The sequence below is a fragment of the Bombyx mandarina genome, chromosome A1 (assembly GCF_030267445.1).
Source record: "Bombyx mandarina strain Sakado chromosome A1, ASM3026744v2".
Taxonomy (NCBI): Eukaryota; Metazoa; Arthropoda; class Insecta; order Lepidoptera; family Bombycidae; genus Bombyx; species Bombyx mandarina.
The window spans coordinates 5996196-6224018 of NC_143234.1; the positions used below are offsets into that span (position 1 = coordinate 5996196).

Here is a 227823-nt window from a genome sequence, read left to right on the forward strand (position 1 = left end):
ACTGATTGTTCTATTTTAAATAGGTACTCATTTACGCAACCTCGGTACAAAATAATGCGACAATTAAGATAGAAGCCGTCTCAATAGAACTAGTTTTCTTTAGCGTGAAGAATGTTATTAAGTGGTTAAGTAGAAAAAACAAAAATATCTCTATCCAGCGTCGGTGGGACGTGATAATTAGTAGATACGTTCGGTCTTAGCGTCGCGCGGGTAAACACGTTTTTTCTAATGCTGAAGTAAAATTGTGTGATGCTTTTATTTGCTCTGGTGTCGGCTTACAATTGATGTGTTCAGATTAAAGGGCTTGCAATGATAGTAGGTGACGCTTTGTTTTCATTGTTGATTGTGAAAGCAGTCCAATTTTTGTGCCGTGATTAGTGTAGTTTGAGGAACCAGTATCTTTCTAATCGCCACGGCAGTGTTCCTGACAAATTTGAAACGATTTCTTCATTCTTGCCGCTACGATTGCCAAATATACATGCTATTATTATATAACAACGTATTCTAGTAGAATTAAAAAAAAAAACTTTTGTTTGTATGAAACATCAACAAATGTACGAACATAATTTGTTTTCAATGTGATACTTGAATCGAAACAATTAGACAGGTAAGTACCGTATTATTTTGCGATAATTATAAGTTAAAACATAACATAATTAATAATATCGAGGGGTATTTGGTTTAAGCGACATTTTTGCAACATTACAGGAGCGCCATTTAAAGTTTATCCGTCATAACAAAAATCTTCTTCAGCTATTACCAGTAACTATAGATAAACAAAATTATGAAGTTAGAAAAAATCTCACAGTGAAAATTTCGCACTAGACGAACTATTTTGCATCGAGGCTCGTAGAATGGGGTAAACTTAGTTGAAGTTATTATAATTTATGTATAGAAGTTATTAGGTATAATATAATTAAAACCAACCATGCTGCTACCAAATAAAACAGACCTTTAATTACAAAAATCAATGTCGCTTATATGTATGTTGTTATATGTATGTTGCTCGATATTACGTTTAATATCAGTACATACTATTAAGTGTATAAATATATGGTATGGTGGTTTTTGACGGGAACGCAAGGAGTGAAGTTGTGTGATTTGTTTTATTTTGTCTATTTAGTGTTTCTTCAGGTTTGAATGTGTAATAACGGTGGTTTATTAACTGTTTAATATCTGTGAAAGTGCATAAATGTGGAAAAATGAAACAAAGTGCTGGACGTAGCTTCTCGGGATCGTCCAAAAAGTCCACTGAAAAAATCTCAGTACCTAAATGACCATCATTTTACTGAGTTTATATTTCATTTCATTTCATCTCATCTCATTTCATTTAATTTCATCCCAGTTGATTAACGTCTCAAATTAATCATCTTAATTTCATTTCACTCCATATTATCATTTTTCATAAAATTAAGAATATAAATTAGAATAAGATATGACTTAAAGGTCTTAGTTGCCAGGTCATAAAATCCGTCCGTGATAAAATCTCTTAAAAAAATGTTAAACGTAAAGTGACATATTAACACGTTGACTGCCGTGTAGGTCCGGTGGTAGATTCTGCGAAGCACGGCTCTTGCTAGGGTTCGTGTTAGCAACGTCATCAGGTTTCAGCCCCGTTAGCTCACCTACTAGTTAAGGCGACGCGGCGACGCTGATATAGCCTCTCAAGGCTATCAGCTTAGGTAGGAAAAAAATATTTAGATCACCACTTCACCAGTGCCCTTCGTGGCACACTGAAGTAACAATGTTGATTTCTGTTACTAAGCGCCTGGATTGCCTAATTTTTCTTTTGTTTTTAATGTATGTTTTAGTCTTTTAGGTCCCTTATAAACAGATTTAATGTCAGTATCTTCGGTTTCGACTTTCCCAAAGTCTAGTAGATATTCTTTTATTTTTATTTTTTATTGCCCTATTAGGCAGACGAGCATACGGTGAGTGGTTACCGTCACCCATGGACTTCAGTAATGCCAGGGGTAGAGCTAAGCCGCTGCCCACCTTTAAGTACTCTCCACAAGCCTCATTTGAAGAAGGATACGTCATAGTGTTCGGGAAACACCGTGGAGGGGAGCTCATTCCAAAGCCGGATGGTACGTGGTAAAAAAGATCTCTGGGAACGCACTGTGGATGAACGCAGTGGCTACGGGTAGTATGGATGAACTCTTTCGTTACAAGAATCGACATAATTAATTCAGTGAGCTACGTAGGGCACCGGTGACCTACACGGCAGTTAAATCGTATGTCACTAATGTCGAATATTGACGAAATCATTCGTGAAAATTCTACGTTCTTTTTATAAAAATAATCCATTTAGAACGGAATAAAAAAAAATTGCACATGCCAAGATGCAGTTTTGTCTCTTTTTAAATTATAATTTAAATGTCAGAGTCAAAGCCAAAGCGCTCCCTGCATTGAATACCTTTCATGAAAGTAATATAAAACAATGCAGAGCGCGTCCGGTCTAGCTTCGTAGTAGTCCGTAATAGTCTGTAGCTTAAAACTATGTAGTTATAAGTACTATTGACAATAAAGTTTTCTATAGTGTAATAGTTTATGCATTTCTTTCTACTGGGCGAATTTTATTGCTCGGTAGAGCGATGGTCCAGATGCAGTTGTTGGGAGCTTGTTTAGGCTCATGTTTATCTGGAAAATGTTGAATCAAAATATCCACATTTCTTACTTTGTCTACACGGCTTTTTTTCTCTACAGTAACGTAGCGACCACTCTGTTTAATCTCTAATTTTTATTTTAAAATGGACCTTTTCAAAAAAAAAAAATATCATTACAGCGCCATCTGTTAGTCACTTTTAGAACTAACATTTTCAGCGTTGATTTAACAAAGATGTCGCTAAGATAGCATCGTAAGTTGAAAGATAAAGATTTCTATGATTACAATCTTTAACTTAAGCGATTCAATTCGATTTTACAAATGAAAAAATTATATCTTATAGCCTTAACGGAAAGTAATCGTAGGAAACTATTTGTGAATTTACTTGTATTTCACATAGATTCTGTTGAATATCATTTTTCTTTACATAACCTTAGGTACCTATTTACACATAAGTATTGCAATGTCAGATTTCCATGTTTTCAACGTTACATAGTGTAATTGATGCTCACTAATAATAATTATGTTATATAAATTATGGTTTCTTAAATCAAGCATTTGATTTTGCAATTATTCTGAAAACTGATGGTAGGACCTCTTGTGAGTCCGCGCGGGTAGGTACCACCACCCTGCCTATTTCTGCCGTGAAGCAGCAATGCGCTTCGGTTTGAAGGGTAGGGCAGCCGTTGTAACTATACTTGAGACCTTAGAACTTATATCTCAAGGTGGGTGGCGCATTTACGTTGTAGATGTCTATGGGCTCCAGTAACCACTTAACACCAGGTGGGCTGTGAGCTCGTCCACCCATCTAAGCAATAAAAAAAAAAACGAAAATTATTTCAGTTTGATGAGATGAATCCAGTAACATAATATGAGCCCGCCCGGCTTTGCACCACCATCCTACATATTTCTAATGCAAAGCATTCGGGCTTGAAGAGTGGGATAACTGTTACACAACACAAATTGAAACTAGAACCTCATAACTCATGGTGGATTTTTAGCGGGCGATATTGTTTTATCGATGGACTCCAGTGACCACTCAAGAGCTGCTGAGCGATGTTGGAACTTTTGCCTACGTTTGCCGCTAGGGGCGCTATTCCAACTACATACTTTTAGTTAACTTTTACGCTATCGAGAACGTTAACAAGCTCGCACTGAGCACACAGGTTGCTAACCCATATGTCTTATAAAAAAAAGATTAAGCCTTTAGTCTTTTCAATAACAGTATATAAAATTGCTTTGAAACCAAATAATAAGTAATAACACTATCGATTCATCTGAAGCCACGACACTGCCAATAGTCTCGCACTTGGCGCGACCAATACCCGATAACGACCATAAAACGAAATTGAGACAGCTATATACACCGGTAACGAGTTAAAAAGGGTCGGACGATATAAAGTCATAAATATCGCACAGCTGGATTCTCAAACGAATCTTTTTTCTCCAAAAAACGAAGTTCTTACAGCGTTTACGAGTCAAGAGACAGTCGAGCGCACAAGTGATTTGAAAACAGTATTCTAAACAAATACGTATTACATTATTCGCCCATATTATCAATATTAGAGCCATATTTTGTTCAGACTGGGCTTAAAAATAATAATCTCATCAAAGATAATGCTCACATACAGCTACATCAACTGGAGGATAGGCATTTCGAAATTTCTGAATTTAGAAAAGTTAATTTCAATTTATTTTGTTAATTTAAAAACATCGCAAATTTAGAAGAGATTTGCAATTATTCTGCATTCACCATTTTCTCTGAAGAGTGGAGAAATGACCAAGTATTTATGTAAGCTTCAAAATAAATAGCTTATTTGTTTGGACTTAATCGAATTAAACTGCACACAATACGCTTCTGCAAAACATTAAAATATTCAAGATCAAGGTTTGTTAATTTTATAGCGTAGGCGGTTGAACTTGCTCATGAGCGACTTGATGTTAAGTGCACACCGAAATCAATAGACATCACGGAATGAATGCCTCTATCCAACCGGCTAGCCTAACCCTTCAAAACAGACAACATTACTTCGCGGCAGAAATAGACTGAATTATACCAACTATGCGGACTCGTGATACTCTCCGCGAGACTCTACCATCAGTTAAGCATATCACATTCAGAAAAGCGCTTGCAAACAGGGTGTATCTCAATCAGTCCAAACTACAAAGCCAGATTATGTAGTTGATCATAACGAACATCATAACTATACAGAATCACCATTGAAAGTGAAACATATAGAACTATTTTATTGTTATCATCGTAAAATGGGACCGCGGTCCGCACCCGCAGTTCCTTGGACTAACAACATTTAGGATTGGCTTCCGATTCTTATTTAAAGACTTTTAACAGCTAAAATATTTATAATACCTACTGCAATTGTACCATTTAGCCCACAGACACAGCTCACTGAGTTTCTGGTCAGATTTCTCGAATTTGACGGTAGTTTCAGAAAAGCACTGCTCTTACTAGAGTCAGTTTTGCCAAACTCTTTCAGGCTGAGCCCTGTAAACTCGCCCACTAGTCAAGCTAAAGCCGTAATATCTCCTCGAGGTAGATAGACAAAAAAGTACTACGAAAACCATAAATGTCTATCGTATAATAATTTAATTAATTTAATTAATAATTTGTCTTCTTGGAAAGAAGCATTGCTTGCCGAAGTTGTATAAAATCCCAGGTCTGACCTCGAAATTTATTACTAAATATTTTGATGCCTCGATCGGCAAATTAATATTGTTTTCTGTTAATATTAAGGTACGCACTCTCCGTGATAAGTCTAACGGGTTTTGCGACTAAATTCACACACATTATAACCGCTCTAACTGGGTTGCCAGTCGCAACCGCCATTCGAGCAACTGAGGACAGGACGAGATGGAAACAGCTCACGAGACAAGCAACGGACAAGTTTCAGTGACACGACCTTCAGCAATGAAGAAAGCGACGAAGAAAAATAATACGGCGAAGCGATCAACGTAATTCTGTTCGTTTAATTTTCATTTTGGCAAACAATTCTGAACACGACAGCGTGTTTACATCGTGAATTGCTTTTTTTCTCGGAACGAATAGTTTGTTTCGTAATATTGTCAGCGATGTGTTTGAAACTAACTGATTTATTGAGTCATTACGTACCTATTATTAGGTAATATGTAATTCTTTCGTTTTTTTAGACTACATAATATATTCTTGTGGTATATTTAGTTGCAATTCTATGCTTTAACGTTACTGTTATAGAATTGAAATGTAAGTTTATAATGGATGGAACAATAGATTAACACTAAATAAAGCCTCTGCTTTCTTAAATTTCATATTAAAACTTAAATTATTTTCGTGTCGCCTGTACACGTAGGGCACACCGATAAATCCAAATAGTCTTTATTGGAAACCCAACAGAGGCATCCGACACCGTCCCTGTATGAATATAATATATTTTATTAATTATGATCATGGATGTAACATCACTGGAAGAAATTTATTATTGTTAATTATATTGCGTGTGTGGTGAACGGTCCTGTAGCACAGCCGGCGTCAAGAAGTCTCTGGAGTCCATAGACATCATAACGCGAATGCATAAACGTTCTTGTTTCACGTCGAAGCAAAGCAACGGATTGGCATTTAGATTAGAAAAGTGACAAGCCCTTCTTAAAATAAAAAAAGCCCACGCGAAACTACACTGACACTCTTCCTTGATCACAATTGCGACGCGGCGTGTAACAGTTAGTATAATAAAAATGAGACAACCTCATCATCTGAGTGACATTCTTTGCGATCTCTATGAAGATCCTATAGTACCAGGCGGGCTGTGAAGCCGGTAAACCCATGAAGCGGTATAAGCCTCGAAATCCAAATATATTTTGTTTAAATTCATTGTCATTCACTTCCAAGTTGTGACCCACGTAAAAGCTTTAATATTAAAATCGCGCCAGTAACTTTGAAAATATTTTTTTTAAAGTTTTATTTTTCCTACCTATGCTGATAGCCTTGAGAGGCTATATCAGCTTCTCCTTGACGTGTAGGTAAGCTCACGGGCTCAAACCGGGTGTGTTGCTAATACTGTCCCTAGCAAGAGCAGTGCTTCGCAGAATCTACCACCAGATCAGAAACGTGACCCACTGAGAAGATCCGGCGAGAAACTCAGCGGGATGTGTCCATGGGTTAATTCACTCGTCGAGCCCTTCGTCGTAAGCGACGGATTCGACGAGGACGGAGACCGGGAAAATCATTAGGCGCCTTTGTAATCATTGGGTGTCATCATATAAACGAACCCCGAACCGCGGATGTAGACTAACTGTGTTTATTAATCCGAAATGATCGCAACAGAGCTCTAATAACATAAATTATCTGAATTCGTATGAACTAAAGGTCATTCGATACCTAAATCCCAATCTACCAAAGGCAACAATTGAAGACATGAGTGGATTTTTTTTTTTTTTTTTTTATTTTTTATTGCTTAGCTGTGTGGACGAGCTCACAGCCCACCCGATGCTAAGTGGTTACTGGAGCCCATAGACATCTACAACGTAAATACGCCACACACCTTGAGATATAGTTCTAAGGTCTCAGTATAGTCACAACGGCTGCCCCACCCTTCAAACCGAAACGCATTACTGCTTCACGGCAGAAATAGGCGGGGCGGTGGTACCTACCCGTGCGGACTCACAAGAGGTCCTACCACCAGTAATTACGCAAATTATAATTTTGCGGGTTTCATTTTTATTACACGATGTTATTCCTTCACCGTGGAAGTCAATCGTGAACATTTGTTGAGTACGTATTTCATTAGAAAAATTGGTACCCTCCTGCGGGATTCGAACACCGGTGCATCGCTTCAACACGAATGCACCGGACGTCTTATCCGTTAGGCCACGACGACCACAAAAGGAATGGATGAAGGGGATATGATACAATTTGTTAATTTTGAGAAAACGGATAACAAACTTTTCTTACTTGTAATTTTTCTTCGTACATAACTCCTTCATCACATGCAATTTCTAAAAATAGCCCTTAAACCCGGATATTTAAGGTCTAATATGGTTTAAAGGCACATAACAGCTTCGTTCAATGTAAAAACTCAAAAATTTTAAAAATGGTACTTAACTCCTTCAGCCACTCGTGTCTTCAATTCAAAGTTATGATTTTTCTTCAAACTCTATCTCAGTCTCCCTGTGTGTTCGGTCTAACGTAAGTCAACCATAAGTAAACGGTGATTGGCCTATACGAATTATAATTAATCCAATTGAAATCGTATTGTTTCTTAAAAAACGATTCGGTTGCTTTTATTTATGAAAAACAGTGGTACATGTCATCTTCTCTTACCGATGCTCAGCACACTCCACCAATTTCATTCGCTTCATTCACAATAATCATAGGATTACGGTATTTTAGGTTTTTGTGGGTAGTTCACATAATTAAAACGAATTTTTCGGTTTAATCTCGCGCTTTTTATTGTATTTCGTATTTTGGTATCTACGACGCCAAGAATAATTTAAGGTTTTTGTGATCAGGGACCACTAAGGTGTTATTCGTCGACATTTGTATACTGTCGTAACTACCGTCTGTTTTTCTAAAAACAAATTCATTTTACAAAGAACGAACTTGGGCTTTCATCTTCACCATAAGAGCTTTCCAGGTGTTAAATAAGCGCCGACTTCATTAGAGAAGATGGACGTATAAATGCCTATAGTAGAATTATTTTGTCCGTGCAGTTTGGGTCATAAAAAATCGGAGCGGTGAAGCGAGCAGTATTTCGATCTCTCTTCCACTCACGAGCCTTATGGACGGACATAGTGATGCGCATTATTGTTGTCGATAAGCGTTATCGGTAGTGTATTTAATTTTGTTATTTTTTGGGTTAGTGATAAAAATGAAAGAAAAAATCAGTAATGGAACACTTACGCCACATATCGTCGCAGCAAGTTAACGAGAATGGCAGAAATTAACACTTTGTAACTTTTCAGTACAAAATAATTCTACTATAGTCAAAAACCGTAAAATATTCGTAAGATAGGAAATAATATAATGGCAGTAAAAAGGCGGGATTGAAACGCGAACGTAATTTTTTAATTTAAAGATGCTATCATTCCATAGAGAGTAGATGAGGACTGCCAGCCTGACTTGGAGCGATTTTAACGAGTAAACGCAAGACAGGGTGAAGTGGAGACAACTTGTGAGGACCGTATCTATGTACTACTAATACTACTACTATCATCACATTGATATTCATCTTAAGATCGTTTTGATATTGTTAATGACAAGTATGAGTAAAATCTGTCCCCTCCGGGGTCACCTAAGGATGACGACAAGTCTGTCAAGAGTGAAACGAATTGGAACAATGACAAGTAATAGATATTAAAATATATTATTTTAGTAATTAACGCATTACACATTCCTTCTCCTTATCCCTGGTGATTTTTTTGTTTAATTATTATCAAATCTATTAATTTCCCCGTTGGTCAAATACATATTTGAAATACTTACAACGTTTATGGTTGAAATCGTAAAATGACATTATTTACATCAAATATAAATTAGAGATTGTTTTGACTATTTTTTTTATTATCCTATCGTTCCAAATAGTAATAAATGACATACAATTTCAGTAGGTATCTCCGTATTGGCTGTGTGTTACGCTGTGTTTTGTGAGCTCCGGAAACCTATTTACTTGGTTTGAGGCACAGCTGCATTCTACTATTTAAAAAAAAACCTTACTCAACGTTAGTCCCAATATCTATTAAACGTCCATGCTATTTTATTAATTACATCTTGTTCTTCATCGATTACTCATAGCATTATCGGGTTTAAGACGTTATTTGTCATTCCCTTTCGGGTTTATATGTTTGTTTTTAATAGTTTCGGATATTTTGTTAAGTGTATAGTGGTAGTAGCTGAATGTATACATATACGACATGATCCATCATCGCTTTAAAGACGATTTTAATGCTTAATGTATGCTTTGGAAGTAATCTATTCAACAAGAGTTCATAGCGAATGCTTCAAGTTGATTTAATGCTTATGTCTTATGTGACAGTGAGATGTCTTAGAGTATCAGCAATTACTATATAGACGGTGATCTCATATATGTATTCAGAGCTAAATTGTGCAGTTTTCCATAAATATGGGTTAAGAGTGGTTTTAATTGTGCCTCATACAGAATCTACTTGAATTTTTGGAACGAAGTTCCTTATCGCGCGTTGTGAAAGGGGGCTAGACGGAAAAAATTCTTACGAAAAGTTGTCACGACACTTTTTAGATCCGTCATTCTGACCAATCAACGTGTAGGCGCTTATCGCGTGACATTGCTCGTATCCGATTGGTCCGCGTAATGAGTACAGTTTCTCGAGATAGCGTTTCAACAATAGTAATTTAGTTCATAGTATTGTTTTTTTCTTCTTCATAGTGCCGTAATTTATTATTATAACTTAAAAAAAAAATTACAATTCCTTCACTAATTAATCGAAAGGAACTTCGTTCCATCCGGGTGTCCCTTGACACCTCTGAAGTTTTTTTTGATTGGTAAAACCTTACCAATACGAATCTTCAGATTACACGAACTAAGACTCAGAATATTGTTTTTTTTTTATCACCCTTGTAGGCAGACACGAGAATACAGCCCACCTGATGGTTACCGTCGCCCATGGACTTCAGCAATGCCAGGGCTTCAGCAGAGCCAAGCCGCTGCCTACCGAAGCTACTGTTGTTAGTAACCGGCGACTTGGTTATGGTATTGTCAATTTCTAACCCACTGAGGTTTCTAACTAAATTTTCTCAGTGGGTTGCGATTCCGATACGATGGTAGATTCAGCGAAGCACTGGCTGGGGAAGATGTTAGTCAACTCTTTCAGGCTGAGCCCCTTGAGATCGTCCACCAGTTAAGGTGATGATAGAACAGCTCCTCATAGCTACGTAGTATATACGTAGATAAAAATTCATGCGTTACTGGTGGTAGAACCTCTTGTGAGTCCGCACGGGTGGGTACCACCGCCCCGCCTATTTCTGCCGTGAAGCAGTAATGCGTTTCGGTTTGAAGGGCGGGGCAGCCGTTGTAACTATACTTGAGACCTTAGATCTTATATCTCAAAGTGGGTGGAGCATTTACGTTGTAGATGTCTATGGGCTCCTAACCACTTAACACCAGGTGGGCTGTAACCCCGTCCACCCATCTAGGCAATAAAAAAAATGCCCGTGATATATCTTTCTTGTCAAGTGTTTCAAAGCGGGCTTGATTAAATTAGCCAATAAATAAAGTTAATTGTGGGGAGAAAACTAAAGCAAACTTCAATTATATTAACACGTATAACTCAAATAATAACGCTAGTAGATGCATTCATAAAACCAAATTTTTAAATAACATAAAGTTAATTGACGAGGAAACTCTCCCAAACAACGATCTTCTCACCGAAACCTGTTCGGGTGAATAAGCGATCATTTTATAACGAAAAACCAACAAAAAAAAACAGTTTTGATAAGAGTTAAGTGTCACAGGATAGACCGCTGGAATTTATGTTAATCGAGACAAAAAAAAAACATTTAAAGTACTCATTTTGAACCTTTTTTTTGTTGTTGTTCAATGCTCAAAGCGAGTTAAGCTCGATTCGGTGTTTGAAGAACTTGTACCAAGAACGCCCTATCGGTTTTTTTATGTACATATAAATAATACTATTTTCTTCTGTTTTGCGAGTCGTAGATATGATGAATACTACTACGACTAGGGGTGGATTACGGGATAGGAAAAGCAACACATTTGAGATCTGGGTACAATTTTAGTATCTCGACCGCGGCTGTTGGGAATGCTGACGCATTGATACGTCTTTTACTAACACAAGGGGCACGAGCAGCATGCCCAGGCGACACGGCACTGCAATACGAGGCTCATGCCTTATACGAAGTTTCCGTATATAGTTCTTTGCCTCGACTACTGGTTTTTTACTGGTGGTAGGACCTCTTGTGCGTCCGCACGGGCAGGTACCACCACCCTGCCTATTTCTGCCGTGAAGCAGTAATGCGTTTCGGTTTGAAGGGTGGGGCAGCCGTTATAAATATGATTGAACACGGGTGCTACTTGGCTTAGAAACATCGTTTCGCATTGTAGACTGACAAGCATACGGCCCACCTGATTTTGAGTGGTCGCCCATGGACGATAACATTTCCAAAGACACAGCCAAGCTATTTATTGCCTACCGATCAATTGTTGTTATAATATTATCGCCTATAACGAATAATTTCTTCTCTTGTTCGTTCATTCATCACAATACTATTATAATACGCTAGCGGCCCGCTCCGGCTTCGGTCGGGTCTTGAACAAAAATTTAAACGATATTTGACGTTGTTTTATTTTTTAAAATAAAAGAACACTTATTGCGGCATAACTATAATAGTTAAAAATATGCATGCTGTCGCGACACTTTTTATAAATAATAATGTGTTCTATAAAGTCGTAGTACATTATTTTATTCTATCATCAATCGTTTTCGCAGGGCACGCGATGTAAAGAATATTTTAGGTAATTTTTTACACCGTGGGTTACATTATTGGAATTTTAGTAAGGAGCCCCAATTTTTTTCAAATATGATTATAGCATATGTCACTAGGGAATAGTGAAGCTTCCAAACAGTGAAAGAATTTTTCAAATCGGTCCAGTAGTTTCGGAGCCTATTCAATACAAACAAACAAACAAATCTTTCCTCTTTATAATATTTGTATAAAGTATAGATATTAATATAGGTACATTAAGTTAACATTACCTAATCTTAGAAATGATTCAGTAAACAATTGCAATTTATTCATCGGAAAGCTTGCAGTTTTGCACCTGTGTTTTTGCTGACCCGCGTCAAGAACGTATCTCGGAATACTGAGATCCGTGTGAAATGAAATACGATGATTATTGCATTTTAAAGCTAGTTAACATTGGTACATTGATTACTTGGAAATAAAGGTTGCAAATAGATCATTCTCGGAGCTGAAACAGCGTCAAGGTAACTGGAGAATAATATCAAATAGCTATTATATATGTACATGCATGTTATTCTGGTAACTTTTATGTTATACTAAAACGATTATAATGCATAAAAATAAATTAAGCATGAATTCATTAAAATGGCTTGTAATGAATAAAATAAAAAATACGGTAAATGAGGCTTACATTTAATTTTTATTGTGTATAATGCATTATGGTTTCTATATCTTTCGTTTTTTTTCCTAACTATGCTGATAGCCTTGAAAGGCTATATCAGCTTCTCCTTGACATGTAGGTGAGCTCACGGTGCTCAAACCGGGTGTGTTGCTACCACTGGTCCTAGCAAGAGCAGTGCTTCGCAGTCTCGATATCGAAACGAACGATATCGATCGACAAGGAGTCTCGTATGATGAGCATGAGTCTGTCTGGCACTCTCATGTTATACATTTGTAAATCAAATCGTTATGCCAGACTTTGTCGAACGCCTTTGCGATATCGAAGAAGAGGGCTCCGGTCGGGATTGGTTTCCGCCTATTTACCTCTATTAAGATATGCTCCGTAAGGCGGTGCACTTGTTGTATGCACGAGTGCTTGGCGTGGAACCCAAACTGCTCGTCTGTTAATATTTTCTTTTCGGTAATGAAGTTCCAGAGGCGTTTCCGAAGGAGTCGTTCGTATATTTTGACTATCGCTGGGAAAAGACTAATCGGACGGGAACAAGCGGTTTCATTTTTCGGTTTGCCCGGCTTATGTATACCGATAACGTCCGCTTCTTTCCATACCGCGGGAAAGATACAGTTCGTCATAGCGGCATTCAAAATGGTAGCTAACATTGCTGTTAGTTGGACTGGTAAAATTTTAAGTGCGCGATTGTGGATTTTTTTTTTTTTTTTTTTTTTTATTGCGTAGATGGGTGGACGAGCTCACAGCCCACCTGATGTTAAGTGGTTACTGGAGCCCATAGACATCTACAACGTAGACGCGCCACCCACCTTGAGATACAAGTTCTAAAATCTCAGTATAGTTACAACGGCTACCCCACCCTTCAAACCGAAACGCATTACTGCTTCACGGCAGAAATAAGCAGGGCGGTGGTACCTATCCGCGCGGACTCACAAGAGGTCCTACCACCAGTAATTACGCAAATTATAATTTTGCGGGTTTTGATTTTTATTACACGATGTTATTCCTTCACCGTGGAAGTCAATCGTGAACATTTGTTGAGTACATATTTCATTAGAAAAATTGGTACCCGCCTGCGGGATTCGAACACCGGTGCATCGCTTCAACACGAATGCACCGGACGTCTTATCCTTTAGGCCACGACGACTTCGAATGCCGTCGGAGCCGGGTGCCTTCCTAGGTTGAAGGTTGTGGATCGCTTTCTCGACTTCGTTTGTGGTAATGGGAGGTAACGCGTCCGAGGACAGCAGGAAAGCTCTGCGCTCGACCTCCCTGTCGACTAATATTCATTACACGGGTAAGGGAATCAAACTACTTTCTACTACTTCCTCGTCTTCCACTGTATCCTCCTCTTGATCTCGAACTGGTTTCTTGTCTCCGTATTTCCTCAGTGTGCTATGCTTGTTTTCTCTGCTCAGTGTATAAAAATTTAACCGGCAAGAAAATAATGATTGTGTGAAATACAAAGTATTGATGAACAGGTGTATTATCTTTTATATTTCAATATATGGAATTTTAGGTTTAATACCGTAGTAGTAGGTCAAATACAAGAAGACTTTTCTAAAAACCTTAGACACACTCAGATCAAACCATATTAGAGATAGAGTGCAACCATCCGTTGAACTTCTAAGAGACAGGAAATGACGCGGAAATTTAAATTAACATTCCAAGAATTAGCCACTGAATAAGTTAAAATTACCAAAATAAACATCGCAGCTGTATTTTTATCATAAATTCGAATACCGAAGAAAAAGCCACTAAAGTATATTTATATACGAAAATCATACTTCGTATACAGGCGGGATTTAAGAGCTCATGACAAACCAATAATCAAGCACAATTTATCATTGGAATCGCAAAAAAACTTACAATAATCATGCACATAAATCGGACTTGAGGTCAGAATTTTCACGGTTCGGTTCGAAAAGGTGACTAAAGTTGACTCATATTGTTGTTTCATTATAAATTCACGAAATGTCTTAATTAAATGATCGAAACCGGCGTAATAATTCAGAAAAAACACACAGCATCCTACTCCGGTTCTGTCCGTCTCTTTCCAACCAAAGCTATCGTATTCTCCATCTCGTTCTAGCCCAGACGGGCTTGTGAATTGTTCTTTTTACAAAGCGTACGTTGTTAAATGGCTTATGTGTATTCATATGTAAGAACTGTACCTTCACCGGCAGATATAAAGTCGAATTTGGGCTGGGCGAATGTAGTTATTACATCTGTGATCTTGTAACGATGATCAAGTTATCTCGCTCGAGCAAAACAAAATACAGCACAAGTCCTTTGAGCTTTCAAGTATGGTTGCCCCAAAGAGGATGCTTTTTATGGTTAGATACATTTTGATTGGTATTTTCTTATTTTTTTGCAGGTCGCGTGCAATAAAAACACTTTCACGGATTAATATTGCATATTATAAAATCCGACATTTTGTATCGTTTACAGTTTTAGGTTTTTTTTTTTGTTTTGATCAAGATTCATTGTTTTAACTGGTACCGTAGACTGAAGAAGTAAATTTAGTAAATTACTAGTCTAGTAAATTTAGTGGTGGGTGCTCCTTCGAGGATTGAGAATTATCAAAGCAAGGAGGAGTAGGTTCCATCGAGGTCAATTTTAAACTTTCATTCGAAGAATTATATAGCAGCAAAAGGAAAGTATTGTGGCGATATAGGTAATATATAAAAAATATTTTTGTGTATTTCCGCTGCGAAACTGTCATATGTTCCGGTTTGTAGGGACAGAAGTTATAGGCTGTTGAGACCTCATCTATGCCTCAACTATATCTTTTGGAACAACTAGTATTGCGGTTTTTTGTGATTTGTACCCTGGTTTAAGGGGCAGTGTTTTGAGGAGTTGTGCGAGATATTAAATAATGTTGGGGGTAACCATCATATAGCTCCTGATATTGGATAGATGCCTCAATCTCACTTATGACATTTTAAAGATAAGTTTGCATATAATATATACAAGTTCCATCATCGTGGTATGTGAGTAATGTAGATCTTCACGACGACTTAAATTTAGTAACGACACGTAAGAATCTAAAGGTAGCGTCAGAACGCTACTTCGACAAAGCAGCGTGATACAAAAAACCTCTTATCGTGGCCGCCGCTAATTACTTATCCAACCGCGACGGGACAACGCAAAGCCGCCGTCGCCCGAAACAGCTCTTGTCGGATCCCCCAGATTCACTCTGGGTGCTTTTAAATCTCTCAAGTACCGGTCACCGTCCTCGTCGGAGTCGACGAGAACGACGAGCGAACTAACACATAGACACAGCCCACTGAGTTTCTCGCCGGATCTTCTCAGTGGGTTGCGATTTCGATCCGGTGGTAGATTCTGCGAAGCGCTGCTCTTGCTAGAGCTAGTGTTAGAAAATTCTAGGTTGAGCCCGTGAGCTCACTTACCCGTCCGGGAGTAACTGGAATAACCTCTTGGGCTACCAGCGAATCCTCCTCCTCGCGTCGTTTTCCTCATTACTGAGGGTCGTGACTCCCCCGCTGCATCAGTTCCTCCCGTACGATTTCCCTCCATCTGCTGCGATCCTTAGCTTCATGAACCAGCGAATAGGTAGGGAAAAATTCAGTTCCGAGCAAGATTCGGACCGGCCGTCTACCGAGCAATTTTTCTCGCTGTATGGAAGATCTCTAGGTTGTTAAACCTCCCAAAGATAATGCCGATGACAATTACGACACTTATTTGTAATCGTCCGAGGTTAATTCCATGTTAAAGTCACTTTTCAGTGCAAGTACAGTATTCATATGTCAATACGAAGCTGACAGCGACAGCTCACGTCATTGTTCGTTGCAAGCCACACAATTGGGTTTGGTTCCAACATATTTGTTTCGAGGTACTTGGCAAATTTTTCATGAGCCCTTAATCCCATCAATGCCGTACTGCGTAAGGCTCTTCTTATGATGAATGTTCTTACTAATACATGATTCATGCAGAGCCCGCAAGAACCAATTTCACGCATTCTATCATGTATGTTCTTTTGTAGATAGTAAGTGGAGGTTTACGTTATCGACGTCTGTTTTAGTTTTAGGGAGTTCGAAGGATTCGAACGCGAAGAAAATTAAATTTGGAACTCGAAATCAAGTTCTTAAAAATTTTTTTTTTTTTTTCTGGATAATACCTACTTAGATCGATGTATAATGAAAAATAAAAGTTTTTTTTTATACAGACGTGGTTTCGTATTTTTCGGATACTTTCGGATTTGATGATTTTTGAAAACTACCTTCCGACCAATTTTAATATGAAGGAAACAATAGAAAATCACGAGAATGATTTGGAAAATATAGCTCTTTTACTTTTGACTGCTAGTTTTAACACGTTAACTTACTTAACATACATGAACACAAGGTTTTATTTAGGACGAATCCCGATCGGAACTCCAATTTTAAAGTACATATTTATGGGATACCTAATTCGTTTATAATGTAATCAAACGTGATATTACTGTCAGTGGTTTATGATCCCAAGAACTGTGGAGTATTCAAAACGTTGGTAACAATAAACTGATAATAACAACGCTAGATTAAACAATTAAAAGTGTTGTTAACTTTTTTTATTTTTTTTTTAGGTGGGTGGACAATCTCACAGCCCGCCTGGTGTTAAGTGGTTACTGGAGCCCATAGACATCTACAACGTAAATGCGCCACCCACCTTGAAATATAAGTTCTAAGGTCTCAGTATAGTTACAACGGCTGCTCCACTCTTCAAACCGAAACGCATTACTGCTTCACGGCAGAAATAAGCAGGGCGGTGGTACCTACCCGCGCGGACTCACAAGAGGACCTGCCACCAGTAACTACGCAAATTATAATTTCCCGGGTTTAATTTTTTTATTACACGATGTTATTCCTTCACCATGGAAGTCATCGTGAACAATTGTTGAGTACGTATTTCATTAGAAAAATTGGTACCCGCCTGAGATTCGAACACCGGGCATCGCTCAACACGAATGCACCGGACGTCTTATCCGTTAGGCCACGACGACTTCATGTACTCGTATTTATTAGCATCGAATCGAAATTGTAATCTCAGCAACAACTCTCGATGAATTTCCTGTCTCAAAAACACGATAGAAAAAAAAAGAGCTCGCTGAAACTACATTTTTCTCGTAATGCAAAGATTTTTTCCCACGGTCGCTTATTTCGTTCAATCCGAACGGAATATTAAAATCTGTTTGAACAAACGAGAAGCAGTTCAGGTTCTGTGCTTTTAAAGCGTGGTCTACACTGCACTCTAACATAAACTGCGTTTACACTAACGCAAGTGTAGACAACACAAGTGCCCTATATAAAAATACGGCTATTCTAAAATCTTAACTCTGCTTTAGACGCACCTATATATTGCAAAGATCGGGAAAATATCTCGTACTACCGTCAGAAATCGACTGCCGTTTGAACGCGCTGATTAAGGCCGGTCGTTTTTTCGATTATCCCAATCTCACGAGCCTCTCGGAGTAGAGACTGCAAATACCTTGAATCAATTTTTTCGTTTTGCTGGATCTCATTCGACTCTCAGATAGCGACTACCGTAGGACAGACGCAATTGAAATTGGTTGCCGGTGAATAATGCTCGATATATCGTAGATTGAGTTCCGCGCCAATGAGATTAATCAGGTTAAGGCTGCAATGGAGAGTCCTCTGTAGAGAAGAGAGGATTGGTGCAAGAAGAGATGATTGGCGCTGGTTCCTAAAGCTTGTCGCTAAAAACATTACGGCTACAACCACTCTGCCAAGACTGTAGCGACGAAAAAGACTTCGGAATGGACCACCAGGATGCTTCCTGACTGCTACGACATGTGCTTCTGTTGTTCTGAAATAATTCTTAGCGTAAGTCACGGGTCGGCAAACTTATTAGCCAAAGAGCCAAATATGCAAATTAAAACGATTTAAAAAAATTGAAAGCTAAATCTGTTTGTAAATGCAGTAAACATTTATTATTGCAAATCATAAATAAATGCTATATTGTATACTGCTTCGATTAATATATATAATAATCGTCATCAGTCAGGGGTGCTGATCGTATGACCGTACATACTATTAACCGGCTTTTTTATATTTGTGCCAGAGCCAAACTCAAGAGTTCAAAGAGCGGCTCTCCAGTCCCGAAGCCGCACTTTGCCGACCTCTGGCCTAAGTCTTCGGTTCAGATCTGTCTCTCGCAATGCTGGTATCAACGGACGTCCATGATCATGTTCGTCTTAAAGTCAATAAAAGCGATTTACCAAACGCGCCCTTGTTCATGGGGTCTCTAAAATTCTGTAGAGTCTTTCGTCCGTTTTCCCGGAATACAAGTAAGTGTATTGCTTGAGACGTCACCGCTCCTCATCCCAGTTTAAATATTAACACGGCAGTCAACGCAAGTAAATATTCAGTGATGAGTATTTACCGACCACTTCACGTTTAGATAATTATTTAGTCCGTATATATTTTTTACATCTTTTATTGTTAACGAACGTATCGGTGATAATATATTTTTGGTTGGTTTAAATGAGTAGTAGCGGAAGATTAATTAGCCTGCAGTAAGTTAATAAGGTTCCTACCAAAATACCTACACAAAAGCGCGATTTAACTTATGGTTTTCATTTCTCTTCATTACTGTTCGGACATATTACATTATTGTTTGCACTGGATTTCATTTAATACTTAATACTAAAGATGGAACACACAAAAGGTATTTTAAGTATTAGAAGAATTTAGTTGAGAGGAAGAAAATCCGATATAAATCAGGTGCGGTCGAATTAATCACTAAATTCTCTGAAGGATTGTTTGTCACCGCACCACCACATACTACGACGAGATTCTGGATTTATTTTATCCTAATTTGCAAAATCCACTTATGTTGTAAAATCTATTTTAATTTTGTTTAAAAGTTTTTATTATTATTGTCTACCTAATATTGTTCTTCTGTTTGTCTGTATGAAAGTCTGATAGAAGGAATGTATGGTAGGAAGCGGCTTGGCTCTGCCCCTGACATTGCTGACGTCCATGAGCGACGGTAACCACTTACCATCAGGTGGGCCGTAGGCTCGTATGCACACAAAGGTAATAAAAAAAATAAAAAAGTCAATGTGACGCTTAACGAACCTTCTAATAATAAATTAAATAAGGCTTGTAGACAAATTTCATTTTCACGCTATTCATTCACAGGTTCCTTTTCTTCACCACGATTTTTACATTTCAGGAGTTCCCGATACCCCGGAGTACTTGCAATGACTCGTCGACTCGCCCTAACAACGTAAACCCACAGTATTGAGAGTTTTTTCTGAACACTATTCGAGTTCCAGTGGTAACACCAAAAAAACTGACTAGAAAGAAGGTAGGCAGCTTTTCTGCGCCCAACATCCTATGCCAGTCTTTACTCTTCAGTCTATCCGTGATCGTGGCGCTTGCAACACGTCGATTTTGATTTATGAGGAACTCGTGAAATTTGAAAAACGGGGTGAGAGCCCATCTGCGTTATGTAGTTGTGAAAATTTAAAACAATCCTTAATAGTACATAGTTCAATACACCCAAAGATTTCCCATGTATACCTAATCCTTAAAATAATATGAGGTATGATAATTAAACCACAATTTGTAAATTAATTTTGCGAGTAACATGTCAACTTAGGCAAGACACCAAATTCTAAGGCAAATCTTTAATATACCTAGACGGATGGCGAGGTTTTAAATTTGAGTTACAGTAATTTTTGTTATTCATTAGATTCTAATTGAAGACGTCGTGGCCTCAAGAATAAGACGTTTGGTGCATTCGTATCTTGCGACTGTGCCGGTGTTCAAATCCTGTTGGCAGATACCAATTCTTCTAATGAAATACGTACTAACAAATGTTCACGACTGATTTCCACGGTGAAGAAATAAAATCGTGTAATAAAAACCAAACCCGCAAAATTATAATTTAGGTAATTACTGGTGGTAGGGCGTTTTGTGAGTCCGCTCGGGTAGGTACCACCACTCTGCCTATTTCTGCCGTGAAGCAGTAATGTGTTTCGGTTTGAAGGGTGGGACAGCTGTTGTACTGTTAAAACTAATAATACCTTAGAACTCTTGCCTTAGGTATGCGGCATTTATGTTGTCTATGCGCTCCGGTAACCACTTAACACCAGGTGGGCCGTGAGCTCGTCCACTCATCTTAGCAATAAAAAAAAATGTTGCAGTCAGTTTGGCTAATACAGTTATTATTAATAAAACCCGATTAGTGTTCACAATATATGCAACACTAATCAATGTAATAAATACGGTCGGAACAATCAATTTACGTAGATCTTATGTTTGAGAAATTCGGTATTAGGCTTTAAACTTTAAAGTGATCTTCAAATTAGATTTCGATAAAAACTTCCTGTGCGGTAAATAGCAAAGTTACATAAATGTATCTATTTAATACTACAAAACTCGATACTTTGTAGATTTTATTAACACATGGAATAAATTGAAAACTATTAAAAATTCAAAAAATTCAAAGGTTTGAATAATTTTTTTCAATACGTTCTTTTTTTTTCTTAAATTGATTATATCCAACTTAATATTAATTGTATTAAAAGATTCTTATTGACCAAATTAATTTTCTAGATTACCCAGATTAAGCATTATTATTGCCTTGAATCAACTAACACCTGCAATTAGTGTCAGACCTCCCACTCACTGAGTTATTTTAAGCGTCCACTAGACTCGATAAAAAACTTTTATCGACCATGCAAATTCATGAATTATCTTTGTTTATGTTAGTGCATCATTCAGCATAGCGCTGAGGAAATGCGATTAAGACATTATCTGGTTAGCACTATCCCCGCCAGAGAGAGACAACGAAAAAATTCGTTTCCATGTTATTTGTATTGAAATAACTCTCAGTGCGAGCGGGACGTAATTATTGAAATGTCACGTTCGACGCGTGTATAATGAGAAAACGGCTGTCTCTTTCGCTCCTGACGTTTTACAAACGTTTATTGTCATGTTACTGTCTCGTTTCGACGGGCGAGATTGAGATGGAATCGCCGTCCGTGTCCTCCCGCAGACCCGCTGGCCGGCCGCTATTACTATTCTATGTCGGCTCGGGCCGCGTCGATAGTGGACGTGTTTGTATTTTAATTGATTTGAAATCGTTATTATTTCTTAAATAAAAAAAACAAACTTTTTGAAACCACGCGAACGGTTATTGACGTGGGTGTAAAGTGACTATTTATTTATTTATCCCGCTGTGACAAATAGTTTTATTTTTGGTTTTATAAATTGACAAGTGAGCATGTGTTATGTGCGGTATTTATTATTATGCGAATGGATTGCTTTGCCGGCGATATAGTTTGACACGAGATGACCCGACTAATGAAGATATTTTTCTGTAAGTCATCTGAATTCACTTAATCGAATTTATTCTTAGTAAAAGTTTAAAATAATTCACGGCTCGACAAAAACGATTTTATGAATTACCTGTTTTTCGTTTTTAGTTTTTAAATGTAACGCTGAAAATGCATTGAAAATATTTTTAAAAGTGACAAGTGAAGTTAAAAGTTCTGAACATGTGGCTCGAGTATTTTGTACCTGCTACGATTTTGGTCGAAAAGGGATTGACTTTTTGTGTGTTCAAAAACAAAGGAGAGACCAGGACGACGGGGAGCCCATGTTGCAGTTCAGTCACGTTTTTCGTTATTCCCGGGATTGACCGGAGTTTTTACATTTTATATGTCACTTCTGAACAGAGAGGATTACTTATTTAACATTTCTTAAATTCAACACGTATTAGTTTTGATTCTCTGAAGCGGGACGGATGTAAGCTGAATAATGGAAGATATTATTTTGATTTATCGTTATAAGAGACGTTTTATGATTATCTTTTTTGTCGAAATAAACGAATGTGAATATTTTAATACACTACGCTTACATTACCTATTCTATAAACTTGGCTGCATATAAAGACGCAAATAAATTACATCATAGTTTCTCGTTAATTGTTAAAAAAGAAAAAGCAAAAGAATTTGTTAGATCTTATCTCTAAAACCGAAACGCCAAATGCTAGTTACGTCAGATATATTATGAGATAATTTAATTTTGACCGTGAACAAAACCTGATATTATATCATTTTAATAAATATATTAATGAGATGCAGGAAATCAAATCGATAGTACAATTTTACAATTAATACAAAATCGTTACCATTTCAGCCTGTATTTTCTCGATATAGTTTGTCAAACGTAGCTTGATACGCAAGAAAGTTGGGAAAGTGACATTAGTAAGGTTGGATTCTGGTCGATCAAAAAATCCATTATCGAACGACGATGAATGTTTTTTTAAATAGATCGCATTCAATTTGACAAACTAAATAATAAAAATCTGCCTAACTTCAATCATTAACTTTTAATTCTCTGAAACAGACCAATTTTTGATTTTTGGTCCCCGCTTATTATTTGACTGGTAAATCATGTATTATGTGAAGTTAAAGCCATTGTCCACCTTAAGGGATGAGATCGGGGTCGCAATTACAATCAAATACCTACTGATGATTCTAATCTTTAGAGTTTAAGCGAATCGTCCTAACACTTTCGTAATTAATTGGTGGCAGATAGGACTTTGTACTATCAATAAGCGCCGGGCTTAATATAAAAAATAAACACACATGTGACATTGTGATATTAATTATAAATGGCGGAAATATTACAAAGGCGCCATTTGAAGGCAGCCGCTTGGCTGTGCCCCTGGTATTGCATCAGAAACCTTAGTCCATGAGAGACATTGATCATACACCATCAGACATCGTATATAATTGATAAATTATAATCAGAAAATGAAATGACTTTCTTTAAATAACAATTTTACATGTCGTTCTTCAAACGAGGCTTGCGGAGAGTACTTAAAGGTAGGCAGCAACTTGGCTCTGCCCCTGGCATTGCTGTCATCTATTATCTAGTGATGGTAACTATCAGATGGGCCATATGCTCGTCTACCTACAAAGGCCATAAAAAAAATAAGATTTTAAAATACCTTAGGGTTACCGCTTAGCTTTGCTTCCGACATTATTTATGTTCACTGGCTATGTCCACTGGTCACCGTCCTCGTCGAACCTATTGCTTACGACGAAGGGCTCAACGAGTGAATTAACCCATATACACAGCCCACTGAGTTTCTCGCCAGATCTTCTCAGTTGGTCGCGTTTCTGATCCGGTGTTAGATTCTGCGAAGCACTGCTCTTGCTAGGGCCATTGTTAGCAATACACCCGGTTTGAGCCCCGTGAGCTCACCTACACGTCAAGGAGAAGCTGATATAGCCTCTTAAGGCTATCAGCATAGGTAGGAAAACTAAGGCTATGTCCACAAGTCAGTAGTAGTGGTAGGTGAATTATGAGTTTGTACGCAGAGGCACGTATTCACCATCATCCTTCGTATTTCTTTTTATTTATTTATTGCTTAGATGGGTGGACGAGCTCACAGCCCACCTGGTGTCAAATGGTTACTGAAGCCCATAGACATCTACAACGTAAATGCGCCACCCACCTTGAGATAAGTTCTAAGGTCTCAGTATAGTTACAACGGCTGCCCCACCTTTCAAACCGAAACGCATTACTGCTTCACGGCTGAAATAGGCAGGGTGGTGGTACCTACCCGCGCGGACTCACAAGAGGTCCTACCACCAGTACAAAGCAGTCATATGTTTCGGGGTAAATGATTATCCATCTGTTAGTATTAAAAAGAAATTCCGTATCCTAACGCGGGCGGCGTTATTCGCGATGGCCGGGGACCCTAGTAACAACTTACCGTGAAGTGGAATATGAAAGCCGTATTATCACGAGACGTCTCCTTTTCGAGTTCTCTTTTTTTCTGGACCGGGCCGAACCTTCTACGAGGTTCCCGCGCCTTAAGGAAGACGCTTGACCCCGCGTAGTCGGTTTTTTTAATTGTCAAATTAGTCGGAGTGAGAAAAACATTGCTAAAATAATTTTCCAAAGCCATATATATTAATTTTATCGTATCAAAAATTACTAGTCGACTTCCTTAGTTTTAGAATTACCGTTCACATTTTTTACTTGCTTCTGGTACCTATAGGATACTCGTTTTGAGGCTATCATTAGTGAATATACAGCTAATCTAAGAACGTACGATTCGCTTCGTATTGTTTTATTTTAACTCAAAAATGGCTTAGACATCATTGCAATTCCCGCCATGCACTTTTAAAATGTCAAAGTCAAACGTCAAATTTAAAAATAGAATAAACGATAAATTAAAAATCAAAGAATTCATAGATTCACGAATCGTCCCGAACTTGCACGAGTTTACCCGAAAGCTACATGTTGACCCGATCGTTTCGATCACGAACGCTTTAAGATAAAGCAATGATTTGTTTCCATCGCACACAGAGAAATTATTCTGAGATGTTATTTATTGAATTGCAAGTTATAATTAAATGTTATTGAATTGATATATTGACTATTTTTATTTTCGTTGTCGCCCGAGGACGTTTCTAGAGATTCTGAACGATGAAACACGTCAAGTTTTGAATTTATGAATCTTTATTTATGTTGTTCGAAATACCTACATCGATACTGGTACTCTTTTACTTTCTAATTAAAAAAAAAATGGGTTTAGTAAATGAATTGTTTCGAAATACAATGAAAACGGGCAAGAGGCTTCTCTAAGTAGTATGAATCTGAAGAAATTATTCGAGATGATCCACTCATCTCCTTTTTATCATCGCACCTCCCGCCATCGGAGCAGAGTTCATCCATATTATCTGGAACCGCTGCATTCATCGACAGTGCGTTTCCAAAGATCTTTTTTGCTACGTACTATCCGGCTTTGGAATTAACTCCCTTCCATGGTGTTATCCGAGCACTATGACATGTCCTTCTTCAAACGAGGCTTGCGGAGAGTACTTAATGGTAGGCAGTGGCTTGGCTCTGCCCCTGGCATTGGTGACGTCCATGAGCGACGGTGACCGCTTGCCATCAGGTGGGCCGTATGCGCTCGTCTGCCTGCAAACCCAATAAATAAATAAATGCGAGTGCGAAGTCCGATCTGCTGAAAATAATGATACTGTATTCTTTTATTTTGAAAACTACTGCGCATTACTTGTATCATTTAGGTAGTTCGTTTAGCGCTGGCAAATCCAGTTTATTTCTTCAAATCTTCAACGAGAAACCATTTCAGAACCCAGTTCATCTTTTTCCTTTAATTCGGTCACTAGTTTAAATGACTGACTTATTGAAATTCTATTTCAGAATCCAGTTCCTTTTTTTCCTTTAATTCGTTCACTAGTTAATTTTAAATGACTGACTTATTATATCCTAATCATAATATCAATCGTATGGTAAAGTTTTTTATTTACTTCTTTTTTTTCAGTTTCCGATGTGCAATAAACTGTGTACACTTCTCTAAAATTAGAAGCGGCTCGTATCCAGTCAGACATCCACTATATGTCATCTCCCAACACACAAAGTGGCAACGACGATACAGTAAAAAAGAGCAAATAACTCATTAATTTTAATCGAAATTTTAATTTTACGAAAGCACTACGCTGAAACACAAACCGATTGTACAATTACCGAAAACATATCCCTAATAAATGTAATAACGATTTTGATGTTTCTTAACATATAAAATACTCGAATGTCCGCCTCTATCACAGTTACAAGTCTATTTATGTGTACAGCCGATATAAGGGGTGGCCAGGTTCAAAAGTAATTTATTATTTTAGTGATTCTGTTCTGTCTGTAAGTTGAAAATTAATTGTTTTTGCCTAACTACATATTTCATAAATTTTCTCTTATTTTCAAAAGTAATCGTCGCCGTGCTTGTTCTCAAGTAATTTGTTCCAATTTATATCACACGCATCATGATAAAAGAAATTGGATGTACATACTATCATGCTGCAACTAAATTTGTACTAATCCATAAAGTAACGTAGTTAGTATCCAAATTTGTCCAACTTATTCCTACATTTCATTTCACGGATATATACAACTTTACTTATAATTTTATTGTATGTGATTAATTAATATTGTTGCTTCCAACTGCATGAATCTTAATTACAGACTTACGTATGTATATAAAAAAATAAGAATAACTCTTAAGACAATGAAAATGTACATGAATAAATGAGTCCTCGGCCGACCTTGTATTAAGTGGCTTCCGGAGCTTTTTTTTATTGTCCTTGTTGGTAGACTAGCATACGGACTACCTGATGGTGAGTGGTTATCATCGCTCATGGACGTCAGCAATGCCAGGAGCACAGTCAAGCCGCTTCTTACCGTTCCAAGTCTCTGTCATAGACAATATAACGGAAACGCTGCTGCGAAACTATTTGAAATTAATAAATGTATTGTATAGTAAATTCCGCCCTTCAAATCAGAACATATGACTGCTTCTGGGTGGTAACAGTCAAGATAGCGGTACCTACCAATGCGGGCTTGCAAACCTTACCACCCTAAATCCCTTACAGGCCTGTGAAGATAAAACTGCGGGAAGACAACACAAGCCAGCCACTATGTAGACTATGACACGACTATATGTCACAAAATTTAGCAAAGTAATATAACCTACAGTAATTCGCAATGCTCTAAATAGGCTACAACAAACCCATTCAGATTTATTTCCTCATTATCATGGCAACACCATTCACGGGCACCGGTCATCGACTTTTGATCTCTCCATCGATCTCCAATAGAGTTGATTAAGCAATTATCAAAACTATACGTTTCCTACACACCGTGCCGCCCCGTCGTTTTAGAGATCCTTGATAGAAAACAACGAAGAATAAAACTAGCCTAAGGCTATATTCACTTGTAACAGTCGTTTCGTTTAATTCTTTACATCATTGTTCAGATTTCGATTGGAAGGGCTTTATGTGCAATATTAGTTTCGTGATTGTGTTGTACTATCATTATATAATTATATATATTTCTATAGCAGTGGGATCATGTCTCTACCTACAAGATGTAAAAAAGTTATCGAACAAAATGGTACCTACGTACTTTAGTTAAATGTAAATAAATTATATTAAAAAGTGGTAGGACCTCTTGTGAGTCCGTACGGGTAGGTACCACCGCCCCGCCTATTTCTGCCGTGAAGCAGTAATGCGTTTCGGTTTGAAGGGTGGGGCAGCCGTTGTAACTTACTTGAGACCTTAGAAGTTATATCTCAAGGTGCGTGGCGCATTTACGCTGTAGATGTCTATGGGCTCCAGTAACCACTTAACACCAGGTGGGCTGTGAGATCGTCCACACATCTAAGCAATAAAAAAAAAAAGTTGTGAATTTTCTTAAAAAATGCGAAGAAACTTTTTCCCCAACCTTATACGAGTATATGAAGGTTCTGGAGAGATAAATGGGAAAAAAAACTATATGACTACTTGCAATAAAGCAGTAGTTGACACTCTGACAAAAAAATGTAAACCAACATGACAGAAGATAGTTTATTATTTTTATTGTCAGAGATTTTTTTTTACAAATAAATGTCTTGTGCCAAGAACGAGAGTTAAATAGGATATTTTTTTTCAATTAAAGAAAATTTCGAAACAAGAACAATAGAGAGGTCATTGGTCATTTTACAATCTCATAATTATAAATGTAACCTGCAGACTACAGAACCCAATATGTTTTAGGGCGCTCAATCAATTTTTTTTCTCTCGAATATTTTGTTCCCGTTGAAACTATGTTCTATAGGTGGTTATTTTTTTCGTGATTTATTATTGTGTATATTATTATGATTATAGGCTTGTTCCGAATTCGTAGTGTCCAAATGAGATATACTTACGTTGTTTTCACGATAAGTGTTACTTCAACAATAATTGCTTACGGTCAAGTTTTTTGGATTTCGATTTTGTAACTGCAAAGCTTATACGTCACAGTGGCAACAGTCTTCTGAGTCGTCATATCGAGCAAGATCGAGGGACTCCTGATTAATAGCCTTTGCAGCAGACACTTGAAGGAAAAAACTTGTAATGGATAGTCTGATACTTATTTGTTAGGTTTTTAAGTTACTAACATAGATTATAAATGATTCTTACTAACAAAATGTTATGGTTTTTTTTATAACTGAAATAAAGTATTAATAATAATACTACTCATAAATAACTAGCATATAATTTATATAAAGCGAATTACTCATCACGAGATTTTTAAACTATCGAAGTGTTTTAATTTGGTGTAGGTGACGTTCTTAGGTAACGGACTGATTTTACGTAAACCTTATTCAAAATAGATTATTTGTTTACCATCTCGTTTATAAAAGCAATGCATACCCACAGCAAACCTGCCTATTTCTGCCGTGAATCAGTAATGCGTTTCGATTTGAAGGGTAGGGCAGCCGTTGTAACTATACTTGAGACCTTAGAACTTATTAATAAGAAGAACATAATACTGTATTGTATTGTGCATAAAAATATTAATTAATTACGGTCGAAATCGTAATGGTCTAAAGTGTACTACCTACTCGTAGTATCTAGCGATGCGACTGTGTCTATGTGCAAAACCCGCAGCCAAGTACCAATTTTTCGTTCCAATAAAATACGGAGTTAACTTCATAGACAAGAATTAAATAACATAGTCTAATAAACCAAACCCACGAAAAAACTAGCGTATTTACAATACAATGAGACATACACGTAGTTGCAATATTAATATTAATTACCATGGGCTCGCATTTATTTATTGCTTAGATGGGCCTGCGAGCTTACGGCCCGACTGGTGTTATGTGGTTACCGGAGCCCATAGATATTAAAAACGTAAAGGCTGTCTGTAATTTATTTTATTTATTTTTATTTTATTCTTTCTATTATTCTTTATTTTATATCTTTTTCTCCACCTTATCCCGCTAGGTGGGGTCGGCACAGCTAATTTTTCTCTTCCATTCTCTTCTATCAGCCGTCATCTCAACACTCGCCTACTATGTAAGTATAATCTACATAAAAATAAAAAAAAACTTAAATTATAATTATTTAACTCTATTCTACTTTATCATCTAACTTATCTAAAGTTATCGTCTAAATATTCTGACATACTATAGTAAGCCTTATCTAATAAAAATACTTGCAATTTTTGCTTCAAATCTTGTAAATCTACTGTCTTCAAAATTTTTATAGGTAGTTTATTAAATATTCTTGTTGACATACTAAAAAAAACTCTTGTCATAAGTTCTATGAGGTAGCGAAGAAATCTTGACTTTGAGATATGGGTACTAGGCGAGGTTTTTACAGAAAAACGGCTGATCCGCCCTTCAAATCGAAACGCATTACTGCTTCACGGCAGGAATAGGCCGGGTAATACGTACCCATGTGGGCTCAGAAGACGCCCTACCATCAGTATAGAGCACCTGGACTAGGCCATTAACAACGACAATAATTTAATCTAATCTAAAATGCATAGAGTTTTAATATCTCAGATTAACATAACTAATGAACGTTTGTGTTAATCAATGATTAGTGTAATATCTGTTAAAATAAACCAAGCACTACGGTAAGTAGTTATCGACGTTCATGAAAACTAGGAATTTCAGGAACGCAATCAGGCCGTTAGCTGTCTACTGATGTTTCTGAAAGTATCAGCCAAAACTATGATTGGGAGTATGTTTGATATTCGAAAATCTTCCTATATCTAACCATGACGGCCGTCTGGTGTAGTGGTAAGTGACATGGTCACTACACAAGGGGGTCGCGGGTTCGAATCCCGCCAAGGGAAGATATTTGTATGATAAATATAAATGTCTTTTCCAGGGTTATGGATGTATATTAAATATATGTATGTGTATAATAAAAATCTTACATTTATTTCCGTTATCTGGTACCTGTAACACAAGTTCTTTACGAACTTATCACGGGACGAGTTAACGTGGCGTGATTGTTAGTAAATATTTATTTATACTTTATTTATATAAATGATTGTTATACTAATATTATGAACATAAATACCAACTCAATTAATTAAAAAAAAAACATTAAAACTCAACCTTCGAGCCACAAATACGTGATATCCTGACTCTATCATAATAGCGTTACGAATTCCAAAAAGGCGTATGTTAATGGGTCCGTTCGGCGCAGAAGTCGTTTCGTTATTAAGTACCCCAGGACCGGTCGCGGGTCACCCGAGGTCAGGAGCATGATGAAGACATTGGGAACGAATGAACCTTGCGTTCGAGCTCTTTAGAAATATATTCACTGGTTCTCTGATCATGATTGGGTTAATATTGGCCGAATTTTTTTGTTACATTTTTTCTATAGTGTAACTTAGGACGAATTCTACTTTAAGACTTAATTGATGTTATATGAGACCACAGACATCACCACATGTAAAAGGCTGATCTCTAATTGCACAACTACGACAGTTGTCCCACACATAAAGTCAGAACGCCGCAAAAATGGACAAATGATCATCATGGTAGCCATTCATGCGGGCTTCAAACACCCAACTGGTTCTTAAGATAGGAATTATTAAGGCTTAAAGTACACTACGCCAAGCTTGTACAAGACAATACTTACGCAGAAAAATATTAGACTTCTCCTAAAATCTAAATATATTTCTGAATGTTGTGATTTACGTTATTGGATATTTCATAAGTCATTATTTTGTATTCGTCTCTCATTTCAGTATTTGGGGGAGCTAATATTTATTTTGTAATTTCGATTTTTGGCTTTATAACTAATCCGATTTTTATCAGTTGTTTTAAACGTCAGATCGTCACCCCACTATCACCTTAAACGGCTCCAAGGTGTTTAGTAAGACCGCACGAAGGATACTAACTACCCTCCTCTCAAGTTTTACTTCGAAGCAGTCATTTGTGCTCTTTTGTGCTTAGACATCTATTAACTATGAAAATCGGCCTGTCCGTGAGTGAGCTCATCCAATCATCAAGCAATAAAAAAAATCATTTTTTCCGAATTAACACCCTATGGCTTGTAACTGATTTCGGTCACTGCACTAGAAACTACAATAAGAAAAGTAACGGATCTTTTCGTTCATTTCATTGGGTTCTGTTTGTTGAGGTATTTGATTAGCGAGATAGCCAAGTTTATTAATTTGTTCTGCCGTATAAAAGCCAACTAATTAACAATGTCTTTGAATACGCGCGCACGCACACACTCACGCATTAGTAACTGTTTTGATAAACTATTACAAAGTTAGCTTCTTCAAAACGAACGAATAACGTGGTATTAATTTCTCAAGTGAAAACTTCTCGGACGTCATCGGTATTCGTAATACAATGAAACGAAAAAGCGACACTAGAAAGAGACCAACATATGTTTATAGGATTTCGCCTGAACTAAGAGTTATTTTCATTAAAACTCATTTTACTATCGAAATCAACCCTTCACGTCACATTTACCGTTCAAAAGTGTATTGTGTAATCTAATTTCTCTTGTATTTTGGTTTATCAATCACTATACGGAAGGCGAGCGAATGTGATCGGATTGAAAAAAAATATCTTCGACAAAGCTAGACAACATGATAACCCTCTTACCGTAGCCGCCGTAAGCTACACCCCCGATCCAGATATTGGGGCAACAACCAGCCGCTGTTGTCCTAGACAGGTCCTTTCGAAACCTCACGATGTACTCTCGTGCTTCTTAAACACGGGCCAACGTTATTGTCGAGTTTCTCAATCGGTGATAGATTCTACGAAGCACTAGTGATTGTTAGGGCAGAACTTAGAACTCTTTCAGGCCGAGCCCCGTGAACTCGCCCAGCATTTAAGGTCAAGCCAGAATAGCCTTACGACGCTATTAGCACATACGCAAAAAAAGTATGTAACGCTAAACCATAAAGTTTATTTCAAGTTGACATAAATAATATATTTTTAAATTTTAATTATTTATTTGTTATTAGAGCAAATAGACCATCTTTCTTATTGTAAATAAACGCCACTTCAAAGTTAAATCGTTCGTTCGATTGGAACGAATTCTTTCAGCGGTCGAACGATAGATGCTTTGAATAATATTAGTGTTCGCCCCTTTAATGGAAATTCGACCATAATCACTGATACCAAAAGATTTAGATTCCTTCATGTACATATGTACGTTGTCTCTTTTGTTTTGTTATTAAATATACTTTTTTTTTATTGCTTAGATCGGTGGACGAGCTCACAGCCCACCTGGTGTTAAGTGGTTACTGGAGCCCATAGACATCTACAACGTAAATGCCACCACCCACCTTGAGATAAGGTCCTACCACCTTTTACTGGTGGTAGGACCTCTTGTGAGTCCGCACGGGTAAGTACCACCACCCCGCCTATTTCTGCCGTGAAGCATTAATGCGTTTCGGTTTGAAGGATGGGGCAGCCGTTGTGACTATTCTGAGTGAGACCATAGAACTTATATCTCAAGGTGTGTGGCGCATTTACGTTGTAGATGTCTATTGGCTCCAGTAACCACTTAACATCAGGTGGGCTGTGAGCTCGTCCACACACATAAGCAATAAAAAAAAAAGAGTTTTAAGGTCTCAGTATAGTTAAAGTTCAGTTTCTCGGTGAAATTAGGAAGAAACGATTCCCAGTTATTTTTATTGATGACCAATTAATATTTTCGAATAGAAATATAAATAATGGAAATTTATTAACGAACAGAGGACAATAATATACTCAATTTTAAATCATCTAGAGATTAGCGTGTACAAATGCTCAGACAAATTCTAAGTCAAAAAGTTTACCGCTTTTTTTTTTAAGTGATTTTATGACCTGGTAACTAAGACCTTTAAGTCATGTCTTATTTTAATTTATATTCTTATTTTTATGAAAAATGATAATATGGAGTGAAATGAAATGATTAATTTGAGACGTTAATCAACTGGGATGAAATTAAATGAAATGAGATGATATGGAATGAAATATAATTTTAGTAAAGTGGTGGTCATTTACTAAGATTTTTTCAGTGGACATTTTGCAGGATCCCGAGAAGTTGCGTCCAGCGGCTTTTTTTCATTTTACCACATTTGTGCACTTTCACAGATATTAAACAGTTAATAAACCACCTTATTACACATTTAAACCTGAAGAAACACTAAATAGACAAAATAAAACAAATCACACAACTTCACTCCTCGCGTTCCCGCCAAAAAGTCAGTTTACCGGTTTGATTATATACACGTATAGATTATACCATAGATATAGATTACAGAGAATGCACCAGAAACCGTGACACGACCAGAAAATACAACCACAAAATATTTGTACAGTCAGCGTCGTAATAAACACACAGAAGCGAGTCGAATCGTAGCCTCAACTAAATAAATTTCCAAACGGGGCGAACAAAAAAAAAAAACAAAAAACTGTCGAAAGAGTCATCTCTCGGGTAGAACTAATTGGTGTTCGTTGGTTTATGCTTTAAAAAAAGATATTTGTTATACTGGCAACACTATTTTGATGGTCGCTCGGACGTGAGGTTCGATCGGGCAAAAAAACCGAGCGTGATCGTAATTTCGTTGCGTTACTGGTGTTGATGGTTCAAGAGAAAGGTTTGAATGTTGCCAAGAAAAAACATCGTTGCTAGTTTTGATGAGGTAATAGCTTCGCTGTTAACGAAAAACTAGTCCGTAGACATCGGGTACTGTGGGTTTTTATATAAATATATGAAGATAGACATTATTTGGGATCACCGCGTTGAAACAGCACCGAAATATAGGGAGCTTATGAAATGTAAAAATTGTGGTAAGATGACGTTAAATCATGACGTGTGGCAAAGTAAAGGATCTTCGAATATGAATAGGACTAAAACAAATACGCATTCAAATCTCGATAGATCATCAAATATTTAATAGACTGGATGAATCTGATGAAACGGCACGTGGACAGTATTGAGCTATCAAACATTATACAGAATCAATTACAGTGTCGTGTAAGATAACTTCGATACGCCATCGAACACGTCGGTTTTAGTCAAACACCTGTATACCCGCCTACCTACCCTCTTATAAATATGTAACCCCCTATTGTCCTCACAAAGGGAATCTATTCGAAGACTTGCTAACAAGGGTTTCGGGTAAAAAAACGCTCAAGAGTTCCGAATGCAGAGCTGCGTCGAACAATAGCTTTGAGAAACGGTCAGGTAGAATAAATTTCTATTGTTGGCTACCATTAGGCCGTAATGCTCGGTGGTATTTCGACGTAATAAAATATCGTGAACGATCTATTTTTTTCCCGGAACTCTTCAGTCTGTATGTAATGCCCTTGATAAAGTGACGTGTAAAATTTACATTAAATTTACAAAGGGAAATCTGTGCGTTTTTAACAAATGCACGATTTTTGGGGCGGTTTCATTAAAAGCCAATCAAGGGTTGGAAGGTTGTTTGGTTTAAGCTACATTTCCATCGATATGTGGTATTATATCGATGTACATTTCGCTTAATACGCGTCATTTATCTTTGTGATTAAAAATGCGTTTTATTTGATTTCAGCATCAACAATTCGATGATTTTAATTGAACTTAAATTCAGTTTACACCATTCAAATTATGATATATTTTTCAAATTTTAAGCTTTAAATGGCTCTTCTGTAACATTGCAAAAACGTCGCTTAGAACCAACCAACCGTTGAAATATTGCTTTAAATAAGACTATTTTCTAAACGTTATCCATTCAAAATTCTTGTTAAGAACGTTATCTATTCAAAAATCACCAACTTATGTTGAGCCGTTAGAATTAATGACATTGCTTTCGCTGATATCCCAAACACCGATCGTTGCTTCGAAACCTTTCTACCTGACTTGACGTGTCTATTTAGACATCAAAATACACTTTTTTGTAGTCGATCTGTGAAACTTGTTTCGCCTAACACAAAACAATCTATTGTTGAACGATTTTAATGAGTCTCTCTGTGTATTTAAACGGTTTCGTTCTTCGAAATTGCCTCAGTTTGCGCCTCATTCTGCGATTTTTTGGGTAGCTCAGCCCTTAAGCGACACCTTTTATGCTCCGATTGCGTTAAAATTTACGATTTTCTCGCGAAACGTGACGCACACAATGTCAATGATACACTTTTAGTTGGGTAAATAATGTATTTTATTTCGTGTTTAGCGAATCGATGCTAGTTTATAGTAATGGAGGTGTTTAAGGACTTTTTTGTGAGCCAATTTAAAGGTTTCATGGCATGTGATCAATACGTGGCCCGTTCACTGAAAATTTCTGTGTACTTGTAGTTAAACATGCTAAAATAAATTCCGTAGAAATGTTAATTGGGTAATTTTTGAGCTGCACTTGTGGTAGGCCTTATGCGTTGTTAATATTGACATACCTAAACATTGGTAGCCTAAGTGACTATTCCAACTACGCCCAGTTTGGTGGGTGAGGCAATTGGGCTCAGACTGGGAGGATTTACTAACTCTAGCCCTGACAACAGCAGAATCTACCATAGGATCGAAACCGCAGACTGGAGTGGTAACTTAATCAAATTTGCTTTAAAAAATAATAATCCAAACTGTCATTTCCATATACATAATTCATATCACCCAAATAATGAACTCTTATTACGATAACGACAATTCATCCTTCTTAATTTACATTACCAAATATTTGTATAGGATTTAAATTTTTTATCTCGAAATTTCATGAACCGGAAATCGTAAGGCTGATATTAAACAATCAAGTCGTATGTGCTTATGATATTATCTTATCGTGGCCAGACGGACAAGCAGGATGCAATGGCTCCCATTGCAACTGACAGTCGGATCCCCAGGCAAACACTGACTGTGATTGCTTAAGTACCATATTATCTGATGCTGTAATAGATTAATTGAATAGTTTTGCTACAACATTGTGAATAGCATTAATTGGAAAGTATAACGTCTGATTATTTCATGTGACTCTTAATGCACCCGCGGTGACATTTTCTATTAGTCGAACTTCTGAGGAAGGAGTGTCAAACTCCAAAACGGTATTTCAAATTTGATTCGAGTCCTGTTTAAAACTATTGGTTTATTAATTTATAGAAAAATGCCTGGATTGTTGATGATATGTTTTGAATTGCGCTAATGCTACTTCTGAGATATTTGATTTTGTATCTGAATGTCTGTGTAATGTTCTTTACTCCATTGGAACCATAAGGTCGTATCTACTTTAAATACGGATCCGTGTTTGATTTTGTGTTATTGTTGGAGTTTTCATCCCCATTATTATTTTTAAGGAAAATACCTTAATGAAAAATTTCACTTAAAAATATTCGAGTAGATATTTAGCCATTAGGACAAATTCAAATTTTGGCTATAATTTCGAAGTATTGATTGATATAATATACTTACATAGAACTTCGCTGAGAATTTAAAAATAACATTATTATTTATTGTCATTATTACTGGGGAGTCCAACACTCATATAAATATTAGCCTATCCATTAAGTACATGTATTTTCTACATGGATACCAAGTTTCATGTCAATCGGATGCATGGTTCAGTAGTTATAACGGAACATCCGTAAAAATCACTGTAGATTTATATATTAGTATAGATTCATCAGTCGATACATATTATGTATGTGTATACCTAAATACACTGCGATATACATATACGTATGTGTATACTCCCGGTGCATCTTGTTAAATAAACCGACAACTCTGGCGTACTCCGAAGTACTCCAACCAAACACATTAGACGTGTACACGGTGATAATGACAGTTTGCGTCGGCAGTTAGCGAAGCAGTGCGAGCTACTGGCGCGCTACCGCTACCTGGGCTTCTAAATACTGTATCGGAAATGGCCAGATAAAAAAATTAAAAAAATTTATGTTATCTGTGTTCAAATTTCAAATAGATTAGAAAGCCTTTTATTTCCTACTAAATATTTTAACATTTGTGAGAAAGTGATCACCTAACAAATTTAATACACTTTGGTAGTTATCCTCGTCTTTGCATTTTTTTCTTTTCTATTTGCAATTCTCTTACTATTTTAACACAGTACATATAATGTTTTTTTTTATTTCTAAGCAATATCTGTAGAAACCCCATATTGCGGATGCCCAGCTGTCTCTGTTCTGTGTAATCTTTTTCCTCTTTAGACCTGCTTTCCTTCTAATCTCATCTTCCCAACGAGTCAATGGTCTACCTCTGTTCCTTTTATCTAGCGGGCCTTTCCAAATTATCCAACCAAATGTTAAAATTTAGAATTGTATCGTATTTCGAAAATTTGTCATTGCTTCATTTTTAAGCGAGACTTGTGGTAATTATGTTTAAATGAAAACTTATTTAAAAATTGAATTTTTCACAATCTTAAATTATGTGTAAGTACACAATTGCTATGTATGATAAATTTACTAACACCAATATATTTTCACTTGTGTTCACGAATCGTCAAAATCAAAGAATAAACAAAGTCATTGCTGACTGACGTCCATGAACAACGGTTACCACGCACCATCAAGTGGGACGGACGCTCGTTTGCCTACAATAACAACAAAAATATCGTAACAAAAAAATAATCTTTCACTGCTTAATATTGCGTTATTATTTTCAATCGTTCGTGACTGCGAAAACTGTGAATTATTGACGCCAGAAATAATAAATACGATTAAATCGTCAACGGGGTCGTAATTAATAGCGTAATATTATTTTATTAAAAAGTATATGTAAAACCTATTTTATATTATTAATCCATTTCTGCTGCACGCGAGAACAAGACTAAAGATAACAATCTATATACATACATCCCGAGCGCTATGACATGTCCTTCTTCAAACGAGGCTTGTGGAGAGTATTAAGCGTTAGGCAGCGGCTTGGCTCTGCCCCTGGCATTGCTGAAGTCCATGGGCGACGGTAACCACTCACCATCAGGTGGGCCGTATGCTCGTCTGCCTACAAGGGCCATAAAAAAAAAAAATACATACATACATTATTGTAAAGTATCAATAAAATATATAAAGTATCATACGTAACATATTGTAAAGTAAATTAAATTTAAACAGGCAAACTTAACCAGAAAGGTATAATTTGAAAAAAATTCAAATTCCTCATTCGAAATATCTTTGCATCTTTCATTCACTTCCTCATACGAAGACATCACAAACGCATTACTACAATACACAATAAGTTATCCACCGAGCTAATAACTACATAATTTCTATAAACCAGTTCGAATTGGAATGTGCGTGGGCGATTCCCGGACTGGACAATGTTTCGGACACCGGGCCTATTGTACCGTAATAATATGGAAATTGATTTAATTCTCACTTGTGTCACTTGAGCGAGAACGTCTGGTAAGTACTGAGGATTTAATTTAAAAAAAGTTAAAATTTAAAATTTTCATATTATGTTACTAAAATTATTGTAAGTTATAAGTTTTCACTTTTATCTACAGTTCCTATTAATGCCAATTTCTTTTTTTTTAATTAGTTCTAGGTTCCGTCGCTATGACTAACAACAAGATTCATTGACTGAATAAGAATTCTGGAGAACAAGCGAAATCCGACCATCGATACTTCGAAACGTTCTCATTAAGCCCGGTAAACTTTTACGATTTAATATAAAGGTCATAAATACGGGTCGCTAATTAATGTTTTTATAAAGGTCATAAATACGAGTCGCCAATTAATGCTTGGCCCGGAGCCCGGCTTCGTAACAAGTGATGCCCCATTGCGCTCAGACAAGTCATAACACGATTAAAGTTAATAATATACAGACCGATTTCTACTAAAGAACAGACAGTAATCTGATTAATTCAAAAGTGCAATTTCTTAAATAAATTAAACTATAAAAATAACAATTATTTTTAAATCAAATTTGAAATTTTCCATTCCGATATCAAATATAGAGACGTAAATTAAAAAAATAGATGTGTGGTGTCGCGTGGGACACCGGATAGGAACGAAGTTCCTTATTATAAAAATATTAATTTTAAGTTCTATTCGAGGTATAAAGAAAACAATTATTCGGGTATACATTTTTTATTATGATTTTTTTATTGATAACAATAAAAAAAACTACTTTACAAACTTATCAACTGTATTTTATTAACAATGATTTATAAAAAATATATAATAATAACATACCAAGAAACAGCTATTTATATGAATAATAATAATAACCGCCATCACGTAGACTATACATAAATAATAAAAATCTTACGTTACGGACGTTTATTCCCGGTTAGGGTAGCCCTCCGCATCGTCCCATAAGGAACTTCGTTCCAAAAAGGAGTTAAACAAAGTTTTGAGTATCGACAAATGAAACTGAGGGGAGTGCTCTGAGGAGTTGTTCGAGATGATACCGGCATCTCGTTTTTACCATCGCACCGCCCGCCACCGGAGTAGAGTTCATCCATACTACCTGGAGCCACTGCGGTCATCCACAGTGCGTTTCCAGAGGTCTTTTTTGCCACGTACCATCCGGCTATGGAATGAGCTCCCCTCCACGGTGTTTCCCGAGCGCTATGACATGTCCTTCTTCAAACGAGGCTTGTGGAGAGTATTAAGCGATAGGCAGCGGCTTGGCTCTGCCCCTGGCATTGCTGAAGTCCATGGGCGACGGTAACCACTCACCATCAGGTGGGCCGTATGCTCGTCTGCTAAAAGGGCAATAAAAAAAAAACTTAAATACCCCAAAGCGTATTGATCTGAAAATTCAATAAATATGTAACGAATCCTGTCAAACCAATATTTGCGTACCGAAACATATTTAAACCCAAACACAATTATGCGCGATTCGAACTGAATACGAAAACTTCAAAACACAATATTTGCGCATACGTATTGGAAATACGTAGATCAAACATATTTAATACCGGAATTTGAACAAGTGGCGGTCGAAAGGCAACTATTGTGCGTATCACAAATGAACTAAAATACAAATAATACAACAAAAGTGAGGATTTGTGAAAATTATACACATTCTTTTCGAATACAGAGACACTTGACAGTTGTCAAATGCCATATTGTGCGTGTGTTTTTTTTATAAAATCCCTTTGCTTTCTTTTCCTGCTCAACATATTGTTCGTTCTTTTGTGTTTTCAAAATTATTACTTCAGTTTTATTTAAATTTCGATTTTTTTACATACAGCCACAAAATTTAGATAAATATTAAAATGTGCTACCAATGATTAGTTTATAATAATAATTTTTTTTAGACTAAGGAATGTAGGCAAAGGGATGCTATTTTTTACTAAGAGGCAAAACGAGTCTGCTCTAAGGCTTTGTCATCTAAACTGCTTCCTACAAGTCCGGCTTCACTGGTAAACTTTTATTGTCATAGAAAGTAATCCCTACTAAGAGTTTACTTATAATAACATGTAATAGAGCTGCAGTACTCCGAACACGAGTTAATTCCTTCCATTAATTCCAAGTTTGATGGAAAGACCATTTGAAATGCGTGGTGTTTTAAACGCCACGGCCTCGAAAAAGGACTATTTGGCTACCATAGACAGAGATAGCAGTAAGGCATGTTCATAAATACCACGACGTTAAATTGCGAAACGAGATCCTAGTGTAAATGTATTGGAAAACGATAGCATAGATGATACATATAAATTAGCTATAGATAAGCGACTTAAGCATTTAACAAAAATGTTTACGGGCGTCGGCCAGTAGATGGCTTCGCTTCGATTAGTTTTTTATTGCTACTGTAGATGGCAGTAACATATTAAGCTATATTTTATTTTTAATGAAGGATTTTGTAAATTTTCAGAAACCACACATTGATAAAATTCAATCAATCTGTCACTCGTGTAACAAATAAAGACTTGTATGATTTATTATTTTTTTATTTTCTGTGTTTAGTTATACCATAATTAGATGCTTTAACTTTAACAACATATATGTTTAGGGGCAGCCGCTACAAGATGTCGCTAGTTTCCATACAGAAAAAAGAATTGTCTTAAAGTATCGCTATTTCAGGGCCCTGAACGATAGTTCTATGGCGCTTTCATGGCTACGCTTATATGTAGTTTTTATTGTCATTACGAACGCTTCCAGTAATATTATGCTAGCCATGTAAGACAATGTGGTGCAATACGATAATGTTGTCAAAAAGGTTATCGACTGTAGGAGCTCCAATCTGTCCCCAATATCACTTGGTTATTAATTTCGTGGCGATATATACCTAAACGCAATTTATTAATACAGCAAAATTAAACCACAATTATTCGAGATCGAAATTAACTTATTGTTAAGATCTTATTGATTCGATAATTTCATTATTTTACGTCGGTGGCAGTTCGATTTACATAATATACCACATCTAATAACATAGTTTGGCAATCATTGGAACGTCCAGCCCTCTGTTTGTTTTCTATTTTAAAAAAATACGATTTATATAGATCAATCGTGGTCTGACTTCACTGAATGTTGTATTTAAATTATTTTTTGAGTATCTTGACGCAAAAAAAAGCTACGCCACATTTTATTTTAGTGATACCTATATAATTTATAATATATGCATTGTATTAGACAAGACCATAACTTATCTCTGCGTTCGAAGCTTAAAAAAAAACTTGACATCTGTAATAGATCTAAGTATGTGAGAACATAATGTCAGATTTACTGGAAGGGATGAAATAGCAAGCACCAATATAGATTTTTAAGAGATGCCAACCGGACGATATTATGACGAGGGCCAAAATAGATCTTTAAAATCGACACAATCAATTAAATAATCGATAGTAAATTTCTGTATGGGAACTAATAGACATATATACGAGTAAGTAGATAATAAAGACCCAGCCAAAGAACAAAATAACAAGTTCGTCACACAACTGCTTGCCCGATATGGGAATCGACCCACGACCCTCACTCAGCCCAGCAGTCAGGATCGCTATACAACCACAGAGTCAGCCAAGTGTACATTTCCTAAGATCGTTTATAAACATGTAAACGTACAAACTTATTAGACTACCTGACCATCTTCCTCCACAGAAATAGAATTATCCAATACGCTTAAACCTTAGGCACACCTACACTTCAATTAGTACAGAACCACGAACGAAAAGCAAAGCCTTTTCAACTTACTCCCAATGATATTACGATCGAAATTTAAACTAAGCACGACTGTAGACTCTTCACGGAAGATGTTCCGGATTTACTGAGTTATCTTATGGGTCGTAAGGTGTACTTTCGTTTGCACCAGTCGTAGTTTGCTCAAAACTTCATGTAGCAACACTAAAACAGTTTCTTAGAAGAACCTTTAAGTACATTCAATATTTACGGAGCGAGATCGCGGGGTGTACAGTAGCTTATTGATATTTCGGATACTTGGTTACCGCAAACATTGATTTCGACCAGTTCCAACAGTAAATAGACGAGGTATTTTTTTTTAGTAGTACCCAGCAAATCGGGCGAGGAACGTATACTTAAATTAAGTGAGAAATTTGTCCGAAATCTAAACTGCAAACAGCACTTTTGCTGGTGGTTGTATATGCACGTTTAGATGCCATTTACGTAGTGAAGCAGTCTTGGGTTCGAAGAGGCGAGAGAATACCTTCAGACTCAGCACTCTGAGTTTCTCGCCGAATCTTCTCAGTGGGTCGCGTTTCCGATCCGGTGGTAGATTCTGCGAAGCTAGGGTTTGTGCTAGCAACGTCGTCAGGTATGAGCCCCGTGAGCTCACCTACTAGTTAAGGTTACGCTGAAATAGCTTCTCAAGGCACTCAGCTTAGGTAGGAAAAAAAAGCGAGAGAAGAAAACTTTGCTCTTTATGTCTTAAAATGACTGGCAGAACTCGTGTTGTATGTATGAGTTAAGATCAACGCAAACAGAGCGACAAATGAAGCTGTTAGAATTGAATTCATGATGCGAAATATTGTCCATGAGTACAGGTAACAGGGAGGTAATACTTTACATGGTAGAAATTTAAATATTGCAAGCCAAATAAAAAAATCCTGCTCTGACATTTTAGATACGTGTTACCCAACACGTTTTAAAAGTACGAATTCGTTCTTGGTTAGAGCATGTGTTACCGATCTCGTTGAATACAACGAAGAGTTTGACGTGCAACCTAACCTATAGACATAACCGACGGAGTTTTTGGCCAGATCTTAGTAGGTCTGCCAACTGCCAACTACCAAACCGGGTGTAGTTGTAATATCCCTTTAGGCTACCAACGATTAAGTAGGAAAAAAAATAGCCCAAGAAGAAACGTTTACCACGAAAGATCTTCCAGAAACTGAGAACCGAACGCCAACAAAATAATTAAGGTCTTATCACACGGTTTACACAATTCACCACGGTTAGTGTTATAAAAAAATAGAACGTTCAAAACGTTACATGAACTGCTCACTGTGTAAACTTATCATCACATTTTTATCACGACTGCACCTATACAAATAAAGAGCGAGCTTCCATATTAATGCAAACATTGGCTTTGGTTCTTGACTTTTTTGTTCTTGAAACGCTCGGATGATATACTTATGAAATATTTGGGTCTGTAAAGCGTCTTGCGTCTAACGTTGCGACGTGTGCAAGTCGTGTATTTATTTATAAACCTGAAACATTCGAAATGTTACACATATTTAGCATGAATTTTTTTATTGAGTTTCGTTATTATCAAAAACTGAAGCGCGCTTTGAATAGAAATGTCAATGGGGTAATATTAAAACTTGAATACAGCAAAATTCATCAAAAGATTAGCGAGTGTTTTTGTCTATAATTATTTTTTTCTAGCCATTGACCCTGTGATTCTAATTATGTATAACGTATTTTTAAAATTGCACGTCATTTAGTAGTATATTCGAACGGCTTAAGAAAAATACAGACAAACAAACAAAGTAATCTGTGATTCAAAGTCGAAAATAATCGGACTTTTCCTATTTTCCGAAATCAACTTTTATTAAAGAAGTCACTAAACATTTTACAGTCTAATAACATTGTTTAGGGTTTATATTTAAAGTATAAATTTAGTGACACGTATCCGGGAAATGGTCTTAAAAGTGCAATGAAAATAATATGATCAGTAATTAAATAAGCGATGATGTTGAATAAGTCGAGGATGCGTCTGTCGTTATATAGCTTGCTCCAGAAATGCTTCGTCTACTCTTGCACTTTGGCGTAGGGTTGACACACTGAACTTTTAAAAATTTAATATTTTTTAACTTTTCAGTATATCAGTCCATGGGTGACTGTAATCACTTATCATCATGTGGACCGTATACTCATGTGCCTACAAGGGCAATTAAAAAAAAATCAGAGATAACTAGACGTGCGGCATGGTTTCACTCTTCTCACATTTGTTTTTAATTACAAAATAAGAATGAAATTCGGTGCGTTATCCTAAAAAGTTGCTTGTGTCATTCTGCTGTGTGGACATGTAGAATCTCGACCAACCAGAACACTTGTGACTGTGTGTAACGGAGTCTTTGAACGTAATTTTCATCGACAACGATTCAACAATTTTATAATGTCACACTATTATCCAGATCAGTATCAACACGATAACAAAAATTTGCAATAAATTTTTAATTCGATTAACTTTAATTTTTAAACTACATTTATTGCATACTAGCTGACCCGGCAGACTTCGTAGTGCTTCAATCGATAAAACAAACAAAAGGAATACGTCCGACTGGGGACACATCAAAGGAAAAACAAAATTGTTATTTTTATTTCATTCCGAGCAATTTCATATTTATTTTCACCTTTTAAACCTTCTCTGAACTTCCACAAATAATGTAAGACCAAAATTAACCAAATCGGTCCAGCCGTTCTTGAGTTTTAGCAAGACTAACGAACAGCAATTCATTTGTATATATATTGCATATTTATTTCAAAACAAAACAAGAGAGTAAATGTAATTACTAAACCATACAAAAAAAAATTGGAACGAAAGATCGTTTATTTATTGAAAGTGTCAGCCCTGGAATTGGTGTGCATGTAAATATTGACGCTTTCTGTAAGCTCCAGCGACGCGCGGCGAGCGCTCGACGTTAAATATTGACTGTTTGCCGTTCACCGTCAACCTAATAATGCACTTGTATTATAATTTTTACGAGATTTCTGTAAACTTCACCGTTGCGACATATATCCGTATTGTGTTTATCATTTAAGGTTTTTTATACTACATAGTATGTACTACTAGATGACTACAGATTGACTGGGTGATGCAGCTATTTTTCCTACCTATGCTGATAGTCCTGAGAGGCTATTTCAGCTTCTTCTTGACGTGTGAGTGAGCTCACGGGGCTTTTTTTATTGCTGAAATGGGTGGACGAGCTCACAGCCCACCTGGTGTTAAGTGGTTACTGGAGCCCATAGACATCTACAACGTAAATGCGCCACCCACCTTGAGATCTAAGGTCTCAAGGTATAGTGACAACGGCTTCCCCACCCTTCAAACCGAAACGCATTACTGCATTACTCAAACCGGAGTGTTGCTAACACTGGCCTTAGCAAGAGCAGTGCTTCGTAGAATCTACCACCGGATCGGAAACGCGACCCACTGGGAAGATCCGGCGAGAAACTCAGTGGGCTGGGATTTAATGGTGCAGTAGTTAGCGGCCCTGACTATTCAGCCGAGGGTCGTGGGTTCGATTCTCACATCGTGCAACTTTGTGTGATTAATAGGTTTGTTTGCACTTTGGGTGTTTATTGTCTATTTATGTGTATACTTTATAACATATATAAGTATGTTTATCAGTCTCTGGTACCTATAACACAGGGAATCCTAAATTGGGATGGCCGGGGATTTGTTCCCCGTTAATAAAATCTTCTACATAAAATTTAATGTCTTCCTTGAATAATTAAAGCATCGTAACACAATTATTGTCGTACGGAAATCAGTGATGTAAATCGTTCTGTTTATCTTTTTGCTTGCAATAGTTGATTCAGAAACCTACCATAGTTATTAATATTGCCAAAAAATAATACTTAAGCAATTTCTGACTTTCAAATACAGTACAATTTCCGTGGTCATTAATTACTGTCTGTCTGTCTGTTTCAAAACTGCTAAACGTAATTTTGTATGTTTTACAAAATATTTACATAAACCAGTGTTTGAATCGTAAAAATAAGCACGTAAATAAATACTATGAATTGAATTTGGACTGTAAACTCACATCTATTAGTTGTGAAGTCTATGGGCTCTGGTAATCACTGATTACTGTTACCATGCGCTCACGATAAACAAATAACGCTCACAAAATCGACTGTAAGGTGACAGCTATCACTGGTGGTTGGACCTCTTGGGAGTCCGCACGGGTAGGTACCACCACCCTGCCTATTTCCGCCGTGAAGCAGTAATGCGTTTCGGTTCGAAGGGTGGGGTAGCCGTTGTAACTATACTGAGATCTTAGAACTTATATCTCGAGGTGGGCGGCGCATTTACGTTGTAGATGTCTATGGGCTCCAGTAACCACTTAACACCAGGTGGGCTGTGAGCTCGTCCATCCATCTAAGCAATAAAAAAAAAGCTCTCGAATCGTAAAGGTTAATAAATCATTATTTTAAATTAAACGAAAAACAATAGTAATTTCATCATCATCATTAACCTGTACTTTCCTTTGCTGGATGTAGGCCACTCTCATAGTCCGCCGCAATGAACGATCCTCCGTCTTCCACCTCCAGTATTTTCCTGCATATCGTCGCATATCATCGGTCCACCGGGCAGAAAGACGCTCAACGCTGCGCTTACCGGTACGTGGTCTCCAATCCAGCATGCTTAGCGCGAGTTTTTTAACGTTCTCGATAGCGTAAAAGTTAGGCCAATTTTGTATGCAGTTGGAACAGCGTCCCTAGAGGCAAACGTAGGCAAACAATCCAATTCCATATGAGCTAACTTTTACGCTATCGTGAACGTTAAAAAACTCGCACTAAGCATACAGAACGCGTCTGCGCCATCGGTAATTGGTTCTGCGACACGTATGATTGCCAGTTCAGCTTGTTAATCTTTAGTAATTTACCAAACCTAAATCTTCGTATACATATTCTGCTTGACTCATCATATAAACCGCTCCGGTCACAAACTTGAAATTTGGCAATTGATGCCTTTTATGTTGTAAACATCCGCCAAAGAAAGAAGGGTTAGGACCAAGAGGTTAAAATAAATGGTGGACACTTGAAGGTAATTCTTCATCTATACTATAATCTATATCTATCTATACTAATATTATAAAGAGGAAAGATTTGTTTGTTTGTTTGTTTCGAATAGGCTCCGAAACTACTGGACCGATTTGAAAAATTCTTTTTCCATTAGAAGCCGACATTGTCCCTGATGAACATAGGCTACTTTTTAAAAAAAAAAATTATTTTATTTTTTTGGTTTCATGTGTGTTTTAATGTTTCCGAAGCGAAGCGAGGGCGGGTCGCTAGTAATAATATTATAAAGAGGAAAGATTTGTTTATTTGTTTGTTTCGAATAGGCTCCGAAACTACTGGACCGATTTGAAAAATTCTTTTTCCATTAGAAGCCGACATTGTCCCTGATGAACATAGGCTACTTTTAAAAAAAAAAAATTATTTTATTTTTTTGGTTTCATGTGTGTTTTAATGTTTCCGAAGCGAAGCGAGGGCGGGTCGCTAGTAATAATATTATAAAGAGGAAAGATTTGTTTGTTTGTTTGTTTCGAATAGGCTCCGAAACTACTGGACCGATTTGAAAAATTCTTTTTCCATTAGAAGCCGACATTGTCCCTGATGAACATAGGCTACTTTTTTTAATTTTTTTTTTTTTTTGGTTTCATGTGTGTTTTAATGTTTCCGAAGCGAAGCGAGGGCGGGTCGCTAGTCTTTGTTATAAAATACCAACAAGAAACTTTATATGTTTGCTTCTGGTTAGAAATAAATTTAGAAATTTAACGGCGTATTTCAAAAGCTTTAATTGATTGCTTGTCGAAACTTTATATGGGAAGTTGGTCACTGTTGAACATTCTTTGGATCTTCGTTTGATTTTCAGAATTCTCGTACACCTAATGTTCAAACATGTTCCAGTAAAGGATGTATACCATTTTTTTTATTGATAAATATGTCACTATTTTCATACCTATTACGAAAGGTCAATCTATATATATAAAAATGAATTGCTGTTCGTTAGTCTCTCTAAAACTCGAGAACGGCTGGGCCGATTTGGCTAATTTTGGTCTTGAATTATTTGTGGAAGTCCAGAGAAGGTTTAAAAGGTAGATAAATATGAAAATGCTCGGAATTTAATAAAAATAACAATTTTGTTTTTCCTTTGATGTGTACCCGTCGGACGGATTCCTTTTGTTTGTTTTAAGGTTATTTTATACAAAATCTTAGGTCTTTTATTTATCGATTGAGGCACTACGAAGTCTGCCTGGTCAGCTAGTAAAAAATAATAATTAAACGAACAATAATGCATGAGCTTTAATAACCAACACAACACGAGATTATTTATAATTGAAAATTAACGATGATTATAACTACTTAAAATTATGAAATGCTCAATAAAATTTAATATGTCGATAACATATATATAAATAGTGAAATACGCGCGGTGGTTGCTTGTATCTGTCGTGCGGAGGGCGATAAAGTCGCCCCATGACACCGGCTTTATCGAGACATCGAATCGATATAGCTGTGTTATCGATTTATCGATATCGATAAAATTGATTGCTGTTTATTACCCTATTTGGTATTTTGCGATCAATTTTGGTGAATTGCATATAATTCGATAGATATCTATGCGTTGTATGTTAACGTGATTTGTAGTTGTAATTAAAATATAAAGTAATACAAATGGTACTTCAGTTTGCTCGAGTAAATAATGATCCATGAATACATTGTTTAAAAGCATTTGATACAACAAAACCAAAATCAATAACAAACAGCAATGAAAGCAGTATCTCGACTATAAAACAAAAGGGCAGCGCGTAAAGGAATAGTGCCGGACACGAATTATCGATAATCCTACGCTTTCTTCAATAATGGCCGGGGCGGAGAACGCGCCATACAAAATGAGAACCAAGAAAACCAGGTATATTGTTATTACAAAGCGACGGATACGTGTAATGAACGCACGCACGATTGGTGTGCGCAAATTGTTAGGTGAGCGTCGGTAAACTTAAAATGAGACGTAAGTGGACTTGAGAAGTGGAAGTCGACTCCTTGTATTGATTGAAATGATGTCTACGCCTACACGCATATAAGAGTCGCATCGAACCGATATCTGCCTCTTTTTTTTTTGGGTGGGTAGTTATAAAAAGATTTTATGAGATAATTAAATGTAGTTTATAATAAATGTTTTTTTCGAAAAAAATGTTCTTTGCCAAAGAAATTAGTGAGTGTGGTAAGATGGATGAATGAATTCACGCTTCTGAAGTGAAGTGGTGACCAGAATTCGCGGACCGTTCAAACGGGAACGCATGACTATTTCGCTAGAGGAATAGACAGGGTGGTGGTAACTTCTCGTGCGAAATTACAATATAACCTACCATAACTATGTTTCAAAATTAGCCAATTTTTTTTACTTCACTTTTCATTGATTTCTCTAAATGTACTTACAGAATGAAACTAAACAGTAACTTCGCCGTGGAAATTGAAATCACACACAAAACGTCGCACCGTTTTATTTCGAACGAATCATAACGATAGCGACGTGTAGCTCTCCAACGTATATAATTTAGTAAGGATTGAGTTATTAGTAGTGCGTCCCGAGATATGGGCACAAACGAGTACATGTTTAATGTTTTCGGTTTTTTCGACGTCTTAATGTTCTTTTGATATGGTGTGTCAACCAAGACTTCGACATGGCAGGTGATCTGACGCGATAACGTCGTGCCTATATACGCTCTCGAGTTGTTGCTATCAATCATGTTTGACTTGATAATCTAAAACTTCCCCCTCCCCTATGTTGCTGGTGGGGCATGTTAATAGGCTGCTTGTGTTAGTCGGGAACTAATCGTGCGTTACAAAGGTCAGAGTAATTTTAGTAGGGGATTGCATTGACGTCTATTAAAATATAGTAAGATTGTAAAGTGATCTACGTGTCTATGCTAATAAGGTATATTTCGTTTGAAACACGCTTTTATTAGCTTAATTTTCACCAATTTCAAATTCTCATTAATTTGAGATGTTGCAAGTGAATCAAAGATAGATATGACAATACAATAATTACTCGATCGATACCGAGACGAGAATTTTTAAAATCATATTTTAGTCTATTTATTTGTAAATTGAGTCATTGTTCGGTAAGGCGATGAAATTCCAACCACTTTACCCGGTGTTTTGGTTTATAATTTTTATGGTAAGCTACGCAATGCTACCCATATCGATATGCGTGTCTCTCCCAGTGAAAGTTTAAGAATGAAATCATGTCACACGCGTACCCGTTGGATATTGGAGGCAGCGATCATCGTAAACTCTGTAGCCTACGACAATGTCCTTAATTAAACGTCGTATCAGAATTTTACCCTTACGAATCGCCTTATTTACGTCTCCGTAGCTTTAGACCGGATCCGTAGGTGTAACATCGTCGCTTTCTTACGACTCTTTTGAATTGATTAAGGCGTTTTTTTTTTATCTCGCATTGTAGGGTAATCACTGCATGTCTTTATCGCGGCTAATGATCTCGGATTAACATGTACCGGGACGGTGTGATGACGAGTTCAAAATTTAAATTGTCTTCCCGAGTACATCGTCGATTACACGCTCGGAAACGGCTCCATTTAAAATGGTTTTTATGAATTACGTGCGTGGAGAAATTGTTCATCAAATGTTTCAACAAATCTTTTGTAAAGGCTTACGGAGGTCGAATTAGTTTCATAAAAACACAAAAGCGGTTTCAATGTTTACCCTAAATTCGTGTGATAAGTTGTACTACCAGATTATGTTTCAGATTTTTTCGTCAATTTAATTGTAATAAGTTTATCAAAGTTTCAGATCATTAAGACGGATCAAGACCCTGTGAATAGAGATCTCCTATGAGAGTCATGCGTTATTAAAAAATGTTTTCGTATAAAATACGCAGCGTCATCATCTGTTTGTTATTCAATACGAAATCAAAAAAAAAGCGTCCGTACTAATAACCGAGTGAGTTGCTATTCGTTCATTGGAAATTAATTAATTAATATTTTCATTTATACGTCTATATATAGTTAGGTACTTCGATTATTATATCATTAAAATTCCGGAGTGAGATCTCACTCGGACCACGGCGGCAGATCTATTTAAAAACTTAAATTCTGACAACGGTTAACTTCGTTCCGAAAAGAAATAAAAGGATATTTTTGAACATTTGAATTCGAAAGCGGGACCGCGAAACGAGTCCTAACGAACTTTAAATTTTTTTTTAATCCCTTTTCTCCACGCTGGCAAGACAGCATGTCGGCGCACGAGAGTCGCTTCGGGCGTTTTCGGTGTAATTTTTTTTTTCTCGTAAGACTTGCCTTCGTCGAGTCTTGTTCTTGCGGGTAATGGCTTCATTATACCACACTCCAGGTCTTGGAAAGTCCTCGCAAAAACCGGCCACGCTCACAGATAACGAACAGACTTAGTTTTGAAAAGAAAAAAGAAGTTAACTTAATTTTGAGACTAACAAATTCTTAATTCAATTTTCCTAACTTAATGAATTTTCTGTAAGTGGTGATAAGGCATTAGTAGATATAAGCGAAGCGATACTGTCTTCCCCCTTATTCATGTTTCAAGGTGAGCGCGTTTATAAGCTCCAGTGACATATTACTAGATGAGCTGTGAGCTAGTTTAGCGTAATAAAAATTAAAGCTTCAGTTTTCATTCTTATTCGTTTTATTACTTCGTCCAATAACCTTTCCCTTAAATACACGATACACTTATAATTAGGCTCACAATATGAGCAATCGGAGAATTGTCATCGCTATAATTGAGTGCCACTTTATCATCACGGAGGTCCTCAATCAGGGTATGTAATGACAGGGTCTCCCGCCAGTTACTTTACCTCCGAGTCTGAAGCTTGATTCGTTTTATTTTTCGCCTTATAATTAAGTGTGCAGTTTCGAGCGCTCTCAAGTATTTCTCGGAATCAATAATTCGTACTTACGTTAACACTCAGATCTTTATGCTGGCAAAGATGGTTGTGTGTGAGCAAAAAAAAATCGAATTTTGAATTTTATGACTAAACTTAATCCCGTTCACGTTCACAACGAGATGTCGACTTCAGATTAAATAATAACAAACAACCCTCGACGTTTTATACTTGCCGAACAAAAACAACATTAATCTGTGCACAGCACGGTGTTTATCTCTATTCAGCCATTGAAAAGGTGCAATAAATATAGTGAACACACGTCGGGCAATTGAAACGCATACTACTTAATAATCGCTGGCGTGCAAGTACGCGGTTCGCACACGACTCTCGCTCCGTGTGGCCGGCGCTCGCGAGTCGAGACTCGATTTTATCGATACCGCGTGAACATCACTTCCCCATCACTATTTTATTGACAGCCGCGTTATGGGATGTGGCTTTAGAAACCGAATAGGATGATTGGGCGGGTTTGTTAATCTTTTTGTGTGTAATTATCGCTATTATACTACGGTCTTGTTGGATCAAACGAACAAATAGTATTAATTGCGGAATATCCAATTTTTAGTTGTTAACTATTTTGCTATTTTTCATCACTTTCTCTTTCAAATTACAGACGTGAGTCCAAACAAAATGAAAACACTCGAAAAAATTAAAATATGTTAACATAACTATGCGATTTATTTTGTTAAATGAAAATGAGTTAATGATTTCAAAAATCGATCAGACTGGAGAAATAGCTGCATAAGACTGAAATTCTACTCAAGAAAATTAAATTACGAACGTCAAAGAATTTCAAATTCAGAAAGGTTGAGTCGAGTGAAACGGCCAGTGTTCTAATCGTTTCGATCATCAGTCACGTGTGGTCGACTGAAATCGATTGTATCGATACCGTGCGAAAACACGGTGTGACAACGCCACGGCCGGTTTGTTCGCGCCGTGTTGTACGTACATTTAATTTAATGTCCATACGTGGTCGGATCATGTGATAAGTGCGATCAGATGGATTCATGTTCGAGGGTTCCGTATTAGCATAATAGAAAAAAAATATCGATTTAATTTTAAATATTTTAATGGTAACACTAATCGATTATGTGTGACCTTATTTTATGTGTAAATTAAGACGACATTGGACTCCAGTATCAATGTCATTATCCACTGCGGAGAGGACAGGAAAGAATGGAGGAACATAGTCCGAATAAAAGTCACGACCCTCAGCACTGAGCAACACGATCCGAGGTGGAGGATGTGACCTCAGCCTCTTTAGGTATTGCCACTATCTTATTTTATCACACGCATTTTATTTTAACACGGATCTCTCTTCTTAATTCTCCAAATTTCTTCAACCTATTTGTATCTAATTAATGAATATGAATTAACAAGATCAAATCGTATAAAACAACTTATTGCTGCAGAACAATGATGTCCTAAATAAACTAATTATTATCTCGTTGAAAACCATTCTAATATAGATTCCGCATTCGCTTTGATAGGTCCAACCCTAAAACATATGTATATTTGTTGACAGTACTAATAAAACGCGGATTGATTTATAGATTTTATTTTCTATTTCCCGGTAGTTGTCCATAACTGTTAGGAAGGCGGCTACGTGCGAATGTGTCTATTGAAATACGTCCACTGAATAAAATGTTCGTAGAGTGATTTATTGATGTTTGACCTTAAAAATTTGATGATCTTTAATTCGTTGCGTTTACGTACTAGTGTGAATACTATGAAAGTAGATAGTAGGTCAGGATGGAGCGTACTAAAGAGACTTGGATGAACTGTGTAAAAGTGTATATGCGAGAGAAGGGTGTGAGGGAAGAGATGCGTATGATTGGCTTGGGGATAAGGGGGATAAGGGCAAGAAAAAGAAGACTATTGGGACTAGCAATTGTTTATGAATACGTGAAAAAAAAAACACGTTTGGCACTCGGGGACAGCCGCGGTAAAGTTATTGCATAGCAAGTTTTATCAACTTATGCAATTATAATTAGACAATAATAATTTAATATTAAAACAATAATAAAATAAGACCACGCTATATTTATAAATATGAACAAAAGTAAAACATTAACTGTCCCCTTCACACCCGTAAGCTAGACCACGCGAGAGAGAGATGGGCAGACTTTTCATGATGCGCATGCAGTGCGACGTCACGCCGCGCGCTTATTCACAAATACTACACAAGCGCAATGTGTGAATGTGTTGAACGCGAGCTACATGGTAGGCGGGGTGTAAGGTTTTATTTTCGTTACTGAATTTATTGATTCGGTCACTGCGCTCAAAGCCCGCGATAAAAGCTATGATATAGCTTAAAAAAACTGTTTTTTTCTTCGGTTTTTTTCGATGTATAGAAAAGAATCCTTTTACGATTAAACCTCGCTCTTACAGTTTTCGCGGAGACGGACGACTTGAACACTGTAAATTGTAAACTATTCGAAAGCAGTTTTTAAATAAAATATGGCCCTGTGTGAATTGAGTAACTAATTTTGAAGAAAAGTTGTGTCAACAAAGTTGGGTCTGTCATTTGGATTACTTTAAATTTATCAGAAGTCCATGGACATTGTAACGGGAATGCCACATACATGAAAACGGTGCAAAAAATATGTACCTACCCAACCTTTCTTCAAAATTAGTTACTTAATTCACACATGGCCTTTTTTTTTTAAAACTGCTTTCGAATAGCTTATAGTTTACAGTGGTCGAGTCGTCCGTCTCCACTCAATCCCGTTATGATGTCCATGGGCCTCTGTCCTTAATTAAGCTGTTGACTCATCATCGCAAAACGTCAGCTACGACGAACGCGTATCAATTATTATAATAGTCGCTCGAACTAAGATTTTACATAATACTGAATAGCAGTTGGATAAAACAAGTTTTGTATAGAGTAGTGTAATCTCGCGTAGAGCTGTGTCCTTAGAGGCGCTTCGCGACGATGCGATCGAAGTGATAAGAGACAGGGACATAATTTCTACCTAATCTTTTATACAGCGTGTTGTCTCAAGACTATCGTATATATTAAAATCTATATATATATCAATGAATTGCTGTTCGTTAGTCTCACTAAAACTCGAGAACAACTGGACCGATTTGGCTAATCTTGGTCTTGAATGATTTGTGGAAGTCCAGAGAAGGTTTAAAAGGTAGATAAATATGAAAATGCTCGGAATTAAATAAAAATAACAATTTTGTATTTCCTTTGATGTGTCCCCCGTCGGACGGATTCCTTTTGTTTGTTTTAAGTTTATTTTATACAAAAGTTTAGGTCTTTTATTTGTAGATTGAGGCACTACGAAGTCGGCCGGGTCAGCTAGTATAATATTAAAAAAATAGCAAATTAAATTACAGTAAAATTAAAATCAGGTTAATGTTTTATTTATTACCTTTTTTTACTAATTGTGAAATTAAAAAAATCTGCCCTAGCAATTCTCCTTTCTATTTTGCCCATTTTGTGGAAGAGAGCACTTATAGATATACTTAGGCCAGCTTATTTCACAAATGCACCTATTTCAAACTTTCAAGCTCCCGGTTCCCTAATTTCCACACCAGGACATCCGACCACAGTACAATTGAGACTTGACCTCACGATTCAAAATGGACGGCGGCGTTTGATATCAGTCGACTTCGTTGACCACTTAACATAACCTGAATCGTGATATAGAACATCTAGTGCAATAAAAAAAACAAATGTGAGCCGTCACGGGACGCCTGGCAGATGTGAAACATCGAGATTATTTTGTAAAAGTAATATGCAGAAAAGAACAGATTGTGATAGGAATTAAATATGTCATAATGATAAAATAAAATATTACGAAAAAATAATTTGTTTTCAAGTAAAACACAGGTTATGTGTACTGTAGTAAACAACACTGTATACATTACGGAGTATACACTATAGGTATCCGAGCTCAGTGTAGCGAGAGAGATGGCTTAACGCCGGATCGAGTGGGAGAGAATCGCACAGTCGATTGCGCATGGCGACGCGTCGCCACAAAGTACACACTACTGCTTAAAGACTGTATATACATATATACCATCATACAGCGTGGCGACATCGGTTTTACGTGCGGCTATAGATGTTTCACATCAAAAGCATGTTATGTAATTGACGAAAATGATTTTTTTTAAGCATTGGATATAAAGAATGTCTGTTTCTTTGTAATACTCTACACTTCGATATTTCTAGCGAGTGCCATATCTGTTTCGTGTTGCTCTCTCTTAAACTAATTAATTTTCTTAGCTAAACGAGAATGTCCTACAGGCGCGATTCTACGATGCTATCTCACCGATAACATAGCGGTCCAGTTCCTTGGTAGATCTAAATCGATTCATGAATTAGCACTGGCTTTAGTTCAATTGTGATCTTTAAATGGAGTGTTAATTTATAAATGTGGGTCTCGTTCGTAACATACCCTAATGGTTTAGAAGGCATCTTATTTAAAAAAGAAAACTTATTCGGATAGTGCTTCACATATAAACAGCTAATACATTAAAAAAATTACAATATTTAACCAATAATTTTTCATCTATGAAATCTTTGATAGTCTTGAATATAGATGGTATTTCTAATAATACAAAAAAAAACTAAAAGCCATTATATACAAGTGTTTGCGAGTACATTAAATTGGAAGCTTTTTGGCAATGACGTCGTAGGGCTTTTAAGGCGAATGTTTGTATGGCAGCGTAGGCTAACAAACTATTACACTGCCGAGTTCTAGGTTCAAGATGCTACCGTCATCTCTTACTCATAGTCTATCCCGACAATCAGAATCCGACTAGGATTATCTGGAATGTCTAAGAGGTGTCCTTATTCAAGCAAGATTTGAAAAACTCCCGCATCAGTAGTAAGATTCGTTGGTTGGTTGTACAACCTTGTTGTACCTACAACCTTTGCAACCACAACACACACCCGGTGTAATTCTTGTTAAATCATTTTCAGGATTTATTTAGATGGAAAAGGTTGCCTGGAAGATATCGCATTTAGAGATTAAATCGCCTATTGTATAAACTATACCTATAATATAAAATGTAATAAAAAAATCACTTTTTTGGGCCTTGTGGACAGATGGGCTTACGGCCCACCTGATGGTGAGTGGTTACCATCGCCCATGGACGTCAGGAATGTCAGGGGTACAGCCAACCTGTTGCCTACCGTAAAGTACTCTCCACAAGCCTCGTTTGAAGAAGGACCTTTCATAGCGCTCGGAAAACTCCGTAGAGTTCATTCCACTCCGAACTCATTCCAAAGCCGGACGGTACGTGGTAAAAAAGTTCTCTGGAAGCGCACTGTGGATAACGCAGTGGTTCTATTTTGTAAGCATTATAGATGAAATTATCTTTCTCTCTCTCTCTCTCTTTCTCTCTCTAACTCTCTGCTTCTGGCATTGTTCTATCCATGAACAATCGTGACTCTTCGGTCTTGTTTTCCTTCGATACAGAACACGAGTGTCCAAAAAGATAAGATGTTATCATAACAAATAAACATCTCTCACTTCCTCGCTTCAGGTAACCTCCCGCTCCCGCTGTACCTCATGCCCTATGGTGCATCCCGATCTGACAACGCACGCATCCTTAAACACTTATAAAGGTTTGTGCTGGCAGTTAATTAACCCTTACAAGATTTATCGGGCTCCATTTCTGTCGTGTCATTTTTGATATAGTGCCCGTATGTGGTGACCATTACAGGTGAGTATTTAGATTAACAAGGGACTTTTTTTTATAAGATTCATAAACAAAAATCTAAATGGCTCTCAGGTCCAAATTGTAATTTGCGTAATTACTGGTGGTAGGACCTCTTGTGAGTCCGCGCGGGTAGGTACCACCCCCTGCCTATTCCTGTCGTGAAGCAGTCATGCGTTTCGGTTTGAAGGGTGGGGAGGCAGCCGTTGTAACTATACTTGAGTCCTTAGAACTTATATCTCAAGGTGGGTGGCGCATTTACGTTGTGGATGTCTATGAGCTCCGGTAACCACTTAACACCAGGTTGGCTGTGAGGTCGTCCACCCATCTAAGCAATAAAAAAAGGTCTGATTTTTTCCACAATGCCGTGGAGAAGAACTGAATGTGCATAGCATAATAAGGTTGTAAAAAGTGTAATTACAATAGACTTTAATTGGTTTAATTTGAAAATGCAAAACGTACATAAATCATTATTTTAATAATACTATATACTAATAGGTCCCGCAGTAGTCGAAATTCGACTATAATTAATTGGAATTGTAAGTTTGTACACTATTATGATTGTATTTTATACTTCTATAATCACAAATTTCGCCAAGACTATACTATAAAAAATATTAACAAAGACAAACAATATTTAATCTATTCTCAATTTGACTACAGACGTCAAGAACAAAAGTTTGACAATAATAAATAGTATGCATGCGTGTGTGCGTCAAATACATAGTATGTGGTGTGTGTAATGTTTTCTTTATTGATTTAAAGTATCTTTTATGCATTATTTAAAAAAAATATTAGCATTGTGCACTTCTTCTCTATATTCTCTATAAGTGTGGAAAATTTCATACTCCTCCGTCCGCGCAATTTTCGTAAAAAGCGATACAAAGTTTTTGCTTCACGTATTATTAATAATATTTTCTGAAGCTTTCACTAGTCGTTGACGTATATAGAACAAGTCTTATGGTTTAACTTTAATCTTTTATTACCACGAAAACTGTATAGTATTCAAAAGGTGGGATATAACAAAAAGAAAACTAAATTAATACCTAAGCGCAATAAAAAAATGGCAATTGAAAAAAAAACAATGATTTGCAGGAAAGGAGATCTGAAAATGATATCTTCATGATAAAATGCTTTAATTAATTAAATCAAAATCAACTATAGTTCTTCTTTAAATAGACGTATGCTTAAAAATATGACTTTTCAATGTACAAATTTTACATTTAGTTTGTAATTGTATAACATATAATTAAAGTCTAAACGTAGTTAGGAATATGTATTGTGTTATATTGAATAATATAATATATTTAAACACATATTAAAATACAAATCGTAGTTAGTGACATTTTAAGCAGGCACCCAAATTTCAATGAAACCTGTATTCATAGGAAAACATTAATTAATTCTTACAATTTAAATTTGTAAGAATTTTTCAATAGGTAGGTAATAATAATTATTCATTACTAGCTGACCCGGCAGACTTCGTAGTGCCTCAATCTAAAAATAAAAGACCTAAACTTTTGTAAAAAATAAACTTAAAACAAATTATACCTTTACATTACCTTTTAAACCTTCTCTGGACTTCCACAAATAATTCAAGACCAAAATTAGCCAAATCGGTCCAGCCGTTCTCGAGTTTTAGCGAGACTAACGAACAGCAATTCATTTAAATATTGTATATAGATTAAAACTGCTGATCAAATGCGGCTGAAAGTAATTTCACTTCGTATGACGTTATTGGGAGCCAAAAACAAATTTTTGGATCATCCCTTAGGCTAAAATCCTAATCCTAATACTAAACTAAAAATATTAAACAAAAATTATGTCGTTGTTCAAAGATTTCATTCAATTATTTACAAAGCATATTAAATCGTATTAATTCAATTGACATTACGTCTGCCCAGATTGCTTATTACGTCCCTGGCGTGGCCCGGTCGATATCGGCCATACTCGATTTTGTATCGACGTTAATTGAAATACCGATTATTTTCGGGCTACATGCCGGTGATAGCACAGTAATAATTGCACTTAATCACAGCTTAATACAATTTTCTTAGACAGAGTCATTAAACTTGTATAATTTTTGAGTAATATCAATTTCCTGATTGAGCATAACGACTTTCTTAATTCTGGTAATTAATATTTTTATGTTGTAGTGCATCTTAAAAATCTGACTGCTTTTTCCTCCATCTGCCCCCTACCGATGCCACTTGTAATTGATTGACTTTAAAAACCCCTAATTTGTTCTCATTATTTCTCTCTCTTTTTGTCTTTAAATGCATCGACATGGTGTTGTCTCATTCTTGTTAAACTAACATTATAAGGCACTTTACACATCGGCTACAACTGCGCGAATGTGTGCAGAACAATAAAAAAAACTGTCAAAAATTCCTCATTACTTCGATGTCTTCATAAGGCAGGATACACACCGCTCTACGATAATTAAAGAGGCCACCGGATGATAAATAACCGAGTGTTCGTGTTTTTACCGCAGATGTCATTATCTCAGCCGACTCTATCAGACGTAAGTCGATTACGTTGTGTGGATTTGTATGGAGGTGATAAAACCAAGTTCCCGCTTATATTATCGAACATTTTTCTTCTTTTTCTTGCCCTTATCCCACATTATATGTGGTCGGCGAAGCTTGTCTTTGTATAATGCTGCATACGATTCGGCATAAGCTTTACATATTATGGAACATTTCATGGATTCATGGAACATTAATTGTGTTTTTTTATCAATTGACAATATTACAATACGTTTTAGTAAATTATCTTCAACCACATAATTTATGTGAAAATTCAAACACAAGACATATCAACTTTTTTAGAATTACGAATCAAATCAAATACATAACATAATAATTATGTAATTGTCATGAAGTCCCTGAAAAAAGAATTTCATTTCTTCACACGCCTCACCATACTTTCTCTGCATTTAGAAGAACAATGCGTATTAAATTTATTCATTTCCAAAGACTTGCTTGTAATGCCTCTATAAGTATATTCTGGGCTTATGATAGCGTAGCGCATGAATAATCGAAACGTACCCGACCTGATGAGAGTCCGTGAGAGTTTTTGTCGTGACCATCCACGATTGTGCCCTTAGGAAAACATATGGTAATGTGTTATAGACTGCACTTTATGACTTCAATATCAGTAGGAGCGGCAAGCAGCGGCAGAATATTGTATTTCTTTTATTTGTATAAATGAGTAAAGGAAATCAATACCTTTCCGGCGTATAGATACGATATTGCAGGCACGGCTTGTACCTTGTCCTTTTTTGATAATTCCATTGATTTGATTTATAGCTATTTCGTTGGTAATTTGATAAATTGCAAAATATAAAATTTCTTCAATGTAAAAAAATAAATGTGTGTATGATTTAGCGGTTGGCTCTGCCCCTGGCATTGCTGAAGTCGATGGGCGACGGTAACCACTCACCGTCAGGTGGGCCGTACGTTCTTCCTCCTACAAGGGCAATAAAAAAAAAGTTTGTTTTCTATGCCTTCTTAAGCCTTTTATCCAGTGAAATAAAGAGCAATTGTTGTTAGCATTCTAGGCAAGGCTAGTGATATCCTGATACTATTAAAAAAACGGCAGTTGACGCTTGACTTGTTTCACATAAATTTCGCTTTTATTATACATCCATTACTTTCGATCTATCAACTAAAAGATACATTTAAAAGAGTATTTTTTACAAACAGACAGAAAAAACTTTAAAAAAATTTAAGTGATTTTTGACCTGGTAACTAAGTCCTTTAGGTCATGTCTTATTTTAATTTATATTCTCATTTTTATGAAAAATGATAATATGGAGTGTAGTGAAATGAAGATGATTAATTTGAGACATTAATCAACTGGGATGAAATTAAATGAAATGATATGGAATGAAATATAATCTAAGTAAATGGTGGTCATTTACTGAGATTTTTTCAGTGGACTTTTTGGAGGATCTCGAGAAGCTACGTCGAGCGGCTTTGTTTAATATTTCCACATTTGTGCACTGTGATATTAACAGTTAATAAACCAACGTTATTACACATTTGAACCTGAAGAAACGCTAAATATCACACAACTTCACTCCTCGCGTTCCCGCCAAAAAGTCGTAAAAAGTATACTTTGAACTATTCAGCATAGACAATTAAATACGTCACACGACAACACGCCAGTTTATATTCCATACAAATGGAATTATCTGCACTCATTTGAGCAAAAAACACTTGAACGACCAATTAAACTGCTCTAAACTAAAATTAAGACATACAATTGTCGACTGACTGCTATTTATGTTGTTAATTATTATGTTCCTACACGAGTAGGTACTAGCGTGATCGAACACGCGTACTTTTTATAGCTTTTTTTTTTAAATTGTGTTATAATTGGGCATTGTTCGATAACTTGTAAGGAGTTCTTCAAGTTGTTTATGAAGTGTTGAATTAATTGGTTTTGGTAAAGTTTATTGAGTTATAACGTTTTTTGGTTTACTTAAATAGGAGAATGATAACATAATGTTAACCTCCTAGTGTTAAGTAGAGCCTGTAGACATCATAACTTTAATATCCACTTTGAAATATAGGTGGCCTTAACAGGATAACTAGTAATAAGCAATTAAGTTTTTTATAAAAAAAAGTATTTATTTTAATAATTAGTTTCAATATTTTTTTGTCAATTATTTTTTTAAACGGTATTATTAAATCATTATTATCTATATCCTCACCTTATCGAAGTGTCTCCTTTGAATACTGGGTTATACTGCGATTCAGTATTGGAAGTAATCTCCGCCTTGCCTATTTCTGCGCTTAAACAACTGTGCCTTTTGCGAATAGTCGCAAATCCCTTAATATAAGGCATTTAAGACTTACTAGAGATCCCGCAGTAGTCGAAATTCGACTATAATTAATTGGAATTGTAAGTTTGTACACTATTATGATTGTATTTTATACTTCTATAATCACAAATTTAGCCAAGACTACACTATAAAAAATATTAACAAAGACAACAGATGTCAAGAACAAAAGTTTGACAATAAATAGTATCCATGCGTATGTGCGTCAAATACATGGTATGTAGTGTGTGTAATGTTTTCTTTATTGATTTAATGTATTTTTTATGCATTATTTAAAAAAAATATTAGCATTGTGCACTTCTTCTCTATATTCTGTATAAGTGTGGAAAATTTCATACTCCTCCGTCCGCGACATTTTCATAAAAAGAGATACAAAGTTTTTGCTTCACGTATTAATATATAGATATTCGCGTCTCAAGGTGTAGTTTTCACGAGCTCTGATTAAGACGGTAAATATTTGAGAAAGTCCTTGTTCTAGTCTAAATTTCGACCATTACAGAAGGATGTATTAAAGATAAAACATTTTATTAACACGGCAGGTGGAAAACCGATACAAACAGTTGCAGAACATTAAAAAACCTTATAGAGCGTAATTAGGGTACATATAAAATTAATAATTCTATAAAGAAATTAATTACTTGGTCAATTAAAAGTAAAGACTGAATAAGAATGCGTAATTACTGAAAATATTTAAAATTAATATTTTCTAATCAAGAAATTAATTACGTATTCGGCAGTATAAAACTATGAGACAATTTTTTACATTAAGGCAATAAAAAGGATGAGGGTGAATAAGTCGTTCTCTAGTGCGCATCGCTAATTTAAAATATGCAATTTTCAAAATGTCCCTTTACAGTTTTATATAAAAAAAAGATGTGTGGTGTCGTGGGACATCGGAATTCACCGGATAAAAACGTAGTTCCTTATTATAAAAATATCAGTTTTAAGTTCTATTTGAGGTATAAAGAAAATAAAACTGGAGGATTCGCAACAACCCACGATCATTCGGTAACGTGCGAACTTATTGTGGTACACTTCATTCACAGTTGTTTGCATAAGAGTTAGTGTATTGCGCAAACGAACGCTCTGAGATCGTGCTCAATGAATTATAAAAAATATGTTATTTTTTGTACGGTATTACAAAGTTAAGTCGTACACTGTGTGCATTACTAATAAAAATCTTACGTTACGGACGTTTTTTCCCAGTTAGGGTACCCCTCCGCATCGTCCCATAAGGAACTTCGTTCCAAAAAATAACACGTAGTATTTAAAATTTACCTGGAACGTTTAAAAAGTGCAGAAGTTTCATTACAAAGTTAAAAATTCGAGATGATACCGTCATTTCGTTTTTACCATCGCACCGCTCGCCACCGGAGTAGAGTTCATCCATACTACCTGGAGCCTCTGCGGTCATCCACAGTGCGTTTCCAGAGGTCTTTTTTGCCACGTACCATCCAGCTATGGAATGAGCTCCCCTCCACGGTGTTTCTCGAGCGCTATGACATATCCTTCTTCAATCGAGGCTTGTGGAGAGTATTAAGCGGTAGGCAGCGGCTTGGCTCTGCCCCTGGCATTGCTGGAGTCCATGGGCGACGGTAACCACTCACTATCAGGTGGGCCGTATGCTCGTCTGCCTACAAAGGCAATAAAAAAATATTTTGTTATTTGAGCCACAGAATCACGAATTAAAGATTAAGGAGGCGTGTAAAACGTAGCATTAAAACGCGTTGATCACTCCTGCCTCAAAATGCACATAATAACACTCTCTGAAAGGTTTCAACGCGAACACACTATTTCATTGATTGACAATATTAAATGCAACATTATCGAATTATATACATTTTTAGAGATAACAGTACGCGCACTAACGAGAATCGATTTAATTTTAATGTTATAATTCGATGTTGTTGAAATGCTGAGGACACCTGCGTATTTAATTTACATAACTTTATGGTGTATTCCTGTTGGCCGGTTTAATTAACGTGGAATGTATGAGTTCACTTTTTCACGAAAATATTTTTAATTTTGTAACGATTTGTAAGGAATTCGTGTTGTGAATAACAACAACGTGAATCAGATGCGGCCACAAGTGAGGTTTTTGGGAATATAAAATTAGTGTCATATCTTGAATCTGCGGTGCTGATCTTCTGCTCTGTGCTAATAATTGTTTTCGACATCGGAAGAGAAACAAGGCGTAACATTAAAATAAAACTTTGCTAATTGGATTTGCTTTGAAGTCGTCGTGGCCTAAAGGATAAGACGTCCGGTGCATTCGTATCGAGTGATGCACTGGTGTTCGAATCTCGCTGGCGGGTACCAATTTTTCTAATGAAATACGTACTCAACAAATGTTCACGATTGACTTACACGGTGAAGGAATAACATCGTGCAATAAAAATCAAACCCGCAAAATTATAATTTGCGTAATTACTGGTGGTAGGACCTCTTGTGAGTCCGCACGGGTAGGTACCACCGCCCCGCCTATTTCTGCCGTGAAGCAGTAATGCGTTTCGGTTTGAAGGGTGGGGCAGTCGTTGTGACTATACTGAGACCTTAGAACTATATCTCAAGGTGTGTGGCGCATTTACGTTGTAGATGTCTATGGGCTCCAGTAACCACTTAACACCAGGTGGGCTGTGAGCTCGTCCACACATCTAAGAAATAAAAAAAACAAAAAAAAAACATAATAGGTGAACGGGTCCAACCACTTCGAAGCAACGGATCGAAGTTTCGTGCCTTTTAATATTTAAAAAAAAAAATTTATTGATTGCTTGGATGGGAGGACGAACTCACGGCTCACCTTATGTTAAGTGGTTGCTGAAGCCCGTAGACATCTAAAATGTAAATGCCGCCACCCAGCTTACACGACGGTACTCCATCATCCTTGGCAGTATTGGGTATATACATGAACTTCAACTTGATCGCATCACTCATGCTTGGAGTACATTGAGCGTCACTTTTTTACAATACATATATAGTTCAGTATTTATATTCTATTAATTATTTTTGTAAATTTTGTGGAATACTATTTAGTACTCGTTTATAATCTTTTGAGTAAGCATAACTCTTTATATTCGAATCAGAAGAGTTCGTAATTTAAATACTTTCTTTTTACAAAAAGAAGTGTGAAGTGTGTGACACGTTGGATTAGCCCACTGAGTTTCTCGCCGGATCATCTTAGTGGGTCGCGTTTCCGATCCGGTGGTAGATTCTGCGAAGCACTTCTCTTGCTAGGGTCAGTGTTAGCATCACTCCGATTTGAGCCCCGTGAGCTCACCTACTAGCTAAGGTTACGCTGAAATAGCCTCTCAAAGCTCTCTCAAGCTTAGGTACGAAAAAAAAAATGTGTTGAATGTATAATTATTTAATAGCATTTGTAATGCTTTTTTTTTTTAATTTTTGTTTCAAAAACTGAATTTTCAAAAAAACATATTTTTGCCTTATAAGTAAAACTTTAAAGCTTCGAAGTTCGTGCAACAGAAACAAAAAACTTTCAGCTCGTTAAACACGTAAAGGTAGGTATGCTTAGCGTTTTGTTATTCGAGAGAACAATGTAAAATGCAACGAATTTAATTCGAATGCATATTTTTGTACTTCTACAATGTAAATATTACAAAGAAGTCACGTGCTGGGCGCGTGTATTTTTGCTCGTGAAACATTAAAAGATTTGTTTTGAGTATTTTTATGGCGAAACGTGGGCGAAACCGTTCGCTTTCCGAAGCTGAGAAAGAGAATATGGTTTCGCCGACTTTGGCGTGTGAAGACGGAGCGTAAAAAAACAGTACCGTTCAAATTTAACCCTGTAACCTCTTGCAGGAATCATCAAATAATGTAGATTAAACATGTTGACGGTTAAAACGTTATTTTAAAGTTTTTTTTAATTTTTTTTGTTTATTGGGTGGACGAGCTCACGGCCCACCTGATGTTAAGTGGTTACTGGAGCCCATAGACATCTACAACGTAAATGCGCCACCCACCTTGAGATATAAGTTCTAAGGTCCCAGTATAGATACAACGGCTGCCCCACAATTTAAACCGCATTACTGCTTCATGGCAGAATTAGGTAGGGTGGTGGTACCTACCCGTGCGGATTCACAAGAGGTCCTACCACCAGTAACAGTTTTGCATTAAAAAGTGGGAACGGTGCTGTAATTGCAATTTCATCGGCCAAAGGTAAGATGAAATGTAATTATCATTATAAAAGCTATAGTACTTTTTGCGTGCAATGTATTGATATTTAATCAGCTGATACGCGCAGTGATCCCACCTCGTGTGAAATCGAGTCCAGTGGCTGCCTTGGACTTGCGCTTAAGGGAATATGGACATTTCTAACTTCAGAAAGCTTTGTGTTTAACTCGGAAAATTAATACCTACTAATCCTCATAGACATGAGGACCTTCCCATACCTATTATTATACAAATATGTAACGTAAGCTTTGAAAACTAATGCTGCATCATTAGAATTTTGAAAATTCATCTTTATAACATTGATTTCGTAAAAAGAGCATTATATATCACCAGATTGCGTTTTTGAAATGGATGACGTAACGTTATGACACTTACATATGAATCAATTAATAAAATTTATCAAATTCTAACTTTGCTTGGAACCATATCGACACCTCCTACGTATAATATCGTAACTCTGTTTTATCAACTTTACAGTATCGCAATTCAAAGTTATGCAAGCAGATTTTTGATGATAGTGAAGTCAAATCAGCTCATTTAAGAATCAAAATTGGCATACAAATATATTTTTAGGAACGGAATATTACCTCTAAAAAGGTTTTTTGAATTTTTTGCTAGAATTTCTTAAAAGTCACATACGGTTTTCTACTACGGAAAATATCAATGGTATTTCGTTGTATGTAGTACTTACTATACTTTACGTTGATATATATGTAGGATTAAGTAGGGTATGTTACACGTACGATAACTTACATTGGAACTAATCAAATAATAATGTGTCTTGGGTTACAGTTACCATAATATACAATGGAACAAAGACGTTTATAGCATTAGTGCTATTAAGGGGAATAATTAAAATAAAATAATTATCTTCCATTATACTGAAATATAATGTATTTCGTAATCAAAACAGTCTAAATAAACATTCCCTCTAAGAAAATAATCTTAAAATATTAATCAATGGTATTGTTGTTATTTTAATAGAATGTAGTATTAAGAACATGAAATAAAATCTTTATATTATCATAAAGATTGTATTTATTGTTTTATTAATTTACGTATTGTCTAAATCAATTTGCTTTATCCAAAATAAATAGTATTTTGCTTTAAAAAATATACGTATTATTTAAAAAATGCAACGAAATACTTATATCTGAAATTTTAAATCAACTAAATAAAATCTCTTTCAAATTTAAAATATAATACATATTATTATTATGAATTATCTATTCATCCCTGCACTCCTTATCAACTAATTAAAAATATATTTTACTAACAAGAAAAAAATATTTATTAATTACTTGAATATTCGTAAAAAAATCAATCAGTATTGTGCAGTCTCTAAAATCTAAAATTTTCAGTACAAAAATAAAAAGAAATTAATAAAAACTATGTAATATTAAAAAAAAACATTAATTATTACAAAATTAGTCTGTATCTAAATCCGGAAAACTGTCGTTACCAGTATCTAATAGGCTTTCGACAAAATCATAATGAGCGCTGCGTATGATTTGAGATTTGCACATGCTCATCAAATCATATTTTTTCACCTGAGGTATCATCGGCAGCCTATTGGCATACAGTACATCAATATTGATTACACATTGTCTCCTGGTAGACGCTTTTATACATAAAGTATGGTAATCTTCGGCAGCTAAATCATATTTATATAATAATTTATAAGGATCTTCAGGTTTTAAACACCTCTCTTATTTTATTCCATTGAACTTTTTCTCCATTAGTACTTTTAACCCCATTGCCCTTTAATAACGTTTTGCAATTAAAAAAAACGGTGTGTTGTAATTCTTCTACAATATAAGGTTTTCCTTTTTGCTGAGCCCAGCGTACTAAACAAAAACACTCAAATGGTGTATAAGCAAGTTTATTCTTGGCACATTTTTCTATTAAGGTGTGAACGCTATCGCCCTCATTTTGGTTATGACCAACTTCTAAAAAACAATGATGTATTGTCACCTTAAAAATAAAAGCGACAACCGAAGTTTGCTTGTACCTTGATCCTTACGTTTAGAGATGTACTCATACAAGCCACTTCGTTTGCCTCGCGATTCCCTTGGACTTCATGCCACATAAAACAAGTACCTTCCTGTTCAGCCACATTAAAAACTGTAAAATTAAACAGTTAAAGCTTTCGTTTATAATAAAGGATACTTATATTACCATTTGGAGCAGTAAGAACTTTTGAAAGTCGAAAGTGGCGACTAATAGTTTACCATCTGATACTTTGGCCAGTTCTTTATCGGTCGAGTTTTTTTGGCGAGCTATCTCTTTATTTTTAATATGTGCTTCATATAATTGTGTTTCAGATAGTGTCAGACTAGATATATTCTTATAGATATGACACTTGTCACATTGGTACTTCTTTGGCATATAAAAACTAAACTTAAAGTATGCATTGACGATGTCGGGATATTGCCGTTCAGAACTAGCTTTTGAAGAGTATGTTAGTGTATTAAATCACTCATTATACAACTCAAACAAGCGATGGAAATTTAGATCTCCGTCTAGGTAAATTTTACTACTTCCTTGGCGAGAGTAATGAGACTCTACAGGCTGAAGAGATTTTATGTGATCGGATATACTTCTGATAACATCCCTAGTTATTACTTTGCGACGCCTTCGCAGATCCGCTTCTATCAATCCACTTACCTTACCTTTTTTTCTAAAGACTTGTAGACAAATTGTTTACTTAATGGAAATGTGTTTAGAAACATCTTCTTGTACACAGTTAAATAGTTTTCCTGGTCGTCTAAAACAGCCCTTGGTAATCTATAAATCAAAGTAAACCTACGCCTAGATTCCATGTCAGTGAAAATCCTGAGTTTTTTTGTTTGACCAAGTTTTCAATAAAAGCTGCTGCTGCTAAACTGCTTTTCACAGTTTCCTAAATCTTAAAATCTATTGAAAATCAATATTCTGTCATCATCACTCATTTTTGTTGAACATTTTAGTCTGCATTAGGTACATATGACACATAGGACCCAAAATAGGACAAATCCATCAATTGGTTTATCTCATCAATATCTGCGTCAAAAAGGGGCGGTAACTCTGTAAAAGAAAAACAAAAATATCTTTTTATTGAGATTTTTTGAAAAGAATACTATAGTAAGTTATGCTTTATATCGAAGTACAATATCTTAAGTGTGACATAGGATAAAAAAAGTATGGGAAATTCCAATGTAAAATATCGTAAGAGCAGATACGGGACTCGTTTATATTTTTTTCAATAGTAAAGTATCGTAAGTATTTACTTACGATATTGGAGAAGGATCTAAATTCAACGTATAGTATAGTATATATATACTTACGATATTTTACTGTGGGTATTATACTATTTCATATTATTATATTTTAAATAAATCATAAAATCATTATTCATAGTGTAAAATATATATATTACCTTGTACCCTCGTAGTATTTTCCACAAAAGGGTTGGATGTACACACATCATCACTATAAGTTGAATTATTAGCGTTTACCGGTTTTTGCCAATCAAATTATCACATTGTTTTACCGGTTTCATTACTGCATCAATCATTCGTTTTGACCTAGATGACATAGTTGATAGTTAATCTTATACTTACTGTCCATTAAATAATATAAATCAGTACATTTTTTAAAAATGTGATATTAGCCGCGCTCGAGCTCCTCTCCAGCGTATACAATCGGTACTACTACTTACCATTCCTTCGCGCGGCTAAACGATCACTCGCCTCCCGCGTACAGCACATTAACTGCACTATACGATATATTACTACGGTAAATATGAACATACGACAATATGCACTCTCAATATCTTTGGTTCTATTGCAAATATATTTTTTTTTATTAGATGAAACGATAAACGATGTTATAAAGTATTTGAAAATCTAAAAATGTCATTTTCGTCAATTTGTTGGTTACGATAATATACGTAGGAGCTGTCGATATTAAAATTTACGTATTAACATACACAAGTTTATTAATATAATCCAATAACAAATTATTTGAGCGGACCATTCAAATATCTGGAATAGTCTCTGTATGCTCTGTTAAGGCGAAGTTAAACTTTACGCTATATGAAATATAATGTTTTATTTATTTTAAAGCAAAAAAATTATTTTTGTATCTAATAATACCATATATATTTTATCTAATTTGTTTTAAAAAACACTACTCATATAAGAATAATTACATTCGTTTTTTTATTAATAAATTTTGCAAGTACTTTTTATTGTTGGGAAGAATTTTTTTTGTGACTTTAAATTTTTTTAAATTGTAATTTTTGTCTCTTGCGAATCAAAATGTTGCCGACCTCTGGCTTAGATGGACGTCTGCTCTGCTCGTTTTAGTCCATCCGCTAGGATGTTCAGAACTTTAATACATGAGTTCAAAGTTTCCATTAAGTAGTTACGGCTTGCTTTGCACAGGCAGAATTGAGTCACAATACGCCACCGTACAATAAACACCAAATGTACCAGCAATAATAAATGAAATTCTGATATTCTTCCATCGTGGGTAGTTGTGTAAATTATGTATTTAACCACCTTTATTCCTGCCCACGGACTTGGAAACCGGCTGTGTGAAGTGGCTATATAAGACTAATTTGGGTAGAATACCCAATAAACTACGGATGTAATTTCCGATATCGTCTTATCGCATTAAAAGTGTACAATTTCCAAAAATATTCGAAATTGAGTTAATATGCGGAATCATTTGGTATCACCAGTATTTTTCTGATAAATACTGTCTAAAGAGCGTTGTTTAGTTTTAGTTTTTTTTAGTTTACCTATGTTTTGTCTACTATTAACAAAGTTAATACATAATTTATCTTACTTTAAAAGGCAGATAATGTAACTGGTGCAAAATAAAATATAAATGTTGCAAAGATGATTAATATTAAAAATATCACGTTAAATCATGTTAAACCTTTAAAACACTCTCCTGTAAAATTAGTAAGTTTTGAGATTATACACTTTTAATGCGAGAAGACGATATGTTTTTTTAAGGTCTCACACGTTATTATGTAATAACATCCAATGCCAATAATTATGTTTCTTTTAAATGTTTTCGGTTCAAATTTAAACCTCCCCCTTAACCAGGTAACGCAACGCAAACGTAACCACGTAGCCGCTTCTAAGAAACCAGATAAAAAGTTTTGTGTCTCATAAATTATTGTGCTTTTTTGAATAATTCAACTCTTTCTTGTGTCATTCAAATCGTTGTAGTTCAAATAAAAATTTCGTGTTTATTTAGGAAGATTATTGACGTCGTTTAGAAAGATATTTAGAAGTCCATTGCCGCCTTTAAAAGTACCCCCTGCGTAATCCTACGCTTATTAGAAAACAGTCTCCCTGGAAACTATTTATATTTTTTATTATTTGCTTACAGGGATGGACTTGCTTACAGGGATGGACGAGCTCACAGCCCACCTGGTATTAAGTGGTTTCTGGAGTCCATAGACATCTACAACGTAAATGCGCCACCCACCTTGTGATATAAGTTCTAAGATCTCAGTAAAGTTACAACGGCTGTCCCACCCTTCAAACCGAAACGCATATCCATATCTGCAATGGTCTGTTTTGCGTACTATTGCTAGCTTCCCCGTTATCCATTCTTACTAGTAGAGTTTCTATGTAACTGCTCCCTGTAATTCCTGTCTTGAATATTAGTGATAAGGCATCGTATGAATGTATCAATTCTAAGTTCCAATAGGAAAATTCGAACCGCCTTCCGCATACACGTTGTTCTGAAACTTCAACCTATCATTTAATTATTGTGGCATTTTTTATTTCTAGTTTCAGACATCAAATGTCGTCTGCTAATTGATTGTTAGTAGTAACTAATACTAATGACATAATATCTTATACCTTTAAACGAGCAATTCTTGTATATATATATATATATATATATATATATATATATTCGGTGGCGATAAATCGATCTAGCTACGATTTATTTTCAGAAAATGTTGTTTTATTCGTGTTTTCAATTATCAACTCTTCTCGACATCTATTGGCGAATAATAATACTATTTTTCTCAATTGAAGGCAACTAACCGCTTTAAAGACACAACAAGATCATCATCTAGTATATATAATAATGAGCGAAGAAATGTTATATGATAGAGGAGTATGGAAGGAGAAAACATGTAGCGCCGACCCCAGGTGATTGGGAGAAGGGCAGGAGAATAATGAGTATTGGAGAGAGAGAGAGAGAGAGAACTAATACAAACTATTACAATCAATTAAGCTGATATATGACCTACATACATAAAAATATTTCGTATGATTCTTTAGGCTTTTAAGTTTGATAAGTAAAACGGGGCTATCCTGGGAAGCCACATCAATTTACCGAGACGCGTGCACGTCTTTACGTCTGCGGTCACAGGTTCGATTTTTTTTTATTCTTCGCCTCGGAACACGCGGGAAACCGCAAACATTGAGTGAACATTGTTCAATCATAGTTTAAACTTGGAAAAAAAGGCTTTAAAATTGATCGATTTGTAGCCCGTAATGTTTTGTGTGTGTGGGACAAATAAATAGGTACAGCATGCTATTGCAGAAAGAACGTGCCTTAATCTGCAACTGGTTTTTGTTTTTTTTGCTTAGTTTTTCATTTTCATAGCGTGGCTTAGTGAATAAATGTATTTAATGGTGGTGGCCAATATACAACGTAAATATCGCCACCCAACTGAGACATGAAATTCTAATTGTATAACGCCTGTCTCGCCCTTAAAACGTAGCTTATGAAGAATACCCACAATGGTACCTATCCGTTTGGGCTTGCAATACACCCTATATAACCAGTAGGTTGTTGTAGTCTAGCCGTGCTCCTTCCTCATGTTCGAGGGTTACGACCATTCTCATCCGTGATCGTCCTAACGACGTTGTGCCCTCTCATCCTGTCTTTAATTACTCGGATTCATTTTTATTACACAACGTTATTGTTTCTATCGTAGAAGTTTTCACTGGTGGTAGGACCTCTTGGGAGTCCGCACGGGTAGGTACCACCACCCCGCCTATTTCCGCCGTGAAGCAGTAACGCGTTTCGGTTCGAAGGGTGGGGTAGCCGTTGTAACTATACTGAGATCTTGGAACTTATATCTCGAGGTGGGTGGCGCATTTACGTTGTAGATATCTATGGGCTCCAGTAACCACTTAACACCAGGTGGGCTGTGAGCTCGTCCATCCATCTAAGCAATAAAAAATAAAAAAATTGAAATTTGCTAAGTACATTTCTCCTTACAAAGATCGGTACCTGTCTTGCGGCTTTGAACACGGCACAGTTTCACCCCTTGGTACGTGGTTTCGTTTAATTCACGATGACTTCAAAAAAAAAAAACAATAATGACAACATGGCAAATGTGTTAGAGGAAGTCTGAAAGTGGCACCTGTGACAGAGAAGTTGAGAAGAGCGTGTTTGAGATGGTATGGACACGTGATGAGACGAAATGATAATGAGATTGTTAAGAGAGTTTTCATTATGAATGTGGAAGATAGACCTAAGAAGAAATGGATGGATTGCGTGAAAGACGATATGTGTAAGAGGGGAGTGAGCGAAGAAATGGTATCTGATAGAGGGGTATGGAAGGAGAAAACATGTTGCGCAGAAGGGTAGGACAATAATGATGATGATGATGGCAAACATTTATAGCTTTATTTAAAATGAATTATCTATGTACGTGACTGTCATCAATGTTTGACAATGAGTAAAACATTCATTATCGTTGCTAATATAAGAAATCTGAAAACTTGTTTGTTGAATGTTAGTTACTTTATCATGTACAAACCACCGAAGAGATTTGCATGAAATTTTACGTAAATATAGTCCAGAACCTGGACTAAATCTTAATATTTATATTTCTTCTGTGCGTGCGTTTGTCACTGAACTGCTCCTAAACAGCTGGACCAATTTTAATGAAATTTTCTGTGTACCTTCAGGCGGATTCGAGAATGGTTTAGATTTACAAATCAGCCCGGCAGGTGGCGCTGCAGTCGATTCCTAGAAATAATTTATATGGCAAAACAACGTTTGCCGGGTCAGCTAGTCATATAATATTTATCATCATCGTAAACAACACGTTCCGCGCAATGCCGGTTGTACCTACACTACTATACGACAATGTGTTCGCTAGCTCGAGATATTACGTACCGACGGATGTACAAATCGTTTTGTAGTTTATAAACCGTTGCAAATTTAAACGGGGCGAAATCGCGTGGCACGTTTTGTTTGTAATGAATTCTAAACCATTCTTTTGTCGTTGGCATATAAATAAATAAATAAAAAGAGCCAGACAGTCAAAAACCAAGACACGTTAAGGTAATCTTGTATGTACCACAGCGCAATGCTAATTATTACACTATAACACGTTGGTTAGCATTCGGAAGCGGCGCCAAGAGATTTATGAGTTTTGTCACCGAGAAGATCGATGGATCGAATTTTTAATCGTTTGCCACCCGACTAGGGTGTTTCACGCGATTTTGTTTGTTAAATTATCATTGTTTGCCATAAATACCATATCGAAGGGAGGAAAGGCTATTTGGCTTAAGCGGCATTATTGTAACTTTACGGGAGTGCCATTTAAGGTTTAGAGAGAGAGAGAGAGAGAGAGAGAGAATACACTTTATTGCACACCAAAACATAATTTACATTCAAAAATAATCAAAAAAAAGCAGATACATTTGTACAATAGGCGGTCTTATCGCTAAAAGCAATCTCTTCCAGACAACCGTTTCATTTATAGAAATTCTGGAAAATATAAAAAAATATAGCAGGTATGTTGCGGTGTATGCGTTCGAAGGGTGGGGTAGCCGTTGTAACTATACTGAGACCTTATAACTTATATCTCTAGGTGGGTGGCGCATTTACGTTGTAGATGTCTATGGGTTCCAGTAACCACTTAACATCAGGTGGGCTGTGAGCTCGTCCATCCACCTAAGCAATAAAAAAAAAAGATAATACATTATTATCGAAAATATATACAATATATTTGGAAAAAAAATCATAACAAAAAAAAGCTTCTTCTATTTGAATGGAGTAAACTTAATTGAATTTCAATTAAAAATATCGAGCTCTTGATGCTAATACCCAATAAAACGCGTCTTTAATTACAAAGATAAATGACGCGTATTGAGAGAAATGTCCTCGATATTATCATTTTGCTCTCTAGAAATACGTCTGAGTGTGACGGTGTTCACCATTAACCATTGATGTCAGCAAATAACAGCGCCGTAGCAAAAGATAATGTTTACCGGTGAGAACTATGCTCGAACGCGAAGTGGTTCCAAATACGGATATCCCTGTTACTTCAAGAAAACTAGTACATAAAATATTGGGTTGAGTTGCCCAACACACCCACTCTTAGGGATTTCTTGTATCAAGTCGCTGATCGTCTAAGGCACATCTGTAAACGCCGCTTGCTCGAATTTTGCGATAGTATCGAGGGCTAGAATTTTTTTAAGCATTTCTGGTCGGATTATCTTAGCTGAGCATCTCACATTTTGATTAGTTAGGTCATTGTAATTAAATAGTATGTGGTGGATAGTTTCTACCTCCAACAAGTCTTCCGCTTATCTTACATCCTATTCCAAAGTGATTGAGAGTCCATAGCATGTGAGATGTAAAATCTTCTGACGGTATCCTTTTCGTAAGCACCCTTTTTTTAAATGTTAATTGTGTTTTGGTGTGCAATAAAGTGTATTCTCTCACTGTCTCCCCCTGTCGTTCATCAGACTATCTGATGTTAACTTGGTTGCCATCCTATGAACTAGACTAGCTTTTATTAGGTGTAACCTCAAATTTTTATACTAAAATAAACTGCCTGCCAAGTTGATGAAGAACATGTTTTTTAAAAATAAAGAACATGATTCATTCTTTTGACGAAAGACTTTTCAGAACATCTTTTTGTACCATAATTCATTTCTATATACATGCTAAGTACTAAGTTAGTACATTGTAATAAATATTAGCGTAAATTTGGCGTTTTGTGTGCACTAGTGCAACGCGACGTGCTTGAAGCATCTGAATCGATTAATTTGCATTAGAATAATTTTATAAATCGTTATCGATTTGCATAAATACCTTTTAAAACAATGGGCCCATAACTTTAGAGATTCTTGCTATAAGTTTTGTTGCAAGAGATATAAATAAGATCTAAAATAGAAATGGAATTAATTTTATTGTCTTGTTTTTTTTTAAATTCAGAGTTTGATGATGTCATTTGATATAACAACCTTGTAGACTTAATCGACTAGTTTAGTCACAAATAGTCATATTATTTCTCTATTTTATATCCACTATTTCTTTTCAGCACAATTATTACCTATATCTAACTAAATCGGATATGACGACCAGTGAACATATCATCTACATTGAAATGGTACATTAACGATAGTTTGAAGTCGTCGTGGACTAAAGGATAAGACTTCCGGTGCATCCGTATGTAGCGATGCACCAGTGTTCCAATTCCGCTGGCAAGTACATTTTGTTTCTTATGAAATAAGTACTTAACAAATGTTCACGATTGACTTCCACGGTGAAGGAATTACATCGTATAGTAAAAATCAAACCAGCAAATTTATAATTTGTGTAATATGAGACTATATAAATATAAATAAATATTTACTAACAATCACGCCACGTTAACTGGTCCCGTGCTAAGTTCGTAAAGAACTTGTGTTACAGGTACCAGATAACGGATATAAATGTAAGATTTTTATTATACACATACATATATTTAATGGCTGGTGATAGGACGTCTTGTGAGTCTGCATGGGTAGGTACCACCACCCTGCGTATTTCTGCCGTGAAGCCGTAATGCGTTTCGGTTTGAAGGGTGGGGCAGCCGTTGTAACTATACTGAGACCTTAGAATTGTATATATCTATGGTCTTCGGTAATCACTAAGCACCAAAAGAGCCGCGAGCTCGTCCAAACAACTCAGCAATAAAAAATAAATAAATAATAAATTACTACGAACAGAAAACAATGTAACAATTAGAGCGAGGTTAAAATCTTACTTATATTGAATGAATAAAACGCAATAAAACATGTAAATCCTACAAATATATCCACACAAAAACTAACGGACTATTACCGTATCAATTGATACTAGAGGTCCCGCAGTAGTCGAAATTCGACTATAATTAATTGGAATTGTAAGTTTGTACACTATTATGATTGTATTTTTTACTTCTATAATCACAAATTTCGCCAAGACTACACTATAAAAAATATTAACAAAGACAAACAATATTTAATCTCAATTTGACAACAGACGTCAAGAACAAAAGTTTGACAATAAATAGTATGCATGCGTGTGTGCGTCAAATACATGGTATGTAGTGTGTGTAAAGTTTTCTTTATTGATTTAATGTATCTTTTATGTATTGCTTAAAAAAAATATTAGCACTTCTTCTCTATATTCTCTATAAGTGTGGAAAATTTCATACTCCTCCGTCCGCGCAATTTTCTTAAAAAGGGATACAAAATTTTTGCTTCACGTATTAATATCAATTGATTTTTCCACTCTGTCCTTCACGCCGAAGACAAAATTATTGGCTCGGATTCGTGAACTCTATTTACGAAATACATAAATGTTTTATCACGTTCAAACGAGAGTGTATCAATAAAAATTCGCATTTAGTTTTGGCCCCTGTCCATTTTTCGTGAGTAATTTTTTTCCTTATATTATTAGTTGCTATATTCCATTAGTATTAATTATATCTATTGGTTAGAAATCCTATTTCTAAACTAAATCTTTTTTTTTTATTGCCCTTGTAGACACACGAGCATACGGCCCACCTGATGGTGAGTGGTTACCGTCGCCCATGGACTTCAGCAATGCCAGGGGCAGAGCCAACTAACCAAACTAACCAAAATTGGCTCACATTTATAAAGAAATAATAGTACATATTTTAATACCGAGATTACATGAAATCTTCACCGTAGAAATCAGGCGTTCAGGTATTTTGGGAGAAATTAATAATAAACTAATTTTTTTTTTGTACAAGATTCGACCTTAATGTCGAGAGAAGTGTTTCGCTGACTGACTCAGCAACGCAGAGCTTAATCCGCCGAAGCTACCAAACTTTATCTCTAATGATTGAGATCTCTCTAATATCTAATCTAGTGAATTAAAGACCAGAAGTATGAAATTAGAATAATTTATTTGTCTTTTTTGAGGCCTCAAACTACAATTATGGATCAAACATTTAAAAAAATATATTAATATTTAAAATGGTCGTATAGATATCTATCCTACATTAGAACCAATTACAATTTCAATTGTTTATAGTATGATTCTATTGCCGGCGTATCATGGGTACAGCGAGGACGTTCATAGCTCACCAAATTTTCATATAAATACGTATTACATACATGTGACTTCCACGGTGAAGGAATAAGATCGTGTAATATAACGCTTTCTTACTGGTGGCAGGACCTCTTGTGAGTCCGCACGGATAGGTACCATCACCCGGCCTATTTCCACCGTGAAGCAGTAATACGTTTTGTTTTGAAGGGTGGGGCAGCAGTTGTAACTATACTGAGACCTTAGAACTTATATCACAATGGGTGGCGCATTTACGTTGTATTATGCCCATTATGTCTATGGGCTCCAGTAACCAATTAACACCACGGGCTGTGAGCTCGTCGACCCATCTAAACAATAAAAAAAATCATTTATATTGGACAACATCTTTTAAAGCACTATTATAAAACACGACCGAATTATATATTAACACGACACTCAAGCGACTTTCACCTGAAAGTGAGGCATTCATTAAATATTGATACGGTGTGTTCAATCATGTTGACGCGATACGTAAAACAAACGGCGATTCAAATTCGAGGTCCTAACTTAATTTATAGTTCCCGCAACCGGCAGTAAAAAAAGCCGTAAACTCGTTTCGAGCAATGAATCCAGAAAATGACTACCAATCAACGTATAAAAATAAATTATAATGTAAATAAATAACTAGCTAACTTTATTGTTCCAAGCACCGATTTCTTCAGGTTCTTCGCTAGACGACCTCTTGCTTGTGCAACTTGTAATAAACGCGTGCGTGATAAAGACGGAAGATATCAAGCGTCTCCGTAACTTTATTCGAAGCTGTTTTATACATTACTTCCTTAGACCGTGTTGGGAATACGCTATCTATATAAAACAAATTTAAAACCTCCATACGAACCCGAATTTAAATAAAAATACACCTTAAACGAAAAGCGTTAAAGTCAATATCGTACGCAACAGATGCTACGTTAAATTTGTTGAAACAGAGGCGTCAAGTCATTAAGTAGTCGACGCCGAAACGCAATAAAAGTAGAAAACATAAATAAAGTTCTACAGTGAATGAGCAGCGTTCATATGCATCAGCAATAACGTATCGTGTGGGGGCGCTGATACGACTGAAGACCTGGTAATTATAATTCTGCATTTTGGACCTAATGTTATCTCTCATATGAACTAAATTACGGGCAAACGTAGAAAATTTGATAATTTTATCGTTTATGGTATTTGAAAAATCGAAAATATAGTTAAAATGCTTCTCTTTCTTCTTTTTCTCCACCTTATCGCACTAGGTGGGGTCGGCACAGCTTATTTTTCTCTTCCATTCTCTTCTAACAGCCGTCATCTAAACACTCATTCCTCTCTCTCATATAGTCATTCACACACTCCATCCATGTCTTCTTCGGTCGACCTCTTTCCCCTCTACCTTGCACTGCCATTTCAATAGATCCCCTAGTCACAGAGTCCTAGTTCTAGCTATTGTTTCACTAAAACAATTTATAACCGCCTAAAGTGTCTTAAATGGTAGATGTGTTTTGTTTGTTTGCTTTGTAGACAGACGAAGCAAACTGCCTTCCTAATGGTGGTATTGTATGGGGCATTGCCAAATACTACCGCAATCCTCCTACCTACTTCACAATCCTCGCTTGAAAAACGACTTTTTTTTTATGTACAAGTGCTTTATAGAAATAAGGCTTATTTAAGCTCAAGCCTTAATGGTACCAAACAACGCTTCCTACTGTGAATTCATCTTATACCTTTAAACGAGCAATTCTTGTATATATATGTGTAATCTGAATCTCGGAAACGGCTCCAACGATTTTCATAAAATTTAAGTATATAGGGGATTTCGGGGGCGATAAATCGATCTAGCTACGATTTATTTTCAGAAAATGTTGTTTTTTTCGTGTTTTCAATAATCAACTTTATCGATAATCAACTTTATGACTCTTCCCGACATCTATTGGCAAATAATAACACTATTTTTCTTAATTGAGAGCAACTAACTGCTTTAAAGACACAACAAGATGGCGTTATAAAAAAAATACCGAGTAAAGCTCGGTCATCATCTAGTATTAATTATACTCAAAAGTTACATTACTAAAAAAACAAACAAACTCAGGTCATCGCTGCAAAGTCACTTTGTCGCAGCGATCTAACAGCGCTGTATTGATTTTGATTTGATGTCACTTTAGCAGAGCGACGTTCGCGTAGACGGTTTTAACAGAATCGCACTGCTGAAATATTTCACTAAGAGCATAATTGACACTTTATCATAAACATAGTGCATTGCTGACATATTCCAGACTTCTTACGAGCTGTCACTTTCAACGTACCTACTCTATAAATGTATAATATTGATTAGACAATGGAACCATGATGCAAATCACAATCAGTTCAGTTGAGAATGTTACGTCCGCTTTCGAGAAAGGTACATTTAAGGAAGCCTTGGATTTTTCACGATTAAAACTCGTGTGAGTTCTAAAGATAATTTTTGCTATGGAACTGAACTAAAAATTTTTTTTGAGTTTGCGCTTTGTATTATAATAAAAAAATATATTACATTTCGATCAATTACTTCAATTAGTCAAGACTGGAGGAACCTGCCTATATTTTATGGTGGGTAGCCGTAAAAGGGATCTACAGCATTTTCATTTTTTATTTATTGCTAATGTGTGAGGACGAGGTCACGGCCTCGTGATGTTAAGTGGTCACCGGAGCCCATGGACATCTACAACGTAAATGCCGCCACCTACCTTGAGACCTTTAAGGTCTCAGTTTTTACAGTTTAACGGCTGCCCCACCCTTCGAACCGAAACGCATTATTGCTTCACGGCAAAAATAGGCAGGGTGGTGGTACTCACCCGTGCCGACTCACAAGACGTCCTACCACTAGTAATAATAAAATTCCTCCATAAAATACTAGCGTTGTGCGATTACCAGCCAACATGTACTGGTATTTTAAGCTCGTATGGATAAATACCACCTTTCGGGGTATCTGGCGCGAGCTAACCATGTTTTCCGGTTTAAATGATGAGAGAGACGTTCTACAAAACAATTGAGATTTCGACCTCATACCTTCAAACGTGTGGAGGTATTCACGTGAGCTCCATTATCTCTACCTCATTATTACTAAGTGTGTTATTCATCTAAGCACTAAAAGAACAGATCTATAACATAAACACGTAAACTATACATTATTAAATCGTAAAAGTATTTTTATGAAGTCATATAACAGCAAGACCTGTATCATGTATTATTCGTTGATTTTATGACTACTGTTTTCATGCGAGCATCCTTTGCAATTTAAACACAGCGATGCCGACTGTGGCAGTGGCGCTTAAAAATACTTTCACAGAACGATTAACACAATAGATTTTCATGTCACAATAGGCGGGATTACTTATTCAATTACTTACTTCGAAATACGAATCTTTGATGTTTAGTTTTTGAGAGCTTTAATAACTAATGCTCTAGTAATTTGTAGGAAGATTTAAGTCGTTGAGAAATTATTATTAAGTAATTTCCAGACGAGATTAATTTTTATAAAAGTTCTAGTACTTTTTTTGTTGTACTGGAAGCTTTTGAAGCCCATACACATTTTATGATGTGATTACCATCACACTTCTTCAATGTATGTAAAATGTGTTGTATATTACATGGACCATTAACTCAGAATGCGTAACTTCTTCATGACAATATTGTTCTCAGGATGAGCCCGTGAGCTCACCTATCCGTCCTCGCGAAGTTGAAATAGCCCCTTAGGCTACCAGTGAATAGATAGGAAAAATATATACAAGATTGTAAATACATGAACAAGTTGAAATATAGTCGGGGGATTACGAATATTTCAAAAAAAAATTGCGATTTTGATTTAATTACATGACGCTACTGCCGATTAGTGGAATTCGTTCGTGAACATATGTGAATAGGCACGAATTTACTTACAAAACTTGCTATTAGTTAGAGGATTCGCATTAAATCATCAATCGATACGAATATATCCGAATGAATGTCCTTACCTTAATCTCAGTTCGTTGCGTTGTTCTCAAGCAATCCTTTTATACCTACTTATATCCGATGCATTAATGAGAATGCCCAAAACATGTTATTACGGATCCTTCCGATCCATTAATGGTGCTTTTAGGTACCACAAGCACCGATCACCGTCCTCGTCGAACCCGTCGCTTGCGACGAAGGGCTCGACGAGCGAATTAACCCACAGAAACAGCCCACTGAGTTTCTCGCCGGATCTTCTCAGTGGGTCGCGTTTCCGATCCGGTGGTAGATTCTGCGAAGCACTGCTCTTGCTAGGGCCAGTGTTAGCAACACTCCCGTTTCAGCCCCGTGAACTCACCTACACGTTAGGGTGAAGCTGAAAAAAAATTTGAGAATTTTAGTGTTTCCAACCAACAACCATTGACCTATAAAACTTTTGAAAGATTGATTGTGGTGGGCAAATTAGAAGAGAAAAGACCCGCCGGCCGGCCACCAAACCGTTGGTAGGATCAGATAACTGCGCTCACTGGACTCTCTGTTGCGAACGCCCTGAGAGAAGCCGAAAACCGAAGCAAAGGGAAGCTGATGGTACAAAGAGCCACGAAGGGCTTTCAGGGACACGACCTTCAGCAATGAAGTATTCGACTAAGAAGAAGAAGAAGAAGAAAAGCTGTAAATTAACAAAACAGATTGGTCCTTAATCAAAGATGGCAAGCGAAAGGCTGACATAGCACTTAAGGAGACACAGTCGTCGACGCTTAGATTTTGCTCGTATTAATCTTTATTTAGCTCGTATCTCTTAGTGTGACACGAGTGTATCACAGCCGGACGAGCACGTAGGAACCCCTTTAGCTCCACCGACACGCCTTAAGGTACCGTGCCTCATTATAATTTATGGATGTCCTCCGCTTTGCACCTCGAATGCTAAGTTTCACGATGAAAGGGTCAGCCGCTCGGTTTAGGATTAAGTAGGGTTTTTTTCCGTATAATTCGGATGCGATATATCAAAACGGACGCCGTTTTTTTTTTGCTTCTAAATCATTATTACATTTATATTCCTGCACTAGCTGACCCGGCAAACTTCATAGTGCCTCAATCGATAAATAAAAGACCTAAACTTTTGTATAAAATAAACTTAAAACAGACAAAAGGAATCCGTCCGACGGGGGACACATCGGAGAAAAAACAAAATTATAATTTTTATTTAATTCCGAGCATTTTCATATTTATCTACTTTTAAACCTTCTCTGGACTTCCACAAATAATTCAAGACCAAAATTAGCCAAATCGGTCCAGCCGTTCTCGAGTTTTAAGCGAGACTAACGAACAGCAATTCATTTTTATATATATAGAAGAATAGAAGATAAAAGATAGAAGATTATTGATACGTTAATTTTATCACCTGCTATCAGTAGCCAAGACCTATAATCAGGTGAGTTGCGAGAGGTTATAGTTTGGACGGGCAGAGCCAATGCCTCGCCTTAGTAAGGTAGCACGTCGGCTCTCTTGAGTCTTCTAATCCGATTTGGCTGCAAGAGCAAGCCGGACAACGGGTTTGGGTGAGTGATCAAGCGGTTCTTATATTTGGCTGAGTATCGTTTAACTTTATCCAATATGGTTGGGATTTCCAGGTACTCGTATGAGAGTGCCCTCAGGATACTGTTTGAGCTCTTTGGAGAGCTCTTTGGAAGCACATAATGTTGGATTTTCTGGCTGTCGACCACAGTTGGCTTCCATACGTTCATATCAGTTTTATTATTGAGCAATACACCCTTAGCTTATTGGATAGGGATAACGCAGTCTGTTTACCAAAAACCAAAGTAGGTTTTAAATATAATGTTAATTATGTTACGCTCCGTTTTAATGTGAACTTTCCATGTCATCCTTCGGTCCAAGTGAAATCCTGTTAATAAAATTTAAACCTATTTGTAAATAATTTTTTGGAACGAAGTTCCTTATGGGACGATGCGGAGGGGTATCCAAATCGGGAAAAAGCGTCCGTAACGTAAGATTATTATTATTTATGTATAGTCTTAGTATGGCTATAAAGTGTTTAATGTATAGTCTACGTGATGAAGGTTATTACTAATATCTATATATTAATTCATATAAATAGCCGTTTCTTAGTATATTATTATTATATATTTTTTATAAATCATTGTGAATAAAATAAAGTTGGTAACTTTGTAAAATAGTTTTTTTTAATTTTTATCAATAAAAAAATCATAATAAAAAATCCATACTCGAATAATTATTTTCTTTATACCTCGAATAGAACTTAAAAATGTTAAAATTAATATTTTTATAACAAGGAACTTCGTTCCTATTCGGTGTCCCACGACACCACACATTTTTTTTTTTAATATTTAGTATTCGAAATTCTGTGCTGTAAAAATAGTTGCAATAGATAAACGGCTTATTAATTTCAAAACAACGGTAATGTAACGCGAATTCACTCACACAACAGGTGCACGAAAGTCGCTGACATATGTACCTTTACATTTGCAAAACGACGCATGCGTTATAAAGCGCTTTTTAATTAGTCAATTCGCTTGCTGCCCGCGTTTCTCGCAGCTAGAGGCCACAGCTAATGACAACGAGTATTGTTCTGCGCGGCTTATAAGCCGAGGCGTAAGAAACGCGGCGTGAGTGGGCACCCTAATGGCCTGCTAATGCGAACTTTGGTGTTGCCTATCCGATGATTTGTCGTTGAATATTAATTTGTTTGTATCGAGGACTCGGGCGGCGGACAGTGATCGATTGCGTTTTAAGTGATGATTTCATTACGTTTTCGCGGCTTTTTTTTTTTTCGTCTGTCCGAGCCGTTTTTGAATGATTTATGAGAGCTTGTTTAAAAGTTTACGGAATTTAAAGGAATTTTATTTCATCGATACTGCCATTGAATTAAAATAGCAGTTAAAGTACTTAACGAACGTTCACGATTGAATTCCACGGTGAAGGAATAACAACGTGTAATAAAAAGCAAACTCGCAATATTATAATTTGCGTAATTACTTGTGGTAGGACCTCTTGTGAGTCCGCCTGGGTAGGTATCACCACCCTGCCTATTATGCCGTGAAGCAGTAATGCGTTTCGGTTTGAAGGGTGGGGCAGCCGTTGTAACTATACTGAGATCTTAGAACTTATATCTCAAGGTGGGTGACGCATTTACGTTGTAGATGTCTATGGGTTCCAGTAACCACTTAACACCAGGTGGGCTGTGAGATCGTGCACCCATCTAAGCAATAAAAAAAAGTTGAGCTCTACAACAAGATTCTACCAAACTATGCTACTGAATTTTTATACCTTTAAGAAAATTGACAGAAATCGTTTTGCTTTGTATAAGAGATATTTAGCAGTACATAAATTGTTATCAGACAAACAAACCTATGTGAGGATGAGGTATTTGTTTCTGGCCTTTTAATTTTTATAATGTAAGACCAAATTTAAAAAAAGAAATTGATTAGATTTTACAATGTTACGTGAAAATGACACCGCAATGCACAAAGCAAAGTAAACCATAAGTTAATGGCTTAAAACAAATTTTTTTAAGTGCTATGTTTTCATACACTTGTAACTGTTTTCCATCCAATATATTATATGTAATTAATAACAAAGAGCTTAACACAATTAGAATCTTAATATTATGTATAAATAGCTTAATTACTTTTGGATCACATAAAAGTAATATAATGTTATTATTAGAATTGACATTAAAAGCTGTAGGTATTTATTTCACAATCATAAAACTAGTCCGTTTAAAGGGATGTCCATCTTGTCACTATGAACATATCGATAGTAAATAAATTAATGTATTTGAATGTTTTTCCAATTAAAAAAAAACTTTGCTCAATAAGTTTCTAAGTGTTTTCCATTATTCATTCTGTCGTAGAATTTACATTGGAAGCCTGCAGCAGTAGCAGCGATTTTTAAAACATTTAGAATTTAAATTTTTTTTTTTTCCTACCTGTGCTGATAGCCTTGAGAGGCTATTTCAGCTTCACCCTAACGTTTGTAGGTGAGCTCGCGGGGCTCAACCGGAGAGTTGCTAACACTGACCCTAGCAAGAGTAGTGCTTTGCAGAATCTACCACCGGATCGGAAACGCGACCCACTGAGAAGATCCGGCGAGAAACTCAGTGGGCTGTAGAATTTAATATTCGCTTCTAATTAAAAATAAATAAGGTCGCAATTATATAGACATGGGAAACTGGCTTAACGACCAGTGAAATGACAGCGAGTTTTGGTTGTGCGACAAAAACGCTGGCGACAAATTGAGTGGGTCGACCGAGCGGATCGTCATTGTCACATACGAAGAAAAGAAGTGTGGCGCCAGTGTTAGCAGGTAGCGAGAGAGAGAGCTCTCAATAATATCTGTACAAATCAAAATTTCTTTACGCGAATTGGGGCTTAACTCATTATTCGAACGTAGTTAAATTTTGAATATCGTAGTTATATTTAGGGTTGCTAAATTAAAAAAAAAACCTGGGGTCAATAATGATTTCCATTCTTAAAAAAACTTAATCTAACTTTTTAAATTGTACAATCTTTTTTTCCACGATAACGCCAATGCCTTTCAATTAGTCGCGAACTCCGTAAACTTAAACAAAACATAAGACTGGTCGGTGATGACCACCACAAGAATTCTTTCCGTAATTAATGAAGATGTGATTGTTTCGGACGTGGCTCATTGTCCCCTAAACACGGCCATCTTATATAGTCCCGTAATGAATCGATCGTAAAACTCGATATCGATATATCGATACTCATTTTCATTGAATGAGATTTACGATGCTTATGCGTGCGAATTGGCGGGCAGTTCGAGTGCTCGAGTGTCAAATTTTATGGGGTATTCAAAAATCGAATTGTAAATTTCGAATGTGTTCGATTAATTGCTTGTTTTGCGCTTTTTATTTATTATGATTAATGTTTCATTTTAGTACGCGTCAATGGATCTTAAGAATACGTGGTTTCATTAAACACGTGGTTTGTCGGTATTGACAATAAAATGAATCTAAATTTTAGTTTTACTATATAGAAAGGTACATTGACCTGCATTAAGGTATCGTCAAGCATTTTCATAATTGACACTTAGATTGTGGGATAATAGGCGGCAGATGTTTCATGTTGTGTGCATTTTTATTTTAAATATTTTTTTATCTTATTATTTTATACCTTTAAACGAGAAATTCTTGTATATATATAATCTAAATCTCGGAAACTGCTCCAACGATTTTCATAAAATTTAGTATACAGGGGATTTCGGGGGCGATAAATCGATCTAGCTATGATTTATTTTCAGAAAATGTTGTTTTATTCGTGTTTTCAATAATCAACTCTTCCCGACATCTATTGGCGAATAATAATAATATTTTTCTTAATTGAGGGCAACTAACCGCTTTCAGGACACAACAAGATGGCGTTATCAAAAAAAAAACCGATCCGGTCATCATCTAGTTTATTTAAATGACAGCAAATTTACGAAATTTATGTCACGCAACCAATGCTATAAAGATGTATTTTTTTATAATTTAACATTAGCAAAATATCGACAACAACGGACCCATCACTAAATTTGAAATGAGCAGTGCAGAGCGCATGCCGGCCCTCTTAATGCGGCCTTTAATTACGTTTTAATCGTTTTTCGTCTTCGAAATGTTTCGGAGGCTTCTTGGAAACGAGACGAAGGACCATGGTGTTGTTTTTAGCGTTACATTGTGGCCGATCTACATTCCGTTTCGATTTAAATATAAAGGGCACATTGTTGTCTTAACATTTTAGAATCTATATTTTTAGCAACGGCTTAATAATTTAAATAAATAAAAAAATACAAAAGTGGGTAGGAACGATCGACACAGAATATTAAATCTAAGACAAGTGAACGCTGCGCGCGCTTCCAGCAAAAGTGCTCCGAGGTGGCGTGATGTCCCCGCTGGTCGGTCGTTTGCCCCTCCAGATGACGAGTTGCCCCTCCAGATGACGTCACGAGTCCACGTGAGTGCTCGTCGTCAATGGCTCCGCCCATCGACTTTGACTTAAGAGGGAGTCGCCTCTAATACGGCCTCTCCTGACTGGTGGACGTCCACGTTCACCTCGATGTCATGACCGTCTTCAATCTCTGACGATGCAGGACTCACTGTGTGCACAGCGTTGCTATCGGGGTGTTCTATGATATCGTCATAGAAATAGATTGTTTGCATTACAATCATGATTTTGGTACCATGAACCATTAGTAAAAGTTAGTAGTTTTTGTGAGCATTTTACATCACATTTCAGTGCGTTCATGTATAGTAGGCTCTTGTTGAGTTACGTTAGATGTACTGACGACACGGCACTGTTACCATATCGGGTGTATAATATACTGTGAGAGTAAAGTCTGGTTGACATGGCCAAGTTAACATGTCAAGCTAATACACTCGTAACGTGAACTGCGTTACCACGTCACACCTTTACGTGAACTTTGTTACCACGTCATAACATATACGTGAACTATGTTACCACGGTACAACATCTACGTGAACTATGTTACCACGTAAATCTCTGCGTGAACTATGTTACCACGTAAATCTCTGCGTGAACTATGTTACCACGTTACAACATCTACGTGAACTATGTTACCACGTAAATCTCTGCGTGAACTATGTTACCACGTAAATCTCTGCGTGAACTATGTTACCACGTTACAACATCTACGTGAACTATGTTACCACGTAAATCTCTGCGTGAACTATGTTACCACGTTACAACATCTACGTGAACTATGTTACTACGTAAATCTCTGCGTGAACTATGTTACCACGTTACAACATCTACGTGAACTATGTTACCACGTAAATCTCTGCGTGAACTATGTTACCACGTTACAACATCTACATGAACTATGTTACCACGTAAATCTCTGGAAGCATGCAGTCAACCCCAAGAATTTTTGACATTACGCGTCACTGGTGACTCAACTAGTGCCTGAACCCTACGAGGACTCGGCCTAATCTGACCTCCACCAAAAATTAAATCAAATCGTGAATCTGTAGACTAGCGTTCGCGAGTCAACCAGAGGGCCCATTATGCCCCGTATCATTATTAAAGTTCCGAGTTTGTCAGTCAGAACTCTGACCATCTTAAGACAGAGCAACGATCTCCTGGCGCACTCGACGTATGAGGCAAAGCAATCTGATGCTAATTGCATAGCATTATAAAGAATATTGGCATACTCTAACTTTCGCGGACACAACGGCTTAAAGTCTTTTACGAAGTTACCCCACGTCCGGTCACTAGACAATCACACGTGTAACCAAGTACGCTCATCACTCTTAAGACAGCCCAAAACTCGTGACAAATACTCAGTGCCTTCCCAGTTAAGGATCTAGCCCATTCTACTTCCTTACACATTGTGTCTATGTATTGCACGGCAGGGTAAAACTTAGAAATAAGGTAACCATGAGCTCGATCTGAATTTACGAATCTAATGGATTCGGTTAACTTCCGTGCTGATGTGGTAGTTGCCTTTTTATTGTCACAACGCGTGGTGGAACTATTTTACATCTATTCTCAAACGCGGGTACAATCGACACGGCGATGGAACAACACGGCGTCCCGTTTGCATGATCACCGACCTGGACAGTCGGACTGTTGTCTAATTGACGTATTGATGGAGTTTGCCGACTAGTAACATTTTGAACCCTTCGAATGCTATTTCCACCCACCGAAACTGAGCATTCAGTCTCGAGCATGTTCTATCGCGTCAATAAAAATAGACCGTAAGGTCGGTTGTGATAAAGTCGTTGAGCTAGTTACTTGGTGATTTATTACATTTCATAAGAGGGTATCCGACAAAAAAAATCTACTTCGCACCAAGAATCGATATCATTAACGCTGGGGTCAAAATTAGAAATATAAAAATGGTTCGACCTTACTTTGGGCAGTGCACTTAATGCTCCGATGATCCTGTCTGTAGCGTCGTACGCGCGGGACTCTGACGGCGGCGGTGATGTGATTCCCAACGCCACCACGGGTCCGGCGCCACCACCATCCGCGGTCGAGGGACGTGCGTCTTCTATCTGCGACCCTAGCGGGCTCGACTCACGCGCAACGTTCACATTTGAGTTTTAAGCAATTAAACGCGCCAATATTATTCTCCAATATTGGTCTCGAACATTCGGCGAATGCGAGCGTCGTCCTACCCTGCTTCCAGTTACACGTATATCGGTCATTACTTTGTTAATTTAATGCAAATTTTAAAAATAAACTGTACGCCAGGATAACCCAAAAGCGGATAGGGCACAAGCCCTATCCCACTTCTGATTTTAGCAACGGCTTAATAATTTAAATAAATAAAAAAATACAAAAGTGGGTAGGAACGATCGACACAGAATATTAAATCTAAGACAAGTGAACGCTGCGCGCGCTTCCAGCAAAAGTGCTCCGAGGTGGCGTGATGTCCCCGCTGGTCGGTCGTTTGCCCCTCCAGATGACGAGTTGCCCCTCCAGATGACGTCACGAGTCCACGTGAGTGCTCGTCGTCAATGGCTCCGCCCATCGACTTTGACTTAAGAGGGAGTCGCCTCTAATAATATATTAATACGTGAAGCAAAAACTTTGTATCCCTTTTTACGTAAATTGGCGCGGACGGAGGAGTATGAAATTTTCCTCACTTATAGAGAATATAGAGATGAAGTGCACAATGCTATTTTTTTTTTAAATAATGCATAAAAGATACATTAAATCAATAAAGAAAACATTACACACACTACATACCATGTATTTGACGCACACACGCATACATACTATTTATTGTCATTGTCAAACTTTTGTTCTTGACGTCTGTGGTCAAATTGGGAATAGATTAAATATTGTTTGTCTTTATTAATATTTTTTTATAGTGTAGCCTTGGCGAAATTTGTGATTATAGAAGTATAAAATGCAATCATAATAGTGTACAAACTTACAATTCCATTTTTTTTATTTCGTTATTTTATTGCCCTTGTAGGCAGACGAGCATACGGCCCACCTGATGGTGAGTGGTTACCGTTGCCCATGGACTTCAGCAATGCCAGGGGCAGAGCCAAGCTGCTGCCTACCGCAACCTAATCCAATTAATTATAGTCGAATTTCGACTACGACCTCTAGTTATCATTGTTTCTTAAGTAGCGAAGAAGAAATGTATGTCAATTATATCGACAGCTCAAGAATATAAATTTATTAAGGCACTATGGTGTTTTTTGTCGTGTTTATGGTCAGACGAGATTAAAGCCCAGAGGTTACTGAAAACGACTAACCATTATGAGTGATCGATGGTGTATGATTACTGCAATCATAATGCAAGTGTTTGGAAGTGAAATATAGGCTACGTGGAAATTACTGTTAGGAAAAGTTTGATGCTCTATATTGAATGAATTTAAATAGTTAAATAGTAATTAAAAAAATCGAGTACAAATCACACAAGGTCATCTGTTACCAAAATATGATTATAATATGATAATTTAAGTTGACATATATTTATACGATATATCTTAAATTGCGTAGTATAAAGTGGTTAACGGAGCCGGAAATCACAACGCGCATGCTGCCGCTCACCTTGAGACACCTCAAAGACTCAATAATATTTCATAACGGCTACCCCACTCTACAAACCGGTATACATACTTCGCGGCAGAATACAGATTCACACACTTCAATGCTTCTTAAGATTCCCTTGCACGCGTTCTCCTCTACCATTTTAAGCTTAAAATATCTAATCAATGGAACTCTTTGCTAATTTACTTATTAATATTTTCCTCTTAATTATTTTTGCCTCGCACACTAAACGAAAAAAAAACTAGCTATTTTTCTGATAACACTTGCTTGAATTACTGTTTGTTACTCTCGTAACTGTTTATGGAATTTACTTTTTTTTTATAGCTAGTAGGGTGGACGAGCTCACAGCCCACCTGGAGTTAAGTGGTTAGTTTTGCCCATAGACATCTACAACGTAAATGCGCCACCCACATTGAGATATAAGTTCTAAGGTCTCAGTATAGTCACAACGGCTGCCCCACCCTTCAAACCGAAACGCATTACTGCTTCACGGCAGAAATAGGCAGGGTGGTGGTACCTATCCGCGCGGACCCACAAGAGCTCCTACCACCAGTGATTTACGCTGTGATAAACCGCATTTTAAAAATATGAAAAAAAAAAACCGCGTCATTAACACAAAGACAAAAAAAAAACACAAAACTGCTTAATTAACACATAACCGTACAGCGCTCTCAATCGTTATAATTAAATGTGCTTAAAGCGCATCCCTCTAACAGATCACGAATTAAGATAACGACGCTATTTCTTAACAAATTTAACGCGCAAAGAAGACCGCATTATGCCATTTAATTAATCTCACACTTTCGTGTTATGAAGACGTAATAAAAGCAATCGCACTGAACAATGCAGGCGAAGACTTAAAAGCCGGTAAATTAAGTCGTTTTTCGGAAGCCAAATATAATATGTCATTAATGGTGACGCTTTGTTACAGGTGCAGAATGAGAACAAACAAAATAATGCGAAACACAAATCTCGGCGATGCAAAAGAAGATTTATGATGACGACGAAAATGGATGAAATGAGACTAGAATTGACCTGATCGTGACTAAAAAGTGAAGTGGAAAAGTGGACTATGATGTGGTTGTGTTAGGACTTTGAATATGCCTGATCGGGAGTCAGTGGGAGGTCCCGGGAACTCTGGAAGCGGTTTCCTACCACTACAGTTTCCCTCGGCGTTTGCTGCCTTCCATGCTACGACCCCACCAGGGACCCCGTCCGCAGCTATGCATCACGCTACGCATTATCATCATCATGCTCAGTAAGCTATTCAATTTAAATCTATACTTATTTTTAATATTATAAAGAAGAGTTTGTTTGTTTGAACGCGCTAATCTTAGGAACTACTGGTCCAATTTGAAAAATTATTTCATTGTTAGATAGCCAATTTAGGCTAGGAAGGCTATAGGCTGTATAATAACACGCTAAGACCAATACAAGCGGAGCACCAATAAAGAATGTTCAAAATCGGGGTTTTTTTTTCCTTTTGAGAACTTCCGCTGCGTGCGCTGCAGAAACGGTTAAAGTTTCGCTAAAATAATGTATGTCAGAATTGTTCCCCCTTAAAAAATCTAAAAAAAAGTCCGCGACAGCATATGTCTATATGTTAAGGTTGGCTCACTATAACGTTTTTTATGTTAACCAATTTTAGAACATAAAATAAAGCATTATTTGTGAACTATTTCCACGCGGACGAGTCGCGGGCAAAAGCTGGTTATATTCATATTTCCGTAAACAAGGACTTCGTGAGTGATCCGTGACAAAGGAATAACATCTAATGTAATAAAACCCGCAAAACCAATAGATCTTATTAGCAGACGGTTCGCAATTCAAACCACAACGTATGAATGCTTCGCGATAGTAATCATTGGTTTGTACAGAAGACAAAATTATTCCAACAAAATAACATAAGAATATCATCAATGTAGTCGAAGTCAATTAGATATGCTTTATTAAGGATGGCCCAAAAAATGCTGGTGAGATCTTTACAAAAAAGGGCTACACTAGAGGCGCCAGCTTTCATATAAAGAATCATCAAAATCGATTCACCCAGAAAAAAGTGTTGAAGTAACAAATAATACACATAAAAATATAAAGAATCAATCGAATTGAGAACCTTTTACTTTATTTGGGATCAGTTAAATATTGTATCGGTTTAGTCTTATTAATCAGTCAGTAATAGATACGCATGCTATCATCTCGACATAACCGGACGCTACGGGAATTTCATCAATAAGTAAAGCAACTGCCGTATCAATTTCGGCTAAACTTTATAGATTGCAATAGTATAATATTGATTTACACTGGTGGTAGGACCTCTTGAGAGTCCGCGCGGGTAGGTATCACCACCCTGCTTATTTCTACCGTGAAGCAGTAATGTGTTTCGTTTTGAAGGGTGGGTCAGCCGTTGTAACTACTTAACCTGAGATATACTAAGCAATTAATAAAAAAAAAAGTTAAGTTTTAAAACACGAATTCCTAACCAAAGAATTACCTTGCATGCAACTTTATAATGTTCCATCTACTTTCTATGGCTTACTTCTCCATTCAGCGGTATTAACTCGAACTCAATTAAACTCATAAAACAGCTTATTAACATAATACACTCAAGCTGTATCGTTGTTTTAGTGACTCGCTTATCATAATCCAATACGGGGATATCTCTCATCTACATATGTAATTTTATTGCGATTTTCTTGCAATGCAAGTGTCCTTTAGTATTACGACCGGACCGGTGATATCTGGCTGTGCCTAAACGCCAGTTTCTTTAAGTGAACCGCTCGATAAAAACCCAAGTTTTATTAGACCCATTCGAATCGAACTCATTCGAACGGTCCTTTTAATTACACAATTGCCGGCTCTCTTTCGAGTTATCTACGTGTTTATACCAAAACAATGTTGTGGATGTACGACAATAAAATATTTCTTAATTAATCTTGAAATACAAATTAGTTTCGCGTGCACCTTTTCGCGTACTGTTATTTAACCTCTTCAGGGATTTTTTTTAAAATTATTTATACATAATATATATTTAACTCTACGCTAAATTGCCACATTCGTGAATTATTTAAAAAAAAAATCATTATGTTTCTTAACTTTGTTTAGGTACCTATTAAGTTGTTTTCAATAAAAAAAATAAACAAATCATAATGAAGAATAAACTAAATTCATGTTGTTCGTGCTTTGAAAAAATATTCCCTGAAGAGGCTAACGGTGACTTTTAAGAACTCTAATGTAAGTTTAACATAAAAATACATAATTTGGAGAATTTACATTGAGTTCAGGTATAATGAGGTAGGTCGTTTACATTGGATTAAAGCAGTGGTATTAACAGCTCGTGGTCGATGCTCCATAAAATTCTCGGGTAAGACAAGGTGTTACTTAATTATAATTTATTGCAAAACATCGGACACGTAACCGATTCGATTTGGCCGCGACATTAATCTTCCGTAAATGGGAACAATAAAATAAATCGTGAAGAATCGACACCTGATTCAGTGAGCTGATGAATGACAGGCAGGATGTACCTGGATTGAGACATTTACAACGTTAGGACCGACGTTAATAAAACGCACAACAAATAACTTAGTCCCTTATGTGCGTGGGACGCGTGATGATGTTGCACTCGACTGAAATGATTAATGGGTTCACGAATAATGCCCTTGTTCATTTTAAATCGGCTTATGAACTAAATTTACACACATTTTCAAAATAAGTCAATCACTATTCAGATATTGTTAAATTACCACTTTAATTCTTGACACGTAAAGTGATGCGATGGAACCAGTACCAATTCATTGAACCACTCAAATGGCCCACGGTAAATTTGTCATTGCACACGACTTATGCGCAGTAATTGCATTCCTCGTTGTGTTATAAGATTGCGATTGGAAGTATAAAGATGTCTTTCTCGGAAGTCCAGTAATCCTTTAACTACGGTTGCACGCGAAGGATTTCGTCGCCGGATGGCCGCACCCATTAACGACAGTTTCTCGTTGCCTCATTTAACCCGCTGCTGCGATAATTGCCACCACGTGTTTATTTCTAAGCATTCTAATTATATCACGCACAATGGGTTGGACACGATCGACTATTTTCGTGATCGTTCGCTTCGTCAATGTCGATTTTGTCCGACCACAAAAGAGGTGTTGCGAGTCGGTTGTCGTTTGATTCATTAACTGGAACCCTTTGAACTGATGAATAGGCATCGTGGACTGCATTCCGTATTAATCTGCTCGGTGTTTTAGCTTCAATCCCTTTGTGAACTTATTTCTGTTCGAAACGTTCGCATCGTTTGCTTTGTTCGTGACATTTCAATCTTGTTTTATTTCTTGTTTTGATGCTTGATCGTGCTTTCATTCATCGTTACATTTTTTACTAAACAGCATACCATTGTACAGTTTTCGTATTAACTAAATTATGATGTATTAAAAAAATAAAGAAATTTTCAACCGCATATATAAAGTACGTTGCACAAAAGTCCTTTCATCTAACACATGTGTCGCCACAAAAGCTAGCCCATAATAACATGCTATTCACTCGCCCGCATCCCACTAAGGCCTTATTGTAACGTCCTGCCTTCACAAATCATCGACAACAGAGAAAAAAAAAACCCAATCATTATTTTGGTGTAAAGACAAAAGCACTATCAAATCTTGATTGTGCGACGTGTGTGGCTCTATTGTTTTCGGCATGTACAAGCTTGCGCCAATTACATTTAATAACTTTATCATTTTCGGATCTATTTTATTGAGATACATCTTCATCTGGTAATGTGATATTTGTATGGTAAAGTTTACTTTGTGTCTTAATGCCGATTGTATAAAACGTTTTTATAGATGATTATCTTATCGTAGAAAATATGATACGTCCTCTAGATCGTCAACGAGTCAGTCGTATTTTGTTTAGTTTATGGTTTAAATTTCTTACAAGAATTATTTGACGTCTTTTCAAGGCTTGTGATAAAAATGTTAATGATAACATTAAATTACGTTGTGATACAAAAATCTATCCAGAAAATTCATCTGTAGAGATTTTAACGTCCCAAATTTCGTCTTCTAATCTAATGTAAATTTCAAACCGAAACCATTCAAACTGGCGAATCCAAGAATAACCGAAATATTATCGACTTCTGCATATAATTTCCAAATCCTTAACTGGAAATCTATACGGATTGATTTATTAGTACAGTTCGAACTGTGACTGCTTCGTCCGTACTTAAAATAAACATAAACTCCAAGAAACCAATTATTGGTTTTTGAACAAGTCTTTTAGAAGGAGGAGAAAGATTTACTGTGCCGTTTGATTTAAACGCTCCGAAGCCCTTGGCCATTGAAGCCAACTAAAATGGCTAGTATGAACTTTTAGGAAACCGATAATAAAAGTTGCGAGCCAATTACTGCGTTCGGATAAAATTACTGTCATCGTAAATTAAAATCTAAATAGAAACTAGTAAATGGGTTTTGTAATCCAAGGTGTCCACGCATGGCTCGGCTCAAAGGCCAAATTATTTGAATAAAAATAATTACGAAAATCCATAATATTACCTGAGACCACTTCAAATGGCCTCACGAAAAAAATTTAAGACAACTGCACGTCCAATTGTTTTTTGTAGTATTAGCGCCGATCCTTTTCTAATCTACATCGCCATGTGTCAATAGCCCCCACCGTTCTAGAAAAAAAAAAGCGGGCCGGTCAATCGCATCCATAAAGGAGTTCCGGTCGTAAATTACCCCATCCCTGGACGAACTTTATTGTCAAGACTTCCCGGTATAAATAGAGCAGAAGTTACAACGGAGATAAGGGTTTTCGTAAAATCGGGTTGAAGGGCGACTGGTTTTATTCTTATCTATGGATCATCAGTGCCCACCAAAGTTAATTAGTCGAGTTTTCTAATTACTTATCAGTGTATCATTATACCGCTTACGATCCAATTTTCTGGTCGGTTGGAAGCTGGGCAAATAATCTATGGTTCAATTTATTTCAACATCGTTTAATATTCTCAATCATTGTATGGTTAAGAATTAACAGTGGCCGGGTTCTGCCCTTGGCATTGCTGAAGTCCATGGGCGACGGTATCTACTCACCATCAGGTGGGCCATATGCTTGTCTGCCTACAAGGGCAATAAAAAAAACATAGTATTACATTGTATCAATGTTTTCAGTGCCATATACAACGATTTTGTTAAAGCCACATCTTCACCTATCAACTTTAGTCATTGAATGTAACTGTTGATAAGAATTGACAATATCAGAGGCATTGGTTTATTGGCGGTAGGACCTCTTGTGAGTCCGCACGGGTAGGTACCACCACCCTGCCTATTTCTGCCGTGAAGCAGTAATGGGTTTCGGTTTGTAGGGTGGAGCAGCGGTTGTAACTGTACTTGAGACCTTAGAGCTTATATCTCAAGGTTGGTGGCACATTTACGTTGTAGATGTTTATGGGCTTCAGTAACCACTTAATACCAGGTGGGCTGTGAGCACGTCTACCCATCTAAGCTAAAAAAAAAAAAGATATGCTATCTCAAGTACCCTCTTATAACCTTTTCTGAACATATGCATAATGTTGGACATTTTTCTATAAACGAATTCATTGCCTACCCATTGCTAAGCAGCTCCCAAGCAGCATATTTGGATAGACGAATTCACTGCCTGGCCATTGCTAAGTGGCTCCCAAGCAGCATACACTGACTGCCGCCGAAAAGTTTCAATTCCATGTGATTTTATAATGTTTGCGGTTTTCATTTTAGCTACTCAATTTTATTCCATCATCTATCTTTAGATCATAAGTATAATTGTATTCAAAGTCCCTCACAGACCGTCTCAATTAATTTAGGTTAATCACTTGTCCATCGCCTCCCACGTAGCCATTCTAAGTATAGAATAAATAGATAACACGTTCATTGTAGGCAAATTTCCAGTGTCACGACAACGTGTAGTGGCGGTAAACAATAGTGGTACATGACAGAAGTATAATGCTACTATATTACATTGTATTGATTGTCGGCTTTTGATTTCTGCCTTATTGCTTTCAGATTTTGCAAAGGAATACCTACAGTATTAGCATGTCCTTGAATTTTGACCAAACAAATTGTAACCTGACTGAGTGTGAAAGTGAATTGAATTTATTCAGTCAAACCTGAGTTATTTTTATTGCGTTTGTGCTTTATTATATCATAAGCGTTTCATGTTTTTTTGGAACGAAGTTCCTTATGGGACGATGCGGAGGGGTACCCTAGCCGGGAAAAAACGTCCGTAACGTAAGATTTTTATTAGTAATGCACACAGTGTACGACTTAACTTTGAAATAACGTACAAAAAATAACACATTTTTTTTATCATTTATTGACCACGATATCAGAGCGTTCGTTTGCGCAATACACTAACTCTTATGAAAACAACCGTGAATGAAGTGTACCACAATAAGTTCGCACGTTACCGAATGACCGTGGGTTGTTGCGAAACCTCCAGTTTTATTCTCTTTATACCTCGAATAGAACTTAAAATTAATGATTTTATAATAAGGAACTTCGTTCCTATCCGGTGTCTCACGACACTACACATATTTTTTTTTTATATTTGTGTTAACGTTAACTTGTTCGCTTACGTAATAAGCAAGCGATTAGACAGTATTTCTACTATATTACGAACTAGACTTAACCCGCGTACATATATTCTTCTTCTTCATCGCTTTCTTCATTACTGAAGGTGGTGTACCTGAAACTTGACGGTGGCCTGTCTCGTGAGCTGTTTCCATCTCGTCCGGTCCTCAGCTTCTCGAATGGCGGTTGCGACTGGCAACCCAGTTAGAGCGGCTATTTGATCACACCAATGGCTAGGTAATTGGCCGCGGGGTCTCTTTCCATCTACTTTGCCCGTCACAATCACTTTGTCGAAGTTATCTGACTGTCGGCGGGCAATATGACCGATATATATAAATAAAGTATAAATAATATATATAAAGTATGTATAAAGGTTTGTACTCATATCGCTTAATTCGTATACACCGGGCCCTTTATCGTTTAGGCGACAGCGATTAAAAAAATAATAAGAATCTTTACTATCTATATATATAAAAATGATTTTCTGTTCGTTAGTCTCGCTAAAACTCGAGAATGGCTGGACCGATTTGGATAATTTTGGTCTTGAATTATTCGTGGAAGTCCAGGGAAGGTTTAAAAGGTGAGAAAATATAAAAAAGCTCGGAGTTATATAAAAAGAAACAATTTTGTTTTTCCTTTGATGTGTCCGCTTGATGTGTCTTTTATTTATCGATTGAGGCACTACGAAGTCTGCCGGGTCAGCTAGTCATCAATAATTTTTAAGTATGGAAATAATCAATATTTCAATACAATATAAATATTTTCTCAGGGCAAGTAATGTGTTGTTATCTTTTGCTGTCCAAGACACTGCATTAAACTATCAACATTTATGTATAATGATTGCTTTGCGGGGGATTATACGAAACGAATGCGAGAGTGGCCATTAAACTAAATTAAAAGTGTTTTTAATCAAACTCTTATTATCCTCAATAATGTAGGCTACGAAACGTTGCATTAATCAATAGGCTTGCAAAAATCGCATTGGACACGTAATTACAGTAATGAAATCGGACCTTGGGGGCCATAAAATGGTACAAAAAATCAAGTCATGCGATGTAGCGTGCTATCGGGCAACAGTAGCCTATGAGCTGCCGAGTGTGTGGGGAGCCCTTCGTGTTCATTAATTTTAAAATACACGTCTGCGTGCAGCCTTATTTATTTACGTTTGTTTCGGTTTAATGTGTCGTTTATTCGTAAAGAGCTGAAGTTTATGCAAATGTAATTTTGTGGTTTTTTTTTGTGTGTGATCATATAAGATTTTCGGGCTTAATTCGACCGCTTGTTTTAGTGTCTACATAAACATATGTATTTAGAAAGAAATGGTATAATAATTTAAATTTAAAAATAAATTGAATGTTAGTAAAGTATATGTCTATTTTCAGTTTTTTTTTCATGACTATGCTACCTTTTCATCTATTGGCTGTTTGGTAGATTACTTTGAGAGATAAGAGAAGCTATTAGATTTTATTCAAGTTTGTAATGTAGCTTGAAGTGTCTCTTCAAGATTTTAGTAGTTGCAGAAACTTTGAGATTACTTTTTGGAATATGCATCTCACTTTAATCTGTATTAACGTTCCGATCTGCTGTATGGTTGAGACGTCTCTCTTTTCACATACCATCATCAACCCTGTTCAGTCAAGTCCTCAAAACAACAATCTATATCTGAAAATAATTCTAAAAGGCTATGAGGTATTTTGTTTCAAGTACCCGTAATGTGCTTTCATTAAGCTTCATTAAAGCTCGTTGCGGTGGGTGGACACAATCAGGCGTAAACTTACCGGATTGTGGTCTCATATTAATTTGATTAAAATTTTCTGACTTGTTTGCTTATCTATCTTGTAAGTAATAACATAGCTAGTTCTTCTTCTAGTCCGTATAAAGAAATACGAATAGATAAAAAAAAATGATAATGTATGATCGTATAGACATTTTGGTGTATAAAGTCATGCTAATTTCGACACAGTTATTGGAACCGGCGATATAACGTCTCCCATTTAAAAACTTAGGCCGTCTGATTGAAAAGACTCAAATAGTGAAACCAAAAGGTCTGGCATAAAATTAGATAATATTGTATAAGACTTGAAAAGTATTGGGGTTCCGTAGCTAAAGACAAAATTTTGTAAAATGCGCTAACAACACGACTACTTAAGAAGTAATTGTAGTTACGTGTAATAATATATGTAATATTTAAAAAAATAAAAATAGTTATTCGGGAAATTGCTGAAGGACAAGATTTCTCTCTTGTCCTTCAGCAATTTGCAATGTTGCTGACGAGGATGTCGAAGACAGAGCGAAGTGGTGGAGTAAAGTCAGGAAAGCTGACCCCACCACCATGTGGGATAAATAGCTGGGAAGAGAGAGAGAGAGAGTTATTCAGGAAATTCGGGAAAAGAAACTCGATAGTATTTTTTATAACTCGCTCGGTTTTATAACAGAATCCGTTATTTAAAAAAAGCCTTTTAGATCGCTTTTTTTTCGTATTGAACAAATCAGTGTAGGAATTCGTTTAAAATGTGAATAGTAACATTATATATTATCAAAGAGCGTCAGTTCGGAAACGTGGCACCTGTTGATGTGTTTACTGAGAAAACACGGGACTGTTTGTTTAGCTGCTGTCAAGGTATAAGCGATCGCGGACAATTAAGTCACCATCACTAACTTTACTTTTGGTCTAAAAACTTTTATCATCGTATTGAAGAGAAAAAAATCATAATTTTATTTATTTAAAAATAATTTGGAAGACTATGATTTGTTTTGGAATCGATAAACACACGTATAACAAAACGTATTACTTTGGCTTTTCTTTAAATAACAGTACATTGTGCACCAAGGGAGAAAAGTAGGACATTTCCTCCCGCGTGTAAAAAAACAATTTAACTGTTTTTTTATTTTAAAAAAAACGACTACTAATTGAATAAGAACTGTCTGATGAACTTATCTTTATTTAATACTTCACTATTAAATTTTATTGCCGTTTGTTTATTTCACTTTTACACTAAACACAATATTGCAAATTACCCGAGCACAACAATGGCGAAGAATTTTAAGTGCGTGAGAGCAGACGTAGACACTAACGCGCATGCGCACTTGTCAGTACCCAGGGCGGAAAAGTTAGACTTTCTGCACAGCGGGACGAAAACCGAACTTTCGGCGTAGGTAGGAGAAAAAAAATTTAGATCACTGTTATCGAACTGACCAATGAAAATAAATTATCATATCAGTTTTATCTGTACACTTTAACTCATACTAACGCTTATGACTTGTACCGCAAAGGATTCGTGTTGTAAATATAGGACCGTGAAGGGTTAAATTTGTCCACTAATAGCGGTCTCCTAATGAAATGCTAGTTCTGCTTCACCGAGAAAACTGTTATACGACCAATCCTTTAAATTTCTTTTGAACATAAATAAATTGTGGTAATTTATTTATGTATGTGGTATTATATCCTTTGGGAGTTGCATTGGAATCGTCATATATTGCACATTTATTCGTTGCTAACTGTACCCGTCCGCTTCGCTGGGCATTTAAAATTAACATTATTATTTCTCACCCCCACAAAGATTCTCATCATTAACGACCCCGCAACTGGTGTAGGGAGTTCAACACTCATATAAATATTAGCCTATCCATTAAGTACATGTATTTTCTACATGGATACCAAGTTTCAAGTCAATCGGATGCATGGTTCAGTAGTTATTACGGAACATCCGTAAAAACCACTGTAAATATATAAATGAGTATAGATAAATAGTACATTAAAATACTATGTTCCCTTAGCCTTCCATATATTAACACAAGTCTATACAATATAAAAAGAAAAAAATATTTTGAATACATAAATATGTAATAGTGATAAAACTGTTTACCGCTTATGTATTCCACATGTAAGTATCTAATTTCGAAAAATCATGAACGCATTATCCCATAGCACTTTTACGAGTGTATAATCTCAATATAAATAAACAGTTCGTAATTGAACTAAATGTGTTTCTGGATAAAAAACAAAAATATTAATCCACCTTGCGTGACAGTCATGTCAACGTTTTTATTGCTGGCAATAAAAACGCAGTAATGTGAATATTTCGTAAAAATTTAGATATATTATACGATTTGAATCAGCAATTTATGTATGCAACAGGGAACATTATCAGACTCAATTATTAGCAAAAATTACTATTGATAAAAATTCTGCTGACCAGTTTTCCAATTTTGACTGCACTAGAACGACTTCACGGTCTGCCAGATCTTAATTGGTCATAGGAGCCCACGGACATCACCGCGTGAATGTCGCCCACTTTGAGATTGAAGGTTGAAGTATCTGAGCGACTTTTTTCCTTCTTTCATTCATGTTGTTGCTGTACGAAAATTAGCAAAATACTAATTAAAAAAATAATATCTGCCTAAGGATTAGATCACGATACATATTTGATTTAACCACTGCAAATTTGTGATTATAATATTAACGAAGTGAACCTATTTGTATTCTGTATCACACAATCTGTCTGAAGCTATGTAACTGACGTAACTGTTTTTTTTAAAAAGCTCATTAAATCGCTCTCTTCTTTATATTACGCCAAACGACAACAATAAAAAAAATGTAATTTCGAGAAAATAGGAACTGAATCACGTTTATGCATTATCATAAAAGTTTTTAAATATCATTATCACTGTCTGTCTCATTTATTGAGTCACTTAAAAACGTGAGCCAATTCTGGTAATTGACTTCAGAAAAAACTCGAACGTTGCCCGATAATAATGTGGTTTTTAAAAACTATGCATGTATATGTTGATCCGAGCATTGATATCGATAATTAATTCCTAATGTAATTTGAATTTGAAAATAGTAGTCGTTCTAACATTTCTTCTATATTACGTTTGGGTGTCGGCTAATTTTAAATAAATCGTCATTGTCAAACTAAAATCTGCTGTGAACACTTTTTGAGATTTTAATTTTTTGACCTTTTCGTATAGTTCACAGCCATATCAAGAAAAACTGTTATGTGTCTATAATATTTATCTATAGTTTTCATTTGATATAGTTCTTAAATATTCATCTTCATATAAAATTTGATATATGAAAATGTTTTTACTCGTTAATTAAAAATGTAGTTTTTGTACATAGCAGATTTTGGTTTGACAGCGACGATACGATATTTACGAATAATCGATTTTGTGCAAAAGCTATTACTAAAAGCTTACCATGAAATTCCCGTTACCGATTAATAATTCACACCCCTTTGTTAATCGCTTATTGCTATGAATATAATCGTTTTGTAGATAAATTCGATTTCGTATCCCTGGTTATACTAATGTGTCAAAAGACGTCCATAGTAGCTTCAGACATGTGATCCTTTCAAAACATTCTAGTGACGTTCTACGGTGCATTTTTAGTGTTTTTTTATTATTTGTTATTTTTATAGGTCAAGAACCTGTACGAGGGCTGTCCGCTGATCGTAAAGCGGTTGTCTCAATAAAATGCGTGCCCTAGCCTTCAGCCGGGCAGCTTACGAGTCATTCCGGATTTTATAACACCCCGTATATCGCGCCGCGCTTGTGTGTGTACAAGCCTGCAATTATTTTGTATATTGCGGTGATAAATACATAGTGTTTTATTTTTGTCTTAAATAAAATGATTAGCTCTGATTGATGATTCGAAAGGCTCAAGTTATTTGTGTTATTACTATCAAAAACATACACGTATGAGATCAGAGCAACTACAACGAGTTTTTACTTTTATTTGAGAATATTTCAGGCACAAGATAAAAAATATTTTTCTTTGATACTCGTATATTGTACTAGCCGTACTCGCCTGCTTCGCTGGGCATTTAAAATTAACTTTATTATTAATTGTCATTATTATTAGGGAGTCCAACTCTCATATAAACATTAGCCTATCCACTAAGTACATGTATTTTCTACATGGATACCAAGTTTCAAGTCAATCGGATGCATGGTTCAGATGTGATAACGGAACATTCGTAAAAACCACTGTAGATTTATATATTAGCGTAGAATTATAGATTGAGTGGCATATTTTTTTTTTGTTAATACATCAGTATATTGCTTCTGACATTTTAATATAAATGCTATTTGTCACAGTGTTTGAATATATATTTTTTACTTTAAATTTTCCGTATGTATGTATGTGTAAGTTCCGAAAGAATGTGGCAAAGGAAAGTTTCCGAAGTACATTCTGATGCACAACAAAGTCCGATTCACTTCATGACATGACATCATAATGTAGAAAGCGGGTGCATCTACTCGAAGTTTAAATATACTGCATATTGCATTCGTTCAAACGCGCACAAAACAGAAACATCAACAGCAGGCTTACTGTTAAATTTAAATTTACTTTCATATTCCCCATTTTTTATATAAAAATCAAAAATTAATGTTGCGAACCTCTTTGCTATTTTGATAGTTGATGTAGTATTTTATTCTTGTTTTTTGACATTGTCTATTCATATTACCTATTTCTTTCTGTTTACTTAATAATTTTCTGTTTTTTTATTGTTTCATCGTTTATCATTTTACAGAGATTTATTTAGTTTGTTCACTTTAATTAATATTTTATATGTAGTTCGATTGATAATAAACGGATTAAAATATAATGAGAAATGTTGCAATATTTTCCAGAACGTAAAAATAGTGCTGCAATATAAAATTTTGTTGATCACTCTCATTACAATTCAGTGAAACTATTTTGGATTCTAAAGTCAGCATCGAAAGACATTGACATTTACTGTTGTACGTAAATTAACGACAAAGAATAATCGCTACAATGTAGTTTAGACTCACCTCATGTCTCGGGCAAGGACTAAATACGAGCAAGAAGTAAATATTCATTCCGTTTAGATGCTGAGCCTAACGGTAATATAGACTATTTTTATTGACACGATTTTTGCACCGCTCGCCACCGGAGTAGAGCTCACACATACTACCTAGAACCACAGTGCAATTCCAGAGATTTTTTTTGCCGCGTACCATCCGGCTTTAGAATAAGCTGCCCCCTACGGAATTTTCCGAGCGGTATGACATGTCCTTCTTAAAACGAGGCTTGTGGAGTGTATTTAACGGTAGACAGCGGCTTGGCTCTGCCCCTGGCATTGCTGATGTCCATTAGCGACCGTAACCAATCACAATCAGGCCGTGTGCTCATCTTCCTATAAGGACAAGGAAAAAAAGCTGAATATATCTATGTGTTAATTATCGTCTTCTTAATGTTTTAAAAGCATTCCACATACAACGTTCCCAAACTAAGATTATTTTACAAGAATTCGATAATAACAGAATGTATTCAGTATTGGCTAGGACTTACGTTTAATAAAGTGTTTTGGAACGAAGTTCCTTACGGCAGGCTTGGAGGAGATAGGGATTTTGCTGCGCGACCGAACTGAAAAAAATGTGATAGTAAAAACCGTAAGAAAAAGTCCGTGGAATAAGGCCTTGTTTTCCGCACAGCGATATTTCACCGCGCGATTTTTTTTCATATGGAACTTCGTTCCTATCCGGTGTCCCAAGACACCACACATCTTTTTAATTTTCAAACTCGTTTATTCTGAGCCTTCTGTGTGAACTTGAATATTGTGTTAACTCTGTTAAAACAAGTACGTTGACAGTGCAACGGTTAGGGAACTCAATATCTGCGAATACTTAACTTGAACGACACTTACAATTGTTAGTGTGCCGTTGTCTGCATTGTTAACTTGTTATTTTCATTGTTGTTGCAATTGATGATGTAAATACTGTATACTATACGCAGCGACCGTGACAGAATTCAACTTCAGAGACATTTAAACTTAATCAGAATTAACTGATACTGATGCTGACCTTGTGCGGGGCAATCATTCGTTGCTATTCCAGAATAGCACTTCATGTAAAGTCTGTCTTGACTTCATATGTAATAGAGAGAGAGTTTGTGTAGTGAGCTACTAACATATAAGTACCACCGCGCTGCACGTTTCGGTCGGGAAAGGCTCAGGTGATTTGTATTTAATTTGAATGGAAGTTTGCCCCGATTACGACGAATGAACCAATTAATCAAATCATTCTGGTGGTAGGACCTCTTGTGAGTCCGCACGGGCAGGTACCACCACCCCGCCTATTTCTGCCGTGAAGCAGTAATGCTTTTCGGTTTGAAGGGCGGGGCAGCCGTTTTAACTCTACTGTGACCTAAGGACTTATATCTCAAGGGGGGTGACGCATTTACGTTGTAGATGTCTATGGGCTCCAGTAACTACTTAACACCTGGTGGGCTGCGAGCTCAGCCACCTTTCTAAGCAATAAAAAAAAATGTCAGATCTTACTACCTAAAGTACCTAGATTCGAAGTTTTAAACACATTTTAAACACTAATTTTAAACACACCTTCTATCAATCGATATAAATATTAGTAAATGTACGCCATTGAACTTGAACCATGAAAATATATCTTAATCTTAAACAGCGTAAAGCTATATTTCAAAACATCAAAACACCAGACGAGACAAACATCAACAGTTATTACAATAAGGTCATCAAAATATGTAATTGTTTACTTAATGCAAATGCAGGAAGTGCGCATTTCCTTTGACCGAGCGTTACAGACTAAACAAAATCCAAGGTCTCCGTTATCTATTAACATCTAGGAAGGCTTCCTCCCCGACATCCGTGGTCGGGAATAGAACATCATAATTCAATAACGTGGTACAATGACCCGAACCACTACCATTTGTATGATTCGAAATTCCATTCGAGCTGATTTTGTAGTTTACGGTCAGAATTCGTAAACGTGAAAAAATTATCATATCATTACAGAATTACCTTGCATTATTATCACTAGATGATGACCGAGCTTTGCTCGTTTTTTTTTTTTTTTGATAACGCTATCTTGTTGTGTCTTTAAAGCGGTTAGTTGCCCTCAATTAAGAAAAATAGTATTATTATTCGCCAATAGATGTCGGGAAGAGTCATAAAGTTGATTATCGATAAAGATGATTATTGAAAACACGAATAAAAAAACATTTTCTGAAAATAAATCGTAGCTAGATCGATTTATCGCCCCCGAAATCCCCTGTATACTAAATTTTATGAAAATCGTTGGAGCCGTTTCCGAGATTCAGATTATATATACCTAGTCAGGTCATAAATTCTGTCACATGTTTAATGTAAAATAATTGAAACAAAGTTTATTCATTATGTAACCATTCATATACCAAAATGAACTTAACAAAACATAGATTCTTATGACACTAAAGTTTATTCAAAATGACCTCCGTGATTTTGAATACAGGAGTTCAGTCTGCGCGGCCAGTCGTCTATCGCAGCACGAACGAGGTCCATGTTAATATCGGTGGCTGCCTTAATCAAGGATGTCTTGAGTGACTCCAAATTGGGATGAGGCTTTGAGCACGCCTTTTCCTCCAAGTGTTGCCATATCTTGTAATCTAACGGATTCAAATCTGGACTGGAGGAGGGCCAGTCTTCGTGCCGGATGAAGTCGATTTCACGCGCCGCCAGCCAGTCTTGTGTGCTCTTCGCTCTATGAGCTGGCGCCGAATCTCGTTGGAATACCCAGTGCCTGTTATTGAACATGGTATGAGAAACAGGTTCTACAAGGTTCGTCAGGACTGTATTTTGATACACAACTGCATTCGTTTTTACACCTTTCTCACAAAAATGTACATCTGTTAAGCCCCAATAAGAAACTCCCAATCATACCATGAGCGAGGATGGAAAATGACCTCGTTGGACACGCGGAATACGGTTGCTCGCTTCTTCACTACTGTGTGCGTACACCTTATCATTGTGTTTGTTGTAGCTCTCTTCTACGGTAAAAAAATTTTCATCCGAAAAAAGAATTTCCCGATATTTTTTTCCCGCGTACCGCTTCAACAAAGCGCGGCATCTCTTCAGTCTCAGGTCCATTAGACGAGCATTCAAACGATGTCCTGTTTTTCTTCGATATGCCCGAAGCCCTAAATCTTCATTTAACACCCTTTTCACCGTGGTTCTGCTTAACCCCATCTGAAGGGCCAACAGTTTCTGCTTACGTTTGGGATTTCTTTGAATTCGCGCCTTCACAGCTTTTATCACTGCTGGAGTTCTAACAGACCGAGGGCGACCACTTCTTGACCTGTCATCTACACTAGAGTCTTCATTGTATCGTTTGATGGTATGATAAACAAATACTTTGGTTATATTCAAATTTTTCAGTATGTTAAAAATTTGAATTGGCGCGTAACCGCAACGATGCAACGCAATAACTGCAACACGGTCTTCTTTAAGCGTCCACTCCATATTTGAAAATGAGTAAAATTCTAAAAGTATACATTTTTATTTTCATGAACAATTCGAAATTCGAATTCAATAAACTTTTTTGTGGCCAGCATTCTAAAAGAAAAGTTTTTACTGTGTGACAATACTTATGACCTGACTTATGACTACATAAATATATAAGTATATACAAGAATTGCTCGTTTAAAGGTATAAGATTCTTCAGTTTTAATATATGATTGGCAATTGATGTTAATAAATTAGTAAATAAAGTTATTCGTTCACCAATATAATCTCTCCTGTTTAGACCTTATCTTGTGCAGTTTACCGGAATCAATCATATCTTTAACAGATATTTACAATAAAACCAATTGAATTCAAAGTGTTTTTTTTTATAAAAGAAGGATTTAACAGACACTTTCTACTTAACAACCGATTTGGAATATATAATAAAAAAAAAAAAAAAGTTATTTTTTAGACGTTATTACAAAGTTAAATCGTACACTGTGTGCATTACTAATAAAAATCTTACGTTACGGACGTTCTTTCCCGGTCCGGGTACCCTTCCGCATCGTCTCATAAGGAACATCGTTCCAAAAACTTCAATATTTTTTTTCAAATCAAAATCAAAATTTTCTTGCACGATCTTCTGCAATTATTGCAATAAGTCTGCAGTTTAACTTTATACAAATATAACTCGTGGTAGTGGCGAGGTCCAGTGAGCGGAAGTCAGCGTTGTGCAGGCAGGCCCAGCAATAAAATAATGCTTGATGATTTATTTGTAAACAGAACGTAGGCACGTCAACGCACGGCGGCAATATCGTGTACAGACGCAGGATGTTTTGTAATTTGGATCACCATAGGCTAAAAGAAATTATGTTATATTCTATTAATTTTTCAAGACAAACGCTATGAAAATCGAAGATATAAACTTTATTTATTTTTTATTGCATTGATGATTGGACGAGCTCACAGCTCACAAGTGGTTATCGGAGCCCATAGACTATAACGTAAATCCCCCCCCCCCCCTGAGATATGAGTTCTAAAGTCTCGGTATAGTTACAACGGCTGCCCAGCTCTTCAAACCGAAACGCATTACTGCTTCGAGGCTGAAATAGGCAGGGTGGGTGGTACCTACCCGTGCTGACTCAAAAGAGGTCCTACCACCAGTTACTACGCAAATTATAATTTTGAGGGTTTGACTATTGATTAAATGACAAACTATACTGGTCTATCATTCACGCAGCGCTTTCAGAACACATGAAAGAAGTTTATCATTTTATAGGTTATTTAATAATACATTTCTCACATAACATGTTTAACTCAATATTCAGTTGATTTTGACGGATCATTTCCTCATTTATGAAAGGATGTAGTTGATCAATTGGATGATTTTATTTTAATTCTTCTTTATTCATAGCTTGAGGAAGTAAATATTGATCTAGATTTTAATCCATAATTGAGACAAATGAATGTAAAATATATATTGAATACTACGTTTGTGAAGACAGATCGTAAATTACACTAAAATCGTCTACGTAAAACTTTTGGCGTGAAATGAATCAATAAATTTAATAAAGGTTTACCGTGATGTGCAGTAGAGAACGGTTAGAATAAGAATAAGAAAAAAAATTGTTAAATTTCTAAATATCTATTTTTAAGCTATTGCATAGCTTTTATCGCGGGCTTTGAGCGCGGAGACCGAATCAAGAATTTTCATAACGAAAATAAAACCTAACACCCCCCACTCCGACTGCCATGTAGCTCGCGTTCAACACATTCACACGTTGCGCTTTTGTAGTGTTTATGAATAAGGGCGTGGCGTGACGTCGCACTGCATGCGCATCATGAAAAGTCTGCCCATCTCTCTCTCGCGCGGTCTAGCTTCTAAATGTGAAGAGGACAGTCAAATTTTTGCTTTTGTTAATATTTATAAATATAGCGTGCTCTTATTTTATTATTGTTTTAATATTAAATTATTATTGTCTAATTATAACTGCATAAGTTGATAAAAAATGCTATGCAATAGCTTTACCGCGGCGGCAGTCCCCGAGTGCCACACGTATTTTTTTTATTCACGAAACAATTTCTCTTACGCCCGTACGCATTCAGGGTGAAATGTTTACACAGCGTCCTTTTGTTTATTTTTGCTAGCTATGGATTAAAAAGCTTCTGAACTCCATTTTCGGATTTTATAGTTTTTTTGTTTGATTACGTTTAGTTTGTTTGTAATAGGTTCGGTAACGTGTTCAACATTATTCTTAGACGATATGTTAATTTTTTATGTATTCATTTATTATTTTAATAGTGATACAGATGTAGCGATGGACCCATTTTCGTGTTACCAGACATTCCTACGTTTCTCTCTTAATTAATTCTAACGTCTATTGAACAATGTTTAGCGTTTTTTTTTTATTGCTTAGATGGTTGGACGAGCTCACAGCCCACCTGGTGTTAAGTGGTTACTGGAGCCCGTGGACATCTACAACGTAAATGCGCCACCCACCTTGAGATATAAGTTCTGAGATCTCAGTATAGTTACAACGGCTGCCCTACCCTTCAAACCGAAACACATTACTGCTTCATGGCAGACATAGACTAGGCGGTGGTACCTACCCGTGCGGACTAACAAGAGGTCCTACCACCAGTACAAGAGGTCCTACCACCAGTTTAGTCAATCGCGGTTCAAATATACCAAACTACTGCTGTTTGAATCAATGTTTTTCTATTGCTCGATGGTGGAACAGGTCAATCCATAGAATCACAACCTGAATGACGTCATCGAATTTGATACACAAGTCTAAGACTCAATTACACAGTGCAGCGGTTTCAAACTCTCTTTCCATAGATTGTTATGCATAAAGAAAATAACCCACATTGAATTGAGATATTATGTAAACTAGAGGTCCCGCAGTAGTCGAAATTCGACTATAATTAATTGGAATTGTAAGTTTGTACACTATTATGATTGTATTTTATACTTCTATAATCACGAAGTTCGCCAAGACTGCACTATAAAAAGTTTTAACAAAGACAAACCATATTCTATTCTCAATTTGACAACAGACGTCAAGAACAAAAGTTTGACAATAAATAGTATGCATGCGTGTGTGCGTCAAATACATGGTATGTAGTGTGTATAATGTTTTCTTTATTGCTTTAATGTATCTTTATGCATTATTTTAAAAAAATATTAGCATTGTGCACTTCTTCTCTATATTCTCTATAAGTGTGGAAAATGTCATACTCCTCCGTCCGCGCAATTTTCGTAAAAAGGGATAAAAAGTGTATTATTAATATATATTAATATATAGATAATTGATGTAATTTATGGACCAGTTCGGGCGGACGAACTAAAAATTTTCAAGATTTATTAATCCCACAAAACCTTTGAACGCGTATCGGCAATTCTTATATTCTAATTAGGTCTCATAAAAACTAACATAAAAGTCTGAACACAAGTCGGATATAAATCATTCTAACTCATCTCTATCGTGAATCGTTTGACAACCACATGAAGAGGTTGTAAACTTTTGTTTTGTACGTAATTCGATGTCGCGAAAGCATTGAACAATTTATAAAGACATCAATTGTAAAGCCATAAACGTATTCGAAGCGTTTTAAAAAAAAATGTTCTAATTTTTGATGTAGAATTTTATTTAAGAAATGCTAAGGATTTTTGAAGACTTTAAAACGGCACAATAGAAATAAGGACTAGTATTTTCATTAAAATCATAGTAATTTTGCAGATTAAGTAGTTGTCAAACAGTTAGCGGCATTCATAAATAACATATCGTTAATAGAAGCACCAACCTCGAACAAGAGTTCGAAGTAGCAGCATAAAAAATAATGGCCAGCCTTCTCTTTAAGTCAGGGCGCATATCTCATTTCCTTGCGTCAAGAAGAGACAGAAAGCATGAATCTTAGCACTGAAATTTATTTTTGATGATTTTATCTCATTAATACTACTAACTACTACTCATTAATAGGACGAGCACTGCATTCTAGGGTCGTTTTCAATTTTGCGGCCAAAAAAAGTAAAGATTTCACGAATGTAAACTTTCTCTAATTTTCCATTTTTTTTGTATTTAGGCATGTTCAGAATTAAAAAAATGCATGCACTCATTTATTGATAATATTATATAATAATCATTTATATTTTTCATTTTATGCATTTGATAACGCTTACACGGATGACAATTTAAATAGGATTTTTTTTAAAAGCTTAGAAATCGCCATTCTTTTGTTATTAATAATGTTCTAATATCCAGTTAGTTTTCCTTTATTATTGTGTTATATACTGATTAAATAAAATTGCCGAATTTCAACACGCATTACTGTAAAAATGGCAAACAATTTAGAATTTGAACTTCGGACCAGTGATAAGAATGAGATTTGGGGTAGTTTTAATGTATAACTCCTAATTTAATAGTGTTTACGAATATATAGTTATAGGATCACTTGCCTGTTGTCGTGACAACAGATTTACTGTACTTATAATTGCGTTAACATTAAGGTTTTGAGAATTAAATCAAATAACTCGTTTTTGACCCCAAATTTGAAAACGACCCTATAGTTCTATTTAGGAATCGATGCCAAAACCCTCGGTCCAGCAGTAAGAGACGCTAAACACACAGTGCCAGACAACCCATCGAATAAAATAAAAACACTAAGATGAAAACGCTCATTAAGAATAGACTCCGTTCGATCACATCTGTCGTATATCTGCTCAGGCTTTTACGTCATAAATCTGTTATACAACCGAGCGATTCCGAGGCGCGCCCGAATCTTAGTAATAAAACGTTTGAATTTTATTAGTTCCCAAGCACTATAGTTTATGGATGTTTTAATTCGTGGCGCGGTATGTATCGTAAAACCAAAACAATAAAAATTGCACAATCCCGTATTAACAGTTTAGTTTAAGGGCTACTGTGAATTGAGATTGATTACTAGATTTGATATTTTATAGGGAGTCTTTACTAATTCAAATAATAGGAAAGTTTCGCGAGCAGCATTGACTTATCATATGCTACATTTATCATTCACGTTCAGTAAATATGATACAAAATACAATGACAAAAGAATAAAATCTTATATCTATGGTACATAAAACGTATTTAGAATCGCCTCAGTCAATGATCATTATAATATATCTTTCTAAGAAAATCTCAGTTGATGACATTAAATTCATGAATGAAGTCACACTTCTTCTTGCCCTTATCCCACATTCTACGGAGTGGCGGCAACATGTCCTCTCATCATTATGCATAGGGATTCGGCATAAGATTAACGATCATGAACTTCCTTGGGTTGGAACCAAGGACGCCCCAACACCAGGCGCCCCAGCACCATTGCGACGTACCATACGGAGGGGTTTTGACTTTTTTCAGAAAGTTCCATAGTCTTACCACGAGCCCAATAAAAATCCTTAATATCCTTAAAACCAAAAAGACATATTAAGCTAAATCTAACAGCCCGTAGCTTCGTATTCATAATTTAACGGTCGCGTTTTAATCAGGCCAAAGTTTTATTCTTGTTTATACCACTTGCATTAATGAAGAGATTGTTAACCTTTTAAATTTTGTGGCGTCTACAATTAACGAAATCCATTATGAACGGAAGACTGATTATTTATTTTCGAGTCGGAGATAAGCTGCACACATTAAACTATATATTTATGCGTGTGCTTCGTCTTTGTAAGGGTCTCATGCTTATCATCGCTCCCAAATAGGCACCCAAAATGAACAAACATCAAAATATCACGTTGATTACATAACTATCTCATTGTTTTAAATAAAACTTAACTGTTAATAAGATGATTGGCATCTGTCTGTTCTAGTGGTGAGTAAATTTTCCGTTTGTTTTCTTTCAAATCTGTAATTGAATCGAAGCCTTCGATCGCTGCCATCTCTAATATATGTCAAATTCTGGTAACTAATACTCTTTATTTACATAAATCCGTTTCGCGTTCTATCAGTAGCGTTAAAGCCATTAATACCAATGTTATTGGATCTCATAGATTTTGTAATGCAATTACCCACTCAAAGCACGAGACTGAAGTCTGTTCAGCACAGATAAGCTGGATAATAGTGTCTGTACGGATCCACAATAATATCAACTATTACGTAATTGATTTTATTGGTAGATCCTTCCTTCCCATCCCCCTGTTTATTTCCACCGCGAAGCAGTAATGCATTTCGACTAGAAGGGCGCGGCGACCATTGTACTTCAAAACTGTGACTTACAAATCACTCATATCTCAAGCCACGTGTCGGTATTTAAATTGTAATGCTTACCTAGTGGCTCCTAGATGAGATGTGAGCTCGTTCATAAATCTATTCAATAAAAAATCTGCTGATAAAAACATATTCAAATTATGAAATAATAATAGATACAAACATGACATAAATAAAGTAATTTCGACAAAAACTGTTACATAACAATATTTTGATAAACTGTTTAAAATAGCACAATAAGCCAAGTCAGCATTCAGGTCACAGAATAATGTATTTAATAGACACAAATATGATAATTAATTGCTTAGTTAGACCTCCTTCGATGGGTTCAAAGTACGTTATAATTTACATTATTGAGAATGTAATTTCTACATGTACATATATGCATTTCACTGGATTGTTACACCGCGCGTAGTTCGTTTCCAAATGATTCTTGTCCACCTGATGGTTGTCTGGAAGAGATCGCTTTTAGCGATAAGACCGCCAATTGTACTTTTTGTGTTTAATGTATCGCACTGTTTATTTGTTTTTTGGTATACAATAAAGAATACTCTCTCTTTATCTCTCTCTCTCTCTCTCTCTAATTTCTTCGATTTTATTACGATTGTATAATGTTTTCACTATTATGCGGTGTCCGAGAGAAAGATATCAATTTAATTTAAATTCAGTCCAGAATTATATCATGAATTTTAATATCTATATATTAATAAGTGAAGCAAAAACTTTGTATCCCTTTTTACGAAAATTGCGCGGATGGAGGAGTATGAAATTTTCCACACTTATAGAAAATATAGAGAAGAAGTGCACAATGCTAATAATTTTTTAAATAATGCATAAAAGATACATTAAATCAATAAAGAAAACGTTACACACACTACATACCATGTATTTGATGCACACACGCATGCATACTATGTATTGTCAAACTTTTGTTCTTGGCGTCTGTTGTCAAATTGAGAATAGAATATGGTTTGTCTTTGTCAATATTTTTTATAGTGTAGTCTTGGCGAAATTTGTGATTATAGAAGTATAAAATACAATCATAATAGTGTACAAACTTACAATTCCTATTAATTATAGTCGAATTTCGACTACTGTGGGACCTCTAGTAATGATTATTTTTTAAATTATAAGCATTCTTTAGTATTGGTAGGGTATTTTTTTATTTAATTGTATCTTCTACGCGTTTCAATTTTATATCATCCGTATGATCAAGAATGCACTTTCTCAGCGACGGAATAATAAACAGGTTAGGAACTTGACTTCCAACGTAAGCCAAAACTTAGAAGACACAACCATTAGAGGTTAACAAAATGCCCTGTCGCCAATTTTTTATCCAATCCAATAATTTCCACATGCGAATACTTATAAAAAAAATATGCGCAGACATCATCAAATTCAACTTAATCTGTGAATCAAATCTGTAATCTTAATCTTAATCTTATGCGTGTTATTAGCTCTGACGTCACTTGGGGCTAAACACACAAGGTAATCATAAATCATACGCTAATACTCCACAAAATGTGATTATGTAATGGTTTTATTTAATTACGATTCACTAAGCTATTTTTTAGTTTTATTATTATTGCTGTCCGGTTGTCTATTATAATCTATATATTAATACGTGAAGCAAAAACTTTGTATCCCTTTTTACGAAAATTGCGCGGACGGAGGAGTATAAAATTTTCCACACTTATAGAGAATATAGAGAAGAAGTGCACAATGCTAATATTATTTTAAAATAATGCATAAAAGATACATTAAATCAATAAAGAAAACATTACACACACTACATACCATGTATTTGACGCACACACGCATGCATACTATTTATTGTCAAACATTTGTTCTTGGCGTCTGTTGTCAAATTGAGAATAGATTAAATATTGTTTGCCTTTGTTAATATTTTTTATAGTGTAGTCTTGGCGAAATTTGTGATTATAGAAGTATAAAATACAATCATAATAGTGTACAAACTTACAATTCCAATTAATTATAGTCGAATTTCGACTACTGCGGGAACTCTACTAATATCTAAAGTATAATGTAAAATTATCATTAACAATTCATCAATTACCAATTAATGCAATCAATTATTATCAACGTATTAATTAACGCAAACCGCGTAAGGATCGTGAAGGATAAATGGCGAGCAAGCAATATACGTTTGCCAACACAAAGGATTTCAATCTTTACGTACGTGGAATATGGTTGATTACGACTTATTGCGCAAATTAGGTCCATCACTATTCTTGTTGTGTATGCAACAGGTATAAATTTGACTCGTGTTGTCTGATTGCAGACTAATAGACAATATGTAGACATAAGTCACATGCTAATAAAAACAAGGCTATTGTTCTCGCTTTTTAGAGATCACAGGGAGGACGTATCAACTGTGTATGAATATCCATTTTCTCGAATTCTTATTTCGTGATCATTGTGTACGGAGAGAGGAGATTGATGGGGGCAAATTCTTTTTAGTCGATCCCATTCTACTGTACTCATTTACTTATTGTGGTATTCTTAATTGGCAGTAGACTGGCAACTTGTAACTCATGGTTAAAACAATTGCCTTTAACCATATACTGGTTAAGTGTCGAAGCTTTTTTGCGAAAAACTTCCGAAACTTCTCAATTAATTTCCATTATAAAAGAAAATACTTGAACATGGTGCGGAATGTGAAAACGATCTATGCGTTATGGCTTGAAGGGTGGGACAATCTTTATACACTTCAGTTGGAATTTCGACTGTATGCCTCAAGGCGTGTGGTGCCATTCACGTTGGAATGCCTGTGAGCATCGGTAACCACTTGACATTAGGTTGCCCGGGACCTCACTCACCCATCTAAGCAATGTAAAAGAAAAAAAAACCGATACTAGTAATTCAAACTAAGATTTGCGAAATAAAAAACCAGACTTTCGAAATGAGACCCACTACTGTGACCATGAAATATGTGTTTCAAACAATACTCCCACCGTAGGGTGCCCCCGCGGTTACCACTAGTCCCTTCTCGGAAGGACGTGCCATTATACAGAGTGACTCATTTTAAATCGTTTTTTTTTTAACACGATGAATTTTCTATGCTTGTTAATTATAAATTCATGTTAAAATGCCACTTACTCGTTTTTATTGTTCCGTTGACTCATAATTTCGGATCAACGATTGATGTATCGTGATTAAGTTGTGGTTTTTTTTGTACACGTGTTTATGTGTTTTTAACAGGATGACGTATAAATTTTATTGCTAATAAAAGAAATTTTTTTATTGGCTATAATTGTGTTTTAATAGTTTTAATTTTTTTTTTATCTATAAAGCTTTAAAATTCACATGCGTAAAATGAAATCTGCAAAAGCATTTAGGTTAAAGCTTTTCGAGATCGTAATTTAAAACACCCTATATATCAAGTGGTCGTACGAAATTTCATCGTGTTCATTCTCGCCGAGGCATCGAAAGAGGCTTAACTTTTTTTTTCTTAAACCTCAATAAATCTGCCGTCTGGACACATATGGGTAAGGAGCCCGTGAAATCCTGATTAAGTAGTATATCTTACTGAAAGCGGAAACCTTTAAACGTTTTGTGTCTGATATAACGATTTGGATGTCATATCATGAAATATCTAATTGTAATTTTGTATTTGACCTAGCTTAGAATAGACACGGGCTTGCTTCGACTTATCTAACATTCGAGTAATCTTGTGTTTGAAATTTATGTCTGACGAAGGGCAAGAGTACAAGAGTTTAAAAGACCGTTTCTCGGTTGACTGTCTTTTAATTTTATTCGATTTATATTCCGACTTTTCGAACGATGATTTGCAGAGTGAGCACGATACATGTTTGTTCTTTTTTCCTACCTATTCTTCTAACCTCGGGGGGTTATTCTAAATTCACCGAATTAGTTGGTGAGATCACGGGGCTCAAACCCGGAGTGTTGCTAACACTGGCTCTAGTATGAGCAGTGCTTCGCTGAATCTACCATCGGATCGGAAACGTGACCCACTGAGAAGATCCGTCGAGAAATTCAGTGAGCTGTGTCTATGGGTTAGTTTATTCATAGCTCGTTCTTGACGCGCTTTTATTAGTCTTTTATTTCTATCTGAGGGTTATATCTGCGTAACCTGACAAGTAGGTGAGCTCACGGGGCTCTAACCTGAGGATGTTGCTAACAACAGCCCTAGCAAAAGCAATGATTCGCACCGGATCTGAAATCGGCCTACTGATAGGATCCGGGGAAAAACTCAGTGGGTTGTGTCTGTGGAGTTTTGTGTATGCTTGTATGTCTGCAACGTAAGCTTTAAAGCTTTACGTCATTGTCGTCGACTTCAAAACGCACGAGTAACTAGATTAACTAGAACTTGAAAAAACTTGCTCACGCATCAAGGATCAATGACAGTACAATAATTTTATGACTTTTCCTCGGGTATCTTGACCAGTATCAACACGATAAAAACAGTTGAAATCATTTGTTAGTTCGGTTTGATATTTAAGCGTGTTTTTCAAGTTTTTTAATTGCATATATTGATTATATTACTAAAATGTCTCTGTGCTGCACTATGACTTGCTTAATCTACGACAAAAAAAATACAAATTTCTTCAGCATTCTATTGTGAACAAACCCAGGTTGGTACTTCAGACATTCCTGTTCGAACAGTGGGATAGCGGACGATACAATTGAGGTCAAAATTTCGACCTCATGTCTCAAGATAATTCGCGGAATTCCCGTTGTAACATATTTACGCTCCAGTCAATCCAACCACTATGGCAATAAAAGCGTAAAAAGCCCCACTGACTGACACAAACCTCAAATGTTTAATCTAGAACGAATTACAAAAAAAAACCCAATTCAACGACAAACCGTATGTGGCAGTCACTAATACCTAATTGGTCATTCAGCAAAAAGACCTAATCTGCGAGGATCGTTTGTGGTCACAAGCCAACGTAATTGCTAACTGGTTTTTCATGAAACATTCATAAAGCAATGATTGAGTTGCTTGCACGGTAACTTAGACGGTAGTAAGCCTTATATTGATTTTAAGTTAGTATTTATTGATATAAGGTGAAAGCTAACTATTCTAATATTAATCGCGAATTGTCTTAAGTAATATCTGGCTGAGTAGAAAGTATAGTGATAATAGTCAAAGTGGCAATTCTTTTGTGTAACGGTAGTCACAAAAAAGGCAGGAATGTTGTGGCACATATATTAGGGGTCATATTACGCTCTAAGCTTTTGATTTTTAATGTAATTCCTTTATCATGTAAATTGTCCACGAATATGTTTTAGAAATTGAAATAAATCGGTATTTGTCTCGAAGTGTTGACCTCTGACACTCGGATACACATCGGCTGTTCTAGTTATGACTAGAGCATTTAATTATAACTAAAGAGGCTTATTAATTAGGTTGTATACTTTTATTCCAAATAACGCTTCTCGTACATGCAATTACGTGTGGTTCCATAACTATATACACTTAGACACAAATATGAGGTGCTTTTGAAAGATAGGTATGTATTGATACGTTTAATTTTTATATTTTTTATTGATGACAGAAATGCACACGGCCCTCCTTACCTGATGGTAAGCAACGGTGATTGTTGCTCATTCGAATTCTTGAAATAATTTCTATTGCGGCTTTTTAATGTTGTATCTATGACAGTCAGATCCGTGTCTGTTGAGACAGTGTCAATAATATAATATAAAGTGTACTTCTATTCTCTAAGCATCCGTGTACTAAATAATATGTATTAAGTGTATCATAAGTTTCATCCGTTTTAGTTTATATTTGTATATGCTTTTTTTAAAGTTAAAAGCTTAAAGTCTTACCGTTAAATGTTGAGGTCATATTTTAATTTCCTATAGTTATATATACTTCTTTGTTATTATAAATATCTTGAATGCATCTTGAATGTACAAGCATGCTTCCGATTTATAAAGTATAATAAATATATTCAGAGAAAAATAATACATTCAACTTGAAGTCGAAGAAACGTAAATAAGTCGTCAAATCAAAACGCGTGTCTTCGCGAAATCTGTAAAACTTGTTTCACATCGAGGGAACAGTTTGAAAAACTTTCTTATTCGAGGAAATACTTTGTGTTCTATTCATCTCTCTCGCACTCGGAGTATTGAGCTCGGCTCGAGTGTGGAAGAAAGAGATAGGTCATTTTACGTCACGCAGGGCGAAGGCACGCGAGTGTTCTTGCACTTGCTTTATTTATTTTGTTGGCCGCCATGTTTTTTTTGGTCTTTTTCCGAAAGGGACGTCTTTGTTTGGGCTCGGCCGTGGTCGGTAAGTCGGATAATTTCTTTATTCCACTGAGCCCACCCTACAATTTCCTTCGTCGCTATATTACAAGCTTGATTTGTTTAATAATTTTATTATGCGCTGCGATTCAATATTATTGCTTCATTATGTTAGTTCTGCGATTTTGCTCTGTTTAGTTCTCTGTAATATTTATTAGTTGCGGGTTTGCTTTTCGAATTATTCGTAGGCAAGATAATAAACGCATACATTGCTACTGCAAATGGCATTATCAGAAAAAAATGCTTTTATAGAAGCTATTGGAAATAACAAACTTAGAACTCATCTAATTTTACGATAGGCAGCGACTTGGCTCCGCTCCTGGCATTGCTGAAGTCCATGGGCGACGGTAACCACTTACCATCAGGTGGGGCGTATGCTCGTCTGCCTACAAGGGCAATAGAAAAACATAGTATTACATTGTATTAATGTTTTCAGTGCCATATACAACGATTTTGTTAAAGCCACATCTTTACCTATCAACTTCAGTCATTGAATGTAAGTTGATAAGAATTGACAATTTTGGAGGCAAAGGCATTTTATATCCCCAAGTACCCGCTGACCTTGTTTAAAGATATGCATAATTTTGAAAAAAATATATTAAAATGCTGATAAGTGTAGCTACTATATAATCTGAAGCGAATATAACTCTTATTATAATGCCGTTAAAACTTTGAGATAATAATTCCACAACAGCTGTGCTCCCGGAACAAGTGATTATCTTGCGCCCGAAACAGATAGTGTGCTAGTGATACCCATAATTGAGAATCTGCAAAATGCCCTTCCGCAAAAAAATCTAAAAGGTGATTCAAACATCAAACGGACCACATAAATCTTTTGATTCTTATTAAGTTCAGAAGAACAAATACGATGCTTATTTAAAACCGCTATGCCCGGCCACGATTTGGCAATAATCTTCCTTCCTATTAGAATCCGATTTTCATAATTTCAAACCTAACTTACTCTTTTTAGCATTCGTATTTGCCTGTAAAAGGTCCGTCGTAATCTTTACAGCAGTTTCGGAGAGCCAGAGTAAATTAACACACAGTAAAATGTTTTTTTTTTACAACACTATGTTTCTAATTTTATTGTGGCGGTAGCCATCATACAACACAAGATATTTGACAAATGCCTGAATCTCGCTTACGCCATTTTCAAAGTAAGCTTGCGTATGTACAAGTTCCGAACAACAACATCAGGACCATGGGCTTACCGAGCAATATCACCCGCTCGGTGGAAGATCTTCCCTTTGTCGTATATTTCCCCACATTATAATTGAATATGCAATTTCGAAAAGGGCATATCTCTGAAAATGTAAAATGTTCAGGAAATGAAAAAACTGATTATTTTCTGAAGCAGTGTTTTAAAATATTAACTTTTGAGATATATTTTAGTGTTAATTAGCAATTGAAAATCACCGGAATTATTATAAAATGGGTGTAGGTAAGCCTCAAAACTACATGTATATGAAAAAACGTATTTGACAAAATACGCGACATGTGCCCTTTTCGAAATTGCATATTCAATTAAAAAGGACTCGAAAGCTGGTATTTTGGCAATACAAACTAAAATTTCGATTTCATTTGTTTTTATGGACTGTAAGTGTTCGATGATGCCGCCGACACGGGGCCAAGCCTTGCTTTTTACGCCCAATGGAACCCCACTGCTAGACCTTGAGGATCGCCTTCAAACGTCAAATATTCGGACCGAGAATACGACAAAAACAACAAACCTAATATGTCATTGTGTTCTAAACCAACAATGAAAAATATAATTTACATATTAAATTGCTAGTATCTTTTTTTTATTGCTTAGGTGGGTGGAGGAGCTCACAGCCTACTTGGTGTTAAGTGGTTACTGGAGCCCATAGACAACGTACAAGACAAGATCTACAATGTAAATGCGCCACCCACCTTGAGATATAAGTTCTAAGGTCTCAAGTATAGTTACAGCGGCTGCCCCACCCTTCAAACCGAAACGCATTACTGCTTCACGGCAGAAATAGGCAGGGTGGTGGTACCTACCCGCGCGGACTCTCAAGAGGTCCTACCACCAGTACTTACTAAATTCATTAATGAATAACTTTTGTTTGGAACCAGGTTAGCTGCAGCAGCGGCAGCGGCGGCCGGAGCCACTAGCGAGCTGAGCTACCTTGCTGCGCTCCACCCCGCCTACCGCCCAGTGCCCTATGACCATCCCCTGTACGGTGCTAACACCTTAAGAGGTAAGATAAAGCTACTATAGCCACATCAATGTATATATTTTATAACCAAAACTGTCGAAGTTTGAAGTCGTCGTGGCCTAAAGGATAAGACGTCCGGTGCATTCGTATATAGTATAATGAAATGCGTACTCAACAAGTGTTCAGGATGGACTTCCACGGTGAAGGAATAGCATCTTCTTCTTCTTCTTCTATACATATAAAAATGAATTGCTGTTCGTTAGTCTCGCTAAAACTCGAGAACGGCTGTACCGATTTGGCTAATTTTGGTCCTGAATTATTTGTGGAAATCCAGAGAAGGTTTAAAAGGTAGATAAATATGAAAATACTCGGAATTAAATAAAAGTTACAATTTTATTTTCCCTTTGATGTGTCCGCCGTGGGACGGATTCCATTTGTTTGTCTTAAGTTTATTTTATACAAAAGTTTAGGTCTTTTATTTATCGATTGAGGCACTACGAAGTCTGCCGGGTCAGCTATTCGTGTAATAAAAATCAAACCCCAAAATTATAATTTGCGTAATTACTGGTGGTAGGACCTCTTGTGAGACTGCACGGGTAGATACCACCGCCCCGTCTATTTCTGCCGTGAAGCAGTAATGCGTTCCGGCTTGAAGGTTGGGGCAGCCGTTGTAACCATACTGAAACCGTAGAACTTACATCTCAAGGCGGGTGGCGCATTTACGTTGTAAATGTCTATGGGCTCCAGTAACAAAAAAAAAACCTAATAAACATGTGCTGCCAAAATAGATAGATCAATACAGAATTCCAGAATATATCAGTGGAGATAGATTTGAATGAGGTTTGGAGATAGGCATGTTGTAAAACTCATGCTACATCCCTATGCAGTATTATACGAGGATATGCGATGCCGACTCCACATAACGCGGGATAAGGGGCAAGAAGAATGATAAGTTAAAGCATTTCATGATATTAGGTCTCAAATGCTAGACAGATATGCTTCTTAAAGTAGTATATGAGGAGAGTCTTCTGTTGTGATTTAAAGCTCGAAGGTGTATCTAATAACCCTGATGAGCCACGCTGGTTATTGTTAGCAACACTCCCGGTTTGCGCCCCGTGAGCTCACCTACTAGCTCGGTGAATCTAGATTAACCCCTCGAGGTTACACTAGCTCGGTGAATCTAGAATAACCCCTCAAGGTTACTAGAATAGGTAGGGAAAATAAATAATAGTTTAAAAAAACTAACAAAATACGCTGTTATAGAAAATTCAACTAAAAAATAGAAAATAAATTTTAATAAATTTGAATTGTAAAAAAGCGTGGGTTGCTTTTCAGGATATTATCAAAATAACCCTTCTACTCATATCTGTGCATAAAATATTTATAACTACTGATACTATGCACCCCACCCTTTTTTTACAATATAATCATTTTTTCTTACACTATTTTTAATTCAAATTTAGTAAAATTTATTTTCTACTTTTTAGTTGGATTTTCTATAAAAGCATATTTTGTTAGTTTTTTTAAACTATTATATATTTTCATTTTTTAGTTGAATTTCAATTTTTTTTAATATTGAATTGTCGTTGGTCCTTAATAAGTATACCAAATTTCGAGTTAATCCGACGTTTTGAAGGGGGTCAAAATCATGTTCAAAGATTCCGTTACAAACATAGATATCACGGTAACTTTGCTTTTGATGCAAAGAAAAATACCAAATTACCATTAATATCACTTTACTTTTTATCAAGCATCAGTTTCTGATACTTGTTACTTCAATTTTGAATAGTAAGTAAAAGCTTTATATTACTTCAAGGTATTTGTAAGTGATGCAGTAATTCGAACATTATGAGAACATAGCACAGCGATAAGGAACACATCTACTTGAAGTCCGTTGTAAAATGCATTCGGTAATAGGGTTGTCATTAACAGAAAGTATTGCAACTATAATGTAATGTTAATGAACGGAGTATTTTATTTCAATACTAGTAAAAAATATGTTATTACATTACCTAAAGTCTACATTAAAAAAGGTAATATTCTCATTGAATTATTACATAGTCCCGACAAGGGACAACATTTTTTTTAACAATTAAGTATTGTAATTACCTAAAGTTTTCAGTTTCTATTTTTATATTTATTATATGTATTTTTTCAGAAATTTTAAATAATTTACATTTCATTTTGTGATGGAGGAAGACTAATAAGTAACCAGTCGTCATTTGGATATTGTAACAATTAGTCTAGTTATTATTCTACAAAAAATATTATTTGTTGATTCATTTCACACAGAACGAACTATATATAAATAAGTATCTTGCAGTCGATCAATTTGTTTTATTTAAAGTCAAAGTCGTTTTAATTACGTCTATAGCTCACGAATACTAAAGAAAATACTATATAACAACAACATGCAATAATTAGAGCTTAAATTAATTAAATTGCATGGTCCATGCCCTAATCTCCAAACAATATCATATGAGACATACGATGAAAACGGTAAAGGCATGAATCTATCTTCGTGAAATATAAATGATGAACACTTATCTATTAAATATTAGCAAAAAAAATATTAAAAAAAATATTCTTTTGACAACCTTGTCCGTCTGTGAATTGAATGCAACGTTACACTGCTGATAAATATTGTAATACTAAACTGAACGATATCGAATGCCCATGCGCAGACGGAATTGTTCTTAAAATGATTAAATAAAAGTTTTAATAATAAATTAAAACACAAAAAGGCATGAAGATTGAGAAGGACGGTAGAATCCTTTCATCACTGTTGCGGGGCAAAATTACTAATATCGTCTTTTCTTAAGCTTTTGCATGTCGTAGGTTTTAAGAATGTTTTAATGTTTCCCTTGAGTAATAGTTTTTCTTTTCGCAATTTCCGATTTTTGTAAACGACCTACAACATTCTTGATGTTTTGAAATTCGCGTCTATGTAACAGGCAAATAAGCGTTATTCAAAGTTCTAAATACGGTATTTGTAATGTCGGAAACTGGTTAGTAACACAAATAATACACATAGCAATACAAAATATAAGCTAGCTATAATGCAGAAAAGGTTCACATATATAATTCGAATTGATATTTCACCAAAACGATTACAATCACTTACACGAAATATTTGGTTACTTGGAAAATTTGTTGAGGAAATAATTAATTAAAAAACGGCTTTATTTATTAAAAAGTTTTTTTTTTGTCCTTCATAGGCGATATAGTCATACAGCCAACGGACATAAACCACATACCAAAACGATGTATGTATAGCCTAACCAATAGGAAAACCGAAGGTATAACAATATCGAAGCAATTTATCTATACACTAAGGTGTTAATTAGAATTTGAACTCACGACTGTTTCAATTCCATCCAATTGACATTACAAAGAAAAAACAGCTTTATTCATACATATTATTGAGATGAAAACCGAACGAAAGCCACCAGATTGGAGATACGTAAATGTGGCTATTAAGAGACGGAGCGTGTTTAAGTCACGGGTTGAAATTGGCATGTGTTTGAATAACGAAAGGTTTTCTTACGACCTTAAAATTATGTGATACTTACTTACATACTTATTTCGGAGGGACCTAGTCTAAAGTGGATTTTATCTTCTCCGTGGGAGATTTTACATGATTCCTTTGCGTGAGGTTGAAGAAGAGCTATGAAGTCTTATGGTTGCATTAAATAATCATAATGCTAAAGGTGCAGCAACTTCGTGGCGAATTTTACTAGGGTGTTTTAAGTTTCCAATGTTTTCTAATATTCTGCTTGGTCTAGATTTGAATATGTGTGCTAGGATAATGTTGATGATGTTGCTTAACTTTGAATTGTTTTCAAACAGTAAAGACAACTAATTGTAGCATTCCGAATGTAATTCTCAGAAATGCATCTTACTTAAAATTTAAAGTATCTATTACACGAAGCACCCAGTTTTATGTTATAACCTCTACATCATTGTCTAATTAACACGTAATTAAAAACGTAATTGGGTATTTTGTGATAAGAAAAATCCGTTTGTGGATCATTTACGCAAACTAGCTCCCTAAATTCTGAGTTTTTATTGAGCTTATGTTAATTCAAATAAATCTCAGGTCGTTTTTTGAGGTTGCATTGATGAATAAATTAACCTGCGACTGATCTGATGATAAGTTAACAGCACAGCGTAAATTCTGAACTTATCGTGAGAAAGTCTAAAGATTTAGTAGCGCGAATGACTCTTCAGACCAGAGCGTGTGATCGCTTCATTCGCAGATTCGGTATTCCTAACATATAAGAATGGAAAGCAGTCGACGTCGCCCAAAACACGTCATTTCGGATCCTCCCGATCCACTAAAGGTGTTTCTAGGTACTTCAAGCACCGGTCACCGTTCTCGTCGAAGCCGTCGCTTGCGACGAAGGGCTCGACGAGCAAATTAACCCTCAGACACAGCCAACTGAGTTTCTCGACGGATCTTCTCAGTGGGTCGCGTTTCCGATCCGGTGGTAGATTCTGCGAAGCACGGCTCTTGCTAGGGTTCGTGTTAGCAACGTCGTCAAGTTTGAGCCCCGTGAGCTCACCTACTAGTTAAGGTTACACTGGAATAGCTCTCAAGGCTACCAGCTTAGGTAGGAAAAAAAAAACCTAACATATACACTCCGTTACAGACGTTTAAAAAATCTTCCGTTCAAAATTGAAAGCGTTGAGGACTTGATTGGCAAGACGATATAGAATGGTATTCAATATTTCCTCATGACTAGCTGTTGAATAACTCATACGTTGAAACTACACGCACGCCATCTGTTGAACGGTCAAGCGTTGTAATCTCGCCTGAAGTGCCGTAAGAAGTAAGCAAGCTTTATCGCAATTGCAAGAAAGGCTTAAAAATGCACAAAGGACAAGAAACATCCAATTTACTATACATCTATACTAATATTATAAAGCTGAAGAGTTTGTTTGTATGAAAGCGCTAATCTCAGGAACTGCTGGTCCGATTTGAAAAAATATTTCAGTGTTAGATAGCCCATTTATTGAGGATAGGCTATATAACATCACGGTAAGACTAATACAATCGGAGCACCGATAAAGAATATTTCAAAATAGGGGCTTAAATAGCTCCTTAATATTCTATAATTCAGAAAATATTTTCACTTTCTACGTAAATGAAGTGGGGGGTAAAATTTTGTGTTATACAAAAGTTACTATTCCACGCGGACGGAGTCGCGGGCGAAAGATAGTTTCTTATAAAATAACATATTTTTTTTACATACTAAATTCAGTATAATTATTAATAATTCATTCGCTTGAAGCTTACTGTAAAATCTCGGTGTTTCTCTCCGCCCCGGAGTATGCATTACTGATTCGCTGTGGCCACGTATACCCATTTTAAGTAATGCTAACTTAACTATAACTTAACCTGAACTTAGAATATATTAGCGCACCTTCCAAGAACAAAGAACACAAGTCACAAGTAAACGAATTTCTTTAATTACATATCTAATTAGAGCCATCATAAATTATAATTGTTTTAATATAATTAAACATAAAGGATAAGCTATGTAAGTTTGAAATGAAGTAGTTTTATTAAAGCCCATTGAGAATTGAATGATAAAACTTAAATCCATAATAATTATTAAGTCTAAAATCATAATTACCGGTCTTATTACTTATTGGGTCTTGTTTGATGGCATCTTGAGATAGATTATTTTGTAATAATCATAAAACTTCACTCATTTATTTTATTGTATTAAACTACTTGGAGATATTATGATGGTAAAATTACTAAGGTACTTGATCCAGGCGTTTGCCATGATTGCTTTTTAGAGTTTTTTTATTGCTTAGTCGGGTGTACGCGCTTACAGCCCACCTGGTGCTAAGTGGATACTGGAGCCCATAGACATCTACAACGTAAATGCGCAACCCACCTTTAGATATAAGTTCTAAGATTTCAGTATAGTTAGAACGGCTGCCCCACCCTTTAAACCGAAACGCATTACTGCTTCACGGCAGAAATAGGCGGGGTGGTGTTATCTACCCGTGCAGACTCACAAGAGGTCCTCCAACCAGTAATTACGCAAATTATAATTTTGCGGGTTTTGATATTTATTACACGATACTATTCCTTCACCGTGGAAGTCAATTGTGAACGTCAATCAATTAAGTACGTCTTTCGTTATTTATGTACGTACGTATTCGTATTAGAGATGGTTTTGGATGGTTGGTGCATCAAACCCAGAGATATCTATAAGGTTGGAAGCTGGTACCACTACTATGTTTATTTCGCGAAACATCGACGCGACCCCTTTTAAGGAGCCTCTCTTATGTCACAAAATACAATACTTGGGTCTCGTGTATCAAAGTGTACGAAGGCATTTACCTTATGATGCTTCTGGACTACAGCTGACCATTTCCCACCAAGTGGACTGTGAGTTTATTCGTCTATGCAACGGAAATATGTATTTTCTGTATCGGGACAAGACCCGTGTGCGCTTCCACTTAACTCACATCTACACATATCAAAAGAGACATTTAAAGAAACGTGATTCGATAATAAAGAAATTTAATTAGATGCATTCGTACCAAGAAGCAATGCGAGCAGGTTCGGTTTTTGTAGTTTCCAGACCATGAATGTAGAACATGGTAATTATCCATCTGTCAAGGTTTTAATAAGCAAGAATTCCACACGACCACGACTGCTCTGCCAAGAGCAACCGATTATGATGATGAATTATCCATCGCAAACCCATATATGCCCGTATTGATCCTAAGGGAAACCAGAGAAATACGCCGCCATTTAAATCGCGATAACATTCTTATTCTTTTAATACCAAAGCAACTATAAAGATAGGGATCAAAACTCGTAAAAGTGTTGTCTTTTTTTGTGTATATTTTTTAATAATTTAACCGCATCGCATACCCATTATTTTTATAATCCAATTAAAACGAAATTGTTGAAACGGTAAATTTTTCTTCATCAATCCAGTTAGTTATTGCGATTTCTCGTATGCATGGGTTCATTTAAATGGTCAAATGAAAAGGACGAATGACACTATATTTGTTTACAAATACATTATGTAAAGTTTACAGGAAAATGAAGACGTGAATGTAATATTTACTTGTCTTGGTTGTCCTGTTGTTACGATCAAATCGTACCTACCCACAATTTAGTGTTTCAACTTTAATAATTTATTTACTGATTGGAAAATTTAAAGTAAAGTTTTTTATTTTTTTTATTGCTTAGATGGGTTGACGCGCTCACAGCCCACCTGGTGTTAAGTGGTTACTGGAGCCCATAGACATCTACAACGTAAATGCGCCACCCACCTTGAGATATTAAGTTCTAAGGTCTCAGTATAGTTACAACGGCTGCCCCACCCTTCAAACCGAAACGCATTACTGCTTCGCGGCAGAAATAGGGAGGGTGGTACCTACCCGCGCGGACACACAAGAGGTCCTACCACTAGTAATTACGCAAATTATAATTTTGGGGGTTTGATTTTTATTACACGATTTCTCTTGTACATACCAATGAGTGCATCGTATAGATTTATACTAATCTTTAGTTCATTGCTGCCACAAAGCCAACGTGCGTTAGAGTTTGAAGAGTAAAATAGTAAGTAGAATTTCACGGTAATATAAAAAGCTAGCAGCGAAGATTGGATTTTAAAAATGAAACCAAATCAAATTTTCACTAAAAGTCGAATTTCACACACGATCGCAACACGTAAGTAACATAACCCAGCAACCGTCCAAAGTAAAATGTTTTGTTAATAAATAAAAATAATAATAAAAAACAATCGGTGTCTGTTAACTGAAGCATACGGATCATCTTACATGTACGCAGACGCATCTTTTGGTAACACTCAATTAGGTACTATTTCTGGACGGTTTCATTAAACATGTCGCTAAATTGTTTTTAAATTAGTATTCGGTATGGTGTACAATAATGCTAAAAAATATGCTTATTCTTGCTTCGGTTTCCTCAATACTGAGGATCGTGACCACCTCCTCGCAACAAGAGTTTATTACGGACCATTCCACGCCATTTGCCTCTATCTGCCGCCGAGTGTAGAGCATCGTAAACTATGGTGTCGAGGGTAGTGCGGATCTGGTCAGTCCAACGTGTCGGGCCTCTACCTCGTGGTCTTCTTTCGTTCCCCTTGCCAGTCACCATTAGCTTCTCCAAGCTGCCGTGATCCTTTCTTGCAATGTGGCCAAAGTATTCCAGAATTCTACGTAGGCAGACGGTAGAAAGCCTCGTTCGTCTTTATCTGGAGTTTTTCAATATACAATCCATGAAAAATATCTAGTCTCAAAATTATTATTTTTTCATTTTGCTCTTTATTGTAGAGGAAATTGCAATTCATGTAGATAAAAAAAAGTTTAGAATTCTATAAGGTAAAAATTTATAGGCTGAAGCTTTTTTTATCTTTTATTGTTATTTAGTAGAGCATGGAAGCCCTCGTGGGCTAGTCACTTTGATTTCTGACACGAAACAAACACGGTAATAGAACACGGTAGCGGTTTATTTCAAATTACAAAACTTAAATTTTGCTTCGTCGGCAAAAATGGTTAATAGCTTAATTATATTTTAATTGCCTATCAATGATGAGCTCTCCAGTATAACTTTAGTTAATAGGCCGCGAGTTCAATGCACAAATACCAAAATAATATATTTTTTTTAACACTAACCATTCATCGACGTATTGGAGTTAAAGTAGAAAAAAAAAACAAGCATAAAACAAATCTACTTTAACTTATCTGGGCCTGTTAATTGATAGTCTGCCTCTAAAACGTGAAATCGCAGCAGTGTGCTCAAGAATTTGTGATAAAACGATAATTTTATTCGATCCTCGGAAATAGCTTTGTTTTGATGACTTTATTGTCGGAGGCTGTTTTCGATGTCTCGCAAATATTTTTTCGTTTCAAGCGAATCCACTTTTGATTGTCATACCGCAAATTGCTTGAGAAAACGTGAGGGCCTTTATAATGAGCCGTCGATCGCATTTGTTTTTGTACGGATAGGCACTGTGTCGATAGCGTGTCAGCCAATCTTAGGCGCCAGTTTTCTTATGATTGTTAACTGTGAATTGTAGCCCACTGAATTTCTTGCCGGATTTTTTCAGTGGAACGCGATTCCGATGCGGTGGTAGTTTCAGTGAAGCACTGCTCTTGCTAGGGCAGATGTTAACAAAATCTCACAATGTGAGCTTAGCCTACGTGTTAGATGAAGATAGCGTAGCAACAGATAGGCAAAAAAAAAGAATTATAACTGAAAAATAATTTTTTTTTTTCAAAAATATACAGGTAGTACTGTCGTTAATTATCGGTCCAGTGAAACATATTTTTTATTTTTTTTATTGCCTATATCTGTGGACGAGCTCACAGCCCACCTGGTGTTAAGTGGTTACTGGAACCCTTAGACATCTACAACGTAAATGCGCCACACACCTTGAGATATAAGTTCTAATGTCTCAGTACAGTTACAACGGCTGCCCCGCCCTTCAAACCGAAACGCATTACTGCTTCACGGCAGAAATAGGCGGGGCGGTGGTACCTACCCATGCCGACTCACAAGAGGTCCTACCGCCAGTAATTACGCAAATTATAATTTTGCGGGTTTGATTTTTATTACACGATGTTATTCCTTCACCGTGGAACTCAATCGTGAACAATTTTTAAGTACGTATTTCATTAGAAAAATTGGTACCCGCCCGCGGGATTCGAACACCGTTGCATCGCTATATACGAATGCACCGGACGTCTTATCCTTTAGGCCACGACGACTTAAAATATAGGCTTATTAAGTAATCTAAAAAAATAATTAAATTTTATTATATTAAATTGCAATATTGAATGTAAGTCGCATAAAACCGTCCAGACAGGTTAACTGGAAATCGGCCAACCCAGGCTCGGGTTACACCGCTTGCACCGGACGGACCCAGTTCTGTGTTACACAAACCTATTTGACCATAAGTGACCTTCAGGTAACGTGACCTACCGGTCTAGACTTTAGTTTACAAAGGGGTTTCTGTTTATTCCGGTTAAACCCGTCATTTTTTGTATAGACTTTGCTGAAGTTTTAATGTGCTTATAAAATTTAATGTAATTTGACGATGATACTCGTATTCAATTGTATTCATTTCGTAGTTTTGACAATTACTCGTCGAACAAAAATATGAAATGGATCTTAAACATCACATTAATAAATTATTAACACAGGGAAGTCACAGTTAAAATAATTTATCCGGGCGCTATTATTATTGAATAAATTAGACGGATGAATAGTTACGTTTATCAGAGATGACCTTAGATATATTTAGAATAAGAATTCGACCGATACGTTACCTTGAAGTCTGCGATACACACTAGATAAATAGGTAATAATTTTACAACTACCTTCACATTGACGCTTTATATAATTATTCAATTCTCCCTTTAATTGATACTATATGGATTAACCTTTGTCTCTTTAGAATCGCGCATCGTTGAGATTGCAGAATTTCGCGAGTCATTTGACAGGCCACAAACATAATGACTTACTCAGAAATGCACCAGCAAATTGGGAACTGACTCTGGAACCGGCTCCGTGAGCCTACATCGCGGTCTCGGGCCTTCGATCTCTCATATAAATCGTGTTTTTATTCAAATCGAGGCCTACGTGCCGCGATAAAACCCCTCAAAACAAATACGCGACGAAATTAAAGAAAAACTTGCATTAACACGCACGAGCAGAGCTCAAAATCATGTATATGCAACCAGAAATTGAGAATCAGACGACAACAGGTCTTAGCGGACGGTTAAACTGAGTTGTAGTTTCAGAAATAAGCGGTCTCGTTACGGCGTTCACAGTTCGTTGTAACGTTTCTAAAATGCACGAAAACAATCCTGCTAACAAAGCGAATTGTGTTCTGATTGTTGGAACGCAAGGATCACAATAAATTGACGCTTCCCGTTTACGTATGGCATTTGATTTTAATGGAGAACGAGATCGTGATCTCGAGTCCACATATAGAGGATAATTTAAAGGTTCATCGAGACACTTTTTCACTCAATCCGACTCCTTTTATTCTGCGTTGGAATTGAATGCGAATTTTTAATATCGAAAGGGTTTTGGTGTCATTGCATAATATGATTCCTTTATACGGCTTTCAAGGGAAACGTGTGTCTTATAATCTCGTGTCCGCGATTTAATAAAGTTGTTGGGGACACTTAATTATTCATTTTTTTTTTTAAATAAATAATTCAATAAAACTTCAGTAGTGTTGTCGGTTATGAATAAAATCGCTAATGGCTGCTTGCAATCAACTTCACAACGTACTTAAGTAATGTTTTTTGCGATCGAATCGACCATATGTTAATTTTAATGTAGGCAATAAACTGTATTGCATTTCTTGGAACCGTTTTTAGTTGGTGATATCCGAGTACTGTTAATTTTATCTTTAGCAATCAATAAATGTTTAATTCAAGTTCTAACGCTAATCAAAATAAAAAATGCTTAGTACACAACAGCTTAATATTAAAAGTGCTTATGTCGGTGTCATGTGAGAACGAAGCAAGAATTTTATTTTAACTCCGAAAAATTATTCTCTTTTCATTCTTTTACAATTATATTGTGACGACAAACACTTACTCATCCGGTAGATCATATTCATGTTCTTTCTTTAACATTATAAAACACGACTTTTTCGAAAAGAAAACAAGAACTAACTTTCCATATTTAACGGCCCAAGTCATGGGTATTGTGGTGGCTGAATAAATCCGCCTAATAGAAAAAATTAAAAACGTTGCATTTTCATGTTTATATCTTTCTCTAGCCCAGAAATTACTAGACGATTTGTAGATTTGTTGATACGTAAAATCGAACACCACCGAACGCAATGTCCTATTTTTTTGACTGACTTTCCTCCGGTCTTGTCAATTACGAAGATAAAAAAATGTATGCTTATTTTAATATTAATATATACATACATAATAATATATAAAATAATAATTACAAGATATAATATAAACTAGTGGCCCCAGTAGTCGAAATTCGACTATAATTAATTGAAATTATAAGTTTGTACACAATTATGATTCTATTGTCAAAGACTTCTATAATCACGGATTCGGCTAAGACTACACTATAGACAAATATCAATAACAATATTTAATCTATTCCCAATTTGTCCACAGACCACAATACTTACAGCAGTATTTGACAGTAAACAAATAGTATGCATGCGTGTGTGTCATTTTTTTTTATTGATTTAATGTATATTTTATGCATCCCGATCCATTAACGGTTCTTTTAGGTACCTTAAGCACCGGTCATCGTCCTCGCTGAACCCGCTTGCGACGAAGAGGTCGGCGGGTAAATTAAACCATAGACACAGCCCACTGAGTTTCTCGACGGATCTTCTCAGTGGGTCGCGATTCAGATCCGGTGGTAGATTCTGCGAAACACTGCTCTCGATAGGGCCAGTGTTAGCAAAACCTCTGGTTTGAGCCCGGAGAGCTCACCTACACGTTAGGGTAACGCTGATATAGTCTCTCAAGGCTATCAGCATAGGTAGGAAAAAAAATCGCTGCGTTGTTTCCAATAGCCTAGGTTCACGGTCTATGAGGTATAAAGCCATTCATAATCAATTGCCTATCAAACAAAAACGTTTCCTAATTTTATTTGCGTGTAGATTGTCAAGGAAACTAATTGTATTACAAACCCGATAACTTGTTGCTTTTAGGACATCATACTGGGGGGACTGAGTTCAGAGATTGAGTTTGATTTAAAAAGTCCTACATCGGAAATGACCACTTAAAACTTATGGTTGTTTTTATTGATTTAGTTGTCATAAAGTAGCAGTATAGAATGGTATAGACTCAGCAAACAGGATTGTCTTAGTGCTTTATTATTAACTAGGTTTTTATGGCGTAAAAATTAAACAATTTCCATGAACGGATGTTCGCATTGCAGCAGACGTTTGTAATGAAGTCACCATCAGGATCATGTCTTATTTGCAAAGGAGTAATGGAAACAAAATATGGATGATTGATGGCCCAGTGTTCATTATTTCCGCTTTCATGAATTGAAAAAACTTACTATAATATTCATTTATTGAGAGTTTAACTTCTGGCTTAAAGACGAGTGGTGGTATACACGTGATGCCTATTGGCTCCGGTAATACCACGTAATCCATGAGCTTGGCTCTCATCTTAACCGAAATAAATAATATCCTTATTAAATTAACAAGATTAATTCTAATGTCCAAACTTAATATATTATGTCCTACCACCAGTACTGAAGGCAATTTAATATTAGGGAAATAATGTAACGCGGACATACACGCGTTACATTATTTCCACACCATTACTGGTGGTAGGACCTCTTGTGAGTACGCACGGGTAGGTACCACAACCCTGCCTATTTCTACCGTGAAGCAGTAATGCATTTCGGTTTGAAGGGTAGGGTAGCCGTTGTAACTAGGTATACTGAGAACTTAGAACTTATATCTCAAGGTGGGTGGCGCATTTACGTTGTAGATGTCTATGGGCTCCAGTAACCATTTAACACCAGGTGGGCTGTGAGCTCGTCCAACCATCTAACAATAAAAAAAAATACGCATCTTTCGCATTGCAACATCCTCTGGAGACATTTTTTTTATTTCCAATGTAGGTAGAGGAAAACACGGCCCATCTGATGGTGAGTTGTTACCGTCGCCCATGGACTTCAGCAATGCCAGGGGGAGAGCCAAGCCGCTGCCTTCCTAAACGTACCACGCGCTCCTTATGAAACGATCTCCATCGTTATAGCGTTTGATAACTAGTCGATGCGGCGGCGAACCGGGTTTCAGAGCAAGACCGCGCTCACACAAGTGGTCGGATTAATGCACTTAAAACTTTGAATGCTTAATTTTGTTCTCGTTTCATTTATCCCATTCGATTTCGGTCTTCACTTCTGATAAACACATACGAAAGCAACAAGGACTGAAGTGTTGGGCTTAATGTAGAACTTAAAAGATAATTTTCGTATTTTAATTACCTGTGATGAGCTCATGGCTTACCTGCATGCCGTTCTCCAATTTGAGACCTCACTCAATAAAAGTGAGAATGACTAATATGAATACTAATACAAATATTAAATGCAGATTTACTAAATTTAACTACTAATTAAGGTGTAAAATAGGTTAAACGTTGACTTTGACCGACAAAACTGATAAACATTACGAGTGTTAGCGTGGTTTTGTACTAGGTACTTTAGAAACATACTAGAACATTCTATAGCTTCTGAATTGATTCCGAAGCTGAAAAAATTACTAAACGTTTTTTTTTTAAATATCATTCACAGTCTAGCTTCAGAAATGAAATGTACCAAATAATACACTGTACCGTTGACCCAACAACAAAGTAATTGATTTAAATATTATATAATTTATACAATAAATAACATTGTATCGTCTATTTATCATTCACGATATTTCATTGTTTTATTACGAGCTGAAAGCCTCCAACCGAGATAGTCAAGATATTTCTTAGTCTAGGAGGCAGAAATTGTCGTAATGTTATTCAATAAACAAAAATTACGGCTTCGTTCAAAATTCCTATGTCCTACTTTTACTACCACAAAATGTTATGTGTACTTTAACTTAAATTTAGGACGATTGTCTGACTTAACACATCAGAACCATCAACAAATATAATAAACGGTTGTGGGCCAAAAAACAATCAATGCTATCAAATACTGTTTTTAATTTATTCTAATAAAATGAGTTTGTAACTTAAAGAAATTTCTAAAATATACTTCATTTTAGATGCATAATTGATTTAGTATTTTTCTTCATTTTGATTGCAAGTGATTGTGAGTATGTGTGAGTTGAGTGATTCGCACAGCAAACTCTTGTTGCGAGGAGGTCATCACGATCCTCAGCATTGAGGAAACCGAAGCGAGGAGGAGCAGATTTGCTTAATTTGTTCAAATGTGGCGGAGACATGTTTTGACACATTATACCTATATGACGTGAATGCCACTGGCATTAGAACAACGGCTTTTCTACTCTCTAAACTGAAACGCATTCACGTCTATTTAACGATGTTATTATAATTCTTAATTATAGAATATATGTATTACATTTGATAGGTTTACCACTCCAGTATCCAATCCTAGATATTAGGATACTAGATGCCTTCCTTTAGATAAAGGACTCTCCAGAACTAATTTTCTAACAATTATTGAACCAATAATAATAAATTAATTATTTATATGCAATGTACACGAATTAGAAGTAATATTAAAAAAACTACTGAAGCAAAAATACTAGACATCGTAAACCATACGTAATAGTTTAACCAGTAAATATATAATAATATTATACAAATTTCCAAACAAAACATCCAATCTCCTCGACTAGTATCTTAATGATCGACGAGGCGAACTCTACATCGGCAATCTACATTATCCCCGCTGCGACTCTACATCTAAATGTTTTAATACATCTCCTGGGTCTTGCTAATAGCGATAATTTCTTCACTCGACTCTTTGTGTGTTTATTTGAAGGCCGTCATTTATCGATCTATTTGTGTAAATAAGGTATACTTCAATAATAGACTATCTGTTTATTATATCACAAAGACTGTATAATGATTTCACTGTTGGTGAGGTAAACTATAAGCGGATTCGGGTAGGTATCTTTCTGATCATTTTGCCCCTGAGCAGTGTAAATACCGGTCCGGAATGCAGCAAGCCGCAATTGCAGTACTTGGACCTCATATTTTAATTCGTCACACACGTTTTTATATCTATAAGGTTCGACCATCATTAATCACGTGATCAATTCGTAATACCGTAAATAAAAGAGAAAAATCGTTCAAAATAATTAGTTTCGAATGCTAAATAAACGTTTACAATAAATAAATATATATATATTATTGTAATTTCCAAGTCAACTTCGAAGGTCAACGAATATTGCATTGTCCCAAATTAATACGCATCTCATTTCCTCACCTTGTTTCAAAATTCCGAAAGATTCAGCTCTCATGATTAGAAAATACTATTAATTAAACCAAACAAGCTATAAACAAAGAATGTATTCCCTCAAAACATCCAGACACGGTGGTAGTCCGATAAGTTTTTCATTATTATTATTTTTCGAACCAATCGGAAACCAGTTCAGCGATGATGGATGAAAAAACCCGTGGGTCGGTGTCGATTGAGTTGGTCGCTATCGTGATTGAGACATCTCGAAACCCGTTCGGCTTGGTTGGGCGCGCTTTGGTGAGTGACACAAGAAGAGAGCGATCGCGATTTGCATGAGCGATGGGGTATTTTATTTCATTTTTTTTTCTTTGTTAGAACAAAATAGGCAGCTTTACCGCTTGTTAGTTCAAAATGAAGTTTCAATATTGAAATGAAATGCTATGCTTTTAAATATAATTACAAATTTCACAGTTAAGTTATATTTTTAGACCAATGAATGAATTCTGTAGCTGAAATAGGAGCATAGCTAAGCCAGTTACTAGTGCTCTGGCTATCAAAAATTAAACTTAGGTTATGAGACCCAATTCTTGAAATAAAACTACTACACTTCCATCATCCTGCATAACTGCTCTTCTCCTAATTTTCATGTTGATATTTTTATACTTGTGTACTGTGCGCTTTAAGCCTGGACGAGTATTTGTGCTCTCTATATTTGTAATGACGCAGAACCTTATTTGCAAAATTGGTAATATAAAATATTATATATTGGTATTATATCTTAAAATATAATTCGAGAACAATTTTCACATAAGTTTTGCCTATAGCATATTTTTTGGTTTGATGCTTGAACAAACACACGACCCATCTGGTGTTAACTGGTTACCGGAGCCCATAGATATCTACAACGTAAATGCCGCCATCCACCTTGAAATATGAGTTCTAAGGTTTCAGTATAGTTAACCAATTAACTATTAATTAATTAATTAATTAACTATTTACCAATATACAATATAATAAAACTAAAATAAAAGTAGGTCAACACAATCGCTAAAGCTTATCAATTGAGCTGCAGCCTAAACGCCTACGCTACACGCATTATTCCCAGAAAACTTCGAACCGAGCATTTAATAATCACGTATCGATAAGAGATAATTTGTTTCACTTATTATGTGCTAGTGTTTTATGTCTTTCGTAATTGTTGAAATTGTTTTAAAAAAAATCTATTTCTATGTATCGTACCGATTGATCGATACTAATTATGATATTCGTTTCGGATTTTGAATCGAATACCGTGATAATGTTTGTAATCCTTACGCTATAAAGACGTATTTTACGACTTACTTTTTTGTGGATGTATAGTATGGTGTAGTAATCAACAACTATTCAAGAACTGTTGAAGATAAGACATAACTGGTGGTAGGATCTTCTTGTGAGTCCGCACGGGTAGGTACCACCGCCCTGCCTATTTCTGCCGTGAAGCAGTACGAGTAATGCGTTTCGGTTTGAAGGGTGGGGCAGCCGTTGTACTATACTGAGATCTTAGAACTTATATCTCAAGGTGGGTGGCGTATTTACGTTGTAGATATCCATGGGCTCCAGTAACCACTTAACATCAGGTGGGCTATGAGCTCGTCCACCCATCTAAGCAATAAATAAAAAAACATAAAATCGATCTTTTTCTTCCTATTCAGATACCGAAGACACAATTGTAAATGTCTATAGAACCTGCAACCTCAATGGAAATGCGTAGTACGAAGTGTTATATTATATATTAGCTTATAAATATAAAAGTCCTTTAGCTTTGTCTGCTATTATCTGTATGTATGTATCTATCATTTAACGTCATCCACTGCAAGATGTAATCTATATAATAAGTGAAGCAAAAACTTTGTACCCCATTTTTACGAAAATGGCGCGGACCGAGGAGTATGAAATTTTCCACACTTATAGAGAATATAGAGAAGAAGTGCAGAACGCAATGTTTTTTTTAAATTTGCATAAAAAAAATCATTAAATCAATAAACAAAACATTACACACACTATCATGTATTTGACACAACACATACTTATAAAGGGACTCTGTGTTTATTGTCAAACTTTTGTTACTGTTTATAGTCTGTGGTCAAATTAAAAATAGATTAATATTGATTGTCTTTAATATTATTTATCTATAGTGTTATTTTGGCACATCGGTTGGAAGGATAAAGCGGCCGTTGTACTGTTAAACTTAGATTTAGAACTCAAGTATCAAGGTGAGTGGCTGTATTTACGTCGTAAACAGCTATGGGCTTTGGTAACCAATCAACAACGGTGGACCGTTAGCTTTTTTACCCGTTTAAGTAACAAAAAAAAATGCTAATCATTGTTACTTATTTCCGACAATAAATAAGATCGTGTTTTCGATTTATAACAACGGTAATTCGAATATATGTAATTGTGATGTGAGAGTAAAGTTGTATACAATTCACTGTACACCACGTGCGACCTAGTGGTAGATTCTGCGAAGCCCTGGTCTGGCTAGGTATAGTGTTAGCAGCGTCACCAGGTTAGACCCTAACAGCTCACCTACTCGCCCGGTGAATTTAGTATCCCTCGAGGCCACTAGAATAAGTCGTCATTACGGATCCTCCCGATCCATTAACGGTGCTTTTAGGTACCACAAGCACCGCAGACCGTCCTCGCCGAACCCGTCGCTTGTGACGAACGGCTCGACGAGTAAATTAACCCATAGACACAGCCCACTGAGTTTCTCGCCGGATCTTTTCAGTGGGTCGCGTTTCCGGTCCGGTGGTAGATTCTGCGAAGCTATGCTCTTGCTAGGGCCAGTGTTAGCAACGCTCCCGGTTTGAGCCACGCGAACTCACCTACTACTACGGTTAATCTAGAATAACCTCTCGATAAAAAAACCTTCGGCGACCGCATCACATCCATTGGACCGTGAGCCTAGTCGGGGTTTGCAACTAATACTATCAAACCTCAATAAAGAACATTCGTTTTTTTTTAACTATTGATTTTAATAATGTGTTTATTAAAAAGCGCCAATCGTCAATTTCTAATATGAAAATTAACATCTCTTGTCACCAGTTAAATGTAAATCAATGCGACACATGGCACACCGTTCCGTTTGCTTCACGAAAACATAATTAACAACTTAACACATTTTTTTGTTTGACAACCGTCCAGTATAGTTGGGAATTCATCACCGAAACCAAGATTCGTGATGACGTGCCTCCGTGATTTGGTTATCCCAAAACCACTGCAGACATTTCCAACATTTGGCGACAACTGCGGATTATGGACTGCGCTTTGAAATTTGAAACTGAATACGCAGTCGTAACATCTGTGTCATTTATTTATTTACATTCTCCGTATTCAAATTATGCGTGTTTGTTTGAAATCAACGAAATCGTTTAATTAAATTTTGTGTAAATTTAAATTTACTATATATATATATATATATTTTTTCTCCATCTCATCCAACTAAGTGGGGTCGGCACAGCTAATTTTTCTCTTCCATTCTCTTCTATCAGCCGTCATCTCAACACTCACTCCTCTCTCTCTCTCATATCGTCATTCACGCACTCCATCCATGTCTTCTTCGGTCGACCTCTTCCCCCTCTACCTTGCACTACCATTTCCATACATCTCATAGTCACATGCATCTTCTCTCTACGCATCACATGTCCATACCACGCTATATTATATTATATTATAACTATATTATTATTATTATTGTTGTTGTTCAGTCGGAACACAATACAAAATATTTTATTGCACTTAGGTACATCAAAATAATTACAATGTACAGAAAAAGGAAATGGGAAACATTAAACTTAAACCTGAAGTACTATAAGAAATTATTTAGGAAATCGGAAATTATGGCGTAATAAAAGAAAATAAATAAAAACCTCACATAATTACAAAATATATTAAAAATACATAAAAATATAACCAAATTGCATACATTTAAAACACAAATATATATTCAATCTAACAATGATTCATTGTCTTACGATAAATTTGGAATCCTGGTAATTATTAGATTCATCGCGAAGTAATTATGGCTCGTTGTTTTATCAATAATTATAGATAAATCGAATGTTAACAGTAAATGTTATTGGAAGAAACATTCTTCTTAATTACTTCCCAATCAAAGCAGAGTCCTTAACGAGCAATTAACTTCACCGGAAGGACATGTGCACGCATCTTGTCGGTTTCAAATTCCTTCCGTACGACCCTCCATGATTGAGTAACACCAACTTTAGTTGAACTCAGAAAAAAATTCGAACTACTCTGTCTGTCATAGATTATTCAAGTTTCAAAAAATATTAGACGGTAGATTTTTGTTGCTAACACTAGCCCTTGTAAGAGCAGTGCTTAGCTGAATGTACCACCGGAACAAAACCGCGACCTACTAAGAAGATCCGGCGAGAAACTCAGTGGGCTGTGTCAAAGCTAAGCAAAGCAAAGCTAAGCTTTGAAAGTTTTGAAAACTTAGCTTGAACTTCGATGATGCCCGTGAGTAACCATTTTTCTCCGGTAGTGTTATCTAAATCGGACATGTCACGAATTGTTTCGATCGTGCCGTATTTATGTCACAACTTAGCCTTTCCAATGTGCCCACTAAGTAATATCCATTGTAATTCGTAGTGGGTCAAATTAAAATGGTTTCCATAATTAGTCCAAGTCAATATTTTGACTCCCAATTAAGTTTGAACTTAATTAGTGAAGTCGTAAATTAAGCACCAAACGTCGTTCCATTATTGTACTCGACGAGGTTTGTTTACGGTGCAGCGGTTAGATTGTTCTTCAAATATTTTATGTAGGGTAAAATAAATGGTTGTTCAAGTCAGGTTGTTTTAGTCGTCGTGGCCTAAAGGATAAAACGTCCGGTGCATTCGTATCTAGCGATGCACCGGTGTTCGAATCCCGCAGGCGGGTACCAATTTTTCTAATGAAATACGTACTTAACAATTGTTCACGATTGAGTTCCACGGTGAAGGAATAACATCGTGTAATAAAAATCAAACCCGCGAAATCATTATTTGCGTAGTTACTGGTGGTAGGACCTCTTGTGACTGCCCACGGGTAGATACCACCACCATACCTACTTCTGCCGTGAAGCAGTAATGCGTTTCGGTTTGAAGGGTGGGGCAGCCGTTGTACATATACTTGAGACCATAGAACTTATATCTCAATGTGGGAGGCGCATTTACGTTGTAGATGTCGATGGTCTTCAGTAACCACTTAACACCAGGTGGGCTGTGAGCTCGTCAACCCATCTAAGCAATAAAAAAAAGAAAGGAAAAAATTACAAATAATGAAATCGGTTTCTGCTTTTAGTCCTCTTGAAGTACGCGAAAGTGGTTATAGTAATTGTACTTTTATTGTTTTCATATAATAATAAAATTTTTAATATATACAAATTATATATTAAATAATAAAAAATAACTGTAGGTAAACAAGCTTAGGTCTCACCTGTTGGTCAGTGGCCGCGGACACTCATAGCGTTAGCAATCTCAGGACGTCATAGTCAAGACGCTGCCGTCAAAAAACACATTCATGATTTAATTCGTGTTTTTGTTTGTGCTCTATACACTCTCGGATCTACTCCTTTGAGTTATCTATTTGCCCAGGCGATTGCACTTCACATAATATATTGGAAGTAGTGTGAATATACATTTGACAAACAGGTATATTTCATATGTATTCTTTTAGTCATTATTTTTAAGGCAATCATTTGATTGTAACAACAAAAAAATTAAAACCAATTTATTACTTAAACCAACGAACGAATACCTTGTTAGTTGTTTACAATAACAGCCATCTATAAATATCAACTTGTTTTATTTAAACAAGTTTGAAAATCACCGATCCCGGTATCGCCTGCCTCAAAAACCATTTTAAAACGAGCCCTCTTCTACACTCAATTAATTAAACTCCGGTAGTAAACGAAATCACAGTTCTAAAACTCTTCCAAGAAGCTCGTGTCCACAAAAAATATATTATAAAGGCATAAACGAGATACGTTTATGAATAAATCAACGGGCGGACTCGCAAAAATGAACAAGGACCCCCCCGTCAGAGCGAAACGGACTTACGTTTATGTCCTTTGAGCGAAGGAGACGGACGCCGCTAGATAGGAAAAGGTGTAATTATGCTGTTAAGAATATAATTTTACGTTGTTAAAGCGATGCATGCGTCACATTATTAGGGTTTTTTTTGCTTGTTTCATATACGCGGGGATTAAGCCTTTTCGATTCTGGCGAGGCGATATGTGCCGACGGAATTTGGATAACGTATTAATTTAAGCAAAGGATCAATTTGATTTTTAAAATTAGTTTCTATTGCTATGGAAATGTGTCCAGGAATGTGCTTGTTATCAAATAGGGAAACATTAAGAAAGGGGAGTGATAGTATTGAAGGCTTTATTTATGTATCTAATTTTTTTATTGGAATAAAGTTCCTTGTGGGTCGTTGTGGAGGGGTACCCTAACCGGGAAAAAACGTCCGTAACGTAAGATTTTTACTAGTAATGCACACAGTGTACGACTTAACTTTGTAATAACGTACAAATTAGAAATGCACACAGTGTACGGTTTAACTTTTTAATAACGTACAAAAAATAACATTTTTTTATCATTCATTGACCACGATCTCAGGGCGTTCGTTTGCGCAATACACTAACTCTTATGCAAACAACCGTGAATGAAGTGTACCACAATAAGTTCGCACGTTACCGAATGACCGTGGGTTGTTGCGAATCCTCCAGTTTTATTTTCTTTATACCTCAAATAGAACTTAAAACTGATATTTTTATAATAAGGAACTACGTTTTTATCCGGTGAATTCCGATGTCCCACGACACCACACATCTTTTTTTTATATAAAACTGTAAAGGGACATTTTGAAAATTGCATATTTTAAATTAGCGATGCGCACTAGAGAACGACTTATTCACCCTCATCCTTTTTATTGCCTTAATGTAAAATGAGAGAGATATATGTTCTAAGTATAGTTACATTTGGGTCACGAATCTACTGTCTGGTTGTTTAATGAATTTAGCGAGTTTTTTAATTGAACTCTTTTACGAGTATCATAAAGTGCATTACACTGCTGATATACTCTAGGCGCTCTTGGCCCATTTAGGGTTATGTGGCAACCAGAATCCACAGATATCAATCACTATGTAAATACCGTCACCCATCTTGAGACGCAAGGTCTGAATCTCAATATACAGTAACACGACTGTCCCAATCCTTCAAAGCGGAACCCATGACTGGTTCGCGGCAAAAATAGCCAGAGCCAGGCTACCTTTCTTTGCCAACTTCGAATACGTGATAGCATCGGTACAAACACAAAGATTTTCCATGTACGTCCTCATAATTATTACGAATAGTCGTCCAAGATAATGAAGACATTGAATAATCTCATCTGTTAATGTTCATAGTATCCCTTGGATAGGCCGCATCCGCAGTTGATCGGTGTAATGCGATGCACCTGCCTATACCTGCATCACACTTCAGACCACAGCATAAAAACCTTGTTAAGAAACACCGCTGGTTTTTTTTCCAACTCCGAATTAATTATAGCTAATCGGTTTATGACATGTGATGGCTGGGAGCCGGTCGGGTCTGTTATTTTTGACGCGGGTCGTGGGCAACAGGTAGGACAATTACGTGGTCGATCATAATGTATTTCGGCTGTGGAATAGCTATTGATATTTTGTTGTTCTAAGTACGAAATTCAAAACGTTCAAGTCGCCGTGGCCTAAAGGATAAGACGTCCGGTGCATTCGTATCTAGGCTATGCAACGGTGTTCGAATCCCGCAGACGGGTACCAATTTTTCTAATGAAATACGTACTTAACAAATGTTCAAGATTGACTTCCACGGTGAAGGAATAGCATCGTGTAATAAAAATCAAACCCGCAAAATTATAATTTGCGTAATTACTGGTGGTAGGACCTCTTGTGAGTCCGCGCGGGTAGGTACCACCGCCCCGCTTATTTCTGCCGTGAAGCAGTAATGCGTTTCGGTTTGAAGGGCGGGGCAGCCGTTGTAACTATACTGAGACCTTAGAACTTATATCTCAAGGTGTGTGGCGCATTTACGTTGTAGACGTCTATGGGCTACAGTATCTAGGCCATAAAAAAAACGTTTCACGGTAATATCGGGCTATTTATGATTCATGCAGTTGCGATATAACAAAGTGAATAACGTCTAGAGTTTGAGTCGGAATAGAATGAATGCACTCAAACGAAAAACAGTGAACATTGTAATTAAACGAGGTCAAAAGATAAATCAACCAAACTTGCTCCTTAACAAGGCAACAAAGTCTTCGAACGTTTGAATAATTTAGTCGCGCCAACGCTCGTCTTATCGGACCTGTGAATATTTTAAATACTTTAACCGTAACAAATACGATATATACCGGCGTAACGCCTTCATCTCGCCGCGCATTCGTCTGGCAGCCAAACATGTAATTTACGATTCTCATTAGTATACTCCGTTACAGAGTGAGTTCTGGCCCGGCCAAACGCACCGCCCAACTCCGCCATTGACATTCATATTTTAACGCTAAACGTGACCGCTGACAACTAGACCACGACCGTACGTATACCGATTTTACGGCCAATCGATTCGAATAAAAATGAATACGTCAATCGAGAAAACGAATCGAGCGAAAACGAGTCTAATCGAATCACTCGACCGTTGGATATTCAAATATTCGAAAAGGAACTTAAGGACAGTTTTCGTTTGGATTTTTTGCGAACGGTTAAACCAATGTCAGGGTGACCATTCCGAGCTATCGCAATCCGTAGTGGACCCGATTGACCTGAATCGATTTTTTTATTTGCTTTTTAAAAGGGACATCGAATATCGATGTTTCGGTTCTCACATTGGATGAAGACATAAAAATTTAGGACTGGAGCGGCGCGTCAAAAGAGACCACATGCGTTATTTTCGTGGGATTTTTCGTGGTATTTTATTTTTGTTTAGTGTGTTATGAGCTAAATTGTTGGTTGCTGACGCCTTTTGTACCGAACCTATTATTTCTGGCTAACGACCGACTCGGATCATCGGTTAAGGACCGTGATCAAGGAATGTAATCATTTAGTTTTTATTTATTTATTTATTACATGTGGCTTGTTTGTTTTCTGTCTTGTTAAACGTATAATTAGAATGAATATAATTTTTGATTAGAATCTGAATAGATTGAAAAAATATTTAAACGAGGGCCAAGAACCTCATTGAACTCAGGAAATTATCAACTATATATACGGACACATTACAGAGAGGTCTCCATTAACTTATTTCTTAACTACCGTTTTCAAATTGCAACTTAATCGTAGTTATAGGACTTTATTACTAGTTTTACCTCTTAATTACAGTATTAAAAATATGAAAAACGTATTTTTATGAACAAAATTTATATTCGTCTATCATTTTCTATACTTAGAGAGCTTAATAGCTTCATCAACTGCGAATGAAAAAAAGAACGATCTACAACTTACATGAATCACAGAACGCGTTAAGTGGCCACTTTATATGCAAACAGGGTTTCATCAAGTTGACGTCTCAATCTTAATCGTTATGGTTGCAAAACTGGATCAGCTATTCGCATCAGTAGCGAGATTAGTCGTGATTTACATGATAACATAATAATTATAATAAATATAAGACTATATTAGAACGATTAGAAGTTTTTTTCAAGATCGACCAGTTTGTGTTTGATTGTAATAGACTTATTCGTTTTTAGTGAGTATTCCAGGGTTATTTTATGCTTTTGAAGATTGTTTTGACTGTGCGATTTTTTTAATTTTATTTCGAAAATGCGAAAGCCTACTGAGTTTTTTACCGGATCCTCTCAACGGGTCGCGGTACCGATCAGGGGGTAGATTCAGCGAAGCATTGCTCTTGCCAGGGCAAACTTTAGCATAGTCTCCTAGGCCGAGTCTCGGGAGCTTCGCCTATACATTCGGTGAAGCTATTATAACCCCTTGAGGTTACTAGCGGTAAATAGGTAAAACATTATATATTGCGAATTTGAGCCTTATTGTTTTACTTATAACTTTTATTATTTGTTATTTGTTGTGTAGCGCCGAGAGGTTTTTTATTAATCACTTCAGATCTGGCTCGGTGGCTCATCGATACGATGTCGGTACGATTTTATAACCGACGACAAAAATAAAGGCATTGACTAAAATCGTGAATGATAAAAATAGGTGCGAACAATCGTAGTGCTTAATATACTTATCTGGTAATATCAAGAGTCCTCAACCAACATAAATGTATCACATCGCGTCTCCACGTTTGAACGAAGCAATTTTCTATGAAACAGTTTCTAGAACAAAACAACCTTTGTCTGAATTTTGAGATTAAATTATCATTTGTTCATTTGTTACAGGCTTGGAGTACTTAAGTGCAGCAAGGAGCTTACACCCAGAGCTTCATGCCGGAAGCACGCTCGCGAGCCAAGACTTTCAACTTAGCTTAGATGGTAATTCGATTTTTATAGTTTTATTTTTGTAAATATTTACTGGTGGTAGGACCTCTTGTGAGTCCCGCAGGTAGGTAGCACCACCCTGCTTATTTCTCCCGTGAAGCAGTAATGCGTTTCGGTTTGAAGGGCGGGGCAGCCGTTGTAACTATACTGAGACCTTAGAACTCATATCTCAAGGTGGGTGACGGCATTTACGTTGTGGATGTCTATGGGCTCCGGTAACCGCTTAACACCAGTTGGGCTGTGAGCTCGTCCACCCATCTATGCAATAATAATAAATCTTTAGTTTTTGCGAGCTATAAATAAATCAAAACCAATTTTACTTCTTCTTCTTCATATTCAATTTATTATTACAGATATTTCGTTTACAATAGTTTGCAGTTTACGTGGTCGCTAACGTCATTGATTAAACAAATAAACACGAGATTAAATAGTAAAATTAGTTTTAATTTTTACATCACTATTCAACTATTAAATGGCGTTGGGCAGGGCATATGGTTAGAGGTAAAGATAAATGGAGCAAAATTGTGACTCGATGGTATCCTAGAGAAAGCAAAAGGAAAAAATGTAGACCGCAAAAAGATGGGATGACGACATAAGACACGTGGCAGGCGTCACATGGAACAGAGTGGCTCAAGAAAGACATGAGTGGAAAAGGTTGGAGGAGGCCTTTGTCGATTGGCCAACAGATCTGCAGAAAATAAGAAAAAATCAAATAATAGGCTAGATTAAGGTTTAAATAAAATTTAAGTTTTCTATATATTATTATGTATTATATTTAGTCATATAATTATAATATGGATCTGATTAAAAGGCTGTATTGTTATTATTATTATTATTCAACTATTGATGTCTGTTTCAGGTTCTAGAATAGCGTCTCCAACGAGATTAAGGTTATCGGGCGGTGCAATCGGCGCTTCTGCGAATCGAAAACGGGCAGTTTCGTGGAGTCCGTATTCTGCGGAATCTCTGGACTTAGCTGCTGTGATCAGGGCGTCTCCAGCTAGTTTGGCAGTAAGAGCGCCGTCCGCTGCTTCCACAGGAAGCTATGGACATCTTAGTGCAGGTGAGGGTTTTGCGTTTGACCGCGGGAACCTACTCTGACCGGGTTCTGACCCGGAGTTCGGACGTCGGGTGTAAGAGTGCAGGGGAATCGCTTAGTGCGGTAGGGCCCTAAAATTCCTTGCCTTTTCTGCCCCCAACACCTTGCAGATCGTCAAGTCCTCGGGGACCTCCTAGGAGGTTCGGCCCCCGACCCGAAATAATAGAAGTTGAGAATTTTTCGTAGCCATCGTGATATACAAGTGCAATATTCGTTGTTGTTCGAACTCATAATTCTGTCAAAAGTTTGTACAGCATATGATTGAAATAAACCAACAAAATTTCGCTCTATTGAGTTTTTTTTGCTAATTACCACTGAGTACTATGAATTTAGTACTTAAGTAAAATGTGGTAATTATGTACAGAACATTTATTTATTGAGGACCGGCACATGCATTAAGCCTTTAGCTAAGTTCATATTCTGTCAAATCTTGATTCCAAGGTCCAAGGTCTCCATACGATGCTCGTTTTTCAAGACTTCTATTACTAAATTTATTCTGTATTTACGTATGTACAGTGGGAGCGATAATACAAGAAAATCGAATAGCGTCAGCTATTGATGCTCACCTTAAAGTCGCTAACAATTCAGACCTCTTTGCGTTACGGACATATTACAATAATATATCATACTATAACCCTATGGTAAGAATGGTCAGGCAGTATAACGATTTGGGGAAATGTCACGGTGACCTTGATATCTTTGAACCTAGATTCGGGATTTATCAGATGTATGAAGGATATTCTATTTAACAATGACTAGTTATCATTATAATGTTTGTGTTGGTTGTATTGCTGTCTACTTATGTGGATACCGTATTATCATTTTGTTGTTTTTTTTTCTGGAACTAATATTTGTAATTTTATTTTTATTTGTAATTTGTAATTTTATTTTCAATAGTCAAAGCTATGTACATTAATACGGGTTATCTGAGTATATCATTTAGATTGCAATCCAAAGTAGATTTAGATACTAGGTACTGGTACGATTTAGCTAATATGTAATGTACTGTAATGATTGTAATTTGTTTTGTGCATCAATAAATAAATAAAAAGACGTATAAACTATATAGATATCAAAATAAATGTTTTCTTTCGAGACTTCCGTTGAGTTGCCTCCACCGTAGTTATGATATTAAGAGCTTTAAATTTAACCGAAATAAAATCAATGTATGTCTAAATATTCAGCGTGGCAGTAGCTTTTCTAATCCTACGTGTCTTTCCATCTGCGAAAGTTAACCATTACGATTTTATTAAAATCCATTTCAGGAGCGATATCTCCAGCCCTTTCCCTCTCCCATGCTTCGTTGGCCCAACAATTGCTGGCTAGAGGAGGAGTGGTGGGAAGCAGTGGAGTACTGGCCGGAGGTGTACTGCTAGATCCTGCGCATCAACAGGCGGCCGCAGCTGCTGCTCATCATGCTGCTCATGCCCATCTGGTAGCTGGCATTCATAGGTAAGTTATTCATTGTAGAAATGTCGTTTTATTACCTTGAGTATCTTAGATTACCGACCCGCAATAATTTAAAAGGGTTGTGAAGGTAGACGCTAATGTGTGGAGGGGGCGTTCTAAAGCGGTTATCTATATACCTAGTCAGGTCATAAATTATAAAATTTTTTTTTTTTAAAACATATTTAATTTTATTTATTATTTTAAAAAAAAGAACACAATATTCCTAACCTAAAAGTACATGTTATTATCCGCAACATGCTTCGTCAGATTACAGAAATAAAGTTATCAGCAACATGCTTCGTCAAAAAGTACAATACTTACTTTCAGCTGCAAGCGTCGTCATAAATTCTGTCACATGTTTAATGTAAAATAATTGAAACAAGTTTATTCATTATGTAACCATTCATATACCAAAATGAACTTAACAAAACATAGACTCTTATGACACTAAAGTTTATTCAAAATGACCTCCGTGATTTTGAATACAGGCCTTCAATCTGCGCGGCCAGTCGTCTATCGCAGCACGAACGAGGTCCATGTCAATATCGGCGGCTGCCTTAATCAAGGATGTCTTGAGTGACTCCAAATTGGGATGAGGCTTTGAGCACGCCTTTTCCTCCAAGTGTTGCCATATCTTGTAATCTAACGGATTCAAATCTGGACTGGAGGAGGGCCAGTCTTCGTGCCGGATGAAGTCGATTTCATGCGCCGCCAGCCAGTCTTGTGTGCTCTTCGCTCTATGAGCTGGCGCCGAATCTTGTTGGAATACCCAGTGCCTGTTATTGAACATGGTGTGAGAAACAGGTTCCACAAGGTTCGTCAGGACTGTATTTTGATACACAACTGCATTCGTTTTTACACCTTTCTCACAAAAATGTACCTCTGTTAAGCCCCAATAAGGAACTCCCAACCATACCATGAGCGAGGATGGAAAATGACCTCGTTGGACACGCGGAATACGGTTGCTCGCTTCTTCACTACTGTGTGCGTACACCTTATCATTTTGTTTGTTGTAGCTCTCTTCAACGGCAAAAATTTTTTCATCCGAAAAAAGATTTTCCCGATATTTTTTTCCCGCGTACCGCTTCAAAAAAGCGCGGCATCTCTTCAGTCTCAGGTCCATTAGACGAGCATTCAAACGATGTCCTGTTTTTCTTCGATATGCCCGAAGCCCTAAGTCTTCATTTAACACCCTTTTCACCGTGGTTCTGCTTAACCCCATCTGAAGGGCCAACAGTTTCTGCTTACGTTTGGGATTTCTTTGAATTCGCGCCTTCACAGCTTTTATCACTGCTGGAGTCCTAACAGACCGAGGGCGACCACTTCTTGACCTGTCATTTACACTAGAGTATTCATTGTATCGTTTGATGGTACGACAAACGAATCTTTTGGTTATATTCAAATTTTTCAGTATGTTAAAATTTTGAATTGGCGCGTAACCGCAACGATACAACGCAATAACTGCAACACGGTCTTCTTTAAGCGTCCACTCCATATTTAAAAATGAGTAATATTCTAAAAGTATACATTTTTATTTTCATGAATAATTCGAAATTCGAATTCAATAAACTTTTTTGTGGCCAGCATTCTAAAAGAAAAGTTTTTACTGTGTGACAATACTTATGACCTGACTAGGTATATGTATATGAATATATATTACTACTTATATAAAATTTTACGATATATGTAACACTTTTATCAAATTTTTTTTGCTTCACCGCAATCCCCGATTAAATCGATCAGGGTACTACGTTCCATCCCAAGCTACATTACAATTAATACAACTAAAACTTAGTCATTGGATATAAGCGGTTTTTTTTTTGCTTAGATAGCTGGACGATTTCACAGCCCATCTGGTTGTTAAATGGTTACTGAAACCCACAGATATCTACAACGTAAATGCGCCACCCACCTTGAGATATAAGCTCTAAGATCTCAGTATGGTTACAACGGCTGCTCCACCCTTCAAACCGTTCACGGCTGAAATAGGCTGGGTGGTAGTACCTACCCGTGCGGACTTACAAGAGGTCCTACCACCAGTAAAAAGAGCATGCACATAATAATGTTTGTTTATCATTTGCACCGCTTTTAAAACGTTCATGAATGTTCTTGAATAAGAAATTACTGGGTCAAGAATAACGGAGAAATGTAGGAAAATACCACTAAGGAAGTGAGAGGTAGAAATGTAAAAGACGTAGTAGCAAGAGAAGAGTAGAATCACAAATCCGGATCATCTAATTAAAAGCTTTACAGATAACTAGCATTAAAATCGTTTTGATCGTTTTCCTGTCTATAAATTTTATCAGGTGTTAACTACGAATAAATAATAAGTCTTAAAAACGGGTCAATGAGAATGTCACTCATGAAATTGATTGAAACAAATACTATCATTGTAAATACTGGTCAAAACATGGTTATTCAAAGTCTAGATCACTTATAAAACTCATTGTTTCCTTGTTTGCAGATCTCACATATCGTCACCGACACAATTGCTCATGGGTCCTGTGGATGTCAGACAGGGCTTGGGACTAGACGGAACTCCCCCTCAGCACCTCCAGCAGCCTTCGCAGCAACCTGAAATCACTAGTGTTATGGAAGCTGATAGGTAAATAAAAACATTCCACATTTAGAAGAGGGCCGTTCGGATAATCACATTCTCACGGATCGTTTGGAACCTCTGGGTCTGTGAAGGGATTTGGGTTCCCCTGTATTTTGTACCGTATGTTCCATGGGGAGTGCTCTGAGGTATTATTCGAGATGATACCATCATCTCGTTTTTACCATCGCACCGCCCACCACCGGAGTAGAGTTCATCCATACCTACCTGGAGCCACTGCGGTCGTCCACAGTGCGTTTCCAGAGGTCCTTTTTGGCCACGTACCATCCGGCTATGGAATGAGCTCCCCTCCACGGTGTTTCTCGAGCGCTATGACATGTCCTTCTTCAATCGAGGTTTGTGGCTTGTGAGAGTATTAAGCGGTAGGCAGCGGCTTAGCTTTGCCCCTGGCATTGCTGAAGTCCATGGGCGACGGTAACCACCCACCATCAGGTGGACCGTATGCTCGTCTACATAGGCAATAAAAAAGAAATAAATATATTTAGAACGCCAGCTAAGATCGTCTTCTTTGACTTTGTCCCAAAATACTGAATATCAGCTTAAACACGAGCACTGCGATCATTGCATCAGTTAACTCCTTTAACTTGTGCTTTATGCGGACATGTTGGTCTAAAGACAACTCTATTTTAATGGGTTATGAGATCAAATTAGCCGTAACACACTTGTTCATTCTACGACTTTTTGGCGGTGAGCACTAATGCAAGTAACTAAATGCATACTCATATGTGTGTTTAAGTTTAAGACAGTAAGGGTAAATAATTTACATACACCGAGTGAAATAAGTGTACTTTTCGGCACTGCATGGAAGTTTTGCGTGTATTATATAACATACCATAGGGAGGTAATATACATATAATGATATGGAGTACTTCAGTGTGCTCAGTGCGAGTTTCTTAACGTTCTCGACAGCGTAAAAGTTAAGCCAATTTTGTATGCAGTTGGAACAGCGCCCCTAGCGGCAAACGTACGCAAACGATTCCATTCCATACAAATATGAGCTAACTTTTACGCTATCGTGAACGTTAAAAAACTCGCACTAAGCACACAAAACGAATAAACAATAAAATACTTGCGTTTTCTGTAATATAACAAGAAAATAAGATTTAAAGCCCTTAATCTCTTTTAAAATTAATATTAAAAATTAAACAGTAAACCACTGTGTTCCATGACACTGAAGAAAAATCCTATAGGTTTTTCTTTACATACGTATTATGTATATCTTATGTATATCCACTGATTACGAAGTGGAATCGAACCCGGAGCCCATCACACATTGACTCAGTATAAAGTCCGTGAACCCAAAACCATCGAGACTTGAATTCTGCGCTCGATGTTGAGTTGGCAATAGTAACAAACAATTAATTTAGAGTCATAATAAAAAAAAAACCTATATCGACTCATAATTTAGATTGAATGAAGTAAAGGTAATTTAATCATAGACATTCTGGTCACCGTCCTCGCCGAACCCGTCGCTTGCAATGAAGGGCTCGATGAGCGAATTAACCCACAGACACAGCCCACTGAGTTTCTCGCCGGATCTTCTCAGTGGATCGCTTTTCCGATCCGGTGGTAAATTCTGCGAAGCACTGCTCTTGCTAGGGCCAGTGTTAGCAACACTCTGGCTTGAGCCCCGTGAGCTCACCTAAGGTGAAGCTGAAATAACCTCTCAAGGCTATCAGCATAGGCAGGGAAAAAAAACATAGACATTTCCAACCTATTTTTCGATTTCAGTGCTACAGGGCTGATGCAGCGCAAGTCGCCTCAGGGTATTCTCACGCACCGAGATAACGTGAGCAACAAGCCGCTCTCGGCCGCCGCGGAGAGCACAGTCCACGACGGCCTCGACTCCAAAGACGAGCCAGGAGATTTTATCGAAACCAACTGTCATTGGGTAAGTTTTTGTTGCAGCTTAGATGGTTGGACGAGCTCACGACCCACCTAATGTTAAGTGGTAACCCACCTTTCGAGACATGAGTTGTAAGGTCTCAGTTTTAATAGTACTTCAAACCGAAATGTATTACTGCTTCACGGCAGAAATAGCTGGGGTGGTGGTACCTACCCGTGCGGACTCACAAGATGTCCTAAAACCAGTAATATTTATCGCACTATATAAGTCACAAGACGCCGAAGTCTCAGCTGTATTATAGAGGGGCTGTCCATCCTTCAAGCCGGAACTGATTGCTTTGTGGCAGAAATAGGGAGGATTATAGTACCTACCTTTTTGTATACCTATCCGTTAGTGTCTGCGAGGGGCTATTCTAGATTTGTCGTGACTAATCCTTATGATGAACACCTTGTTAATGAACACCTTATCCGACCACGACGAGGTAACGCAAATCCGCCATCGCCAGAAGCATGTCTTGTCGGATCCCCCAGTTTCACTCTCGGTGCTTGTAGGCCTCTAAAACATCGGTCACCGTCCTCGTCGAACTCGTTGACTACGACGAAGAGTTTGACGAGCGAACTAACTCATAGAGGCAGCCCACTAAGTTTCCCCCCGGATTTTCTCAGTTGGTCGTGATTCTGATCCTTTGGTACTCGAAGATTCTGCGAAGCGCTACTCTTGCTAGGGCTATTATTAGAAAATTCTCTCACGTTGAGCCCGTGAGCTCACCTACCCGTCTGAGCGTAGCTGGAACAGTCTCTTAGGATACTATAAGTAAAGAAAAATAAAGACGATCACATTATGCTCAATCTGAGAGGGCTTGCTAACATCTGCCCTAGCTACATGAGTAATTTGCTGAATTAACCAGTGGATCGGAGATGACGATCGGAGTGAGGATCCAGGGAGAAACTTCGTGGCTTGTGCCTATGGGTTAGATTATTATACTTCGAAGTCTTCGTCATATTCGATGAGTTGAATGAAAGCGATGACCGGGGCTTGGAATGCCTAAAAGCACCAAGAGAGTGGATCAGAGGGATTCTACGTGATATACTTAGGATAATGGCGGCTATTCTTTGCCCCGTTGTCTGGGTTGGTGGTGTAACTTGCGGCACCTACCAATGCCACCAGTAATTACACAAAATCTCACAAATTTCGGCTAGGCCTTTCTTATATTCAAAATAATATGTCGTGTATAAGTAGTGAAACGTATAAAATTGCTTATAGGTGGACTGCAAGCTTGAATTTCCCACTCAAGATGATTTGGTGAAGCATATTAATACGGACCACATACACGCCAGCAAGAAGGCGTTCGTCTGCCGCTGGGTCGGCTGTTCCAGAGACGAAAAGCCTTTCAAAGCCCAATATATGCTTGTCGTTCACATGAGGAGGCACACTGGAGAGAAACCTCATAAGTGCACTGTAAGTATAAGATTATATTTTCACTTTCTGCTTCTCATCCTTAGCCATTAACCCTTGTCATGCAGCCCGAGATTCGGCATCAGTTTTATTAGTTTCATTTGAGTATGGCACTTGATCTATCCGTGTATAACGTATAACATATTCTTCGGTATTCATGAGTCGTCGAGATAAAGCTATAGTAATAGTTCTACGTTTGTTTTATATATATTTCGAATACCTTGAATGTTTTGTGATCATGAACAACCCCAAAAATTGTAAAGTTTTTAAAACGTCGAATATAACGTGACGACAGTAAAATAAATGTCCAGATTTTTTTTGTCTTTTAGCCTTATCGAGGACTAAAAGCTTATCAAATTTTATCATTTGCAGTTCGAAGGCTGCTGCAAAGCGTACTCCAGGCTGGAAAACCTGAAGACCCACCTCCGGTCGCACACTGGAGAGAAACCGTACACCTGCGAGTATCCGGGGTGCGCTAAAGCTTTCTCCAACGCGAGCGACAGAGCTAAACATCAAAACAGAACGCACAGCAATGAGGTTCGTTCGCAAGGCTTGCCAGCGAATTCTTTCGAACGCTTTTCAGAGGCGCGCCGAGGAAGCAAATAAAAGAAGCGATCAAAGAATTGTTACCACATTTAGTTTTCGTTGCTTAAGTGGCTGATCAAGCTGACGGCTCATCTGATTTTAAGTGGTTACCGGAGCCCATTAACATCAGCAACGTAATTGCCACCTCCACCGCCATTGAGACCTGAGTTCAAAGTCTCCGTTGGGAAAAATCATGGTGTCCAATATACATATCTTCTTTTTGGGTATCATGTGAACGGGAAAATAATGGGGGCGGGAATGGACGATGGAGATATGCTGCAGCTGACGAGTTCTTCAAATGAGATTTGAGGACAGGCTTTATGGTAGAGTTGTGGCTTGGGCATGTTCATAATATAGCAGAAGTATATCGACATAAACGACCGCGCCCTGTCTTTTGGGCCCTACGCTTATAACGGCAATGAAAAAAACATGATCTTTACTCTTTTAAATTTCTACATTATTATTTTCAGAAACCGTACGTCTGTAAAGCGCCGGGTTGCACCAAGAGGTACACCGACCCCTCCTCGCTCCGGAAACACGTGAAAACCGTTCACGGAGCCGAGTTCTACGCGAGTAAGAAACATAAGGGTAAGTAAAACGAAGCAGCGATGATAAGTGCACAACAAAAAACTTCGAAGAATTCTAGCTGCGACGAGCCATACGATCGCCCCCAAACTTGAAGAGATTGAGTTTGAACAGTCTTCGAGAAAAAAAAAACTTTTCAAGGAATACTCTTTTTCAAGTTTGACTGATTCGGTGATGCTGGGATTAGCGCCCGTGATTGCGGGATTGAGGGTCGTGAGTTGGGTTCCCGCACATTCGTGTGAACAAGGTTATTTGCTAAGGAACAATGGTCAATTTAGACAAAGGTCTAAGTGTTTATTATCTATACGTGTTCCGTTTCTGGGTCTCTTAGGACAGGAAACCCTAATTTGAGGCAAGATGACCATGTGTGTCCTTCGTTATTTATTTAGTTATCTATATAATTAAATTTGAACAAAAATAAAATAAAATTATTGTTCTTTTTACAAGATTGAGAACAAAAGCACTACAAACTTTTCCTTGTTCATTCATAATTATATATTGTATTTTTAGCTTTTGTCTTAATTTGACCTCTCGTTTATGCCTATTTGATATGAAAAGGCCTATTATGACGATCGTGATGGAACATTTTAAGTATTCCAACATAGGTAATCGGTCGGACGCATTGGAACACAAAAGATATTGTACATTACCGATTCTGTTTTCAATTCTTTTAGGTTGCACGAGAGGTGACGACTCCGCGGAGTCTGGCGGCGGTGGCGCAGGGTCGTCTCCTCGTTCGGAGGAAGGTGGAGTACCACCCGCGATCCGGGGTCACACATCATCGGCGTCCGTCAAGAGCGAGAGTCCCGCGTCGCCCATACCGCACGGCTTGCACACTTCCGCCCACCAGGTCCATTACGATTCCGTCACAGATTATTATAAGGTTTTAATTTTATTATTATTACTGGTGGTAGGACCTTGTGAGTCCGCGCGGGTAGGTACCACCACCCTGCCTATTTTCTGCCGTGAAGCAGTAATGCGTTTCGGTTTGAAGGGCGGAGCAGTCGTTGTAACTATACTGAGACCTTAGAACTTATATCTCAAGGTGGGTGGCGCATTTACGTTGTAGATGTCTATGGGCTCCATTAACCACTTAACACCAGGTGGGCTGTGAGCTCGTCCACCCATCTAAGCAATAAATAAATAAAAACATAATGGTAATCATAGGTGTCTTCAAGCATCAGCTCAGGATAGCTTGAGGTTAAGTGGTAGCCCGGAGATATCGCGAATTCATGAACATTGCTGTCCTCAGACTGGATATCGAAGACTTAATTATTCTTTAATAACAGCTGTGTTTAACGCGTGGTTATCTCACACAGGATCCGTTAAGATCGTATACATATACCTTTTCGGTCTCACCTAGCGTGAACACTATAAAAGATTCGTATAATAAAAGAGAATTTGAACTAGAAGAAATAATATGTAAATATAAATGAAAACAAATTTTCTATAGACAATAATATGAGTAAAAAAAAATGATGTACAGTTGTCTGCGCAATGCGGTGGGGAGCTGGACTTCGGCGGTGGTCTGGGAGGATACCGGGATGAAAACGGCCTGCCGTACTTCAGATTAGACGGAGAGGTCGGTCAAAGCTTAATTTATTAATTCTTCAATTTAATCAATCTCTGTACTAAAGCTTATCTCATGGCTTTGATAGCCATAATTTTAATTGTCCAAACTAAATATTTCAAGTTGGATTCTATTGTATTATGGATTCGATTTGTCGTGGCCTAAAGGTTATGATACCTGGTGTACTCATATCGAGCAATACGACTGTGCTAGGTTCAAATTCCGTTGGCAAGTGCCAGTTTTTCTAATGATATGTATTTAACAAATGTTCACGAATGACTTCTTCAACGAAAGAATAACTTGCCTAATTACTAGAAGAGGGGTGTAAAGTGAGTCTGCAAGGGTAGGTACTACCGCCCCGCCTATACGAAGCAGTAAGGTGTTCTGGTTTAAATTGTGGGGCAAAATTATATATTGCAACCGAGACTTCGAACCTTCACCTTGTGGCCAGTTCCACAATCATTCATCTATCAGCACTTTTTTTTTTTAAATATTTATCTGCAATCGGCTATATAGATAGCCATAATCCAAATATGTTCCGAAAGGTTCGAGTTGCGGATGACATAACATTAAATGTCATCAATTACAGCATTAAATTTAATTTCTTCGGTGTGAGTTTAAAATTTGCCATCTTTTTAAATGTTTCACATCTGCAGTTGCAACACATTTAATGAAAAAAAAAATGTCTTTCAGATCGAGCAGGAAGTGGTCGGTGAAGTGGGACAGTTGCCGCTGATGCTGCGAGCTATGGTCGCTATCGGCGAGCCCCGCGCCGCCCCGCACGCCCCCCGCCTCGGGAACAAGATGGCGCTCGCGAGGATGCCACCGCCACACGCCGACCTCGGAGGAGGCGAGTTACTTTTCCGCATTTGTAAATACAGCACATTATAAAATTAACTAGCGACCCGCCCTCGCTTCGCTTCGGGTACTGTAATTTATTATTGATTTCTCCACTATTTAATGGATGTTATTATACATATAAACCTTCCTCTTCAATCACTCTATCTATTAAAACAAAACCGCATCAAAATTCGTTGCGTAGTTTTAAAGATTTAAGCATACAAAGGGACAGATATAGGGACAGAGAAAGCGACTTTGTTTTATACTATGTAGTGATTCATTAATTAAGCCAGATGGTCAGCAGATCTAGTAAGGGGAGCACTTGGTGGTAGTCTGTACCACCCATGACCGAACACTGTGTGTGTTGAGTCTCTATATCGGGCAAGGATTAATAAGACACGTCGTGTTCAGTTAAGTGACTAACGTATATTGGGATTATAACCTAACGTGCTATCGACAGCCGGACAATCCCGAGACTGACGTAGCATCATTGCAATATAATTACCGCTAACACATACATATAATTGTTAGTTGCTATGGGGACATTTGTGGTCCCTACAGGTTTATATGAACGATCAATTTCCTGTTGTACAGGCGGGGTCACGGGGAGGACAGAGCTGGGCAGCACCAACGTTGGGGTGGAATTGAAGACCGGGGCCTCTAACACGAGGCGCGATTCTGGAATCTCATCGGGCAGCAGCCTCTACAGCGCCAGGTGTGTGCTCGTCCGACACGTGCTTGAATCTAATAAAGCTTATTAAGGTCTTGGTTGAGGTCATCGGCTAAATGACGCCGTCGCTTATCGGCCGTCGCTTATGTATATCAGCAACGGTGGGGATTCAGTCCAGCAGTATCAGTGAGAATGTAGCTTCGATGGTGGGTTGGTGATTGAAGTCGTCGTGGACTAAAGGATAAGACGTCCGGTGCATTCGTGTTGAGCGATGCACCGGTGTTCGAATCCCGCAGACGGGTACCAATTTGTCTAATAAAATACGTAGTTTTAACAAATGTTTATGATTGATTTCCACGGTGAAGGAATAACGTCGTGTAATAAAAATAAAATGCGCACAATTATAATTTGCGTAATTACTGGTGGTTACAACTCATATCTCAAGGTAGGTGACGACATTTACATTGTCTATGGGCTCCGGTAACTACTTAAAAAAATGGTAAATACAAATGATGTGATCTAAATTTTCGCTTGTGAACATGCTGCTTTTTCGGTAATTACATTAAAAACCTTAACTTAATGATTTACTTCTTTCTTTCGAAGAACCACGCGGAATGTAATCTGCATACGCTAACAGGGGTTTTTCCATTAAACAGGTCTTCGGATATATCGCGTAAAAGCAGTCAAGCATCAGTTGTGTCGGGAGCAGTGGTAGGAGGAGTTGGGGCGCAACGTCTAGTCGCCCACCACACCGCGGCGTACGACCAGCTCTCTCCCGATAGCAGTCGAAGGTAAAGTAGCACTTTATCGTAAATTTCAGCGACATTACTAATTCTTTAAGTAATCTCCCACCGCACCCTCGACTGAAAAGCGGATTGAGCTGCATCAAACTGCTCAATTGAATTGAGTTAATTGAATGAATGAATGTAATATGGATGCAAGATCTGAATTAAATGAAAAAAAATATTAAAAAAACAATTGATACCAATTGTTGGTACCATAAGCTCTTTATTGTTGTAAATTCTTAAAACAACAATTATTAAAAATTAATTATCACTTTGAAAAACCATGTCACACAGTTTGTGTGCAGTCATTTTGCGTAGGACCACTAAGTAATCGGGAGAGATTTATTATTCCTTTCTTGTCTCTCGCTTTTGAGGGAAATAGATACTCTGTTTAAGGAAAGTCTAGTCTACATATTGCTTTAAGCTTTATATTTGTTACTAATCAATCAATCGTAGTTCGTTTCCAAATGATTCTTGTCCACCTGATGGTTGTCTGGAAGAGATAAGACCGCCAATTGTACTTTTTTTTATTTAATGTATCGCGCTGTTTATTTGTTTTTTGGTGTACAATAAAGAATACTCTCTCTCTCGTATGCACTCTAGGCAGAGTGGTCGTGGTCACCATTTCGGGTAGGGGTGCGCTTCACCAGACGTCGCCATTCCTCGCGTACCGCGGCCCTTCTTGTGTACTCGTTAACAGGATTGTTCAGAGTTGCCTTTGTTTGGTCGGTCGTAACCGTAATCTGCCGCGCGGTGGTGTAAAACCTCTATCACGCCCTGCACCACCGTCGTCGTCACCCCGTCGCAACATATCTAATCATAATACTATTACTAATCATAACGTCCGCTTATTCCAGATCTAGTCAAGTTTCGTGTGCGGGATACGCGCCGCCGCCCTCATCAGCCCTGGCCGCTGTGCAGGCCGTCAGGACATCGCAAGGGAATCAGGTACAGGTCTCACAATTCCACTTTCAGGACACGATAATACTAGACTTCGTATGTAACACGTGCTGTATTTTTCTTCAAGCCCCACTTCATAAACATCAGTTAGCTACTTAATTCAGTTTTTTATTGCTTTGATAGGAGAACGAGCTCACGGCCCACCTGATGTTAAGTGGTTATCGGAGCCCATAGACATCTACAACGTAAATGCTGTTACCCACCTTGAGATAATAGTTCTAAGGTCTCAGTATAGTTACAAGTATAGCAAGCAATTATATTTAATCGTTTCTGATGCTAAAGAGCCACGACATCTTGCATCTTCCCACATCACGCTTACCAGGAATCGTGCTCATCATGATCATTTCCAACAAATCATACGCGCTGAATTATTTCTGTAGCTTTGGGTGGTCGCTTCGAATTACGCTACCCTGCAACCCTCAGACACATCCCACTGAGTTTCTCGCCGGATCTTCTCAGAGGGTCGCGTTTCCGATCCGATGGTAAATTCTGCGAAGCACGGCTCTTGCTAGGGTTCGTGTTAGCAACATCGTCAGGTTTGAGCCCCGTGAGCTCACCTACTAGTTAAGGTTACGCTGAAATAGCCTCTCAAGGCTCTCAGCTTGGGTAGGAAAAAAACACCGCCCTGGTAAAAGAACTACTGGCAATGATTTACTGGCGTCGTATAAGAAGGCGTGAACTTATGATCCAGTTCATTTTAGGGATTTAACGTCACTTATCTAAAATATTAATCGGTAGTTACTACAAGCGTAGCCGGTCCCTACTTTTATAAAATGACCAGTTGTACCCGTCCGCTTCGCTGGGCATTTAAAATTAACATTATTATTTCTCACCCCCACAAAGATTCTCATCACTAACGCCCCCGCAACTGGTGTAGGGAGTACACTCATATACACACAACACTCATATAAATATTAGCCTATCCATTAAGTTCATGTATTTTCTACATGGATACCAAGTTTCAAGTCAATCGGATGCACGGTTCAGTAGTTATAACGGAACATCCGTAAAAACCACTGTAGATTTATATATTAGTATAGATAAAATTAAATAGCGATCTCTCGCGCTATCTTCCAGGCCATCCTACTCCGGGGAGTCACATGTTCTGAAGTCAGGGCAGAGGAACTAGCGTTGGAGTTGGACCCGAACGTCCAGGTAAAAGAAGAGGCGAGAAGACTCTCGGAGCAGTCGAACTTAAGTGACCAGACCCAAGGCTACCAGCCGTACCCTTGCGGAACCGATGGTTTGGTAAGTTTTTTGCTCAAATGCCAACTTTTCAGACATCATAATTCATATTGATGTTGGGTTATTACCCAGCTGTATTTGCTGTGTCTATTTCTGTAACGCTATGCCAAAAGTCAAGATCTTCAAATTCAATGTCTAAGCTGTCACATTCACGCGACGGTGTCTACAGATTCTGATAATTGCTTGGGATCATGTGCATTTTTAATTTGACTAAATCTTACAAAAATGCAATAAGTAATCTTTTTTTTTTACGTAATTGTGAAAGAGGATGCATCATTTTTTAGAAATTCCTATAGATAAATTATTTAAAATGTCTTGAAGGGTTTCAGAGAAGTTGATTCTTTATTTTGTTATTAAATGCTTTTAGGGCGACGCTCCGTTCCCGTTCAAAACTGAATGCGACCAGGAAACTGTGACGTATAAGGAGTCACGGTCCAATTCCACCAGCACCGTGGTGGTCACCACGGCACAGATCCACCACCCCAACCAGGAAGTCAACTTGGAACAGGTACGAATAAAAATGACTTGGAGTTTTCAAACTAATTACGATTGTAATTGTTGCAAAGAATACAAAATATTTATCAAGAAATAAGATTGTATGTACAATAAAGATAACAATAGTGTAATGATTATTTCAATCACATTGGAATACGAGCATAAAGCGGTTTTTATTTTAAAGTAATTGTTTAATATTTTTTTCTCATAAGGTGGCTGAAGGCGAAATGGTGGAGAATAAGCTGGTGATACCCGACGAAATGATGCAATATCTTAACCAATCAATATTGGCAACCGAAGCGGAAACATCAGCTAAAACGGACTCCGCAAATCGACCTAACACAGAACCGAGTCTAGATAAGGACAGTGCTACCAAAGACAATACCACAAACGAACAACAAAACACTAATAATTCCAGTGATAAAATCAGTGACGTAGCGACCAGTGACGATTCTCTACTTAAAAATCTAGGTGCCATAGGAAGTGATCTCAATATAAGTGATATTCAAGTCGATTTAAGGTCGTTAGACGTTAGTATGTCGGGCAACAGCGGCTCTCTTCTGGCTGTCAAAACACCCGAAGATAAAACTACTTTACAAGAACAAGTCACCCCGGAAGTCAAAGCAGAGAACAAAGAAAGGGAAACGAAGAAATCGGATCCGAATCCGTTGCAATCACTGCAAACGATGACAGCCAACCAGACTGAACAATCCAATAAAATTAGGGCTAATGCTCAGAAACAGAATAAGACGAATACTAAGACTATAATGAGTCAAAATATTTTGAGTCCGCAGAACCTGCCTCACAGCATGTTGAGTCCACAAAGCCTCCCACACAGTGCAATGAGTCCACAAAGCGTTATGAGTCCGCACAATATCCCACAAAATATTATGTCCCCTCCCAGTGCTTATAACGTGATGAGCCCCCAAAGTGCGATGAGTGTAATGTCCCCGCAGCATAATGCCATGAGCCCACAAAGCATGCAAAGTCTCATGAGTCCACAGATACCCAACCAAATAATGTTGAGCCCTCGTCACAATAACGTCAGTAGCCCCATGTCACAGAATATGGCTAGTCCCATGATGAACATGGCTAGTCCGATGGGACAGACTATAGCCAGTCCCATGAGCCACGGTATGCCCAGCCCCATGCATCCAGGAATGCAAAGCCCAATGGGACAGGGCATGGCAAGTCCAATGATACAAAACATGCCGGTGGCTATGAACGGACCTGTGAACCCCAATCTCCAAAATCAAATGATCAACGTTAATCAACAACAAATGGCTCTCAGCTATCGGCCCAACTGTCACAGAATGCCGGCCCGGCCAAATATGCCGATGCCGAACCAGTACACGCAAAATTACAACAACAACCAACCACCACAATATCCAATGCAAAACCAAAATGTTAACGTGCACCATCAAAACGTGCAAAATTATCAAATCATGCAATCTTACAACCAGAACCAAGCACCGACGGTCAATCAAATGGTTCAAAATCAGAACGTTCATTATCCGAACCAGCCTATGATGAACTACCAACAGATGAACTTCAACCAGAACAGCCGTGCTCACCCGATGCAGTCGTCTAGATCGTCCATGATGAGCGTCGACAACAGCGGCAATATGACCCGGGGTGTAATGACCAGTTACTGCGACACGCAACATCAGTGCCCGCCCGCACAGACTAATCATTACAACCAGAACGTGCAGTACCCTCAGCCGCCTCCATACAATGCCGTCGTCAACAACAACGTGATGGGACCTCCACCACCGAAAAACAATCACCAATACAACCAAGCTATGATGAACAATAACCAATATTACAATCACCAGAGGCCTTACAACCAATGGGACTATCCAGGCAATCAGTTCAACAAACACAATCCACAGAAGTCCACACCGAATTCCGTGAACATGTCGACGGGAAGCCAGAAACAAGTCAAGTGCAACCGGCTGACGAACTGCAACCAAATCAAGAACGACCAGGCTGATTGCAGCATGAACAGCTTGAGGAGCCAAAACAACCAGCCCAGCGAAGTCCAAGTCTGGGACATATCTCAGTCGCAAATCGAAGCGAACAACGGAAGACGGAAGACCCAAAACAATTCAATGAGACAGGAAACTTATCAGAGAACGCTGGAGTACGTCGAGAACTGTGAAAACTGGAAGAGTTCTGAAATGGTGTCGAGCACCACGCATCCCCTGCAAGGCGATAATATGGTTGTGAACGACCTCCAGACGTCTTTGTCTTCGTTTTACGAGGAGAATCAATACCTCCAAATGATTCAATAGTTGCTTAAGTGTATTATTAATATTTTTTTAGTAAAATCAAGGACATAAACTACATACTTGAACAGTGCATTAATGCCACATATTCGATTTCCAATTCACTTATTGTAGTGCAGTTAACAAGTGAGAGTGTACGTAATGTACTATGCTCAAGTTTCAGAAGTCAATCGAAGCAACCATACCATTTTTAACTTTCAACGAAATAATATAAAGAAACACGTTTGGCACTCTGGGACTGCCGCGGTAAAGCTATTACATAACATTTTTTATCAACTTATGCAATTATAATTAGACGATAATAATTTAATATTAAAACAATAATAAAATAAGACCACGCTATATTTATAAATATTAACAAAAGCAAAACATTAACTGTCCCCTTCACACTCACAAGCTAAACCGTGCGAGAGAGGGATGGGCAGACTTTCCATGTTGTGCATGCAGTGCGACGTCACGCCGCGCGCTTATTCACAAACACTACACAAGCGCAACGTGTGAATGTGTTGAACGCCAGCTACATGGTAGGCGGAGTGGGGGAGTGTTAGGTTTTATTTTCGTTACGGAATTTCTTGATTCGATCGCTGCGCTCAAAGCCCGCCATAAAAGTATGCAATGCAATAGCTTAAAAACATCAACCATTTCAAATTGACACGGCAAAATAATTATAATAATAAATGCGAAGATATGTGATATTGGGTGGATCTTTAATACTCATTCACGCAATAACTACAGCACAGATTTTGATGAAACTTCATAATGTTATAGTTTATTTAACCAAACCACATGAGTTATAATCTAGTACGAAAAATGTACGGCAGGTGGCGCGGTTGTAGTTTCAATTACCCTATATTTTTCATGCCATTTCCCTGTGAACTGTAGTATCTTTAGTTCCTAACGCGTTAGTGGGTGGATATGACCTCGTAAAGGTCAGTCGTTTGAAGATCCGTTCTTTGGATATCCCTGTAACACTGCATAGGTACGTCGAGATGTCGGATCGCTACCTCCCTGAAAACCTCTGTTCAGGTTCGTGGATTATGTATCTTTGATTCTTGGTGCATTGAAACATAGGTTGTTGCTACACGTCCCTTCGAGACTGATTATTTTTTAAAACATACTTTTACATATAAAAAATTAAAAAAAAAAACGTTAACCTAAGTTCTAAAATTTAAAAGACATCGTTTGAGATTGTACATAGCAAATCGTCTTCCAATAGTACTATTATTGCATTTACATGTAATTTTGTAGCTTTTTACATAAAAAAAATGTGCCTTAGAATGTACATACACGAAACTGTACATACTTTTAAGATACAATGTATTTTGTGCCTTAAACGTTCTTAGATTACGTATTATTTTGTATTTTTAATTTTTAGTATATCACATAAGTGATCTATGAGATTATTAGCTGGAATAAAATTTTGTACAAAATAGATATTTTCAATTAGGATTTTTATTGTAATTTCGATCGTTGATTAAATATTAACTAACATTAATTTAGTTATGAATCTCTTAGAATTAGTTTATTATTATTTTTTAATTGAGATTACTAGTTTTTAAGTATTTGTTAATGGTATTTAAATTTACGCACAAAACGAAAGGTAGAGAAATAAATGAACTGTATCTTGTAGTAAATTATTTGTTTTATACTGTTTTGTAATAGTTGGGGGACATCTGTGACATTTATTTTCAAATAAATATTCTTGAATGAAAATGTGGCATCATTAATTTTTGTGTTTTTCTTTGTTGAATTCATTTGGTATACTCTTGTCGTCTGATGCGATACTATAATGCGGTTCAAGTGTTGAAGGTATATTGACGCCAATATATAATTAAAACATATTTAATGTACATAAAAAATAACATAAGGAAGTAAATCACAAAATCCTTTAAATCAAACCTTAAAATTTCCATATGATATTCGATACTACTATATATTTTAAATGAGACATGAGCGAACTTTTCTTTATATATTTTGTTATAAAAGTCTTATGCCATCATCGCTGAGTATGGACATCAATAGGGGATACATATTGGTTTCCCCCTACCGTCTCGCATCGCGATTTAGAACATTTTATACTACACGGGGAATACCAATGAGGGGAATTGATTCCAAAGCCGAATGGTATGTAGCAAGAAAGGACCTCTTGAAACACGCTGTCGATGAAGGCACTACTTCTAGGTAGTATGGATGAACCCAGTTCCCGTGGCTCCTTTAGTCAAGTTTTCAGATGAGTTTTAGCGAAATGCTTGTTGACCTCTTGCATTACATACGTCCATAAGCGTCGGTGCTCACTCACCATCAGGACGTATGCTCGTCTGCCTAGTAGCAACAACAAGCAAGTCGGAGAGTCGTAAAGCCGCTATCATTAAAACGTTGCGACAGATCTCATCTGAATCATGTGACATCTCGATTATCGTAATGAGTCGCGAAGTCGTCTTTTCTTTAACATACAATTTCGATGACAGGTTTCGTTTACTGACCAGCCAGGTGAACGCAGTACGTACGACGCAGTAAGTACGAACGAGGTAGGACCTCTTGTGAGTCCGCACGGGTAGGTACCACCAATCTGCCTATTTCTGCTGTGAAGCAGTAATGCGTGTCGGTTCGAAGGGTGGGGCGGCCGTTGTAACTATACTCAGACCTTAGAACTTATATCTCAAGGTGGGTGGCGCATTTACGTTGTAGATTTCTATGGGCTCCAGTAACCACTTAATACCAGGTGGGCTGTGAGCTCGTCCACCCATCTAAGCAATAAAAAAGTCCTTGTAGGTTTTTATTGACGCGGTGACAGGCGGGCATCTGACGTACTAATAAGTTTATACTGGTGCTCACCGACATCAGCAGTGCCAAGTCCTTGCTCATAGCCGAGGACTCATTTCAAACGATGTTTCAAGGTATTAGCGCCTTTCCAAGACTTACCATGAAAATATTTAGTTTTAGGTTTTGCGGCGACTTTAATGCAATGAAAATTATATTTACGATTTTAATCTCATAATAAATTGAAATAATCGCATGTACAACACAAAATCGATAAAACAAACACGGTATTTATCAATACAATTAATTGATTTAATAAAAAAACTTGTATGACGGTTGACATCTCGGCTATACTTGACCACGAAAACTGTAAAGTAATCGCAACATCTGAAATTAATATAATGATAATAAAAAAAACACCAAAAATTAAACCGTAAAAGTATTTTTAATCGTGTCCACAACACGCGAAGGTCGAAGAAAACACAATTATTACTATAAAATTGATTTAATCATTAACAGTCACAAAACTAAAAGTCTAGAATAAATCCAGCTCGGCAAACGCGAAGACTCGTACAGTAGAATATTCATGAAACCATTCTTGAAGATACGAATAATATAACAGAAATATCTGCACGAGCAAACATTCCACCGAGTTACGTCATTGAACGCGTTCAAAATAGACGTGTATTTGTGTAACCGTTGCCAACAGACGGCATCAATAAAATTGGTTTATGTAAAAAAATAAAAAATGGTGAACCGCGGCCGTGTCGTGTGGGACCTCACGTACAGAGACTCGCTCGAAGACATTCTTCGCCGTTACCTCACTGCTGAGGATCGCGACGACATGCAGTCTTCTCGCATTAAAATAGTATAATCTCAAAACTTTCTAATTTTACAGGAGAGTGTTTTAAAAGGTTCAACATGTTATATTTTTAATATTAATAATCTTTGCAACATTTATTTTTTATCTTTTAACAGTTACATTATATGTCTTTTAAAGTAAGATAAAATTATGTATTAATTTTGTTAATAGTAGACATAACATAGGTAACCTAAAAAAAAAAAAAAACTAAACTACGCTCTTTTGACAGTATTAAAAAGTCGTCGTGGCCTAAAGGATAAGACGTCCGGTGCATTCGTATCTAGCGATGCACCGGTGTTCGAATCTCGCAGGCGGGTACCAATTTTTCTAATGAAATACGTACTTAACGATTGTTCATGATTGACTTCCGCGGTGAAGGAATAACATCGTGTAATAAAAATCAAACCCGCAAAATTATAATTTGCGTAATTACTGGTGGTAGGACCTCTTGTGAGTCCGCACGGGTAGGTACCACCACCCCGCTTATTTCTGCCGTGAAGTAGTAATGCGTTTCGGTTTGAAGGGTGGGGCAGCCGTTGTAACTATACTGAGACCTTAGAACTTATATCTCGAGGTGTGTGGCGCATTTACGTTGTAGATGTCTATGGGTTCCAGTAACAACTTAACACCAGGTGGGCTGTGAGCTCGTCCACATATCTAGGCAATAAAAAAAAAAAAAATTATGAAAAAAATTAACTCAATTTCGAATATTTTTGGAAATTGTACACTTTTAATGCGAAAAGACGATGTGATTTCCTTCATAATATTCCGTCATGGGTGGCATTTTCTTTTTCCTACTTATGCTGATATCCTTGTGATGCAATTTCAGCTTTACCCTAGCATATAGGTGAGCTCTCGGGGCTCAAGCCGGAGTGTTGTCAACACTGGCCCTAGCAAGAGCAGTGCTTCACAAAATCTGCTACCGGATCGGAAATGCTACCCACTGAGAAGATCCGGCGAGAAACTCAGTGGGCTAAGGACCGCACGGTGTAGACTACCACCTTTACTGGCGGTAGGACCTCATGTGAGTCCGCACGGGTACCACCACCCCGCCTATTTCTGCCGTGAAGCAGTAATGCGTTTCGGCTTGAAGTGTGGGGCAGCCGTTGTAACTATACTGAGACTTTAGAACTTATATCTCAAGGTGGGTGGCGCATTTTGCGTTGTAAGTGTCTATGGGCTCCAGTAACCACTTAACATCAGGTGGGCTGTGAGCTCGTCCACACATCTAAGTAATAAAAAAAAATTTGCTCCCTTAACTAGTAGATCATCTGGCTGGTGTTCTGCTTGCCTTCTATATTCTCGCCCACGCACAGAAACTCGACATAAAACTGACATTTACCTAAAGTTAATTTAGTTTGAAGTCGATAATGCTTCTCTGAATGCAATACACTTATGAATAGCACAGAAATCATTGCTTAAAGAATAAGACGCTCTTGTAGTCGTAACGCAGGTACGACAATGTTTTAATTGAACACGCTTTTGAGCCAAACGACTTCCACGGTGAAGGCATAACGTCCCATAGTAAAAATTACATACACAAAATCAGTGTCATCACTGGTAGTAGCATCGAATGCCTATTTCTGCCGCAAAGCAACCGGTTAGACTATACAACACTTCGACATCGTATTTCAAGGTTCTTAGGCATTTGTTGTGTGAAAAATCTACAGAACCCGCACAAAATCAGGCGGGCTGTGAGCAGTTAGTTAAATAACAAAAACGAAAAAAAAAACTTCACATTTCCATAATGCTCAATAAAATTTCTATAATGTGAAAAGTTCATTACAAATTAAAATCTGTGTTATTGTAGTTTAAAATAATTTTTTTTATACATGATATAAATGAGTCGTCTATTATCAAAGGTGGCAATCTGTACATTTGGACAAAAAAAAATTATTGATATGTCAATACAGATTGATTTGAATATAATCGTCTCCTTCAAAGAATACGGTTCAAAACCTGCATTAAATAAAGGTTAATAGTTAACCTGTTATTTATCTAAGATGTCGTTCCGAAGAGTTTTGTGACTGCCAATGGAATACAAAGTCAATAATTCGTTTTTCTGATTTACCAATCATTGTTCAAAAGTCAGATTGCCGGCTTTGATAATAGTCGACTCAAATATAGTCTTTACTACTTATAAACTTCGTTATCAACTATTGCACTGTCGAATGCACCTATGATTGAGGTGACATCGTCATGTAGCTATTGTCAATTTGTCCAAGTTTTGTATTGATGATCACTTTGTTGATGCAACTAAATAAATAAATAACAGTGTTCATCTTATATCTTAGCACTGGTTAATCTTCTTCTTATTGCTATGTATCTACTCTACTCTTTTTCCATTCAGGTCTATCGTACTTCATCTCTGAACTCACACGTCTCTCGTATATACTCCTTCACACAGTGCATCCAACTCTATGTAGAACGCCCGCACCCCATATTACCGCTCACTTTCATGGTCCTTGGGCCACATGATGATCATCTTATCGCATAACATACCACGATAATCTTCTTTATTCTCTTTGCCACTAGTGCTACTTTCAGACTTCCTCTTATAGTTATAATCATTTCTAATTTTAAATTTATTAATCAATTTTTTAAAGTACAATGTTCGATTCTATTCTATTAAATGGTAGGCGATAGCAAGAAACTTGTATAGAATAAAAGAAACAACAAAGGTGATACCTAATTCATTTTAGATGCGTTGAATACAAAATAAATAAATCTTAAAATCAGGGGCTCTGATTACTTTGTTTACAAAAACAATTAGTTCAATAGTGTGGATGGTGTTTTATGATTACGTCACAGGTCTAGTTAGAAAAATCGTGCCTGATTCTGGGACGAAACATTAATGTTTTCCGGTTTGAAGGGTAGGCCAGCCATCATACTATGTAATCGAGATTTAGAACTCTTCTTTCAAGATGGGTGGCGGCATTTACGTGCTCCAGTAACCGTTTAACATATGTACGCATTGAGATTGGTCATTAGTTTAAAAACAATGTTTACTCCTAACACTAACCTAACAAAAGATTCAGCTCAAGTGTTATTAAAATCTATCTGTCGTATTTAACGATGGAACGACCAAACAGCGATGAAAAGCAAAATCTATATAGAACTCTTGAGTCAAGTCATGACTCACGAGTGCCAACTCGCAGGAAAGGAATGAGAAGTGTCCGAGAGCGAGGTCAACGGTGTCTAGAGAGGTTTATCTCAGTGATGACATCAAACAGGTCGCGGTTTATCCAATTTTACCAAGTACCCACCTTAAGGGTCCGTTCACACAGACTGGATCGGAGAGGAGAGCAGATTTTTATCACGCTGGAAACAGAGTTTTGAGTAATTGTGGTAAAGTGTATTTTTGCATGTGCACTTTTTTGTCATTAAGAATGCTTGAACGCGCTGCGTGTGAAATAATAAAAGGAGCCGAACGGGTCTGATTTACCGGACATATGCTTTCAATCCCCGAATCCCGATCACGCAGGACCCAGTCACCGTCGTCGACGCGCTAGACACGTCCTTACGGATCCATCAGATCCAATAACCCTTGCATTAGACACCTTTAGCTCTAACACTAGGAGAAGGGATCCGGTAAGCGTACTCCGGTGTAATCCGGCGCAACCTAACCTAAACATCAGCCCACTGAGTTTCTCATCGGATCTTCTCAGTGGGTCGCGATTCCGATCCGGTAGTAGATTCATTCGCGAAGCAGCTACTCTTGAGTTGTTAGATCTCCTTCGGACGCGCTCGGACAGCTGTTAGCAAATCCCACCCGTCCTGGCTGAGCCCTTGCTCACCTACCTGCCCCGGTAAAACTGGAAAGGTCTCCGGACCGCCAGTAATCTTTCAAACATAAAAAAAAACGCTTTCAGGTCTCTTCCAGCCGATCGATGTGAAATAGTTGGCGGCTCCGCTCCGGCCAATTCTAAACGTATACGATCCGGTCTGTGTGAAATAAAAAGCGGTCCGATGCTCTTCGAGCCGGTCTGTGTGAACGGACCCTATGACGAGATTAAAATCTCTTAAGATATTTATTGTTCTGAAAGGAAACATATATTTTTTTCACAAGCTACGTAGGACCTTTTAATGTTTAATCAAACGGACTTCGAAAAAAGATTAATACATACCTACCCTTCTTCAAGCGAGATTTTAAAGAGGGTTTTAGCAGTATGCTACATGTGATTATAAGAAAACTCTATATGACATTTATAATAAACTAATATGTTGGAACTTATATAATGGAAATGCTATTCTTTTAAATTGCCGTAGCTATGAAACAACTGTAGGTACTAGAAACTAGCTGTCTCAATAGTAGTATAATGATGGGTTTTTTTAATAATATGGCTGTATTTTTATCTTTACTTTACAATTAATACTGCGAAATTACTTTTTATTAAATTAACAAAAAGTCGATTTTAAACACGTTCTATATTGATGTATTTTTTAAAAAGTTGGTACCATTCCAATGATTTGAAAGTCGGTATGGCCGCATCATTGTTCTTTCAACAATGTACAATATCACTAAAAAGCTACGATGTATCGTAAATCAACGGGCACGGTAGATCAGTTTCAATTAGCAATTTTATCAAAGAATCTACTCAAATAAACAAATAATTTTAACAAATGTCGGTCCAGCTGAACCCCGTATATGCTGTCCAGTGATTGTTGGATTTGCATTTTAACATTACATTGCAAGACCTTTAACAGATGGCATTTTTTTGTTCTTACAAAATCTTACATCGATACACAATCCACAGACACAGCCCACTGAGTTTTTCGCCGGATCTTCTGAGTGGGTCGCGTTTCCGATCCGGTGGTAGATTCTGCGAAGCACTGCTCTTGCTAGGGCCAGTGTTAGCAACGCTCCGGTTTAAGCCCCGTGAGGTCACCTACATGCTAGGGCGAGGCTGAAATAGCCTCTCAAGGCTATCAGCATAGGTAGGAAAAAAAAATCGATACTATTAAACTACGCCTTGTTCACGGGAACAGCTTAAATTAACCTTAACATTTACCGATTTTCATATGAATTTTCTAAAACGAATCTTTCCTACAGATCTTGGCCTTGCAATTATACATACGCAATAAAAAAGTGAGCAGTCGAAACGATCGAAGTCTAAATGGTAATTAATTTTTATTTCTACAGATTTGCGTTTCGATTATTTGGGAAGCTTCATTTGTTTCCTTTAATAAATGTGACGCGGGAGCTGAAAATTAAAATACACCAGAATAATAATCTTGTTGTTGAATGGTGTTGGAGACGGATGTTGCGATTTCCATGGACAGCGCGCCGGATCAACCTATCCATTCTGAAGGAGCTCGGTATTGCCACAAGGCTGTCCGCTATCTGCTTCCAACGTATTCACACGTATTTCGGTCACATCGCTCGTAGAGGCCCCGATAACTTGGAGAAGCTGATGGTAGTTGGTCAGGCTGACGGGAGAAGATCACGCGGACGCTCACCTACCCGCTGGTCTGATCTGGTTAAAACACTCACCGGCCTACCAATAGCCGAGGCTATCAAGACCGCTGAGGACAGGACGACGTTCGGAAGCATTGCGCATCGAGTGGTCCACGCTTCAGATTAGACACGACCTTCAGCAATGAAGAGACCGACTCAGAAGAAGAACAAGAATAATAATCCAACTTTAAAAAACTTTTCCAATTCATTATTCGCGTTGTGCGACTTAAACTTCAATTTCACTAGTCGCGCGTAAGAATCGCGCAGCCGAGCACCTGTTTAACCTCTACGTTAAATTTAGCGAAGCGAAAATACACGGTCAATTAATAGCGGACAGCACAACAAAGATATGTACTTGGCACTGAACGCAACTAATTAGACGAAAAGCGAAATTTTCGGCCGTTAATTGTAGATATGGTCGTGTAATAAAAATCAAACTCGCAAAATTATAATTTGCGTAATTACTGTGGTTGTGTGTAGTGGTTGGACCTCTTGTGAGTCCGTACGGCTACCATCACCAGGGACGTCTTAAACTAGGCTGGGGCCCTTGGGCACACAAGAATTTGAGGCCCATTTAGAAAGTAAAAAAAAGCGAATTATAATAACATTTTTTACCAAGTATGACCATTTAATAAAGGTAATCAAATACAGTATGATAAAATATGTCATTAATGATATTAGAATGCTGCTGGTTTTTTGGTTACGATTTCGATAACGACTTCCAAACTAATTTCATCAATATAACCTAAAATTATTACCTACTTATTACCTATTACGTTTTGTGATTTTGTAGTGCTTACAAATCTTTCGTCCTTTTCTTATTTTTCTATCTTTTTCTAATAACTTTCAGCGCCTTTTTTAAATTTACCCGGTTGCTACTGTAGCGTCACCCTTCTTTAGCAGATTTTAACGGACATTTTTTACATACAGAGACGGTTCTCCTTACCTCTACCCTCCATATTAGTACAGTAGGAATAGGCACAGCCATCGATATAATGGCGTAGTATATGCCTTGTATATACCTTCTGATAAGATTACTGAAACGTGTAATGTGCCCGACAAAAATGTTTTGAGAATAAATGTGTAAGAGAAGTTGTCGGTCCTTCGGGGCCCCCTGAGAATGGGGTCCCTGGGCACGGGTCCCGTGTGCCCTTATGGTAAAGACGGCATTGACCACAACCCTGCCTATTTCTACCGTAAAGCAGTAATGCGTTTCGATTTGAAGGGTGGGGCAGTCGTTGTAACTATACTGAGACCTTAGAACTGATATCTCAAGGTGGGTGGCGCATTTACGTTGTAGATGTCTATGGGCTGTGAGCTCGTCCACACATCCAAGCAATAAAAAAAAGGTATCCTTTCAATTGAAAAACCGTTTCGAAGATTTCACTTTCCACCTGGTATTAAGAGTGGTTACCGGAGCCCATAGACATTGACAACCGTCACCCACTTTGAGACTTTCTAAGTCTCCGTTTTTACAATACTTACTTCACAATACATATTCAATGTTAATAAGATTCGGATACATTTCAAGCCGAACCGACGATCCGCCGTGCACTTCCTGCGTGCGATCGTTGCCAACTGTCATCGTTCAAGTGATTTACTCCCATCCAGTTTAGTATCAGAGAAACCCGAAAAATATTCCGTTTCAAAGATTTATACGGCACACGAAAACACGATTTGTTCTCGTTTCCTAAAATACAGCTTTGTTGCGAAACGCGCGATTCTGAGCCGGTGAGCTGGCGATTCGATTTTATTCGTGTTTTCAGTTTCAGTTTTGATTGTGTTATTCGTTCACAAACTCTTCGCCTCGAACTCGACTGTGGACAACGGGGGTGCCACACCACCGAACATCTCCCGGTGTGATAGTTCCCTGCCGGAGATCTACTTCACACAATGTGCAGTCAGGCGGAAGCTCCGACTCCTGGACGTCCATAAGTCGAGTGGGCCGGACGGCATCCCTGTAGTGGTTCTGAAAACGTGCGCCCCTGAGCTGACGCCTGCGCTAACGCGTTTGTATAGCCTCTCTTATTGCACTAACAGGGTTCTGTCTTCATGGAAGGCCGCCCACGTCCACCCTATCCCCAAGAAGGGTGACCGGTCGAACCCATCGAACTATAGGCCTATCGTGATAACTTCTTTGCTTTCCAAGGTGATAGAGCGAATAATAAATATACAACTCCTGAAGTATATTGAAAATCGCCAGCTGATCAGTGACCGACAGTAGGGTTTCCGTCACGGTCGCTCAGCTGGCGATCTTCTTGTATACCTTACTCACAGGTGGGCTGAAGCCTTGGAGAGCAAGGGCGAGGCTCTTGCTGTGAGCCTTGATATCGCGAAGGCCTTCGACAGGATCTGGCATAGGGCACTTCTGCCGAAGCTACCATCTTACGGAATTCCCGAAGGTCTCTGCAAGTGGATCGCTAGCTTTTTGGATGGGCGGAGCATCACGGTCACTATTGATGGCATGCATTGCTATGCGGATGACAGCACGGGGAATGCGCGATATATCGGCCATCAGATTCTCTCTCGGAGCATGGTGCAAGAGAGACGATCAAATTTGTGTCTGAAGTGGTGAACTCTCTGGGGCGAGTCTCCGAATGGGGTGAATTGAACTTGGTTCCAGAGATGGGCCGGGGCTCCCAAATACCAGCTTCTTCCATTTGACTCCATACAGAGGAGGGCCATTCGGATTGTCGATAATTCCATTCTCACGGATCGTTTAGAACCTCTGGGTCTGCGGAGGGACTTCGGTTCCCTCTGTATTTTATACCGTATGTTCCATGGGGAGTGCTCTGAGGAGTTGTTCGAGATGATACCGACATCTCGTTTTTACCATCGCACCGCCCGCCACCGGAGTAGAGTTCATCCATACTACCTAGAGCTACTGCGGTCATCCACAGTGCGTTTCCAGAGGTCTTTTTTGCCACGTACTGTCCGGCTATGGAATGAGCTCCCCTCCACGGTGTTTCCCGAGCGCTATGACATGTCCTTCTTCAAACGAGGCTTGTGGAGAGTATTAAGCGGTAGGCAGCGGCTTGGCTCTGCTCCTGGCATTGCTGAAGTCCATGGGCGACGGTAACTACTCACCATCAGGTGGGCCATATGCTCGTCTGCCTACAAGGGCAATAAAAATAGGTCAACAACTCAATATCACGCCAACCGATTTCGATGATTATTGTTTAAAAACAATAAAGTAAAAACACTAAAGTGTATATTAATTTGTTTTGGAATATTATTTTTTTCTATTTGAAGTCGGTTTTTGTTAAAGCATGTCTATTTATTATGGACATGTTAGGTTAGTCATTGTCTTATATTACATTGTTTAGATGAAGACTTTCAGAATCAATAGTGATTGATGACTTTTTAGCGGGAACGCGAGGAGTGAAGTTGTGTTATTTGTTTTACTTCGTCTATTTAGTGTTTCTTCAGGTTTAAATGTGTAATAACGGTGGTTTATTAACTGTTTAATTTCTGTGAGAAAGTGCAGAAATGTGGGAAAATGAAACAAAGCCGCTGGACGTAACTTCTCGGGATCCTCCAAAAAGTCCACTGAAAAAATCTTAGTAAATGACCACCATTTTACTGAGTTTATATTTCATCCCATATAATTTCATCTCATTTCATTTAATTTCATCCCAGTTGATTAATGTCTCAAATTAATCATCTTCATTTCATTTCACTCCATATTATCATTTTTCATAAAAATAAGATTAAAGATTAAAATAAGACATGACCTAAATGGTCTTAGTTACCAGGTCATAAAATTCCTTAAAAAATCAATACTACCTTGAATGTTTAGTTGAATAACACTAAATTAATCTGTTAAAAAAACCTATATTCATCACGGATTTACACTTTTGTAATTAATTGGATACAAATTATCCAACCAACATGACGATTGGAACCAAGACTCCAACCATTACTGCCGCTAGAGAAGCTATCTTGTACTTGTGTTTCCTCGCTTTAACCTGCATGTAAGCTTCAAATCTTTGAAAGCTACTCACGTCGTAGCCCAGCCGATGGTATTCTCTGAGCTGCTTCACGAATCCAGGGTTCGGGTTAATGAACCGTCTACGCTGTCTAACATACACATACGCCTGTTCGAACGTCAGCTTGTATTTCTCCATGATATACGCGATGACCAGGGTCGCAGACCTGGAAACACCAAAGTGACAGTGGACGAGCACGTTGCCCGCCTGTAGGCCCTCATCAATGAAGGAGTTGGCCATTGGGAAGTAGGGCAGGAGATTGGTCTGAGGAGTGTCGTAGGCCCTAATGAACAGGGTGTTGATGTCGGTATCATAGAAAGTAGATTTCGGGAGGCGATTCGCCGCAATGGTGAGCACGTGCGTGATGTTGAGGCTTCGAAGGACATTTTTGTCGGCTGCAGCGCGGGCATTGCTCAAATAGAGGCCCGGAATGATCTGGCTGTAGCAAGATTGAGTGCAGAGGTCGATCTTGTGGTAGAAGGCCTTCCTAGACCAGTTCTTGAAGCTGGAGAGCGCCACGACCGGGTTGGGGATGGTGAGGAAAGCGACAATGAAGGCGCTTTTGAACATCACAAAGAGCAATCCTCTCGCACTAATCATGCTAATAATAATGAAGATTTTATTTTCACATTGTGTATTAATGTGTTTTTGTTTTGAATAGTTTTTGCAACAGTGTTTGAAGTGACGTTTATACGACTGTTATGACAGAAGTTTGTTTTTACGTGATAAGTCTTCTGTCATTCATTACAAAGGACAAGCACCACTTTGATCCTTCTTTCTGGAAAATAATGAGGCTTTATTTACGTTTTTGTTATAGAGTCTGGGAATTTTCGTCTTATTTGTGTACTTGCAGTAACTAAAGAACAAAAGACAATCCGGAAGAGTTTTTTTAGTGTGGAACGTGTTTTTACATGTATTTAAGAATCTCAAATTATTTGATACGTCAGTCTATTTACAGGACTAAAACGTTTCTATTCGCACAAGATTATTGAAGCCGTGCTTTTTTTTCCTACCTAAGCTGATAGCCTTGAGAGGCTAACCTTAGGCCTAAGGCAGCGTAAGCTTAACTAGTAGGTGAGCTCACGGGGCTTAAAGTTCAAACCTGACGTAAGCCAATCGTAGCTGTATTAAATTGAGGATTATGCGAATACGCTAAAACTTAGTATTTATCGGACATTTTCTTTTTAGTATTCTCCTAGCACCTGTACTACCAATTTCTACCAATTTCTTCCAATCCACGTATTTATGGTCTATAAGACGGTATTAAGCAAGAATAAATAATTAAAATGTCAATGTCAATTTAATTTCATCTGATTTTTTTATCTTTGTGTTACGACGTCATTAAGAGTAGTAGTGGTCTTATTTTTCTAACAGGAAGGGGAAAGGTGTCATACCATACAGCCTAATCTTTTATTTGAATATATTTTTTTAATACAAGAAATGAGAATATGGATTGAAATGAAATGAAGTGGTTAATATGAAATAAGATGAGATGAAATATAATCTCAGTAAAATGGTGGTAATTTACTGAGACTTTTTCAGTGGACTTTTTGGAGGATCCCGAGAAGCTACGTCCAGCAAGCGGCTTTGTTTCATTTTCCCACATTTGTACAACCTGAAGAAACACTAAATAGAGAAAATAAAACAAACCACACAACTTCACTCCTCATGTTCCAGCCAAAAAGTCACGATTCACGGCATTAACATGAAAATGAAAACGTCTTCATCAAAGAGCTTACAGGGCACAGAAATTATGACCAATTATTTCCCGCAAAATTGCATTATTACATATTTTAGCACACGATAACTGTGAAAATAATGTTCACAATAAAATCGAAGCTGAAACGGCTTTAGAGAGGTCAAATACACACAGACATAGATTTATGAGTCAGAGTACAGACTTGATTTCGTATCGCCATTACGCATAGGCTATATAGGGATGACACTTAAAAATTTACTCTAAAAACGTTTTGATAAAGGATAAAATAATTCAAACCTGAGCAAAAAGAAACTCCTTGACATGTCTTAACTCCGAGGTTCATATTTAATTCTGTTTTAAAGTAGTCCCTCAGTGTATTATGAACCATGCTCATTGAAATTTTAATTCATGTTTCAAGTTCAAGCTTTGTGGTCACCGTAGCTCAAGGCCACAGTAGCATAAACGCTACATACCGGATTTGAAATAAAAAAATTAAGACTTAATCGTATTTTATGAGCGACTCTTCTATTCTTTAAATCTGGTGGTACCTATACTTCCGGATAGAAATACCGCAACTTTAGGATCAGTATTATTAGAAATACAAAAGTACCCGTGCGAGCTTATAATAAGCTGCATTCCAAACAGATACACACATTATACATAACATAAATAATAAATAACTGGGAACAAATCACGCAAGGCCATCTGGCCCAAATTAGGATTCTCTGTGTTATAGGTACCAGAGACTGACATACATACTTTTAATTATTGAAATATATACATACATAGATATAAACAACCAGACAAAGAGCAAACAAGCCTGTTCATCACACAAATGTATGTCCGATGTAAAAATCGAAGCCACGACCCTAGGCGCAACAGTCAGAGGCGCCAATTACTGCACCGCCTATATTAAACCTATTAATATGAAGTATCTGGCAACCCTAACGGCACCTGTGTAAGTGATCTGGTTTGTCGAAATAACCTGTAAATGTGACCCACTTAGTATGTAGGTCGGTTCGATTTCAGAGAGACATTCGAACGAAGGTCATCTACTGAACTGCATTCTTTTTTCTGAACGTTGTTTCACGAATTCACAAATATTCACAAATTTTATGTTCGTGGTTGTTTTTAGCGATTCTCTGAAAAAGTTTGACAGTCAATTGTGTTAAAAATATTATTGGAGGAAAGATGTTATAGGAAACCTATAAATTGACTTCAAAAGCTGTGCCGGGGTCGTGAATGCGTGATCAGCAATGCTAAGGACACAAGCCGCTGCTAACAGCATGAAATAGCTGAAATAGAAACGCGAATTTCAGACTCGGGGCGGTATTAAATAATCTATGGACACGTATTGTGGCAGAGTGAAACGATTTTAAGTTGTACAGATAAGCTCTGTACCGGGAATGACTGGCGTGATGGTACAAAAGCGATGCTTACACGAATTGTGACGTGATTACATATCACGTTACACTTCAGAAGACTTAAAGGTGCGGCTGTTCTACATTTTTTATTCGTGCACATTAGCACACGTGGGTCGGGAAGATCCATTTCATAATTACGATTTCGTAGGTAGCGCAAAACCCACCTTGAGATATGAGTTCAGAGCCTCATTTCCGTCGCCATTAGTTGAGATTAGTCTACTGCTGGCCTCCCCAAAATGCATCATTACACCCATTTTACAGTACATTTTATTTTGGGCCGGTTTCCACACCTTTTTATGCAAGCTTTTGAACCTAAGTTGGCGCGCAGGGTATGTGGGCCTCTATGGTGGAAGATAGTAAAGGCCAGGGCCGAATTTGGTAGAGGACCGTTCACTAAGCGACTCTCTTGCGCTCTCTCCCCACGCCCGATACCCATCCAAAACAGCCAAAGTAGCTTCCTCGGTCAGCACTGTAACTAGCTCTTTCGCTACTGTTCACTTTCGTGAAAGCAAAATGTTAGTTCAGACATAGCTACTTCATCAAAACCACAAAAACATTACGCAACATTTCGTGCTCTTTCTAAATTTATTTACATAGAAACGAGATGTCCGTGGACCGAGTGCCAATGTAGATAAAATGTAAATTACAAACATTCACACGACTAATCTGGTTCATGATGGCCTATTTTTTTTTTTATCGAGCGCTTTTGTTGTGACCTGTACGGCTATGAGTTTTATTATTTAGAATTATGTGTCCTGTTTTCTATCGTAGCGCTCATACCGGAATTCACTGATTCTTTATATCTAATTTTGAGATATAACTTTATTTATTTAGTTTTATTTATTTATGTATTTATTACGAACAGTACCATATAATAGACTTAGGTCACCTTAAAGATATTTAAATATTTTATTTTTGAATAGAAACAATGTTATGTTACTTTTGAACATACTATGCTTGCACCGCGGCAGAAATAGGATCGTACGTACTTCCAATTCAGGCGACCTCAACCTAAATACTTATCTATAACCTCAATGTACGCCCAGTCAACCAAGCATTTAGTTATTAACATTTATTTAAGATTTAATTGACATTTCTTGATGTTTGAAATATATAACTGAAAAAAGTGACCATGTTTTTTTACTAAAACTAATCCGATTTAGAGAGAGAGAGAGAGACATTAAATAGAAAAAAAAGTACAATTGGTGAATAAATACGTAAAATACGTCAATAAAAAAGATGGCGCTGCCGTATTACTTCTATTTAATGACGAAAAACTAATTTTTAGCCACGGTTTGTTGTTGTTTCGGGTTTTTTTTGTAGACGCTCATAGTCTCGACTGGTTAAATGGAAAAGTAATTTCAATTATGACTGATTAGGTTATGCGGCGGTTCGTGTCTCTCATTGTTGTGCCGAGGGTCGTGGGTTCGATTCCTACATCAGGCAAACATTCAAGTGATGAACAGGTTTGTTTGCCCTTTGCCTGGGTGTTTATTATCTAATAATATGTACATAATTAAACGAATATAAGCTTGTTTGTCAGTCTCTGGTACCACAGGGAATCCTATATCGGGGTCGGATGACCGTGCGTGATTTGTTCCCAATTATTTAACAGTTTAAGGACCGAGATTTTTTAGCGATTTTTGCCAAAAATAATTAAGTGCATAATAATATGGATAAAGAATTACTCAAATAAGCCACTTTTAGTTTTTGATTATGCAATTATATTGTCGAATATTTTATAGCTACCCCTTCAAAATGTTATAGCTACTAGCCTAGATGAGCCATGGCGGTCCGCGTTTCTTACATCTCTCTCTCTCTGTTCGATCGGTCCCTCACTGCTGAGGATCGTGACTCAGTCCGATTCCGTCAACCAGCTGTCTCCATCGATCCCGTTTTTTAGCTTGGTGGAGTGCGTCGTGTGTGGAGTTTCTTACATGTTCAATAGAAAACTTGCGGTCAGGGGTATTCTAGGTAGGTGAGTTGCGGTAGTCCCAAGGGATCGCTAATTTTGTTTTGGCAAAGTAATATTATAGTATCTATCCTCAGGGACCGCTCCGGTCCTTAACCTGTTAAATTTCTCTAATTATGTCTGCGACTAGCAAAAACCTAAAAAAATATTATGATAATTAAGATGCACTATATTCTTTATTTTTTCTCTTGTCGGAAACGAATATTTTCTACCGAATGAGTACATTGGATGATATTGAAAGTATGAATATTGTTGTTCGAAAATTGTATTAATATAAGCTTATCTGGTAAATGTTGCTCAGGCTTAAACCGGCTATATACTATACCGTGGTAGCCACAGCCTTTACCAGACATCGACGCAAAAATGTACTCAATCTGCATTTATATCTAAAAGCTCTTCTGTGTAGGTTTGGAACTGTACGATTTGGTGAATAAAACGAAAGAAAGAAACAATATATTAATCAAAATTAAAACGACGTGGCCTAAATAAGATTTTTACTGATGTTAGGACCTCTTGAGAGTCGGCACGGGTAGGTACCACCACCCCCCTTATTTCTGCCGTGAAGCAGTAATGCGTTTCGGTTTGAAGGGTGGGCCAAGCCGTTGTAACTATACTGAGATCTTAGAACTTATATCTCAAGGTCGGTGACGGAATTTACGTTGTAGATGTCTATGGGATCGTGTTCGCAAATTACTTTCAGGATGAAGGAATATTTTTGTTAAATAAAAATCAAACCCGCGATAATTGTACTTTGCACAAAATTGAGACGATAGACATCCAGCCCAGAAGTTGGGAGGCCGTATTCACGTTGTGATATGTTGTATATATATTGTCTATGAGCTTCGCTAATCACTTAACATCACGTTGGCCGTGGATCCGATCGTCCGTTTACTATTATAGATTTTGTTAATGCTATTCACGAAAGTGAATTTCCGATAATGGCGGTCTCTGCGTTCCAAGCCATCGCCACTTAGTAGTCCAGGGTGAGAGATCTTCTCACAAATTCTTTTTCTCTATTTTCATTTATACTCACGTTAACATTCAGGGTACCTGTCATAATGAAGACCAATAACATCCATATCCATACTATAATATATAATACTAATATTAATATAAAAAATGTGTTAATGAGTTTTTTTATTTGGGTGTTTTTGGCCTTCTTTCACGGTCAAACTAAGCAAAGAATTGACATATTTTTAAAGTTACTAGAGGTCCCGCAGTAGTCGAAATTCGACTATAATTAATTGGAATTGTAAGTTTGTACACTATTATGATTGTCTATACTAATACTAATACTAATAATATTATGAAGAAGTCAGATTTGTTTGTTTGTTTGTTTCGAATAGGCTCCGAAACTACTGGACCGATTTGAAAAATAATTTTTCCATTAGAAGGCGACATTGTCCCTGATGAACATATGCTACTTTTTTTATTTTTTTTTTATTTTTTTTTTGGTTTCATATGTGTTTTAATGTTTCCGAAGCGAAGCGAGGGCGGGTCCCTATATTTTATACTTCTATAATCACAAATTTCGCCCAGACTACACTATAAAAAATATTAACAAAGACAAACAATATTTAATCTCAATTTGACAACAGACGTCAAGAACAAAAGTTTGACAATAAATAGTATGCATGCGTGTGTGCGTCAAATACATGGTGTGTAGTGTGTGTAATGTTTTCTTTATTGATTTAATGTATCTTTTATGCATTATTTTAAAAAAAATATTAGCATTGTGCACTTCTTCTCTATATTCTCTATAAGTGTGGAAAATTTCATACTCCTCCGTCCGCGCAATTTTCGTAAAAAGGGATACAAAGTTTTTGCTTCACGTATTAATATATAGATAGTATTAGGTCAGAAACACTCTCCTGTTACTACATAGGCCATGTTTTATGTAGTAAAAAATATCTCATTCTCACGGAAAAGTAAACTGACACTTTTCCTGGATCACGGGGGCGAAGCCACGCGTAAAAACCAGTAATGTATAAAACTAATAAACATAATTTATTTTACAAACATTTGAGTTAATGGCTTTGTTGATAGCGATTTAGTGTCGGATATTTTGTCGATATTAATTGTACATACCGGCAGAATAATATTCATGTGGCGTTTTTATTGAAAAACTAACCATTTATAAAACGGCCAACAAATAATTATTGGACACACCGTAAATAGCTGCGTTGTTTTAAACATTGATTTAATTGCAGAAAGAAATTTGTCTATACTAATATTATAAAGAGGAAAGATTTGTTTGTTTGTTTGTTTCGAATAGGCTCCGAAACTACTGGACCGATTTGAAAAATTCTTTTTCCATTAGAAGCCGACATTGTCCCTGATGAACATAGGCTACTTTTTTTTATTTTTATTTTTTTTATTTTTTTGGTTTCATGTGTGTTTTAATGCTTCCGAAGCGAAGCGAGGGCGGGTCGCTAGTAGATAATATAGAGGGGTGATGGCTATTTGGTTTAAGCGACATTTCGCTTATTACGCGACATTTATCGTTGTAATCAAAGGTCCGTTTCATTTGGTATTAGCGTCAACAATTTGATGTTTTTAATGGAACTTCAATTAGGTTTACCCCGTTCTAATAGTTGAAGAAGTTTTTCTGTTATGATATTTTTTCTAAATTTTAAACTTTAAATGGCACTCCTGTTTTACTGGTGGTAGGACCTCTTGTGAGTCCGCGCGGGTAGGTACCACCACCCTGCCTATTTCTGCCGTAAAGCAGTAATGCGTTTCGCTTTGAAGGGTGGGGCAGCCATTGTAACTATACTGAGACCTTACAACTTCTCAAGGTGGGTGGCGTATTTACGTTGTAGATGTCTATGGGCTCCAGTAACCACTTAACACCAGGTGGGCTGTGAGCTCGTCCCCCATCTAAGCAATAAAAAAAAAGAAGTTGTAAAATTGTCCCTTAGCCCAAACAGCCTTTCACCCCTGGATCTGAATTTCATTTCAACACTTTTTTAAATGAAAATTCATCGGTCACTTTTTTCAATTCTACTTCACTTAAAATCCTTTTATGAGTGTAAACAAAAATATCATATTGGTCTAGCAGCTTTCAACTTACCTGGCGTCAAATGGTTATCCGAACCTGTGGCTATCTCAAGCCTTCTAGCCACCTTGAGATATGAGCTCGAAATCTGAATAGTTATTGTGTAACGCGTGTCCCAACTTTCTAGTAACACGTAACGTTTAGAGCATAAAGCAGAACGGTTTAACATTACAAGCGCTTAACATCAGTCGAAGTGTGAGCTTGTTTATCTATTTAGATTAAATGAAGAATGTTTATCAATGCTAAGAATATAATAAACATTTAAAGACATACAAATCGAAATAATGTATTCGTTTGAATACTTGGAAAATATAATACTAACAAAATGGTGTTGCCATATGTAATACACTGGTTTGGTTTTTTCTACTACGAAATAACTCAAACTTGATCTAACACGTAAATAAGAAAATTGTTTAACATTAATGCAAAATTAATACGAACAAAATAGTTTTATAGAAACGATAATTGGTTTAAATACTTAAAAGCGTAAGATAAATAAAAAGAAGGAAAAAAAAAACTTCAGAGAGTATTTTGGGAATATACCAAGAGTCAATTAGCGTGAATCACAGGCAAAGATTTTAACGTCTCCATGAATAATGAGACATTACGTACGCGCTAAATCAAATATGATACAGGCACGGTCACAATTCACAGAGGATTTAGGTCGGCCTAAGGTTCAGTGCAAATCGCAGCTTTATACCTTAGCGGTACCGAAACCTATTTATAAATTTCGTTCTAAGTCTAGGTATTATAAGCGTTGTGTACATTGGATATTTTTGGATTGGCGGGCGCGGCGTGAATCGACCGGCAACCAGTTGGTTGTCGGCAGGCTAAGCGCACGAGTCGCGTTACCGTCTCCACGCGGCCATTGACCAGTGTGTGTGACCAAGTTGTAAGTGCAAGTGTTGCTTCTTGTGTCGCTCAGTGCTTAAGTGTCGCCTCATCGGTGGATAAGTGAAGTAATACGTAACAACCGCAGGCGTGCTAACACACTAACGTATGCGTGGGACGTGGGTGGGTAGGGTAATTTGATAAGGCGGCGAGCCCGACGGCGGCCACTTTTGTATGCAACAGGCGGTCCGATCCGCGGACTATTTTTGAACCGGAGCGCTTACTCCCCGATCGCCAACCACCGCGATCGGACGTCACGCTCGAACGGATGTAATTTCAGGACCGCTGTACCCTCGGACCCGAATTATTCGCTTTGCATGCGGCTTGACTTATCATTATTTGTGTGGTTCTAAAAATGAATTTTATTAATATTTTTTTTTGATGATTAATGGGGCGTCAGATGTTGACTTAGAGATTTCGTAAATAGAACGTTGACACAATTCACTTTCCGCAAACCGAACAGCGGGGCGGGCTTCTAGAAATACTTTAATATTTTGGACCGTAATGCACACTCTTGAGCTCATTGAAAAGTAGATTCGTTATACAAATATAGTACACGTTGATGTTCAAATGATAAAACAAAACAATCTCTCATTGTTACGTGATACTTAACATCGTAAATAAATAATAAATACATATATTTCGACACAATATTTAATTTTAACGCTATATTTTATATTAGATGATGTATTTGTTTATTCTTGTACTTTTAACAAAGAGGTTCGAAAGTTTTAATGTGAAACAAATAAAGATATATTATCGTACGTATAATTTATTAATACGTATAATTTATTACGTAGGTACGTGAATGAATAATTTCCTAATTGTAGATATTTTCAAGTATTTAGCCTACTTCAGTATAATATAGTTTATTTTATTGTTTTATTTACAGCAGCTATTTAAAAAGTAAACACGATAAATAGTTTTCGTACCTATCGCGAATTAACATAATTTTCTTAGTATTTTTAAAGGGGAAATAGATCTACGCAGTTATTAATACGTTTATGATTTACGGCTTAAAAAATGATTCTATTAACTTAATATTTCAATTTTATAGGATTTACGAAAATATTGGTAGCGGTTTTCGGTGATGACGAAGATTTGTAGCATCTTATTGATCTAAAAATTCTATTGTAGGGGTCAGCCCAAAAAAAAAGCTTCATACGGTACTGCTTTTTTCTTTTACTTGATGACTTTACGAGTATACGAGAAGGTTATTGATATCTATGGGCTCCGGTAAACACATAATAATGGGCGCACCGCGAAATTCTTCATCCATTGCACCAATGAAAGAAAGAAACTTGATGTAGTTAGTTGAAATTTAATGAACAAACTTAGGGTGTTTCTTTTTAAAATTAATTAAATTCTATTCTCAAAAACAGCTAAAGCGTAACGCGCCATTTTTCAATACATACCCAGTTTGATAAAAAAAATTAAGGTCATTTTTATTATGCCATCTTTTTGTCTAATTCAATAAGTTTTTATTATATGAAAAAAAACGTGGCATAAAATTATTGATGTTACACTCGTGAGAACGAATAGGCCTCAAAAGGTACACAAACAATATTTCGTGATATTATTGTTTTGAATTATGATAAATACGATTGTTTTGGTAATAGGTTAGAGCAGAAATTTACAGATATAGCGTAGACACGACGCGTAGCTCGCAGCTACGAATTTTCGTAGCGAACCTGTAGCAAAATAAAGACAGTTAAAAAACAACAAATATTGAGCACATAGATTACCTAAAAGCAGCTTTTATAAAGTTTGAAATATGCAATTTTTATTGCATAATTAATGGTGTGTGGTGTGATCTGTAGGATCGGTACTACGACCCTGTCAGGTTTTAACCGCAAAGCAATCGTGCCTTTAAAGGTCTAGGAGAACAGTTAGTCGAATGCAATTCTAACTTTGACCTCCTGTGGGCTTCTGGTAGCCTGTTGCACTAGGACTTCTTCGTTTCTATCAGTGCGCAGTGACGTGATCGTCATTGTTGCTGCGTTAATCATACCGTTATGATTACCAATATTATCACCAGGTTCTCAGCTTTTAGCCCTTGACGTTGTGATAGAACCCTAGAAATGTTATTTAATTTAAAAAACATTATCAAATTTATGAAGACAATTCTGAACCCACTATATGCAGTAGCAGCACTACATGCAAGCTGCAATAGCCAGAGCGTTTTCAGGACTGAGTCGTCAATAATTTCGATCTCTTCTGACGCCTGATGACATTTTGTCTCTAAAATAACATGTATTCTGGGTATTAGCTAAATAATACTAGATAATACAGACTTACTAGATATCCCTTTGTTTGCAATAACTGGTGAACGAGATTGGCGTACCTGGTGATTATCTACGTATTGGAGCAATCACGACGCAAATATCAACACCCACACTGGGACCAGAGATCGAAATCTCAATTATACTGATCTTCTGTGTACCTTTCAAACCAAAACATATGAAGAAGATCATTAATTAAATTTTTTTTTTTTTAATTGCTTCGATGGCTGGACGAGCTCACAGCCCACCTGGTGTTAAGTGGTCACTGGAGCCCATAGACATCTACAACGTAAATGCGACACCCATCTTGAGATACAAGTTCTAAGATCTCAGTATAGTTACAGCGGCTGCCCCACCCTTCAAACCGAAACGCATTACTGCTTCACGGCAGAAATAGGCAGGGTGGTGGTACCTACCCGCGCGGACTCACAAGAGGTCCTACCACCAGTAACATGCGTTCATTTATTTATTTATTTATTCAATTCAATACAAAGCCAGGCTTACAGTTTGCACCAAAACGCCTAACTCGTTAACACAAAAAACATTATTAAAATTATTAAGTATTATTAGTATGCTAAAAATAATATTATTTTAGACAAAAGTATTCCCCAACTATCGGCAAATACGTCAGCATCCTGGATTTCGGACAGAAATTCGTTTAGCAGCGCAATTGCCCTGGTCTTTGGACAGTTAAGTACGTATAATATTAGAAAAATTGATACCTGCCTGCGAGATACGAATCTACTAGCACTAGCCCTAGCAAGAGCAATGCTTCGCTAAATCACCCACTGAAAAGAACTAGCGAGATACTCAGTGGATTGTTTCTATTAGCTAGGTTGTACATTGAACTCCTTGTCGTGTTCGACGGATGATACGAAAACGGCGATTGTCCTGTCAAGTTGCTCTGCTAAAAATGAAATTTTATATGGTTCATGATGTTTTATATTCAAATAAATTTAAAAATGTCGAGTCATACACGAGATGAGTGCAGTGGCAGTCGCAGGCAATTTATGGATTTTCTGATTAACAGCAAAACGTGCTGTTCATTAGCTCATCGTCTGACCTTAAATACCAAGATAATAAATTAAGTATTCATAATGAGCATTTGTAACAATAAATACTAATTCCGATTCTAATGCTGTCAGATTACATGTGTCACTAAATTATGTATTTAATGTACATTCGTATGTGCCAAATGTGTTTTTGTCAGAGGTCACTTATTTGCTAATAGTAAGTACTACAGATATAATGACGTGCTAAATAAACAAATAAATTTGCTATAAGTTTCTCATTGCATACTTGTGCCCAAAGAAAACACATTTGGAGGAAATCCAAAGGATTTATCTAAGTAAGTTCCATGTGATGAGACCGTTGATTTTAAGCTAGGATCTTCTCTAATGTAGTTAGTGCCTAAGATATCCGAAATAGGACGAGAATAAATTAACGAGTACCTTAAATCCAAGTAACTTTAAAACAATTCTCAATGTGACCGGATTTTTGGATGCAATTTCCAGGGCTAATGTCGTTAGGGTCAATGGCCCCTAGATTAAGAGGCATCCAAGTTTGTCTATCTAATTTAGTATTAACAGATTTTTCCGCGAAAACATCAAAACAACTCTAAACTATAATGTTGACCTGCTTCAGAGTATTCACTTTTCATTAGCTTGTAGAGGATGACCAAAGCTAATCTGGTGTTTAACGCTTATTGGGTATAATTGGGTACAATTACAATTGCAAAATCCATTCATACGAAACTTGTCTAAGATCCATTTATAGATTGATAGTGTTATAGACATGTCATGTCTTTCAGGTGAACATGAAAACGCTTTATCCTTTCAGTCTTTGGGAGGGCTCCAAAAATTTGTTTCTTCGCAACCAAAATTATTCTTTTCCAAATTTTTCTAATTCCGGTTCTAGATTAACTTGGATGTCTACAGAATTTATGTATCCATTTTATTTTTCGTCTCCGCAAGTATGACGTCGTGTTTAAATTAAGGATAGGGCAGAGCTGTTTGCCTAAAAAAAATTACGTCTATATTCCTAACTAAATTACTTTAATTATAGGATAAAATGCATATAAATTTACAAAAGTATAGATATTTAAACGCGAGGTAAGCGGCGCTATTCACTTAGTGCTTTTTATAGGCTTATGTAACCAATTGACACCAGGTGGGCTGTATGCTACCTACATAGTGAAATTAAAATAATAATAAAAAACATAACCGAACAGAGACAAAAATTTATTAAGGGTTACAATTTCCGTCCAAAGATTTGTGGATTGATTTAATTTGAAGAATTCTTCTTTAAAACGTAGATCTGTCACATAAAATAGATAAGAACCCTGGCTGGTTGCCCCAATGTTAATCCTAATATGCCTCCAACGCCAAGAACATTATAAAATGGCTAATTAATCAAGCGGCGTGGTGCACGAAGCCACCACGAATAGTCCGTGGCAATAAACAAATTATGACTAGCCCCAAAATAAACAATGAATTGGAAGCGCTTGCGAAAGTTCTGAAGCTTGATGCTCCATCGCCCACCTATGACTGTGGTCAAAATGAAATACAAAAATGTTAAAGCCGTTTTTTTAGGTTTCCTTAATAAAATCTAAATCTAAAATTATTTTAAAAAGTAATATCTAAATAACAACTTTGAGTACTGCAAAGTGTAGTTAGTGGAAGCTGTCGTAGTGTATGATAAATCTAGGAAATGTCTGAACCACGCCAACTAAATCTGCAAGTTAGCCGTATATATATGTTAGTATATCTATATATGTATAAAAGCTCCGAACACCGATATTTAGAGTCCACTCTTGACTGTGCCCTTGAGTTTGACCATCGGAGCGGTTCCGTCGATGTTTTTCGATATATCGAATTGAAACATCGATATTTTTGATGCATCGATAAAAAAAATAATTAAGAACAAGTTTAAGTTGACATTCTCTTTTCAGTATTGTATCAATATTCACTAGTTATCCACCATCAATCAACATAAACAATTTAAAATTTTGACTTGCAATGTACTATGAAGTAAAAGAGCGGTCGACCATAACTTTAATCTATAAGTACCGACTTCCGACCATAGATTATAGAGTCTATTGTCTGTATCATAGGCAAAGGTTATTGTGATACTGAATCCTAGTCTGCGCAATATTGTTGTCACCTCATTATTACTTTATTTTAAAAATAAACCGTGAGAACAACAATTATTATGGAGATATTTATTGGATATATCGATTGAAATACATCGATATATCGTAAAACATCGACTATAACTGATGCATCGAAATTATATGATACATTGAAAGGTAAGCATCGATGTTTTTGATGCATCGATATATATCGAGCGTCCTAGATAAGGTTGACTGTAAACTCGTCCGCCCTTCCAGGGCAAAAGCTAATTTTAGAAGCTGCTCTCTATATGAACCTCTAAAACAACTGAAGATAATTCGTATATGTAATTTTAATAGAAACACGATAAGCCCTCGACGCGTTTTTATTAAATAAATTTTACATTGTAGGATAAATGAATTTACCAAAATAAATGTGTAGGTACTTATTTAAAATTTTAGAAATATAATTAGAAGGGGGCCATATGCCTCAAGTTCGAATATCTATGGGCACTGTTGACCACCGAACTACACATAGGCCGTGATCTCGTCCACCGGTCTAGTCCAATTAAAATAATGCAAATAATAAACCTCTTAATTCATATTATTAGGCGCCCTGTGGTCGAGATTCGACCATAGTTAATACTTCTATAATCACAGATTTGACCAAAATAATAATGTAGACAAACAATATTAATCTATTCTCAATTTGGCCACAGACTTTAACAATAAACGAAAGAGTATATATGCGTGTGTGTATCAAATACATGGTAGTGTGTGTAATCTTTTTTTATTCATCTAATGTACATTTATTGCATAATAAAAAAAAAAAGTATTTGCACTCCTCTATATCTATACTAATATATAAATCTACAGTGGTTTTTACGGATGTTCCGTTATAACTACTGAACCATGCATCCGATTGACTTGAAACTTGGTATCCATGTAGAAAATACATGTATTTAATGGATAGCCTAATATTTATATTAATGTTGGGCTGCCTAATAATAATGACAATAAATAATAATGCTAATTTTAAATGCCCAGCGAAGCGGGCGAGTACGGCTAGTTCTCTATATGTTTGGGAAATTTTAGACTCCTCCGTTCGCGCAATTTTCGTAAAAAGTGGTGCAAAGTGTTTGCTCCACGTATATAGAATAACTTCTTCTGAGTCGGTCTCTTCATTGCTGAAGGTCGTGTCTAATCTGAAGTGTGGACCACTCGATTCACAATGCTTGCCCACGTCTTCCTGTCCTCGGCGGTCTTGATAGCCTCGGTATTGGCAGGCCTGTGAGTGTTTTAACCAGATCAGACCAGCGGGTAGGTGAGCGTCCACGTGATCTTCTCCCGTCAACCTTACCAACTACCATCAGCTTCACCAAGTTATCGGGGCCTCTACGAGCGATGTGGCCGATGTACGCGAGAATACGTTGGAAGCAGATACCATCTGATAGAAATAACTAGATAGAAGTAATTTTTTTTTTTTTATTGCTCTTATAGGCAGACGAGTATACGGCCCACCTGATGGTGAGTGGTTACCGTCGCTCATGGACTTCAGCAATGCCAGGGGCAGAGCCAAGCCGCTGCCTACCGCTTAATACTTGATAATAATTAAAAATTAATAATAAATTGAGAAGCCGAATCATATTTTGTTGGGAGAAAGGCTCAAGTCACCTGCGCGACTGCACAGGTGACGCGTGTTTGTTCTTTGGACGAAATGCCAACAGGTACTCATCATTCGTCTAAATATAACAACAGATAAACGTCTCGCTGTAGCTCACGTGTTTTCTCAGAATCGACTTTAGATTTTCCTGTTATCTATGATTAATATTCACATTCATTGCACGCAAATATCTCAGAGAACGGGACTTCACTGGTGATAGGACCTCTTGTGAGTCCACGCGGGTACCACCACCCTGCCTATTTCTGCCGTGAAGCAGTAATGCGTTTCGGTTTGAAGGGCGGGGCAGCCGTTGTAACTATACTGAGACCTTAGAACTTATATCTCAAGGGGGTGGCGCATTTACGTTGTAGATGTCTATGGGCTCCAGTAACCATTTAACACCAGGTGGGCTGTGAGCTCGTCCACCCATCTAAGCAATAAAAAATATAAAAGTTTATTGTTCCTTAAATGTGTTGACAGTTTTATACCTTAATTAAAATTATTTTTACGATTTGATCTATTGTTTTTTGTCGTGATTATATTGTTTGGGACTTTTCTAATAGCTTATAGATTTTGTGGTTATGGGTTATGTGCTTTAAAGCTTTTCACAAAGACGCAAGGTATCAAAGTTTTCAATGTAGCAACATGTTTAATATACAATTAAAAGATCCAAAGCCTAAAAATCTAATCCGAACGAGTTTTTAAAAAGATAATTTACAGAAATAGCCTCCACAATTTGTTATTCAAGATAATCTTGCTGATGTCTTCTTGTTGTCTTCTCTTTACCATCGTTCAAAAAAAAATTTGATAAACCAGTTTTACCATTCACAGTATGAACTATGAACATCTACGAATATTGATTTTAGCTATTTTCTAATTACTTTTAAGTACATCGTTTAGGGCTGGCCCTCATTCCTCATTTAAATGCAAGATAGATTCTATAATGAATTAAAAAAAAGAATAACATTATGTTAAAAAGTAAATCAGTTTTTTTTTCGTTCCTATAGTTGGATACTACTCTTAGCTTATGCGCGTTCACAAAATACTCTAGCAGCAGATATGAGATTCAAATCCAATAGTCAAAGTCACAAATTAATAGACGTCAATTTATTGACACTGTATTGTACTTAGAGCTAGCTTCAAATTCACGAGTTAACTTACTGTTAGTTCTCTAGACAAACCGAAAACAAACAGGTAAGTAAGTCCTAATACTCTTCTATATCGTTCCCTCACTACTGAGGATCGCGACCACATGCGACGTACTTCCAATGTGCTCGATCATGGGTGGCATGGACTGCATGGTACAGACTACCACCGAGTGCTTCTCTTGCTAGATCTGACCATCTGGCTGGTGTTCTGCCCACGGCGCGCTTGCCTTCTATTCGACCTGTAATTATGAGCTTCTCTAATTCATGTCTGGGAGACCGCATGATGTGTCCGAAGAAGCTCATTACACGTTCCCGGCAGATGGAAGAGAGCCTTTTTCGGATGTCTAGCTGCCTTAGAATGGACTCGTTTGTTCGCATGGCAGTCCACGGTATTCGCAGCATCCTCCGCCACACCCCGAAGTCCTAATAACAGTACCAGAAAAGTGAATATATGAAAAACTTTCACATATTGGTGATACATAATTGCAATGGACGATCTTATTACTAATAGAGATTATTTCGAAATAATTGCTTTAAAATTGCTCAAAAAAGGGTAAAATATAAAAAAAATATTTTACATGATGTATTCATTTTATGAAGTTTATACCATAGCAGTAACGACTAGTCACTGTCGCCAGTGGACATATCAACTATCTCAGGAGCTTAACTGCGCCCTTGTCTAATGGTAAGCATTGTTTTAAAATCTGGTTTTAAGAAAAACGTAAATCTTATCTTAAACTTCGGTTAAAAACTTGTAATGTCCATGAAGTTAATAGTTTTATTTACATTATAAAATTGACCGATACCTATCGGTTTCCAATTGCCGTTCCATACCTATGGAACGGCAATTGTAAATTTAATGTTTGTCATTTTATTTATGAAAAGTACAAAAGCGTTCTAGTTAAAATGCCAACTAATTGAGATTCAAATCATTTTGAAAGCGAATCTAAAATGATTAGTGGCCGATCTTCGCGCCGCCATCCACACTAACCTTCCAACGGCACGTTACAAAAATAACTAAACTCTCGACCGACAACGCTATTCATAGCCGAAATCATAGCCTTAACATAAATATTTTTCACACTAGATCATCTGTCCTTTTCGCACTCGAGCGGAAATCGCATCGCGCCGTCTCGTTCGAGATGGCCAAAAGCCAAAACTCTGTATTACGAAATATGAAAATCGCGATTATGAAAATGTTTATGAAAATTTGCATTTGTAACTACGCACAAATTTCACATTAGTTTTATTATTTTTGTGTTAAATTTAAAGCGGAGCTTTGATTTTAAAATTAATTATTACGTTGAAAAATTATATTATGTTTCTGTCTCGATCTAATCGTCGCCTTATTTATTACAAATCCTCGTGACTTATAAAATTGACGCATAAAAACTTTTTTTATAAAGTAAAGATGGTCCGGAGGCCTTTCCATTTTAACCAGGACAGGTAGGTGAGCACGAGCTCACGAGGTGGAATTTACTAACAGCTACTCGAGCGCTTCCAAAGGAGACCTAATAATTCAAAAGTAGCTACTTCGCGAATGAATCTACTACCGGATCGGAACGCATAAAATCCTGAACAAGGGCTGATCAAATATGAATACAAAGTTTTAACTTTCCGTCTTTCGTTCCGTCTTCCATCCTTTTGTTTAATGAAAGCGAAATCTATGCTGTCAAGCAATTCACAAATGAATTGAAAAACTTACAGCATAATTTAATTTTTATTATTTTCTCACGATTAATTATTATCTTTCCTAGCTTTTAATGTCACTTAGGCCATGGAGTCTAACGTCTTACGCTCGCATCAGATATAGGCCTATGGTGAAGTTACATTTCCAGTTTTTTTAAATGTCACGTGTCAAAAACGTGTTTTATTATTATTTATTATGTAGCAATTGGATCGTTTGCTTATATGAAATATTTTCAATTTTTTATTTTTCAGCCCATATTCGATATTTTTAGTCCGGTTCGTTCGAAAAGTTTTCATGCTTATTTAGGACGATTACTACATATTTTTATATATTCACGTGATCTGCATACGTACATAATCGGAAAGGAACAAAAATGGAATCTCACGAAATTAACAAGAAAAGTGGGTAATATTTTTTTCACATCACACGATCCCTGGAATGATTACGAATAACGTACAAGGTTCAGTCGTAAAATTGTTTACATAAACAGCGTGTTTGTGTGCTTCGAGTGCCGCAATAAAATTAATACCAAAGATCAAATAAATAAAGATTTTTTTTAAATCAAGGAAATTTTTTAAACCATACAATAAATTCGGTAAACGTAAGTCAGTGTCCCATCATAGGATTTTTTTGTTTAGCTATCAGCCAGTAGTCTCGAGGGGTTATTCTGCCTTCGCTTTGACTGGTAGTCGAATCTGCTCTAGGTACTGATGTCAGCGTAACCTAACAAGTAGGTGAGCTTACAGAGCTCAAACCTGACGATGTTGCTGACACTAATCCTAGCAAGAGTGGTTCGCAGAATCTACCATCGGACCGCAAACACGACCCACTGAGAAGATCCGGCGAGAAACTCAGTGGCCTGTGTTTGTTGGTTAATTTACTCGCCGAGCCCTTCGTCGCAAGCGAAGGGTTCGACGAAAAGCTCTCGTACAGCGGCGTCTCGCTCTCTTTCACAAGCAAACCTTTTTTTTTTTTTTTTTTTTTTTTTTATGATTGAGAGATTACTGGTGGCCCGAAGGCCTTTCCAGTTTCACCAGGACAGGTGGGCGAGCAAAGGCTCAGCCAGGAGGGGTGGGATTTGCTAACAGCTGCCCGAGCGCCTCCGAAGGAGACCTAACAACTCAAGAGCAATTGCTTCGCGAATGAATCTACTACCGGATCGGAATCGCGATCCGCTGAGAAGATCCGGCGAGAAACTCAGCGGGCTGATGCATGGGCTAGGTTGCACGTCGACCTCTTTGTCGAGTTCGACGAGTACGGTTACGGGGGTCCCTAAGCCTGCTCCTAGTATTAGAGCTGAAGGCATCTAATGCAAAGGTTATTGGATCTGATGGATCCGTAAGGACGTGTCTAGGGCGTCGACGGTGACTGGCTCCTGCATGATCAGGATTCGGTGAGTAGTCAGCGGCGGCAACGATAAGGCGATTATCATGACGCATAGCCTTATCGAAGTACCGTTCCGACGCTGACTTCATGTATTTCTGGATTGATTCAAGGCCCAGGTCGTCGTGTAGGTCAATGTTCCTCACGAACCACGGAGCCCCGACGGCTAATCTGCAAAAGCGGGATTGTAGGGATTGGAGGGTGTCTATGTGTGTGCGGGCCGCGTGAGCGAATACCACACTCGCGTAAGTCATGACGGGCCTTATGCAAGTTTTGTAAAGTGTCACCTTGTTCCGAAGGGACATTTTACTCCGCTTACAGATCATGGGATAGAGTCTGCCGAGAATGAATGCGGCACGGTCGCGGACTGTTTTTATGTGTGGGCGGAATGTCATGGATGCATCCAGGGTGACTCCCAGGTACTTAACCTTCCTGACCCAGGGTATAGGTTGGCCGAAGAGGGTGATCGGGGGAGTGATATTTCTCCTCCTAATGCGGGAGGAAATAAGCGGTGAGTTTCCCCTTTGAAATAACACTGCTGTGCTTTTCGCCGGGTTGATGTCTATGCGCCATTTTCGGAACCACTGTCCGAGGGCTAACGCTGCGCTCTGGAGTTTACTCGCGATTAGGGACTTGTTTCTACTTGAGTAGTAAACGGTTGTGTCGTCAGCGAATAAGGCTAGCTGGGTCAGCGGCGACCGGGGAATATCATTAATAAATAAACTAAATAGGAGCGGTGAGAGAACGGAGCCTTGCGGCACTCCAGCCGTGAGTGGTCGCGGGGAGGAGCGGGTTCCCTCTACTCGATATCGAAAAGAGCGGTTCGACAAGAAGTCCCGTAAGATGAGCACGAGACTATCCGGCACGCCCATGTTAAATAGTTTGAAAATCAAACCATTGTGCCAGACTTTGTCGAACGCTTTTGCGACGTCGAAGAAGAGAGCTCCCGTGTATAACGGTTTTGGTCGATTAAGTCCCACAAGAATGTGCTCCGTGAGGCGGTGCACCTGTTGTACGCATGAGTGATTTGCACGGAATCCGAATTGTTCATCGATGAGAATGCCCTTGGATGAGACGAAGTCTCTGAGGCGTTTGTAGAGCAGACGCTCATACAGTTTGCCTAGAGACATGAGGAGGCTAATCGGGCGGTAACTCGTCGGATTATTTTTTGGTTTACCGGGTTTGTGTATGCCGATAACGTCCGCTTCTTTCCACACCGTGGGAAAGATACAGTTAGCCATAGCGGCATTGAAAATAGATGCCAACATCACGATGAGTTGGACGGGTAAAAGTTTAATAACGCGGTTAGATATACCGTCGGAACCGGGAGCCTTGCGAGGACGTAGGTCTTTGATCAGGTCTTTAACTTCCATTGAGGTGACGGGCGGTAACGCGTCCAAGGGTGGCAAGGAGGCTCTGCGTTCTACCTCACTGTCTACTAATTCTACATGAACGGGGTCCGCGGATTGAATGCTGGGCATGCACTGGGCTTGCAATGTATCGGCCAGCAGCTCTGCTTTTTCGTCATCATCGAACGCCGCGAGTCGGCCTGAGGGGCCTACGAGGGGGGCATAGTTACTACCGTATCCGATTTGAGAGTACGAGCTAAGCGGTAGTAAGACCTTTGAGAGGGCGCGAGTCCTTCTAAGAAATCAGACCATCTGGCATCTCGGACTTCGGTGATGCGAGACTTTACGTCGCGTTGTAGGGCACGCATTCGAATACGATTTTCCGCGGTAGGATACCTATCGTACGCACGGATCGAGGCGTTCTTAGCTCTAAGGAGTTCCCTAATATCGTCGGACAATTTGAAGCGGTGAAGGAAGTCCTCCGCTACAACTTGCTTCGATGACCTATCTAATGTCGAGGTGATGTGTGACGTTACGATGTCTATAGCTTCAGTGGTATCCTGAGGAGACGGGATAGAGTCCGGACTAAACGGAAGCGATGGTGGATCAGATTCAGCCAGGCTGATGCCCAGCGTGTGCCAATCCACCACAGTCCTCGTGACGGGAACGGAATCGGGAGTGCGACCGAGCTTCATAATGACGGGACGATGGTCTGAATCTAACTCTGAAACTACTTCAATCGAATGTAAGCGCAGAGTTACGTTTTTTAATAACGCTATGTCGAGTATATCCGGGCGATGCGCGATATTTAGCGGGTAGTGAGTCGGGGTCAGCGGAGCGACGATATCGAAGGCGAGATCATCGACTAACGCGTCGAGGCGCCTGCCATTAGGGGTTGAGGTGTGAGAGTTCCACCTGACGTGTTTACAGTTTAGGTCACCCGCCAGAATGACAGAGCTTCCCATGCCGAGCAGCGCCTCAATATCACTACTTAGAACAATTTTATCCGGTGGAAGATAAACGGACGCGATAACGATCGGCGCGTGTCCAGTCAGTGAGATTCGGCATACTGATGCTTCGATGTTAGGAAGCGCGGGGGGGTCGAGTGGGACGCAATGCAGGGCTCTTCTATAGTAAATGACGGTACCACCACCACGAGCAGTGAGCCTGTCGTTCCTAACCATGTTGTAGTTCGCGATTTTAGGGTCGCGGCGCGCGGGCTTAAGCAGGGTCTCCTGCACCAAAAAGATGTCAATTTGATGGTCACGCAAAAAATCACAAACCTGATCACGTTGATTTGCGAGACCGTAAGCGTTAAAAAATCCTATCGTTACGGATAGGGGCTTGATTCTACTTATGTACGCCATTGATTACCGGCGGAGTGAGGGGAGGACATACGTATTTAACGACGCGTATACGTCAGCGTATTCTTGCACAACGGCGATGAAGTGTTGTGCAGTGGAGGCGGTGCGAATGGCGTCGCCCAAAGCATTAACGCGATCAAAGTTGATCGACTGAAAAAAGTCAATCGCTAGAGCGAGATTGTCGGACGCGGTCGGAGGGCAGGTCGCGGGGGAGGGACGAGTCGCGGGGGAGGGACGTATCGCGGGGGTGGGACGAGTCGCGAGGGAGAGAGTTGTAGCCGTGTTCGTGTACGGCAACGGTTTAGCCCAGGCCGAGACGCTGGGCACCGACGCCGGCACAAAAGCAGGCTTAGCCTTCGGCACAGAGGGTGCCGTGGCTTTGATGTCTGGGCCGAAAGCTCGGAGGCGGTTTTGGCGGGCGACGCGGCGATTTATTTTAGGGGCTCGGGGGCAACCACGGTAGTTCGCGGGGTGACCCTGTGTTTGGCACAGGACGCAGCTAGGCGGTTCCGTAGCGGTTTTTTGATCGCGAGTGCAAAGGCTCGTGGCGTGATCGCCCAAACACTTGACGCATCGGGAGCGCGCGTGACAATTACGGGAAGAGTGCCCGTACAACTGACAGTTATGGCACTGGCTCGGAGTGCCTTTTTTATGGGGGGTTTCGACGGTTATTCCGGAAAGCCTACAGACTGTTCGTACGTTGAAAATTTGCTTGCCCTCGGGGGTAGGCTGGAGAGCGACGAGAACCATATTGTATGGCTCCCTCCCGCGTCCTGTGTGCATGCGGTGCACGGAATTGACCGGCAGACCTTGTTCTAGAAGGTCGGCCTTGACGAGATCGGCATCTAATTCCTTTGGAATGCCGCGTATGACTGCGCGAAGTTCACGCTCCTCCTGAAGCGTATAAGTGTGGAAACTTATACGCTCCTTTCGGAGGTAGCTTGAGAGGGCCCTATGGTCGTCGGGTGTCGTTAACTTAATTTGAATCCCGTTCGCGAGGTTACGGGCGCTGATAAAATTAATTTTTTTGGCCTGAAGGGCCAGGGAAACTCGGTCCCAAGCTGCCTTCTCTTGAAGGATTACCGGGGGAGGGGTCTGAGTTTTATTTTGTGCCACTGGACGCGGCGACGGTGTGGCACGGGCAGGGGGAGCGACGGGAGTCGGAGGGCGAGGGCGCGACGCGTTCGCGGCTTTACTAATTTTAGCGGCCGCGGGAGCTCGGGACTCCGCAGCGCGCTTCTTACCCTTTTGTACCAGGGTGAATCCATCCGTCGATGAGGCGGCGGCGAGGTCGACCTCCATGTCCGAGTCAGAGTCGGAGGACGAGGAGGCAGCAGGCTCGGGAGCAGGCGACCTACGGGCAGATGCAGGACGTCCGTCGGACCCTACGGAACCCGCGGATGATCGCGCCAGGGGAGCGGCGGCCACGGCGGACGACGCAGCAGTTTTACCCACTAGTATAGGCGACGCGGGAGCGGCAGGCATGGCGGACGCTGCGGTGTACGACGCGGGAGCGACGAGCACGGCGGAATCCGCGAGAGGGCTCACGGCGTGATCGGCCTTGAAAGCCAGAAACTCAGAAGTGAGCTTTGGGTGGCGAAGTCGGAGGAATTCTGTAAATAAAGCTTCCATGATGTCTGACCCAGGTGGGGCTGTCCCGGGTCTTAAACACACTCGCCTAGCGGCGAGGCCCCAACTTCTCGGTACTTAGCGGTTCGATTGAACACAGGTGGCGATGCGGCACAATTACTGCAGGAAAAAGAAAGAACAACAAAAAAAAAGGAAACAACAAAAATAAACCAAAACAAAACAAACACTTCCAGGAACACACTTTGTCGGTAGATGTGCCACGAACAAAAGCCGGGTGAACAAAGGCCGGGCTAACAATAAAACCAGGCGAACAATGGCCGGGCGATTGAGTGGTCGATGAGCACGTCCGCAGGCGGCGGGTGCTTCTGTCGGACTGGACACACACACACAAGCAAACCATTAAGGCTGTAACATTATATAGTTCTCATCTCCGTTCTTCTACAATGAAATTGTTTCTTGTTGATACACAGATTTCACTCTTAGATAGTTTTATTAGTAACATAGTAGCTCATGATCTACCCGAAACTCTATAGTACACTACATGATGAAGTCAATTCTTAGCTTGAGGTATAAGGTTAAATTTTCCTTGGCTACCAAAATATATCTAATCATGCCATCACCTTCTTTGAAACGTGCGGTCAAAATATCAATTATATTGTATTAGATTTAACAGCGGCGTCATTCGCGTATTAATATAGAGGAAACCGTTTAAGAATGAAGGTATGACTCTATGTCCATTTTTGTGGCCCTGTACGGAGAAGTGTGTAGGTATGTATATATAAGTATGTAGTATGTATATATAACCGTGCAGGTTATAGTATACACCGACATTAGTAATTACACCTACAATTAGTAATTATCGGACTAGCATAGTCGGTATAGGTCGCTCGATACGACTTGGTTCTTGGCATCTTGTGTGTTAGGCCACAGCGCTTTCTAATGTCCTCGAATTAATTAATTTCTGCCGTGAAGCAGTAATGCGTTTCGGTTTGAAGGGTGGGGCAGCCATTGTAACTATACTTGAGACTTTAAAACCTTATTCTCAAGGTGGGTGGCGCATTTACGTTGTGGATTTCTATGGACCCCAGTAACAACTTAAAACCAGGTGGGCTGTGAGCTCGTCCACCCATCTAAGCAATAAAAAAAAAAAGTTTTGCTAGCCACCCAGCTCAACACACGAGATAAACATACACGAGAAATGCGAAATTAAATGAGCCTCCGGATTATTCTATAAATAAAATATTTCAAGATTGCAATGTAACAGCGATTTGTAAAGTCCTTGTGTTGTGAATTCGGAATTTTCGAGAAATAAAATGTTCTCGCATCGCTTTGATTACGATTGTGAATAAATAAGACATTCAACTTTCACGTGCGTTTGACGGCGTCAAATGAGGTTTCTCTTCCGGGTTATGTGTTCACCAAAAATACACATAGGAGGAGAGAATACACTGAAAGTACGAATGAAAAATATATTTAACGAAAACAGCGCTGATTGTAACATAACATCGAATTCAGAAACCCTAGCTAGTCAGTATCACTTATCAACGAATTAAATTATTGTTAATACTTTGTTATTAATTTTTATTTATCACGGAAACTATTTGTCGATATGTCTTAATCCACAGACACAGCCTACTGAGTTTCTTGCCGGATCTTCTCAACGGGTTACGTTTCCAATCCGGTGGTAGATTCTGCGAATCGCTGCTCTTACTAGGGCTAGTCTTAGCAATTTTCTCAGGTTAGAGCCCCTTGAGCTCACTTACATTTTCGGCTACGCTAGCATATCCTAAGGCTACCAGCTTAGCTAGGAGAAAAAAAACCATAACATATAAACTTCACATTAGTTCAAATGATTTCATTAACCTTAAGAAATCATAAACGACGTTGGTGAATACACGACGTGAATTGTTGTGTGCCAAAATTTTGCAATAAACAATAGTTTTGCAAATTAAATATCTATTCCGTGCTTACAGCCATTTCATTATTGTTTGTAAAGCGTTCAATTAGAGTTTCGCCTTTGTATTAACGAAGGGTGCATTCGAACATTGGGTCTACAGAAAAAAATGGACCAAAATGATACCTTGACTTGTCTTTTTATTGGAGTACTCACAAAATAGTATGTGCAGTTAAATTCTGTCATAGAGACTATCGACTAAAGCCCAATGTATTGGAACTAGCTTCTGTTTTATTTTAACGCTGAAATAAACAAATAGGTATTCAAGAAATGTTATACGTAATTATTTTATATTTTTTTAACTATATTCTACCCAGAAATATACAAAGGTAAATCAAATAGATGGATGATGGAAGGCTATTTAAGTGATTCCTGAAATTTCTCATGATAATGAACTTACTCTCAGTCACTTATGTTAATATAAAAGAGATGGTTAAAAGGCTGGGCTTTGAGAAATGTACCCGGTGAAAGATAATTGGAATCAAGTAAAAAGCTGTACAAAATAAATAAATAAAAACTAAGGGTGACCCAGACTTTATCATTTTGATTTTTAAGCGCAGACGTTTGTGGTACTTGGCTAGAAAAATATTTCACGGCTGAAAAAGCTATGGTTAAAGACGGGCTCTCGGAGGCAATTTAGCTTTCTCACTTACCTACTAATACTGCGTAAGAATACTTTATTTACATGAACGTATGGTATTTATTAAGAACTAGCTAACCCGGTAGACTTCTTAGTGCCTCAATCGATAAATAAAAGACAGATTAAGGGGACATATCAAAGGAAAAACAAAATTGTTTGTTTTTATATAATTCCGAGCTTTTTTATATTTTCTCACCTTTTAAACCTTCCCTGGACTTCCACGCATAATTCAAGACCAAAATTAGCCAAATCGGTTCAGCAGTTCTCGAGTTTTAGCGAGACTAACGAACAGCAATTCATTTTTATATATAACTAGTCAGGTCATAAGTATTGTCACACAGTAAAAACTTTTCTTTTAGATTGCTGGCCACAAAAAAGTTTATTGAATTCGAATTTCGAATTGTTCATGAAAATAAAAATGTATACTTTTAGAATTTTACTCATTTTTAAATATGGAGTGGACGCTTAAAGAAGACCGTGTTGTAGTTATAGCGTTGCATCGTTGCGGTTACGCGCCAATTCAAATTTTTAACATACTGAAAATTTTGAATATAACCAAAATATTCGTTTATCGTACCATCAAACGATACAATGAAGACTCTAGTGTAGATGACAGGTCAAGAAGTGGTCCGCCCTCGGTCTGTTAGGACTCCAGCAGTGATAAAAGCTGTGAAGGCGCGAATTCAAAGAAATCCCAAACGTAAGCAGAAACTGTTGGCCCTTCAGATGGGGTTAAGCAGAACCACGGTGAAAAGGGTGTTAAATGAAGACTTAGGGCTTCGGGCATATCGAAGAAAAACAGGACATCGTTTGAATGCTCGTCTAATGGACCTGAGACTGAAGAGATGCCGCGCTTTGTTGAAGCGGTACGCGGGAAAAAAATATCGGGAAATTCTTATTTCGGATGAAAAAATTTTTACCGTAGAAGAGAGCTACAACCAACAAAATGATAAGGTGTACGCACACAGTAGTGAAGAAGCGAGCAACCGTATTCCGCGTGTCCAACGAGGTCATTTTCCATCCTCGCTCATGGTATGTTTGTGAGTTTCTTATTGGGGCTTAACAGAGGTACATTTTTGTGAGAAAGGTGTAAAAACGAATGCAGTTGTGTATCAAAATACAGTCCTGACGAACCTTGTGGAACCTGTTTCTCATACCATGTTCAATAACAGGCACTGGGTATTCCAACAAGATTCGGCGCCAGCTCATAGAGCGAAGAGCACACAAGACTGGCTGGCGGCGCGTGAAATCGACTTCATCCGGCACGAAGACTGGCCCTCCTCCAGTCCAGATTTGAATCCGTTAGATTACAAGATATGGCAACACTTGGAGGAAAAGGCGTGCTCAAAGCCTCATCCCAATTTGGAGTCACTCAAGACATCCTTGATTAAGGCAGCCGCCGATATTGGACATGGACCTCGTTCGTGCTGCGATAGACGACTGGCCGCGCAGATTGAAGGCCTGTATTCAAAATCACGGAGGTCATTTTAATAAACTTTAGTGTCATAAGAATCTATATTTTGTTAAGTTCATTTTGGTATATGAATGGTTACATAATGAGTAAACTTGTATTAATTATTTTACATTAAACATGTGACAGAATTTATGACCTGACTAGGTAGATGTATAGATTACAATGTTGAAATGTTTAAAACTGATTAATTCGTTTTAAAGCTTGCGTTTCTGTTTCGCGGCCGCGATTTATTTACGGACCTGCTCATTGGAAGCCCTAACAATTCTGTTGTCGCCACGCGTTGTTGTTGAAAACCACAAAAACATATTTAGTTGAGATGTTGAAAGACGCATGATTTTCACGGCAACTCCAATAAAATTTACTTGTATTCGTGCGGTCGTCGTTTCGTTAGAGCACAAAACATTAAAATGAAACCCTAAAATCTGGACAGCTCACAGTACGTGCAAATTAAAGAACTTAAAATCACATAACTGCTCTAAAACAATTAAATTTTAGATGCGATTCATGCGATTACGTGTCTAAAAATAAAATCCTACTGCGAGCTATAACTTGATCTCTATTTCTTGATGAAAAAAATCAAAAAACAACTTCTATTTATTCAGTCATGATTTCAAAATGTAAATTGTCATTTCATCTTCCATATCAAAGTGGAAAGGCCGTGCCACGGTGCCGTGCCCGAGAATTATAAAACTTATTCAATAGTGGCCCAGTTTACATGTGCAAGCGTTTAGTTTATTTTTACCGCGAACTCAAACAATGTAATCAAACTCAGCTACGAAGCTGCAAACGATTGTTTAAGGAAAACTGGAGCAGACGAACCGACAGAAATTTTATCGGAAACTAGGGATCGAGATATAATTGGTAATTTTTCAGAGCAGTTCATAACAGTTTTGGTTATTTAAAGCTATTACTTATAAAGTGAATAATCACTACATAGTATAAAACAAAGTCGCTTTCTCTGTCCCTATATCTGTCTGTCCCTATGTATGCTTAAATCTTTAAAACTACGCAACGGATTTTGATGCGGTTTTCTTTAATAGATAGAGTGATTAAAAAGAAAGGTTTATATGTATAATAACATCCATTAAATAATGGAGAAATCAATACTAAATTACAGTTTCCGAAGCGAAGCGAGGGCGGGTCGCTAGTTATATGTATAATTTGCGATAAATCAATTTGGACTGTTTTAAGGATCAAGATAAACAGGAAATCTCGGGAATATTGACCAAATTTTCATTTTTAATCCAGTTAAACCTATATGAGGTTATAAAAGTAGCATTCAACAGAACGGTTTTTATTTAAACATGTGTCAAATGATCTAGGCAGTTTGATATGATGTTAAAGTTCCAAACAGATTTCATGCTGTATTAGGTAACCTAATTTTAAGTGCCAAACTTATTCAAAAAGTTGAACTTTATTATTTTTTAGGAAATTATTATAACTTCATTTAGTAAAACAATATTTTTTGTTTACAAAAATAAACTTCCAAACTATTCACTTGATGGTGAATAGTCACTTTTAGATACAAAGCATGTGATGGGTACGTCCAAGACAATATTAACACAGCGTATAATCCTTTCAAACCGTGTTTAAAATAAGAGGATTTCTTAGTAGTCGCAGAAATAAGTGAAGCAGTTTATTCACTTTCTGTTTCTGTTTTCGCTGATACAATAATCTCATCTTTTTCTCCACCTTATCTCACTAGGTGGGGTCAGCACAGCTAATTTTTCTCTTCCATTCTCTTCTATCAGCCGTTATTTCAACACTCACTCATATCTCTCTCATATCGTTATTCCATCCATGTCTTCTTCGGTCGATCTCTTCTCCCTCTACTTTGCACTACCATTTCCATACATCTCCTAGTCACATGCATCTTCTCATCTACGCATCGCATGTCCATACCACGCTAAACGCTAATCTGCGTGCATCATAAATATTGTAATGAACGACCGTTGCTAATTATAAACAACAACGCATTGTGCGCAGCGTAAAAATATCCTACACATAAATCTTGTTATTTATAGCATTGCAGATAACACACAGATCCAAAATAACCATGAAACAATGCTTCGCCCACTGTTGCGATGCATTCGCGTGGGTGAATTTTCAAGCTAAATACGGATGTACGTCGACGGAATAAAGTCGGAACTCCTGAAACGGATGTTTTCTGAAATAGCGCTGAAAATGAATCTCGTGTCAAGCGCCAAACGAATTTCATTTGGATTCTATGCATAATCGTTAGCTTTATCAGTTGTTCATTTATAACTGTTGTTTTAAGGGCCAGAAAATACTCTTACCTAACGCTGTGAAGATAAAAGCTTATAAGGCTAAACTCACTTACTTCTGCGTATGTTTTTTATTTCCTCTGCATAATTCTTCCTATCCAAAATGTTATTATTCTTTTTTTTATTTTATTGCTGCACAAAACAAATTACAATTATTACCGTACATATTAGCTAAATCGTACAAGTAGTACCCAGATCTAATCTGGATTGCAATCTAATTGGTATATGCACTCAGCAAACCCGTATTAATTACATAGCGTTGGCTATTGAAAACAAAAGTACAAATAAAAATTAAAAATTACAAATGTAAAGCTTATTAGAATAAGATTTTACCTCGAATTTCGGTTTATCTTATTTGAATTTAATTGGATCAACTGACATTCTAGCAATTATAACTCGATTGTAGTTGGTATCTTCACAAAAGTTATTTTGGTAGTTGAGTTCGGGCGTTATTGTACTGCTCTTAAATATGTTTTTGGCAGCATGACCATACTCCAGTGAAGATCACAGCCTAGGACCATCTATTGTGTAACTGTTGAATAAATAGCTTTACATATCCTGACTTTAAATAATTTAATATATTTTGATAAAAATATTTCTCATTTACAACGTGACTCCTAGTATTTTGTTAATTAATAACACAATTTTTGTAGCTCCAATAATTAGTTCCATTCATACCTTCATGTCACTTACAACAAAAGAAATGAGTATATAACATTGGCCACCCACGTGAATACCACTTTAACTAATTATAAATGTCTGACTAATTGCAAGAAAAGATCATTTCCAATCAATGTTTTGTTTGTCTCATTGTATTTGGTTGGTTAGCTAAAAATGTCATAACATCATATGCCTGATGCCATATGATATAACAATGTTGTAGACTTTTGAATTATTTCTCAAACGACTTATGTATGTATTAAAATCCATTCGAATTTAACGTTAGTAAAATGTACGTAGTAAATATTCTATTCTAGTTGATTGTATTGTATGAGTATTACGACTGAACTACCTCCAAACATAAACGCATGACTTACAAAGTTAAGTTACAAAGTTAACTTAGTAAGTCCGGTAGTACAATACTTTGCATCGATATACACAGCTTAGTAAGTTTTCGGGAAACCTCTTTGTTAGTTGACATTGAAAAAATATATGTTGTAAATAAAGTAATTGCGAAAAAAATTATTATTGTTATATTAATGTCTTGCTAAGGCACCAATAGTGCTATGTAATTGTCTTGCTAAGGCGCTAAAAAGCTGAGCTCTGGCCAAAAGTGTTTCAGTATTTATTACTTTTTAATACCTAATTAAAACTATGGTTTCGTCTCGCGTTTTTTATTGTTATTTCCAAAGTATTGTTAGCAAATTCTCTCAGTTTCAGCCCGTGAGCTCACCTATCCATCCGCGAGAAACTGGAATAGCCCCCTAGGCTACCAACCATTAGGCAGGTGCAAAAAAAAGACATCAAACCTAAATTAAGCCGTAATAGTATATTTTTTAAGTCTACGGGCTCACGAAAACCGAATAAAATACTATATTCATATTTGGTTATTTAAAATGAATATTAATTCTTGAACGTCTCTTTGTCATCGACGAATTAGCTCGCTTGTAGAGCTGACTTGTTACAGTTGAATTGCTTACAATCGTATCCCCGAGACGACGTGCTGAGTCAGAGCCATTGTTTTTTTTTATAACTTTATTTTTTATTTATATATTTTTTTGGGAGGGCCGAACCACCTACGAGGTCTCCGCGCCTAGGGGGCGTGCGGTATGTGGGAATGGTCCACGACTGCGAACCGCGGGATCAAGGATATTCGAAAGAACCATTATCTTAATGGTTACACACTTACCTCCTCTAAACACGCCCTATTACCATTAAAAATAAACTGATTTCATGGATATCGTTTCATGACTGCGAATGAGTCACAGTTGTTACGTGCCGTCATCAATGTGCGCACTTCGCCAAACTATCGAGTTGTTTACATTGCTATTGATCACTTATGCAACTGAGCAGACGCACGAAACAAAAGTTTGCCAAAACAGTTGGTACCAATGTTGGCCGAAGAATCAGTAAGGTTTCCTTCATAATCATTCCTTCAACGTCTTCTAGAAACAAGCTTTTGTGACTCAAATTTGCATTCAAACTCGTAATGCTATAAAATCGTACCTAATAATTAACTGCCTTGTACATTTATTAGAATACTTACTAATCAGGCGAAGATTGGCCGAAGAATCAGTAAAGTTTTCTTTATAATCATTCCTTCAACGTCTTCTAGAAACATGCTTTTGTGGCTCAAATTCGCATTCAAATTCGTAATGTTATAAAATCGTACCTAATAATTGACTGCCTTGTACATTTATTAGAATACTTACTAATCAGGCGAAGATTGGCCGAAGAATCAGTAAAGTTTCCTTTATAATCATTCCTTCAACGTCTTCTAGAAACATGCTTTTGTGGCGGCTCAAATTCGCATTCAAACTGGTAATGCTATAAAATCGTACCTAATAATTGACTGCCTTGTACATTTATTAGAATACTTCCTAATCATTAGTCTCTAGTAGTATCCTGAGATACTCCGATTTTAAGTCGTCTACACCTTACCTAAATTCAGAATTGAAATAATAACTAACAATAGATACTTCAAGGTGAGCCTATTGTAAAGACAAAATGAACGTCGCTACCAATATTCAAGAGATAATACTGGAGTTTCGCATGTTTGCGGGAAGGCAGAAATATGCAGAATTGTGGAACCAATTAAAATAAAATTTAACATAACTTTTCTGAATGACACCAATAGCATTTTATTTTATAACATTCGGGTCTGGTACCCTTTCTAGGATCGCACATTATCAGTTTTGTAGGGGTCATTATTAATATTAGATCGTCATTTATGTCATGATCGTCATTATGACACTTGAAAGCAATCATGTCCACCCTATAAGGGTATAAAAGTAATGTGTAGATGATACAAAACGCAATGTTATACTAGTAAATAAGATGATACAATACGAGTATATACACTGGAGTATATAGACTGGTGTCCGCGCGGGTAGATACCACCACCCTGCCTATTTCTGCCGTGAAGCAGTAATGCGTTTCGGTTTGAAGGGTGGGGCAGCCGTTGTAACTATACTGAGATCTTAATACTTATATCTCAAGGTGGGTGGCGCATTTGCGTTGTAGATATCTATGGGTTCCAGTAACCACTTAACACCAGGTGGGCTGTGAACTCGTCCACCCATCTAAGCAATAAAAAAAATACTAGTATAAAATTGCGATCCTCGAGTTTCAATGTGTTTAAAAACTTTTCCCACAGCAATTTCTGTTTTATATTCATGGACATCAGTGAAGCAGGGGCCAGCCAGGCCGCTAAGTACAAAGTTATAGCAAATTTTACGTGTAAAACGAAATCTCCAAGCAAATTTTATGACACTTCAATATCATTCGACTGTGTCATGTGACTAAATCACATGCTCTATAAAATTTTCATTACAAACAGTAATACGGATAGTGGGCAGAGCCGATGTTTGAAATAGATTTCCTGTCTGAAACCATTCATTACCACGAAATCATCTAATTATACACAATTCGATGTAAGTTTGTTAGCTTCTGTGAAATAAAAAGATACATTTACGTTTTAATCGATGCATTACAATCACACCGGTTGATACTTTTTAAGAAAATTTAAAAATATTACAATGTTTTTTTTTGGTGGAAGTAATAACGGCCTATCTGGAGTTAAGTGGTTATCAGAGCCCTTTGACAGTAACAACGTAATTGCCGCCACCAGTTTTGAGACATGAATTCTAAATTTCAGTTTTTGTAGTATAATGGCTGCCCCACCCTTTAAGCTGAAAAGCATGACTGTTTCACGGCAGAAATAGGTAGGGTGGTGGTGGTACATTCCTTTGTGGGATTATTAAACGCCCTAATCCCAGAAAATTCTAAGCTCACTTTCTAAATTCAACCATGAAATTTTCAATTTGATCCAATCCAAATTGATCAATTTGACATTCAAAAATGATCTTTACGTGTCTTTAATTCTTTAGGTGCATTCATCATTATCCTGCCCTTCTCCCAGTTACCTGGGGTCGGTTTTTTTATTGCTTACCTGTGTGGACGAGCTCACAGCCCATAGACATCTACAACGTAAATGCGCCACCCACCTCGAGATATAAGTTCTAAGGTCTCAGTATAGTTACAACGGCTACCACACCCTTCGAACCGAAACGCATTACTGCTTCACGGCGGAAATAGGCGGGGTGGTGGTACCTACCCGTGCGGACTCACAAGAGGTCCTACCACCAGTGATTACGCAAATTATAATTTTGCGGGTTTGGTTTTTATTACACGATGTTATTCCTTCACCGTGGAAGTCAATCGTGAACATTTGTTGAGTACGTATTTCATTAGAAAAATTGGTACCCGCCTGCGGGATTCGAACACCGGTGCATCGCTTCAACACGAATGCACCGGACGTCTTATCCTTTAGGCCACGACGACTACAAATGTTTTCTCCTTCCATACTCTTCTATCATATACCTTTTTTTCGCTCACTCCCCTCTTACCCATATCGTCTTTTACGCAAACCATCCATTTCTTCTTAGATCTACCTCTTCCTCTGTATCCTTCCACATTCATAGTTAACATTTTCTTACCAACCTCATTTTCATTTCGTCTCATCACATGTCCATAACATCCCAAACGCGCACTTCCAGCTTCTCTGCTCTCGCGCAATTCTTTAAGTGCATTCTCACTAATATAATCTTAAACGTTTTTTACGGAGAATTAATAGAAATTATCAGAAGAACCTTGAACGAAATCAAAAAAGAAATCTTTGTTGTCAAAAAACAAAATGCCTTCTCTTCAACTTTGTTTTTTATGTTCTTCTCAACAAAGCTTACAATACACTGGCCTTATTCAATCAACGACTAAAACATATTTCGGTTGTATCACAAGTTGATTTTAGTGTCAGCTAGCAAGAGCCAGTTTCAAAAACGATAGCAATTAATCAAGTCTCCGTCACATAATATTCACCTGTTAAATGAAAAGTCACCTGACTTCTCCAGCGCTGTTGCCAACGAATGAACGGATGCTGAACAAAAATTTACGATGCTATCTGATTTACGGACTATAATAAAACCGGAGCCACTTGTATTTCAGAGTACCGAAGTGTGAATGCCGTTATATTAATTTCAATGTCTCACGAATAGCCGATTCTATATTGTTTATTATGTTGATTTTCAACAAATGATATGCCTGGTAAATCAGATTGATAGTTTTGATGATTCTGTTGATTTGACAAATGATAATATATATACGTTAATGTTTTATTGTATGGATGGGTGGTTTTATTGTATGGTTATGTGAATCCCTGCACCACATTCAGACACAATAGGCTTACTACCATAAAATTCAGAGCTTTAAAACCCTATTATCTCTGATGGATTTTCTTGTAATATTTTCTGTAGATTTTTTGCTTGAAAATCATTAATAAAACCTTATTTTACAAGTTTTGTATCTATTCTATCGATTAAAGCTAAAATACCATATTGATCAACACAGTGTAGAGTTTCAAGCTTGATAATCACTATTTCGCATTTTCTATTCTATTCTATCAGCCCACAGACGTTCACTGCTGGACATAAGCCTCTCCCAAGCCTCGCCACAAAAACCAGTCCTGCGCCAATTCAAATTTCAATTCAAATTTCGATCAATAGTAAATCGTTCAAATACAATGATGATGCATTAAATATTTATCGGCGTATACAGCGAGCCCTATCCCAACAGTTGCATCCAAATTAAATCAAAGGTCTATTAGATCAGCTTCTATCTTGGGCGGAAAACACCTCTGCACCAACACGTCACGTCGTGACGAGTCCGTTATCCAACCGGTGGCTGCAGCGGCCCACGCGAATTCCGCTCCGCCCGCCTCGGCCCAGCGCCAAATTTCCATAGTTTAGTTACGATTTCGAAAACGACCCGACGCGTTCCGCCGCCGGCGACAACCCAACCGATCTCTGTCACGATTCTATACTATAACCTTCGTCAAGTTCTCGAACGTAAACTTAACGTGCCTATTGAAGACCATTTAGTGCTTGTGATTTGACTGTTGTGCACCTAAATATATATATATATATATATTATTGGATTTATTTACCCTCTCAACTGGTACGTAAAGCGTTCTGTTACGATTAATACAATATTCTTTAATATGCTTAATTCTGCCGTGAAGCAGTAATGCGTTTCGGTTTGAAGGGTGGGGCAGCCGTTGTAGCTATACTTGAGACCTTAGAACTTATATTTCAAGGTGGGTGGCGCATTTACGTTGTAGATGGCTCCAGTAACCATATCACACCAGGTGGGCTGTGAGCTCGTCCACCCATCTAAGCAATAAAAAATAAAAAACATCTTTAACTTTAAAAGTTTTTCGTAAAAAATTCTAAAAAGTTTATATCTAACAATTATTTTTAAAATGTTTTTTTTTACTATTTAATTATTTATTTATGAGCTAATTCCGTTTTTTTTTAGTTAGGGAAAGTAAAACTTGCGAAATATTAAGACATAAAAATAGTGAAAAAAAAACGGAGCTAAATAACTAGAAAGATACTTTCGCGTTGAGATGAAACCGGAGGGGCCTTCGTACGCGGTATTAAAATAGAAACGAGACGTTTCGTTCAGAGTCGTGAAAATTTTAACACCGGGCACCTACTTTCTTACACTTCACCTTGCGGACGCAGATGGTTCTGACCGCGCTGAGCGTGACTCACAAACATCTGAAACGTCTAGCCAAGATTCTAATGCTAAGCCCAAGGATACTGGATGGACGGTTTCAGATGAACGATGCGAGCCACGCACGCTCTTTAATGAAATCAACAGTGCTGCAAAGATCATAAGTAAAATAATGAAAAAAAAAGCTGTTTAATTTTTTATTTTAATAATAATTCAAAAATTTTTTGAAACATATGATTTTATGCGTAAAAAAAACTTTTTACAAATATAAAATGTTGTAAATATATATAATAAATTTTAGAATACATTCCAAGATTGTAGCTAAGGTTTTCGTCAGTCGCAAATGTAATTAATACTACCTACTTTTGCGATTACCGATAATTTATTTTTATAATTACCAACATTTCGAACGCTTAACAGTTTTAATGATTAAGTCACGCATTTGAATAACGCATTTCTCGACATTAAGAAAGAAAATGGGAGGCGTTTGCATTTAAACAAGTCTTCCTTCTTTAGCTGATATAATTTTTCGATATATTTTTTCTAAGTTCTAACATATATTCCCGCACCCCGACGCGCTAAATGTATTAAAAATATCAATTTGTTAAAACTACTCACACCCCACACGTAGACGTCGATGATACTCTGACAGAAACATTTCCTGTATGTATGTCAAAGGTTCGAACTCAATCTAAAATAAATGGTGAAGAATTGCATAGAGGACAAACGAACAAAGAACAAGTTACTTTGTAAATATTCTAACTCATATAGCTCAGCAATACTAAAGCGTGGAGCACGGTATTACCTAAGTCATATGAGCTAAAATTCTTCAAAGGGAAAATGTCTATTCGGCTTTTTAAACGAGACTTGAATACTTGTTTTTCTGGCAAAGCCGACAAAGCGGTGCCTTTTCCCCCTACCTATTCGCTGGTAGCCTATTTCAGCTACGCCCGAACGGATAGGTGAGCTCACGGGCTCAACCTGAGAGAATTTGCTAACACTAGCCCTAGCAAGAACAGTACTTCGCAGAATCTACCACTGATTCAGAATCGTGAACCACTGAGAAGATCCAGGGGAAACTCAGTGGGCTGGGTCTAAGGGTGATCGGTGCTTGAGGGTCCTAAAAGCACCGAGAGTGAATCCGGGGTATCCGACAAGATAAGCTTCGGGCGACGCTGGCTTTGCGTTGGCTCGTCGTCGTCGGATAAGGCAAAGCGGTGCCCTATGCGAGCTCTCTATAGTTGGAGACAAAGTCGTCGGAGCTACTTCAAACAAATTCACGAATCCTGTTGAAATAATAGGTGCTAACTAGTAAAACACAAAGTTTTGTGTACAATAGCTCACCTTAAAATAATCTCCGATTAAACCTTAGGACAGCAACTGTTTCTTTCCCAAAGCAGTACGCATTTTTGCACGTATACAAAAATTGGTACATTCTGTGATGATAATGGTTGAATTATTATTTTTTAACTATTCCAAATTCATTCTAGAAATTTCTAGATTCCGAATGACAAATGTCTTTAACAAGGAATCGACACTGGAGTCCGCGGTACCGTAATCAAAATTTTAATTTAAAAATAGAGACAAACACTATTATTTACTAGTTACTATTAAAATTAATATAATGTATACTATTACACAATGTATGACATTAATAATTAAATGAACAATTACTAAGAAACTTTTACTTTTAATAGTCAAATTAGTACTTTAAGTAGTAAAATAAGTTAAGTAATATAAGGTTTTTTTTTTCCAAATGTCATTTTATGAATAGCGAATTCAACAAAAATTATTTCGATTTAATTTCGCAATTGTTATAATTGAAATGATCTGTGAATTAAAAAATAAAACAATTGAATATGAAATCATAATAAATTGTTCTACTGTGCTAATTAATATTAAAATTTCCTGCATTTTGTACATTACGTGGATAATTAATTATTTCCAGCATAAATAAAACAATTAAAATACAAGAATCACAATATATTGCAATTAAAACAACTTTTGTTTGCAATTAATTAAAACACTTAAACACTTAAAACACTTAAACTTTTAGGATTTAATCTTCCGTTTATATATCTCATTTGCAATTTTCGAATTATATATTTTACAGTTTTTATGGGCTCAAGCTTAACGAAATTTGTAAATTTTGCTAATTTTAATTTAATACCTTGAGATTCTTTACACACAGACTGTCTTTTGATTTTATTTGCGTAGCTCATAATATAAACATGATACACATATGAGATTTCACTATGACTTTAAAATCTATTAGGAAGTTGGCGCGTCGATTAATGATACTTTTTTTTTAAATGAACTTATTTCTTTATAAAACCATGGCTTTTTACTTTTGGTATGTCTTGTAAGCCCGCACAGGTAGGTACCACTACTGCTTAAGTCAATATCTGCCGCTGTCTATATCTGCGGCAAAGCAGTAATGCTACTATAAAATTATGACTTAGAACTCATGTTTCAAGCAGCATTTACGTTTTTGATGTCTAAGGGTTCTGGTAACCACTCAACACCCGGTGGGCAGTTTTCTCGTCCGCCCAACTGGGCAATAAAAAATGTTTTAAGTGATTTACCTTTGGATCGTGTGATAACGTGTAAGTTATTAAACTAGTGGTAACTGCAGTAGTCGAAATTCGACTATAATTAATTGAAATTAAAAGTTTAAACATTATTATGGTTCTATTGTCAAACACTATTATACTTCTATAATAATACAGATATTAATATATTCTATATAATACAGATTTCGCCAAAACTACATTATAGATAAATAATATTAAAGACAAAAAATATTAATCTATTGTCAATTAGACCACAGACTTTAAACAATAACAAAAGTTTCACAATTGACAATACACAAAGAGTACATTTACACGTATGTGTTGTGTCAAATACATGGTAGTGTGTGTAATTTTTTCTTTATTGATTTAATGTATCTTTTATGCATAATTTAAAAAAAAAAATTGCATTCTGCACTTCTTCTCTATATTCTCTATAAGTGTGGAAAATTTTTTTTTCATACTCCTGCGGACGGATTTTTTATTTTCGTAAAAAGGGGTACAAAGTTTTTGCTTCACGTATTAATATATAGATATTAAAGAGCGTTATAATTTCCAGGTCAGGTTCTGAGGGGTAAGGTCAGTATTCCAAGCGTAATGACCTGTAGTTAGCGCAATGGGGGTCACCGACGACTTTGCCCCGAGCTTCACGCAGAAGCCGCAACTGCGGCAAGAGGACGATGGGAACAAGCTGGTTTTCGAATGTCAGCTACTCGCGTCGCCCAAGCCAGAGATCAGCTGGTTCAGAAGCGATGAACAGCTCCAAGAGGACAACAGAACTAAATTTAAGTAAGTACTTTAACGTTCTTAAGTACTATCCTCCTCCTCGCGTCGTTTTCCTCATTACTGAGGATCGTGACTCCCCCGCTGCATCAGTTTCTCCCGTACGATTTCCCTCCATCTGCTGCGATCCTTAGCTTCATGAAGGGCATTGTACTTTGTTGTACTTGTAAGTACTTTAGTTTACTTTTTAAGTACTTTAATGTTCTTCCATGCTATCTGGAACCGCTGCGTTCATCGACAGTGCGTTTCCAGAGGTGTTTTTTGCCACTTACCATCCGTCAATGGAATGAGCTCCCCTCCACGGTGTTTCCCGAGCGCTATGACATGTCCTTCTTCAAACGAGGCTTGTGGAGAGTATTAAGCGGTAGGCAGCGGCTCGACTCTGCTCCTGACATTGCTGAAGTCCATGGGCGACGGTATCCACTCACCATCAGGTGGGCCGTATGGTAGTCTGCCAACAAGAGCAATAAAAAAAAAATCTGGTAGTAGTTCTAAGCTGGTGTCTAAAACGTTGGATAGTTATATTTTTTGTTATTCGTGGCAATGTGAGCATGCCACCGCAGCCCCGTCTCTTACTATTGGGGAGCAGTTTATCGCACCGATATCTTTGACAGACCCTAAGTACCGCCCTCGCTCTTAGATACATCTGTTAAACATGTCAAACGCATGATATTTGATATACTAAGCACAAGTTGCTTACCCGTAATCTTTACGCCCGCTTGTACCAAAAATATATGTATGTAAAAATGTTTATATAACAATATAAAATGGTTTACTTTAATAAAATCGATATTATGTATGTTTTAACACCCCTTTTCATGTATATACGTGTTTGTTTTCATGTATGTACCCGAAATGGGAGCTCGTGGTACAGATATTGGTTGCATGAATGGGTTGGACAATGTGATAAAAACATTGTTACCGTTACGATTGTTTTTCAAAAGTATTTGAATTATAAACAATCTTGTATTTTCTTAGGTTTTCGCGAGCCGTGATTAAGCCATAAAAGTACTGTATGGCTTAGTCATGGGTTTTTTATTCTCATTATTGTCATTGTCAACAATTTCCCATAATTTTGCTTTATTTTATCTATAGGTCTATATCAATTAACGCGAATAAGCATGTAGTTGTTTAATAAGAGCACAAAATTAAAACACTAGACGCCATCTGTTCAGATTTTCAGCATGCCAAAAATTCCCAACGGCCACAAGAATAGAAAAGTTAATGAACTTCTTTGCCATGATGCCGCGTGATTATTGGCTTAGGAATTTAAATATATTTAGGACTTTGGCTATCTACGATTTGTGTACATGAACTGAAAGTTTGAATGTTTGAGTTTGAAAAAAAAAAAAAATTTGTGCTTCTTGAATATTTTTTTTTGTAATAATTTCCTGATGATATTTTGAGAATTTTATCCTTTTTTTTTGTAATAATTTCCCGATGATCAGTCGAGTAGTTAAGATGTCAAACCGCAACTAACAAATGTAATCTGTAATTTTAGATGACATTTTTGTTTTTCCTTAATTGTGAAAAAAAGCAAAACGGGAATACGATGGTTGTAGATACTGAACGTTTGATTTAATATGTTTGCTCTATTGAAATTATACAGGAAGTAAACATGAAAACAGTAAACCATAAAATAAAAACTGCGTCGATTTTTGTAAATTAAATTTCATTCAGAATTATTGTTGTTAAAATCTTTTTCTTTTTTTTCCTACCTAGTCTCCGATAGCGAATCGGAATCGCGACCCACTGAAAAGATCCGGCGAGGAATCTTACCTTTATCGTAATAGTTTTATAGCAAAATACATCTCATAATGTTCAATTTGGTAAGATTTGTCGGCGAACGGATCGATTTGCTGGTGGTAGGGCGTCTTATGAACTTGCACGCATATATACCGTACTGCCAACTTCTTGAAGCAATAACGCGTTTCGGTTTGAAGGGGCAGCTGTTGCCTTGTAAATCTGTCGGTTAGAACTCATGTTTCAACTGTTGGTGGTCCATTTACATTGTAGATATCTATGGGCTTCAGTTGACAGACCGTGAACACGTCCATCCATCGAAGTAAAATATAAATAACGAACAATATTTTTAAATTAATTAATCGAATATTCTTAATATTTTGACATTACAATTATAAGTACCCTAATGAAACGAACAGGGAGTTGATCTTGAAACGAAATATCTTCAAGATATCATGATGCTTCAAATTAGTCCAGATGGGGTATTACATATGTAGCTCTGGTAAAATGACGTTACCTTTCTCATTGATTATTTGGCATCGTAATCCGAGAGAGTTTCAACTGCACAATTAACAGATTCTATACAATAATGATAATAGAAACAGCAATACAATTTAAAAATAGAGTTAAACCTGGATTGTATTATATGACGGCTGGTACATCTTTCGAAAGGAAATGTTCAAAAATCTTATATCAAAATCTTACATCAATTTCGCCGATTAAATTTGAGGTATTTGATTTATTTTAAAGCACATAGTTACGTTTTTTAAATTACAAGTGATATTAACATCTTCTTATTGACGTGACATATTACAAACATATTTCTTTTAACTTCATTTCGATTAAATAAATTATACCTAATTAAATACCTCCTGTTGGTTCGGTTTTCTATTGCTTTAAAAACTGAGGCCATATACATAGGTATATACAGTTTATAAAGCCCTCCAAAAGGCCTTGTGAGAAAACTCAATAACACAATCGAGCTTTTCATCGATTGAGAAACGTTTTATTAAATTAAATCCTTATCTTTGACTCAAACTCGTGTTCATTGAATTTAAGCTCTATCTCTTTGTATCAAGGATCCAAAGCATCGCCAACAACAAATTCCTGGTGGTGCTCGAATTGGATGATGTGATCGAGACCGATGCGGGGCTTTACAAAGTTAAGGCCAAAAATAAGATGGGCGAGGTGGCCGCATCCATCAACCTTAATTTTAGCCGTGAGTATATTATCTTATTCGTATATCTTATAACTGTTATTCATCGAATATTCTTAAATGAACCTGCGCAGCAACATCT

General features: G+C 37.2%; 4 protein-coding genes and 1 long non-coding RNA gene across 15 annotated transcripts in view; 2 read left to right on the forward strand and 3 right to left on the reverse strand.

Annotated features, from left to right (window-relative positions):
* Window positions 1-21782: 21782 nt before the first annotated feature.
* On the forward strand, window positions 21783-172380 carry ci (transcriptional activator cubitus interruptus). Of its 2 annotated transcripts, XM_089739468.1 has the most exons (21): window positions 21783-22089; window positions 58085-58166; window positions 94086-94412; window positions 125636-125760; window positions 152066-152158; window positions 153024-153227; window positions 154529-154715; window positions 157177-157317; window positions 159061-159220; window positions 160439-160633; window positions 161003-161167; window positions 161686-161803; window positions 162475-162650; window positions 163287-163382; window positions 164064-164220; window positions 164805-164925; window positions 165537-165671; window positions 166523-166613; window positions 167703-167873; window positions 168238-168378; window positions 168578-172380. In XM_089739468.1, the coding sequence occupies exons 3-21, from the start codon at window positions 94255-94257 to the stop codon at window positions 170657-170659; spliced, it is 4716 nt and encodes a 1571-aa protein (XP_089595594.1). In that variant the 5' UTR covers window positions 21783-22089; window positions 58085-58166; window positions 94086-94254; the 3' UTR covers window positions 170660-172380. The 2 variants fall into 2 exon arrangements, with proteins under 2 accessions (XP_089595594.1, XP_089595595.1); XM_089739469.1 differs by lacking the exon at window positions 58085-58166.
* LOC149499484 (uncharacterized) lies at window positions 65942-70133 on the reverse strand. Its single transcript, XR_016325649.1, has 2 exons — window positions 69527-70133; window positions 65942-69419 (listed from the first exon to the last, which is right to left on the reverse strand). It is a non-coding gene; the product is annotated as an uncharacterized LOC149499484 (long non-coding RNA).
* Window positions 172381-183611: 11231 nt separating the features above from the next.
* On the reverse strand, window positions 183612-184337 carry LOC114248703 (uncharacterized). The gene has a single exon (XM_028182061.2). It carries the CDS (start codon window positions 184320-184322, stop codon window positions 183612-183614), a length of 711 nt encoding a protein of 236 aa, XP_028037862.2. The 5' UTR covers window positions 184323-184337.
* An 8301-nt stretch (window positions 184338-192638) lies between these two features.
* The window catches only part of bent (projectin protein bent), a 155731-nt gene continuing 120546 nt past the window's right edge, over window positions 192639-227823 (forward strand). For all 10 annotated transcript variants that reach the window (XM_089739465.1, XM_089739458.1, XM_089739460.1 and 7 more), the window contains exons 1-3: window positions 192639-192767; window positions 224559-224788; window positions 227605-227744. In XM_089739465.1, the coding sequence (XP_089595591.1) occupies window positions 224616-224788; window positions 227605-227744 (313 nt within the window). In that variant the 5' untranslated portion in view covers window positions 192639-192767; window positions 224559-224615. The remainder of the gene's footprint in view (window positions 192768-224558; window positions 224789-227604; window positions 227745-227823) is intronic.
* LOC149499485 (uncharacterized) lies at window positions 206761-208599 on the reverse strand. Its single transcript, XM_089739506.1, has one exon. The coding sequence runs from the start codon at window positions 208384-208386 to the stop codon at window positions 206761-206763; it is 1626 nt and encodes a 541-aa protein (XP_089595632.1). The 5' UTR covers window positions 208387-208599.

Coding starts and splice junctions, on each gene's coding strand:
- ci (XM_089739468.1), top strand. CDS start 94,255: ATGCCTGATCGGGAGTCAGTGGGAGGTCCCGGGAACTCTGGAAGCGGT. Junction 152,159..153,023: donor CTTTCAACTTAGCTTAGATG/GTAATTCGATTT, acceptor TGTCTGTTTCAG/GTTCTAGAATAGCGTCTCCA. Junction 161,168..161,685: donor ACAGAACGCACAGCAATGAG/GTTCGTTCGCAA, acceptor TATTATTTTCAG/AAACCGTACGTCTGTAAAGC.
- LOC114248703 (XM_028182061.2), bottom strand. CDS start 184,322: ATGATTAGTGCGAGAGGATTGCTCTTTGTGATGTTCAAAAGCGCCTTC.
- LOC149499485 (XM_089739506.1), bottom strand. CDS start 208,386: ATGGAAGCTTTATTTACAGAATTCCTCCGACTTCGCCACCCAAAGCTC.